The 288,358-nt window shown below is 42.7% G+C and overlaps 1 protein-coding gene across 1 annotated transcript; it reads right to left on the minus strand.

Annotated features, from left to right (window-relative positions):
* Window positions 1-20,896: 20,896 nt before the first annotated feature.
* LOC146861224 (uncharacterized) lies at window positions 20,897-234,509 on the minus strand. The gene is made up of 37 exons (XM_085645359.1): window positions 234,361-234,509; window positions 219,059-219,222; window positions 218,204-218,766; window positions 191,767-191,787; window positions 190,749-190,808; window positions 181,302-181,355; window positions 179,223-179,267; window positions 175,005-175,031; window positions 174,642-174,686; window positions 168,020-168,064; window positions 159,688-159,741; window positions 156,659-156,727; window positions 151,693-151,761; window positions 138,689-138,757; window positions 126,437-126,505; window positions 126,022-126,090; window positions 125,865-125,933; window positions 124,258-124,326; window positions 120,170-120,241; window positions 116,314-116,382; window positions 109,360-109,431; window positions 107,068-107,136; window positions 103,359-103,427; window positions 100,274-100,342; window positions 99,884-99,952; window positions 85,799-85,867; window positions 82,559-82,627; window positions 81,872-81,940; window positions 79,020-79,100; window positions 75,452-75,487; window positions 74,114-74,150; window positions 71,520-72,077; window positions 55,356-55,555; window positions 50,383-50,479; window positions 49,854-49,934; window positions 43,250-43,438; window positions 20,897-21,869 (listed from the first exon to the last, which is right to left on the minus strand). Exons 2-37 carry the CDS (start codon window positions 219,213-219,215, stop codon window positions 21,862-21,864), a joined length of 3,537 nt encoding a protein of 1,178 aa, XP_085501485.1. The 5' UTR covers window positions 219,216-219,222; window positions 234,361-234,509; the 3' UTR covers window positions 20,897-21,861.
* Between the last annotated feature and the right edge of the window lie 53,849 nt (window positions 234,510-288,358).

Below are 288,358 nucleotides of genomic sequence, written 5' to 3' on the forward strand. Positions count from 1 at the left end.
TTCCAACCAATTGTATTGTTTCACCGATCTGTCTCTGCATCTTTTTCTTCCTCTCTCCATCAGCGCCCCGTCTCTGTGTTCTCTCTCTGTGTGCCATGTCTGTCTGTCCGGGGCAGTGGGGACACGTTCATCGGGCTAAATCATGGCGAAGACTCCAGAGGGACTCGCATGAGTGGATGCAGTTGACAAATACGGCTGTTTTACCTCCTTTCACCAGCTCTTCCAGGATTTTAAAGTAGTCCTCGATACTCTGGTCCTGTATGGAACTGAGTCCAAGAGAAAGAAAACCTGATTTGCCCGGGATTACACTGGGCTTCAAAAGGGGAAGTTGGGATTGGAATTCTGGTCTCCTTGTTCATTCTTTATATGTGCTTGTATATGCACTTTATTATCCTGGTGCTCGGCCTCACTTGCTTCCCTTTAGGGCACTCATACCGAACTTTTACGCTGCACCACTTTCAAATGTCACCAGCTGCCGCTATATGTGGATGTAAGTGTGTTGTTTTTGTTTTGATGCTATGTAGGTCGTGTGTGATGACCATCACAATACTTGACTATTGTAAAGTTGTCGACCACTTCAGTAAAATACTTATAAAATCTTAAAGTGCATTCTAAACACACTGCGATACTTAACTGCCTTGCAACTGTAAATTTGCTAAATGTGTGAACACATAATGAAATTACCACAGAACTCACATTAAAGTGCAGCTTCCTGACAAATGCAAAAAAATATTTAACACACTCTATCCCATATGCTCTGTTGATAAAGCTTATCTCCCTCTGATTCAATGAATTGTGAAGGTAAATTGCACAGAAGTACACAAATGGGCAGGGTAATCTCCGCCTTGTTGATTATCTAGTCAGTGTCATACGTCAAACCAAACACCTTATATAGGAGAGGAGCTACATGTTTTGCAGGAATGCATATGATGCACAACCCTCCTTATAGCTTCTTGCTGCAAAGTTAAAGCAAATCTTAAATTAGTGTGGTTTCTTGTACAGACGCTCCAGAATTTTGTGATTTGCAAAAATGTAAGTTGAGATGTCATGAGTGATGTTACTGAGCATGTCATGAGTGATGTAATATGTGAGGTCATAAGCAGTGCATTGTGGGAGCATAAGTTATACTTTGTTATAGTTAGCACTGCTAACTATAACTGCTGAATTTCACTGGTTTTGTATGAGTGAAATCTGAGCCTAACTAAAAAGTCCCTGTAACCTTTGATTTTTTCAGTGAATTTCTAAGGTTTTTTAAATTGTATTTCCTAACTATAACCTGTAATCTTTGAGAGCAAGTGTGGTAGTGAGTGCATGAGTGTCTCAGTGGGTATGTGAGGGAGTGTGTGAGTATCTCAATGGATGTGTGAGTGGCTGTGTGAGTGTTTGTATGGCTCTGGGAGTGGCTGCATGTGTCTCAATGGATGTGTGAGTGGGTGCGTGAGTGAGTGGGTGTATGAGTGTCTTAGTGGGTCTGTGAATAGGTGGAGAGTGTCTGAGTGGGTTTGCGAGTGCCTCCATACATGTGTGAGTCAGTCTATGAGTGAGTGCATGACCGTCTCGGTGGGTCTGTGAGTGGGTGCATTAGTCTCTGAGTGGGTGCGCGAATGTCTGAGTGTCTGTGAGCGGGTGTGTCCCTGAGTGGGTCTGTAAGTGGGTGTGTGAGTGTCTGGGTGGGTCTGTGAGTGGGTGTGTGAGTCTGAGTAGGTGCATAAGTGTCTCAGTGGGTCTGTGAGTGAGTGCATGAGTATCTGAGTTGGTCTATGAGTGGGTGCAGGCATCTGTGAGTGGGTCTGTGAGTGGGCGAGTGAGTGTCCTGAGTGGATCTGTGAGTGGGTGCATGATTCTCTGAGTGGGTCTGTGGATGGGTGCGTGAGTGTCTGGGTTGGACTGTGAGTGGGTGCGTGAGTCTGAGTGGGTGTGTGAGTATGTGCGTGAGTCTCAGTTGGTCTGCGAGTAGATGCACCCCCCAGGGCCCAGCCACAAAATAGTGGGGTAGAGGTGCCGTGTGGCCCCTCCTAGGGCCTATTTGGCCTCAGGGACCCCATCCCCCGGGGCCCAGCTTTTACATTTATATATTTTTAATAGGGGAGGGGGGCCGCAAGCCCCCCCTCCCTGGGCTGATTTCAACCCCAGGGATCCCATCCCCCGGGGCCCAGCCATGTCTCCTGGGTGCCCTGGGCACCCAGTGTGCAGCATGGGGACTGTGGGGGGAGCCTCAAGGCCTCCGTGGTCCCAGCCCGCTCCCCGCCTCTGCAGTGGCCGGCATTGCTGCCGCACAGAGGGAGCTCCTAGAAAGGCAGCCCCCGCGCAGAAGCAATTGTTTCAGCAAATGATGAAACCTCAGCTTCCAGTGGACGGGAGCACTTTGACAGCTCCCCCCACTGGAATCAGAGTGTTTGCTTTTGCTTGGCGGGAGCTGTCAAAGCTCGTGCCAAGCAAAAGCAAACACCTATGTCCTGGGGGTGAATGAGTAGGAATGAGTCAGAGAGAGTAAAAGTAAGGGCAAGACAGTGAATGAGAATGGGTAGATGCAAGAATGAATAAATACTGGCACTAGCATACTGGAGATAATTCTTCATAATCGGTGCTCAAGGTAAAATACTTGTACTGGAATACCAGAGAAATATGTGGCATTTGAGGACAACCATGGCATATGGAAGGAGGCACATTATGACAAAATGGTTGCCCTGACATACAGGGGTGATGTTTGACATAAGGGTCACCCTTGGTATATGAACCTCATTAATGGAAAAATTCTGGCACTGGCAGATTGTATGTAATTTTTGTCACAAGAGTGTACCCATGGCATATGGGAGTCAACCAGGGCCAAATTCTGGCCCAGACACAATGGAAGTAATTTTTGCCATATGGGGGCACCTATACCACATACTGAAACAAAATTCAGACAGCTCTTGGGGAGCATCAGGTTGTATTGGCTTGGTACACCATGAAAGGATGTAGATGTTTAATTATTGGTCTTTCAGAGCCAGAACCCAAATTGTCGCAGGAGGGTGGAGGACCCACTCCAGTCTTCCTTCCACAAAAACCTTCTAAAAGAGATTGGACTCGCTTGCTTTGCTCGCTAGCTACAATCAGAGGCGTAGCTAGAGCTTGTGGCACCCGGGGCTATCCCTCAGATTGCCGCACCTCGGGGGGGGGGGAAGGACGGCGAGCACTTGAGAGGTCAGAGAGACACGTAGTATCGCTGCTAATAGTTACCTCGATCATGCAAGTTACATCCACATACATGACACGGTCCAAGGCTACACAGTTGAATACATCGGTGACCGGCAGTTACAAAGGAGAAAACACAGACTGCATGATCTATCTGGGGACTCAGAAAAACCGCACGCCAATGGTGCCAAGTCTAACATGTGTCCCCTCCAGCTGAAATGTGGGGAGAACTATCCACCCTCTTGGGAGTTCTCTTCACTAAGGCGGAAAAATCTGGACAGACCATCAGCATTGGCGTGTTCTGTACCAGGGCGGTGTTCCACGATGAAGTCCATCCCCTGTAGGGAAATGGACCACCTCAACAGCTTTGGATTCGCACCCCTCATCTGCATCAACCATCTGAGGGGCCTGTGGTCTGTCTGAAGTGAGTCTCAAACAAGCATGGTCTCAACTTCTTCAGTGTCCTGACCACAGCAAATGCCTCACGCTCAATCGCACTCCACCTCTGTTCCCGTGGAAGCAACCTCCTACCAATGAAGGCTACAGGTTGGTCTAGGCCCTCCTCATTCATCTGTGAAAGCACAGCCCCCACACCATGCTCTGAAGCATCTGTCTGAACAATGAATTCTCTTGAGAAGTTTGGAGCCTGAAGCACGGGCGTCGTGCACATGGCAGATTTCAGGGCATCAAAAGCTTTCTGGCAGGCGTCAGTCCAGTTCACTTTCTTGGGCTGCTTCATGGAAATCAGCTCTGTCAAGGGTGCAACAATGCTGCTATACCCCTTGACAAACCTCCTGTAATACCCTGTGAGTCCTAAAAACGCTCTCACCTCTGTCTGGGTCTTGGGGGTTCCCAAGCCAGAATGGTATAAATTTTAGGCTGAAGGGGCGCCACCTGGCCGCTCCCCATCTGGTGTCCCAAAAGCAGATAATACAATATATAGATGACATTCTCCTTTCTAGCGAAAATATGCAGTCAAATGCAGAACGTCTGCACCAAGTTCTACAGGCTTTTCAGAAGGGATGTTTGAAGGTGAACCCCAAAAAGGCACAGATTGTGCAGACACAGGTAACATTCTTAGGGTTAGAAATATTCCCTGAGTGAAAGCACGTGGGTCAAAGCAGACTAGGGATGATACAACCACATAACATGCACTCATTACAGGAGTTATGGGATTCTCGAGATCCTTCACCTCAATTTTTGCTGAGATTGCAGCCCCCTTGTACGATTTGCTAAGATACAGAGACTGGAACTGGACATTGAAAACATTGCCGGAAGCACTTGTTGAAGCCCCTTAATAGGAAAGCCTAGACATCACATTGCCATTCTATATTTGGCCGATGGTCACAGACAATTCAATTGCATGCATTCTGTCCAGATGTATTGAAACAAACACATCCCTGTAGCTTTTGCCTCTCAGTTGATGGAAATGGTTGAAGTGAAATATTCTTTGTGAAAAAACAGTGTTGCATATGTACTGGGCGATCTAGACATTCAAGTGCATGAATACAGGATCAGACATCATCAAAACACACCATACACTCACTGCTGAAGGTGTTGCTTAATGGTGCGCACAGCTAAATGGATAGCAGGCCTTAGCAATAACTCCATACATACAGAACAGGTTCTACCCAGTGACCCCAATTGGCAAGAATACCCATTGTGGGCCAGACACATGAGTGTGTCATTGAAGCAAAAGGAGACACTATACCCAGTGTTTAGAAACCTCCCTCAAGATAAAGTTCATATTGTCAAGGAGGTGCTGGAGTGTATGTTCAATATCCTAGTGCACCAAATGGGACTGCACACACAATCCAGAGACAAACTGTTAACAGATCACGGCAACTTGCAGAAGTGGTAGCAATGCTACTACCCCTAGAACATGAAACCCAGCATTACCAGTGTGTGCTATGATTGATGTCATTGTTGCTTCTGACTTTGTTTTCAGAGGGTGTGTGTTACACCTGAATCGGTGGAAACAAAACAACTTTAGAGGAACAGATGGTTCTACTGTGAAATTTTCAGATATATGGCAGACAAGTGATGCCTTAACTTGTTTGCTTATACAAGAAAACATGGTAAAAATCGGTGCGCACAAGAAATTAGGCCCTTTTACAATAGGTAATGCGTGTGCTGACTGATCAGCTAGCAAAGGGAGCATACCTCCAAAATGCCCCTATATTCATAGAACAACAACGTACAAATGTGACACCTGTGGCACGTGCCTAGGCAGCATCAGACCAGACGATACATGACAGCTTTCAACATCTCCGGACTGCACAAAACAAAACGATTCCCAGCACTACGCAAGAGCTAAAACAAATACCTGGGTTTGGGTCTTGCTTTTTGGCACATGGAATAATATGGTGAAAAAAGGATTCCTTTGTACTGTATATAAGGAAGACGCTGCTATGACGATGTCAAATGGGGAGTGAAAGATGTGCAAAATGTCGTACCCAGCATAGAATACAAAACATTTTATTAAATGTCCTTTAATTACTTGCCTTTTTGAAGACCTCGATAGATTCCAGTGGTGCCTGCAGCAGCGTTGTGAATGCCAGCGCCATCATTCAATTTGCGGCACCACCAGCAAAACGGCCAGCACGAAGCGCGCACCTTCCTCAAAACTCCCGTCCCGCTCCAGCAGCAGGATGTGACGTCCGCAGCAGTTCTGACCGCGCGCTTCTTGCACTTCAAAAACTGGGGCCGCGCGCGCGCCGCACTAATGGCCCGTTGCGGCGGCCTTTATAATTTATTTGGGGACACTGACTTAGTGAGTGACCCCAAATAAATTATAAAGGCCGTTGCAACGGGCCACCAGTGCCGCGCGGCCGGTGCCCCCTAAATAGTGCCGCCTGGGGCAGTCCACCCCCACCGCCACCCCCTGGCTACAATTCAAAGCAAGTATTATGCTCCTGCACATTCAAAGATAATCTCAGCACCACAATAAAGCTGGTCTCTAAAGTAGGCATTTCATAAGGGTTAAAGGTCATGTGGCGACTTTCTTTGAAGATTTAGGGTAAGTGATCATATGATGTCACTTCCTGTGATGTCATTAAGGTCATAGGGTGTGTGATGTCACTTCTGCTACCTCTGGCATTTTGGTAAATCTGTGTCCATGATGATCCTCTTTATCGGATTCTTTTAATGAAGCAGACAAGATAGCTGATGGAGTGGACATACACTTCTTTGCTTTCGTTGAAAATCCAATCACTGATTTCTGGTGCATTAGTCTAATTAGTTCAGTGAAAGCACCAGAAGGCTACAACATCCAGAATGCATTAGGCTGTCACACAAACGTCTAGAACTGGGAACAGTGCTTGTAATGACTTGGAGGAACGTGGTCACCCTGCAGCTCATTAGTGACTAAGCAACAGTACTACCAATACTAAGGACTATTCCTTTAAGTAATGCCCTAATGAGCTAAAAGCAGTGTGTGTTGCTTTGACACTTTCATAAGAAATATTTTGGGTCAATTATGTGTATATTTATATGTTTACTCCATACTGTGAAGCAATTAGGGCAAAATACAATTTCTAGGGCTTAATTGTTGCTGGTGAAACCTACCAGCACCTATTTTTGGGCACTTAATTTTCTTCATCAGATATTTCACAGGAGTAAGATAGGGAAAAACGCACACAGAGGAGAAAAAAGAGAAAGATGGAAAACCCGCCACAAAGGGAGAAAATAGGAACCTGCAAGAGTGAGATAAAGGGGTTTGGATTGTCTAATAGTCGATTAAAGGAGGCACGCTGTAGATTCCAGACTATGTGGCCTTGGTATTAAGTGTACTCTTGCTCGCAGCGGGCTTCAGAGCAGAGCTTTGGGCTCCGGCACTTATTCTTTACAAATTAAGCACTGACAATTTCATAGCATACTCGTCTTTGCTGGTGCATTAACTTCTTGATTTTAAGGAAGCGATTAAACCTGATACAAACCAAATGTATTTTAATACATCCAAAGAAAGCAGTATACAATAGAATTTATATAAAAAAACTACATACATCATATACAGTATTGCAGATACACAGTCGTGCAATATAAAGTAATGCATTTACAAAAGACTGATGCAAATGCTTGCTGTCATCATGGTTCGGTGTCTAATCCACATAACCTGCTGCACATAAATTAGACAGGCAAAACAAACTTTCATTGGGAGGTAACAGCATCACAATTCTGTTTTGTTTGACCACATTCTCTATGATTGAATGGTGAGGAATTTCCGAAAAAGGAAAAAATCTGGCATTTTCTGCTATGGTGCCAAAAGCTGGTGGAATTAAACTGCTTGCAAATGTCTCTAAGATCATGGCACCCTAAAATATCACTGCATATTTGTCCCCAGAACATTTGATGCACCGGTACCAAAAGTTAATTCGTATACCTTCACTTTGTTTTTTAATTGAAATCAGATTGTTTAAAGGTCCGGGGAAAAGCAGTGCAGTATAGGAATTCAGTAAGGAGAGGATTTACAATGGGGAATAACATATTTATGTCCCTAAGAGCATTACTCGCCTTTATTAACAGTACTGTTCTTCGGTTGACAGCTAAATGCACATATTTGTTGACCATTGGGTACAGATTTAAGGTCACTGAAACAAGACAATGAAAGTGATGAGTCTCAATTACATCTTTACAATAGGTACCCATAGCCATATTTGGTTTTCTCTCTCAATTCTGCGCCCTCCCTCCCCGAAGGACAGTTTACACATATCAAAGTTGAGATAACAAACCCTGAGAAGTGTTTATTCACAAAGTGAATCATAATGTACAGTTTTCAGTTAAGTACCCCTATATACAGTAACCTCATATGCAATGCACACACTGTTTAAAATCCTTCAATTTTGCAAAACAAATTAAAGGGGTCCTCCTGTGTTCAAAGTACTGTCGAATCCTCCTCAGTTATCTGTAGAGAAAGTATCAGAGTTACCAATTCGATTCTGGAAATATTCTATTAAGAAAAAGAGACTTTCTAGTATTACACCAGTAGCAACTAGAGAATACCTGGCACAGAGAAGAATCAGCTATCAAGAAAAGTGGTAGGAAGATTTTAATTGTGCTTTTATAAAAACAGATTCGATCATCTGTTTTATTTCTGTTTTGGGATATTTTATTTGTTATTATTTTTTCTGCTATCCGTATTATGATTACAGTTTTAGATAACCAAATGTTCAAAAATCTTCTCTTGGGAGAAATATTTCGAGTGACCGATTCATTCTTTGGGTACTTAACTGGAAGCTTGATTTGAGGGCATAACATTTATTATAGGGATCGAGGGATTATTATGAGTGTGTGTTCTCACTGTAATTATCCAAGGAGAGCTGCAGGAGAGAGGCATTGATGGATGACTTCTTTGCATATTTCTTTTGTTTTTCTGTGTATACGGAGCCACTGTGGAAATTATCATTTTGTGCATACATAGTGTTTGATGTCCTGTAGGTTTGTCTGGGCAAGGTTTATTTTGTCTCATTTTTTTGTGGAAAGAATTCCAATTCGGTACAGGTTAATCCAAAGTTGTGTGATCATTTATTTGCACTCTATTCGTGAGAGTGGGTACAAAGAAAAAGAACAGATGGCACAGTCAACACGTGTTTCGCCCCCTACATGGCCATCCTGCCTGGGGCTTCCTCAGGGCTGTACATGTAGTATGTAATAAAACGAATTTAATAACATTCGGTTAGTGTTGTGAGCATGTAGCAAGAAGGTGAGGAGGACAGGTAGTGCGGGGTTTTTGGGGAAGAGAAGAGGAAAGGGAAGGAAGAAAGATAAAGGTTTAGGAGCGGAAGACGTACAGTTTACAGAGTTGTGTTAGTAAGGACACGAGAAGGAAATTCAGGGTGGGGATAGGTGTGAGTTAGTGGTCGGAAAAAGGTTTGTAAAGGGAAGGCAAGAAGCAAGTGGGAGAAGAACCACGATTTGAAAGGGGATGTGGAGGTCGGGAAAAGGTGGGGTTTAGGATGTTAGGAAAAGTGAAATTTTAGTTAGTCATATACGTATATTCGGACCATATTAGGTGGTATACATGTACATTATAATCGGTGAGTGCACATAGATGTTAGTATAATTACAAAGTTTAAGTTTTTATGAAAGCACGTCATGCCAACGATAAGCACAGGGACACGCGGCCAGGATAGAGCATAGTGGGAATGGGTAATAGAGGGTAAGTAATGGAAGGTTAGCGAGAGAAAAAAACGGGGGAGAGGGGAAATTTCACATATAGTTGTCAGACACATCATTGTTGAGACAGGATTACAATAAAAATGAAATCATATGGTCATTGATAAGTGGGAAGAAAGGCAATGTTGTATACAGCACGATTTTCAAAAGAGCATAAGTAGTGCGCGCGTAGGCAAATCGAGATACAGAAGGATTTGTGAAGGAGCCAGAGCAAACCACGCATTTGAAAGGGAAATTTAAATTGATTTGAACAATTATGAAGGAAATATGGATAGGGTAGCAGTAATCACATTGCGCAAGAAAATTACAATCAGGTAAGAATGTAAAGAAGTAAGAGAGATGCATATTTACATTAATATTTTCGGCATCAGGGGCAGCAAGGTCACAAGAAAATATATATTTTAAGGGAAAAGAAGTCATAATTAGTGAATATCACTTATTAGTCTGAGAGAGGGTAGATTTTGTATCATAGGGGGCCCCTGGCCCATTCTGGCCACACCTGAAGTATGAGACCCTTGTCCTTGCCCTGCCAGCCTGATTTGTAGGCCGTATTGAATTGACCAGTGGGTCTTGTGTTGCTATATAATTACCCTGGGACATCCCTCCCACTTAGCCAGCGTAAAACCCCTGTGTAGGCCCTTCTATTCGACATATAGGCCTTTGTTAAATTGACCATAGCTCTGCCATTTTAGTGTATTGCAGGCTGATGGCAGGTCTGACCCAACTCACATTCAGTTCCTCTTTCTGCGAAGCCTTCTGCTCCAAACTAGTAGCCCCCACCCTACCCGAGTGCTCTGTGCTCGGAATCAAAGTTCAGCATCCCCTTGAGACTTCGACATACAGTAAGCTGCATCCTGGAATGGCACTTGTTTCCTGAGCAGGTTTCCCGCTTGTGTAAGGAAGTGGCAACCGCAGAGCATCAAGTTGAGAGAACTGAGGAGATTTATGCATGTATATGTTTGAGTCGCGTACTATATCTGCTTATATTTTCTGCTTGCTCTGTGAAACTTACGACAAGCGATTGGCTCGAGAAACTGACCTTTTCACCAAGTTCATTGTCAGCATTAAGTGGGTAAATGACGACATGTCTGATGAAATCTGCAGACGAGGCTTTTTGGGTAGCATACGTCGGTAGAAGTTGCGTGCAAAAGGAGCCCAGAAAATAGTATAAATAGGGAGCACCCACAGTCATCGACGGACTACCTCGCTGTCTGTATGTGGGTTACAGACTGCGTAGGGTTTTCCCCAAGAGCAAAGAAGCTCTTGCGTCTGCTTAGCATTATGTTGTATTTGACCCATATGAAATGTCCTGTTATGTTTAACCATTGTTCTCTTTATTTGTTTCTCCTTTTCTGTATTCACATAATGTATTCATTGTAATTGCAGGAATGCTTGCTCTAGAGTTAACGTGAGAGTACCTAGGTGTAACCTGTTTCATCAATTGCACTTATAAATGTGTTCTCTTTCTCTCTGACAGTACAATAGTGCAGATACGGAGGGTATCATGATGAGCTCCTATCTGAATTCTGTATTTTGTATTTTATGCCTTTGTCCTGCAGTTTCTTTGAAGTTGGATCTTCTCATTAAACTGCCATTGTGTTCAGCCTCCAATTCCATGTCTCACATGACTGTTTTCTTCAGTTTTAGAGCAAGCGTTCCCAGGCTCCCATGCTCAAATTAAGGTGCCCCTTTTGTCCCTGACTCACTCTCCTGCTTGGTTCTGTGGTGGCTCCCGGGGCTCTGAGTACCGCCCCTAGCTTCCTTGACTCGTAATAAATCTTCCCTCCAACATTTTGGTGCCGTGACTCGGATTAGCAGTGCCGGCAGACGGGCAGAAACGACTGGGTTCGAGGCGATGCAGACTGTGCACTCGTGTCTCCTTTCTGGCCGAAGCCTTTGAGTACAAGCACTCGGGTGAGTATTATGCTACCTGACGTGAGGAACTTTTGGTAACGGTTCATGTAAGGAGCGCTTGTGAGACTTCTGTGTTTTCTCGGCTCTCAGTGTATCTTTTCCTGTCTGGTTGGTCTCGCTATGGACATTCTTAAACTGGGGAGGCTTGTGTGTGCGGCATGGAATTCTGAGCTGGAGAGTGCGGTTAGGAAGTTGTTGAATTGTTTATTGTATTTCCTTTGCTATATATAGATGTGTGCTATTGTTTTGCTTTGAGTGCCGTAGGAAAGGGCTGCGTCTTGCGTCTTTCACGGGCTCATTTAGCTCCATTTTTTCTTTGGTTTATTACATTTTTTGTATAGAAAACAGACATATGGAGAAAGACAAAAAAAAAATAAAAAGAGAATAAGGGATAAGGGAGAGGCTGTTTATGTCTGCAGTCTACTCAGTATTTTTGGTATAGCTTGCTGTTGTGTCTCTCTGTATATAGTGAAACAGAGCGCCTCTTTATCAGGGGGTGAAGGGATCGGCCTGGTAGAAGGGAAGGAGAGATTCGATTTACTATCGTATTCTTTCAGCAATATGGCGCTCCTCTGATTGGATGCAGTGGAGGCTCTCCTACGTCAGTACACAGTAGGGAAGAGGCTGGATTTTTCTGCCTTCCTAGCTAGTTGGCCACGGGATATCGCCTGATTGATGAGGATTATAAGAGGTTCCCCGGGATGGTTTTTTTGATGTTATGATTAAGTATTTTTGGGTATTTGTGTGTCAGTTTCCCTTTTGTGTGTGCGCCATTGTAATAGGAAGCACGTGTTTTTTTTTGTCCCTCAGTGGGCAAAGTATGCAGTCATTTTATGAAAATAGAAGCCCTAAACGTGCCCGACTTGCTTCTTTCTTGAAACACATGTAGAATTTCAAGACGGTATGACTTCGGGTACTGTTAGATGATGCATACAGAGGTTTACTAAGTGTGACAGTAGCACTTTATTGTGGTTGGTGCTTATATGGGCACTACAGTAAGCGTCACTGGCTGACACAGAAACTGATTTTAGTAAGGCCATATTATTTACGTGCACAGTTATTTGTTATTTTTTCTTTTATAAATATGTTTAATGATCTGCAGATGTGTATTGGATGTATAAGAATATAACGGTTTTGTTAAATTGATGTTGACTGGCCTATATCGATTCTATTAGGGTAAGGCCTGCTAGGTAGGGTTTCCATTGTAACAGAAGAACACTGCCAAATGCAGAAGATTGGTTTGTTAGTGAGATCCAATAACTAGGGAGGAATGTAAATGCTTTATTTTGTACTCCCACATGTATTGATCTGCCACTGATAACTGTAGTGATTTTTGTTTTATTGAAAGTTCTGTGTTTCCTTTTTTATTTTTTTTCTTATTTTTTGCGCCACAATTGTTACAAGTATGTTTAGTGCTGCCTTTTTTCCAAACCATTGACCATTTCCAGTGCTGCTTACATTAACTAGGTGTCACCAAGGGTGGAGGAACAGCATAGGTACACAGATCAAAGAGGCATTAGGGGACGACTTGACCACCCTGCCTCCTCCCTAACTACTAACACATAAGGAGAGAAATATATATATATATATATATATAGATAGTACTAAGAGATACAGATGAGCTATTGTGAACAAGAGTCAGTTGGGATAGTTCTGCACATACTAGATGACAGAATAATAGCGGTACACAATCCTGGCGCACCGACCATTCATGTATTTAGTAAGACCAATAATAACTAGGATTGTAACTGTTTTTATATATTAGAGCTGTTGCCTTTTTTGTGAATAAATAGTATTATATCATTTTCCTAACCCCCTAGCCCCTGACTGACCCATGTGGCTCAGCACCACATTTAATTAGCACAGGTCATTTTCAGATGAGCATCAGGAGGTTGTGTCTGGCGTCTCTCACTTTGTGCCACAAATATTTGTTTATGGGACTGCATCTGGCAGCTCACATTTGTTTTGAATTTTGATCACTTATTTGGTGTAGATTGTATTGTTTGAACGTTTAACAGCGTCTTTTTTTCAACTCTGAGTTTCCAAAAGCGGAGCTACTTTTCTTCCTCACCTTGCATTGTGGTTTCCTATCTTAGGCCTGGCAGTGGCCAACGCCTTTTGACTTCTCTCTCCATATTTGTAATGGGTGTCCTCTGTTCTTCTCCTTTTTCAGCTACATGTGGTGAACTTTAATAGATATGTCTGTCACCTTCTCTCGATTTGCCATTTAGCGTCTCTCCCCTCGCTTATCTGGCTTGTAGGCCTTTTTCCCAGAAGTGACCACAAATACGTCATGTCCTATAGGTCAGAGGCACCTGATAATGTTGTCCTTTTGTGGTCAACAGTGCATTATTAAAAGATCTGCTCCTTAATCCATTTAATGGACTACCCTGCTGCAGTGACCCCTTAGGTCACTGACGCCTGTGTGGTCTCCTTCAGCACCTCTATTTGAGCATTTTTGGCTGAAGCTCTAATTTCTTATTGTGCTTTGAAATGGTCTTTTTCTCTCTCCTCTGCATAGCCCTTGTTCTGAAACATTATTGCAAAGCACTAATGGTTGTCCCTCCTAACTTAACATGTGCATTCCTGGCATTGCAGTAAAGTGTATGTTGCATTTTGAAAGTATTTTCATTGATTTAAAAGATATTTGCACTATATGAGTTCGTTCTTCGCTTCAGAAATGTGTCTTTAAATGCCAAGACTTTGTTAAGACTTCCAGGCTATATATTGAATCTTCCTTAAACAAAGGGGTTCTTCTTTCATATAGATAAGACAGCTATTTTTCCCTATCGTTCACACGTCTATTTTGTCATACTTGTACAGAAGCACCCCCTCAAATTAAACTGCCTTGGTGCAGTGCCCCAGGACCATGAAATTTCACCCTTTCAGTGCCTTTATATGTAATTTGAAATTGTGAATTCTTGCATGATTTATTCTCTCATTTAAGGGTTTGCCTTCTAGATGATTGAGCATCATGAACATCTATTCTTGTGTTACTATTTTTGGCGGATTACAATTGTAGTTTTGAATAGTCTTTCAGGAGCTAACAAACTGATGAATATATTCTCTGCTGTGTTAATGATTTGATGAATAAAAGTGGCACTTCAACGTAAGTCCTTTGCTGTTTAGAAGGGAAATACTTACCATTCATCTCTTATTTTGCTTATGGGCCCTCCTCATCTCTTTCTCTCACAGTGGTACCACAGATGTTATATGTGGGTGTACGTCTTTTGTGCACTACAGTAAGAAGTGATAAGCAGGAACATCTGGGTTCGTGCCAAGCACACCCACTTTAACTGAGACAGGTTCAACTAGAGACCACGCAGCTGGTGCGCGGTGCATCCAGTGAATACTGTGTCTAGCTTCCAAGTAGCTGCCTTCACGATTCTTAATTACGTCTTTTTGTGCACAGTTTTGAAAAGGCTCCCCTATTTTAACTCATTACACACTAAAATAGGTATATTCTGTTCCTTGACAGTGACACCTCACGCTTCTCATTTCGCCTTTCTGGCGTGCTTGCACCCATAGTACAGGATCCTCCCACTTGAATATTCAGTAAAGTGGTAGTAAGAAGGGGAGGAAGGCTTTTTGCATGCACTTTTCGCCACAACACACAGCACCTTTTTGCGTTTTCTGGTTGCTGTTACACCCTAGACTAGTCCCAGCATCAAATGATAGACCTGTCACACAAAAGAAAGAATAACATAATAAGATGAGGTCAAGGACTGCCGTCCCTTACCACCCAGAGCACAATGATAGTAGTTGTAATACCAGGTAACATGGAGCTGTTACTTATGATATTTATGGGTCATGGACCGCAATATTGAAAAACTAAAAAAGCCATCAATATAAGTAATATAGTTACCTGGCAGAAAAGGAGATACTTTCAGTTTCAAATGCATATTAATATCTCTCTATTTGGATGGCCAATTATAGTTCACACTGAAGATTGCACCGAGTGCTGTAGTACTGAGCAACCAAGTACAGAATAATTTACTCCTACCTGCGTTCCACATTCAGCAGCAAGTGAAGCAGGCACAAGCAGTAGCCCATCATGCTAGGGCAGATCCAGTGAGTGCTGCCACAAAGAGCACACAGTTGGGGTTAGTTAATAGGGAAAATTCTGAAATTGTGTCTCATGGCCAAGAAAGTTAGTGACACTTTAGAGATAAAATGATGGAGTTGAATGGATGCTAGATATACCCATGGTTTGACTTCATAGGCACACGTCAAGTGCTGCCAGATCTCCTCAGCCTTTCTTCTTTCCAAGTTGGATAAAATAAGTACCATTGAGTTAGGGGAACAGTAAAGATTTGCTATTTTGCGCCACAATACCATTCTGAGTAAACGTGCGCTTTACAAAAAAAGCCATATTATTTTTAAATGAGCTATATTTTACGTGCAATTAATGACAACACGTGTCTGAATGTTACATGGTGCTGAAGGGTTAACAGATTTTTGAGGCTGCCTTCAGAAGTAGCAGTCCTGGCCGACCACAGATTCTGGGCGTAGAGCCAGGCAGGAAAGGTGCTTCCGGCGTTTGGAAGTGAACATAGGATTTTGTAGAAAGGAAAATGTATGTGTAGAAATATATTTGTGTTTGTGGAAGTGGGGAGGAATAGTTGCCTAGAATCACACAATTTGGTAACGGGTGAAGCCGAGATTGAATACAGTGTTATCAGGTTTCACGTGGAGCAGTTCAGTGAAGGAATATGTATGTGTTTATATACAGATGGGTGAGAGGAAGTGAGGAATAAGTTTTCGGATATGCACAGCTGTGTGCAGCCTTCAACATATGAGACAACTAGAGATTCGTAGGAATAAGATTACCACAGGTAGCCACCACATGCCCCAGTACTAGGAAAATACAAAAGAATAAATAATACGTGCAGATATAGAGTAGATCTTAATGTTAAAGGACTGTATGCAGTACTTAGTATTGCAGTGTTGTCAGAATAAAAGGTGTGAATTTGGAGAGGCCTTCTAAAATTAGAGTTGCAGACTTTAGAGGTGGTTGCATATATTTTGCAGTTCGACCACTACAAGTTTTTATCTTTCTTGAAAGTTTCTATCTTCTGTTTGGGTTCTTCTTTCGCTTTCTTAGTTAATGGATGATTAGAGGTTATTATCATTAGATTCTTCCCTGCGTCTCCAAGAAGAGTATATTGGATTTTCCGTCTTCGGGATGTTTGCTTACATGGGCTCAATGTTATTGTTTTCATCACCTCGTGTCTGGTTCGAAATATGATACAAATAGGAAAATGTATCATTCCACAGGCTCAGGCCTACCACATTTTCCCACACATTTGGATGACAGCTAGACCATGTGTCCATTATGATATAAAAGCAGCAACAACTTTCAGTAATGCCTGAACAGACTGTTTAAGGGTAATGAATTGAGAGAAAGCAAAAATAGTTTATTGCCCATGGATCACTCAGTTTTCACTCACAAATATTACAATGTTCTGACAACAACTTAACGCCCCATATACTTCTCCCTGATCAATGAATATATGTATAGGTCACATCAATTGGGTATCAAAGTGGCATCGAAATTATGTAAGAGGCATGTTTTTGTATAGATTAACACCCGCTGCGAAGTTTCTTTCTACTCAGGTATTTAGGCAGAAGGAGAAGGGTCCGCCCCATCAACCTTGAGTCCAAGGAAGAAGAGGACGGGTGATCGGCTACAACAGAAACAGCACCATCTTCACAAGCAAGAAGAATATTTGAGTAATAGATTACCGTGTAAGGTGATAATGTGCTAAAATGCATTCTCAATGCAGTACATTCACCAGGGACACAGAGGATAGGAGTAAAGAAAAGTAGTAATGTTGTGTTTATATTATGTTTAGGTATTGATCATTTGTAATTATGTGCTACGTATTATCATGTTTTAAGGATACAATGTGTGCAGATTTGATGTGTGTTTTGATATATAGGTGCAATATTTCAGGGTGTTTGAAAATAGGTTTCTGTAGTCTTGTGAATTTACAACAGTTGTATATCTGCACTTAATACAAGGACAAGGGTGCACTTTATTTCATGATTTTGCCCCTAATTAGGTCTGGCGTTGACAATGACCTTTCATGTTTGGTAAAATGTTGTCTCTCCCTCCCTCTCTTGGCTAGCTTCACTGTGAGTGACTTCATTCTGTTCTTTCACAAGGAGCATATTCACACACAGTTGTTTTATCCAGTGCCAGGAACTACTGTGCAATGTGTGATTTTTGAGGCCACAACAGTTTCTGCTTTTGCCAATGTTTGTTATAAAGATGAGGGCCAAGCAGCTCCCGCACCAATGAGGTTTCATGAAAATATTGCCAAGACAAGTTGTGCATTGACAAAGCCAAAAGCTGAACAACAATTTCATTGGCTTTACCAATGCTTGTTTATTTTTATGTTGCAAAGAAATGGTACCTACCTTATTCCAGTAGTTTAGCTAAATGTTTTGCATTCTTTTTGTGAAGCAAATAATTACCAGTCTTGCTTTCAAGCTTCTGCAAATATTTGCATCTAATTGAAGAGCATTCTGAGAGCAGTATACATAGTCTCACATTCCTAAGAAGTGTGTACACATTTTCATACTCTAACGACTGTCAGTAGTGAAGTCTGAGCTCACAACATTAACTTAGAGCACTCACCCTGATAATGAAGCCTTTGCATCAATGAACATTCAGCATTAGCACATGGACACAGATATTGTCTTTTTTGCAGACTGTGCCTTTCCCAGATCCATAGTGTGGTACTGTAAACTGACAGCCAAAGGGATTGTGCTGTAGAGGGTTGAGCCTACTTGTCCCCAGAGACGAAATATGCTTGAAGGCTTGTTGCCCTTGACCTCTAACGGATATGTCCTGGGCGTGGGGCTATGGGAATTCCACATCCCTGGGCACAATTTGAAAACTATGAGTGTTTTGATTACTAAAGGTGTTACTGTGACAGAGACTTTCATCTGGGTTTTCTGTTGGGTCAAGCTGTGGTACAATGTTTTAATTCCTCTTTTGCTTTTAAGATAGTGAACTTCGTTTTAAGGTCTTGTATAGGGATGCCAATATCATTTTTGGGTTCTTTTCTTCATTTGGAGTTCCCTCCTTACCTCTGCTGGACAACACATGCAACACATGCAGTGTGTACCATTAATAACTCAACTATTGCAAGGCCTGTTGCTTCTAGTTCCAATTGTAGAATGTGTTGCACACACCTCCCCCAAGGACTGTGTATCAATTGGTAAAGAATTTGTTGAGGCAGATGTTCAAGAAAGAATACCAAAGGACACTAAATATATTATAAAAGGCATGGGTGGAAGAAAAGGAAGAAGGGAACAGGGGAGGAAGTATGCAAACAGAAAAGGGATATGAATAGGCCCAAATGGAAAGGAATGTTTACCAACCATAATGCTTGCCCCCATGGCCTGTCTTTTTTCATGGTTCAATACTTGTACGATGTGATAGGAGGACCAGACTGTTTTCTTAAAGCTGTATTTCCACTGCCTCAGGACACTTCATTTCCCCACATGAAATGGACTTCATCAACATACCCCCTTACTAAAACTACAAGTACGTGTTGGTTATTGTGTGCATGATCAGCAAGTGAACTAAAGCCTGCCAATTCAAGAACAGCAGTGCACAAACTATTTCCAAATGCCTCCTGAAAGAGTTCATACCGCGCTTTTGAGAACCTATGCTTTTGGGTTCTGAAAATGGACCGGCGTTCATCTCACATGTGATTGAGGGGTTGTGCAAGAGGCAAGGAGCCACACAGAAACTACATATGTTCCACAGAAACTACCAAGTGGGAATGGTATCCCAAGTTCATCCTGAAGGGCTGCACGTGCTACACAGAGGAGAAAGGACGAGTGTGTAAGCGGGCCCCTAGGATACGTCACCTAAAGAACGTCTGGAAACATCGACGCCCCAACCCCTCAGTCTACAAGTTGTGACAACGAGACATCTTTACCTTTTCTTCACTTTGTTTCTTCATATCGAATGTGCCTAAGTAATAAGAAGTGCTTGCAAACCTCTCAAATTACTTGAAGACAGGCACCAACGGTTACTTTTTCTGTTTAAAGGTATCATCTCTGAGGCTCTACATCATTATGCAGCAGACCTTTTTTGGAACATAGTACAGACGCAGCAGAAGATAAGACATTCTTCCAACTAGCCACACGTACCAACGATTGGAACAATGCCTCAAGACTTGCTCAAGCCTTTCAGAACAATTGGAGAAAATGATCATGGATGACCCCCCATTGTTGCTATTATAATGACATTTGTACCACATTGAATAAGTTGCCATTGATAAACACGGGACAGGGGGACAGTTGACAGAGCATGTGTTACAATGTCATACCTGTTTGTCCTAATGTGCAATATCCTCTTCTGTAAACACACACAGTATGTAGCAGTTGCACCTCCTGAGAACTGCATAATTAGCAAAGGGAGAACAAGCATAGAACAGTGAAAGACCTGAAAGGTATGCTGTAAGGATTTTGTTCATATTATGAACAAGAGGAGGGAATGAGAGAGGGTAGATTTTGTATCATAGGGGGCTGCCGCCTGGGGCAGTCCACCCCCACCGCCACCCCCTGGCTACAATTCAAAGCAAGTATTATGCTCCTGCACATTCAAAGATAATCTCAGCACCACAATAAAGCTGGTCTCTAAAATAGGCATTTCATAAGGGTTAAAGGTCATGTGGCGACTTTCTTTGAAGATTTAGGGTAAGTGATCATATGATGTCACTTCCTGTGATGTCATTAAGGTCATAGGGTATGTGATGTCACTTCTGCTACCTCTGGCATTTTGGTAAATCTGTGTCCATGATGATCCTCTTTATCGGATTCTTTTAATGAAGCAGACAAGATAGCTGATGGAGTGGACATACACTTCTTTGCTTTCGTTGAAAATACAATCACTGATTTCTGGTGCATTAGTCTAATTAGTTCAGTGAAAGCACCAGAAGGCTACAACATCCAGAATGCATTAGGCTGTCACACAAACGTCTAGAACTGGGAACAGTGCTTGTAATGACTTGGAGGAACGTGGTCACCCTGCAGCTCAGTAGTGACTAAGCAACAGTACTACCAATACTAAGGACTATTCCTTTAAGTGAATGCCCTAATGAGCTAAAAGCAGTGTGTGTTGCTTTGACACTTTCATAAGAAATATTTTGGGTCAATTATGTGTATATTTATATGTTTACTCCATACTGTGAAGTAATTAGGGCTAAATACAATTTCTAGGGCTTAATTGTTGATGGTGAAACCTACCAGCACCTATTTTTGGGCACTTAATTTTCTTCATCAGATATTTCACAGGAGTAAGATAGGGAAAAACGCACACAGAGGAAAAAAAAGAGAAAGATGGAAAACCCGCCACAAAGGGAGAAAATAGGAACCTGCAAGAGTGAGATAAAGGGGTTTGGATTGTCTAATAGTCGATTAAAGGAGGCACGCTGTAGATTCCAGACTATGTGGCCTTGGTATTAAGTGTACTCTTGCTCGCAGCGGGCTTCAGAGCAGAGCTTTGGGCTCCGGCACTTATTCTTTACAAATTAAGCACTGACAATTTCATAGCATACTCGTCTTTGCTGGTGCATTAACTTCTTGATTTTAAGGAAGCGATTAAACCTGATACAAACCAAATGTATTTTAATACATCCAAAGAAAGCAGTATACAATAGAATTTATATAAAAAAAACTACATACATCATATACAGTATTGCAGATACACAGTCGTGCAATATAAAGTAATGCATTTACAAAAGACTGATGCAAATGCTTGCTGTCATCATGGTGCGGTGTCTAATCCACATAACCTGCTGCACATAAATTAGACAGGCAAAACAAACTTTCATTGGGAGGTAACAGCATCACAATTCTGTTTTGTATGACCACATTCTCTATGATTGAATGGTGAGGAATTTCCGAAAAAGGAAAAAATCTGGCATTTTCTGCTATGGTGCCAAAAGCTGGTGGAATTAAACTGCCTGCAAATGTCTCTAAGATCATGGCACCCTAAAATATCACTGCATATTTGTCCCCAGAACATTTGATGCACCGGTACCAAAAGTTAATTCGTATACCTTCACTTTGTTTTTTAATTGAAATCAGATTGTTTAAAGGTCCGGGGAAAAGCAGTGCAGTATAGGAATTCAGTAAGGAGAGGATTTACAATGGGGAATAACATATTTATGTCCCTAAGAGCATTACTCGCCTTTATTAACAGTACTGTTCTTCGGTTGACAGCTAAAGGCACATATTTGTTGAGCATTGGGTACAGATTTAACGTCACTGAAACAAGACAATGAAAGTGATGAGTCTCAATTACATCTTTACAATAGGTACCCATAGCCATATTTGTTTTTCTCTCTCAATTATGCGCCCTCCCTCCCCGAAGGACAGTTTACACATATCAAAGTTGAGATAACAAACCCTGAGAAGTGTTTATTCACAAAGTGAATCATAATGTACAGTTTTCAGTTAAGTACCCCTATATACAGTAACATCATATGCAATGCACACATTGTTTAAAATCCTTCAATTTTGCAAAACAAATTAAAGGGGTCCTCCTGTGTTCAAAGTACTGTCGAATCCTCCTCAGTTATCTGTAGAGAAAATATCAGAGAGTTACCAATTCGATTCTGGAAATATTCTATTAAGAAAAAGAGACTTTCTAGTATTACACCAGTAGCAACTAGGGAATACCTGGTACAGAGAAGAATCAGCTATCAAGAAAAGTGGTAGGAAGATTTTAATTGTGCTTTTATAAAAACAGATTCGATCATCTGTTTTATTTCTGTTTTGGGATATTTTATTTGTTATTATTTTTTCTGCTATCCGTATTATGATTACAGTTTTAGAGAACCAAATGTTCAAATGTCTTCTCTTGGGTGAAATATTTCGAGTGACCGATTCATTCTTTGGGTACTTAACTGGAAGCTTGATTTGAGGGCATAACATTTATTATAGGGATCGAGGGATTATTATGAGTGTGTGTTCTCACTGTAATTATCCAAGGAGAGCTGCAGGAGAGAGACATTGATGGATGACTTCTTTGCATATTTCTTTTGTTTTTCTGTGTATACGGAGCCACTGTGGAAATTATCATTTTGTGCATACATAGTGTTTGATGTCCTGTAGGTTTGTCTGGGCAAGGTTTATTTTGTCTTATTTTTTTGTGGAAAGAATTCCAATTCGGTACAGGTTAATCCAAAGTTGTGTGATCATTTATTTGCACTCTATTCGTGAGAGTGGGTACAAAGAAAAAGAACAGATGGCACAGTCAACACGTGTTTCGCCCCCTACATGGCCATCCTGCCTGGGGCTTCCTCAGGGCTGTACATGTAGTATGTAATAAAACAAATTTAATAACATCCGGTTAGTGTTGTGAGCATGTAGCAAGAAGGTGAGGAGGACAGGTAGTGCGGGGTTTTTGGGGAAGAGAAGAGGAAAGGGAAGGAAGAAAGATAAAGGTTTAGGAGCGGAAGACGTACAGTTTACAGAGTTGTGTTAAAAAGGACACGAGAAGGAAATTCAGGGTGGGGGTAGGTGTGAGTTAGTGGTCGGAAAAAGGTTTGTAAAGGGAAGGCAAGAAGCAAGTGCGAGAAGAACCACGATTTGAAAGGGGATGTGGAGGTCGGGAAAAGGTGGGGTTTAGGATGTTAGGAAAAGTGAAATTTTAGTTAGTCATATACGTATATTCGGATCATATTAGGTGGTATACATGTACATTATAATCGGTGAGTGCACATAGATGTTAGTATAATTACAAAGTTTAAGTTTTTATGAAAGCACGTCATGCCAACGATAAGCACAGGGTCACGCGGTCAGGATAGAGCATAGTGGGAATGGGTAATAGAGGGTAAGTAATGGAAGGTTAGCGAGAGAAAAAAACGGGGGAGAGGGGAAATTTCACATATAGTTGTTAGACACATCATTGTTGAGACAGGATTAAAATAAAAATGAAATCATATGGTCATTGATAAGTGGGAAGAAAGGCAATGTTGTATACAGCACGATTTTCAAAAGAGCATAAGTAGTGCGCGCGTAGGCAAATCGAGATACAGAAGGATTCGTGAAGGAGCCAGAGCAAACCACGCATTTGAAAGGGTAATTTAAATTGATTTGAACAATTATGAAGGAAATATGGATAGGGTAGCAGTAATCACATTGCGCAAGAAAATTACAATCAGGTAAGAATGTAAAGAAGTAAGAGAGATGCATATTTACATTAATATTTTCGGCATCAGGGGCAGCAAGGTCACGAGAAAATATATATTTTAAGGGAAAAGAAGTCATAATTAGTGAATATCACTTATTAGTCTGAGAGAGGGTAGATTTTGTATCATAGGGGGCCCCTGGCCCATTCTGGCCACACCTGAAGTATGAGACCCTTGTCCTTGCCCTGCCAGCCTGATTTGTAGGCCGTATTGAATTGACCAGTGGGTCCTGTGTTGCTATATAATTACCCTGGGACATCCCTCCCACTTAGCCAGCGTAAAACCCCTGTGTAGGCCCTTCTATTCGACATATAGGCCTTTGTTAAATTGACCATAGCTCTGCCATTTTAGTGTATTGCAGGCTGATGGCAGGTCTGACCCAACTCACATTCAGTTCCTCTTTCTGCGAAGCCTTCTGCTCCAAACTAGTTGCCCCCACCCTACCCGAGTGCTCTGTGCTCGGAATCAAAGTTCAGCATCCCCTTGAGACTTCGACATACAGTAAGCTGCATCCTGGAATGGCACTTGTTTCCTGAGCAGGTTTCCCGCTTGTGTAAGGAAGTGGCAACCGCAGAGCGTCAAGTTGAGAGAACTGAGGAGATTTATGCATGTATATGTTTGAGTCGCGTACAATATCTGCTTATATTTTCTGCTTGCTCTGTGAAACTTACGACAAGCGATTGGCTCGAGAAACTGACCTTTTCACCTAGTTCATTGTCAGCATTAAGTGGGTAAATGACGACATGTCTGATGAAATCTGCAGACGAGGCTTTTTGGGTAGCATACGTAGGTAGAAGTTGCGTGCAAAAGGAGCCCAGAAAATAGTATAAATAGGGAGCACCCACAGTCATCGACGGACTACCTCGCTGTCTGTATGTGGGTTACAGACTGCGTAGGGTTTTCCCCAAGAGCAAAGAAGCTCTTGCGTCCGCTTAGCATTATGTTGTATTTGACCCATATGAAATGTCCTGTTATGTTTAACCATTGTTCTCTTTATTTGTTTCTCCTTTTCTGTATTCACATAATGTATTCATTGTAATTGCAGGAATGCTTGCTCTAGAGTTAACGTGAGAGTACCTAGGTGTAACCTGTTTCATCAATTGCACTTATAAATGTGTTCTCTTTCTCGCTGACAATACAATAGTGCAGATACGGAGGGTATCATGATGAGCTCCTATCTGAATTCTGTATTTTGTATTTTATGCCTTTGTCCTGCAGTTTCTTTGAAGTTGCATCTTCTCATTAAACTGCCATTGTGTTCAGCCTCCAATTCCATGTCTCACATGACTGTTTTCTTCAGTTTTAGAGCAAGCGTTCCCAGGCTCCCCTGCTCAAATTAAGGTGCCCCTTTTGTCCCTGACTCACTCTCCTGCTTGGTTCTGTGGTGGCTCCCGGGGCTCTGAGTACCGCCCCTAGCTTCCTTGACTCGTAATAAATCTTCCCTCCAACAAGTCGGTCAACAACGAGGTGAATCTAAGGCGTGATACGGGTAGTCAAATTCAATGAAGAGGTGAGTGTACAGGTCAATAGATTTTACAAGTTTAGAGGTGATCTTATGCTCGTGTTGAGGCGACGGTGGTTACTGGGTATGGTCATGCGTGATAACAATGAAAGTGGTTGTGACTCCAGCCTGAAGTCGGCATAAAGGCAAGAGCGGTCTCAAATTAATTAACGTATTGCTTCCAAAATAAGAGGAAGCGGCAGTGAGAGATAGAGACGGAGGTGCTCATAAAATTTCAATCTACGGCGCAAGCGACTATATTGTGAGGAAGTAAAATGAATGTCTAAACACTCATTAATGGTTTAAAGCAAGAAGGAAGGTGCTAGACTGTGCAGTGCACTACTAACAACTAATTTGGGCAGTGTCGCAGAGGTATCATGTTTTGGTCAGACAGGCGCTTACCGGGTAGTTCCGTATTTAGTATTTTCAGCGATGTAATTGGTTACAATACCAAAGGGATTCTAAAGGGGAAGAAGATCAGCAGAGAATAACTATCTTAACGGGTAGCTTAAAGTGTATCAGGGCGGTGATGTTAAGGTCGTGGTTGTGCTTACCTCTAATCTTGGCTAATGCCTGGTTCGATTGATGTGTTCGGCTTCACGTAGGTGTAATCCCCGAACATCAGGCGGCCATTAAAGGCCATGTGGAATGACTTCCGGGTTGTAAACCGGAAGGAGCAAGGTTAGTGCGAATAAGCGCCATTTTGGAACGGGGAATAATTCTAGTATAGAAATAGAAAGGACGGATTGTATCAGTTTGGAGAAGGTTGATGTGTTTAAAAACAAGGAACCTGTTACGGTGTGGAAAAATAGATTCAAAAGGTACGCAAGTGTTTCTATAGGAGCAGCATATCAGGGCATGTGAGATTTAAGTGGACCATATCGGATGGTTAGATTGAGAAATCAAAAGGTAATAAAGGATGACAAATGGTCCGATCTATGATTGCAGTACATGGAATATAATGCTTGTCATTCCAGATTGCCAGATCTTACTGATTCCCAAGGTGGATGGGAAAGGTTGTAGTGATACAGTAAGGGATAAGTGGCGAGGGAGGAGAATTAATACAGTGGAATGAATTTAGAGAACATTTATAGATAGTTAGTCATCTCCTAGCCACACATGCATTTCTGCATTTTTATTGAGTCCCAGATCAGTTGTTTTATAGTTAAGGATCAATTCACTTTCGCGTCTTCGTAATTTTAGCTCGCGGTTTCCCCCTCTCCTGGTTTGATGAACAATCTCCAGACCGAAAAAGAGGAAATCCTTTTTGTGTTGGTGTTTGTCCTCAAAATGTTCTGTTAATGGGTGACCAGAGGTGTGTTTTTGGATATTGCGATAATGTTCCTGAATCCGGGTACGCAGGGGTCAGATCGTGCTGCCAATGTACGGAAGGTTGCCAAGGGCAGATGATCACATAGATGCAAAATTTGCTGTTGCAATCAATCCATTCTTTTATGATGAATTCCTTTCCTTGTGTCATTGGTATTTTCGTCATTTTGTTACGGCTCAATTTGCAAACGCTGCAATTTTTACATGTGTGGTATCCTGGTGGTCTGTCCAGAAATGTAGTGACTATGTTCCGTTTGTCTTCGAATTCAGACTTGCACAAGATGTCTTTCAGATTGGGAGCACGTCTGAATGTTATTTCTGGGTATGTTTTGAGATCTTCAGTTAGGTTAGCTGTTTGTTGTAACAGGTGCCAATGTCTTTTGAGGCTTTGTCTTATTTGGTGATGGCCATTGTTGTAGTCTGTGATAAAACGCATCACTGAGTTATTCTTTTTTTCTTTTCTATTTTCTAGGAGCATCTGTTTGCGTTCTATTTTGGCCACTGTAGTCATGGTGTTTTTGAGTGTCGATTGTTCATATCCTCTCCTCAGCATGTGGCAACTTCCCCAGACGTGAGTGGGCATTCTCCTAAAGATATTCCACTCCCCTCTGGTAATAATGATTCTATCGTACTGTCTCAAAATGTACATTCCATTGAGACATTGATTGATTCATCCCCAATTGTTTTAACTACACTTCCTAGCCAAACTGCCGAGCCAGTTGTTTCTAATGGGTCATTATTACAAGCCAGCAAGTCCCCATCCCACAAGGCTAATCCATCTAGGCAATTCAAATCCACGGGCCCATTGCCCAACAAACGGAGAAAGATAGATTCTGATTTGTCAAGGAATAGAAAAACAAAACGTAGCCACAATTCTGGTGTGGCACCCATTGACAAAGACCTTACACATTGTACTGTTAATTTATCTTCTCCTGGTAAGCCTACATCTTGTTTTTTAAACGACATAAATATTAAAGAGGTAATGGGTAATATAGACCAGATACTGAAATCTCTTTTGACACCCGTTGTTGAGAGTTTAAAAACAATTGAAAAAAGGTTGGAGAAAGTGGAACTCCTAATGAGTAGCAAAATGGAACTAACTGCGGGTTCTTGTAAATTACATACAGCGCCTCTTGGTGGTCTAGGTTCTGTTGAAGCACCCCATACTGCTCCTCTTAGTGAGACTAATTCTCAAATCCACCCGAGTACCAGCAAGAAAACCTGCACTAATGCAGGTGGAACTATAATTCCCAACCCAATGCAACCCATTATTACAAATAATACCAGTGATCATTTGGGAGCTGATGTTCTGCCACAAAAAGGCCAAACGAACGACAGGAAAGGTTATAAGTTAGCTCCCATCACTAAACCACGTGGAGCGTCTTTTATTAAGCTGCCACCAGAAGCTGTCCCCCTTGTGGCAGTCCTTGCGGGTGTTCCTACTCTAAAAGATGGCATAACAGAAGGATATCTTCAGCTAAAAAACAAGGTGATTCACTGGCTCGCCCAAAACCGCCCTCTTCCCTCATATATTAATGGGGAAATTTTACATGTTCGGCGTTTACCCTGGCTGGGAAACACACAAAAAAATATAGATGGGGATATCATTTTAATTAACTTTAGGGACCCTAGAGCTGTCAGTCATATCCTTAATTGGCACACTAATTACACGAGGTCTTTTATCACTACTTGGGAACTAACCTATTTCTATCCTAGAAATGAGATAGTTCCCAATATTAACATTGGGGCTCCACTTTCTAATCAATCCAACCCTCCTATTCCGCTTAGCAATCGGTATGAGGTATTAGCAAACCTCGAAGACGTGGACTGACTTAATAGCCCTAAGGCTTCCCCTATGGTCCTTGGAAAGCCATCTTCTGATACACTTTCAGCTTCAAATGATCTAAGCAAGCCAGTATCACAAGCAAGCACAGATACTTCCAACGGCTATTTCCCTGCCCCAGACATTTTACCATCGGTTGACAGTTTGGTTGGTACTAAGGCTATCATGGGGAACTTATTCTCCTGGAATATTGCTGGTTTGTCCTCTAAATTGGATTCTGAGGATTGGATATTTTTTGTTAACCGTTTTGACTCGTGCATATTCCAGGAGACTTGGCTATGTGAACCACTTTTTGTACAGGGATATTTGAATTACTCGGTGCCTGCATTAAAAGGACTAAGGGGAAGACCAATGGGGGGATTAACTATATGGGTTCGTCAGAATTTAAAATGATCTATTAAAGTCGTAGAAACTAATAGTCGAGATATCCAACTAATTAAATTGAACCTAGAAAACCTAGGTATGTTGGATATTTACAACATCTATCTTCGAAGTACTAGTGGGGGGAGCTCAGAGACTCTAGCAGCCTTGAGCAGTCTCCTAGATACCCACTCTTCAAACAATAATATTGTCATTGTGGGCGACTTTAATAGAACATTTGAGCCACTAGTTAATGAAGACAATCTTTTTGGAGAGGAAGAGGATTGTCAATGGGGAGTCCCAAAATTAGAGCTTAATGTGGTTGTGCGCTGGACCAATGATGTCATTGCCCTAAATTCCCTCTGCTACGAGAAGGGCTTAAGAGCTCTGAATGGAAGGACTAGTAGTGATAGGAATGGGGCTAGTACATTTGATAATGGGCGTTTTAATAGCCGAATTGACTACGTTTTATGTAGCCTTAGATTGTGGTCCTCGATATGCGACATGGAGGTTGTAGGGAGAATCGAGAGTGATCATAATCCCTTGTGTACAACACACAAATGGTGGCCCCCTACCAACCGGCCCGTTGGCTCTTCTGAGTTAGTTCCTCCTCCGATCGTTCTGACCAACGATCTACGTAGACTAAAGTGGGAAAAGATAGCAACTAATCACCAAGTCATTGCTGATATATCTGATCAGGTTGATCAAGCAATACTGGCAATTGAGCTTTCTAGCTCACTCGATACTGGTTTAGACAAGGTAGAAGGAATACATAATACTCTCTTCTGCACAATTAAAGATTACTTTCTTAAACCGGCAAAAAAGAATGGAGCTAGAGCCCCTAAGCCCGCCAAGTGGTATAACAAACAGTGTAGAGAAGCACGCCTAACCTTGGGTAACGCCATTAAGGGCGGCCAACCCTCAGTAATCCAATCAGCTAGAAGGGATTACAAAATTAGCATATCCAAGGCTAAGAAAGTATGGAACGAACACCATTGGTCTGAGCTAAAGGTAGCCAGTAACAAAAGGGACTCTCGGTTGTTTTGGCACATTGTTAGGTGGGGAAAATCTGGTTTTTCAGAGACCCCATACAATAATGTGCCTGAGGAAGATTGGGTAGCATTCTTCAGAGAGCAGTATGCTGACCCAAATAGTTTCACTCCGGGGCTAGAAAATAGAGCAGAACAACACCTGGAAACTTTTTTTAGTATCCCTGAGATTACGAAGGCCCTTGGCTCAGTGGCATGTGGACGTGCTCCTGGCCTCGATGGAGTCCCAGCGGATTTATTTATTAATGACAAAGAACGCTGGAGTAAGTACATCCATCTCCTTTTGAATGCCATTGCTCTGGGCGCATCGGTACCCACATCCTGGCAGGGTGCAGTAATTATACCTATTTTTAAGAAAGGCGATCGGTCCAAGCCGGGTAACTATAGGCCAATAAGCCTCATAGATACCATCCAAAAAGTTGTGGGACGCGTGATCGTCAATAGGCTCCTGGATTGGGCGGAGGAGTTTAATGCTCTTTCACCGTTTCAGGCAGGTTTCCGTCGCTCTACTAGTACGGTAGATCAGGTCTTCCGATTTACACTGTTACAATGGAAGACCGTAGTGCTGGGCGAGGGAAGTTTGTACGCGGCCTTTGTTGACCTAAGGGCTGCTTTTGATCTTGTCCCTCGTTCTATGCTATGGTCGGTCCTTAAGAAGCAGGGAGTTCCAAACGAATTATTATCCCTCATAATGAGACTCCACGAATCTAATTATGCTAGAATTCAGTGGGGGGGGATGGGCTCGGTAACTGCGGACTTTCCTGTTGAAAGGGGAGTTCGTCAGGGTTGTTCGATGGCTCCCGTGCTCTTCACACTGTATATTAACGATGTAGTAGGCCGTATGATTTCAGCATAAGTGGATGCCCCTTTTTTAGCAGGGATTAAAATCCCTATTTTAATGTTTGCAGATGACACGCTCATCCTATCAAACTCCTAACGGTCTACAGCATGCCTTGTCCATTTTTGATCAATTTTGTGGGGAGTATGGCCTAGAGGTTAACACTGCCAAAACTAAACTTATGATTTTTAACCCCCACCGAAGTTTCAAATCTAAAATTACTTTGAATAATCGCCCGCTAGAGGTAGTGAAAACTTTCACATACCTATCCATACATATATCTAAAGATAAGAGCTGGCGGCATCATATTGATCTTGCAACACTTAGAAATAGGCAATTATCTGGAGCTATCTGCACAGAGCACAGAAAATCTTTAACCAAACCTGTTAAACCCGCGCTGCAGATTTACGAAGCAAAGGCTATTGGCTCTGCGCTTTACGGCGCCGAGCTTTGGGGCTTTGAAAAGGTGGCTGCACTCCAATCCTCGGAGAATAAATTTCTCAGGGCTATAACTGGTGATCCCAAAAGCACCCCACTATTGCCCCTAAAATATGATTTGGGTAGAAGAGCAGTCACAGATCTAGTTAAATTACGCCCGATTATTTATTGGCATAGGCTTTGGACTACTCCTGTACTTAATCATTATGCCGAGGGTTTTTTAGACATCATAAGATCTGATGTATACCACAAAATTGGTTGGTTGAAATCACTAAAGATATCCCTTATTGAGCTTGGTATGCTCCCACTCTGGGAAGACCCTACGAGAGCAATCTTCCCGTCTAAAAGTACTTTAAAGAGCGCTTACTGGGAGATGGTTGCCTCCCGACATTGGAGAAGCTCTAGCGCTGGTTCAATGTCTGGTGAATTCTTGGAGGCTAAAATGTATCCCTGTTTAGAACCTTATTGGGATACTATAACCAGGCCAGGTGATAGGAAACTCCTCTTCCAACTTCGTGCAGGTGCACTCCCTCTTAAATTTTTGACAGCTAAGTGGGAAGGTGGATCTTGTGCCACCTGCCCTGCTTGTGGCATTACCAAAGAAACTATTGGTCACTTTTTATTTTCTTGTAAACCCTATGCGGTACGAAGGCGTATCTGGCTGTCCCCAATGTGTAAAAATTTTGGGACAGATAGTAGCACCGTGGCTTTGCGCATCATATGCACCAGCACCTTGACATGGGTTTCAGTAGCCACCGCAAAGTATTTAGGTTGGGCGTGGTCAATCAGAAGGAGATTGCTAGTTATTTAACTACTCTCTTAATTACGACAGAGACTGCTAGCTATTTGACTATTCTCTGCCATGTTTTAATTCGTTTTTTATCTGTGTGCCATTTTTTAGATTATTTTAACTTATGTATTTTAACATTTTTCTCCTTACCGATACAAATAGAACAGTACACGTATACAGGATTAATAATCTGTGTTAAAAATCTTCTTGAAGTGTGCTTTGCACTTTGTTGCCAATGATTGAAATTTAATTTTGTTTTAAAAATTGTTGTATGTATTTGTTTTATATTGTATTTTGTTTCTTGCTTTTATGAATGAAATTCGAATAAAGCATACTTTGATTGATTGATTGATTGATTATAATGCTTGTCATTCCAGATTGCCAGATCTTACTGATTCCCAAGGTGGATGGGAAAGGTTGTAGTGATACAGTAAGGGATAAGTGGCGAGGGAGGAGAATTAATACAGTGGAATGAATTTAGAGAACATTTATAGATAGTTAGTCATCTCCTAGCCACACATGCATTTCTGCATTTTTATTGAGTCCCAGATCAGTTGTTTTATAGTTAAGGATCAATTCACTTTCGCGTCTTCGTAATTTTAGCTCGCGGTTTCCCCCCTCTCCTGGTTTGATGAACAATCTCCAGACCGAAAAAGAGGAAATCCTTTTTGTGTTGGTGTTTGTCCTCAAAATGTTCTGTTAATGGGTGACCAGAGGTGTGTTTTTGGATATTGCGATAATGTTCCTGAATCCGGGTACGCAGGGGTCAGATCGTGCTGCCAATGTACGGAAGGTTGCCAAGGGCAGATGATCACATAGATGCAAAATTTGCTGTTGCAATCAATCCATTCTTTTATGATGAATTCCTTTCCTTGTGTCATTGGTATTTCCGTCATTTTGTTACGGCTCAATTTGCAAACGCTGCAATTTTTACATGTGTGGTATCCTGGTGGTCTGTCCAGAAATGTAGTGACTATGTTCCGTTTGTCTTCGAATTCAGACTTGCACAAGATGTCTTTCAGATTGGGAGCACGTCTGAATGTTATTTCTGGGTATGTTTTGAGATCTTCAGTTAGGTTAGCAGTTTGTTGTAACAGGTGCCAATGTCTTTTGAGGCTTTGTCTTATTTGGTGATGGCCATTGTTGTAGTCTGTGATAAAACGCATCACTGAGTTATTCTTTTTTCTTTTCTATTTTCTAGGAGCATCTGTTTGCGTTCTATATTGGCCACTGTAGTCATGGTGTTTTTGAGTGTCGATTGTTCATATCCTCTTTGAGTTAGCCTTGATACAATCTCTTCTCCTTTTGCTTCAAATACTTCGTCTTCGCTACAGTTTCTACGTGTCCTTAGGAATTCCCCTTTTTGGATATTCCTAATGTTGTGACGTGGGTGAAAGCTGTCAGCTCGCAAGATGGAGTTTGCTGCTGTATCTTTCCTGTATAGTCTGCTTTGTAAGGTGTTATCCTTGACATACAGTGTTACGTCAAGGAAGTTGACCTCCTTCTTAGAGAAGGTATGTGTCGTTTTTATCCCCCATGGGTTTTTATCAAGTTGTTCCAGGAATCTTGTTAGTAATGTTTCCTCTCCTTGCCAAATGCACAGGATGTCATCAATATATCGTCGCCATAGTACTATGTGGGAGGTGAAATCTGCGAAATCTTGATTCCCACAGCCAGAATTTTTCTACATGGCTCATAAAGATGCATGCGTATGGCGGCGCGAATTTGGCTCCCATGGCGGTTCCGCGTCTCTGTCTGTATATCTTCCCATTGAAACTAAAGACGTTGTTTTCCAAACAGAAATTCAGCATTTCAAGGGTCATTTTGTTACATTCCAGTAGGTTGGCTGATTGTGTCGATAATGAAAGTTGTGCTGCAGTTAATCCATCGCGGTGTTCAATAGATGTATACAAGCTGACGATGTCAATGCAGACCAATATAAAATCAGATTCCCAAGTTATGTCTTGAAGTTTTTCAAGGATGTCTTTTGTATCTTGGATGAAAGACAGTATCTCTTTCATTAATCCTTGTAGTTTCCTATCCACATATTCGCCTATCCTTGAGCATGGTGAGTTAATACCTGCTATGATAGGTCTTCCAGGTGGGGAATAGATGCCTTTATGTATTTTGGGGAGGAGGTAAAGAGTGGGCATGGTGGGGTATGGAATGTAGAGGAATAGTTTCTCTGATTGGGATATGAGTCCCAGGGTGTACCACTTATCAAGCTTGGTTTTGATTGATTTGAGGATGTCTTTGGTTGGGTCGCTGGTAAGGAGTTCATAGCAGGCGTTATCACCAAGTTGTCAATTTGCCTCTAGGATGTAATCGTCTATATGAATTGTTACTGGGTTTCCTCCCTTGTCTGCTTCTTTCACAATCAGGCATTTCCTGTCTTTAAGTTGTTTGATTGCCCTCCTCTCCTCTTGTGTAGTGTTTTGTGGTAGATACTTAGATTTTCTTTGATATTTAGTGTATTCATGTTCCAGATCACGTGTGACTGCTAGATGGAAGGCATCTATGCTGTTACCTGCAGGTAATTGTGGTAAAAAGGTAGATTTTTTAGTTAATTTACTGTCTATGGAAATGTTGGTTTCTATTCCTAGTTCAAGTGCTGTTGTAGTAAGTGTGTCTGAGTCGTTATCTTCCTCACTGAGGTTAGTCAATAGATCCACATATTCTAGTTCTTGAATTGATAGTTCTGAGGTTATAGCCGTGAGTGGAGGTTCATGTCTCTTATTTTTGTCAGCAAAGCAAACCTTAAGTTTTAATTTGCGGATGAATTTGAACAAGTCTATTTGTGTTTTCGTCAAGTTCCATGGGGCAGTTGGACAAAAGGGGAGTCCTTTGTTGAGTATACTGGTTTCTTCGTTTGATAGTTGGATATGGGATAAGTTCTTTACTAGGTTTACGGGCGTTACGTTCTTCTTTCCATCTCCTTTTTTCTTGACCTCGTAGTGACGCCTATTGTCGGAGTCTGTTGACGTCCAAATTGCTGGGAACCTGCCATGGTTGAAGTATTTGTGGTGTTTGAGGTTTTTATACCGAGTCGGTAACGTAGTACCTCCTCTAAAAAATTGACTTTGCATCGTGAGTTTTCACCTTCTGGTGCAGGTGCAGGTGAGTCAATTTCTGAGCTGGTGGTGGTTCCTGATTGTTGTTCCGCACTATTTGTGTTTGATGTATCCTGTGGTTTTGTGTCGTATTTTTTTGCAAAAGTTTATACTCTTCCAAACTGATAGTCAAGTTGGTCCCTTCTGAATTTGCGGTTCTTCCTTTTGATAATATCTTCTTCGAATTCGTCAATTATTTGATTGGGGATCTCATAGTTTTTCTTTGTGAATTCCCCCCAGTTAGAATCCTCGATATGTTTGCTTAGATTGTCAACTTCAGTTTTGGCTATGTTATATTCTTCTTCTGCATGATCAATAAGTTGTCTGATCATGTTGTTTGAACATTCTTTAAGGTTCTCTTCCCATTTACTGATGTATTGGGGGTTGGTGGTGTCTGAAGGAGGAAAGATTAGTATTCTTAAACCACGTGGGATTCGGTCAGCTTCGAGATACTTTTTTAGAGATTCTGCTTCCCACCATTTGCTTGTTTCTCTCTTGACTGCCCGTTCCAGGTTTTGCAATGTACTTCGTGCCGATGTCGGGTTTGGTTTGGGCGTTGTGCTCCTATTGGTTACAGGTTCAGTGGAAAATGTTTCCTCAACTCTTGTTGAACGTTGTGCTCGTCGGTCTTGGCAAGATGCCATGAGATCGGAAACCAATATATATTTTGAATTTCTTGGTGTTTCTTACTAGTGGTGTTCACTGTTTTGTTTTCACGGTTAATAAAGTTTGTTGGTTTTTCAGGGATATGCCCTTGTGGAGTGATTTCTGAAAAAGAGGGGAAAAAAGGTCCCGATCCCTTACTAGCCAGATATTAAGCATAAATCCTTCTTGTGCTCGTTCTTGCCCGTAACAGGGGGAGAGACCCCTATCCCCCTAATTTAAGCAAAGTTCTGTAGGTTTGTCTGGGCAAGGTTTATTTTGTCTCATTGTTTTGTGGAAAAAATTCAATGTCGATCATAATATGTATTGATAGTCTATATATAAAGAATGACCATATTAGAAAGAAATTTTACCAACACATTGAGCTTTGTATATGTTGCCAGTAAATATCGCAGATAGATTTTAATACATTCATGTTTTTTGGTATATTTTTGGTATACATTCAGTTCTCAGACTTGGGGGCTAGCAGGCACTATGATGACCGTTGTTACCGATACCCAGCTCAACACTACTGTTTTTGTTGGCGTCAGGAGGATGAAAGGTATGGTCAGCCTCACAGAAATGCCAAACTGTCTGCAAGTGGTGAGCAGAATTCTGCACCGCGCACATTAACCCCCTGATTTTTCTTTTCAGCTGCAAAATATATATGCAAGAAACCTGGGATTTGAGTGCACATACTTTTATCCTCCTGATTGGCAAGAGAGAAAGCGAAACTGAATCCTTCTCGAGCGGGCTGCCATATTAGTGTGCTTGGCTATCCCCTTTTTTGCTCAGCACTTTGAAAGATGATGAGATAAAGGGATAGAGCAATTAGGAGCCAAAGGGAAGACGCAATCATTCTCCACCAGTGAAAGAGCGAAGCTAACTACTAACCCATCCTCTAGAGGGCAGCAGTAGGACAACACAGTGGTAAAAGTGTACAGTAATTGGGCTATCATACAATGTTATCTTTCGTGGTGGCTACTGACTGTGCTTTGTGGTAATCACGTTACTGGTTACCCCAAGGGAAAGGCTTGTTGATAATAGACCGAGAGAACACGTTACTGTGAGTTATTTCTCATGCATTTTATAGGAAGCAAAATGCAGCACTGATATTGTGTAGTAATGTATTTACTGCTGCTTGGTATTACTACTATATTTGTAAGACTTCGTAAGTACAAAAGGAGTGCGTAGCAAGAAATTGTTGAACGAACTGGAGCAAATCAGCCTTGAAAGCAATAGGCCAAGAAGCTTGACCTGTGTATGCTTCAGTTTAGTAATTAATTATCAGACTGTACTTCCTAAGTAGTGTCAATTTATAATTGTTGAGATATTTCATGGTTCAGGTTTTAATCTTTTTAAGTGTAAAGATAATGTTGAAAATTCTAATGATGTCATCAGATGGTGGGTCGTTTCATTCACTTGCTAACTGGAAAGTTAGGAATAGTTCATGGTAAAAAAAAAATGTAATTACATTTTTTTGTTAAATGCATTTCTTTGACGTTTTTGTGTTAAAAAAATATTAATTATTAAATAAATAAAATAAATGAAAACATCCATAACTGGAGTGTAGTGGCGCCACAGTTAGACTCTTTCTGCTGTACTAATGACCGCTACACCCCCACAGAAGTGGATATGTGGAGGATTCTGTACATGCGATAGAAGACATCTGTGCCCGACTTGTAGACTAGTCAATTTGTTGCGGAACCTAGAACTAATTGCAATACAATTTCTGTGAGTGCATTGTTATTGACATTTTTCCGTAGAAAACGATGGTGAAAAGTCTACCAGTCTATCATGACGCGTTAATCCAATATGGCGGATTTTTCAAAATGGCTGCCCATTATTTGAGATATAGGGTATAACTGTTTATATGCCCATGTGTGGTATCATTTTATATGTTTTTATGGACGGGAAAGTGAAAAATAACATCAATTTTTTTTTCTGATGACCATAATATCAAATAATCGCGGAATATGTCAGATAGACAAAGTTTGTATAATTTTTTCGTTGACTTATATGACAAAGTGTGAAGGAACGTAAATATTACAATTAAGTTTTGAAATAAAAAGTTTGCTATTGTTTGTGTTATGTTTTGTAACTTTGTTGTTATTGGTTTTTTTTTTGTTAATCAAAAATGTTTCATTTATGTGTTACAGGTTCTTGCGAGTTGCTGTGAGATACAGTGAAAATAGACGTAGAAAAGTGTTTCATTTGTGATGTGTTGTTACAAGAAGATGACGATGTATCTGTACTCACTGAAAGAGGAGTGACTGGAATTCAAAAAACATGCAAGGAGAGAAAAATATCTAAGTTTCACGTTTGTGTTGGGCAGAAAGTTCACAAGAAATGTAGAGCACGTTTTGTTAACTTGAAAACTCCGTTCCAGGAGCAAGAATCAGATCCCACAACTTCTCGTGTTCTATGGTCGTGTGAAACCCCGTTTGATTTTAGAAAAAAATGTTTTTTCTGTGGTACTGAGTTAAGTTCATTCTTCAGGGAGAGGAAAAGAAATGCGTGGTTTAATGCGCGAACAGTTGAATTCAAATCGTCAGTTTTACAAAAATGCAACGAACACAATGATGAATGGGCAGAAAAAGTTAAGAGACATGTCCAAAATGTGTCTGATTTACATGCTGTAGATGCATGCTACCACAAACATGGTTACGTCAATTTTTATACTGGGAAATACATTCCCGGGCAGTTCACTGATAACCCTCCAATATCTTCAGGTCGACCAGAGGACTCAGTTTGCCAGGAAACTTTTCTTCAAGTAGTTAAATACATGGAGGCAAATGATGAAGAACAAACTACTGTTAAAGAACTTGTTAATAAAATGCGAAAATTACTGCCAGAAGATAGCGAACCATACAGTTCGAAGTATATGAAACAAAAACTCAAAGAGCATTTTGAAGATGAAATCTTCATAGGAACAGTTGCAGCGACTGCTGATGTCGTTACTTTTAATAGTACAGCTGCTCATGTATTGCAAGAGTACCACAGTCATAGCCATGAAGATGTTGAAGAGGATCGAAACAATCTCCTTATGGCAGCTGCTCAAATAATAAGAAATTATATTAAAGACATCCCTGTAGAACCAGAAACATATCCACCCATTGAAAACATGAGTAGTGTTGACTATGATGTGAGCGATATTCCTGATTCGTTAAGGCTCTTATTATCAGTTTTTGTTACTGATAAAACCAACAGAGAGAGAAAAGTAGCTTCTATAGGACAGGCAATTATGCAAGCTGTGCGCCCACGAGTCTTAGTTGCACCATTGCAGTTAGTGTTGGCAGTTCAATAACATGACAACACAAGCTCGAGATTTGTAGTTGAAGCAGTAAATCATATGGGATTCTGCAGCTCCTAATCAGAAGTTCTTCGTTTTGAACGTTCAGCTACAGCAGAAAGAGGAAATACTATACCTGTCCTTGTGGAAACTTCTGAAAGTCCTCCGAAATTCATTCAATATGCAGCTGATAATATTGATCACAATATTATTGCAATAGATGGCCATGATACTTTTCATGGGATGGGCATTATCGCCACTGTGACTCCAACTGGAAAATTTTCAACGGTCATTAAGAAACATCAAGTTTCATTTGAAGAACTGAGGAGGTTGGGGCAAATGCCAATAAAAACATATCATTCACTGGCCAGTGGGATGCGTTTCTTAAAGTATAATACCATTAAGGAAATCGCGTACAGTGACCCATCTGCAAACCTGGATATGTTATTGAACATCTCACATCTACTCAGCAACAGTGTTCCAGGATGGCAAGGAGTATGCCAACTACTACATAAAGGTAACGATCCCGGTGTATCATCTGTCATCTTTCTGCCAATGATTAACATGGATCCAACAAATGAGACGTGTATTCTCTCAACACTGTTTTTTGTTTCTGACCATGCCAAGAGATACAGCCAGACCCCTATTATAACATTCGACCAGCCTCTTTTCCACAAAGCACTTAGCATCATAGCCAATGAATCACAGGATAGTCCTTTGAAGAAGGTCATTCTGAGACTAGGAGGCTTGCACACAATCATGAGTTTTCTTGGATGCATCGGTTTTTTGATGAGTGGAGCAGGCTTGGTTGATATACTTGAGATCAAATATGCAGGAAATGCTGTAAAGCACATGCTTTCTGGTAAAGCTATTGCAAGAGCGATTCGTGGTCATCTTATTGTTTCATCAGTTTTCAACATGATTTTAGCAACGCAAGCCCTAGATGATAACGACGATTTACAGGCAGCTGGATCATTGTTTAATAATCTTCTTAATGTGGAGCTTTCTGTTGAGGATGTTACACATAATGCTGTTGTCGAAATTGCAACCAAACTGCTGAAGGCCAAAGATGAACTTAAATTTTACAGGACTCCTCGACTTTGGTTGCAATATTTGAAAATGGTCAACATCCTGAAACAATTCTTAAAAGCTGAAAGAACAGGAAATTGGCATCTACATCTTGCAATGGTAAAGGAGATGTTACCTTTTTTTGCAGCATGTGGCCATAATGTATATGCCAGTTCTGCACAACTGTATTATGAGAGAATGGTTGAGCTTGAATTTGAAGCTCCTGATGTATACACGGCATTTACAAATGGTCTGCATGTTGTCCGAAGAAGTGATAGGTTTTGGGGTGGCCTTTCCACTGATTTGGTAATTGAACAAGTTCTAATGAAGAATATAAAAGGATTCGGCTGAATGACCCATGGAAAAGGTATGACAGAACAGCAGCAACTTGTCTGGGTTATGTCACGCCCTATTTGCGCCCATTTGAATGAATGCACGCAGGACTTTGCTTCAGTGAAGCATGCAGCAAGTGAGCAACATGTTACTACAGGACTCCTCAAGACCTGGCTCTTCGAGCAGCAGCGGCACCCCCACTCCCCTCAGCGCCTTGAGACCCTCACGGGTAAGTAGCACGCTTTACAAGTACTCTGATTGATTGATTGATGACCAGTTCAAGAATTGAACGCGATAAAGGAGATACACAGAAAGTACTGGTATATGTAGAACAGCTCAATGTTTTTGAGCGAGACAGCAACCTGCGTAACATTGTCACGGGTGTTACTTATGGCAGTGATGTTCATCCTGAACTTGCAGAAGAAATTGGAAATAGAATTCTTATTGAGATGACGGACAAAAGAGTCTCTGAGTTCTCTTTCAGAAAAAGCAACCAGGTGAAGGTAATGAAATCAGTTCAATCTGTTAAATTGAAAGAGGAAACCTTTGTTATGGATCCTGAACTATTGTTTCAGCGCTTGTTGCTTTGTGCTCAGAATAGTGGCGTGGATTTGCAGGAGGTGTTTCGTTATGCGATTTGCTCATACCCAGCTAGTTTATTCAATTAGCATGGACTTATGAGGGAATCTGGGAAGTCGCAGCTTGCCAATTATATTAAAGAGCAGGTACAAGCCGTTGCTAACATGCCCGAAAATATGCAGTTCGTCATTGATGGTGGGTGGTTACTACATCGCCTTCCTTGGAGTCCGAATCAGACATTCCATGAGCTGCTTTGTGGCTATGAGAGATATGTGCTAACAAAGTATGGCCAGGCAATAATAGTAATCGACGGATATGGAGATACGTTTTCTACAAAATCAGAAGCCCATCTAAAAAGAAACAGAGGTATTGTAGGACCTAAAGTAAATTTCATAACTTCTACCTCCATTGCCACCCAGAAACAATTATTTCTGAGTAATAATGAGAATAAACAAGCCTTCATTGATCAATTATTGCAAAAGTTACAAGAAGCTGGGTGTAAAACAAAGCAAGCTCATAGTGATGCAGACTTCATGGTCGTGTTGGAGGCTATTGAGTCGGCCAAAACTCATCCTACAGCCATTGTTGGCGAGGACACCGATCTTCTCATACTACTCCTTCCTCATTTTCAAGAAAACCAATTTGATATTTTCCTTTGCCCAGAACCTAAGAAATCTTCCAAAAACATAACTGTGTATGATATTAATGACGTCTGCTTTCACGCCGTATTAGGATGTGATACCACCTCCAAACCATTTGGATTAGGAAAACGTGACTCCATAAAGTTGCTAAGAAAATCAGGCAGCTTCAAAGAAAGTGCTGCCGTATTCCAAACTTCACAAAAATCAACAGAATAAATTGAAAATGCTGGTCTTAATGCTATTATAGAGTTGTATTGAGGAATAACAGGAGACAGCACACTACATGATATGAGACTTCCAACTTTCACTTCAAAGGCAACAAAATCAACAATACATGTGAAACCGGAAGTCTTGCCTCCTACAGAGGATGCCTGCAAATTTCATTCACTCAGAGTATATCATCAGGTGCAGCAGTGGATGGGTATTCGTATGGATCCATTGCAGTGGGGATTTGAAGTGAAAGATGGAAGATTGGCTCCCAATAGAATGAGTCAAGCACCAGATCATTTATTAAAATTTGTGAAATGTGGCTGTAGCAAGAGTCAATGTGCGACTCTGCAATGTATATGCAAAAGACAGGGAATAGTGTGCACAGATGCATGCATGGATTGTCGAGGAATAAGCTGTTGCAATTCCATGGAAGTGGACATGGACGATGATTGAAATCATACTATTCTTATACTGATGAGTGCTGTTTGAATTTATCTCTTTAACAATTTTCATTTGTCAGTGTCATATTGAGAAGTGCTATATTATCTAGTTGAAATTTGTTTATCCTTTTCAAATGACGTAAAAAAAAAAAAAAATGTCAAAACTATGTTTGGCATATTAACATATAATTATCGTTGTTTATTGTATTAATCCCAATTTGATGTTATAGTCATCGGAAACAATTTTAATGTTATTTCTGACTTTCCCGCCCCTAAAAACATATAAAATGATACCACACATGGGCATATAAACAGTTATACCCTATATCTCAAATAATTGGCAGCCATTTTGAAAAATCAACCATATTGAATTAACGCGTCATGATAGAGTGGTAGACTTTTCACCATCGTTTTCTACGGAAAAATTTCAATAACAATCCACTCACAGAAATTGTATTGCAATTAGTTCAAGGTTAGCCCATTTTTTGAACTAATTTGACTAGACTATTGGGGTTTTCTGACAAATCAGCAACTCAAAACAAGGTAATGTTAATATTACCCCCAAAACTGGGATCTGCGCGCCAACACATTGTGTCAAGATTACTGTTAACACAATGCAAAGCTCATTCCGGATGAATACGATGTTCACTACTATATATTGATGTATATGAAACAGAATCTGCATCCCAAAGTTTGACAAGATATGTAAAAATGTAGTCATAAGAGAGACAAAGTGTATTTTTTGTTGTATAATTATTCTGTGAATTTTGTGTATTGAGCATTTTTCCAGCCCACGTCATCTTACAGAGTTCCAGATTTTTGGGGGGAGGGAGGGTTGGGGGGTAATATTACAGTATTTGGGGATCACCCCGTTCTCTTACTTTGTAGCTTTCTTGTTTTATGTATTATCAGCTCATAAAAGTGCAGAAGGTAAAATAAAAGGCTTGTTTGTCCTCGGCAAAGAGATAACATGCGTGTGTCCAAGACACGTTTCACTACCCTCATTTACATCTACTTTTTGTGACAGTCTGAGAGACGCTTAATCCCTGTGAGGTACTGAAGAAAAATGGGAGTTAATTCACGGTAGTCAAAAGTGACGCCGTTTCCTTTGGTGATGGCTAGATTTGATTAGTACTTTGAGAAGAAAAAAAGCGTAACAGTTTTGAAACTTAACAGTGGCTTCTCCCTGGGCATTTTCGAGTTTCATACATTTTAACTAGGATGCAATGTTTTAAGGAGGAAAGCTTGGGAAATATCTAGAACAGGAATACAAGGGAATGTATGTAATGTATAAAAGCCTTACCTCCTGCAAACAGCACACAGGTTTTTTTACATTCGTCTTCTGTATCAAAACGATTCGCGTTTCCGTTGCAGCCACCGTACCAAAACTGCGCACACGCATTGGCTTGCTTGTCATAGTACCATTTAATTATGTACGTCCGGCACGGCCCCTGGTCTAACGTTAGCAAACAGCGTGGGTCATGGGCAGACACTGAAAAGAAAATGACAACACTTAGCATAGAGTGCGCGAGCCAACACATTAACAGGGAGACCTGAGCCAGAACCTGGCCACAGGACCATAGCATGCTGAAAGTTTTCAACTTAGTACGTCAAATTATATCACTGAATTGACAGTCACCTGTTAAAAGTAAAAGTGATAGTTTTTAAACATGAACTTAGAAACATTCATGCACCCATCTCTCCCCCCACGCCCAGCCGGGCAATCAATTCCATTAGTAAACTAGGAGGCAAGTCAGTTGTCATGTGTACCCTACATGTGGCCTAGATTTGTATATATGGAGCAACATAATAGCCTATTAAATCAAACACAGATGGCATAATTATGATGTCGGGAACTGTTGCGGTTCCAACCTCAGGATTAGGATGCGACCGCCCATAGAGCGATCGCAAACATACATTTTTAAATGGAAGCTTGTGCGGCGGGGGTAAAAGGCCCGCAGCACAAGCTTCCATTGAAAAATGAATGTTTGTGAACATCCCTGCACCGTGTGGCAGGCACCATGAGGTCTCATGTGTGCGTGTGTCTGTCGACTGGAAGCAGATGTAACGAGGGGCCGGGAAGCTAAAGCGGGACTAAGAGAAGAGGAGACAGAAAGAGCGGCTGACGATGGAAGGGGCAAGCAGTGATGAGGGAGGGGGTGGGTGGACCAAAGAGGCCCCCTCAGAAAATACAAACATGATGCGATAAGGACAAGATTTACAGGGCTGTTTACTGAAACTGCGCTAGGGGCATCAACATTATAATTAAACACAAGCATTGGCAAAGCTCATAGGTTTTGCCTCTGTAACATCTTTTTGCTTTGTTTTTCGTAAATATTATTTTTTTATTGCAGTGTTTGCTGCTATCTAACTAGGTCTCTTGGTCATTATGAATAAATGACTTTGCTACAGCTCTTATGCTAACCAGGGAAAAATGTAGGAAAAATAGCAATGCTTTTAAAGTGTTCACAATATAATGTGCTGTTATATCAGTAAGTTTTAGGTAAGTTCTTAAGGCAATATTTTGAGTGGTAATAATGTCAGACACTACAAAAGGCAATTGTTACATTGCTTGCTACAATGTTGCAGGGCATGTTAGTACAAACGACTAATTATTTGGAGATCTTTAAATAAGGACAAGAACGTACGTGCATAACTAAATCTCCTGATGATTGCGCTTAAATGCAATACATGCCGAAAATAAATAAAACCGCTGCTAATACTGTTGTTACTCCATCTAGCTGTGTCCAGCTTCTTCGAACCTGAGCAACAAGCCCCTGTATATCGTAATTTATCTGCAGTAGTGCATGAGTTATCAGAGACTGCAGGAGATTTCTTTCAAAAATGGTGGCATGCTAGCCCCTCACAATACAAGCATACGTAACTGAAAACTATTGGCTTTGTCAGTGCTCGTATTTCTAACGTTATGGTGAGGCCGCTTTGATTTGCCATAACTATCCGTCTAGACTTGATAGTTATCCCAGTGTCATGGTAATTGATGGAAATGTTTAGAGTATGCGTGAACCCAACCTTGGAAGCCCTAAGTGTCTCGCTGTTGTGCAAATTGATAGCTAATCGCCATGATGTACCTAGTTGGTGTTAGAAAGACCAGGTCAAGCCACCATTCTGGGGGAGACCTCCATAGGGGAATCGTGTTCAATTTACAGCAAGCATGGCATTTTATATTTCCAAGCATGTGCAGGAAAAATCTAGTAATTGCATTTTCTTAGTGAGTTTTCAAATGGCAGCATGTAACCAGAACAAGGTTAACATGTTCCATGTCAAAGCATAAGAAAATGGCTATTTATAAAACAACCTTGAATAGAAAACGACTAATTATTTGGAGATCTTTAAATAAGGACAAGAACGTACGTGCATAACTAAATCTCCTGATGATTGCGCTTAAATGCAATACATGCCGAAAATAAATAAAACCGCTGCTAATACTGTTGTTACTCCGTCTAGCTGTGTCCAGCTTCTTCGAACCTGAGCAACAAGCCCCTGTATATCGTAATTTATCCGCAGTAGTGCATGAGTTATCAGAGACTGCAGGAGATTTCTTTCTAAAATGGTGGCATGCTAGCCCCTCACAATACAAGCATACGTAACTGAAAACTATTGGCTTTGTCAGTGCTCGTATTTCTAACGTTATGGTGAGGCCGCTTTGATTTGCCATAACTATCCGTCTAGACTTGATAGTTATCCCAGTGTCATGGTAATTGATGGAAATGTTTAGAGTATGCGTGAACCCAACCTTGGAAGCCCTAAGTGTCTCGCTGTTGTGCAAATTGATAGCTAATCGCCATGATGTACCTAGTTGGTGTTAGAAAGACCAGGTCAAGCCACCATTCTAGGGGAGACCTCCATAGGGGAATCGTGTTCAATTTACAGCAAGCATGGCATTTTATATTTACAAGCATGTGCAGGAAAAACCTAGTAATTGCATTTTCTTAGTGAGTTTTCAAATGGCAGCATGTTACCAGAACAAGGTTAACATGTTCCATGTCAAAGCATAAGAAAATGGCTATTTATAAAACAACCTTGACTAGAAGGACGCCATGATGCTTTGAAGTGACGACACAAGTAGTAATTGCCGCTATGTGCAAGTTTGCGCAGCCATCCACTGATTTACATTTGCAGTAAATTCCAGTCTCCCGCTCCATGCTGTGACGAATAAATGGTCCAACGGTACAGATAAGGGTTGCCCCGCATGTTTAGCTAATGAAGAAACTGATTTACATGTTCTGTTTTTTTGTGAAGGCTATTGTAAAATCCGACGGAGTGAGCTCATAAATTTATGTAGGAACTTGGGCTCTTCACGATGTATGGAAGTTTATAGACTGCTAAAAACAAACACTGATCTTTCTATTGTCTATGCAGTATCTAGATTTTTATATCGCATGTGGTGCATCAGGGCAAATCTTCTGAAAGAGAAATAATTTTTTATCCTATTCTTAAAACTTGTAAATATTTTAAACTTGTTTTTTTAACTCTTCAAACTGTCGCCTTATATTTAATGACTTGTAAAATGGATTTTGTATATTGATGTCTCTTTTATGGCTTATGCCGAAATAAAGATATATTGACTGACAAATTCCAGTTGGGGGCTGGCAAACTGTAGAGTGCAAAAAAAATTATGCATAAGATTGGTGTTTTCACCATGGCTGAAGCAACGTCTGCTCACACGATCAACAATGCAGCAACCCCTCCCTCCTGTCCCAGCACACACACAGACCCTAGTCATCGAACCAGGTTCGGGTCTTGCCAGGACGACATCCTGTGATTCTAGGCAAATCACTTAATCTCTATGTACCTAAAAATTAAGGTGTCTGTGTGTAATGCAGCTGGCTCCTCATGTAAAGCACTCCGATACCTTTGGTTCAAGTTCGCACTCTATTAAAGTGCAAGAAGAGGCAGCTAAGTTTAAACACATGCACTCAGAGGGAGTGCAGGGACACAGGTAAAGGTAAAGGATGCAGTGTAAGGGTTGGAGCAGTTGTCTTTGAAGCTGGAGAACCGGGTTCCAGTCTTGTGGGAGGCTCAACATACACAGTTCCCTGTGTACAAACAAGTGCATTAAACAAACAAATAATGTGTTCGCATAAAAAAAAGATGTATTCCGAAAAATTATGGAAGTTCACATGCAGTGTTACAGAAGGGATGTCAAGATTTACAGGGCTGTTTACAGAAATGGAACTAGGAGCATCAACACTACAAAGAAACAAAAAGGAACCTTCCCAAAACAGGGGCTGAAAGAAACTAAAAGAATTGTGCACATACACGAACTGAAATAGACCAAAGTGAAAGGATACCAGTAATGGGCCACTGCTCCGTGCGAAGGAGCAAGTGAGAAGGAGGAACAAAAACCACAGATTACCCACATACTAACAAGATTTTGGGAAGGACATGCGAAGAAACTAATCAAAAGCAATGGGTGGGCTGAGGAAACGCAAAGAAAAGAATCAAAAGCAATGGGTGGGCTGTAAACCCACAGTGGATACAGCATGTCTCGAAGAGACTACCTAGGCAAGACGTAAAAATTAATTAAAGTGAGTTAAGTTGTGTTACGTCTGAACTTCCATACTTCTCTAATTTTCCTTTATGAGGGAGGAAGCGACTGTAAGCTTGACATAACGTAAAAAATGTATGTAAAGTTTATTATGCTTTATTCTTTTGCATGCTGCCCTTCAGTTAGAAATTCTAAGCAATGAATGGAAAATGTTGCAGCATTCTTGCATCCCATTCCCCTAAAGACAAAACAGCACACAGTACCTGATATTACTGTAACAATTGACCACTGACATTTGTTTTTTACAGACAAAGGTTTTGAATCGTAGGTCCTCTGTCCCAAAGTGCCTGCTGTACTCTTTGAGCTGCACTGTGTTGTTAAATACATTGCTTCTTTTTCTCAGGGTTGCTGTTACATCTCTCTGAGGTCAGTTCTCTCTCAGCAGGTTGTATACATCACACCTGTGCGGTTGGACCAAATATCTGACTGTGATCTACTTAGCCACCTGCACTGATGGGATCATTTGACCTCTTATAATACCAATCAACCATGTAGATCCTTGCTTGGACGCTCTTTTACCCTAGCTAAATTAAGGAACTATGTATTCTTGGAACTCTGAGCTACCATTTCCAACTAACAGAGGTCCTATTCACTCTTCTATTCGAGGGTCAGACTGCTCAGTCTGGTATTTTTCCCTGGAGTGGTTTCATAGCTGGCTGGGGTGCTATGGCCAAAACATACAACAATGGCCCCTTTTTAGTTTCAGCCTTCTGCAGCATAGAGCTGGGTTGAATGTATATTTTTGTCAGAGCCACAGCCCCAAAGAAGAATCCTGGGACACAGTCTCCAACTCCATCTTGATGTTTTGCCCCAAAGGGTGCTCTAGTGACTGGTGACCACCACTCACCCTCTGAACAAAAAGGGCTGAGGTTCAGCCACACAAGCTTGCTCACATCAATATAACTTATCCCTGTGGTTGTAGGCTGCAGAAAGTACTGAACCACTGCCTCACTGGAAAAATCGCAGTTGACCAATTGGTTCTGGAAAGTCTTGAGAGATGGTTTGTGGGGACCCAAATAAAACTAAGGGACAATGAGGTGTAGTCAGTGGATCCAATCTTGGAAGTTTAAATCGTTTTCTCAGTATGCTGGTGCAAGGAATCTGCATTCGATTTTAGATTTCGCAAGAAACCTCGATAAGGTGATAGGAGCAACCATGCAACCCCATCAGAAATGGCACAACCTCAATGGGATCAAAAGGTTCCGGTGAAATTAGAAAAGTGGAAAAAGAATTGACCTCCAGATAATTCACTAGGACAAAGGTGCCTAAAACTTCCAACTAACTTCACCCTGGATATCCTGAAGTCCGCATCATACATAGTCTTTGGGCTTGACACACTGGAAAAAAATCCCCAAAGATAAAAACTTTGACTGCGGTAAACCACTAAGTTCAAGCTGGCAGCATGTGCTGGCACTTGGGTTTAAATGTGCCCCTGGGTCTAAGTTTACCACATTTTATAGTCTTATATGTTTTTTGATTTTCATATTATCTACTATTGAATGGTTTTGGGGGTTTCCACCACCTGTGATAACTACAACTGATTGTCTTCATTTGCCATTTTACTTTTTACGTTGCTACGTTTCTTATTGACTCTATACAGAGCCTTTCACTGAGGATTACATTATGCTCAGGCCATTGTCATCAAGATGAGTGTACATGAGTTTCATTTGAGTCTACCTATCTTTGAAGGTCTCTCAGTCATCGCTTACAATCTAGAACTTGGCCTCTTTCCTGCATTGCTGCATGATTGCCAGCAGAGAATCCAAGCCTGTCTTAGTGTTGAGTGGTAATGGGAAATCCTCAAAAGCTTCTGATGGAAACACCAACCCTGGAAGATAATCCACTATATTAAAAGTATGGTGAAGATCATTCTACAGCTAGATCACACTAACAAGTCTCTCATTGCTTTCTCTCCATCTTTCAAATTACAGAGCAACACAAAAAGCAAGTTACCAATTACATATGACTTCCATGGTTGATCGTGTCACACTTAGGTAATACTGTATGCTGGAGATATGTTGTAAAAGATATTTAATATTCTTAGCTCTACGACCACCAATACACTGTCTGTAGCTGGGCATCTGAAATTAAGTTCTTCTCTAATTATTATTTGGGCAACTGAAACCGCGTAGGATTAATGCACTTTCAATATCTGTTTTTCGGATGTTTAATGCGTTACCTCAGTCCTTATAGTCATGGTGAAAAAATACATTTTTGCAGCTTTTCACAATATCATAAGTGTCACAGCAGCATCATGCTGTGATAATTTTACCCATTTGTTGTCCAACCAGTACAACAATTTTAATTACATTTAATTAAAGTTAATACAGACTGGTACCTGGTATAGGTCTGAGAGATACAAAGGAAGTTGATGACCCCGTTGATGTTGAAGAAGAGGAGGGGGGTGATATTATTATTTCTGTAAAGAAGGGAAAGGAAAAAAACATACTTTGATTAAGTTCGTATGAAATAGAATGCTACAGGTATGCGTTGGAGCTGCCCAGTTTATATTCTCCTTGCAGTCCTGATATTCACCTAAAAAGGTGAACTTATGTAGCCCCGGTAGACTACCAGGTCATGGTCCGTGGTCTTACTTATTCCTTTGTCACAAGAGACCTGCTATTCTTACATGTGGTATGGGTCATGCCTATCACTATACAATGGATGCTACAGAATCTATAGTGTGCTCTTTCTTTTAAGGCATCACTATAATCTCATTCAACATTGACATATATGGTCCTGATCCTTCACCAACACATGTTTTCCATCATACTATTACCACTGCCTTAGCTCATCCTCCAAAGTGCCTTTTTAACACGCTGCCATATTTTATAAATGTACCAAAAAAAAGAACAAATATCTTTTACCTTTATTTGTGATGACAGGATTGACTGGTGGTGCCAGCTCCTCCTCTTCATCATAGTCCTCTTCGTCCTCATAAACGAGATCAGTAGATTCCTTGATCTGAAAAATTATGGTCTTTTAATGTCAGCTGTTTGTGCATAGAAGATCAAATGCAACTACCATAAGATCTAGGATCCATTCACAAAACCCCCACTGCAGTAGTCAAATTTCAAACATAGCATTTCGAAAACTAGTGGCAGGTTGAAGAAACAGTCAACATGTCAACCTGTCTTTGAAATAATAAAATATAATATGGCCTGGTGTTGAGAGCCTGTTCTCAGCAAAACACATCCATGAGATCCTGTAGCTTCATAATTAAGTTTTCATTGTTCCAGTCACCAGTGGTATTCGCCTAAGACCAAGCAAACCCCGGGTACAGTGCTGGCCTGCTATTTTGTGAGAAGCAGTGGCAGAATTGGCTGCCTTGTTTTTTGTAGGTTTGGTTACAGAATACCACTTTCAGAATACTGTCTGACATAAATATAGTGCCCTAAATATCATCTACAAAAATACCACCCCACTAGAAATATTAAGTGATAATCTGCACCGAATGCGATGATATTTTTGTTAGCGCGGTTTTGGACACGGTATTTATATAAAACAAAATATATGTATCTGATATTCTGAGATGCAAATGTTCTATATTTCCGACTGACAGAGGTAATTTTGAAACAAACAGCTTCTATTGCCAAGAAATTTGTGGTACAATTTAGACACACTAGAGTAGGACAAGAAATGTGTGTGCAGCCAGGTCCGTGCTTGGGTACCAAAGGTTCAGGCCACTGGTTGCCTGTAGCAATTGACCTACATACTAATCCTTTAAGGGTTCCCGAGTAGCGCGCTACTCGCCAAAACAGTGCTTCAACACCCCATCAGGGTTAACAAGCGCTATTTAAATGGAAACCTTTTTCCCTTGTCTATCCCTCCGTTATCCTTCTCAATCCAAATAACTGATTAATATCCACCACTCAAGTTGGTTACTTTCATATTTCACTATACTAATTCACCACTAATCCTTTATGAGTTCCTGAGTAGCATACTACTCGCCAAAAAAGCACTTCAACACCCTATCAGGGGTAACATGTGCTTTATAAATGCAAACCTCACTCAAATTACTTTAACCCCTTCCACGCGGGGGTAATTCCCCCGCGGTGCGGGGGGGGGGGGGCGGCGGCGGTGGCGCTGTGCTTGTGACGAGCCCAGCTTGTCATGAGGCACAGTGGAGCTGTGCTCATGACGAGCTGAGCTCGTCACGACCCCGACCACTGATTGATTCTCCTGCACAGGCGGGGAATCAATCGCGCGTGGGCAGGCCGCGATGGTTATGACGAGCCCAGCTCGTCATGAGCACAGCTCCACTGTGCCTCATGACGAGCTGGGCTCGTCATCAGCACCGAAGCGGTTAATATTTCACTATACTAATTCAACACTAATCCTTTATGGGTTCCGGAGTAGCGTGCTACTAGCCAGAAAAGCACTTTGACGCCTCGTCAGGGGTAGAAGCGCTATATAAATGCAATTACAATACATCTCCAGCTTTTAGGGCTCAATAATAATTGGAATATGGTCTGATAAGGTCTTCTATATTGTGAGTGGTAGTATAAGATGATGCTACTACAAGTCATCGGCACATTGCACAACACCTTACTAGCACTGAGTGGAAACTCTAGCATTTTTCAAGGAGTCACAGTACAATACAGTGCATCTATGCACCAAGTTGACTGTTATGTTGGTAGCTACATTGTAAAACCAGTCAAACTAACTACACTGCTGCTTCACTGTTTGGATGGAATGCTGTTATTAGGATGTATATCATATAAATAATATTTTCCAATCCCAGTCATAAACTCTGTGTTTGACTGCTACAATATTGCTGGCATACTGTAGAAGAGAAACACCTAGTCAAACAGAATCTTTAATTCATGTTTCTACACTAAACTCACCTCTCGTACTACACTGAAGTAACTATGTCGAAGGGTGAGGTCTTGCAGAGAAGTCCATGACTGAGAAACTCTTAGAAGATTCTGCACTGAATGCAAAGACAAGTCTCGACCTCCCTGTCAACAAGAATAGGCCAGTGCCCAAAACATGGCTTCATTACAAATGATTAAAGAGAGGCAGTTTAAAATGAGCAAAATAACTATTTACCATGTATTTTCATGGTCAACACGCGAGCATTATAACTGTATATTTGTTACAAACGTCTTGTTCTAGTTTTCACATCACTCGTAGCTAGTGGTTCTTACTACAACATTCCAATGATACATTTTACTTAGTTTTGAATGCCTATTCGACTCACTTATAAATTGGTTACAAGATCTCATGCTATTAAGTCGAATTATTAGTGGTCTTAAAATATTAAACTTTTGGCCTTTATGTTTTAAGTTATCTATGAATGTATGTAAATTGGTTCTTGATGCTGATGATTAAAGTTATGGAGAATCAATTAATTTAGTAATTCGCAAAAATAGTGTAAAATGATGTAGTGTCCATGGATAATTGATAGTCACTGCATTGTTAGGGAGCTCTTGCAGAGAATCTATGTGCCCATTGTTCGAAAACGTAAAACTAGTATTCATGTTTTAGAGAAATTAGTTATCAATGGTCCACTAAGGGTCTGATCGAAAAGCTTCAGTCCAGATATATGATGTCTATGCACTGGATTAGAGACAGTGTTGTGCCATGAGTCCATCTTTGCCCCAGCACAAAGAAAAGTTGCAGTGCTCAATAGGAAAACTGTGAAAGACGAGTTGTTGCAGTAGGGCATGCCATTTTACTCCTCTACGAATACTGATATGCCACCTAATAGAAGGGAAGTTGTGGTATATATGGAAAGTGTAAAAGTTGCTATGAGGTGTCTCAGTGAAAACGTTCTTGAATATATTCTGCTCAGAGCATAGATATGGACATTATGTAACTACGTGAAATTTCAAGGTGGTGCACACAGTGTCGCTTGCCACTGAGTTATGGCTCCTTAGCCATAAGATTGAGGAATACAATGACACCTGCCATGGCAACGAAGCCAAGGAACGTTGTGGTTTTGATGACTTTAAGAGATAGGAGCTACATGGTCTGTGAGTTTACCACAGTCTCCCTTTAAACAGATTTTTTAAGGCTCCCAGGGGTAGAGCAGAGAATTCCTTAGCATCAAAAGGCCATTCCGCATTATAAATAATAATTAGCAAAATGAAACATTGGGCTGAATCTAAGTCTTGCACAGTGTCTTCATAAATTAATTGAGGCTGAGCTAAGTAGAATACCATTTCTATGTCAACATAACATTGCATTACAAATTCTCTTCCACTTAGATGCCTTGACCTATCCAACAAAAGGATAGACGCCAATTCTACATAAAGTAGAAATCCCTGACATTAATAAGTCACATAACTGGAAACCAGTGAAGGGCTCGCTCCGAGGACAAGTCCCTCAACCCTCATTAATAGGGTCTTTGCCTTTTTTGGCTTGGTGTAAAGGAGAGCTTCAGTCGGACTGTAGGTACCACACCACTTTTGAGATTGGTACTCTGGTAAACTGTTAGATCCAAGTATAGGAAGTCGGAGAGCTCACCAGAGCTACACCTATTAACCCTTTATCACATATGAGGGGTTAAACAGGAATACATACTATCCGACAGAGCTGAAGAATAAAGTACTCACCACTGCACCAACAGGGGAGCAAAGACTGCGTCTGGAATTCAAAATTACCATGACCAAAGTACAGATGGGGATCATAGTTTAAAAAATGGCTGCATGCCATAGAAAATACTCCTGGTGTCCTAGCAAATATGATAACTCAAGCAATACTATCTCTCTTTTGACTGTTACAGTTTGAGTCTATTGTCTTCCGATGTCAGCTTAGCTGTTGGTTGATACTGTTGTCTTACCCTGATTCCAAGGAGAAATTGACATCCAAAATGTTAAGCAGCTGTTCATCACTTTCTCTGGCACAAATTATATCTACATATCATCAGTGCAGCACAGAAAAGACAAAGGGCCTCATTTAGATGTTGGCAGATATGGCATATCTGGCAAAAAAAAAACGAAAGCCTCCAAGTTGCTGGTTTCCCCCCACCCTATTTAGAGGTGGTGGAACTACAATGTTTCGACCAGCGGTGTCTTACCTGACTCTGCCAGTGGAAGCCCTTGACCTAGAAGCTCATCTGCTACTAGTCCTCCTGGTCATAGTGATGGTAATCCCATGCTCTTTACAGCAGTGTGACTTTCACTGGTTTTCCCTGCCCGGAACTACCATGCAACTTAGAGTAGCACCCAACTCCACCAAGAAAGTACCCTGTTCGTCAAGGCCATTGTTTTGCACAGACATTCACTTTGCGAGTTTGTAAAAATCAAAAATATACCTTGAGTATTTGAAAAAAAGGTGCTGGCTCAGGATGCTGCTCTACATATTATTAAACACAGAGCTCATCAGTGAATGCACTGTAGGCAGTGAGATCCTTGCCAGGTAGAGAAAAATCCCAAAATGTGGTGAGCAGTGCTTTACAAGGGCTCAGCGGTCAGGGACTCTCCTGACCTGGTGGTCTGGGAGGACATCTGCCAGTGTCTAAATGAGGCCTGGTGGCTAATCCACCATATTTTGATTTCAAATAGCATCTTGCCAGCAGATATTATATTGTGGATGTATTCAATCCCTACCATCTCTGCTACTCATCTGATCCAACACCTTAGCCCAATCCGCTCCACTTGTTCTCTTTTGTACACAATCCAGAATCATTCCCTATTCTTTTGTAAAGCATTGCACTGCTTCTCAAGTAAGTTTGTATTTTAAAATACCAATCTACTTCCATTCACACTTCTTACCAACTAGAGTCATTTGTAAATAAAACAGTTTCATCACACAGTCAAAGTATACATTTTCTCACAGCAAATAATGACAATTCTGACAGTTAATTTATGTGCCACAAAGCAATTGATCATACCGGAATTACTGGTCGGACTGGATTGACAAAGGTTTCGGTTCTTCCTGGCACTTCCTGGGCTACAGGTAGCGGCAAAATATTTTCAATCCGCTTAGGAACTACGGGTAGCACAGGAATTTGTCCTCCTGGTGGTAAAGGCACTGCAATCAAAACTCCGTTTTCATCTTCACAAAACTGGTGAACCAGTTTTGACTGCAAAGCTTAAAAAATAAATATCACAAAGTATTGTTTAGGCGCATGACAAGTTGTACAAAAGGCAGACAACTAATTTTATGTACGTATTCATCCTAATCTTTTGACTGGGAGGATAAGAACAACATAAGACACCCAAGTGGGTATGTAGATTCGCCTGTCTTTGAACAACTGATAATTACTTGTACATGTGTCGGTCCTCCACAGAGTTGCGGGGTTTCTGGAAAGGAATTGAAGGGTTGACTGGAGCATGGATCTTTACAACACAATTATTTACCAGTGCATTCTTTGACCCATGTCGCGCCATGTAGATCAAGCCCGCCCCTGCCATTAAGTAGGAAGTTTGCATTCTGCAGTAGCCATTTACACCTTCTCGCTGCTTAAACACAGTTAATTGCTGCATTGTTTGGTCGATTTTTACCATGACACATTGTCTCGGGCACATGATTTCTCTCTTTTTCGAGGAGCTGGTCTCCAATCTTTCCGTCCCTATGACGCCCTGTACTAGACCATTATTTTCCCATGCCTCACTTCCTCTTCAATTTCAGTGACCTAGCTGTGGACCAGCAGGATTCTGGGTCCTAGTGTACTTATCACAACATACCATCAGGAAATGCAGACACATGGAGTGTTTTTTAGGTCTCGCCAGAGCTAGTGCATGCGCTGCTCTGGCGAGACATTTAGTGAGTGGGCTTTTAAAAGTCCAACCACAGCTTTTTCGGTGGCATGGAGCATGCAGTTACGCGCATAGCCACGAGCAGAGGCGCCATCTGGCTTTCCTCTCGCTCTCCCAGCGCGCGCGTGCGCACCACTCGCGTGTTTTTGCTCTCCCAGCGGCGCGCGTGCGCACCACTCACGAGTTTTTTTTCTAATTTTGTTTTTGCTCGCGCATGCGCACACAGCTTCCGGTCGCAGCCGCACATCTTGCTTGTTAAAACAGGTTTACAAATAGGCTGCTCGTGCATGATAAACTGATCCTGGGGGCGTAGCGTTTCATGAATTCAAACCAGAGGCGTTCTTTGACATTTCAAAACTATGGTTCTTTCTATCAAAGCGTTTTCTAATGCAGCAGTGGTGATCTACTACCTTAAAAAGACTGCCTTCTTAATAGTATCCGCTGTTAACAACCATCGTTGCAATCAAGTAACAATTACAACGTTCAGCCTGGTGTGAGCGTTCCTAATGACAGCTGGCGGACAGCAATACTTAATTCTGATTGGCCAACAGACGCAATCAAATATCAAATATCAAATATCAAACAAGTGCCGTGCTCTCAGATTGATGGCGTGGAAACATGTAGATGTTCATATAATTACGTACAGTGCACAGCCCGGGAGTGCACTTCTCAACCCTTCATCAATCTGCCCTGATGCAGCCTCGTTTCTGGAGCAAGGGAACCCGCGCAAGCAAAGGGCTCAGTATAGCGCGTCATTTAATGAGGCATCCTCCTAACAAACAACATCTGCAAGCCTCTGTAACAAGCCTGCAGCCAAGATTTACAAGACTGCTGACTCAATACAAAACTGCGAACCACCAACATATGGTCCGAATATATGGCAGAAGGGCAGGTAAATGGCATGTTCAGGCTTATCATCTTCAATAGGAGCCATTAAAGGCTAGGAAGGGGGGGGCGGGGTTAACCTGACCACTGTCAATCTGCTCAGGACACCAAAAGCCAGACTTCCAATGAGAACCTCAAAACTGTCCTTCTCACAGCAACTGAATGCACAAAGACTAAAATAGCTATGCATTAACGGCCCACTATCAATCAGTGTGTGCAGTGGCATCACTTCCGCCATCCAGGTGATGGGCCAGTGTGTGGAAGTAACTGCTATTCACAACTTACTCCTTGCTTAAAACCATTGATCAGTAAATGAAAGTCACCAATAAATGACATCAGTCAGAATCTGTTTACAGTTGCATTTGTGGACGGGTGGAATAGCAGTGTGACTGGGAGAATTACAAGTGCACTCTTCAAAAAAATATATATTCCCCACACTGAAAGCAGAAAAAAATCTGATCCACAGTGCATAAAATATAGGCACGGTGAGCTCTGAAGACATCACATTGCTGCAGAAAATGTCCCTGCCAAGTCAATTTCAGCTGCTGAATTGCAATCAAAATAACTAAGCATAGCCAGTTAAACATTCCGGAGACTAGCTGGGAGAAATGAACAAGCCTTGGCATAGCCAATAGGTCTCGCCTTCGGGACCTTTATAAGTGTTTAGTTATCCAGCACAATATCGTTGGTGCAACAACATCAACTGTTGCATGGCTAAACACTTAAAAAGGTCTCAAAGGCGAGACCTATTGGTTATGTCAATGCTTGTTTGTACCTGTATTCTGTATTACTGATACATGGCCATGTGGGTAACATGAACTGTATTTACTGTGGACATATTACATATCTCAGTATGCTGACTAAATATTATTATTTCTACAAAGGTCTTTCACTAAATAGCTAATGGTGTTGTGCATCCAGAAGATCATTAGCAGCAATGGAAATAATTGTGAACTAGATTGCCTCTACATTAAAGTTAAGCACTGGCAAAGACTAAAAGGCCTGATTTTAGCGTGTCAACACATGTGAACACAAGCATTCACAAATTATGTTTACATGTGTTGCATGCATAACTGCTGTTTATCAAAGTAAAGCTGAAATGTTGGGAAAACCTTTAAAAAACTATTGCTTTCTGTATAAGAAAATAAAAATAAAGAATTAACAAAGAGCTTGATTATTGAGTGCACTTTTCAGATGTAAAATATCATCTCATGCATTCTAATGTCATCTTTTCTACATCTTTAATCTACATATACTTACTTCCTTTATGCGTCTATATACTTTCCATGTACTTGGATTTATATATTTATTACTTTTCTCCAGAAAAATATATTCTGTGCACTACCCTACTTCTCACCCTATACCGCTATCAATATCTTTAATCTACATATACTTACTTCCTTTATGCATCTATAATCTTTCCAAGTACTTATGGATCTATCTATTTATTACTTTTTTTTAATTCAGCATATCCAATGCACTACCCTATTTCTCACCCTATACCTCTCTCAATATATCTTTTACCTCAACCTTCTGACTCACCTCAAACCTTTTTCTACTACTCTTTCCAATGCACTACCCTATTTCTCACCTTATACCTCTATCGATATATCCTCTACATCCACTCTCTCATTCATCCCAAACCCCATACTACTACTATGATCACCAAAATAGCCCTTTATAGACTCTCCTCTACTCTACCCCTCCTTGCACCATCTGATACCTCTTCTACTATCCCGATCCCCCAAAACAAGCCTCTTTCTAAACTCTTCCCTCTCACTCTTCCCCTCCACATCCATGTTTACTCATCCTAAGCCTCCTCCTACTGCTATGACCTCCACAACAAAAAGAAAACCAAAAAAAGTATAAATCCGTCACTCTTCTATCCCTCTACTATCCTTTTCAATCAAAATAACAGACTAACCTGTCCACTTCTCAATTTCCATATTTCACTATACTAATTCACCACTAATCCTTTATGGGTTCCGGAGTAGCATGCTACTCGCCAAAAAAAGAGCTTCAACACCCAATCAGGGGTAACAAGCACTATATAAATGCAAACCTTTTTGCCTCTTTTATCCCTCCGCTATCCTTCTCAATCCAAATAACTGACAAATATCCACCACTCAAATTAATTTCATATTTCACTATACTAATTCACCACTAATCCTTTATGGGTTCTGGAGTAGTGTGCTACTCGCCAAAAAAGTGCTTCAACACCGCATGAGGGGTAACAAGTGCTATATAAATGTAAAACGTTTTCCCTCTTCTATCCCTCCGATATCCTTCTGAATCCAAATAACTGACTAACCTATCTACCACTGAAATTACTTTCATATTTCACTATACTAATTCAAAACTAATCCTTTGTCGGTTCCGGAGTAGCGTGCTACTCGCCGAAAAATCGATTCAACGCCTCGCCAGGGGTAGTAAGCGCTATATAAATGTAAGTACAATACAATACAACTCTTCCTGGAAGGTGGAATGATACACCAAATAGCCAATTACATGAAGTGAGTGACTAATATTCCACTAGGTAGACCCAAAGCCTTCTCTAGACATATGATATAAATACACCTTCGCAGAGAGTTGCACTTCTAAAGCAGACCAAATATAAAGATCCTTCAATAGTGTTTAGAATCATCAGTAAATCAGTAAGTTAGACACAGCATTTAGATTGGCACTATTCTGTTGATTGCAGGTCCTTTGTTGGCTCTGCAGTGTCAAACTATCATGAAGTGTCTGTGTTTTATGAGAAACGTTACATGTCTATAAAGTGCAGTGGGCAACACAACAGTATTAACAATAAATAGTCCCAAGTTCTACACATCCGAGTGAGCTATGCTTGTTATACATGTCGTGGAAAGAAACTGACCTATTTGCTCCTGCTATTTCAACATTTCTTAAAACCTCCTTTGGCGAACCATGCTTGTATGTGCCCTAAAAAACTGCTGGTGGTGCAATTACTAAAAAGTTCACAGACTCTGTTGCTAGTTACAGTCCTATTTTGGCAGAGACTTTGGAGAACGTTGCAACAGGCCATCTGTAAATCCACCTAAGCACCGTTATTTAGTTGATGAGACTGGCAAGTTCTGTTGTTCTTTCAACTATTTCACTAGATGCTCCTGGCGCACTCTGGATAGCCTGCATAGCAAAAAATGGTTTGGAGACTTAGGTGAATGTATACCACATACAAGCCGATTCGTTGTTATGCCCTCAGCAAATTTCTTCCATTTAATCAATTTCTTAGGTTATGATTCTCCACTTGATTTTTGAGCCCAGATTGTTGATGTAAAAGACACACAATTGATGGACGGAATGCAGAAAAAATCAAAACATTCTCCCCCAGTCAAGAGATCTGGGTTAAATCCATCATTCTTTTGCTCACCATGCCACCCCAGTTTAGTCCTGGCCATACGCAAATCAGTCTTGACCCTGTGCCTCATGGGAACAGTCCAGCCCGAACTGCCAAGCCAGGTCCTCCCTGGACCAGAAACAAGCATCCTAGGACCGGTTTCATCCCTCTTCAGCCAGGATAGCTTGAATCCAGTGGCACAGCGAGCCCGGGACCTAAGTCTAGGCATACCCAGCGCTCTTAGGGCGAGAAAGCAAAAGACACACAATTGATGGACGGAATGCAGAAAAAATCAAAACATTCTCACCCAGTCAAGAGATCTGGGTTAAATCCATCATTCTTTTGCTCACCATGCCAATCCAGTTTAGACATGGCCATATGCAATCAGTCTTGACCCTGTGCTTCATGGGAACAGTCCAGCCCAAACTGCCAAGCCAGGTCCTCCCTGGACCGGAAACCAGCATCCTAGGACCGGTTTCGGGGTTTCACCCCTCTTCAGCCAGGATAGCTTGAATCCAGTGGCACAGAAAGCCCGGGACCTAAGTCTAGGCATACCCGGCGCAATTAGGGCAAGAAAGCAAAAGATACACAATTGATGGACGGAATGCAGAAAAAATCAAAACATTCTCCCCCAATCAAGAGATCTGGGTTAAATCCATCATTCTTTTGCTCACCATGCCACCCCAGTTTAGACCTGGCCATATGCAAATCAGTCTCGACCCTGTGCCTCATGGGAACAGTCCAGCCCGAACTGCCAAGCCAGGTCCTCCCTGGACCGGAAACAGGTATACTAGGACCGGTTTCGTGGTTTCAACCCCTCTTCAGTCAGGATAGCTTGAATCCAGTGGCATAGTGAGCCCGGGACCTATGTCTAGGCATACCCGGCATGATGTGTTCTCCGCTTTCATCCTTCTCTTTCTTTCGTCTATGCTGTTGACAAATAGATTCATATGATACTGTAAAGCTTACGCTCATTTTCTGAAGCTGACATATTTTGTGGAATAGATCTTTGCGTTTCCAGCACTGTTACCATGATACTGTACTTTGCATTAATCTCTCTTCCAAGGCTCTATTAAATTGCATTTACTTACGATCTTCTATTTTTTTAATTCAACACTCTACATCTTGGGATGGGAATATCCCCTGCATGGTAATGGGCATACACACTGCTGTGAGTTTTATACTGCATGTGAAGCTGGTATGCTAACTTTTATTGGGCCCTGGCATCATGTCAATCTAGCATGTACGCAGAGTTCTACACCTATCCTTGGGAATTTTAGGTCCAAAATCTGTTCTGCGACCTGGAGGCTGCACCCCAGGCATAGAAATATTGTTCATACCCTTGGAAGTCACATAATGTGGTGGTGGCAGCAGCGTGCTGAGGTTTTGTGAATCATTGGTGGACCAGACCATGTCATCTATGTCTAGGCTAGTGCATGCTACTGAATCCTTTTGTGTCCTGGTGTTAAGTGAACCCCTGAGTCTTGTGCTGGTATTCTGTGTCAAGTGTAAGTATGAGTGGTGTCTGCATAGCACATGTACAGGAGTAGTAGGACTTGTGTGTTGTGAGAGTGTGAGTACTGGGATCAGCGGTATCCATGTTGTATACCGCCTGGTTTAGGATGACAGAAGATGGAGGGTGGCTTCCCCGAGAGTGGAAATGTATTGATTACATTTCTGTTGCTGGAGGATGGAGATGAAGATACTGAAGTGAGGGATGATGCCAATAGTGCTACCATTAGGAATTTAATGAGAGCCTTGTTAGCAAAGACCAGCTGATTAGTTCTTCCTCAGTACTGCCATTCAGTAGATGATAGGCAAGCAAGTCAACAACGTCTCCTCCTCCTACTTCAACACCCTCTGCATGCTCCGCAAGATCTACAGGTGGATCCCGACAGATACAAGAAGAACAGTCACCCAGGCCCTCGTCAGCAGCAGACTCGACTATGGAAACGCCCTCTAAGCGGGAGCCACGACGAAGCTCATCAAACAACTGCAACGCGTCCAAAATGCCTCGGCACGACTGATCCTCGATGTACTACACCACGGCCACATCACCCCTCACCTGAGAAACCTGCACTGGCTCCCCGTCAACAAGAGGATATCCTTCAAGCTCCTCATCCATGCACACAAGCCACTCCACAAGACCGGCCCAGCCTACCTCAACAGACGACTTTCCTTCTACATCCCCAACCGCCAGCTCCGCTCCGCCGACCTCGCACTCGCCACCGTCTCGCGCATTCGAAGAACAACCACCGGTGGGAGATTCTTCTCCCACATCGCCGACAAGACCTGGAACACCCGCCCACTGAGCCTACGACAGACCCAAGACCTGCTGACCTTCAGGAGGCTGCTCAAAACCTGGCTGTTGGACCAGTAGCGGACCCCCACACCCCTCCCAGCGCCTTGAGACCCTCGCGGGTATGTAGTGCGCTCTACAAATGACTGATTGATTGATTGAGTGATTGATTGATTGATTGATAGGGGTGAGAGATGGGACTTTTGTTGACCCTGATTACTGCTTCAGGAAGGTTGATGACAGCTAGGTGCAAATATCCTATGCTTCATTGTGCTCATTGTTCAACTGTTATGAAAACCATCACTTTGCACAAAGGGTATGTCTGAGGAGTAGCTAGAAAATGACACGTGAAAGAGAACCAACTCAAGCCAGTTCTGAAGCCTTACACAGTGAATACAGATCTTCTATCTGGAAAATGAGTATAAAAGAGGAATCCAAGCCACCACACTTTGTTCCAGTATTATGTCTGCACCTAGAGTGGGAGGCCACTACTGCTTAAGACAAGTGCCACTGTGTAAGCCAGCTGTGCTAATCTTGCCTAGCAGTCAGGTTGCAAATGAAGTTGCAGTTGCAGCCCCCGCAGTACAAGAGCCACTGCCACAGGAGTGAGACTTCTGAATGCGGAGCCTCACTGTTAGCCAATGATAGGTTAAGGGACCAGACAATTCTTCAGTAAGAATGTAAACTTAATTCAAATTTTTGATGAAAGTTATCAGAACTGTTTTGCGCATCTAAACACTGGGGTACTTTTGAATGAACTACTTAAAGCTGAAACCCATGGTATACACCAGGGGCTGTGGACACCAGAAAACACCAAAAGCAGGGAGAGTGTATTAAAAATTTGTAGAATCTCGCTGGAAAAACAAACAGGAGTACAATCCTATAACAGAGAACTGTAATTACGCTGTGTAGCATTTCAGTTTGCCGTGAGAATAAAGTGCTTTCTTTTAAGTAGTAGGTAAGCCCTAGTTTGACAATACATTTTAATGCCTGTTGGTTGACTGTTGACGTATGTGCTCTTGAACTCACACAACGTCCCTGAGAAACCATTGACTGTTTGGCCTCAGTACCCTGAGAGTCAAGTATAGAAGCAAATTACTTGGCCCACTTTGCACAGCCATAGTGGGACGGACTAAAGGACACCTTGGCAACTTAGCTCAACCATCATGGGGCTTAGACAGTGGCGCTTGTCTACACAGTGGCCCCACAAATGTGGTCTGCCACTGCACAATATTTAAGAATATTTAGTGAGGGAACATAGAATCCCCATCATTCTTGGGTGAATGGTATTTAATTTTCACAGCTCCCCTGACTGAGACATAGTCCCACACTTTGCTTGCTGACAATCATCATAGGTCAATTAAGTCATAATCTGGTTAGAAGAGGTTACACTGTGGGAAATTCAGAGGTACATCACATGCCTAAGACCAGAGTGCACTCCATAGTGCCTTTGTGACCTCATGTCCCTGTATCAAGGTGCCCTTCATGACAAAATCTACTAGCCCTGGATGCCACGACCCAAAGTCCCAGTATCAATGTGACTTTCACGTCTAAATGTACTGACCCTGGTTGCCTCTGCCCAAGTTATGACTTTAGGGATAGTGAGGTCTATTTTAAAGGCCTTATTTAATTAATGCTGTTGACTTTACTGTTATTGACTGTGTCTTCACCAACTTTCACTGCAGTTGCTAAAGCGTATTTATGCCACAGTACTAGTAGCTTTCACTCTCCCCACTTTTAACACCAACGTAACTCTACTGCTTCAGACAGATACAAAAACTAAAGGAGAGGGAGGAATTGGAGGTTTCTAAAATCATATTCTCCCATGTACTTCTGGTGATATGGTGGTTTGGATGGGATTCTTAGAGGGTACCATGCCACCTGATAAGATGCTTGGTCCATTACTTCCCTCCAAGGCCTTGAGGATAGGCCAATCCTGGAAGAACCCATCTGTGTGTGCTACTCATTTTCCGGTGCAATCCCCAAAGATGGAAATATGTGCTGCCAGTGGCTCTTTGAATGTATAACCCCTAAAAATGAAAAGTTACGCTGCCAGTTCTTGATACAAGTGTAATCCCTACAGATGGCAAGATGTGTTGCCAATGGCTCAATGAACACCGCATTCAAGACTGTGTAAACTCTACAGACATTGGGGGACATGTTGTTTTACCAGACTGCCTCTCGTCAGTCTCATATTCCACGATAATTTTGCTTTCCCCTAGTATTGCTTTGAGTTAAGATTGTATATGACAACTTGTACCTTTCATAATGAGCTGTGATACATAAAATATATTCCTTACTGATAAAGGTAAAGATAAAGTGATTAATTATTAAAAACTATTCCTTCTGAAAAAATACACCCTGTATTTTCAGTGTATTCTGACAAAAAGACTTATTTTTTTTTTTTTTTTGAAACCGTTTATTGCACGATGAAAAAGTTACAGGCATGGGCCTACAACCGTCCGGCCGGCCGCTAGAGTAGCAAAAGGCATACAACATACATACAGTGAGAGTCTCTCGGCGGAGCAGATTGGCAAATCAGGTAAAACCAATGGCGTAGGCCGCATAACTCCTAGCCCACAATACGGTTTCCTTTTGTCAAACAGAACAACACAAAAAACCACACCCGCAAGGCAACCCGCGAACCAAGTGACAGCACGTGCTCCGTAAATGGGGGATCCTAACCAGCAGCAAAACTCTGAAGAGGGGAATGGGAGTATGGCAGGGACTGGGGAGCCACGTGCCCACGGCTGAGGGAGGGGGGTCGGCTAAGGAGATGGGGCCGGCGAGGCTACCGGTAGCAGTGGCGGCTCACAAATACCCCCACGGTAGGCGTTCCAGGGGCTCCAGATTTTCACCCACGCCCCAGGCTTACCCCTCGCCACGTACACTACTTTTTCACGAAACATACACCAATCCATATGTTCTTTCCAGGCCAACACCGCCGGGGGCCTCTGGGATCCCCACAATTGGGCAATGTCACGCTTCGCTATCATGTATCCCAGAGTCACCCACCGCGTCTGCGGGACCGAATAATCATTTGGTTCCCACACATTCAGCAAGCATCTCCTCGCTTCAGGCAGCAATGCGACACGCGTAACCACACGCAAAACCTCATGCACACCACGCCAGAATCGCTCCACCTTCGGGCATTCCCACAGTATATGCATGAAAGTTGCCAAAGCACCACAGCCGCGCTTACACAATCCGTCACCAGCAAAGCCCATACGTAGAAGCCTCGGCCCCGTGACGTAAACCCGGTGAAGGATCTTAAGCTGGACGAAACGAAGGCGAGCCGGGATGGCCACCTCCTTCGGAGAGGCCACCGCGGAGATCCAGTCCTCGTCGTCCAGCTCCAGCCCATCGGCAACCCAGGCCTCGCGGAGGCCATTCAGCAGGCACGATCTGTCATTGATCAGTTTTTTATATATAAGGGAGATCGTGCTGTCTGGTACATGGCCATCTAGCACCCTGTCCTCCAGGGGGGAAGACTCCGGAATGGACGCAACATCCGGGAAGACGGAGGCCAGCGCGTGGCGGACCTGCAAGTATCGAAAGTACTCACTGCCTCGCAGCTGAAACTCCGTCTGCAGCGTCTCAAAAGTCTTGAAACCCCCCCTCGTCCAGAGATCTCCCACCGTGCTGATTCCGATCGTGTCCCACTTCTCGAAGCCCTTCGATGTCCACAGGGAGCCCAACCTCTCAGACGCATATAGCGGTGACGCCCGGGTCAAACGGTCCTTCCACCCCATAGCTGCATTAGCCGCGTGCCATACACGCACCATGACACGCGTCGGCCCCGTCAGACGGGAGTCGGGCGTGCCAGAGTAGAGCGCTCGATTATAATCGCCACCGGGCAGGAGCATCCTGTCCATTTCAAATGCCGGGTTCAAGGCGGGTCCGTAAAGGCCATGATTGATTGCAGCTAGCTGGGAGGCCCAGTAATACCGTTTAATGTCCGGGAGGGCGACCCCCCCATCGTACCATGGGAGCGTCAATTTGGCCAGAGCAATACGCGGCCTCCCGTCCCAGAACAGGCGCCGCTGCAGGCCCTCCACCTCGCGGAAGTAGCGCGCTGGTACCAAGTCCATAGTGTTCTGGAGGGCGTACAGAAAGCGCGGCAAGGACATCATCTTAAACAAGGCCGCTCGGCCGAGTGGCGAGAGCGGAAGACGCCGCCAACGCGCCACATCCTCTCGCAAGCGCTGGAGGGGGGGCAACAAGTTCCGCTCATAGCGGGCCTCCGGGTCTAGAGTGATGTATATACCCAGGTACCGGAACCCCTGGGAGGCAATCTGGATCGGGCAGTCACGCGGTAGGGCCGGAGCCTCCCCGGAAAGCACATATACGCAGGATTTCGCCCAGTTGATGACAAGGCCTGAGTTACGCCCGAAGGAGCGCAAAACATCAACCAGGACAATCAGCGATTTGCGCGGGGAGGCTAGATACAAAAGGATATCATCGGCGTAGAGGGACACGCGGTCCTCATACTCAGGGGTCCAGCGGAGACCACGGATAGAAGGGTGCCACCGTAGCCACTCCGCCAAGGGCTCCAAGGCCAGTGCAAACAGGAGCGGCGACAAGGGGCAACCCTGGCGCGTGCCCCGCCCCAGCTCGAACGGGGCCGAGACTCGCCCATTCACCACCACCTGCGCCAATGGGCCCGAATACAACAATTTAACCCAGCTAATGAACCCCGGGCCAAATCCGAATTTCGCCAGCATCGCCCAGATGTATGGCCATTCAAGCGTGTCGAACGCCATGGTGGCGTCTAAGGATGCCAAGATGGCCGGCTCCCGCACAAACGGGACACACGCGAGCACCCCGTGCAAGCGTCGCAGATTAAGAGCCGTGTTGCGATGGGGTATAAATCCCGATTGGTCTTGGTGGACCAAATCGCCCACCACACCGACCAACCGGTTGGCCAACACCTTGGCGAGGATTTTGGGTTCCGCGTTCAAGAGCGAAATTGGCCTGTAGGATGTGACCCGCTCACGGGGCCTCCCCTCCTTGTGTATCACCACGATCGTGGCCAGGCGCTGGTCCGGCGGGAGGGAACCCTGCGAGTGGGCCGCAAGGAACATCGCGCGCAGGTGGGGCGCTAGTACGTCCGGGCGCAGCTTGTAAAGCTCGATGGGGAGACCATTAGGGCCCATGGCCTTGCCGGACGCGACCGAGCGAATAGCCAGGGCAATTTCGTCCGAGGTGGGGGGAGCGTCCAGCGAATCCCTGTCCTCCACCGAAAGGGAGGGCAGCGCTATGTCCCGAAGCAGGGAATGGGAATCCTCCTCCGAGCAGGGGGAAACCGGGGAGTACACCTCGCGGAAGTAATCCGCGAAGCAGGAGACGATGGCTTCCGGCTCGGTGACACGTGTACCATCCATCCTCTCAATCAAAGGAACCACACGACTCGCTCTCTCCCTCTTATCCAACCACGCAATCAGTTTACCCGCCTTATCGCCCACATCATACAATCGTCCCTGTTGCTCTCTACTGAGGCCCCTGGCCGCCTCCGTGACGAGGGCCCTATAGGCCGCCTGCTTGAGGTGCAGAACATGCAACTTGGCATCCGTTACCCCACTCCCCAGGTCACCCTCCAATTCCACAATCTCGGCCTCCACCCGGGTCACCTCCTCCCGCCCACGCTTCCGGGCATGGGAGATAGAGGAGAGGGCCTCCCCTCTGAGGACTACCTTAAAGGCCTCCCACAGGGAGATGGCCGAAGAGACAGACCCCACATTCTCGTCAAAATATCGCTGTAAGGATTTGATCAAGTCGGCACGAATAGTGGGGTCTCGCAAGTACCATGCATTGATTGGGGCCACCCTGCCCTCCCCCCTCGGGAAGACATCAAAATGTAAGAGTAATGGGGAGTGATCCGAAATACCCCGCGCCAGATGGCACACCTCTCCTACCCTCCCAGCGTGGGCCGCCGGGACCAGGATGTAGTCAAGTCGCGAGAGGCTACCATGGGCACCCGAGTGGAAAGTGTATTGCAGCTGCGTAGGGTGCTTTAGTCGCCAGCAATCCACCAGGCCCAGTGTGTCTAAGAGGCCGGACAGCCACGCCTGTGCCCGGGGGAGGTCCCTAGGGGGATGGCGATCCATAGACCCAGAAACTACCGCATTGAAGTCCCCCCCAACCACCAGCAGGCCACCCGGGAGGTCCAAGAGGAGGCGCCCCAGGTCCGCAAATGTAGTAGCTTGTAACCCAGGCGGGACGTACACTGACATGAAAACAATCACTCTACCCTCCATTCTACCCACCAGGACAGTGTAGCGTCCCCTCTCGTCATGGCGCACCTCATCAATCTCCAGCGGGAGCGAGTTCTTGATCATGATACCCACCCCCCGCGACCCCGAAGTGAAGCCCGAGTGGGCCACCAAACGATAGCCTCGCCGATTCATGGCATGGAAGGAGTTACCTATAAGGTGTGTCTCCTGCAAAAAGACAACATCTGGCGATATGCGTTTCAGGAACTGCAGGACCACACCACGCTTAATCCGATCCCCCAGGCCGTTAACATTCCAGGACAACACAGCCAAGTCCCTACCCCCCATCATACATAGAAGCAATCAGTCGTCCCCCACAGAGCATTTCGAGTACAGCTATACAGTAAAGGGTTTGCCTTGCGGTGCGAACAAACAACACACCCCCCCCACCCCCCCATCCCAACAGAACTCCCCCCTCCCTGCACCCCTGCATGAGCCCAGTCAGCCCCCCCAAAGTGCAGTGTGCCTGTCGCCCCATAGAGAAAGACTAACTAGTACCCCAGAGGAGGAGGGAAGCCCCCAACAGACCCCGTACGACCTCCATAGGAGGGGAACATACACGATCGAGAAATGGTAAAGAAATATTGTCCCGAGCGGGGCCTATTATCCACCCCTTAATTCTGATCCGGCAGGCCCTCTCCACCGCCCGCACCCCCTCCACCCCCCCGGCCCCGATCATCAGGCAGAGTGTCCAACCAGTCCCCAGCCGCCTCGGGGCGATCAAAGAAGTGCGTGCGACCTTCCACCTCCACCCTTAGCTTAGCTGGAAAGAGCATTGAGTACTTTAGGTTCAGGTCCCGCAGGCGACGTTTAACACCGAGAAAACTCAGTCTCTGCTTTTGGACCGCCGGAGTAAAGTCTGGGTAGAAACGCACGTCCATGTTGTCGAGCTTGACCGGTCCCTGTTGCCTGGAGGTCTGCAGGATAGCGTCCCTGTCCCGAAAGTTAAAAACCCGGGCAATGATAGGCCGCGGCGGGGCACCGGTCTTCGGCCTGCCCCCAGGGACCCGGTGAGCACGCTCCACCGCAAAAAGCTTACTCAGGCCCCGGGGCTGCAGATGGGTGAGGATTAGATCTTCCACAAAAAGGTCGGCGGCCTCCGCCTCTCGTCCCTCCGGCACCCCCACAATCCGAACATTATTCCTCCTGGCCCGACCCTCGGAATCCTCCAGTCGCCGGTCCATCAGGGCGCTCGCCTGGCCAAGCCGGCGCACCTCCTTTTGGAGGGCCGCCACATCTGTCTCGAGGCCCGTTGTGGTGTGGGTCAGGGAATCGACCCGGTCATTCGTCTTAGACAGGTCTGCCCGCACCAGGCTCACATCCACAAGGACCGAGTCTATTTTTTGCGCTAGGGTGTCGAAGCGCTGGTCCACCGAGGCCTTCATCTCCGCGATGGCGCCCATGACGTCCCGGAGGGTCAGGTCCACCGGCTGGGCGGGCGTCTCCGTCAGGCCCGCCGGGGACGTGCGCGATGTCTCCGGTGATCCCTTCTGGAGAGTGTAGCGGTCCATACTGTTGGATTGGGGCGCCGGGCCACGGCGGGTTGTCTTCACCTTCGCCCGGTCGCCATCTTGTTTGGTGGACATGCTTGCTCTCCCACCGTCGTGCCAATCTCCTCAAAAGGGCCGATAGACCCGTTCACTGGGTCCGGGGGGGGAGGGCGGCCACCGCACCGCAGGACGATCCACAGCTGGCGGGCCAGCCGGGCACCTGGACAAGACCACACCGCCGCACCCCGCTTCGCGACCCTACCTCGCTGGAGGCGGGGAGGGCGCAAAAGTGAAAGTGAAAGCGCGGGGTACGCGAGTCGCCCAGCCGTGCCCGCCGCTGTTGTTCACTTTGTCCCCGGATCGCCCCACTACTCCAATCCGGGGGGCCGGCGCGGGGAAGGCCGCAACCTTCGATCGGCGCTCCCGCCGGTGTTCGGGGTCCGATTCGAACACGGAAAACGGGTGGCGCCTCAGCTCGGGTTCACCGACACAGTCCCCTCAAAAAAGGACAGGATATAGCCAGGATTAATTCAGGAGGTCGCGGAGGTCCTCGGGAGCCTCGCACCTACGCGGCCATCTTGGTTGCGCGCTAGGCTCCTCCTCCACAAAAAGACTTATTGGCAATAGATTTCAAAAATCTCTTTTTGTTAATTTGGTGGATTTTCCTTTGAAGTTTTCATTGCAGAAATCAGCATAATGAAGAGCATAGCATCTAATCTTTATAATGCTGATTTATGCAAATACATCTTAAAAGAAAATCCACCAAATGAACAACATGTAGCATCTTTACATGTATGACATCTCTGTTTCTTCTTTAGTCTGTGAATTCATAAAAAGAGCCCCTTCTTAAAGAAAGCTTTGTTCAAGACCAAATGCATTACATTTTGTTGAAAGCGCCATTTGCTCCCATGCCAGAATCGAAAACAGTTTGCTGATGTATCTGTTATGTTTGTTGATGAAGTATTGAATCTGTATCAAAATTAAATATCACTTACCAGGAAGAGTGTTGAAGTCGTCGATCAGATACATGTGCTCCTGGTCAGGATCAGAGGCTATCAAATTCAACTCTCGCAGAAATTCAGCTTGCGTGGGGTCAGAAGTGTTCACGATTCCAATAGCGTACATCTCAATGTTGGCTGCATGCGCCTCTCGTACAGCCATGTCAAGCTTTATCGTTTCTCTCTTGTCCGTTTGTCCATCTGTCAGAACTATGGCCACCTTCCTTACACCAGTCCTGGCACCAAAGAATGCTTTCTGGGTGGCATTGTGGATGGCAGTTGCCGTGTATGTCCCTTCTCCCATATACTGCATCTTTCTTATGGCCTGCTTCACTTCTTCTTGGGTGGCATACCTGTTCAGCCCAAATTCTATCTGCACCTCTGCACTGTAGAGCACAAGGCCAACTCTGGTGGAGTTTCTGCCTACAGTCACTCTTTCCACCAGAGCTGTGACAAAGTCTTTTACAATCTCAAAGTTTTCTGGTCCCACACTTTCAGAGCTGTCAATGACAAACACAAGCTCCATGGGGATTTCTTTGCACTTGACACCACAACCTGAAGGAGAAACGACAAATGGATGCTAATAGTTACTTAATCAATGAGCACTTGTGCATACATTTCTCACTTTCCCATCAAACGTGAACCTGTTTTGTATATTGCAGGGGGGTATAAGCTCATACAAATTCTTACATTGTTCATTAAGTGGGAATAAAAGCCTATATTCCAGTATGCTGTGTGTTAACTATTGAATTCCCAGGAATAATAATTCATATTCTCATACAAATATAGCAGGAATGTGGTGCTCACTGCTGAAGACATGCAGCTTTAAACCACTGTAATGTAACAGTATGGAATTATTACCTTGACCCACAGGCAACATTTTTCTACATTAGAAGGATGAAAGTTTGAGTGAAACTAGCAATAAAGCTTGTTATTGTTAATACTGTAAACATAACAAGCAGCAAGTGCTTTAGGCACGATACTGTCTTAATTGCTTATGACATTATGGAAAAGTTATTAAGCTAGTTTAAAAAAGAATTGTTATAGCTATTTACTGTACACATCTATTCTGAAGTGGATCTCCTGGTTAAGTGAGAGTACAAACTCTTAGGAGTAGGAGCCCTTACCAGACAAAGGTCGGCCCTCTAGATTTCCGAGTAGGATTCACATGAGAAACCTTCTTTGGGGCAATCACAATCTTTTATTGTGGAAGGAATCACCATTCCGAGAATTGATAAGTGAACCTTGAAATAAACTCCCTGGGTGGAGAAGGGACCAGCATTTTTAGCAAAAGTGAGATATGTGCTTATGCTAATTCTAAAGTTCACCTCTTTGAACTGTTCCTTAACTTACAAGCAGCTGCCAAAATTTGACCTTTGCAGAAAATGAAGGAATGACAAATATTTAAGACAGTGCTTAATATGAGCCGGTGGTTTCCGGTGCTCAGCACCGGCACTTAATTGTTTTCCGGTGCTCGGCACTGGCACCTAATTGTCAACACCATACGAAGAAGAGTCGACCAGATGGTGGCGCTGCTCATCTAATTTAGAGATGAGCAGAACAACAGTTGTTTAGGAATACAATATACAATAAAATTGCTAATACCTACCTCCCCAGCCATTCCTTTAGCTTTGGGAACCTGGAATAATCAGAACTGTTGCATTTACATGCAAGAGAGATGGTTAGTAGTTGTTTTGTCAGCGATGACTAGGGCAATTGGTGGTGTAAGCTGAATGGCCTCCTGGTCACAGCCCTGGCACTTATTATTTTACAAACTAAGCACGGCTTTAAGATCACTCCAGTGGGAAAAATAAATATATTTGTAAGTGGCACACCCGACTCCTGACTCAAATCCATTCTTATGTGGTATTCTATCAAAATACCCAAGTTGTGGATGCAGGACCAGGGAGCCTGAAGAAGTCCTGGAAAAGTGTTATTATCATAGTTACATAGCACCAAGGGAGTGAGTGTAGCAAGTAAGCTCCACCCTCCCCAGGAAGGTTTTGTGATTCTCCCTAAACAATTTGTATTTAATGATGGGCCCAAACAATTCATTCTAAAGCACCTATTGAGTAAATGGTCCTAGGATTTACAAATGATTCAGATGAGAAACTCAGAATACTGCAAGATACAATACTCAGGAACATTAATTCACCACAGCAGCGAACAGTATGTCAGGCCATAAAATCTCAATGTACCTCCTTCAGGCAACTCTTTAGGGAAGGGAGGTATGAGAAGGTCTCCATCTATTTCAGCACATTTTAAGTTGCCTGTTTCTCATATGGGTAGCCTACCTGGCTCAGCATGGGTGGTTCTTAAAGAAAGGGTGTGGTCACACAAGAAGGTCCTCATATACCTGTACCCCAAGCAAGGAAATACATCGGAAAAAATTATTCTTTATGGTATGACGGTGCAAGTAATCTCCTAATTCCTGGTACTGAAATCAAGCATTTCTGAACACCTTTTTTTGATTCCTGTCCACCCACTTGATACATGAGGATTGAGAAAACACAATGCCCTAAATTTTTGAACTCTACAGCCTTGAGATACATCTGAACACATAAAATAAAGGGACCATAACACAAACTTACCACAGATCTCTTTAATCAGTTTAATGATGTCTTCTCTCTGTGAAAATTAGAATACATATAATCATATGTCTGCTAGCCTTCAATTGTCTCCTACATTCTTAATCAAAGTTTTGGGTGTTATCGAACTATTGAATTATTCCCCAAAGTATTTTCCAACTGAGGCATTAGTGACAGATAAAAGCTGCAACAGATGAGTGATAGCAAATAAACTGCCTTTTTAAAGATATTGCTGTTACAGATTCAAAGTGATGAGGAAATGAAAATTCCCCAAAATTACAGATGAAATTATTACTGATGTCAATAATGACTGCAATCAATCTGCTGCCCCCTCACTAATCCACTGTTCACATGTATAGTTAACTAGTTGCACCTGCACCACCTGTTTATTTGCTTTATAAAAGCCCCCCTTATAACCTTCTCCTGCTACTGGGGAAAAGAAGACGTGCAGAGATGTTTCTAAGAAAAGCAGGTGTGGATTAATTTTGTTGGTGCCTGCTGTTTTTGTGCTTGTATCCAAATGGCTGTATTTCCCCCTGGAGAAATGTTTGTGATTTTTTGGAACACTGTAATACATTTATATCTCAACAAATGATCATTCATGTACCTTTGAGATTCCATGAATAAAGATGTGTTGTAGTGACATCTACTATAATAATGGTTTATTCAGTCACTTAAAGACAACGTGCCTCTGAGGAGCCATTACAAAAATCAGTATGGATATAAGACCTTTTGTGGGTCAGGCTAGACAGCACAGCCATTTGCAAATTCTATTGTTACCAATGATTTCAAATATCTATAGAATGGGCTTTAGCTCCACCCTCACTAGTCTTTCCCTCTAACCTGATGCTATTTGGTTGTTTGTGTATCCTTCCTCCTTCTTTGGAGTGCTTGCTTTACAATGCATGAGGGACTATTTCACATCTAACAGGTACATTAAATCATCACACATTAAATTCGTTATCTCCTAGCTGCACCATATACATTCTTTTTTGTGTTGTATTTAATTGGAGCAGGCTTTTTTAAATCAAAATGCAAGGTAAACCAATAGGTTGCCAATACTTGTTCTATTTCAATGCCATGATTTTTCCATGCCGCCATCTCATAATGCTAGGTCAGTTTAAGGATGTTATGCTGAAGGATGTATTGAAAAAAGGAATAAGTGAAATGATCTGTTTCTGGGACATTTTGTACATCTGACTGAATCAAAATTCTGGGGCAATAGTGTATCGCCTTATAGCCAGTGCTATTTAATGACTGTATCTGTAATTTCAGACATCAAAGTTCTGTCTACATTTGGCTATAGTAACAGCATTTAAAAAAATACAAGCAGTCACTCACCGTCAAACCTGCCTCTCCTTTCGCTCCTTGCTTGCCCTGTAAAGATGATCGATTGTTTTTTTAAAAAGATGACGACATTCAATTTGCAGTTAACTAAATGCACTGATTAAATACCACTGTTTCACTAATTACAAATTAATTTGATTTGTTAGAGTTCATATAATAAATCACTGGCCCCATATTTTTTTATTCATGTTAACCTTCAAAATCTCTAACATTCTTCTATTGGAAAAAAATATTTCGGTAACATCTGTAGATGTCATTTAGTTTTCTTGAACTGCAGGTAGGGTTACCTCTTTATGTAGAGCCCAGATATGGAGCGGAGTAGAGCTGTAATCTTCTCTTACTCCTGGAAGAAGCATCAATATTGTCTTTTGACGATCTGTATAAGCTTCAGGATGTTGGTGGTGTCTGTGTGCTAGTCCTCTAACATTTCTTAGCAGCTTTTCACACCATTGACCATCAACTGTGCAGCAGTTGGGGATTGTTGACAGGTTTGAACTGTCTCACTTTCCTTCTCAGCTGGGCCAATAGTACTTCCTACATTCTGTTCCCTGACCGTTAGTGCACCCTTTGACTCTCTTTTTGTCACTTACACATTTGAAACTATACCTTTAACTCCCTTCTATTTTGATCATCTATATGAATTTGTTATTACACATCTATCAACAAAACTCAACCATTGAACCAGCTTGACGAAAAAAGAAACTCCTCCAGTCTCTGCATTGCTTTGCCTTGTTGCCTACAAACAATCGGCAACTGGATGCATAGCAACAAACTGACCTTTTCCATCTTCAATCCATCTGAAGGCATTTATCTAACATAATCCTCTAGCTACTTTTATTTTTAAAATAAAATAAAATACTGTGTGATAAACTGAAACTATCTATTTCTCCCTCGATTTATGAAATTATTAAAGAAATTGACTTCTTGCCTTTGATCAAATTCTCAGCCGCAGCTCACATCACTGTAAATAATATCTTAAAATCACTTTCACTCCTACTTCCCAGAAGATTCCAGCACAGTCTCCCGCCCATTCACGCAACTAGGTTTTCTTTAGTAACATGAGCAACATAATGTGCTTTTTTATCCAAAAGGTCGTCCTTGCTATATTCTGATTCCACAGAATCCCCAATGAAGATCTGGACAACATTGAAAACGACTTTTTCACGTCCACCTGGATTCTCTCCAAATCCTCATTCACAAGCCAGACCCCTAACTGAATTCTGCCCCATTGAAACCAAACACCTTTTAAGGCATAAAATATGTCTCACATGCATCAACTATTTTTCCACTCCAATTTAACACGCACATCACCTCCAGCAGATAATACATGAAGGATCAATGCACCCAGCTGAACACATTAAGTGCCTACCACATATGCAGTAATTTTGGAAAACCATTAACTTAATTGTACATGGCTTGATAACTGAAATCCATAGCACTACACCTAATAACACCAACTCTTTCATTCGGCCTATCTTTATCTCTCCATCCAGTATAAATCAGTCAATAATCAAGATGTTGTTTCTGACCAAGATCTCACAATTGTACAACTACATATGCAGTAGAAGGTTATAATATTGCTTTTTTTTTTAACCCAAAGCAAACAAAGAATATGAAACTTCTAGTTTATACTCAACAAAAGAACTATTTGATTAGTCCCCTTTTGAGGTTTGTATAAACAATTGCACATTGATCCACTTCAAAAGGTTAAATAAAAGCCTCAAAGTGATGACAATGAAGCTACCTGGTTAATTGTAATAGTTTTCACATGAACATATGTACCACCAATCTTGCGAGATATGTTTTGACCTTCCCTAGCAAGCAACATTACATTCAATAAACTCTGCAAGGTGCACCAATCTGCATGGAAATCAGGCATAATATGAACAATCTTATTTAACAATTTACAACCCATGCAAAGCCCAGTGGTCAGGAAGTCCTACCACCCGATCGCAAACATTTCAATACCATTTACAAAAAAAGCTCAGCACTTGTACCCACTCTTTTTAGACTTAGGAAGCATGCCAGACTATCTGTCCTTCAACAAAACCTTCAGTACCTTCGTGTGCAAGAGTCATTTAGTGGCTAGCTAGTCCTATCTTTATCAGTCCATCTTCCCTGTCTTCAATATACTTCAGTTGACAACTAGTACAGCACTTGGAAGCAGCATTCAAACATGCAGTCCCTTTATACTGGTTTTATGGGTCAGAGACCATGGATTTGTACTCAACACTTCTATGTTGCTTCACATCTTTACATTCCTCTGTCCTTTTTATCCAGTTAAATTCTGGTCTTCTATCAGCTTTAGATCTGGACTTGGGATGTTGCCAACTAAGCACTCCCTATCGAGTCGATGCAGAGTATTGTCCTTCTCGATAACTACTGAAAGAGCCTAAATATAGTCTTTTCAAGAGATGCCACACATAAATACAGTATGCTGAAAAATTGACTGCATGGCTACCATTGTTACCAGGCAAATGGTTTATATTTCTCTCTCCTTAGACACAGTAGGTGATGGCAGCCACCACAAAAACCTCTAGTTACCATATAGGGGACATTTCCATCCTCCGCAGTAATGTTTGTTGCATTCCGATATAGTAATTTCCTGCCAGGGATGTGTACAAGTGTAAAAGAAGAGATTATCTTGTGGATTCATTTGTGAATTTCACCAGGTGGATCCATCATGTTTTTTTATTAAAGATGTGAGCCTGTGGTTTCCTTTGCCAGAATCTGTCATTGTGAAAAGATTCATTCGAACCCAAGATGCTTTGTTTTTGTCTATACAATAACCACCTTTATTTTGCTTCCTATTGGAGGTTCTACTTCTACTGCAAAGTAGCAAACTACATTTTGGTGACTTTATTTGGTTGAAATCCTTTTATTTGACATTCTGATAAGATGACTTACCACAAGAAGATGACAAACTGGCTTTCGCAGTATTTTGACTTTACTAGAAATTGATTTGTTTTTTACCTACATCTGGGAAAAAAATGTATGTGGGTGAGGGCTATCCAGTGGTATGGGCTATGCATGATTGCAGGCTATATGTGGTGAAACATAGGAGAAAGCTATTTGTGGTTCAAAGTATGCAAGGGCCCACGCCATAGGTGGATGCAAAATGTATATATACTTGTACTTCTTTATGCTACATGTATGCTGTAGCTATAGAGGGGGCTAACTAGATGTAGTGGTGTTCTACTTATTTATGTTGACTATTTTCTGTGTGTGTATTTCCTTTCACTGTTTTTCAGTGCTGGTTACATCTGGGTACAGGCTCACTTTTGTGAGTGGTGAATGTGTAGTCTTAACTTCACAATATGAACATACTCTGTCATGTTGACTATTAGGAGTGTGGCTAATTGCGTATTTGTTTTGAAATAAATAAACAATCATTGTAAGGAATAATAATACACAAAGACTAGGTTAAACAGAGAAATGACCCAAGATGGATTTATGTTGGCTCACCAAAGGTGGAGTCAATAAGTCTTTCCTTGTTGAAGCCATTTTTGCCCATTCCTCCTCCAGAAACAGACCCTGTATTTTGAAACCCCGGTCTACTCACTGATTCTCCAGGATTGCCAGAATCACCCACATCGCCTCTTTCTCCTTTCTTTCCTTTTTCCCCTGATGACCCGCGATCTCCCTGAAAATAATTTGGAAAAATCATCAAACATACACTTTATTCCTTTTTTATCAAAGTCTTTTCACACTTTAAGTTCCTTTAAACTGAAACCTCTAAACAGTGAGCTGGATTTCCAAGTATGCACCATAAAAAATCATGTTCTAGCTTTTTCTTCAATAACATCTATCTATCTATCTATCTATCTATCTATCTATCTATCTATCTATCTATCTATCTATCTATCTATCTATCTATCTATCTATCTATCTATCTATCTATCTATCTATCTGTCTGTCTGTCTGTCTGTCTGTCTGTCTGTCTGTCTATCTATCTATCACACCTCAATAGTATTATTGCTGGCAATTGTGTAGTTGTCTATGCCATCCTTACTGTGGTTAGAAGCCTGAGTCATGCTACTGAGTTTATACTTGTTGAAAGGATATAAATGTTGTAAGATAAATTGAAATAATTCGTAGGACTGAACATACTTTCTGTCATCTCTAAATAGAAGTAGTCCAATTATTAAAAATGAGCCTGAATCGATAAAAGGTTACTTTGCATAATAAAGTATTCATAATAGATTGCTAGAGCAAACACCATTTGCTATTTAACAAATATTCTGCTTTGTAACTGCACTTTGGCTTTCTAATGTGACCAGTGCTTAATTCATTAAAAGATAAAATAGGTGAGTGGTCCAATGTTTGTTCTTATGAGGCTGCCATTGATGCCGTTGAATGCCATTGTTTCCCTTTACCAAGCCCCCTAGTCTTGATTCCGCTTTATGCCTCTTCCACCATCCTACATTTATCTTTCCCTTGCAGGTTCTTTTACATTTATATTTTCTACTTTTGTCACAGTTGTCCTAGCATTCCCTTTCTGTTTCTGTCTTCGTTGTCTGCTTTTCTCTCTTGTGCTCTGGGTCAATGTGTGATGATGAAAAGAAAAATCCAGATCCCCAACCAAACATGTCCGCCAGCCAGCAGCACCTCGTCTCCTCCACTAAGGTGGAGGAGCATCACCCCACTGCTTTAAAGCAATGCAAAAGAAAAAAGAAAATGACAATAACAGAGCTATTATCATTTTTTTTTGTATTGCAGTTGCTGCGGCCAAACAGTCATGCGCACTTTGCATGTTCTCCACCCAGGCTGTATTACAGCCTGGGTGGAGATCATGCCCAGGCTTCCGCTCTCTCTCTGAGCGCTGAACCACTGCACTCAGACCAATCACGACGCTGCTGTCAGCAGTGTCTGGATTGGTCAGGGGAGTCTGTAAGCCTGGGTGCTTCCTGTTCCTGACCCCTGACCTGTGGAGGAGAGGCGGTGGCTTGCAATGACTGGTGACGACACCAGCAGGTAAGTTTTATTTTTTCTTTATTCCCCTTCCCCGGTCCACCCACTCCTGTCTCCTTCCAGCCGCCACTGGCTCCAACCCCACTGCCTGCAACCACCAGCAGAAATTAAGCACTGTTTATAATACATTGTGCTGGTGAGAGGCCAATATTGATTGCTAGTCTACAAAGGAAAGTCAAGATAAACTGCCAAAGTCTAGTATTTGCACAACAAAGCAGCCAAGAGTATCACTAACCACAGAAAATGTGATAATTGTTTAAGGCGTTAAGGGACGTAAACTGGGTCCTCCGTCATCTCTAATTAATATGGCTAAACTTGGATAATGGGCTATTTGCTATTACATCTTCTTTACCATCGACAGGCTATCAAGAGTCTTACATTTTGGTTTGCAATCGGTACAAGAAAGAGTATATGGGTGGAAAATGACTTCAGATTCTAGTGCTAAAACTATGGAATATTTTTCCCAAATGTCTTCAGGAAGTGTGGCTGAAAGCACATTTTCATGAAAACATTTGTGCTTATATAGATTGACTCTATGCTTACAATTTATCATAAGTATCTTATTTGACAATATGTAATGAATTCTTATGCCTTTTTAGTGTTTGTCTTGTTGCATGGTGAGCTCTTGGATCATAGATTGTTCCATAAAGTTTCATTGGTAAAAACACCTTGCTATGCTTTACATTAGAAAGTGTGCTGGTTGTTGAGAAACACTTCACAACAGCTTGCAGGTAAGAATATAGGCTACGCAGGAACCTCCCTAGACAGTGCTGGTGGCTTCACATCATCACTTCATTACTTCCTCAGGAATTTCCTTTCCACCACCCTGGGGATTTGGCTGTATTCATGTAAGCACATTGTTGAGTCTGTACTGAAAAGTTGGACTGCTGAAAGGTACCTCTTTCGGACTTAACAATAACAACCCAATGTAGCACTTTCAGGACAGAGGCATGGCCATCCTATGGAAAAATGACCAAAAGGTGTCACTGGGAAACGTGGATTGTATTAGAACAAGATCAAAACAATGCACCTGTTCTTAAATAAGATCTAAACTGCTTCTCAAAAATGTATAAATTACAAAATATAGACTACTATGGACCACAATATATAGACAGGAGGTGGGGATTTTTTTTATGGGACTTTCTATGCGGAGGAGCTTTTATATTTCGCTGATCTGCATTTGCCTGTCGAATGTCTTCAGGTTCATCAGACTCACAGATAAATTCCAGATAAGAATTTGGCTATCCATTTAGGGCCAAGCAGAGGAAGGACAATACACTACTCTTGTAGTGTGGCTGCTTGCGACATTCATTGGTAGGAATCAGCTCAAATACATGATCCTCAGTAGATTGTCATTGATAATGGGATTGATATTTGAAAAACAAGAGAAAGCTTAAAACCTTTTACCATGATTCCCAGAGCCACAATTTTGAGTTCACTCACCTTTGGCCCTGTCAGCCCCTCGCCTGGAGGTCCTCGAGGTCCCAGCCTCCCCTGTATTCCTTGCTCACCCTGTGAAATAATTGCATCAAAAAGATCAAAATGTAGGTTCAATTATCTGGTGCAGTTCTGTCTATGTCAAAGGGTTTCTAATACAATGGCTGCTTTTTCGGAAACATTACCATTTTTAGTAAGAAACACAATAATAATTGCTAACAATGATATTCATTAAATGCCTCAACAGAATTTTTTATTTACACTGAAGAAGCTTGGGAAATTCGAAAAATTTTGCTTTATTCTAAAATTCTCAAAGTTCTGTATTATTCAAGCTTTCCGTAACTCTTTTTAAGCAAGAGCGCAACACCCAAAAAATAAGTCTTGTGCGATTCCGGCGGGTAGACTGGTTCTCCGAAAGTGTCTCAAAGAAAGATATTTTCTGGTGGAGTAGTCTTGTGCTGGCATCTAAAATACATTTATTAGGATAAGTGTGTGCTTGCTTACAAAAGTCCCTTCAGATACTGGCAAACTACATTTAGTGTAATTTTTGGGAAATTTTCATGCAATCGTGCAACATTCCACAAAAGCAATTGGGAATTTCAGACATTTTTAGCCTTTACTTGCCTGCAATGAAGAGGTAGCAGAGAACTATTTTGAGAACTGATTCAATTAAAGGTGTTCATTTCTATTTACCTTGGGCCCCTGAATTCCTTCGCCTGGGGGTCCAGCAGGACCTGGTGGTCCTGATCTTCCAATTGTGCCCTGGAAAAAAAATAAACCTTTTAGCTAGTATACTTCAGTGGTGCTCTCTGTTCCATGGAACATGGCTTACTGCTTTCTCAAAGATAGCAAAGCAATGGGACTAAAAACTGCGCCACCAATATGAGTTTGATGCAGGATAAAGACCACCAAGCAAACCCTCCCTTCACAATGTGGACTGTCACAGTCGCACTGTAGGTTCTTCTTCATCTCCCCCTTTCTGATGCCTCATGAACACTGCCATTTCTTTTTGTCGGCCATTTTGAACTGTATCCTGCAGGGACAAATTTTCATGCCGTCTTACTCTCAAGAGACAAAATACTTTCTGCTCTCACACCTCAACCCTCAGTCGGAAGCACAGAACAGAGTGCAGCTACTGAACCCTTAGTAAATATTTCATTGATAACATTAAACATTTACTTTCATTGCAACAATGATTTCTGGTAACGCACGTTGAGTGGCAAGTATATGCTTAATGTTGGCATTTTGCTGTGAGTTGTATCCGAGTGAAATAAAGGTTTCCTTCAGATACTGCAAAAATACAATTTAACCACGCAAATTGCTGTATTCGTTTTTTATGAACATAAACTGGCATTTTACTCCGAAGTTAGTACATTGACTAAAATAGTTATTACATACCTCGCAGAAAAACACAGAAAATTCAGAGACAGAAGATATTTATAGTGTTGTCCCTGTTACTAAGACAATCTTCAGATTGAAATGGTAACCCTGGCTCTTTTACAGTAAATGGCGTGTGTGTGACTCATTCAGAGCCATTGATGGTCTAGGGGAGTGATTTGAAGTAGGTGCCAGTTCACTTTTGCCCTATGCTCTGCAGTTATCAGCAACCTTGAAAACTTCCAGGCTAACAGAAGAGGCTTGTCACTTGATGAGTGTATTTCACAACTAAGAAACACTTCAATAAATATGTAATCTAGTTCTAGAAGTTTCTCACACTCAGCCTCTGGTTGACAGCTTTCTGCACGTAAGCAGAAAAAAAAAAAAAAACGTCTCAAACACGACCGTCTCCAGATGCTACACACAAACTAGAGACGACACCTGCTCAAGTTCTTATCTCTACCATCTTCTAGGTGTTGCATTGTATTTTATTTGTGTTTATATGGTGCTCCAGGAACCTGACACAGCGTGTGAGTGAATTAGCAGGCGTGTAGCACAGGATTCAATGGCACTGGAATGGTTGTCTGAGTGTGTGTTTGTTGTGTAGCCTAATGTGGTCAGTGTTTAAATGTTGTGTGTGAGGACTCGAGTTGTGCTTTTATTGTGACTTGTCTCTGCGGTTAAGGATAAGGTTGTCGAGAAAAGGAGTGAGCTGTAAGATGCTGAGGTAATAGAATATGTGAATGGAAGGGGAAGGGGTGTGTGAGTGCATCATGTCCTACGAAGGTATTGTTTTCATGCTGTTGGTGTATTGCTCATAAAGCACAGCCCATATCACCGCAGGTGTAGGGCTGCATAAATGTATGTGTTTTAGGAAAGGTGTGAGAATAGCTATGATCATGCACATAGGTAGATAACTACCATACATGGAGTGGGTTGCATTATACAGGTGAGACTACACTGAGTGTGCACCGCCCCTTGGTAGTGTGTGCTTGCACTGACTACACTACAGCTCCAGTGTTGTCACAGGAGTGTCAGACGAGCAATCCTTGTGAATAGATATTATACTGCCGCTCTCGGTAAGGATGAGACATAATGAGATACGCAGTTTGATGAAGCTTGTGTGGAAATCCTAAGGGTAACAACATTTGGTGCACGCCTGATGTAAACGGTGTTTCTTGTGCACTTTGACGGCCACAGATAGATTGGCATCCGTGGTCACTCCTATGTTTCTCACTTTTGTCAATGTTGGAGGTGGTCCTCCAAGTACCCGTGGCTAGGTGGATGGGTAAAGGTAGCTGTTATAACCTCAGCATGTTAAGAGCTCCTTTTGTATGAGTTTAGCTTGCAGTGGTTAGTAAGCAGTCATCAGTCAATGACACGGAGGCAGGGGTCTTGTTCTGGTCTGTCTAGATGATTTAGGTTTTTACATTGGAGGATAATCTGAATGTCATCTGCATGTTTGCAGCATGTCAAGTTGAAGAATTTAATCAAATTGTGTAGAGGACTGAGACATTGGAGAGCCAATGATTGATGCTTACAGTTTGTCCTGCTCTTCTGCTACCAGGGGGGTGATGTTAGATGGGGCAGAGATGATGATTGATCTATTGAACAGGTGGGAGGAGATCACATACAGGAGAGTTCATTTTATGCTGAATCATGTTCTGTGTGATGTCCAGACCCAATAGAACTGTTATAACGCCATTTCTGTCCACCATTGTGTTCGGGTGATCCTAGATGGTTACTGGAGTGCACCCTGTTTGTTTGTCTGAGAGTAGTCTACCATAAAACCCCTTTTGGATTTCGCCACCTTCATTTCACCAACAACTATTACCTTATACCAAGTACCTAACACTATCTTCTTCAAAACAGCTTTAATGTAATACCTTCTACACACACTGTCTATTCAAAATCTCTCTTGGCCCTTCATATGTAGCACCTTTAATATAACATCATGTACATAACACATTTCTATTTGATATATTCTCCCACTATGCGCCGTCTAACACCTGAGTCAGGCAGGGCAGTCTGAGCTTCTCATTCCAAACTACATAAATTTGGAACTCTCTTCAAAACCTAATTAATAACCACCACCTTCTAGCATAATGTAACATAACATAGCATAGCAAAGCACGCATAGCATAGGATAGCATAATATAGCATAACCCTTTTACAATCTCACTTGTGTGTTAAGGAGGTGAAGATAATTCTTTGTAGAGGAGAAATATTATTTAATTGAGTGGTTTGGTTGAAAGAAAAGCATAATACCTTTTTTGATGCTTCTTAAGTAAAATTGGTTTTGCACCAAATAAATCTTTAAAAGAAGAATCATAATAAACTGGCTAAGTGGCAGGGAAATTACAAATGCATGCTATCATTTTATTCCCTTGGTTGGAGGAGTGAGTTGAAATGAAGATCATCTTTGTACATTTTTCAGAATCCCACAACACTCAAAATTATAATATGTAGGTATGTTCATAGGATCTCCAAGAGACTATGGTGCTGGTGCACTGTTCACATTTGCAAACCATATCACAAAAAACAAAATCAACTCACCTTAGGACCTGGAAGGCCCTCGCCTGGTGGCCCTGGAAGCCCTAATGGTCCTTTTACACCTTGATCACCCTAAAAAGAGATAGTAATGATAATATTAGAAATATCTTTTTTTTTCCAATAGGCATTAGTATGACACAATACAAAACTGAAGAAACAGAATAGATAAAACATGAGTTTCACACACAGGTTAGAAATGATCACATGATTCTAAATCCATAAGTTACTCCATTATAGCCAGAAAAAAAGAAGGGAAGAAAAAAAGGAAATACAATATATCGGGAGACAAAATAATAAAAAAAGGGCAAGAAACAGAAAAACAGCAGCTGGATTAAAATTGAGGGGGAACAATGGGAAAGCACATGGGATAAAGTGACAGTGCAACGTTAATCCCATTGAAGACTAGACCAGATCCTTTTAAATTTTAACCAAGAACGTGGACCTCTGGCCTTAGTTAGAGCTGTTTCCAACTCATACACCTGTCTAAGTATAGCCCAAACTTTGTTAACATTTGGGCTAATATTATTAATCCAGGCCCTGGCAATGCATAAGCAGGCACATTCGATGATAATAGTGGCTAATAAATTCTCATAACTAGCTACCTCACATTTAATCCTAAAGAACATTTCCTTTTCAGTAAGCTGAGAATTACGGCAGAGGTGTAGTATGAGAATAGAGGAAACGTCACTCCAAAATATGTTAGGCCTCGGGCAGTCAATAAATATGTGCCTTAAGTCTGCAGCAAAAAGTTGACATTTTGACCGAAGATTGAGATGTAGCCCACTTGGAGATAAGCTCCGGCATATAGTACAGCATAAAGACTGTCTGATGCTGTTGTAATTTCAAATTGACAGAGGCTACTACTCGGTCTAGGGTACCCATTGCCTCCTGTATTTCCTTGACTGTTATATCAGTCTTAAGAATCTGGCTTAGTTTTATAGCAATCTGCAGGCTGTCATCGCAAACAACTGCAAGAAATTTCTGGTAAGCTGCACCAATAGTGCCTCGGCTGGAGCTCGTATAGATTTTGGACAATATTTCCGATGGCCTTGGCATTTCTGGTAGCCTCTGACCCCGTGGAAAACAGTCCCTTATTTGTAAATATTTAAAAATGGTACTCTACGAAAGCCCAAACTCATATTTTTATGCAGCAAAAGATCGAAACCCCCGTCCATCATACAGTTGTCCTAGTCGGTTAATGCTCTTACACTGCCAGCCTCTTCCGATGTGGTCCTGAAATATATCTGGCAACCCGGGGTTGCCCCATAACACTGTGTGTTGGTGCAGCGAGGGCAGAGAATATTCCTTATGGATATCTTGCCAGTTCCTAGTGATGTCTTTGACAACCTTAAATCTAACACTCTTGTAAAAGTTGGGATCAGAGGTCTTATATAATGTGAACCCAATGGACGGTCCGCAAGCTAACTAAGACAACAAAGCCGAGCCGGCATCGAGCCCATTGAGCAAGCTCCAGATCCGCCCAATAAATGCAGCCCAGTAGTAAAGCTTAAAGTCTGGGGGCTTAAAACCCCCTTGTTTACAAGGTAGTTTAATAAACCTAAGGGCCCTCCTGGCACGTCTATACCCCCAGATGAAACTACCTATGACGCTGTCTAGACGCTTAAGAAAGGACCATGGAACCCGCAGGGGTATTGAGCGATATAGATATAGAAATTTAGGGAGTATATTCATTTTTCTTATGTTACACCTTCCGTATATACTGAGAGGGAGCCAATACCAACTGCGCAATTTAGCTGAGACTGTTTTAAGAAGTGGCTCATAAATCAAGATAACGACGTCCTCTACTTGACTGCTAAGAGAGACGTCTAGATATGTAGCTGTTTTTGTTGCCCCTAACGATATAGGCAAGGTTTCAGGTTGGAAATTTAAGATTGCCTGAGTCTCGGCTAAATTTAGCTTGTAGCCAGAAAAATAGCCATAACGCTTGGCCTCTCTGTAATGTTGGATATAGCGTCAACTAGATTAACAGCGAAGACGGCGATGCCATCTGCATACGCAGTCAGCTTAAGTTCCATACCATTGAGGCACACTGGGGAGATCCCTACGTTCTGCAACAAATGCCTTATAAAAGGCTCGATGTAGCGGACAAACAGTAAAGGGGAAAGTGGAGAACCCTGCTGTGTGCCCCTTTGAACAGCAAAGTGGGCTGATGAAATGCCATTCAACTTAACTGTTGCTACAGGGTTTTTATAAAGGTTCTGAACAGTGGAGATGAACCTAGAGCCGAGGCCAAATGTTGGCATAGTGAGCCAGAGTGCTTCCCAGGCAACTCTGTCAAAGGCCTTTTCAGAATCAAGCATGACCATCCCTATATGTTTATTTAATTTGTCGGCTACATCGAAGGCTGCACTAGCTGTGTTGATATGAGCTGCCGTGTTTCTACCAGGGACAAAGCCATGCTGTTGCTTCGGGACTTACTGGCGGATGAGAGGAGCCAAGCGTGAAGCCAACATTTTAGAGAATATTTTTGTGCCTGCATTAATCAAAGAAATTGGACGATAAGAACCTCTGTCCTCGAGCAGTTTCCCCTTCTTAGGGAATACCACAATGTTAGTAACACTCGAAGAAGCAGGGGCATCACCCCCATTAGCAATGCCAGTAATTAATTCCATAAGGACAGATACCAGAATATCCCTAAAGGTTTAATAGAATTCAAGAGGGATAGTATCCTCGCCAGCCGCCTTACCTGAGGGTAGAGACTTAATTGCATCCTCGACCTCAACTAACTAAATGTCTTTTTGTAATAGTACAAACTCTAAGGGATCGAGTCATGGCAAGTTGCTCTCCTGCAGATACGCAAGGAAAGTGTGTTTGTTGCAAGAGGCTGACTCACAGTATAGATTAGCATAAAATAGTCTAAACTGTTCGACTATATCCTGTGGTCGAGTATAAGACAGACCACCTTCTCCTTTAATAAGTTTGATGTTGGATCTAGCCTTCTGGTCAGCGATCTGAATAGCCAACAGGCGACCAAACCTCTCTCCGTATTCATACTGTAGGGTTTTCTGCCTATGATAATTGGTGGTGACTTTGTCTGTTAACCCTCTATTAAGCTTAGATTAAACTTCTAGGAGCTGGAGGTATATTGACTGCTCTGCTAGATCCCTCACTACGATTGCTTTTGCGTGCTTGGGTTCTAGATCTAAGTAGTCTAGGTGATCCTGTTTCTGCCTTCTGGTTTACCTACCGATTCTGTGCTAAAATAAACTGAAGAGTGGCCCCTCTGACAAAAGCTTTCATACAATCCTATACCGTCGAAATAGAAGCAGTGCCCATATTGTTTCTTAAGTACTCCCCCAATGCTCGTCTAATATTAATAAATAGAACTGTCTCTACCTGTTTTGGGATGATACGGACTCTTAGGGAGATCTTCCGTTTTCTCTACCTTCCATCACGGAAACAGGCAGTGGTGGCCCTTGTGGTGTCTAGGTTAGACTACTGCAATACCCTTTATTTAGGGATAAACAAGGGACTTCTTCATCGACTTCAATTGGTGCAGAATGCTGTTGCTAGGATAGTGATGGGTCTCCCTAAATTCCACTCAGTTTCAGCTACCATCGGAAGCCTGCACTGGCTCCCGTTGGGGAGGAGAATTGTGTTCAAAGCCGTATGCCTGGTCAACAAGGCCTTCCACAACAGGGGGTCAGAAGGCATCAACAAAATGTTTCGTAAGATATCTTCCCGGCAAGGACTTGAGCTCTGCAAGCAAAAACCAGGTAACAGTTCCCAGGGTTAGGAAAGCCAGGTTGGGGGGGGGGGGAGGGCTGTCTCGTTGATAGGGGCTAATCTGTGGAATTCACTTCCTTCCCCAATTTCCACTCAGGAAACCCATTCCTCATTTCTTAAGTCCTTGAAGACCTGGCTTTTCACCTGTCCTAATCTTTCACCTGTCCTAACCTTTAGGCTCTGAACTCTATAGATATATCTCTGATCTCTTTCCGCAGCACCTTGATGCCCCAGGGCTAAGTTTGCGCTCTACAAAACTTATATTCATTCATTCATACTCTGCATTGCTAAGTAAGTGTCTAGGAAATGAGAAGGCCCGAGGAGCCTCTCTGCCCCAGCTGCTTCTGCAAAGTTAGTATCACTGGAGTGTGATCAGATGTGATTTTAATAATAGAACTATCACATGGATCGTTATTATGCCATTGTGGAGGCAGAGGGAATGAATGACAGCTTTTATTAATACTAATCGGTGGGATATGTTTTTTGACCTGACCACTCGGTGAGAACCTTTAGTAAAGATTTGCATCACATGTCCCTTACAATCACCAAACTCCATTTCATTATTTGTACCTTGTTGAAAGTGTCACCAATTCCTTTGAAGATTGAAAAATCAAACCAAATCAGTAAGCCATTTTCATATACCATCTCTGTGTGCAAATGAGACCCATCTTTTATCCATGAAAAAACACCTTGGTGAACAAGAAGATCTAAATTTTGTTTTCTCTTATTAATGACCTTCATCCAGGGCAGTGTTTAAAAGCAAGGTGGCTTTACATATATGATTAATAGAATCTGATTCCCTTCTTTAGGAAATATCAAAGTTCCTCTTACATGTCCAGGGTTTGCACCCTGATATTTTACAGAACTCACACTTGATTGGCAAAAAGTTGACTCGGTGTGGGAATCTCATTTTAAGACCCGCCTATTGCTAGTTGACATAATGTTGGCACTATATTGCTCTATGTTTTGATGATGATAATAACCAGTTAGCTAATGTTCATCACAAGTAAATGCATCTCCTGATACAGAAAATTTAGATGCTTTTATTTTCCAACTCAATGGTATTATTTCTGACCTCCAAAGGACGAAAGCCACACTTGTATCCAGCAGAATGTAACCATGTGATCGCTAACATGTGCTCAGCCGCTAAACTATCTTATCAGCTAACATCAGTATAATTCCTACAGAAAAGTTTGTCAAAGTTTTAGAACTTGAAGTATATGTAACCTTGATAAACTAAGATTTGTCTCAAGCAGGTTCAGGTTTTGCCAAAGCACTAAAGCACACAAGTCCAAGGCTTGTGCTCATTTAACGTCCTTTACAATGTTTTTTTAAACCCATCATATATGTATCTCTCATTATTCCCCTGCCTTCCCCTTCCCACTTAATAGAATGAAGTTTGGATGAACGGGCATAGTTTCATATACCCCTTAAAAGGAAGAAAGGTGGCGTAATCTCTAGTAGAGGGCTTTTCTTGCCAAAGGATGGTTGTGTTGTTTGTAGTAATGCATGCATGTAATGTATATGTGCCATTTGTGGATCCAGCAAAACACCTCATGTGGGTGTACCAAGAACTTACAGGGACTTACAGCCTCTCTATTGCTTACCATCGGTTGGCTTCATTGTTGCTCTCATTTGCTTGATGCTTAATCCTTATTGGATAGCTTTCCTATTCTGAACCTGTCCATCTTGTGTTTGTCCCTCCCCTGGAGCATAGCCCTTTTACCATCTCTTGGACTGGCAAGCTTTGAGCTTCACTTTTTTCATTGTGCTTAAGCACTCAATGAGATTGCATGTGTTTCCCAAATCTCTCCCTCGAGTGTTTCTCTCTCTCTCCTTGCTAAATATGTGTCCCTTGCGCTCTGTGTTGCTGTCTCCCTAGTGTTGCAAGCACTCTCTCTCGGGTTGTTTTTAACTTCTTCCCTGCCAAACTCCCTTCCTCCTCGTGCTCTGTTTTGCTTCCTAGCTCTTTTGCTTCTCCCCCCAGTGTTGGACTCCCTCGTTAGCTGCTTTTCCACTTCACCCACCCACTTCTCGTAGCTTCCCATCCCACCCTCTCCTCTGTGGCCCACCATGCACAGCTTCTTTTTTTCACCTGTCATTTCATTTTTACTGGGGAGCACCAGGCAGCAAATTGCAGCCAGTTCTTCCGCCTTTAAAGAGAGGCGCTTTTGTGATACTTCTGTTTCAGTTTCTTCTCCTTGCCAATTCATCTTGCACCTTTTTTTTTTCTTTAGGCCATTTTGCACAGCATGTTGCAGATGCTGTACAGCATACATACAGAGTGAAATTGGAAATATTGCATGGAAAGGCATTCAAATGGTTAGTCTTGTTCCATAGGTTCCTCAGCAACCTAGGAGGATCATTGCTGTTCTCCACAGTCTCTGGAGGAACGCCTGGAGCTTCTCTAGCAAGGCCTATACGTTCATCAGCTGTGGTACACTCACAAGCAGTACTAATGGACAATGTAGGACTGATCGCACTCTACCATCTTATTTTCCTTGCTCGTTTCTTCACTCCCTGAGACAAAAACATTTGCAATCAGCCGTGGTGCATCCATTAGGGCGCTGGGGCGTTGCCCCACCATCCGCCCGCGCCCGCAGCTCCCTCGGCATCTCTGAAATTAAGTAAACTCTCAGTTTACTTACGTTCAGAGACACCGAGAGAGAACTGACAATGCATGTCAGTCAGCATGACGTGGGACCGCCCACGTCTGAAGGGGTGGGCGGTCCGGCGTCATGTTGACTGACAGGCATTGTCATTGTCAGGCATTGTCAGGGGCAGGCAGCAGCACAAGTGCGCATGAGTGGGGAAGGTCTGCAAATTTTTCGCCCATGCCCAGTCATGCGCACTGGTGACTGCTCAGGCTGGCGCATGCCCATTAGGAGAGCAAGGGTTGAGCATAGGCTCAAAACTCGGTCTCCTAATGGGCTGGCGGGCAGAGAGTTAGCGTGCCCTAAGTCAATCCTGGCGCTGCTCCAGCGCCAGGATTGGCTGAGAGGGGTTGCCACTCACTTGCCAGCACTGCGCAGTGATGCGGCTGTTGAAGGCGCCAACAGACCCGAGGCGGCGCGGACCAGGTAAGATTATTTTTATTTTATTTTTTTTAAAACCCTGTCCCCCACCCCCGCGCGACGCCCCCACCCCCCGCGAGCCACGACTGGTCTCAGTGCTGGTAAGATATCTCATCGTCAAGGAGCCCTTACACCGCATTACATTCGGACTCCGCCCCACAGCAGCTGCTTGTGGTGTCCTTTGGCGCCGAGAGAGCTTGCTTTGCTTCTCTTATCCGTATGGTGTGAAGCTGGATACTAAGGACACATGCTTTTACAAACGTATTTTACTGTATACCCTTCTGTGGTAGTGCCAAACTCCGCAGTGGCTGCTCTGCCGGGCCGGGCTGCTCTACTGCGACTCAGCCCGAGTGCTTGTCCGCTCAGGCTGAAGCTATGAGTACCCGGCTTCCTGTCACCTTCGTGGGTCTTAGTCGTGGTTTTTATTGGCACCGTGCCAACCACAGCTCTACAGAAAAAGTGGCCATGAAAACGGTTTGGTCGAAGCTATAGCCCGAAGGCCCATTCACAAGCAGAAAACCATGATCTCCTGTTTTTTTTTCTTTCTTAATGAATAAGTCATAAAGTAAGTGTAATTTTGAAAGTTGCATCTATAACGCCAATGCCATGGGCAACTTAAAATACCCGGGGAAAGGATGAGGTCAGAGAGGATAGTTGGTATTACTGTGCATATATAAACCATAAAGGGCACCTTTCTTTTGCACCTGAGAAACCCCCCACTATATCGAGACCGCAAGCTCTCTTCACACAGTAATTAAAAGATTAAAACAGTTTTATGGCTGAGAGAGTGCCAAGGATTTTGCCATTACAAGGGGGTATGTGAAAATGAGCTTACGTTCAGGATATATATATCTCAGTTGTGCTTCGTTATATTTTCTTTCTGCTGTGACGTTATTCCTAATTTATGACCAGGGCCACTAGAAGTATTTGGTGAAAACCACATTTTAGGAGTCCAATGTTGAAGATACTTTTAATTTGTTTGCATATGGAATATTCAGTAGCCTGCACGCTTTTTCACGTGACATTTTATACAGTCACTCTTGCACGTTGCATTCTGGGTTTCTAAGGCCATGTTTATAAAGCTCACATTAACCTCATCTCAGAATGCGAAATGTCCGTGACTAAAACGCCGAAATTGCTTAAGTGTGTCACATGTGACCAGAGCCCACTGGATAGCGATGTCTCGTGCCATTTTCTCGAGGCTAGATGAAGCCTTGCGAACCCGAAAGCAGTTTGGAGATGCTGTAATGATATTGGTTGGAATTAAAAGTGCTTCCTGCTGTGGCTACAAAAGATTTGAGAGTTGATAAACCGGGGGCGTGGAAAACATCACTCCAGTCGCGTGCAACACACAGTCAATGGTTTAATCACCTTTTTTGTTGATTCAAATGCACACCTTGGGAAACACTTAAATAAAATGGCGGTCTTTCTGGGTAGATAATTACTTGCCCACCTTCGTTTATTTGCAGTCGAATGTGGCTCAGGGGGAACTGCACCGCCCCGAGGTTTGAGTGCAACCTGAGGCATGAATGAATAACAATATCACGTCATTGAATGATTGGCAGTAGTATACGACACATGCCATTATGGGCCAAAACTTTGGTGTTTGACTTTGTTCACCTGGGAGCTACTCAGAGGTCGATAGGATTTTGGGAGCAATCTCCTAATAAAAGGTAGACTGTGAAATTGGCACACTCTTCTACGTCTGATGCTTTCGGTCAATAATTGAATGTTGATTTTTTTTAATGCATGTTGTACTTTTACTACTAGAGCCAGGTGTGGCAGTGATTTCACACAGCAGCTCTTGTTTCCAGATGGTTTGACACAAGCCAAATGTAGCTTCTGTGTTGCTTTGTAACTGGTGATAGCAGTGGTGTATTGCCGTGAGCATATTGAATATAATGATTGCTCTTCTCTGGGTGTTCAAATATTGGTTTCCCCGGTATATACTTGCAAGTAAAGCCTTTGACTTCATATGATGAGAATATTATCCTATAAGCACCTTTTCTTGTTTGATGTACAATGCAGCAATGTACATAGCATCTCTTGATTAACCGAAGTGTATGTTTGGTGATGCCAATTAAGCATTATTGTGTTGTAGTTTATATGGCACTGCCCAGATCTTTTCTGTCCCGATCCTGTTCCATGTTCACTTTCACATGTATTTGGTTTTCTCTTTCAATATTGTTTGCATAGCAACTTTCAGTTTATTAACTTGCACAATATGGCTGCCACGAGCTCCGCCTCCCTACTCACGGTAGGGCTCACAGCTCTTAAAGCTCGGTTTTGTGGCAAAAAACTCTGAGTTTCAGCAGGTCTTACATAGAAGATGCCTGGGTTATTTACAGACACACTGTTTCATTGCCATTAGGTTTTGCAATACTGTCTTTATAATCTGCCTTTGCCTGAGTGAATGCTTGTTTTTATGACTGCCACAGTTCTAGCGACTTGCTAGTCTCATATATGCAAAAACATGATCATTGAAAAATACATATATACATTCACAGAGCGGCTTTGGGTCTGCTCTCTTTATACATTAGTCTGTTTAACAATTTACAGCATAAAGCATGGGAAGGGATCAGCCCACATCAGCTATTAGTTCACTTGCACTGTGAGTGAAGGCATTTTGCATGATCACATATGCATATCCCCCTAAAAAAATGCTCTTCAATGCAAGTGGTGGTGGGCCCATACAATATTTTTCCAATGTTTTTTCTTTTTTATCCTTTTCTATTCAATTATTCAATATTGTATTTACAATGTATTTTCAGGTTACAATAATTCAAGGTCAACAGTACCTTTTCTATATGTCAACAAACATCATATTTTTCTGTGATGTGTATGAAAACTAAAAATGTTTTCTATACTTGTGCTAAGTACATCTGTCTGCTAGGAAGTAACCTTATTGCTCTATTAAGATTGTATGCAGGGATTTTATTTTTAATTTTTTTTTTTGCATGCATATTACAACAATGATGGGCTAGTGCAAGAGCATGTTGTAATCCAATATATTGTATGCCACAAAATGATCTACTACTATGAGCCTGCTGAGGAAACAGTGGTGTTCTTCATCTAGCAGATTGTATTTTACTGGATATGGTGCTTTGTAGGTCGGGTCGTTGATACAGCTTTAAATATTTAGCCAAACTTTCATTTTACAAATAATTGATCCATAATATACATACATAGAGGAGTTTATGGACTGTTTAATTGTCATTCACTATTTGCTTCCATCTACCACCACACACATCATGAGGCAATGGGGCAGGCCATTTACCCAATTTGTTTGTTTTACTTTGAGTGTCTTCACAAAGCCTGTGCACTTTGTTCATATCTGCCTTGGAATAATCCCTTAATTTTTCAGTGACAAAGCTGGTTCAAGTTTGATTTGTTTATTGTGTTACCTTTAAATATTGGTTATTTATTTAATTAATGTACACTTCAAATGCTCAGTTAGATGGTGATGTGTTTTCCTTGTCATTTTTAAAGTTGGTGTCATAGAGTAGGATTGTAACATTCCAGCTGTCTGCAATGTGAGTGTTTTGCTAGGTGGCGATATATTCTTGGCTCCTTTGGCGGGCACTGAGTATCTGCACTTCTTTAAGTCAATTTTTTTGCTGTGTAATTTTTTTGTTGCGGTATTTGTCTGCTGTGGCTTGTGTTGTGTTTTTTTTAGGTTGTGTGGCTATTTTGTGACTATTTTGTTGATGATGTGTTGCTTCTTGAGCTTTTTTGTTTTTGTATTACACTTGCATTTTACTGTATTGTTTGTTGTATGGGCTCTGTTTTGGTTGTTTTGTTGATTTATGTCCATTTATGTTTTTTGTTGTGTTGTAATTTTACTTTGTGTTATGTCATTGTGTCGAGTTCTATGCTAGTACTCCATTTAGAATTGGCAAGAAGTTTCCGTTTGAACTGATGCCAGCCACCCTTTAGCACTAAACAAACGTGCCACGAGCAGAAAAATCATTAAGTCTGAAACCATGCGCTATATTACTTGGAAAGGATTCCTCTCCTCCTGCACTGTGGCAAACCAACACAGATGCTTCAGTAAAACCACCACAACTTCTGAAAGGGATCAGCATTTCATTGAGTGGTAGACTCCAGTCTCAATGTGAAAGATCTTACTTGACCTTTCAGCAGAGGTGATGAAACTCTTCCGGCCTGCACACCTTCTAAAAGATGTCTAAAAAATAACAGCTGAGGGCATCACTGAACAATTTACAGGATATGTTTTTTCCTTAAGTTCTCACGTCTAACAGTTTACCTCTGCTTCCATAGAGGTAGTCTTTGATTCAAATTAGTTCAGCAATCAGTAGCCCTGCAAAGTTGTTGTATCGACTTGCGTTGTAATGGCACTGAGTTGTAACAACACAGTCGTTTTAACAACCGCATTGTGGATGTATCATGGTGTAAAATCTGCAATGTAAAGGTTGTTTCCCAACAGTTGTTTAGAACCCTGATTCATAGGCAGAGAAGGCCTGTTTCTATGAGTAACACCAAATACACAGGAATCAATTAGGAGTCCATTGGATTCCAGAAAGGTAATCCTAGGATGTTGGCTGCTACTGGACTCATTCTGTTTAACAGCTAGGTAGTTGAGTTTACTGAGAAGAGTTCTTAATATGACAAATTTTGAAGTCAATTCTAGCAGACAGAAGGAACCAATGTTTGTCTTTCAAGCCAGAGGAGACATTCTCCTGAGTACTTTGACTGGTGATTAGATGAGCCTCTGCATGAAGAAATGCTTTGTTTGTTGCGAGATGCCAGTGGGGAGTGTGTTTCCTCCAGCCAGTGTGATATGACAGTGGGCTAGACCATGGAATGGAAGTTTAGAGGTTCAGAAGTTCAGGAGGGTGGAATGTCTTTATCAGTAAACTGAAAACGTCAAACCAATTTGACTAGCATAAGACCACAGCTGCCTCAGTGGTATGCGTATGTTTGTATGACACTATCCCACATGCGTTTAGCATGCATGCCTTTACAACGCCGGTATTAGAATGAATGTGTCATTACGACGTGTTCTTTTAGCACTTAAGTCGTTACAATGACTTGCCTTAGGAGGGCGCTTGACTTTGGAATAGCATCATTTACTATTCCAACTCCAGTCTGCGCAACAGTAGGATAGGTGTTGGACTTAAAACCCAACACCACTCGACCTATGCGCCCCCTTAGAGCAAGTTGTTGTAACGACTCGTGTGCTAAATGAATGCGCGCTAATGATGTATTGGTTCTATTGCCGGCGTTGTGAAGACAGTGTGATTCCGATTTAGTTCTAAAGGATGTTTCCCTCGCAATACAGATGTCTTTGCTAGCTGGATAGATAGTACAAAGCTTTTTCGGCTAGCCTTCCATGTTCAAGGCGAGTGACTCTTCAACCGGGCCTCTTCAACCGTACTTCAGTTTGGGGGTCAAGTTTTGAAAGGATAAGGCAAGAATGTGGCATGAGAATCTTAATATTGTGTTCATCAATTACTGATGTAACACATCCCTAGATTTGAGTTCTGCAGATAACATGGCATGGTTGATCTGCAATTGGCATTCTTTATATATTACCCCCTAGGGCATGTTAAGGTTTTATGCTATTGCCATGTTTGGATAGATAGTATGTCTTCCTGGGTGCAGAGGCACCCATCACTTTATGTACTTCAGTTGCAATAAAGACTAGTATGTCTGGAACCACTGCATGGGAGCCGATTCACTAACACTTTTAGATTATTATAGAATCTGGGGATTGTAGGTTTTATCCTATAGCATGCTTAGATGTCTGATTTGTAGGGCATTCGTAAAACTCTCAAGCATCACACAAGGACACGACTCAAATTGTGATTTTCATTTATACTTCTAAACGTCTACTCTACAGGTAATCTGGGATAAAGGAATCTAACATACGGTCAGCACGTCATTTTTTTCAAAATGTACACCTGGTAAAGCCTCCTCCTCTGCCCCCCCCACATGTAAAAAGACAATGGTATGTTCCATCCTACTAGTGTGTTTTGTAGACGTAGGTGCACCTCTAGGGTGGCAAGAGCCATGCAAAAATGTTTGTGAGTGCTCACAAAGTTCTGATTGTTTACTGCCTTCTGAATGGCCCCATCTTTGCCCCTCACCTTGGAAGACCAATGTGTTCTCACCAAACCCTACGTTATTTACCATGGAATATCTGCAATACCACAGATTTTTCTCTATATTAAGGGGAATTTGCTGTCAGAAAATCTGCTTAGTTGAATCAGGATTGTCAAATACCAGGTAAAAATAAATAATTCTATCCATATAATTGACACTTCGGTGCACAAAATGTATTGTATGTCCAGCCCAAATATTGTAATGCCTAAAATGAATCAGTAGACCAGTGTTCTTGCAAAAAAAGTGAACTATCCACCATGAGAGCCCTACTCCTTTTTTTTTTTAATTCACGTGTCCTCTCTAACACTGTATGAGGGGGGTGAGAAGCTGTCAGGATTTCGATTTTTCACTAAACCCCCTCCCACCCCCAGTTGTAAATCACTCATATTGTCTTGCTCTACACGATGACATTAAATTAGTCCTTTGATACCAGCCATGGCTAAAACAACCTACTGCCCTATTTGTACTTTGGGTTAAATTAGTATTATATCGAACTGAAGGAAATATTAGTATTCTTAAATTTGCTATAGTTTTGTTGCATGTTTTAACAACATATGGTACATTTACAACATAAGGTTTTTGGTGAAATTCCAAGGAATTTTGCTTTCTGGAACACTCCTCTTGCACTCCATTAAGCCCATTTCTGGAACTTCTTGTGCTAATTTGGCTCTAGCACTAGGTGGCGATAGTACTTCACTTTATGGAAGCGCCGGCTATCGAAATTGTGCCACCACACAACCTTTTTTTCACAAATGCTAGTGTTAGAAACCAATGACAGTCATTGAAATAAAAGTCACTAAGGCCCTCATCAGAGGTGGAGGTAATATGCAATCGAATGCAAATGGGTGTCTGCACCTAATTTCACCAGGTAACACGTAATGAATTTTACCTTGAGAAAACTATCTCTTTTCTGAGATTTGCAGCATGGGACAAGGGAAAACATGGGATTTTTCGATTGGGTAAAACGTAAACGTTATGCCCCATTCCTCAGAATCTGGAGTTAAAATAACTCCGGTGAAAAAATCTGAGGTAATTTCCCCGCCCCCTGGACAAATATACTGCATGAAATTGACAAAAGGGACTAAATATTAATAATAGTCTTTGTAATGGGTTAGGTAAGTGTTAATTTACAACGTCTCACCTTAGGGCCTAGTAATCCAATCCCTTCTGGGCCTGGCTCTCCAGTTGGTCCTGGTAGACCAGGCATGCCCTGTTAATAGAAAGACAGAAACAGCAATCATTCACGACGCGGGTCACTTTTAAACTCAAATACCCCCTACTGCTGAGACCAGCAAAAATACACGCCTTTACATATTACCAAAACAGCTTGGAAAACAAAGATTTTCGATGCATTTTCTTCCATGACACAGGTTCCTGTATCTATTACATACTATTTAAATTGCGACAAGAGAGCAGTCACATGTATTTTAACGTTCTTCGTGAAGCTTGTCAAAGAAAAATATTTGCCAAAGACAAATTACGGTATTCAACATGAAAAACCTATAAAGAGTAAACACTAAAAGCTGCTCACCGGAAGGCCGGGATACCCGTCTCCTTTGGGTCCAAATGTTCCTGGAGGTCCCGGGTTGCCGCGGTCACCCTGCCAATAGAAGAGAAAAAATAACCCTTACATGTTTCAGAAATTCTTAATAAACACTGAACAAACAGAAAGGCGCATGTGGCTACAAAAAATGTTTTATGAATGAAATAAGAACTTTAGTTGTCTAAAATCTGTTAATCACGAAAAGTACATGTAACATATCTTCTGTAACCGGTGAACCTCACATTGTGGTTCTGAGACTATTAGTATTGTGATGGGTCTGAATAGAATGGGGCCTGGTGTGCTGAATTATGGCATCTTATGACATCTGGGTGCTGCATATCACGTTTGCTGTTACACAACTAAATGGTGCTCATTATTTTAACCCTGGAAAGATGAAATGCTGAGTGGACATGCCCCGATTTAAACCTGCGACAATGAGGTGAAATCGATAGTCCTTGAGAGAATGCATAAGTGTACGGAGCCACCGGAACGATGCATTGCTGCTAAACGATATAATGCTACCGAGGGGTGGTTTCAATCCAGGGGTAAAGGGCTGCAGTTTGGCAAAAAGAAGTGGATGAGGGCACTGTTACACCTGCCGAGGCAATGAAATCATAACACATAAATAGTAATTGAAATGTAATCATCCAACCATTACATTTCCTGCTTCTTAATCTGTCACCTTAGAAAGACTGCCTGACTTTCACAAAGATTAAAAACATGTTTTTGCTCCTTGCTAGTCAGATTTCCATTTTGAGTATGCCGTGGGGGTCTACTCCCATCTTCATGGTTATGGAAGGCATAGAAAAAGTACTGACAATCAGATTGCTGCAGTACCTCTTACAAAAACTCTCCTCTTTCTACTCCGGGTACACATGATCGTGCAGGCACCACCATTCCATCATGGCTGACGCATTTGACAGTCATCATGTAGCGTTAGAGTACATCTCCAACATATTGAACATTGGCACTGTTCAAACAGTCTATGCTTTGTTTTTTGCATTAAGGAAAGAAAGTATGGGTCTTATTTAGAGTTAGGAAGACAGCATACCCCCTCAAAATGTGGTGGATATCCCACGGCCATATTACAAGTTTCATAGATTATAATGCACTTGTAGTATGGCAATCATCTGCCAAACTCTACTTAAGGCCCTACGTGTCATTTTGGAAGTTGGCATGCTCAAGCATTAGATGCTCCAAGTCACAATTGGAGCTCCCAATCCATATTAGTTCTCAGCCTCTTATGTGCACTTGATAACTTTTCTTCTTCCCTTTTTAACAGTTGTATGTCAGAATATCAGATACAGAAATATTGTCTGACATACATGTTGTACCCTAAATATTGTTTACAAACATATTATCCCATTGAAGAAGGAGAGAATTGACTGGATAGCAGAAGCCACCTGCACTTAGCAAACATGAGTACAGCTCTAGATTTTGTCACCGTAAATAACACCAAAATTGTTCGATGGTTGTTCTGTGAATGGTGTTTTAAGAATGTTGGGCCGATGATAAGGACATGGGCAGTTTTTTGTCCATATCTTCCATGGGTGATAGGCACTTAGCCTTCCAGTGGAGCCCAAAGCAGCACGAAAACGGTATACAAAGATGGTAACACTGATGCACTATATTCTGGCTTTTCATTAGTCAGACCCAAAGCAGATGACCTTGTGGCACAGTAGAGTAAAGTCTCTGGGCTTGGTTGTGTGAATATCACCCTGGGTGATATATTTACCCTTTTAACATCTGGTTGCATCTTGCAGAACAGGATATTTAAATGCATATACTTGGTGCTTTAAATATAGACTGTTTATTCTCGCCCATACCAAACCCTGCAATAAAGTCCATTCAGAAGGGGGATGGGAGCACACTGCTAAAACTCCCAGCCCAGCTCACCCCTTAGCATTATGGTAAATGCAGTTAACTTTAAATGCTTACTTGTCATTTTGCTGAAGTGTTACACCAAAGTTTGTGCAGGTTAGTGCTGTGAATCTCTGGATAAATGTGTTTCTGGATATTATCCTTCATCAGTAGAGATAAAAAACGAAATTCATCTGGGGTTGCTGAGAAAGCTGCCACAATCCTTTCAGGTCTCAGTACCTCTCTCTGGCGCACAGGTGCATCGCCAAGAGCTCGTCAGCTCAATGGCCCAAGAGAGCCTTTTTAAACAGAAGGGGGATGGGAGCACACTGCTTCACCTCCCAGCACAGTTCACCCCGTAGCATTATGGTAAATGCAGGTAACTTTAAATGCTTACTTGTCATTTTGCTGAATTGTTTCACCAAAGTCGGTGCAGGTTAGTGCTGTGAATCTCTAGACACGTGTTTCTGGATATTATCTTTCATCAGTAGAGATAAAAAACGAAATTCATCTGGGGTTGCCGAGAAAGCTGCCACAATCCTTTCAGGTCTCAGTATCTCTCACTGGCGCACAGGTGCATCTCCAAAAGCTCGTCAGCTCAATGGCTCCATTCTATTTTGAGCCTGATGGCATTCATTTTCAGATGCTATACTGATACAACATACTAACCTTGTTCCAAGCACATTCTCGGTGGATAGGATTAATAGAGGGGAGGAGGCACCATCATGCTCGTAGGTCTTTAGTGCCACATTAACCTACCTGATCCCTTCATTTAACTAATATTGATCTTAAGACCTGTCACCAAATTCCAGTCATCTCTACTGAAAGAACTCCAGACGAACACTATCCAGCTCTGGTGGCCACAGGTAACCAAAAAGCCCTCTCTTTTCCCAGAACTGCTTGTGTTCTCGTACAGGTGGGTGCCATGATTGATGCTAAAAACACTTGTTGATGCTCAGGAAATACCATTGAGACCATTAGGCCCTTGATGTTTTACCATTGAAAGTGGTTAGTAAGGAGAATGTACATTATGGGCATAGCGGGGGTATCTCTCTAATAGGTGTATTAGGTGTGGCGGCATTAGGGCCCAGCGGTGCGAGGAGACCATTGTACCCTAATTGTACATTATTTTCAGTGCTTGAATTAGTGCCCACTGTACCTTTTATATGTCCCTAGGGCCGAGATCAATTATATTATTCAGGCTTCAGCTTACCTTAGGGCCAGGAATTCCAACTCCTTGTTCTCCGATGGGGCCAGAAGGACCAGCTGGGCCAACGTCACCCTGTAATTTAGAAATAGATGTATCAGTATATGTTCAAAGCTTCTAATGGACGTATCTAGAATTTCAAAACTGCCACCTGACTCTGGGTAGCGCTTTGTACAGTTAATTAAAACGGCATATGCTTACCATGCTCTTCAGCCTCAAGTGTGGACCATTTCTAGACTTGTACAGGTAATGAATGCCAAGTTTTGTAGTTAACCGTCATAACAACTATCAGTCTAACAGCCATGTTTTTCAGGGACACCACCTGTTTAATCAGTTTTTTTTAAATTTCACAAACAATCATTGTGGGCCTAGGAGGTAGCTACCAGTAGTACAGCAGGCAGAGGGACCCGTGGGTGTGATGGCCCCCGTGGACCACAATTATGGTTGCCTTTTGTTATCAAACAATGTGTATGAGCGCCATTGTCCTTGCTTGTATGAAGACCCATACAGACTTTACTAAGCCATTCTTTTGGGCTATGTTAGACTCCTCTCGGGGACCATGCGGCAAACAGGGACTACTGGGCCTCATCCTTGGAGGCTGGGGTCATTTGCCTCTGATGTCCAGAACACATCCTACAAGTCGCTCCACAAACCGAGGCAAGCACTACCCCTTCAGCACTTGACTCTCAGTGGCAGCGACAGTGAGCATTCACAGGCTTCTCAAAGACGTCATCTGGGGGTGCATCAAGCTCAGAAAACGACAACCACCTTGTAGCACAGTAATTGATTATCCATCACAGTGCATGCCTTTTATCAAAAGAAAGCATTTTAATATCCTCAAAAACGAAATACTACAATTACAATATGCAGGTCCGAATAATACTATACCCAGGGGTCTAGTTTCCCATCACTCGACTATTCCCTAGCTCAGTGTAAGATATGGTACAGCAGGTTTCAGGCACAAGTGTAGAACTACCCTTCTCATTCAGGGTTTGTGTACTCAGTTTTATATTCGTAGTCCCAGTATGTTAATCTCACCAATAGGAGTCCTTTACTCTCACCAGTATACTTCTGTTCCCTCCACCTCCGCCAGGGGCATGAAGTGTCAGCTGCGAGGGCACTAGCACACTGTTCCCATTTGTGGATGCAGCAGCTGCAGAGACTGCTATCTGGAGTCTGGCTGGAGGGCAGGCACTGGCATTGTTGTCTGTCTTAGGTCATTTGCAGGCCCTCTTCCGGGTGCAGGGTGAGTTGGGGTGAGAAGTCACAGGGCAGCCAAAGGCTCTTCTCAGTGCGGTGCAGCTCCAACACTACTCACGGCAATTCTACAACGGCTAGGTCCAGTCAGTTATTAAGGGAGATTAGTCTGCTTTAGCTATGCTTCCTGACTTGCAGTGGCACAGCCTGCTTCAAGCACAAGTGTGCAGGGTCACAGTAGTGCAGTTTGCTCAGACATACTTTAAGACAGTGCCACAGTCTAGGCAATTTTCAGGGTCAGAGATGTGCCTTTTGCTTGTTCTCACTTTATATGTTCCACTGTGCAACTTATTTTGGCAAGAAAGTCCACGCTCCGATCTGCAAGCATGTCAGTCACTCTCTCTGGAGTTTTCTGGGTGGAGGGAGCCTTAGCTCAGGGGTCACCTGCTTCTGCTAACCGTGGTAGTCAGCACTTCCAGCAGGGTCGGCACTCTCCTTCCCTCTTCTTCTCAGGCAGATCAGCCTCCAGGCATTTCAGGACAGGGGTTTCCTCCAGGTTAGACTCGAGGTGATGTTCCCTCACCTCTGGGAAGCTGGCTGTCAGACAGATGCCAGCTCTGGTCACACAACAGTCCTCAGGGCAGTTTGCAGAACACTGTCTTTCTTGTTCAAAAGGAACCAGGAATTGGAAAAAAAAGTGTAGCTGCAGCTCCCAATTTTATACAGATAAAGCAGGCAGGAGATGTAAATTATCTGTCTACACTCTCAGGCTGGTTTGAGCTGGTTCCTCTTTCATGTGATCTTTCCATGCTGTCTTCCAGACACAGCCTTTCTGTAGAATGATGGTCCTCTCAGTTAGGTTATGTCTAGTTTGGAGCACCAACAACAGAGGCACAATAAGATATCTGCTTTCGGCAAGTGGTTATCAATGGCCACCGTCAACAATAAACAAGAGGCAAAAGAGTGACCTCCTTTGAAGGACCCTACACACTCTGAAAAACAGAGAATGGTGTCCCGCCCTTCACCTTCACTGTCAATCAACTGGCAGTGCTCAGGAAGACTAATCTGCAGCTCTTGCATCAAAAGGACCAAATCGAATTTCTATAGGTAGCCCTGTCGCTTATTTCCCCACATCAGTGTCTAGGTCACCTTCCTCCAGTTTCAGTATGGTCAGGGATACATTTCCACTGTCTGGGAAAACATCCTCAACTCCATCTTTTGTACATGAACAGTCAAAGGGCTTCCAAAACTGGACCCACAGGCTTCCAGTACTCTGATTCACTCATACACAAAATGTATGCACCACTCAGGCCACGCATATTCATACATGCAAGCATGCAATGGGATGTTAGTGCTAGGACTTGAATTATCAAATAGCAGTGAGACTTTACATGAGTAGGCCAGAATGCCTCCACTCCTGTGACACAGATTAAAAGGTCTGGTCATAACTATTGATTCACAAAACACAGTAGGCTGATACCACCACTCCTCAGACTAGACCTAGGAACATTAGTCCACTGTCAAACAAACGAGGACACACTTTGTGTGCCAGTCCAGATTCAGAACAGGTCCAGGACCTCCATTATGTCAAGGGACAGGACTAGGCCTTCATGCACATACGAGATTAGCGTGAGGCTGAGGCCATCATCAAAAACCGGGATACCAGAAACTTGCCGATGGCTACTCAGCTCTAGAGAATGCAACTGTACCGCATGCAGAGGACATTCTTGCCCCAACAGGCGGACCCTTTCCCTTGTCCTTTGCTTTCACACATCCATCACAATACCTAGATAACTCAGTCTCTGGCTCATGCATATTAGTTTACGCTCACTGACTGCTGGACAGGACCTGTGCTATGGGTTATTTTTCGGACCATTTTGGTGCCACGTGCAGTGCTGCTGGCGATCATGAAATAGTAAAACCATAGCAAATCAGTGAAATACATGCACTGACATAAAATATCACTTCACAAACGTGCCTTTAAGTATGTTCATATGGGTAGTTATGTACTGTTATTAATGTACTCTTTTCTGAAGTTCATTTGAAAACTGGACGGAAATGCACCTTAGTTGGCTGACTTTCTCTACCATCCTTTCCTCAACCTCGTAACGACTTTACAAGAAGCAACATCACACAGCAATTGAAAGTCCTACGAGTTTCCCAGGTCCATTCGTGAGTAGCTCGTCTATTTCAGGTGTTTGCCTTCACATTCTTGGATTTGTAGCCATCTTCATCCATTGCTTAATGAGAACTGTAAGTCCCAGGATGCAAGGGCAAACATTGCACTGAATGGGCTACTCACTGCTGGACCTGGGACTCTTGAGAACTTTACCACTGAATAATAATAAATAACCAACTCGTGCAGAATTCAGCATAATATGGTTAGTTGCATTATAATTCGAAATTCCTCAGGGTCCAGAGACCAGTAAAAGCAATATTTTTAAGCACTGTGTTCACAAACAAGGAAACGTCAATATTTTTTTCCGATTTCTTGCACGTGTATCCACTAAGGACTTACCTTAGGCCCAGCGATGGAGCGACCAGGTGGACCCGGCATTCCGAGGCGTCCAGAGATACCAGATTCACCCTAAGAACAAGAAAAGATAATGCCTTGAAACTTAGACTATCTACAGAAACTAACAATATTGCTCCACATAGAAGAGTAACCTAGCACTGCCACCATTCTATGTTTTAATGAACTGATTCCAGGAAGTTGGCCTAAAAGTGACCCAATCATGCCCTGGCATTCTGGCAAATGTTCCTCAGAATACACATTTAAATCAAATCATATACAATGAACAAGGTGTGTGTACTCATTCGAGAATGTGTGTAAAGGGCTTCACCTGTCTGTGCCAGTCCATTTTAGGTACACACGTCTGCGTAGTGACAACCTTGGCCAAGCTAAAAGTGCCAGCAATGAATACCTTAACAGAGATGGGCAAACTGGACTGGTCCCCGCTTGGGGATGGGTTGGAAGCTAAAAGCACCCCAAAAAATGTTTTAATACCAAACTGATATTGCAACAGGCAGGTGAACTCCGCATATAAGACCAACCCTCTTCAGGTTCTACACAGAATCTGCAAGAATTACTTCCTTGCTGCATTAGAGCATTCAAGCGCCTTGAGCTGCACTGTTTTCAAGGGACATTAGGGTTGAAAGTAACTTACTGGGGCTTTTTCCTATATCCCAACTGGCCTGTCCAGCCCCTGGCTCCTAATACCATGACATGTGGTTTCATGTTCAGCAGGGGAGCCTGCCTCTGCATAGATCAGGGAGCAGTTGGCAGGTGAACACTAGGGGGCCTATTCACGAAATTCATACGCTCGCGTGCATTTATGAATTTGCAGCAAGAAATGTGCAATGGGAATACGATGGGACTAAAATGGGAATATTCATAAATATTACAAATAGCACCTCTTTGTGTTTTTACGAACATGGAGTTGTATGGTTTGGACCGATTCACACTAGCATGTAAGAGTGCATAAAAGAGTACTCTTGTAGGGCTATTTCCTGTACACCTGAATGTTTTTGCGAATTGGTTCCAAAGTTTTTTCTAAACTTTCATTTTGTGACTAGTTCAAGCATGTGTATTACTACTTTCTTTAGTTGATTTGCCCTGGTTGGTCAGATGTCTCCATTTAAAAAAGTGTTGATGTGCGTATGACATTTTTGTGAGAGTGTTCGGCTGCTCGACGCAACTTTGCCGTCGTTAAGTCCACCAAAACTCCAGGTCAGTAGACCCTTTTGTATTAACCAGACACCTGAGCAGCACAGCCATACATCAAGACTCAAGATAGTGCATGAGATAGCGACCAATCAGGAGGCAGAAGCTGGCATAATATGTTTCCTACATTAACCTCTGACTTGAAGGACCCTTTTCCCAGTAAGTGTCCTTTTGATCATAACACCAAGTAACTGATTGTGGGGGATGCTAAAGCCCCAAAACTCATTGTGGACAGGGGAATAGCCCCATTAAATTGGCGCTCATAATGCATCACTTCCCCAGCAGCTAGTGTTGCAAGCATGTTTTTTAGAAGACCATCCTGTCAAAAAAAACTCCGCCGGTCCATCCTTAATTTTCACACTCCCCTGGGGCGTAACGAAACGTGCTGGGTCCCCCTGCAAAGTACATGGAGGGGCCCCCTTCCGGACTCACTCAGGAGTTCTCAGGCTAGTGTACTGTGCTGAGGGGGCCCCCTGAAGCTAGGGGCCCCCTGCACTCAGGGGTTGCGGGGGTCTTTGTTACACCACTGACCCTCCCAGTAGGGCTCACCCCGACATTTGACTGTGGATGTGGCTAAATCCCTCAAATCTCACTGTAGGGGGGGCTAAGGTCTCTAAACAGACTGTTAGATGCTATTCAGGTCAATAAGACACCAGCCCCTCTGAGAATAAAAAAAGTCCCAATATCATCAAAAATGAAGTGCCGATATACAATAGTGAAAATTGGTAGTGTACAGAAGTTTGGTAACAGTAGACTGGCACAGCAGACACATATCTTAATGGCCTTTCTATATGACCCAATGGTGGTGCTGTGAATGTATTGTGTGTAAAGGGACTCCACCACACCAAGCACTTCCATTGAGTCCTTCAGGTTCATAATGAATTCACATTTCTTTCTTTTAAGGATACTCTACTACATTTCTCTCTCTGTAGAATAGAACATTTTATAACTCATTTCACAAACCATCCTTTATATAACAGTATTCATTACATTGTCTACCTTCCAAGAGTAGGTAAATGCGATTATATTCAGTCTATAGTGTCATGTGGGACCAGAAACACATATACAAAATGACTTAAAAATTACCTTTGGCCCGGCTGGACCAGATGATCCTGGAGGTCCTGGCAATCCACGAATACCTCTTTGGCCCTGGTCACCCTGCAAGAGTAGAAGAGAGAAGTGTTAGGCAGCCTTCCTGGCAATATCTAACTCACACCAGAGGAGAATGCATTTCAGATGGACAAAAGACAGACACACAAGGAAAACAAACATTACTAAGGAAAATTGATTTGGCTCGTTGAGAAAATGTTTTTACCAAGCTACACTATATTGTCATCTCAACCCTATCATTCTCCAACATTTCATGCCTAGAGGTGACAACCTTTTTTTTATTTTGCAGCGTCTAGACACTCATCCACATTTATGCAGCAGTGCTGCAGACAGTGCAACACAATTTATTTACCCCGAATGAGCAGTAGTAGGATTTTTTTAACAGATGTACTTCTATATGGTCCCACCTTTAAAGAGTTAAATTAAAACTCAATTTGAAAAATCTGAAATTTAATTTAAAAATCAAACTACTCAAGGCATTAACACCTGAGGCAGAGGTAGTGCAATCATAAAAGCTAACTCAGTGGGTTGAGCGCCTGCTCTGTGGGGAAGTAGGCGGTCCTCACTGCTGTAATGTTACAACGAGAAGAGCTGCTTAGAGTTCAAGGAGTGCATTTCCCTTAGTGAGAGGGAGGATGCAGGGAGCCCCCAACAGGAGGGAGGAAGGAACTGCACAGAGTCTCACAGGAGTGAGATAATGTGCTGCAGGGTGTGCCTGGGGAGAGATGGAGGCTGCAGCAGGACACACAGGAAGAGAATGTAATTGCAGAGGACCCTTATTAGTGAGGGAGTTGCTGCACACAAAGGGGGCGCTTACAGGAAGGGAGTGGGCCAAAGAGGACATTCACCGTGAGAGAGGACCTGGAGGAGAGTGTACAAGAATGAAGAGGTGCTGCTGAGGACTCTCAAACTAAAGGTAAGGGTTGTGTTAAATCCCCACTTGAGGAGAAGTCACTGCAGGGGGTTCACACTTGATGGATAGAGCAGATTTAAGGGTTCCCTCATGGGAGGTAGATAGGGGTCTGTAGGGGCCCCCACAAGAGTGCAACCAAAGAAGGAACTGCTGGTGCTGCTGGAGGAAAGGCAGGTTCCAACTGCAGTTCCAAGTAGGAAGGAATCGGAGAGACTATGGCTGCAGAGAGTGCTAGATGCGCCCCACAGTGGGTAGTGGCATGCACCTCGCCTAGTACTCAGCGCGCAGCCAATTGTTTCTCCATGAACACTATAATGCGATGGCTCTTGGTCTTCCATGGCTCCAAGACCCTCCTTAAAATGTCTGCCACGTCCCGAGGGGTTAAGGATGAATTTGAAAATTGAAGGACGAATCCGTCCTACTTACAGCGATGGACAATATGGAGCAGTTTTTTGGCAACACACGATATGTGATGAATCCAGCATGTCAATTTATTGAAAGAATATATGCCAAACGTTTCAAGTTGTATCAATTGTGTGCCCTAGGCCAAACCTTAACAATGCAAATACATAAAGAGCTAGTTTTAGAACTGTAAAGTTAATATGAAGGTTTACTGTGACAATACAAACCATCAGAAAATGCACAATTGTGTTGCTCTCGCTTCCAGACTCACAAGTGTTTGTAAATGTATGTGTTTTTTGTAAAGCGCACTGCAGACCGCTGGGGAACCCGTCCTGGCTATCCCTGTGAGATGGTCCCTCATGGGTATCTCCAAGGTGAAACCAGGCATCCCCGGCAAATGTGGGGGGCCGTTGTGGAGATGAGGCAAGCTAATGCCCAGACTTGCCGAGTGTGATCCCTGGTTAGAGTAGGCACCGAGGCGAGAATTATCAAGTCCGCTGGCCCTGGTCCAAGACCCTGCCGCGTCGGGAATTGAACCCTGGTCCCGGGCCGTCCTCTGCTTCCGGGTCTGCTGCCTCTAACCAGTGAGCCACACCACTCCACGGTGGCTTGTGTCACTTGATTCAGCTTTGGCACTGTAAATGCCTATGCTTCCATTGGTATTACTATCACCATTACAGTGATATCTTATTGACACAAAGCCTCCTTGCGGGTCCATTCCCTATCTCGCGCATCCTTCCAGCTTGCAATGTGTTTGTTTGTTGATTTATTATGTATTGGTGATTTCTTTGGTGCCTCATACAACCGTGTCATGTTAGTTCACCCTATCAACTGAAATATACTGAACTATACTCTGCGATATAGTCACATGTTCCAGACAGATACAATCAAATGTCCTTCGTTTCTGAGTCTCTCTTGAGAGTGCAGCTGCTATATATATATATATATATATATATATATATATATATATATTCACTTAAAAAACCATAGGTTTCACACATGTTATAGTTAGCTGGACATTTCACTCGTAAAAAACCATTGAAATTCCCCCGTTATAGTTAGTTCAGATAACTATAACTCACGCGACCGCCACTCTATCACAAGGATGACGTCATCAGTGATGTCACTGACCATGTCATGAGTGATGTAATATGTGACGTCATCAGCAGTGGATTGCGGTCGCGCGAGTTATAGTAAGCGTAATCGGCGATTTTTCGAAAAAAAATTAAATTGTTTTTTTGGCCTTGGGGGTTGTTGGGGGACACCTATATCGATGCTGGGTGGTTAAGAACTAAATATACTACCCCTTTAGATGTTTTTTGACTTTGTTTATGCTGCCCCCCTCAGAGTGCGAGAGAGAAAATGGCGGCCGCCGCTTCCTGGTTTCGACCGATTCGAATGTTTACTTAGATCGAACAGCCAATCAGAATCGCGCTCGCGCACGTCACCGGTAAGCGCACCGTAAGCGCACCGTAAGCTGGCTCAGATATATCTATTGATTTAAAGGCTATTTTCTCAGAATCTACTGAACAGATTTACACCAAACCTACAAAAGGCACTTCCTTGACCTGTAGACTACCTCTCTGCCAAATTTCAAGGAACTCTGTTCAGCCGTTCGGGCTGTAGCTGTGTCTAAAGGTCCTATGGAAAAATGCATGGGAAAAACGCGTTTTGGGACCCCCCTTTTATCTCAGCCCCCGCTTGACGAATCCCCCCGAGACTTTCAGGGTAGGAGCGGAGCGCCGCGGGGCCCACCTATTTTGAAAATTTCGCGAGGATTCGTCGACCGACGCCAAAGTTATTCAAAATAGAATGTTGCGGTTTTCCTATGGAAACAGGGTCCTAACTATAACTACCTACTGGCGACCGCCAGTAGGTAATATATATATATATATATATATATATATATATATATATATATATATATATATATATATATATATAAATATGTGTGTGTGTGTATGTGTGTATCTGTATGTGTGTATATCTTCAAGGTATTTAGATGTAGAGCTAAAAATCATAAATGTTTGCTTATGATTATGCACTTTTTCGATATTTTCGTCTTCAATATTCTGATCAAAATAGTCTTGTTACTTGAAATTCCGTACACAATATTACAGACTACAACCATGAATGGCTATTTTACATCTGAAAAGTACAATGAATCTTCACACATTGTATACAAAACAATTTTTTTTTTGGTTTTTTAATTCACCTGAGCATGCTTTTTAACGGTTTCTTTTTTCTGTGCTGCAGACGTTTTTAATGTTTTAGTCAGGTCTCAAAATGCAAGCCAGACTTACTGGCTTTACAATGCTTGTTTATTTTTGGCTATTTCCTTCTTTAACACGGCCAGGAAGCGTATGCTGTAAAAGCATAATGTAAATTATTTATTATTGATTTTCGATTAAATTAGCCACATAAAAGTGCACCGTTATCAGAAAGGATATAAGTGCTGTCTCAGACAGTAAATGTAAATGTGTTGTACTTGTATAGCGCACTGTTTCCCTAGGGTGTCCTGGCGCTGTACTCATACCGCTGTGGAACCCTTCCTGGCTTTTCCCTGTGAAATGTCCACTCCTGGGCACCCCCAAGGTGAAGCCAGGCATTCCAGCGCTGTTGGGGCCGTTGTGGAGATTAAGCAAGCTATTGCCCAGAGTTGCAGAGTGGGACCCATGATTAGAATAGGCACCGATGCGAGAATTAACAGGTCTGAGGAAATTGAGCCCAAGACCCGCCGAGGCGGGAATTGAACTCTGGTCCCGGGCCTTGCCATCTTGTAGGTGCCTGAGCCAGAGCAGTGGGCGGCCAGCTCAGTTCAAAGAAAGAATATCTCTTTGGCACATGCTGGACAAGTAAAGTGCCCACATTTTTGGCTTTCCCAGTTCTATTGGCACCAGTAGTCTCTATGATCATCATGTGCTTTGTCTGCGGGACAGGACAAGGAGGAATGTTCCTTCTGAGCATGGCGAGCAAGTTGGATTTGTTGTTCTCGATCTACGTCACCACCTCATGTGATTAGCTTTCCACAGAAAATTCATACTGCGGTAATAGATGACAATTTATTAATAATCATTAGCATCTCAGCTATCATGAGATGCTGATCCTCCTTTAATTATTAACAGGCACTAGAAATATTTTCGGTGGCTTTTAACTCAGCCAATTAACAGTTCAAACGCTTTTTGTTGCATGTGCCTCTCCTGTGAGGAGCTGCTTGAGCTGGAATATGGTAAAAAAATTGTCTTCATTTACATTGTATGAAAAATTGCACTAGCCTTTTTCTGGTGTAAAATATTAGAGCAATTCACACCATATTCCACCCTGGAGAAAAAAACTTCTTCTTAGTAGCCATTATTTAAGGGTGAGATTATTCATAGAGGAGGTGTCTGACTACATACAAAATTACGCCTTTGTGAGTTACCTGAACATTTTACGTGTCCATCTCCCACATCTCCGGTCACCATTACTAGATTTTCCACAGTAGTATGAGCAATATGCTGCCTTAAAAATATTTAAATTCTGATGATTCAAATGAAGATTTATAAATTCTGGCTACAAATCTGCGTTTTGCACACTTATGCCACTCTTAGGTGGGCGGAATGTGTTGTCATATGGGCCCTGTAAGAACAAACCTGAAGAACAATTGCTAAAACAACACAATGGGTTTAAGCAGAAGACCCTCAACCAAATGAGGGGTCCTTATTTGGAAATAAAATGCATGTGAATAATAGAGTAAATTAAATACAGTTCAAGGGGATTATGAAAACGAAGAAAACAACAGTCTATTATTTGAAAATAAAATCTCCTCTGCATTATTGGCCAAAATGGTAGTGCCTTGCCCTGCTCCGTTGACATAGACGGTTGAATATTTTCTCCACAAATAAAAGTGTTTTCTTGTGGACACTGTCTCCCTGGCAGGCCTCGGCACTTATTCTGCTTCAACGAAAGATCAACATTCTGGAGGTTCTAGCTGCCCTGGCATATTGATGTAATATATGAATGACTCGCAGTGTTATCCTGTGTATAAATGAGTATTCGTATTATTATTATTATTATTATTGTTGTTGTTTTGTTGTTATTTGTTTTAATATTATTGTCTTCAGCATCGTTTTAGAAATTAACTTTTCATTATGTGGTCCTATTATAATAATGATGGTGCATACATTTGTATTATTATTATTATTACTATTATTGTTATTGTGATAGTGATGATGATGATTATTATTTATTATTATCATTATCGTCATTAATATTATTATTATTACAAGACAAAGTAGAAGAAAGAGATGAAGAAGAAGGATATCTATTATGTCTTGAGAGGATCCCCTCATTCTATCCCATTTGAAATGACCCTCGGGTTTCCGCAGCCTCCTGGTCTTTCTATAAAGTGCAACTGCTAGATCTCTCTACGGGAAACAGACATTTCACACCAATGCTGGAGGTTTATGGTATGAAAATTCCACCGATTCTATCATATGCCATGGAATTCACACATTAAAACATGGCAATCTATAAAAGTAAAGGAAGGAACCATACTCCGAAAATTGTTAAAAGTGTTGCATTCGGTACCAGTCCAAGCAATACGTCTCGAGCTATCGGTAACGGAAATGTCTGCTAGAGTAATTGCAAATATCATCAGGTGGGCGTACAACTTATTACGTGCAGCGCCAGATACCTTAAGGCATCTGTTAAAACTGGAGACTTTTAGAGAGGAAGCGTCTGGGTATACTTTTAATAGGAATATGGAAAAATCCTGTGAGGTTTCTCAATGCACTGTCGCACTTTTACAGGAGTGGTCTCCAGCACACTTGAAATTGTTTTTAAAACATTTGGCCCCTAGAATCAGTTATGAATTGGATAAAGGGCATTGCATTCAATTGAAGCATTATAAAGTGTTTGTAGAAAACATAGAATTTAAAACCTATGCTCCCTATTTACGTTTTCAACTAGAGCACGGGGTAAGGCGCTGTATCCTACTCTTACGTTTGGGTATACTCCCTCTTGCAACATTCTTAGCTAGCTGGGAAGGTACAAATAATCCCAGAGGCATATGTGAGTTATGTAAAGGTGGCCGTCAAGATTTGCTTCACGTTTTACTAATCTCTCCTAATGCGAGTATAGTTGCGGCACAAAGTCGATATATAATTCCACTTCAATTAAAGTATAATGCACTCTTGGCCCAAGATTTACTTATGTTGTGTAACTCTCCAGTCAATGTGTTTGTATGCCATAACATGTATAGGTTTTTAAAAAGTTTACTGAAGCTGTTCTAAAGTTAATCAGAAGTTTTTATCTTTATAGAATGTTGTATGGGTAGGCGATAGAACATTTTTACTGCTCCATTTTATAGTGTGTTTTAAAAGCAAAAGTGTTATCATCTAATCATTTTAAAATCAAATATAACAATTTTATCTTTGTATTTGTTGATCTCAGTTGTGGTCTGAATCAAATAAAAATTTACTGACAGAAAAAAAAAAAAGAAAAAAAAGAAATGCTTGATCCAGCAACGAAGAGTGCTAATCTAATAATCTTCCACCTATGCATGATTTGGAATACCCCATGTGCATGGTGCCACAAATGTTATCATTATTACTATCATCATAAAAATGGCTTACCTTTTCACCCTGTATTCCAATTCCTGGTGAACCTTCAGGGCCTCGGAAACCTGGGAGCCCCGGCTCTCCCTAAGAACAGAAGATGAAAACATAATTCTACATTTCTTGCAACACGGTATGTTGTTTAGGAAAAGAAGAATCACTCATGTCAAATGCAGTCCTATCAAGCCAACATGTTCACAGACATCTAGATATGTCTTCTTTTGGTACGTCACCATTTTCAGAATATCCGGGTGCCATTTTAAATTCCTAATTGGCCTTTCCTTTGCTGTTACTTGAAGGAGTGCACTAAATGTTTACTGCTGTAAGTGCCATCACTGCGGATATTATTATTCCCATTTTCAGAGATTCTTCATGGACACGCAGTAACACTCTTTGGGATAACTATGGATTCTGGCCATAATAGAATCATGTCCAGTGCTTTGGAGGAATACTCACATTGATGACCCTATTACTTACCATAAATCTTCATTAATCCAATCTGGAGTCCTCCTCGCCCCAGTCCTTTCTTGTGAGGTGACTCCACCTCCGACAGAGCTTCTAGCCACGCTAGGGATCTATGATTCAGAATGCTTGAGGCTGTCTTCTTCTTCCATTTCTAGAAGAAATGCTCATCCCACCCACTGGTGTTCCTGTGAATTACCAACTAGAAGATAAAGTGGACATGTGGAATGGGTGGAAACAAGAAGTTTTGGACCGGGAGGAAGAGGACTCCAAATCGGGGTAATGAAGATTAACAGTAAGTACTAGGGTCATTATCCTCTCATCTCCTCGTCTCAGTCATGCACACCGACACATAAGTTGCTAAAAAAAATTCAATAAGACAACAATGACATCATTGCTGTTTTCAACACAGTAGCACCGAATGAACCTGCTGATAAATCCAATCCGTAATGCCTGCCGACCATGTTGCCTTCCTACAAATTTCATGAAGGGATGCTCCACCTGCTTCTGTCCATGATGCAGCTACTGTTGGTGTGGGCCTCCCCCGAATATCAATAGGGGAATCTTTCCAGCTGAAGTGGCTGCCTAAGATATAGCCTGATAAACCCATCTGCTTATAGTTTGAGTGGAGACCTTGCTACCTCTGTTGGCTGTATATACAAGAGAAACAGAGACTTTGACTTCTGAAAATCTTGGGTCCTGGCCAACTAGACAGATAATGTATGCCTCATATGTAATGTGGAAGGAACACCCTCCGTCTCAGAAGGAAAAATCAGTAGCACCACTTCCTGACTGAAACGAAAAGGGGGATGAACCTTTGGAATAAAAGTAGGATTGAGCTCAAAGACCACCCTATCTGGGAAGAAACGTAAATTGAGGAATAAAAACAGTAGAGTCTTTGTACTGAGGGGGGACCCTCCTGTCCCTCCCCGGAACTGCCCAATACAAATCAACATGGTTGGATTTAAATATTTGGGGATTTTTGTATCGCTGGACCCCTCGGTCCGTTATGCCCAAAATCTCCATCCCCCTCTTCGTAGACTTAAAAGTGACATTGCCAGCTGGAAGACTCTCCCTATTTCACTCCTGGGCAGAGCTACTCTATTTAAAATGATGGCTTTACCTGTATGCCCTGCAAAATACCTTGGATTTAGTTCCAGCACGTTATTTTAAGGAGGTTGCGAGCCTGCAGAGGGACCTATTATGGGACGGCAAACCTCGAATCGCCTTGAACAAGCTAACGCTACACTGGTATGATGGAGGCATCAGCCTCCCCGATATCAAGAAATACTCTTGGGCTTCCCAACTGGCAGCCATTAATCATGGCACGTATGGTCGTGCGGACGACCCAGCTTACGCCATGGACAGATGGCTCCTTCCGGGTGGCACTTATGGTAGGGCGTTATACTCCCGACCTAAACGATTCAAACTAACAGGCCCCACGAAGCACTCAGTTCAAATTTGGCACGACGCCACTCATTTTCTTGGTTGGACACACAGAATAACATTAGCCACCCCTCTTTGGGATTCTGAGAAATTGGGCGACCTGTGGAAGACAAGGGGCTTCGACAAGTGGGACCTTATTGGGATCTCAGCTATTACGGATATTTGGGGAAAAGGGGAGATCAAGTCCTTCAGCACGCTTCAGGGTGAATATGAATTGGCAGACACAGAATTAATTCGTTATATACAGGTCCCACACTCACTTCAGTCTTCATTGCCTAGAGGAGCCGATCCTTTGGTATTCACAGAAGGCACTTACTCATTTTGGTATTCACAGAAGGCACTTACTTATTTCGGTATTCACAGAAGTTAGGAGTCCTAAGTTTAGGACTCCTAAATGCCTTCTGTGAATACCGAAAGTCTTAAAGTTAGGATTTTTCTCAGTTTAGGAGTAGTAAAGTTAGTACTACTAACTTCACTACGACTAAACTGAGAAAAATCCTATCTTTAAGACTTTCGGTTTTCACAGAAGGCATTTAGGAGTCCTAAAGTTAGGATTCCTAACTTTACTACTCCTAAACTGAGAAAAATCCTAACTAAATGAGTAAGTGCCTTCTGTGAATACCAAAATGAGTAAGTGCCTTCTGTGAATACCAAAATGGTAGCAAGTTTAGGATTTTGCCTTAAGTTAGTTCTGTGAATCGGGCCCTGAGACACTGGTCACCTAACAGTGCTTAACTTTCCATGGTAGCCTTGAAAATAAGCCTGTGTCAGTGTCATTCATAAGCTGCCCTGATAGTCGTGCAACATGCTGATCAAACCACTTTCTGGTGATGGCCTCCCACCTGAGGCAGAGTGCAACATCCTAACATTTACAGGAGAGGAGAAAAAGAATTTGAGTGGTTTGATCGCCTAAAGAAGTAAGAGGAAGCGGCTAAAGATGAAGCAAGTCGCGAGCATGAATCCGAGAACTCTCATCTGCACCCAGTGAATAAGTGCATGTAGTGCCCTCTCCAGAAACGTTTCATTGCTGTTTCACACAGGTTTCTGAACTCTGAGAAAGATTTGGTGTCTATAAAGGCTCCACTTTTCTCCTTTTCTTCTTACAAATAGCCAAATGGATCCTAAGCTTGTACCCGCACAGATTGTCTGACGATTCGGTTGTCCCCTAAATTTCTCAAGGCTCCTACACTATGCTGTTCCAGCTTTAGACAATCAAGAAGTGCAGGGAACAAAAGCCATCACTTTTCTTTTCCACGGCTCTAAAGAGGTGGTTCAACTCTCCAGTTGTATTGTAGGCTAACAGGGGTGGTGTATTGAAGCCAGCCTTTAAAGACCTCCACCATGAAGATCCTCGTTGCCATATTGTGTCAAAATATTTCAGTATTTTGTGGGGGAGGGATTTGGATCGGAGGGTTGGTGAGGGTAGAAAGGAATGAAAGAGAAAGAAAATAATAAATGTATCGCTATAATGAATAAGACTTTAAATCCTATTTCAGTAAGTCAGAAAATGCATGCTGAAAACCTAGTTCAAACTCAACCTAAATGGGGTGTGACAACATACATTTCCAACTAAACAGGGCAAGCTAACCTGCACCTGGGAAATTGCCAAAAGTATCTAGCTAGTTGGTACTCAAGTTTCACACTTTGTACATATTTTCATGAAAGTCCTCGCATAATTTTTTCTCCTATGATAGGTGTAAAGATAAGGCAGGAGGTTGCTGCTTGCAGAGTCCTGGAGGACTACAAATTTTCGATGAATTTGTCTTTTCTCATAAAATGGAACATTAAAATCAGGGTACAGTACATTTAGATACGGTATGCAAGGGTGGTCAGAAAATCTCTTCATATTTACTCTTCATACACTACTCCTCTCACAGAATTTGAAGTTGTTGGCAGAATTCCCACCAGTCCATTTGAATAATTCAATTTAATTTTAGGCTGGAATTTAATTGAGTTATTAAAAAACCTTTTGTCCTGGGGCCCCATCTTCTCCTGGGAGACCAGGAAGGCCGGCCAGTCCCGCAGCGCCAGGTTCACCCTAAAACAAAGAAAAAACATAAAGAAAGATGTTTTTGTAACTCAATAGTGTCATTCTTTTCAATTCAAGACAATTGTTTTCATCTAGAAGAGACTATGGGGTACATTTAAAAAGCAGCACCAACTAAAAACTATTTGCACTGGAACAGATGTATCTTGAGCAAAATGTATACAGCAAAGTCCATTGTGAGTTTGCATCTGCAGATTTGTACAAAGGGGATGGGTTTGTTCATCTGATTTGTCCAATAGCAGCATATTTCTTATTTACAAATGAAGCATTATTGTTGGATCTATGTGATAATGAACAACATAAAAATGAATAAATAAATTCATGAAGACAGGTTCATGAAGAACTCATAATTAAAGAAGATGCATATTGGGGAGAGGATGTGGCCTTGCGGCTCGAGCAGTCGTCCTCGAAGCTGGGGTACTGGGCTCAAGTCTCGGCAGGGACACTCAACATCTTGTGATTCTGGACAAATCAATTAATCTACCCATGCTTAAAAAAATGAATGTGTCCATCTGTAACACAACTGGTGCTCTATAAAGTGCTCTTATACCTTTGCGTCGAGTTTGCGCTATATAAAACTCCAAAATTAAATTAAAATAAATTTAAAAATGAATCTATAGTTATACCAAAATGAAGAAAATTCTTGCTAAAAACCTTAACCCTAAATCTAACGCTAATCTTTAACCTTCCCTAAATGCTAACCCTAATACTGCCATCAGCCTAAAAGTTATACCACTGAAAGACATAAACTCTATCATAACAAGAATCCTTCAGAGCTGTAATCGTAATCCTTCTCCTAACTGGGTCCTATGGGTTTCATCATTTTCACACTATGTCTTTGTCATTGGTCACTGAGCACCACCACATGCAGATTTTATTATTTCTGTCTACTCAATTTGCAAAAATGTAAAGTCCCCAGGAGATGAGGATCTCCTGACCTCTGTCTAGTGTCAAACCCAGCTGTGAAGCTGCATTTATGTTTTGCCTTAGCATTGCTACATAGCACTTATTTCTATATTTTTATTAGAAAGGGGTGGTAAATACATTTCACTTCCTATGCAAATTAAAAAACGAGCATATTAAATAAAGTGATGCATAACCATATATTTGATGTATTGTTTTTTCTCCTAGATTATCCAAGAACCAAACTAAACTTTTGATGGAATATGTCTTACTGTGCCCCAGAATGCCCTACCCCAACACTAATGGAATTAGATGTAGAACTGACATGGTGTTGCATTCATTCATGTAAGTGGGATATCTCCTGTTCTCGTCTCAGCTCACCCGTTATCAGCTATGGTTGTTTACACATTAAGTTGTATCCTTCCAATGGATATTGACTAGAATAGCTATCTCATGTCAGAATGATCTGCTCAGATTCACTATTTGTGCTGCTGGTTGGTCCTTCTGGCCACTTGGACACCCACTCTTGCTGTCAGGCACTCCACACCCTGTAAGTGATTTAGGGTAATTGTCGGCCTCCCTCCCTGGTTCCCTGCTTCTGAGTGCTTTCTCCAGTCTCTGTTGGACATTTGGGGGGGAGTGGTGGCTCATAGAAGGGTCCGCTTGCATAGGGTTACTCTCCCCTCATTTGTACTTTTCCCTCCGCCAACAGATAACTGCACGCTCATCACAGAGAGCCTGCAAAACATGGACTGAAAACACACCCCAACCACCATGAGTGCCTCCCCCCACACTGTGCGTTGAATGCAGCCCTCCTGCAGCTTCACTAAGAACCTGTTTTGTGGTTAGATGCAGCCTTTGAACAGATAAAAACTGCCTTTTCCTTTCTTCTCAAATCATTTAGTCTATGCACAGGCTTAAAATGAGTTTGCTCGAACGTTTACCCAATATCATCTGGTGGAATCAGCAATGAAGCCTAAGTGTAGCTATATGGAAAGATGCAATTGTCTTTTTTTTAAAGAGGCATGTGCAGCTTGAAATAAATAAGCTTTTTTAGCTATAATTTGTAACACTACAATCTTACTCAGGGCAGTGCGGCTGGAACACAGGCACATGAGGGTGATGTGGCAGCACGCTGTGAAAGGGGAGCCAAACACTCCACCCAGGGCACAGTATGCACTGGTGCTCTCCACACCAATGTGAAAACATCTGGATGAGTTGTACACATTCAGGGGTTGAGGGTGTGGGAATGAAGCAGATTTTGTTGTTGTTCTGAGGTGTGATGAAAACAGGGATTTAAAAAGGATCATGGTTTGGGGTGGCTTTCTTTTAAATTACTGCTGTATGCTGTTCTGTAGACACATCCTTTGGTTGGGTTGATGCTCCTCACTGCAGGGTAGTCTCTAACCCGGAGCAGCCACAACAAAGGCACAAAGAGGTGTGATCTATCTGCACCAGGCGATGACCGCCACAAAGACCGTGATCAGGAAAGATAAAAGGCTGGTCTCACCTAAAGGTCCCATCTCACTCTGAACAACAGACTGCAGCCTCCTTCACTGCCACCATCTACCAAGTGGTAGCACTGCAGGAAGGACCTAATCCAATTTCTATAGGAGCCTTGTTTCCTTGGTCCTCACTTCACTGTAGGGTCTCCTCCCTCCTGCATCCTGATACGCTTCCACTGTCTGGGAAAACAATTTCACCTCCAGCTTGTGCACAGACACAAGCCCAGGGCATCCAAAATCGAACCCAAAGGCCTTTCTCACTCTACTTTGCTTATACATATAATGCATGTACTGCACTTGAAAAGATTTAGATGTCAATACAGGGCATAAATTTGATTCCGCATTGGCGAGACACTCAGCTAGTGCCAAATAACTCATTTTTAGTGAGATAGTGAAAAGAAATGTCCATTCACAAAATAGTGAGGGAAGATTGCTAAATGAGACCGTTCCTTTTTTTGCGCCAACTCCCCTTGTACAACGTACATACCCTGTCCCAAGTTTAGGATACTCCAAACTATGTTTTCAAGTGCTGTCCTAGGCTTGGGACACAACAGGCTAGGGCTCGTAGTATGTAAATGATGTGTACGCTTAGAATCACATTTTTAAGCTGTATGCCCCAGATATGGAGCACTGGGTACAATGTTTCTTTTTACAGTTTACATTCTCCGATTGCTTGCTAACACAGAACTCCCAAATTCTGCATGGAAAAGTGACTTTGACTTACTCCCATTTGATTCACTCCTTTCTTCAGAGTGACCCTCTCCTTACCTTCCATTCTGTGTGACCCTCTTCTTACCTTCCATTCTGTGAATACCTTCTGTTTCTGGGAATAGCCTCCTCTCAGTCTCATGCCTGTCTGCCTCAATCCTTCTTATTGAAAATTCTGCAATTGGCTGATACCGTATTTCATAGATCATAGCCTCTCTCCTTTAAAACCCCATGCCTGTAATCTAAAATTACCTAATCTACACCAGCCCATCTATCTCAATAACCATTCACATGAAACCACATAGCCCAGACTAATGACTACACCGACCTGGTATTAATATATCACAAAGTAACTGGAGTAAATGTATGCAATTTTTCGAGAGCCCATGATTAATTGCAATAACCAACAATAACCACTAGATCAACCACTAATCTTGGGTTTCACAACAGCGTGCTACTCGTCGTAAAGCGCTTTAACGCCTCATCAGGGGTAGCAAGCGCTATATGAATCCAATTACAATCACTATTTTGTGGTGAACCTTCAAGTGTGGTACTTAGTTATCAAACTTGGGAGTTCTTGCATGTTTCTTACATAACTGCTGGTTGAAGTGTATATTGGAACTGCTGGGTGAAGTGCATATGGGGTACGAAAGAGTTGAAACTCTATCTTCAGAATGATAATACACAACCTTGCCTTCAAGTACCAACGAGTGCTCGTCCATTCCATATTTTGTGACTCTTTTGTGCATATTTTTATTGGGCTGTATGTGTTGTGTTTGTTTCTACTCTGATCACCTTTCCATACCGCCACCCACTTCCAAAATCCATCTTTATATCACTGTATAAACTACTGTACGGGAGGACGAATGACTGCCTTGCAGTATACTGTACCTTTGCACCAGGATCCCCAAATCCTCTCTCTCCTGGAGCTCCAGCTTCTCCTGGTAAACCTTGTTCACCCTAGAGAAGAAAACATGACAAATCGCTTTCAAACCAGGATGCTTCATGCTCGCTCTGGTATTTTATCCAACAGTTTTAACATCAACAGAGCGAAAGAGGTCAACTTTAAGTGTGTGATTTCATTCGAATGATTATTTTTTATGGGAAAGGATTTGATCACAGTGGTAGTATTTGATCACCTGCAACTCTTGGTTGCAAGTGCACAGATGCTTTATTGATGGGCTCACAAATATGCTGGCATTCACTAACCACACTGGTAGTTTAGCATTAACAGATGCACATTCTCAAATGTGCAAATAACATTTTTGTTTTCTGCAAAAGGGCTGGATGGTGAGTATACATTTTTATTCAGTAAGGATTGTGCACCAGTTGTATGTTTGTACGTATGCCAACTACGGGTTGTATAGAACTCCTGAGCTGTGTGTGATTGGCAGCCCAAATACAGAACCGTGCATAGGGCCAGCATGAACTCAGTGTGCTTCAAGGCCCTTTCGATGAAGGACAAAAGTCAGCTGTCACCGACAAGGCACTCGCCCTGCGCAAACATCATATTCACCTCCCACTAAAAGCATGTGACATATATGAACGAGAGGTAGGCTTTTTGCTAGACTCTGACAAAATGTTCATGTGCAGCTATGTGCAACAGCAGAATTCAGGGTCCTTATTAACTCTTAGTCCATTCAGACTGAGAGCAATAATCCCCAAGTCCCCTTGTTCTCCAAACTATTGCTTGGGGTTGTGTGTCTTGGTAGCAATGGAAAGTGACTTGGCAAGTGAGATCAATGTGCACCATGATTGTAACACTAGGGTCTGATTACAAGTGCATTGGAAAATCCGTACCCATAAGCAAACCCCCGTTTGTGCAGGGGTGAGAAATGCAAGTTGTGCAGAGTTTAACTATCAAGTGTGACAAGCTCTACATTCCCTGAAGCCATCTTACCTCTCAAACAAGTTCACACCATACAGGTAGCGCAAATATCTAAGTTCAACTTCCCAAAATGAACTCTAAATCCACTCAGCAAGGTCCAAAAACATTGGGAGTAGCAGATTATCCATACAAGACTCCTCGCTCTGGATCTCTCACCCTCCACCCACCAGCACTGAAAGTGACATCTTGAAACACATGACAGCCCTGAAGATGCATTTGTTCCTCAAAGCTTTTTGACATTTCAAAGAGCACTACCCTGGCCCAGCGGCCAACCTGAAAACTCAATAGCTCAGAGGATGTGATGATGCTACTTTGGACCTTGTATAATCCCTTCCCTCTTCCACACAAAACACTTTCAATTTTTTACTCATTATGGTTACAGTCCCAAGACCCTAAAAGTCATGCCTACATCCCTTTTCCAGGCTCCTACTTGCATGCAATAATACTAATGTGCAGCTGCATTTCCAAGGCCGTGTTACACCATTTATCCGTTGGAGGTACTCATTATTCGTATTCTTGACGCACTGTCACGGTTCGATATTTAAAGTGCCTTACCATGACAAGGGCCCTACAGACTCTTGGTTGTAGCTTCATTCTCGTTGTTTCTTACCTTTGATCCAGTCAGCCCTTCCCCTGCGGGACCCCTTAAACCCGGCGGTCCTTGTGGTCCTTGGACGCCCTGGACAAGAGAAGTAGTATAGATCAGTTTCGAAACATGAACTTCCAACTTGCCGATAAAGGGCTTCACCCCATTTTAAGAGTCTTACCTTCTCTCCTTGGATTCCAATGCCAGGCAACCCAATAGGGCCAGGCAAGCCTGGAGGCCCAAATTCGCCCTGTGTGACAAGAAAGAGAATGGCTTAATGAGGGAAATGACTACAGGGATAAGTGCTTAGCGCGACACGGGGAAAAGCTTCATGCTGTAGTTTTAGGCCTTGTTTTGGTTCCCATTTTGTTCCCACACAGTCAATACAATTCTGTCCCGAAGAAAGCCAAAAAGCAACAATAGACATAGCTGGTTTATTGTCTATAAAACGGCTCGCCAAATTCACTACTACTAGGCCCTGGTCGTAAATCTCAGAGGGTCTTTTTTGCTTCACTGCACCTTTTGTAACTCACAACAATCCCTACTCTCTCTCCCCTTGTCAATCAAGTCAATCCAGTGACATGTTTACTGCTCACCTTTTCACCTTGAAAGCCAAGGCCGATCTGTCCACGAGCCCCCTTGGGTCCTTCAAATCCACGGTCCCCCTGGAGGAGAAAATGTCAGAGAGTGTTAACAGCTCTGAGGCCGATCATTCACTGCTTTAAATGTCACTTTTGAAAGTGTGATGTGAATCAAAGTGACACATCACAACACAGTTCTGTGCCAAAGGGCACTTCACCCATGGAAGCTTACTCACCACATTCTTTCGAATACATCATTTAGTTCAACAACTTTTCTACTTTTGTATACTGTCTACCGCACACTTGGCAGCTAGTTCACTCTAAAATGAACTCTTCTAAAGGGATTTTGAATCCCTTCTTAGGCAGAACGTGTCACTTTTTCTTTTATTGAAATGTTTTAGATTTGTTTGAAGGACATGAACTTAGTTAAAAACTTTAAAAAAAAAAAAACATGGGCCAAGTTCCACAAATTCCTGTTTTGAGGCCGGTTTTCAGTCTGGGAGTTACACCTTACACTCACAAACTTACTGAAATTTGTATATACGTCTGCCAATTGAATGTGTTGTATGTATAACATTGTGAATTTTAACTTGATGATTACATTTCACGCCCAAACTCTTTTCACCCACAACCAGAAAGCGAATTTTATTTCTTTTATTCTGCTTTTCTCAGCTTCATTGAAAGATAAACCCTGCGTCCCAGAGCTTCAAATAACCCATAGTGAAAACAAATGGAACTATGGCATTAAAGGTCAGGCAGAAGGGATGGCCGTTGTATATTTGTTCTGAAGAGGGAAAAGTAAAACTTATTATGAACTTGGAAAGACTTGGAGCAGAACACAGTTTGAAGGGGTGAAAAAATGCGAGACCAATCTCCTTCTACTATTTTTGCTACTTGTACAGTAATGAAACGAGCAAACCGTTACGTAAATGGAGCTAAACATGGCGACACACGATTCACGCTATTTCTGGTGAGTTCCCATAATAGGAAATGGAGACAAATATTTTTCTACATTTTAAATCTGACAGATGTGACTACGTTTGAAGCAGAACCAGTCTGTTGCATCTTTTTTACGCTTGTGCGAAATCAGTTTACTTTCTTTCTTAAAACCTATATTACACAAATACACCTATTTAGAAGCAATACATGCGTTTTACAGGTTTCACAATGGTCTCATGGTCAATTTCACCAATTTTTACTGTGGTGCAAAATCTTTATTTGCTATGACCAGTATCAAAATGTGTTTGCTTTACTCCTTATTACAAAAGCATGAAAATAGATTTATCATAGTATTTGCATTATTGCAAAGTTTTGGTAATGTGACTTCAGGAATGCCATGGCGCTGTCGTGCTCAATACTGAGATGGCCTCAGCATGGTGATACGTGACCGCACCGCTTGAGTCCAAAACATGTAGTGGTTGAAAGAGCTACATAAAACTGGCCTTGATTAAACAGTTGCCTGTCAAGGATTTGACATCTTCCAGCTAGCCACTGTATAGGGTTGTCACTGCTCTGAGACTCTTATGGGCAAGTGCACGTGACCATCATGGCTCTGCTTCTAATACAGATTAGCACATTGGAATATTGAGCACTCCATTGAAAACAATGGAGTGCTCCGGGCTTCCAATGGTTGGTAGAAGCCCAAGCATCAATATTCCAATGTTTAACAAAGCCCTCACAGAGCCTGAGGGGATTTCACCCCCCTCAGGCTCCGTGAGGCCTTTGTTTTACAAATTAGAACTTTCTGTTCTCTAGGGGCAGAATGTTGTAATAGGCTTAGAACCCTCCATAGTGGGCTCTACTGACCATTAAAGGCCCGCTCTCTTGTTAAAGGCCCTCGCCAAACGCTGGAGCAGGCCTTTAATGGCCGGTACAGTTTCCTACATCGTGCTCTATGGCTATATTAGAACATTGGAATGTGGAGGACTCCATTGCAGACAATGGAGTGCTCTGTGCTTCTGCGGGCCGGTAAAGGCCCGCAGAGAACCATTCCAATGCTGTTTAAACAAAGGCCTCTCGGAGCCCTAGGGGATTTCAATCCCCTCGGGCTCCAAAAGGCCGTGGTATGTAATGCACCTCCCCAAGCTGCCCATTATTAACTTTAAGGATAATGCTGAAGCTAGTTTATGATCTGTGGGTAGATAATTATATTCCAATGGCCGATGTGGGGCCTTGAACATATGCACTGCGCGCCTGATGACATTGCAGCTTTTTCTGCAGGAACGCTCCAAATCAAGTGAAAATGGCCACCAGCTAGCACACCCGAGTGAAGAATTCCAGCAAGGTCAAGATGACAAGTTGAGAAATCCAGCCTTTTTTTCTATGTGTATTCATATTGCACCGTAAAGCAATGGCTTGATTTGAGGTCGAGTTTAAGATGAATACAAGTGGCCTTAGTTCTTGGTGGCATATGGATGCCCCAAAGCATAGAATATGCAGGTGCCAGAGACAATGAAACATGATGATTTGGACAATTCTACATATATATTATATTAAAAAGACTCCCAGATGGATGTTGTAAGTCACCAAGGTGCCCCACGGGCATATGGTAGCCCAACTACATGTTGTCTTGCCTAGATCAATAAGCTGTGATCTTGTCCAAACCTGTCTCCGTGTGGGATGGAATCCGACAGCATGGCTGGCCCCTGGCCCGGAGCTGGCGCGGTCGGGCGCAGACGGGCTTGCCTTAGGCGCGTCTTCGGCGCGCTGGCGGCGCGTCCGCTGCGCGACCGGAAGATGCACATAATTTATAAGAGAAGGAGGACGGCAAGGGGGTGTGTGGCCTCACAAAAGGGGCGTGGCCTGAGGGTTCGCCGGTAATGGCGGCTGTGGTGTTGTTGCTAATCCCGCGTCAGCGCTAAGATCCGCTGCGTGGCCTTATCAGGAGCGGACTTGAGCCCTGATTCAGTGCAGGAATGAAGGTAAAGTGAGTTTAAAATATACAACAAGAACAGTGACACTCAAAGTATTAAAAAGAATAACGCTCGTGCTCCCAGCTTCCGCCTCAGGAGGTTACAAGAGGCGCCCCACTAATGCATGAGCATGAATCCTAAAAGAGGCACCCACCTGAGGAATAATCTTTGTAGTATGACAAGGTAGAGAGGGAACTAAGACCTCACTCTAGAAGATTTTATAAGGACATTAATTGTGGGGGTTTAACACCCCTCTCTCCCACTCCTGTTCACCCTTCTGCCACCTTTCTGCACCATTGTCTAAGAGGACACAAGCACACCAATTACAAAACACAAACTATACTAGGAGGGATCTGCATATAACTGTCCCTTTCTCCTCTTTATTTCTTCAAAAATCACATAGTGATCCGCGAAAGCTTTGTATCAGAAATTCGGACTGAATAAGGACAATTGTTTTGAGAGTCTGTTTTTGGGACCACCGTAATTCAATCAGCCCAATGGCAGCTTCCTTTCTCCACTGTGCATTGAATTCACTCTTAGTTATTTGTGTATACATGTTTGTATATCAAAGCAAAATATATTTAGCCCCAAACTGAATGTTTGTTTACTGTCTTGCATATTTCTTTAGTCTGCGGTGCACATTTTTACATTTTTCAGTCCCTAGAGGGATTCTTTGCTTCCAGATGCCATGAATCCCTCCGAGCACGGACCACAGTGCACTAAGAGGCAGCTGCACGTGAAGCACGGAGCTGCTCCCGGCTATCCGCGGCAGCTGCCTCGGCACCGGAGAGAGCCCCTGGGGCCGCTGACACCACTTGGCAATGCTCTTAGAAGGGATTAGAGAAGAGGACGGGTCTGTTCGGGCACGCCCGGCTCTGCTTCCGTTTTAGGCCAGGCACATTCTCTAGCCAAAGGATATCATTAAAGCAATAGCTTTGCAATTCTAACAAAATGAAGCATTCAGGACTTGTGAAAGCTTCTTAGAGCTATCACATTGCTTTTTTTTTTAAACAATGCAGATATTGGGTACACACACCAGCAAAAGCAATTGTGTAATTCTTTTTTGAATAAAAAGGCTTCATGTGACATGTTATGTTAAGGACAATCTAACATCACAGCATCTAACGAGAGGCAGTATCATTTGCTCAGTTCTACAGGTTTGTATTTTGCGAGTTATCACGTTATCGGGATTGCGCACAACGTTTGTGTGCCTCAGTATGATCCATTGCGTGTTTGTGATCAATTACAAGACTGGGTTTCACTGAAATTGGCCTCAATATATCAAAAATATTCTAAAATTCTATTCTGTTTGCCCAGTCTATATTTGATATTGAGTAGCACTAAGGGGACATTATGAGCTGGCCACTAACGGAAGGAGTAGGTACCGGGCCGGTGTTATTGTTTCTGGCCAGTATCTACACACCTGTTAACAGCCATTGTGAGGTTCTGAGATCAGAGCCGGCTTCAGGGCTGTGCGTCTGGTGAAGCCGCACCTGGCGCTAAGTTCTGGCGAAGGAGGCAGGGTAATGTGTTTAGAAATAATTTGTGGGATTAAAAACCCCTGCTGCAGAGTTTCTTGCGTGTCCAGCAGTTTTCAGGCAACAACAAAAATTCCAAGATAGATACCTCTGGTGATTGATGTTCCTGCTGGAGAAATATCCTAGTTTTGTCTAGTGGCAGTTTTGACTCATCATAAAGTAGCGCTGACGGTTAATATGTCTGCTGCAAAGAACGTGTACCATACAGATCACAGAACTGTATTTCATGTGGATAGCTCAGTGAGTAACAGCCTTTGTCACAGAAATCTTTTTGGTACTTGCACTTCCTAAGTTACAAATCTACTACAGCACAATGACCTATGAACTGTCATCAAAGAACTGCATAAAAACTGCATGGTATAGGTTAAAATTGTGTGTTTTCCCCTCAATCTTTCATTATCCTAATGATGCAAGAATGATGCAAGAAAGGGTTTGTATGGCTAGAAATACATTCTTATTAGTAAAGCTAACCCAACCAATGGTGTACGTTTTAAATCCTAAGTTTGGGCTTCTCCAGACCAAACACTCTTAAAATATAATGCCCACCAGTACGGATGGCATGGGATTCCTACAACTTGTAACCCCGATTGCCTTATGTAACATTTCCTGACTGATTTATACATGTATGATCCATTGTCTGGTGTATAATGTGTGTGTGATGTAAAGTGCTCTGACACCCTACACTGGTATGAGTAGCGCTCTGAAACAAATTATATGTATGTAAGAGAGTAGTTTTAGATGTATGAGAGGCACTGTTGAAGGATGGTAATGAGGGAATCCGTGGAGAAGAAGATCATGGAGGACGTCAACAAAGGCCGTTGCACCAGGGACCACCAGCTCTAAAGCCAGCCCTGTCTGGGTGCATTCAGAAGGAGGAACATGTGCGTGGAAACACATTTGGTTTTAACGGGTTTGCTTCCGCACACTGTAAAACCCAGAATCCTTCAGGTACCATCTCCTTTGAAGATACCACTCCACATAACGGACAGCAAGGGCCTAAGGGTTAACTGAGTTAATTGAATACCACCTAATAACCAATGGTATCGGCAAGACCTGCGTTTCTGCAGAAAATGTAATAAGGGACTTCTCGTAAAATATTATCTGAGGCCACTGAAGGTTTGACATCCTCAATGGTAAGGTAAGCTCAGATATTAGCCCCGGTCTTAGATTCCTCTATCTAACGCATTGAGGAGCACACTGCTAAGCTAACTCTTCTCTTATGTTGAGTTTTACCTACATTTTCTATACTGATAAAAGTCTTAATGGGTTGCTTTGTGAGAGAAAATTCCAATCAGAGAATACTTTGAATTCAGCTCCTCACTAAGATTGTTCTACGGTCCCGCCGGTGTAATACCTATGCAGATGGATGATGTGCTGCAGTTTGTGGCGACTGCGCCCTTGCTTTGAAGGCAGATGTGAGACTATCTCAAAGAGTGTACAGGCCGCATGACCGCTGCTCCAGAAGTGTTCTTAAAAGTGGGTTGTCACATGCAGAGCCAGAACTTGTGAGTTGAATGCCTAATTTCTTCTTAGGAAATTTGACGATGCGATGGACAATCTATGAAAAGGGAATGTGAGCCTGGATTTGCCAGTATCTCATCTATTTGATACTCCAAAGATTAGTGACTATACCCAAAATGAATGATTGGTCAAGACTCCTTCCTCCCTGCCCCTGTGACACCTACTCCGAGCAGTCTGCAATCACAATATATTCACTGCATAAATTTGTCATGCACTGTTTTACCAGATGAGTGGCTAACAAGCTCCCAGCCCTGTTGCATCTCCCTACTCACCCTCCTCTTGCACCTTCAAACTGTGGAGTTTTTCACTGCCCTGCATTGTCAGTCAGGGAACAGGATGCTCTTTAATTATCAACAGCATGAATTGATGTGGCTTTCAGATGGAGACATGCACCTGTCTTTTCCCTACGTTTCAGTGTCTGTAATTCGGCTGCCTCCACTGTTTCTTGTAGGCCCCAGAGGCGAAGCTTTAGGTGGATTTAAGCAATCTCCATAATCTGACCAAAGAGCCCCATTTAAATACCATTTAAATACCAAATTAAACTGCCTTTGACATCATCAGATATATAATCTTACATTTTATGTCAGGAAGGCTCTAAGTTCTAAACAGAAGGGAACTTTTACCTGCCTAATCCACCTAAACCTCACTAATCCTATAAAACCACTTTTGCTCCAGGAGAACTGGCATACCTTGTACACGCAAGACACCTAAAAATGAAATGTACGCTGTCTGTCTGTTTCTAACATGATATCTAGGAGGGTGGCATTGGTTGTGTTCAATGGAGATTCAAGAAGTGCCACTGGAACTGTTAAGACTCTAGATCACTTATTGCTTCAGAAGAGTTTATACACAAGCAGACTGCTCAATCCCTACAAATAGTATTGAATTTGAGGCATTGCGGGACCACTTACATTGTGACACCAGCCTGGAAATGGATATTCAGTTGGAGGACAGCAGATCATGAGTGTGCCCTCCAAAGCCTCTGATCTAGAAGACACCAGGGAGTTAACTGCCAGCTGTGCGACTGAAAACACGTGCTCAGGGTAGGAATTCTAAAATATTCTAAGATGTCTCTTATTGCTACATCAAGCCACCAATGCCTCTTCACAAAAATCATTTTATTGGTAGCTCACACATTCCCCTGCTCACACAGGTCCAATCATTAGCTTCTCACAGAAGCTATGTCTTTGGCTGTTTACACTGGCCAATTCTCAGTGGCCTTGCAATTTCATTGGCTGCTGACTTGGGACTATCATTGGTTGCACACACAAGCCCTATCGTCAGTTGCTCACAATGACTGTTCATTGGCTGCCCCGCAACAAAAGCCATTTGTTGGCTGCTCACAAATGCCCTTTTATAACTGCTTATACCACACAAACTGTAAAGGAGACACAAGGAAATTTTTCAGGAATTTGTACTTTAATTTTTAGATCTGTGTACTGTATGTATATAATTATGACGCCGAGTGTCATTTGTTTTGCAATCCCGTGATTCGAGATGAATTTAGATATACAGGGAAGATGCCACACTATATAAAGGATGCAACAGATTGGATGACACAAAAAGTTGTGCTGTTAATTAATGTGTCATTTCTAAGTAACACGAGAGGGAAACATCCTTTACAACGCAGTCATTACATTGCACTACCTTTACAACACAGTCATTACAACGCAACATCCTTTACATCGCATGCCTTTACAACAGAGCCATTACATCGCATGTCACTACAACGCATGTCATTACAACGCATGTCACTACAACGCATACCATTACAACGCATACTATTACAACGCATAGTTTTGACCCCTACACTATCCAACACTTACCATACTGTTGCACTCACTGGAGTGGGAATAGTACATTTTACCCCTACACTATCCAACACTTACCCTACTGTTGCACTCACTGGAGTGGGAATAGCAATATTTACCCCTACACTATCCAACAATTACCTTATATGCAATGTAATGGAATGCATTGTAAAGGTAGTTTCTAAAAATGTGTTGTGATGGCATGCAATGTAAAATCATGCGTTGTAATGGATGTTGAGATGTAAAAACTGCGTGGTAAAGGTATGCGTTGTAAATGTATGCGTTGTAACGTCATACATTCAACACGAGATTCCAAATGAATCCTCTTTATTCATTTAGACTATTTCGATGCCTCCTCCCTTTAGATGGACTTATTATTATTATTATTAGTACAATGTGATATCGCACACGAATCACCCCAGCAGGGGTATCTTGGCTCTCGGTCAAATTCAAGCCTGTGTATGAGATCTAGAACAGTACTGTTTTTAATGATTTCCTGAAGTTGGAGTAGTTAGGACAAGTTCAACGAGAGAAAGGGAAACTGTTCCATCTAGTGGCAGCCACATAGGAAAAGGCCCTACCACCACATCTGGCATGTCGAATGCGTGGAATCACAAGCAGCTCTTTATCACTGGAACGAAAATTCCTAGTGGGAAGATAGTGCTTGAGATTCTGACAGAGATATTGGCAACCTTTTCCCTGAAGTGCTTTATAGGTTAAGCAGAAGATTTTAAAAGTAGGAGTTGAGGGAGTTCTGGGGGGCTGATTGCAGAATCCTTATATATATATTGCTTATCCGGGTAAAAAGGGACAGTGCATTTCCACGCCCCTGCCCGGCATAGACCATCATCCATGCCTCTTTAACCTGTGCCCTTCATTCATCTGTAAAATGTAGACAATTGAATATTGATCCCAATGCTGGGGGGGGGGGGGAGGGGTGGATAGCTTCCATTGGTGCAGCAGGAGCGGTGGCATTAGGCCCCGGAGGCATGAGGGGCCTAATGAATCCTGATTTATGCTGTATTTTATAACTCAAACAGCAGCCAGGTGGCCCATTTCCTTCCTTGCACTAGGATCCATAACACCCTGGCTATGCTACTACCCACTACCACACATAGAACAACCAGCTCTGTAAAATCACACCATCCGTCATTAAAAAAATGTGCTTGCATTTTAGGCATCTGAACAGAATGCTGCACACGACCTCTGTTGAGGAGGGAGTAAAATATAATTTTACTTTTCAGAAACTAACTGAAATACAGCATGCCAAAGTGTGGTCAAGCCTGCACTGAAAGCAAAGCCTACACTGTGGTTGATGCAAAAAGAATAACTGATAGACAGAATGTTGAACAATGTCAAACATTCACTGTACAGAGATCTGGGCCCAAATGCATCACTGTTTGGCTCCCCATGCCATTCCAGTTTAAACCCAGCCATAGGCAAATAAATCCTGACCCTGCTCACCGTGGGAATAGTCCAGCCCGAACTGCCAGACCAGGTCCTCCCTGGACCAGAAACAAGCATCCTGAGACCAGTTTCAGGGTTTCACCCCTGATCAGCCAGGCTAGCTTGACTCCAGTGGCATGGAGAGCACAGAACCCATGTAACGGCACAGTGGGTGTGAGCGGAAAAAAACGTGCTTGGTGTACTCTCATCAGTCATACACACACTAGACAATAGTGATCAAAAGCGCATATCTAAAAACAAAAATAGCACAGCCCGTTCTCGGCTGATCAACAATATAGGGAAGGGTCAGTGATTTCAGTTGACATTTCTATCCCCAAGGAGAAAATGGGATCATCAATAATTTTTGACCCTTGTCATCTACTGTGCCTTGTTTACACGAGTTTCATGTCTACCCCTTTTCTATTTTTTTTCAGTCTTTTGCAAGGTCCATTTTTAGGTCTCGCCTAGCGAACGCAGCACATGCATTGCTTCGCTTGGCGAGACTCTATTGTTGTGGCTTTCCTTAGCGAAGGGAGACAAACAATGTGCGCGCACGGACACTCGATGTGCGTGCGCATGGCGTCTCCTCATCGCTTTCACAGCATCTCTTTCAGCGCGCACGGGGACGCGTTGCCGAGCTTTGTCAATCTGACAAGAATCTCAACTGAAAGCGAAGGCCACAGCTTGTGAGCAAAACCACAAGAAGTAAGATAGAGCGTCGCATCTCGGAGCGGAAAAATTCTACAAACATTTCTGGTTTCGTTATATGACTGTGATGCCTTTGCACAAATGAATTTTTTGAGATGCACGAGAACCGGTGGCCCGGTCAAGCAGTGCATGTATTTTCATAGGTGTAAAAGTTATTGGAAGTGGGAGGTGCTCTTAGCTGGCAGACGCGCGCGGTGAGCGTCTGAGGCCCGGACCTGCGCGCCCTCTATGTATTTGCCAGAGGTCGGACGGGTGAAGTGAAATGTCAGCTAAAGAAATGAGAGGAAAATATGCAGTGGAAGCAGGTAAACGGAAAATGCAATCATGAAGTCACTCAAGGACAGTTAAGGTGGCCTTTGTGAAATACTTTTTTTATAAGTCACTCAAGGACTGCTAAGGTGGCCTTTGTGAAATACTTTTTTTATAAGTCACTCAAGGACAGCTAAGGTGGCCTTTGTGAAATACTTTTTTTATAACGTAAAGGTATATTTCTTGGAATGTGCTGACAACTGGCAGAAAAGTGTCTGTGACATGCTCGAAACATTTTGCACCCTATAAAAGTCAAAAAGCTTAAAAAGCAGCGATGCTGGGGTGGAGCGAGGGAACTCGATGGCACGCCGGACGTAAATGACTCTGAAACAGTACGTACGATAAGGCCGTGGACCCAAGATAACACGGTAGCAACGCATAAAGCTGTCAGTCTTCAAGGAAAATAGATGGTTGGGCTAAGGAGGTAAACGGACAAAATCAATTTGAACATGCTTCTCATGGACCGTGAAGAGGTTACGGTTTACTGTGCCACTGGGCTGGAAAGCATTTGTCTCTGTCTTGTTGTATTTCCTTAGCTTTAGGTAGAATCTACCCCCAGGCCTCTCTTGGCTCCAGCCAGACTCTATGCCTGATTAATGGCAGCTGACGTGGCATCCCACCCTTTCTCCCCTTTTAATAACGTACAACCTAAAACCGGGGATTTGCCGGGTTTCCTGAAGGTGACACGGCTAAGCTTACTTGTGGGGGAAACAAGTAGCATCGTATACCCTGCTCCACTGCCGGTGTTGTTTAATATGTGGTATCCCCTTGGGATCGTGTATCCCCTGGTCTTCGTCTCTCTTCGGAGAATACACTCAGCCCCGGGCAGGATCAGACAGAAGCAGTCGATCTCTGCTCGGGCTGACTGCAGGGATACACTGTTTCAGGGGAAACCTAACGGAGCTCGGGCAATTAATTACACAAGAGACAGGAAGGCAACGCGAGTAAACGTGAAATAAATGAAAAATTAAAGGCATGCAGGAACGGAGCTCAGGCTCTTAATTACCCAACGTTTCATTAATATTGGAGTCAATGCTGCTCAAAAAGAGACAGGAAGGAAACGTGAGTAGCACAAAGAAACAAGCATTTGCAATGCAATTGGTCTCGCATTTAAGCGAGTTTAAGCTATTGACATTGTAAATGACAATTTCTTTAATTCCTGTTTTAAAAAGCAAAACAAAAAAAAGGCATTGTCGTTTACAAGGCCAATAGCTCAAACTTGTGTAATTGCGAGACCTATTGCATTGCAAATGCTTGTTACTGTGAGTACCTTTCTAGATATGTTTATCTTACCTTACACAGCATTTCTTGTCTCTCGGGCTCGGTCATATCTAGAGTCCTGATGATGATCCCGTTATCTCCTTAGGTATTGAAAGGTCACTGAAATCACGGAACCTTATCTATATTGGGCTTAGCTAAAAAGGGGCATACTATCCTTTATTTTTTAGATATGTAGTTTTGATCACTATTGTCGCATCTGTGCATCATGATGAGAGCACCATGCTCGTTTTTTCACACACACCCACTGCACCGTTACACAATGTTTATTATACAGAAACATTTTATTGATTCTTGTTTGGAATAACTAACCATTTGGTTGGAAGCATTGTTGCATTCATATGTCTAGGTGAAAATTATTTTGTATTGCAGTGTTTACCCAAGGCCCCTGACGACTCTTGGGATCCCTTGTTATGTAGAAACGTATTGAAAATATATCACAAAGGCGGGCTAAGACCATTATTTAGAGTTTGCTGGACGAGGTACTCAGTCACAAATGTGGCAAATATCTTGCCCGCCGTATTACAAGAGCATTTTAGCCTATGGAACTTGTAATGCAACAGATGGGATATCTGTCATATTTTGAAGGAGTATCCCATCAGCCAAACTCCATATAAGGCCATAAGCCTGCTTTAGTGATATATAAAGAGATTTAGTAGTGGGAGTGTGAAGCCCTGAAAGTAGGTGCCGCTATCTTATGATGGGTCTGGGTTGTCCAGCCTTGCTTTTCTCCACATAGCTCACCTTCAGTCCCTGCAGTCCTTCCCCTTGAGGCCCACGCTCTCCCTGAACGCCTTGTTGTCCTGGAGGTCCCTGCAAATTACAAGAAACAAAAGTTAAGATTAGGAAATGAATGTTGATGATGCACTGTAAATCTTTATTTTCACAGATATCCTGAAATTCATCATGTTGGCACTGTGCTATAACCTTCTTAAAACAATATTGAAATATGAAAAATAAGGAAAACAAAACAAGAATAACTTGCAGCGAACTTACTTATTTGTAGAAAATAAGGTCTATGGTTCCACAGTTCATATTACATCATTTGTGTCTCCTTAAAAAATATCACACTTTCCAATATTGATCATTAACACAGAATTTTGGCACTGACTATTGTATGTGTTTGCTGTGACATAGCAGTGTGCAATCATTGTCACAATCTCATCCATCCACCAGTAGAGAAATGTCCTATTAGAATACTGGAAGAGAGTACTCCTAACTTTCCATATAGATGGGAGGCAGGCATATAAAGATCAAAGGTTTATCAGAGCTGTGAAGTGCATGTGGGCTATAAAATAAAATAATGTACCAATTATGTTTTGTAATTAAAACTGCATGATCAGCATGCACAATAATTGAGGAATACTGATTCTTGGCGAGAGCTCTTGGGTTTCACAAGTTCATGCATGAGTAGGCTCATACAGTCAAGGTTTTTGCTTGCCTCGCTCCAGATTTTCGAGGGAACAACTGGTGAAGCTGACAAGAAGACATTTCATATTTTCTTTGAATGGTCACATCAGGCCTCACTAGGCCTTATTTTACAAGAAGAGGGTAGCAACATTGCTCTGTGAGCTAGGACAAATATTCTTCTCAATTGTTTAGGCTACTCATCAACCAAGATAGTATTCGGTGGCCCGTTGGTACTCCTTCATATTGTGAATTTGTTTGGGTAATACATCACAGTCGCCCTTTAGTTCTCCTTGAACGTTCCAGCCTAAGGTGTGTCCCAGGCAAAGACCACGCCCGGTAACTAGCAGCTGTATTACATAGATTGGAGTTTGCTTTTTCTGACCAAATAAATATTAGCCCCTTCTAGCAGGGAGCTTTTTAGCCCCTTCTAGCAGGGAGCTTTTCCCCATGCCATTATGGGCCAATTGACATTTTCCGTGCCCATTTCCATCATGCCTCACATGGCGGACACATGCAGGGAAAATGAGTGTTGGTAGCTGCACCCTCAATAGGGCAAGAAGGCTATCCATGTGACAAAATGGTCCTGTAGTGGATGAATGGCTGGGTCATGGGTTACCATCGGCGAAGCCAGTGGATTTTTCACCAGTGTAACTCTGCAGTTCTTTTGACTCTACATTGAGTCAGTTTACAGCATTCCTCTGGCTTAGTCAAACCCTAAATGATGTCCTATTTGCCTAATATATGGGATTTTATGAATCTATTCTAGTTTTAATCATTTTCATTTTATTCCTACCTTTATGCCTCTTGGAAAAGTTTCTGGCTTTCAGAAATCTTAAAAAAAGATTTTCGACTGTGTTTGATATGATAGACCTTTTGGAAGATGTTAGAACACTTAGGGCCAGATGTACTAAGAACTGGTCGCAAAATTCTAGTCGCAATCTGCAAACAGTATTTTTGAGACCAGGGTAGTATTTTGTGAACTGACCTATGCACTAATGGGTCATTTTACAGAATGCTGAAGTGGGTAGTAGAGGGTGGCAATTCGATATGCCACATGAAAATGAATGGGGTACTAATGGACACTGCCTACTCTTAAAAAAAAAATTCTTGACACTGGCAAAGGGTAAGGGGTCCATTGGGGACCTCTTCCTGTTTGGGATTTTATGTAGTATGTAATATATTAATGTTTTGCGACCGGACTTCAGTTGCAAAATTTAAGTACATTTCATTTCTAATAGGTATGTGGAAGGAAAACCCTAAATACTCCCATTCCAGATACTGAATCGGTATGTAGTCACAAACAGAAACTGCTATTCGGTAACATGCTACCAAGTAGCAATTTGTGTTTGTGACAAAGTTTTGGTACATCTGACCCTTGCTCTCTAAGCCTTTGATCATTCTTTAATGGGGAGGTGGCCTGCATGTAGGAGCAGTGCTAGGCAGTGTGTGTACACTACTTGACGAACACACACTTGCCAAGGCTGACCATTCAGCAGAGAGAGGCCATACCCATACCCATTTGTGCTATGGCTTGAAAAAGGGATATTCCACAACAGATCTGTTTGAATGAGCAAATTTAACACGTGACTCTCATGATGATGTCACGTAATTGCTTGCCATCGTTTTCAAGGGACAAACTTGCATTTGCAATTAGAAGACTCACTGCATGAAAAATATTTAGCGCTCTGTTTCAGAGCTTGGTTAGAATCCTAGGCTCTTTTTATCTTACACGTGCTGTGATTGACCACCAACTCAAAGTTCCATGAGAAACTCTGGACCTCACTGCCCTTGACATCAACATGGTGGTGGTTCTATTGCTATGCTATGCTGATGTCTGTCACTTCCCTACGATGGTCTAGCTGCTGCTTGATTTAGATTTGGTGGAAGTGGGCTACTGACTCCTCCCACCATCATCTGACCAAGCCCCAGACTGCTCAGGTTAGAGGCTACCCACAAAATTGCCAAGTAAGTATTAGGCAGTGGTGCTTAGCGGTTTTTGTGAACATGCTAATTATGACCATAGTAGCATGGACCAAGGGCGATCCCTCATTGTCCAAGAGGCCTGTGGATGGGATTAATGGTTTCTGTCAGCCTCGGTCCTCTATGAACACTGGGAATTCAAAGGAGTGTGGGCTCCCTGGCCGTAGGGAAAATCCAGACACTCTGCAGATTTCAGGGCACATGCTAAGCTACCTGGCAAAATAAGGTAGGGGGGGTAAGCCCCCCAAAAAGAACCCCTTGCTACAAGCATGACATTAAATATGAGACACTGACACAATAAACCTGCAGATGACTCACAAACAGCTCCTTGGCCGCACGGCCTCAGTCTGCCATATGCTAACATTTAGGGGACTAAAGTGTCATGACTGGCACTAAGTTGACATCGTCACGTCTGTGTCCTTGATTCTGCAGGCGACCTACTCTGCTCCTTGATTTAGGGGCTGATTACCCACCTGACAAATTATGGCTCCTGGCGACTCACAGACCCATTCTTTGGATGTTTTGGACTTCATACCTAAGGCTTGCAATTGACTTGCCAAACTCCCAGATCCCTAATCACTTCCGTTTGCAGGGGTTCGACCTGCACCACGTGCCCCAAGCTAGAGGAACTCCAATGACACTGGTGCTGCTGCCTCCTAGCAGATCCTAAGCTCCCATGGGAGCCTTATGTGCCCCCCGTCAGCCTGACACAGAGAGGCGCACACATAGCTTCCTAACGTTGGCGTATCAAGGTCAAAAGGTCACCTCTCTGTTGTGCCACAACTCTCAACCTGACACGGATAAGCTGAAATGATGCTTCCCTGCAGTGACCTTCCCAGGCCTGTGCCTACTCCTAGCTGCTCTCAGCCTAGTTCGTGGCCCCACTGCTGCCACTTCTGCTCTCGCTATGCATTTACATATAGAATTAGGACAGACTCAGAAGCAAAAGAGAGGCAATCACACTTGAAGCTCTTCTGTTCGCAGATAGTAGCACTAATGAAATGACCAAAAGCCATACTCATGAATGAAAACTGCAATCAACTAATGACCGATGATGTGATTGACAGATGTGACAACCAACGGCTGCGAGGAGCTGATGTTCTCTCTCTCTCTCGCGCCCTCTCACTGAAAAAGCTGGCGCATTCTCTGCTCTGATCTAACAATTCAATAACGTGTCATATGTCTTCCCTGTGAACTTTCACCCTCAAGTCCTACCCTTTTTTCGGGAATCTCTTGCCAATAAAAAAACACACACATGCCACTGCCTTTCAGCAGGAATTTGGGTGCTGAAGTGACATCGTTTTAATAAGTCGACATCTCCGCTTTGACAGAAACACGAAATATATCTGCAGTTCCAAGCAAGTCATCACACGTGTTACACTTCCGCGAGGCCAGCACTGACATCTGGATTGTAAGTTCAGGCTTAATATATTACAAGCATCACTGAATCCCTGGTTCACTAGAGAGGGAACAAGCAATCCCTGTACGCGTTGCGATTCTACTGAGGGGGTTATACCCCGCCCCTTTCACCAGCCACCAGGGAATGTCAGAGAATGAGCCATTCCAATGAAACACAAACTATAACACTTTCAGAGGGAGGCAGAGCCACGCTACATCTTGAAGAACTGTGACACTTGTTGATCCCAGTTGAGAGGTAACATTAGATTACTGTTGCTCAGGTTGGAAAGTTCTGGCAGGCTCCGACAAGTTACAGAGATCTTACCTAATGCGCCTCCCAAAAACAGCTTTTTATGGTCTGGCTTAACAGCGCAGCTGTCACCAGACAATTATGTGAGCAACACTAGAGAGGGGCTGCGGCTCCACACACATGTTGGGACCTTGGATTACATGTTGGGGTTGTACAGAAGTGGTGTGCTTCCACAAAAAAGTGCCTGCATGCAAATGTGAACATTTTATTTATCCAGGTGCCTAAGGTTGAACTTTCAGAGGCACACATGCTATTAAAGTGTCATACATAACTAGATCATTTATGCTTATGTTTATGCTCTATGGCTATTTGGTGCTTCTCACCTGAAGTTGCAGAGGCCCTGTTTGGTTGGGTCTCCCTGTACATTAGTCATTTGCTCTTGCTAAGGCGTCATTTATCCCATATTTTGTTCTATGTACAATGCATGCGCCGAGTTTTGCAGGCTCCTGTTAGCAGTGCCATACTTGCGGTGCCATTGCACAAACATTTTGACTATTTTATTGATTTTATGTGTTTTTTTCCCATGAGTACTTTAGTTCAATTTACGTTGCCAGTATATTCACAGTGCAGGGGAGCCTCCACTAATGGGTAGGAGTTGCTGGACCCCAGTTCTTTTATTTGCCCCCCCCCCCCCATTTCTGCGGGCTCATTCTTTAGCTTAGCTTAGGTCACACCCTCTTTGAGGGTGGTCTTTAAATCTGGCTTTGCTGGCATGGCCGTCCGAAGTCTGCGTCCCTCCATGCCCAGATGGTGCCAGGAGCCAGGGATGCTGCCAGTTTGGAGTCCGAACCTATGGCTCCTATGGGGAGACAATATTCATGAGCACAGTTATTGGGTCTTGCCTCAAAGGCATGAAGCTGGATTTGGATAATAAAATATGCTATCATTGCCCTAATTGTGATTCCATTTTAAAGCACTGGATTCTCCTCAGATGCCCTTTCTGGACGAGAGGAGAGAATCTGAGGTCACACTCAAGGACCTTGAAGAACATAGAAAGATCTCTTGTGCCTTAATAAACACTTGCTCACTTACTAAACATAAAATTGAAACCCATGATTTAGTCCAGTCTTTGGTTTTAGACTGTCTGTTTCTTACCGAAACATGGGCCAGAGAGGACTTTGGACCTTATTTGGTAGCGACGGTCCTGTGGGGATATGTCATCTCTAGACTAGACCGTCAGGGCCATGGGGGGCTGGCCTGGCGGTTATATTGAGGGACTCTTTCAACTGTAAACTAGAATCAGTGATCACAACCTCACTGGACTCTTGTGAGGTGGTTCTTTTCAGGCTCAAATTTTCCCCAAATACCACGTTCTCTGGTCTTTTGGTGTATCGTCCATCTGGTCCAAGAGCTCTGTATCCCCGCAGCGTGGTGTCAGATTATGGAAACTTTTCTTGTTCACACCAATTTGATCATTCTTGGTGATTTTTAACTGCCATTTTGAAGATTCCGCTTGTAAAACCTCATTGCTCGAGTAAATGATGAATTTTGGATTTTCCCAGTTGGTAAAATACCCCACCCATATGGCGGGTCATACCCTGGATGGTATTTTTACTAATTATGATGATCTTGTTATTGATAATGTACACCCCTTTAGTTGGGTGGATCCTCTGGCAGCTTCTTTTAAGGTTTGCTCCCCGCAATCCATTGTAAGCGTGGTACCTGCCCAATCTAAATCTGTATCCTGCAGTGGTAGTCACTGACTATCTGTCTTCTCTTCTAAGCAGCAGACTCAGAATTGTATATTTACCACTCCAACACACCTCAGAACACTGAGGTACGGTCTTCAGCTGCAAGGGTATGGTGACAGGAATTCAGTCCCACTCTGGACCACTTGGTCATAGGGACAGTCAGACCATCCTCTTGCTTATGATTACATGGATCCCTAGAAACTCTTGCGTCTCTTGTGATCATGTTGGCAGTGCTGAAAACAATATGATGCCACTAGGCATCAAATCTCCATAATTTCCTTAGACAACATCATTTTCGATCATGGCAATGATTTCCGGTGAGGTCTGGCTCTCTTTCTCTCCTGCTCTCTCCTGATGCACTATGCAAGGATGTGAGAAGCGGTTCTGGTTGGCATGAGGGGTAGAAAGAGACAGCACGCACAAAGCAGACATGCTGATTAACATATGGTATATACATAAGTTATATAACATGGGTTGGGCCAAAAGCAAAGGAAAGGGATACACTATTAAAAAAAAAGATGGAGCAGATAACATAGGGGCCAGAAAAGGTTGAAGATGCAAACGGTATCAAAAATGTTCTCAGAACTGTCCGCATTCTAAAGGCAACTGAAGGATGCTCAGGTATCTGCAACCAAGAAAAATCGTGCTTACCTTATTTTGTGATTGAAAATATTTATGTATGGGAAAGCCATGAAGATTAATCAATGTTAACATGAAAATACACACTGTGAGTGGAGGAGAAGAGGAAAAAAGTCACTACTAGACAGAAAACTGTATTTCAACTGGATCAATCAATCAATCAATCAGCAATTTGTAAAGCGTGCTACTCACCCGTGTGGGTCTCAAGGCACTAAGGGGGTGGCAGCTACTGATCCAACAGCCAGGTCTTGAGGAGTCTCCTGAAGGTCAGCAGGTCCTGGGTCTGTTGCAGGTGGGTGGGAAGTCTTGGAGGCGAGGTAGGAGAATGATCTGCCGCCGGCGGTCATTCTGCAGATGCGTGGGATGGTGGCGAGTGCAAGGTCGGCGGAGCGGAGTTGGCGGTTTGGGGTGTAGAAGGTGAGTCGGTTGTTGAGGTATGCTGGTCCGGTGTTGTGGAACGCCTTGTGAGCGTGGGTGAGGAGCTTGAAGGTGATCCTCTTGTTGATGGGGAGCCAGTGCAGGTCTCTCAGGTGGGCAGTGATGTGGCTGTGGCGGGGGATGTTGAGGATGAGGCGTGCGGAGGCGTTCTGTATGGGTTAAAGTCTTTCCTGGAGTTTGGCTGTGGTTCCAGTGTAGAGGGCGTTGCCGTAGTCCAGCCTGCTGGTGACGAGGGCCTGGGTGACCGTCCTTCTGGTTCCGGTGGGGATCCATCTGTAGATCTTGTAAAGCATGCGGAGGGTGTTGAAGCAGGAGGAGGAGACGGCGTTGACTTGCTGGGTCATTGACAATGATGAGTCCAAGATGAACCCTAGGTTGCGTGCTTGGTCAGTGGGTGTCGGCGCAGCTCCCAGCGAGGCCGGCCACCAGGAGTCATCTCAGGCGGAGGGGGTGGAGCCGAGGATGAGGACCTCCGTCTTCTCGGAGTTCAGTTTCAGGTGGCTGCTCTTCATCCACTCGGCGACGGCCTTCATCCCTTCGTGGAAGTTGGTATTGGCGGTGGCGGGGTCTTTGGGTCTGCTTTGGGTTTCTTGAGAAGGGCGTTGATCTCTACGTGTTTCCAGCTTTCTGGGAAAGTGGTGGTCTCGAATGAGCTGTTGAGGATCTTACGAAGTTGGGGTGCGATGATGGAGCTCGCTTTCTTGAAGATGTGATGGGGGCAGGTATCTGATGGCGAGCCGGAGTGGATGGTGTTCATGGTCTTGATGGTGTCTTCATCGTTGACTTGGTTCCAGGAGGTCAGGCAACCGGTGTGACTGGGGGGTGGTGGGCCTGGGGTGTCGGCAGGTCTGGGGTGTCGGCAGCTGTTGGAGTGGTCTGGGAGTTGAAGCTGTCGTGGATGTCTGCGATCTTGCGGTAGAAGAGGGTGCTAGAGAGTCGCAGAGGTCTTGTGACGGCGGGATGTCGTTGGAGCTGGGGTTGGAGAGTTCCTTCACGATGTTGAAGAGCTCTTTGCTGTTGTGTGCATTGTCGATGCATTCTTTGAAGGAGGTCCTTTTGGCCGTACGGATGAGTTGGTGGTGTCTGCGGCTGGCGTTCTTGAGGGCAGCATGATTGTCCGGTGTTTGCTCTTGGGGCCATTTCTTCTCTAGTCTTCTGCAGGTCTGCTTGGATGTCTGGAGGTTGGCGGTGAACCAGATGGCTCTTCTGTTGGTGCGTCTGTTTTAGGATTTCTTGACCGGGGCAAGGGTATTGGTGCAGTCGTTGATCCATTGCCTGAGGTTGCAGGCGGCTGTGTCGATGTGGTCGGTTGGTGGGTTTCGGGCGAGGGTGGTGATAAGATGATCTTCGTTGACCTTGTTCCAGCTGCGGTGGGGGATTCTTTGCTGGTGGTTGTGTGCGGTGGTTTTCATGAAGGAGAAGTGGATGCAGTGGTGGTCGGTCCAGTGGAGTTTGGTGGTGTGGCTGACAGAGACGTGGTTGCTGGTGGAGAAAATGGGGTCGAGCGTGTGTCCGGCGGAGTGGGTGGGTGTTGTGATGAGCTGTTTGAGGCCAAGGTTGGCAAGGTTGTCCAGTAGTGTGGTGGAGTTGATGTCGTTGGTGTTCTCGAGGTGGAAGTTCAGGTCTCCAAGGAGGATGTAATCTGTGGAGGCCAGGGAGTGCGAGCTGACGGCGTCTGTGATGGAGTCGATGAACTGTTTCTGGAGTCCGGGGGGTCTATACACGAGGGTTCCTCTGAGGGTGGTGTTGGGATCAATGTGGATCTGGAAGTGCAGGTGTTCGGCGGTGCTGAGGGTGTCTTCGGTGTTGGTTGAGGTTCTGAGGATATTTCTGTGGACGATGGCGATACCCCCTCCGGGTCTGTTGATGCGGTCCCTGCGTGTGATCTTGTAGCCATCCGGGATGGCTATGGCAACGTCGAGCGCCGATGAGGTGTTCATCCAGATCTCCGTTAGGAACGCGACGTCCGGGTAGGATGAGTCGAGCAGATCCCAGAGTTCGATGGCATGCCTGTGGACGGAGCGAGTGTTTAGCAGTATGCATCTGAGGTGCCTGTTGCCTGCCTTGGTGGGGGGACAGAATGTGCTGGGGTACGTTGGCTGGTGAAGCTCCAGTTTCGGCAGGTGAATGGTCTGTGGGTGTGCTTCGGGGTGGCCTGGAAGTAGGCAGTAGATCGGCCGGCGTTGAGTGCGTGGAGGAGGTTGGCGTCGTACCGTTGTCGAGTGTCGTGGCGCTTGCGAGGGCCAGGTGGTCTGGCGCTGGGCGCGGTCCAGGCGCGGATGGGTGCAGACTTGCTTGCCTTAGGTGCGCCTTCAGCGCGCCAGCGGCGCGCCCGCTGCGTGAGTCCACTGCTTACGCTGTCGCCATAAGTAGGGAGGGGGGCGGGAGCAGAGGTCGGGAGGCGGGAGCGGGGCTGAGTAGGGGGCGGGCTGCAGGGTCAGCAGCGGTGGGAAAACACGGGCAGAAGCGAGGCGAGAATGATCGGTAGCGAGGGGAAGAAAAAGTAAAATTAAAGTAAGCAGAAGGCAGAAGAAGTAAATTTAAATTAGGCAGAAGGCAATAAACAGATAAGCAGGGGCAGCAGAGGGAATTGCCAGAGAGCGCGGGAGATGACGGATGGCACACAGGCGACCTGAGGCGCTGGGACGGGCTGCTGGCTCAAACCCTGCTCGGCCGAAGGTCTCTGTGCTGTGCTGGCGCGGTGCTCAGGTGGCGGAGCTGCTGTGGAGGATGCTGGCCTTGGCCCAGAGGTCAAGGTTTCACGCTCGCTCCCCTGCAGCGGTCGCCATAAGTAGGGGAGGGGGGTGGGAGCAGACGTTGGGAGGTGGGAGCAGGGCTGAGTAGGGGGCGGACGCAGTATTATCGAAGTAAACAATAACTTTTGACATACATATCGAATTAAAAATATTGTTTACCAAAATAACGTGCCCCTATACTTACAATGGTAGGTACAATAATATTGGGAAAAAATATCGTTGACACTAATATCATCAAAAAATAGACAAAAATATTGCTGTTTTAATGTAAATTGAGTTTAAAGTAGTAAATATGAAATATGTTAATACATAAATGTGATATAATGTAATTTAAATATACACCACTGATAGTTAATATTATATATAAATATATACTTATATAAACACACACATATATATTTGTTTGTATTAATATATATTTGTTTATAGTGTAACATAATTAATAAAAATCTTTATTTTACATTATATAAATTTTCTTATATTTCAAATTTATAAACGTGAATATACATATATATGTGCATATTTAATACAATATTTATTATCGATTATACTACTTTTAATATATTAGCTTTATTAATACAAATATATATATATATATATATATTAATACGTTGCATACATGAATGAAATTAATATATAAAGTACAATTAATATTTTTAATTATGTTAATATATATATATATATATATATATATATATATATATATATACACAAACCCTCTAAGTATAACGCACGCTCAGGAATATGCCAAAAACTGTTTATTCTTGGTAACGCGTGCCTTGTTCACATATATATGTGCGTGTGTGTGTGTATATATATATATATATATATATATATGTGTGTATACAACAAAGAGACACAGTAAAACTATAAAAATATAAACAATTGAATAAGAAAAATTATAACAATTAACGTAGACAATAAATAAAATATTAACAATTGAAAAATCCAAAACTCAAATGTACAAAAAACTATGAACATTAAAATACATTTAAAAATTAAGACAAATTATATAACTTAAAACAAATTAACAATTAATGGATAAAATCTATCCACCAATACTATGAAAACTATTACAGTCTAATAATACTAAATATACTATTTCCACTCAAGTTTATGCAACAGTAGGGCAAGTGTTGAACTTCATAGAGGTTAGAATTAATATTCCTACTCCAGTCAGTAGAGAAAGTGTTGGACTTTAGGGAGAGAGGGGATTGGACTATTCCCACTCCAAACAGCACAATGGTAGGGAAACTGTAGGAATTTGGAGGGGGTCAATTTACTATTCCCACTCCAAACAGCGCAATAGTAGGGAAAGTGTTCGAATTTGGATGCATAAAATGTACTATTCCCACCCCACTCTGTGCAGCAGTAGGGAGAGTGTTGGATTTTAGAGGGGTGAAAGGTACTCTTTCCACTACCAACAGCTCAATAGTAGGGAAAGTGGTGGGCTTTAGAGGGATAAAATGTACTATTCCCACTCTAGTCTGTGCAACTGTAGGGAAAACGTTGGATTTTGGAGCGGTAACATTTACTATTACCACTCAATGCAGGGCAACAGTAGAGAAAGTGTTGGACTTTGAGGGATAACATTTACTATGCAACAGTAGGGAAGGTGTTGGATTTGGGAGGGGTGAAATTTAATATTCCTACTCCAGGCAGTGCAATACTAGGGAAAGTGTTGTAGTTTAGAAAGGTAAATTTACTATTCCTACTCCAACTGTACAAAAGTAGGGAAGGTTTTGAATTGTAAAGATGTTAAATTTACTATTCCTACTGCAGTCAAAGCAAGAGTAGGTAAAATACTTGACTTTAAAAACCTTACATATATGAGTTACTACATGAATGTAGAAAAAAATAAGAACCTTTAATAAAAAAATATCAATTAGAATAAGATATATGTATATATATCGATATATATAATAAAGAAGCTACAAGAATTAACCAATTTACATAAATACTATTAAAAAATTAACCAGTAATAAATATTTGTTTTTCAATTAATAATTAACTTTCCACTCTGTACTCTTACAAACCTAGCAGTCTGTGCCTAAAATATTACAAAAAATAACTATTCCATTACTTACATATGTAAAATAGATTAAATACTTACAATAATAATTGTTAACTAATTATTACTTAATTAACTTCCTACCCTAGACCCCTACAAACCCAGCATCCCGCAACTAAAATGTAACTCAGATAAATAAGTATAGCACAATTTACATAATTGATAATCAAGTAAATAATTAACAACTAATTAATTGTTAATTATTACTTAATTAACTTCCCCCCATACACCACTACAAACCCAGCAGCCCACACCTTAACCATAACAAAAATATATAATTATTATGCAATTTACATAATTAACAATCAATTAAATACTTATTAATAAAATAATCAATTGTTAAATATTACTTAACTTCCCACCCAATACCCTAAAAACCAAATCAGTATTACATAATTTACATAAATAATATCAATCACATAATTAATTTAAAATGATGAATTAATTAATAATTAGATTTTACTTCATTAACTTCCCATCCTATCCCCATACAAACCCAACAACCCTGTACGACACATTAGATTACTAATAACAATTAAATAAAACATCTAAATCACTTAACATACACTATATTAAAAAAATTAATAACAATTACACAAACAATAGTAACTTATAAAATCAATATATGAACTGAAACATGTTAAAGTAATTTTAAAATGACACGTTGCACGACTATATTATTGAAAATTATATTAAAAACAACAATATTCATTAAAATGATATTTGTAACAACAATACTTTTTGCATCACAATATTTCTCCGTCACAATATTTTTTTACGATATTTGTGTCTCCTGATAGTTGTTTGTCTAAATACCATTTCAAAAACTGTCAGAAAGCATAGCTAACGAGGATGCTTTATGGATAATAGCAATACAGCTGGATAAAGAGAGGCACATGAAGATATTAAAGAATGTCCAGACTCACACAGACAGTCATTGGCATAGCTAGGAATCCAAGCTGTGATTACTGCAACGCCGCTAGCAAAATACTGGCACTAAATTGGGTATAACTCTTGCTGGGGCAATGTTAACACTGCTGTCTGTACAAACTTACTGGCAGTCCAGGTTCCCCAATTCCAGGTGGTCCATTTGGGCCTGGTCTTCCTGGCAAACCAATGTCTCCCTGAAAATAAAAATACAAGTTTTATATTTATGTTTCTGATTGATTTTAGATGCTTCACATAGATTGACATTAAAACAGATAAATAAAGTTTAAGATTAAGAATTCTATAGCTGTCCTCACAACCTTGTCCATTCGACAGGGCCACACCACTCTTGGTTGACGTCAACCTCCCAGGCAACACAAACTCAAAAACACATGAAACACCGTACCCAACCTCATCAACACACTTAACCCAGAAGAGCATGTTGCACAACCAAAACACTTCAAAAGCAACATCATCAACATTTTCTTCTCAGTATCACCAACAATCCAATACAACCCACCCATTCCCCATCGACTGGACTGACCACTTAGCCATCATTATCTCCTTCCTCAGTGTCCTACTGATAAACCATGGTCAATCCAAAAAAGAACACTAAACCTTTAGATCCTTTAAAGACTTTTGCATAGAAAACCTAATGCTTGAACTCATCTTGCATTCAAGTCCACATCTGATGCCAACACGCTTCTCATTAACTTCAAGACTTTTTTGAAAACCTATGTGAACCTCCATGCCCCGGTTAAAACAGACAAGTGCAAGCCAAGGCATTCAGCACTCTTGTACTCTAAAGACTTTGCTAACAGTAACGATCCATCGGCAGACAGAAAAGAAAATGGAAGAAAACAGATATCTCAATATATGATACTGAAGTCCATTCGCCCAACATGCAGACTGTTCAATGCATCAGCCAAAGGAACATATTCCAACACCATCAATGAAGCCACCAACAGAAGCAGGACAGTTTTCAAAACAGTCAAGCACTTCATCAACCCCCTGCTGGAAAACCTATTTCTCTCTATATATTAATGCCAATGTCATCAACCTCTTCTTCAGTGAAAAAATACAACCACCACCTCCCATATAATCATGAAATTGTCAGCCTTCAAAGGTCTAACTCCTGCAGATCCCACCAACATACTCAACTCCCTCAAAGACAGTTCTTATGAAAAAGATATATTATGTTTATTCTTTATCAAAGTTCTCCCTGGGGATGTTCTCTCATCTCTATTTACCATTGTCAATGTCTCCCTCACTCAAGGAATGTTTTGCAGATGTTCACAAAACATGCCAGATCCTCCCACTCCCAAATAAGCTTAGGCTGGACTCTAATGACCTTGCCAACTTCCAGCCCATCACTCACCTACCATTCAGATGCAAGATAATTGACAAAGCAGTCTATGTTCAACTCCAAGATCACATGAATGCTAACAATCTCCTTCATGACTACCATTCTGGCTTCAGATCATGCTGCAGCACAGAGACCTCTACCATATAGACATCGCCAATGATGCCCTGCTGATCACAAATTAAGATGGCACCCGCCTCCTGACATCACTGGACCTCCCAGCTGCCTTCGACACAGTCGACCATCCCTCCTTAATATGCACTCTGGAGTCCCAAATGGGTTTTACCATCAAAGTCCTTCACTGGTTCTCCTCCTAACTTTCCAACTGAATTCAGTTTGATCACAAATGTAACACCAGGTCCCAAAAGATCCCTTTCACCTGTGGAGTCCCAGGGAGCCATACTACCCTCTGTCATCTTCAACTTCTAAATGGACCTGCTTGATGCTCTACCCACAGATAGCAGCATCAAGATTCCCCAATATGCTGATGATACACAATTCTGCTTGAAAGTCTCCTCTGCTTCAGACATCCAATCCCTCAAACACTGCCATAACATCATCCAGATCTGGATGCCTAGCATGTACCTGAAGCTCAATCCTACCAAGTCAGAACTCCTGTTATTTGCAAAGAACATCAAACAAGAGACAGTACAAACCAGACTCAATGACATGAACCACGATGGCTTCGAAGTCCAACTTTCAGTGAATACCAGGTCACTTGGCTGCACCCTGGACATCAACCTCACCCTCAAAGAACTTATTCCCCCCTAAAAATGCCTGGTATCAGCTCTCTCTTCTAAAACAAGTGAAACTGTTTCTTCCAGAAAGCGTCTTCAGAACTACTGTTCAAGTCCTCGAACTTCGGCATCTGGGTAGAGGTAACACCCTGCCCCATGGCCTCCTAGACCCCACACTGGCATCCCTTATGGGCAAACTTCACACCACAGCCTGTTTCACTCATGGCCTGAAAAAATGTGATCACATCATCCAATCCTGTTGTAACTCCAATAGCTTCTCTTGACAACCCGCACCATCATCAAAACCAGCTGCATCATTTACAAAGCCATCATGCCCATCTCTCCTGCTTATCTTGCAAACAAGCTCCTCTGTGGTGATTCTCATCACACCCGCAGCCAGTACACCATCAGACTGCAGACTGAGAAGTGTAAAAAAATAAAACAAGACTGCTGGTTTTTTCACCTATGCACCCGGGATCTGGAAGAACATCCCTCTATCCATCAGGACCACCCCAATAATTCTCCAATTTAGAAAGAGTTGAAGACACACCTCTTTATTAAACACTACTTTACAAAGCAGTAACAATCCACAAACCAGCTACCTCTTCTATCACTTGTCAACTCGATGCTTGTCTCAGACCCTGTACAGTTCCTCACTGCCTTTTGACTAGGTTTGCACTTTAGAAATACCACAGGCATGCATGCATACATACATACATATACATTAAGTACTGGTTGATGACTATCACCAAACAAAATGTTATAAATGAAAGTGCAAAAGGGAGAAATATTTGGGTCACAAAGAAAATATGTAGAAAAGTCAGGAAAATTATATTTAGGGCCCTATTTCCTAAAGCTTTGTGTGGAGGCTCACATGATGCATTGGAAAGAAAACAGTAGCAGCAATTTCTTACCACTTTAAAATGCTGATTAAGCAGTGTTAAACCATGTCGCGAGAGTGCCTGCACAGACTTTAGTAAATGAAGGCCTTTAAGTCATGTCCTTTTGATACAAAATGGTGCATGTTTTTAGTTGTTGTTTAATTTAATTAATGTATGAAGGAAAATGCAACTGTATACTTCTCCACACTTTCTGCACAACTTATAGAGTAAAGCCTTCAGCTTTAAGGGCCACATCTATCAACATTTGGAATACCGATTACCTAATTGCGATTATCCGTGAATTGCAATTAGGTCATCTATATTCCAAATGTATGAAACTCATAGAGTTTCATTTAGCGATTCCTAGGGGGTTGCAAATTGACCTACCTCATTAATATTAAGGTAGATTGCAATTTGCGACACCCTAGGAATCGCTAAAATCACTGTGATGGTGGTCTGCTAGGGTCAGCAGACTACCATGTCTGTGATTGCTTTTCTAAAAAGCAATCATTTTTTTAAAAGGAGCCCGTTTTTCTGAAAGGAAAACGGGTTGTGTTCAAAAGAAGAAAATGAAACGTTTTCTTTTCATTTTTTAAGAGCAGACAGTGGTCATTTAAAAAACTTTTTCACCACCATTCTCAAAGGGGAAGGGGTCCGTTACGGACCCCTTCCCCTTTACGGATGGGTTACCACCAACTTGAAGTTGGTGGTAAAATGCGAATGTTTTGCGACTACATTCACGGTCAAAAAGCATTCATACATACCGCTGCGATTCGGTATTTGAAAGGGACGCCCTAAACACGCCCCTTCCAAATACCGAATCGCAAACTAATTTTGCGATTTTGTAAAAGGTTACCGAATCGCATAATAGGGTTTAATACATGAGAAAAGTCTTTTTTGAATTCCTATAAATGGGCAGATTCTGCTAATCGGCCTTTTTGTGAATGCAAAGTAGCTACATGCATATAGCCCAAGCCTTCAGCTTTTGAGAATTAAGAAAAACATTTTAACTTTGGGAAAGGAAGCCAAATTTGTAGCATATTTCACTGGCCACTTCTTGGGCCCTCCCCATAGGATGCCCACTTTTATAAATTCTGTTTGCTGCTTGTTTGCTTAATGGAAGCATAACGTGCACTATTAACCTTTTGTTTCTGGGCAGTGTTACCAGAATTAAAAGCTATTACTACGGGCTTGCATTTTTGTAACCCTGACACTTGGTGTCGGAAACGTGTCTAATTATCTTTTGAGTCATTTGTGAAATTTCGAAAACATTATGCAAAATTACGCAAATTGGAACTCCAGCTGTTTGCGCGATATTTTCGTGTAAAATGCATACTTGTGTCCAAAATGTGTATGTGTCCTAATGTGCAAAAACATAAGTCCTGAGAGCAACAGCTGCTCACGTACGTTCTGTTAATTCACTTTGTTCCCGTACTCTTACGATAGGATGTTATAGACTAATAGGCTTGAAAGTTATACAGTGTAGTGTACTGGCGTAATTTGGGGAAATGTTCATAAAATGTGTAACACGAAATGTCAGAAATGATGCAAAATTACGCCGGAAGAGGAAAACTTTCACCTGGGCCTAGTCAAGAAGCTAGTATTGAGATCAAACCTTGTTTACCCTGTGGAGCTTACACTTTTTGTCCTTCAACCTGCACCTCAGCAATATATAGGGCTCTGGTGATTGGCTAAGCGTGGGGGACGAGTCTAACAATGTGATGTCATGAAGACGTCAAATCGTGCATATCATCACTTCCACTATCCCTCAAATTTTGGCGAATAATTGTTCATGTTTTTATGAATCAGGAATAGCGTGTGTAGGAGTAGATTTCGACCTTTTCATACTGATTTATGCATGTAAAGGGATTTCCTTCCTTTTGCGGGGGAGGGAGGGGCAACCATAATTATATGTATTCTTTTGTGTAAAGCTTGTTTGATGAAATGTTAAGACTTACAGCTGTCTTTTTAAGAGTAAGGGATATACCTGCAACCTGTCTAACTGTATGAAAGGCTAATTCGCAGAGCTTTACACTTCTCCCACTTCGTTCTTATAGACCCAGTCTGTCACCTTTAATCTCAGAAATCTTCTACATGTATTTGTTATTCTTACCTTTGGGCCGGGAAACCCTATGCCTGTTTCCCCAGTCAATCCTGGTGGGCCAGCAAGTCCCCGTTCGCCCTTAAATAGAAAAATAATGCTTGTGAAAACAGCATGTAATTGTCATTGGAAGACGAAGAATGGGCCTGGGAGGAGTCAAATAAATATACGTATGACAGAAAAAAGACATTTTTCAAACTAAACAAACACAGAAATTCAATTCGAGCTATACAGGAATATAAACATTTCCTTTCCACAGAGATGAATCTAAATCCATCTTCTTTACTCTAGCCATCCGCTGAAATCTCTAGATGTTGTCCAACAGCGAGCCTACGCGGAACGGCCTCAGTAGTGAATGCTGAAATCCAGGTGCTGCTGCCAGGCAACAGCATACACTCTCTCGTCATGCAATGAACATAAAAGACATGCGCAACGTGAAAAGTTTACTTTTCCTGCCCCCATTGTCTCCTCAACAAGGAAACTAGAACGTGAAGAAATAAAAGACAATAAAACTTTTCTAAGCGCTTCTCCTGTGTCTCTTGCAGTGGTTTATTTGTAAAAAAAAATAAGTGCCGGGCTCTCGTCAGGAGGTAGCATTTACCACTCCATTTCTCCTGTTAGCATGGCCTAAAAAAGGGAACCAACGACTAACCATGAAATGGGGAGATGACATGGCATAATGGCCAGAGATGCCGACTTTGGAGCTGGAGAACCAGATTTGAGTCTCTGCGTCGGCTCAACATCCTGTGATTCTGGGCAAATCCCTTAATCTCTCCGTAAATCACTCTTAAAATGTGTCCTTAAATGGTGCTCATGAAAAGTGCCAGTGTTGATGATTAAGTGCCACCGGAAACCGCAGGCTGAAATCAAGCACTGGTACCTTGAACAATACAGCACAATTCATTCTCGGGTTAGAACAAAAAGGGTAATCTATTCATTGAATTGTCTTTTATTAAAAAAAAAACCTTTATCCATAATGCTTTAGAATTGTACTACTGAATATCGACCCTCAGAATATTGTGGTACAAGAATATTCAAGGACAAAATATCAAAAGGTAAGTGCATATAGGGAGGTATAGATGTACTATTCTCAACTCCACATCTACATGCGTTAAAGATATATATCACCAATGTACATTTATGTGGAGTTAGGTATAGAAAATCCAGACTTACTTTCCTGCCGATTTTTTTTTTCAATATTTTATCCTCAATTTTGTGTGCCAACTATATTCTATGTGTCAATATTCAGGATGCACACCCCTTTGAGTCATTTCACTATTAGAAAGGCATAAGCAGACGTTATGGCCACAGATGTTTTATATGAGGAATGCCAACCTTTTACCATAAATCTGTTAATCTGCGCATAGAATATTGTAACAAGTTAGTGCCATTTTAAAAGAAGGATCCTTGTAGCTGGAGTCTGATATCTCCTAAGGATGTTGGCTAATCACAAGTACATCTCATTCGGTTTAGGACTCAAACATGTGATGTATTTAACAAACCTTGACTGTTAGCTTCTCATCCTTTCAATGTTTTACTTCCCTATAACGCCCTTTGGTGAGTACCTCTTCTAACTTGTTTTGTCAGGAAGGGTACTTTTTGCCTTTAGTTTCATGTTAGTTTTGAATTGAGCATGTATTTATAAATGGAATACTCAATTTGCAGCCACAATCGGAATAAGACTTTTTTTTTTTTACAGAGTTTTATATAGCGCAAACTTGACCCGAATCGGGTATCAGAGCGCTTTACATAGCACCAGTTGCATTACATGAGGACACATTCATTTTTGTTAGGCACGGGGAGATTAAGTGATTTGCCCAGAATCACAGGATGTTCAGTGTCATTGCAGAGACTCGAACCCAGTTCCCCAGATTCGAGATCGACCGCCCTAGCCGTTAGGCCAACTCCTCTCCCCAACCTTTGTTCTAGATACTAGTAAAACTAAACAAAAACTTGTGGAGGCTTAACCTAAAGGCAAATGATACACCACTTCATGCACCAGTCCTTTAAATAGTTTGTCTTTATAGGTAGATATCAGATGTTTTCCTTAAAGAGAAGTGGTTCTTAAATTGAGGTCCACAAGCCCATTGTGGACTCAGGAGGTCTGCATCTGTGCACAAAATTAAGTGATAGTAGCAAGTAAATAAAGTATATTGACATAAGCAAGGAAAATTAAAACATTTAAAATACTGATTGCGTGAAGGAATTTTAAAATTGGAGGCTAAAAATGAAGTTAGTATATTTATCAGGATTTCTGTGAGCAATGCAAGTTAAGCAAAAGGAATCCAATTTGGACGGTTGGTGACCTCTATTGAAGCACTCTATTGATGCTCTGATAAAGAGAGCATGCATTAGGATTAAAAAAACAAAAGAATATGCTTGAGTCTAGTGTGTTGCTTAATCTTTTAGACATAAAATGACACTTTGAAAATATTTCTATACTTTTGATGAACACCTGATTTTGTTTTCTTCTGTCTATTTTCTACTTTTGTGTATTGGTCTGAGGTAAAATTGCATAGGTAGGGTCCCCAGCTTCCAGTAGGGATTCAGTGGGGGTCCACAGAAGTCAAAAGGTTAAGAACCACTGCTAAAGAGAGTCCAGTTTGTCTCTGATCTCAGATCTTGAGGTGAGTGTTCCAGTGCACGGGCCCCTACTCCTTCCAATCTGAGTGCGCCATGAGATCATCTAAAGTTTGCCTATGCAACAGAGACATTTATTGTTGGGTCAGTGATTCTGGTTAAGGATGAACAAAAAGGAATTGGGTTGGGTGGCTCTCAGGTGAGGTAATCACTCCAGCCCGTTCTGTAGCTGCACACAGAAAGGTTTGGGGCTCATGACATATTGAAAGCTGTGTGGTACTCAGAGGGTGTGCATGCATCACCTTAAACTATCTCCAGTTGAGTGAATCCTAATAAGCATGTGGGTGGTGGCAGAGAGCAGCCACAGATAGTAACAACTGCTTAGGTTGTCAACACTGGACTGGAGGAGAGGGTTTGATGTTTAACAACAAGTAAACAGACAATCTCAGCAATGCACTTACTTTTGTTCCAGGTGGTCCTTCCTGTCCTTGATCTCCTGGCGGCCCCAGTGTACCCTGTATAAAAATGCAATCTATGTCATCTACACCATATTAACAATTGGTTTAGGATCTAAGCATTCAGTATGATCTACTGTAGCAGACTTTTCTGAAACTTCAATTTATAATTAAATATTACCATTGATAGACTTAAATGCAAACTTCTATGGGTTTTATTTTGAGTTGAGCTCTTAACTAGATATCGGCTACAAAGGAGTTTGTTTGGAGTCATTTGCTGTTATTCAGTGCATTCTGGCATGAAGTTACTTTTGCTAGAGATTTTGATATTTCAGATGTGATTTATACAACACTTTCTCCAAATTAATTAACCGACATTTGTGAATACTATTAAAATGTGAGCTGCAAAATTATAAACCACAACTTCTGCATAAAATGTTCATGAACAAATTGATGTTGTGTTAAGTCAGTTTCAAGAGGGTACAATTATTTGTAAACTGTACAGAGCTAGGGAGAATGAATGAACCAAACCAAGAGAGGCACAGCATGCCAGTGACTAAAGAGGAGGTATTAGGATGCAGAAAGATGATTACATGAGAATACATTTGGGCAAGCACAATTGAAAGTTGGCTAGACAGACAGACTCAATATGAGACATGAAAATCACAGGGTGCGAGAACATCCAATCCTAGAGAGATTTTTGCAAAGTGCAAATTAAAGGCACTCTTGACAGGCACCCAATGAAGTCGTGCAACAGTAGGACTTGTCATTAAGCCAGAGCTCATTCTAAAACCAACATATTATAGAAGCTAAAAAGGGATTAATCAGAAGTGAGATAAACTGGACTGAAAACTGTCTGAAGGACTTATTCAGCATCATCAGAAAAACCACAAACCCTCTGTCCACCGTAAATCTCCAGAGTACATTGAAAGGTTTGAGAAATTCTCCCTTTTCTTCAATGACAAAATAAAAAAATTATTTTAGTCTCACGATAGGTTACCTAACAAAAATAGATGCCCTCTGCAAACAACAGTGACTTTATGATCTTTTAAAGAAATAAGTCAAAATTGTAGTGTCCTCCCCAGCCTGGGTATCCACTAATGACTATGCCACACACAAAGCTTATTATAACACGTCTTTATTCTAATGTGTGTAACTGCGAACTCACAAAATATAAACCAAAATTCATTTCACAATGCTCTAACACTTATGTCACAGTTCTACGGAGTCCATCAGGAGCCAAAAGGGTTCCTTCATTACTAACTCAACACGACCCTACTTCTCCCCCTCTTTTAAATAAAATAATTAAAACATTTTACACATTTATACAATCATAACTACTCAATGAGCCTTCGTGGTGCCCGGATCACACATCCCGACAATGTCTTTGGAAACTGGGGACAGGCAGTCGAATGGTCAATGATCTGCATTGGTGATGGAGGAAGAACTGCAATCGGTGGTTCTCCAACTGTTCTTTTAGACCCAGTCTCTATATCGACATAAGCGCCTGACGAGCGATGAGCCACATGTCGAAGATGCGAGGAATCTCGCTTAATAGACTTCCCAGGATATTGGGCAGTCACCATGTGTCCTTTGCTAGTCACAATATGAAATGGACCAATATCAAAGGGAGCATCAGAGCTCCATTTTCTAGGCTGATGGACAAGCAATCGATCTCCTTTAGTGAACATAATGTCCTTTGCATGTCGATGTTTACATGCATAGGCCTTCATTTTTCTTGAATCCAAGTCTCTTATGCAGGTTTCTTCCTCAGTACTTATCTTCTGTTGGTCCAATGAGGTAACTTGGTCATCATGGCTCTTCTGAACATCAAGGTTGCAGGGCTTTCACCTGTGGGCGAGTGATGGGCCAAACGGTAATCTTGAAGAGTTAAATTTAAAACAGTTTTAAGGTAGAGCTTTTCAAATATAGCACGCTGAAAAGCTTTCTTGATTGAACTTACTAAACATTTGACAAGACCATTGGCCTGTGGCTAAAGAGGTTTGCTCTTCTGATGCTTCACATTAAGAAGACTGAGAAAGTCTCTGAATTTTAACTGTTGAAAGGTGGGTCATGGTCAGATTTTAGGATCGCAGAAACACCACATGTCGCGAAGAAACCATCTAATCTCGCAATGACCCTTTCTTGTGTGATGGATGAGAGATCTTCTATCAATGGAAAGAAGGAGTATTCATCAACAATCACCATCGGGTGATGTCCATTGTCAAGAGGACCGAAAAAGTCAATGGCAATTCTTGCATGCTTTGGCAACTCTGACATGTTTAAGGTCTATTTAGGGGTTTTAGATGAAAGGCAGTTGCATAGATGACAGGTCTTCTATTCTCTTTCAACTATCATCATAATGGGGAAACCAGACTCGGTCTCGGAGAGCTATTTTTGTGGCAACTATTTTCACGTTGCCCTTCATGGGCCTCTTCAATTATCTGCTGTTGTAGACTCTCTGGAATAACAATTCTCTAATCTCTCAGGATAATGCCTTCTTGAATAACAGTTCATCATTGACATTTTCAAACTTCTGGATATTCACTGTCACTGGTAAGAGGTCGAGTGTGCTGGTTTCAAAGCTGATGTGCAATAATTTCTTCCAGTTATAACATGTCACTTTCTTGTCTCGTGGCAGTGATCATTTGTTTTAATGAAATGGCAGTAGGTGGGCTGGATTTCACAATAACATTTCTGTAGGCTTCAGCTGTCTTAGAAGGGATACCATGGCACCGTAGACGCACTTGTGAGAAGTAGTCAGCTGGGCTTTGATCTTTCCCTGGATGGTGCACAATTGTGTGGTTGTATTCTTGTAATTGCAGACCCCAATGTTGCGAGGAGGCATCTTGGCCTTTGGATTGCCAAAGATGGTCAACAACGCTTGCTAATCTGTCAAAAGTCTGAAAGGCTTTGCACATAAGAATACATGGATATGTTCATAAGCCAATACCACTGCTAAACTTTCTTTTTCAAGGTTGTGAATAAGCACCTTCAGTTTGGGACAAACTTCTGCTTGCATATGCCACAATATGCATTTGGGTGTCCACTGTGCTGTGCAAGGATTGTGCCTAACACGACTGGGCTAATATCAACAACAACCTCTGTATGAAGCTTTGGATTAAAGTATGCTATTTCAGTAGCATTCTCAATAGCTTGTTTAATCTTTTTGAAGCTTTGCTCGCATTCATGTGACAAATGAAATGACAATTCTTTTTTGTCAAGCATCTCAACAGAGCACTTATGGTGGCAAAGTCTTGTAGATATCTAGAGCAGTAGCTGGCCATGCCAAAGAATGAAGTTAACATGGAAACATCTTGTGGGGGAGAGGCACTTGACAACACTTGCACTTTAGCTGGAGTGGGTGCCATGGCCCCATCAGAAACAATATGGCCAAAGAATTTTAGCTTTGTCTTATTGAACTCAAATGTGTCGGCATTCAAAGTCAAACCTCCATCTGCAAGTAAAAGATACACTTGCATGAAAGCTTTATATCGCTCCTTCTGTGTAGCTCCGAAAACCAATATGTCATCACTATAATTAAACGCATTCATGAAAGACTGTATGATATGTCGAATGACATCTTGAAACAACTCTGCAGCTGGTGACACATTAAAACTTAGTTTTTTGTATCAGAACAGACCAATATGTGTTGAAAAGATTGTAATGTACCTGCAACTCTCTTCGAGTTCCAACTGATGATATCCTTTATTCAAATCAAGGAAAGAGAAGACCTTTGCACAATTCAATTGGGCTTTCATGTCTGTGAAGTGCGGTCCTGGATGTCGTTCTTGTTCAATTGTCTCGTTCGCTTGACGCATGTCAACGCAGATGCTTACAGCTCCTTCACTGTCCATTTTGGGCACTACCACTATGGGAGAAACCCAGGACGTTGGATCAGTGGAAAGTTCAATCATATCATGTTTGAGCAATGATTCAAGTTCTTTTTCCACAGCTTCCTGTAAATGAAATGCAGTTAGTTTGTTCTTTAAGCAATAGGACGGGCGTCCTTATTAATGTGTAATTGTACTTTCATAGTCTCGAGTTTTCCTAACCCATGAAACAACGAAGGGAATTGACTTACTTTTTCATGATGAGCATTCATGTTATAGTTCATTGATATAAGTCCTACATCAGCAGCTGTGCTGAAACTGAGCAAACAGGCACTAGACACCGTACCATGAGGTACACGAATAGGAGCTTGTACTTTTGTATTCTTGTGTTTCATCATGGCTTCAAATAAACCTTGACTTTTTAATGGCATTGATGCATCCCATGTATACACTATGGTTTTCGATGACTTGAGCCGTGGCAAGGGAGATAGTTCATTGTATTTCTCCTCGTGCATTATGCTTATCGATGCACAACTGTTGATAATAAAAAATATTAAACCCCTGTTTACCTTTAGAGTCACCTTCGGACAGTGCTTGAATGACTTGGGTGATTTTTCCTGTTAATTCTTCTTTGACATGTATTTTTTTTCATAGGCGGCTAGTTCAACATGAGCACATTTTTCTGAGGTAAACATCGACATTGCACAACCATTGTCTCCACTTTCACTTGGTGGGGATACTGAAGAACTCTTTGACAATAATTTAGATGATGATTGGCTTCATTTGGTGTCGATTTGCCTTTATTTTCGGGTGGTTGCTTGGCCTTGTGGGCGTGTGTGGAGCATCGCTTCTGAAGAGTTCGGTGGCCGTTTTGTCTTCGCACCGTGACACACTTCTTTTTTCCTTCACCTTGCAAACCATTACAAAATGGTTCTCCCTCCCACAGCCTTTATAAACCTGTCCAATGGAGTGAAAGTTACCTTCATGTGGAAACGAAAATCCACACCTGAAGCACAACTTCTTCTTCTTCTGAGCAGACATCACTCTGTGTCCCTCCGCCTTGTGCTTTGGCTTACTTTTTACCTCCATGACTGACTCACTCTGGCCACCTCTGTGTTAACAGCTCGTTGATCGACATGCTCTTCAGCTCGGGCAGCCATGAGAACTCCTCCAGACTAAGAGTTTCTCTCAGCATTCATCGTCTGAATGAATCTGACAGGCATCCGTCATTAACTCATCATTGAATTCATTGAACTTACAGTGTTTGATGAGCGTATCCAGTCCCTCAACAAATAACGGATGGTTTCAATATCTTTCTTTATTTCTTGATTAAAAATGTACTATTCATAATCTACATTAGGCATTGGCTTGAACTTGGGATTCAAGGCTTTTTTGATTGGACTGTATGTCATTTTGACAACTCCAGACATTTTCTTGATGACTTCTTTTACACCTTCACCACCTAGATCCTTAAGGCATCTGATAACCTTCTTGGTATCTCTTTCTTCTAGTACACCAATGAAATCATGAAATCTCTCTATCCTTGCACTCCACCTGTCACCAATATTTAGCTTTTTTGTGGCATTGAATGGTGGTGGTGGTTTTAGGAAGGCAGCTGCATTATAACCATTTGTGTGTCTGGCTGACATTGAGAGTGGAAGTCTCTCCGACACTGTCAGCTGTCCACTAGGATCGGCTTCATTCATACCATCTCTAAGGCCCAGTGCTGTTCTAGGTCATTTTAGCCAATCGATGGACGTGTGACCTCCTTCTTGTCTCCATGGGAACCCTTCACTTTTCTGGATATCTCTGGAGTTGTTCTGAACCGCCACCCAGCAGCTTTGGTGGCATGCCGCTTCAGGTATGGACATCTCCATAAACACAACCCCAGACACTTCTTCTGGGGCTACTCCTCCCACCTCTGTGGTACAATGACTCTCTTTACTCAGTGCTGGTAAGCAGATGACCGTTTCTTGCATTTGACTTGCTTTGCTTATAAGCACCTATTTCTACTGCCTGACACTCGGTTGATCTTTACCTCGCTGTGCTTCTATTCGCAGTATTATCTAGCAATTGGCTGTCACTAATTGTTGCTCTTTCAAAACCTGGTTGTATCCGCCTTCAACGTTATCATACTGTATGATGTATAGCTTAGGTTGCGTAGTAGTGCAGTACCTTTTTGTACGACCTTCCTAGCAGGTTCTTGGCCAAAGATGTGTAGACTTCTCAGTGAAGCATTCATTAAATTCAAATGCTTTACACAGGATAGAGTAATGCTTTGATTCTACATAGATCAAGCATCGATTTATCACTTCTACTGAGGCACATGTGGCTCATGTGACACACACAAGCCAACTGCTAGAACACGGCATACTCTCCGGGAGAGCACTGTCGATCTTCAGGTTACTTATCCCCTATCTCGTTGCCAGTTGTAGCGTCTTCCCCAGGCTGGGTACCCGCTACTGACTACGCCACACATTGAGCTTAATATAGCACGTCTTTATTCTTCTGCGTACAACCGCAAACTTAACATTCTAAACCTGCATTCACTTCACTATGCTCTAACGCTTACGTCACAGTTCTACTGAGTCCTCAGAACCCAAAAGGGTTCTGTCATTGCTAACTCACACGCCACTTCAAAAATGGCTTTGTCAAATACATGGAAGACATTAGACCTATTTCGTATTTTAAGAATCTGATCCCAACCAGCCTTCAGATGTCTGCCTGTCCAGTCCTCACACTATACTAAGCAACCATCATAAATGCCTCATTGAGCCACGGAATTGTTCCTGACTGCCTAAAACTGGGGCAGGTTTCACAGTTACTAAAAAAAACACAAATGAAAACAACTTCATAACCATATCCACCATCCTTTTCTATATAAAAGCTTGAGAACCCTATGCAGTGATACTGGTAAAATAATTTAGCATTGAAAACAAGCTCCTTGAGGAGTTTTGTTGTGCTTCAGATCTGGCTGCAGAACAGAAAGTGCCATTTTGAAAATTGTAGGTGATGGTCTATGCTTTGTAGGTGAAGGAATATCCTGTTACCTCATACTTTCATACCTGTCAGTAGACTTCAACAGAGTAAATCACTCATCACTGATAAGGTTTCTGGAAAAAAATTGAAGGGCTTCAAAGGGTCTTTTCTAAGTTGTTTCTCCTCATGTCTAGAGCACTGTTCCCAACAAATTAAACTTGCCATTTTTCTCTCTAGCTCCTCCACCTACATCAAAATGCTCCAAAGGATAAATACTCATTATGACTTTTTTAAATATTTACACAAAAACCCTCAGCTCTCTACTGATGTAATTTTAATATCTCATATCATTCCTATGCCGATAACATACGAAGGACACATCAACAAAATACTTAATCTCTCAGACCCTCACAGTCCTGGAGGTATTGATGTAACTTGACTGCAATCTATGCATTGTCAAATCCACACAATCGTTGAGATTCACTCTTTATAACAACCTCAGTCTGTAAGCCAATATTATTGCTCTTGCTAGTGGAGTTCAGTTCAAAATAGCACTCCTCCCTGGAAAAAAAATCACTTATCCAGGCTGAAGATATTTTTAAAGTAGTGCAATCACTTGAACTATAAAGAACTGATAGGGATCTCCTGTCTAGACTTGCCACTGATAAAAGCAGAACTTCATGTCGAGGACTGATTAGTTTCCAGGACGTAGAGGCCAGAACAAATCATACCAAGCCTGATTAGTATAAAATGGTGCCTACATGAAGCTAGAAGTTTCTTCAAATTAGCCTGCACAGTGCCTAAAGTTATCTATAAAAGAACAGCAAAGTATTTTGCCAGCATACTGTCCATCTCAGGACGTCCTCCAGCATCAGAAGAGCAAACATCCTCGGGCATGAAACTCCTGCTTTTAAAAAGTCAAGAACTTTAAAGCAAGCCTTTTATAAAAAAAGGTTCCTGCATTATGGAACACCTTCCTGCATGCGATACTGGAAAATCCATGCCTTCAAAAAGGAACTTAAATGCCTTATGATCTAGTGACACTCTCTCCAAGGACCGATCTCCAAACTTGTTTAATCAATGTACACATTGAACTCATGTTTTCCTTTGAATAGGTAGAAATGGTGAAACTCCTAAAGCCCTACAAATCATTACGTACAGAATTCTGCTCTCTTTTTCCTCTTGTAGTTCATCTTCTAATTTCCTCTCTTGTTTTCCATCCTTTCTCCGTGTGTAAGCCCTCTGTTGTGTGTATTTGTAAAGCACACTGTCACCCTCAGGGGTATACTGATGCCGAAATTGGCCTGGTCTGCGCTATATAAAACCATTAAAAAAATATATAAAATTGTGCCGTGACCCTGCAGGCTAGTGTGCCCTAAAGACATGCAGTCAGCCAGTCTGCTGTGAACCCAATCTGTCAAGCCTGCTTGTGGGTGCATTTGTCCACTCGTATGTATAGTATTTTAGGAAAGTAGATGAAACCTGCATCCTTTCCTAGAGTCCCCAAAATGTAGTGCATGTGTTACCTGTATTCCGCGTGGTCCTCTTTGGCCTGCAGGACCTTCTGGGCCCTAAAGTGATAAGCCAGAAACACAAACACAGAATATTAAACTTTTTGATTTGCAGATTGGTTGCATGCACAATACACCTTCCTTATATGGAGCAGGTCAATGTCACTAGTTACCCTGTATTTGAAGCAGAACAGTATACAGAAGTGAGACATATATTGCTATGTAGATACTCTACCTTGATTTGAAAATGATTGGATGTCTGCTGACTATGTACATATACACCTCAAGAACTAACTTCAGACGGTTAAACAAAAGTCATGTTTAAATGATCTATTATTCAATAAAAGAACCCAATGTTGTTTCCATTATGGAGAATTGCAATGTTGACAGTGAATTGCTGTTCTCCAACTGTTTTATTTCTTCTCTCTGCCTATCTTTACTTCCTCTATTGCCTTCATATCCTTTTCCCTAACTATTTCACTACTTTACATTCTCTTCTACAGCTGAGTGAACAATTGTCCGAAATGCTTAATAAGATGAATCTGTCGGTTTCAACATTTTGTCTGTGGTATGGAATTCCAGTGCTTTAAGTACTGGAATTCCATACCACTGAAATTCCTGATCAATCAACTTACATCGGGGCACTGTCTGTCAAATTATGTTTATTTGAGAACGGAGGTTTTTAAAACAAGGAAAGCAATAAGCCACGTTAACAAAAATACAAACAATTGACAAATACATACAATAATGCAATTGAGAACTACTCATTCATCACCGTAAAATACCATGAACTCATTTAGCTAAACAAATCTCCTTTTAAAATTGCCTAAACGGCAATTAAAAAACCTTCCAATTGCACAAGTGACATCCAAATATTTAATTTCTGTCAAGAACTCAGCTGCTAGTTTACGATCAAAGATCCCATGTATGAGAAAAATTGGTTTCTAAAACTTTTTGTGTAGTGATAAAAACTTTAAACAAGTTAATAAAACATGTACACAACCAAACTTTGTATTCAGAACACATGTACATTTTTCCTTGTTGTCTATGGCTACAGATCTAGCTGCCTTATTTCAATCAATACTTAGAGGCCCATTAGGATGGCGGGCGGAGTTCCGTCCGCCCGCCACCCTAGCGGTGCTGGGACCGGCCGCCAGTGGTGCGACAGTCCCGCACCGGCGATTAGGATGCCACCGCCACCGTGGCGGTGGTATCCTTGATTCCCAGCATTGTGGCGGGGGGTGCTGTGAGTACCGCCCGTCACAATGCTGGGAATGCACTGCGTGCATTGTCATGCACAAGGTGACAGGCACCGCGAGGTGCCTGCCACCATGTCCATGACAATGCCCCCCCCACTCCTCCAATACCCTGGGGGCACGCAACGGGCCCCCGGAAGAGAATTCCGCATGCCTTTGCAACGACACCACGGAAAGGCATGTTTCCGCCCCCATGCTAATATGGATGGCGGTGTCTAGCAGACACCGCCACCATATAAAACCCTTTTCCACACGGTCGACTTATCGACCGGGCGGAAAAGCGTCGGACAGTCTTCCCGTCCACCGCGGTACCCCCCGCCATACTAATATGGCAGGGGGTAAATGGGTGGCGGGCGGGGAAGGATGTAGGGCGGATCGCCTCCGCCATGTGAGTGGTGGCGATCTGTGCTACATCCTAATGGGCCCCATAGTCTTTATTTTGGTTTTTAAAAGCCATAAAAGCAGCATATACATAAAAAATTTAAATAGTTAAACATATACAATACAATGTACCTCCAGTTAAATCAATGTTAGAAAATATAGGGGTCGTAAGATGCTTGTTACAATGCTTTTCAATAGCTGCTAGGGTCGAGGGATCCAGAATGAAAAAGATGAATACTTTGCATGCACATCTAAGAGTTCGGATAGCTGCATTGCCCTGCAAGCTATTTAGGGCCTGTCCTTTTCTCTCTTTGTCAAAGTAGTTGTTGAGAATCTCCATGGCCACAATAGGTACCATGGAGACAGCAAACACAATATATTCATTTGCATTAGATCTACGAGTTCTACTCGCTTACCAAAAATGGTCGGTGCCCAAAAGCTTACATACCAGAATAATCCACCTCCTTAGAGGTAGAGCATACACTGGGCACAAAAAGATAAAATGATCGTGTGACTCCGGGAACCACGGGCAGAACGGACAGTTTTGGGAAACAGACTAGTTTTTATCCCATTTGCTGGAAAAGGAGACCAAAGGCAGGGTACCAAATCTGAACTTTATGTAAAGGCTTTTAGCTTGGGGAGGGGAGATCCTGTCCAAATACGGTTCAAAGCTATAGTAACATTTGAACTATTGAAATGTATCTGTAAGGTTCCCCTCTTTTTGTCTGTTCCAGATTCACTGCAACATGTAGTTCCAGAAAGCGTGAATCAGGTTGGTAAAAGTGCCTTTTTTGTGAGAAGCAGGGGAGGTTCACACTTTCCCCATCTTAATAGATTTGGTCAGGTATTTGATTTTGTGCAGCCACATGATATGTACATTTTGGTCAATATCAATGAATTCCACCATCCCTTCCCTCTATGGAGCCAGTTCCAGTTTTGTCCACAGACGCACTCAGTATGTTAGAGATACAACATGATTAATTTGGGCTATTGAGGGATCGAGGCGGTGATGAGTAAGAGCGGTGCTTTGGGGAAGGTCCAACAATGATCTCATGAAATTGTTTTCCATATGTGTGAGTGCAGAGACTTCTGCACATCCCCAAAGCTCTGCCCCATATATAGCTCCCACCATGGCGGCATCCCTATAGATGTCTAAGGCAGGAGTCAAAGCGCTACTAGAAGTGGCCTTGTATTTCCCGCATATAGCAGTCGCCCTTCGGTGAAGAATCATACTGCTTTTCCCTACCTTTTTCCTGTAAAACCCCCTTGCTCATGAGGGATTAAATTATTTGTTTTTGCCCAGTCTTTAAGCTGTTACAGCAAAATCTTTGAAAATAACCCCTTCTCCCGCCCAGATTTCTGGAAAAATGGCAAACTTTAAAATTCTTTGAAATGTCAAAAAATAAGATTGAAGATTTTGCCTACCAGTCTACATTTGATTTAATTATCATTTCTCAGAGGTTATTAGGACCTGCTACCTTTGTTAGTTTTAAGGAATGTGTTGTTTCTTTAATCTTCTCATAAAAATATTGCTGTTGAAGTTCCTGGCTTCTTCAAACATTTCCGTCTATAGGCACCATCTCACTTTCAATGTCATTGATTACATTTAGATAACTAACCCAATCATCTTTACCAACCATCATTAGTTTCCCTCCTACCTTTTCTGATCCACCCTGCACCAATTGCTAAAATGTCCTTACATTCTTTGTTTGGATAACCTCTATTATGTTTTCCCTACATTTAATCTTTGTTTCTCCGTTGACTATGTTCTATTAATGCCTTTTGGCCCTCCTTAGGTTACTTTATGCTCCTGGTCATATTTTTTTTAAAGATTCTTTTCCCATTCATGCATCTGTTATTTTAATCTTCTACATTCACTATCGAACCAGCCATTGTTCTTCCTTACCCTCCTTTGCTCTGCTTTCTCCTTTCACATATCCGTTTTTACTTCGACCTGTAGACATGCTACGACTTGGTTTAATATTTCCTTGTGCCAGGTTAAAAAATCATCCGGTACTTCATTCCCCTGAATTAGTTGTTGTTGCTGCTGAAAGGTACACAGAAAACTTAGGTGTTTCTCTGACATTCTTGTGGTAAGTCGCCTGGGGATTTCTAATTGCAGGGGGATAACGTTTTCCATAAACTCTCTTTCCCCCAAATTTAGCGCTAGCTGTAGGGGCCAATTATAATTTCCTTCTAATTCTAAAACCCTAAAATTCTGTAGAAAAGACCCATGCGTAAATAAAAAAATTATCAATTAGACACCCCTGGGTTCCATATTTGAAAGTTTGTCTTGAGGGATGATCTGTTCTAAATTATCCATTTTTTCTAAACAGCCCAATTGATACTAAAAATGCTTGTAGTATAGCATCCCAAGCTGTCTGTAGGTTCTTTGGAAAACTTGCTGGGATAATATTTTAGGCGGTTAACATCTTTATGTAATGAGTCACTATTTTGAGGATCCAGGTTGTGTTTAACGTCACCCAAAAATAGAACTACCAAAAATGCATTATTTGCACTTAAACTTTCAAAGTCCTCTTTCATAAGCATTAGTTGGGTCCCATACTCATTCGTATTTGAAGGCCAAATATACACATTAATGACAATCATAAGGGCCATTTGCATGTCATTTTTAAACAGTTGGACTGATCAAGGCAAAATGAATTTATCCTCCACTTTTAATACTGTCACTTTTTTGCCAATTTTATAGATATTAACGTCATCGGCCCCCCTAAGGACGTCCCTGGCCCAGCTTCTCAGTCTTTTTAGAGATCAGAAAAAGCTCATCAATCCGTGCAGGCTCTTCGTACAGCCACGTTTTGTGTAATGGCATGATTTCATATGTCCCCACTAATTCTTTAAATATTTCCAAGGATGATAATTTCCTAAAACACCCTATATTCCAAGAGAGAGCCAACAGGCTGTTCGAAGTGCCTTTCTCCTAATCGAGGTCGCTCATGCCCTGCTGTTCTCTTTCATGGTAAGAGGTAAGGTATCTGATAGGCAATCATGCCAATTCCCAAGGCAGATATCCTCTCTTTTAAGCATACCGTCCCTTTTATGATCCACTTGTGGGAAGGTCACTTGAATGCTATCTTCATTAATATTCTTTAACTGTCCATTGTTGCTATCTTGGGAATATAACACAGCTTGGTTTAGGCTCAACCCCGCATGGTGTTTAAAAAGATTTCCACCCAAAAGACCTTTCATTTCTACCTCATGTATGTGTACCAGTTTAATACCTTTCAACAGCATCTCATCTTCTGCTTTTATCAGAGCCGTCTTTACATTTTCCAAGAAGAGTAATAGTTTGTCACCTCGTTACCATCTTTACTGAAACGAATCCTACCTGCTTTATATCTTCTGGCTAGGACACTTAGAGAGGCAAATCTAGAGTTGCGATCACTTTAGCGGGGTACGTTTCCTTAATCTTTTCCCATTCTTACTTGCTTGAATAGCTACCAGGTAGACCCCCAAACTGTTTTTCTCCTGGTATTCTAGCTTATTGCTGTTACATTTTAGTATCATCCTATAGCTTCCTTCTGCCCAGGTAAAAGGGACTCTTTATTCTCACAAACTTGGCTCCAAGTGACATCCCCTCTCCCTCTCCCTCTTTTTATCTCCCCTCTGGTCAAAGGTTTCCTGCCCTTTTGTCCTTGTTTTGGGCTCCTGCTTACGTACCCCTAGCTTCCTTTTTGACTGTCCCTAACAAATTTGCATGTTCCTCTTGTCTCCCAATAATTGATAAACCTCTTCATCCTCCACATCGATAGTTAATCTAACTTTATTAACCTTCTCACTTACCCTTGTTCCATGCTTCCTTTCCACTTTTAATCGGCCCTTCCCTCTTCTCACCTTACCAATTTAATGATGGATATAACTCGTATACCCTACATGGGTTCCCAGTTTTTTAATCAGCATTGGATGCTTTGAGATATAAGATGACGGACCTCCTCAGATCTTTGGGCAGTGTCTTCCCCACCTTCAAATTCTTCATAGGGCGTCATATCCTTATGATCTACTACCGATCTTACTAGTGATGGCATACACCTATTCTGCTTTAGTTTGTCAGCAACACCCTGCAAATGTACTTTCTGACACTTTATTATTTACCATTATTGCCTCCAAAATTACTTGCAAGGTTTTTTGCATTAAAAGCATCACATCCAACACTGAAGCTGTTGGGGAGGTTGAAATCTCCAAGCCCAACAAAGACTGTAGGGTGGGGGAAGTAGCAACATTGGAGTCTATACACTCTGGTCTCCCAACATTCTCGCTTTTATTGGTATAATCATTAGTCAGATATGTTGAGAGCTCACCTCTTCCTTCTGGGTAGACAAGAGATTATGTGTCCAAATCCATAATTAAACCTTCTCTTGACAAACCCCCTACTTTGAACAGGGTACGCCGGGGTGATGACAACTGTCTAAGTTCAGTAAGAGAAATATTACTAGCTACTAAGTCCATCTCCTTCAAAAGAGATTGGTCCTGTACTAATTATAGTGACTGGTCATTATCCTCTGCATTACTTCTGCTTCTCCCTTCCGCTTTTCTAGCCTTTGCCTTACTTGTAGTTAACACCATAGGTTTCAGGCTCCTCTTAAATTGCCTACCCACAGTCTTTTATTGATTGATTTATTGGGGTTCTTCGAGATACTTCAAGCTCAACATTGGAGGCCACACTTGGCTCCTTCAACGGTCATCTTCCACCTCTGCATTTTTATGTTTGTGGTTTAACACTTCTTCTGAAAAGCAATAGACAAACTCTGATTGGATAGTTTGCTATATTTGGTATGGCCAATCGTGGAGATGTAAATAAATTGTTTTGGGCTGGAAACTAGCTCTTTTCTGCTGCAAGACCAGTCATTCCTTTGACTGATATATTTCAACAACTTTATGTAGTGAAGAGATCATACAAATAGATGAATAATGTATCGCAGGGCAGTGAAATAAGTGAAACGATAATTCCCCCACTGAACACAGAAACAAGCTTAACTTACCCTGTCGCCTTTGATTCCAGGAGTCCCACATTCACCTCTGTCACCCTTAAGAAAGAAGGAAAACATTCAAATCATTTTCGGGAATTGCTCGATATCTGAATAGTAAATCCAGCTGCTGGAAAACATGTATTGCATGTAATATTGCAGAATCGTATCTGAATATTAAAAATGAAAGGACTGATTCACAAAGATGTTTCTATGAGTAGATGTGACGTATTGTTGTAGTACTCTAAGTTTCCTTCTGAAATATCGCTTTGCTTATTTATGGAATTCATGAGAAATAAGGAGTACTACAACAGAAAGTCACAGCAAACTCTTTGTGAATCGAAGGATAGAAGGATAATATGTACATTATATACATACCTGTTCTCCTTTGTATCCAGGCTTCCCCTAGACAAAATAGAGTAAAAGACAATATTTTAGAAAGCCATATTAAACAGGGTAATGCTACACTTCCCTTTCTGAAATTATAAATAATTCTCATAATGTTTAAAGACTGGAATGGAACACTTCATAGTAGTGACCACAATAATGGAGAGCCTAATTCACAAAGGCCTGGTTGAAAAATTCTGACCTCTTTTCCCCCAGGTTTTGCCACAACAATTGTTGATTTTCAGGCATACTGCTTACGCAAAGTTACTCAAAGAGATTTTCTAGTAGCTGACAAATCTGCAAGAGTAAAAGTGCATTTGTACATGTGGCTTTTTTGTGTTTTTTATCCACTCAAGAAAAATGTTTTTCTTGTACATAAACTCCTTTACCAGCACCTCCAGGTTACACGAGGGTGTTACCTTCCCTTTACTGTTGTGAAAAGGTTTTTTAATATCTTTCCAGAGATCTCTGTGTCAGGTAGGTGTATCTGTGCATGAGTTACATTTCATCTGCAGTTTGGTCTTGGGTGTGGTGTTGCATGCTTTTAACATCCTATGTATCTGCAATACAATCTTTCAAATTAGATTTCTGTATCTAGTTACTGATTCAGAATGTCTTCACCCGGGCAAAATTTGTATAGCAATACCTGTAAATACATACCATATGAAAGGCATCGGATATGTATTACAGTGATCTATCTCAGAGTACATACAGGAACAGCTACTTTCAAAAGAATCCTGCCTCAGAAGATTTTATAGTAAAACCAGGGATCCATATTTTGCATTTTCCTTAACTTTGAATTCTTATGGCACCAAGTAACTAACATTCAACTGCTTGGACGTCAGAACCAAAATTTAAGATTGTGAACAGTGCATAAAGCTTGTCACAACTCTCTTTGTTTGCAGATCCTAGGAAGATGCTTATGCTTCCACATAGAGAGCTGTATTTATGGAAACCTAAGCGTTGTTAGGTCAAGCTGGTTGTAACCCATCTTGTTAGGGTAATGCTACACAAAGATATACATTGCAAACTAATTATGGACAGAGCAACAGACGTCACGTCTCAATGACATTCAGAAACCACAAGAGATCCAGTACTTAGGTCACTCATGTAGGGACATTTTGCTGTATAAATCACAAAACAGTCACTTGCACAGTCAACCTGCATCAAAGGTTCTGGTAGAGTCTGTCTAGGTAGCGCGTCATACTGCTAAATTAAGTGCATCTCTACCATAAGAAGTCAGTCGTGGGCAGGTATGTGCCTATAATACTGAAACAGCTGCAAATGAGTGAATAATGTAGCATCATTTGTGAATTGTACCCTCAGCTGACATTTTGAGGAGATGGGATTTAAAAATAAAAACAATAGCTGATTGGTTTAGGTATTTGCCATATAGGATGGCTGCATGCTAATCTAAGACTTTGACTTTTGGAGCATCTGTGTTTTCCTTTTTTGTCAAGTTCATCTAAAGTTTGAACGGCAGTAACTTAAAGCAAGTTTCAATATGTTTCTTGATTCATTTTTAAATCAGTCCGGAATGTAAATCCCTCGACTTCTAAAGAAATACCCAAGACAGAGAGATGTACAACAGATTGACATCAGCAGAGAGATATTCTAATAAATTATTCAAGACAATAATAGATAGATAGTGTTGTGTCCTATGAAGGTAGACACCAGGAGCCAGGATGTATATTTAAGTCTTCTTTATTATCTCTCAGTCCAAGTTACATCAGTCTTGACTCCAGCCAGCCTAGTGTGGTACCAGCCCCACCAGGAGCAGCCTGCCTAGCTGCTCAGCCCATCTCTAACTGCCAACACTCATCCACTCAGACACCCAGGCATTCCACGCATCACAGGCACACCAACATTCCATGACCATCTCTCACTCTGGCTGAGCAGCTAGAGGCAGCAGGGCTGGAATACATGTAAATACAACTAGAGTACATGTAAATACAGGATATAACAGATAGATAGATAGATAGATAGATAGATAGATAGATAGATAGATAGATAGATAGATAGATAGATAGATAGATAGATAGATAGATAGATAGATAGATAGATAGATAGATAGATAGATAGATAGATAGATAGATTGATGGATAGATGGATAGATAGATAGATCAAGGTGGAATGTCTTCATAACGATACTATTTTGCTTCGGGTGTGCCATTTGTAACATTTAGTAGCCATTTCATTTGGACAAGACATTTAGTGCAACTGTGCCTACAGCCTACAAACTAAGTATACAAAATAAAGTGTTAATAATTAAAGTTCGAGAGAAACACACAAAGGCGGGACTCTAAGAAAGATGGAGGCAAAAAGGGCACAATAGCGCAGCCAATGAAACCACCATGGATTTTCGCAATCTTTTAATGGCTACACCAGCCAGAAGAGTAGAGCTTTGGGTGGGAGTTTGGGATTCAGTTTCACCAAATTGATTCTTTTTACTTTGGACCTCCAAAAATGAACCAGCCTACTTTTTTAACTAGGGCACCGCAAGAGTGCTTGAAGGGTCCTTCCTCGACTTATTGTATGTAGGTAGAGTTTTTAAAACATGCTATATTACCCTACAAAAAATACAACTGATCCCAAATCAGCTTCACATTATGCCATAGTAACGAGATGTTGCTCAACACCCTTAAAGTCATCACTACAAAGCTTAAAATTTAGTCCATGTTGAACCGATCTGATTTCAAAACATAGAAATTTTATTTTATGCATTTTGGGCCAGATGTATCAAAGGGTTTTGCCCATTCTGTGTCTATGGGGAAATGTGTTGATACATATGGCCCTTAGTTATTTTAGGGATTTGTACAGTGTATCCTACAAACAGTGCACACTTCAGAAGATGCAACAGTGATGTGTTTGGAGAGACAGACTTTTAGAACTAATATGGAGATGCTTTTGACAGGTGCCCATGTGTTGCTAAGAAACAGTGGCCACATTTGTACAAAAGGTACTTTTGTGAGGTATTAAAGAGGTCTTTGAGGCGGATAGAAGGACACATGATTATCTGTGCATGATACATTTTTACCTTCAGATTACTGTTGAGCGTGGCCATTGATGCATTTGTGTAGGAGCCGTCTTGCTTCAGTGTGATGCGGTATTTTATTAAAAAGTAGTAGATTTTCCTCAGATTAAGAGTTGTGGATCATTATGCTTTTTTGGAGATCTTGTAGGTCCCATATCCAATGCTGTATATATAGCAAACAAACCCCCAATCAGGCAGAACCTCAAAGGGTTTGTTCGAGCCGCTGACTCATAAGAATTCCATTGTTCTCTTTCGCCCTCTCATGCTGCATTTTTTTTAAACCCTTTTGTAATTTTGTTATGAACTGCAACAGGATTATATTGTTTACATTGTGTCTTACACAAAGGTAAACTGGTTTTCTTAATGCTATTTGTACTGCATGCTATGATTTAGTTAAGCAGTTACTCAGAGCGAGGTACTTGTTGGGCTGAATCAGGTTCAATGCCTTAATTTTTTTTTTTTTGTCCTGGTACAACAGATATGGAGCTAGGCAAGTGTCTAGGACCAGGGCTGCTGTAAAGATTTTTAGAGACCTAAACGAGGGAGCATGTAGCCACTCATCCCATGCAAGGGAACCATATTTATTGCTTTTGGGCTACATCTGATGCCCCTATACTGTTACCTATTACTACTTTCATACTGCCTAGGTTCTGACCATCACCATCGCTGCCACAATTTAGGAAGGACCTCAAGAAATTGCTCTTCGATTGATCCGCAGATCCCCCCTCCCCCTCCCCAGTGCCTTGAAACCTCACAGCTGAGTAGTCGCACTATACAAGAAACCTGATTGATTGGCCAGGAGCCAACGTGCTATTGTGCACCTTTGCATTGTGGCAACACTTACTGTGCTAGGAGCTACTATACATAAGTATCTGTCTGATAAGGACGCAGTGTAGGCTGATACATAAAATGAGTACCACAGAGCTGGGTAAAAATAAGCATGTTATTCAGTGCCAAGATGCCCCAAGGACTGAACGTGTACTTTACAAATGCACAGGTTATGCTATTAAAAAAATGTTTGCTGCTGATACTGGGTAAAGTGCTATCTCATTGAAACAGTTCAGCACCCATAGTAATGGACTTCTGAATCCGCTCCATAAACCAGTGTGATACAAATACTGCTTGCAAACCGTGCCAGTGGCAGAGGGCACGAGAGTATCTTGGTAATGACTTACCTCAGCTCCATCTCTACCAGGTATTCCATTCAAGCCTGTCTCCCCCTATGAATAAACAAAAAGGTTCTATTATTTACAATATAAAACTTCCAATTCATGTCTACAGAGGTCATTTGAATGACATGGCACCTTGGAACTTCTGTCGCATCTACAGGTACTTTGGGCTAAACGTGACGCAACTGTGGATTATTTTGACGCAAACCCTAGAACTCTTTAAAAATCATATTCATGAACTGTGTATGTTGGATTTTTGTCGTTTTAGTCTTGTTTAGTTTAGATTAAATACTTTTATTTTTCTAAACTGGTGTGGAGTCCATTTGTGGTGTTTTCACTGTGTTACTGTGAGTGTTGGTACAAATACTTTACACATTGCCTTTGATAAGCCTGTCTGCTCGTGCCAAGCTACCAAGGGGGTGTGTAGGGGTTATCTAAAGAGTGTATCCCCCTTACCCTGACTAGAAGCAAGGGTCCCTATTTGGACAGTGGTATCTACCTCTGCCAACTAGAGACCCCCAGATCTAACAGCACCCATGTACTGACAATGGGCTGTGGGCCAGATGTACTAAATGCATTTAAGGTGCAAACATTCTGAATTGGTGCTTGCTTCCGCAAAAACAATACTGAACACAATTTAGGAGTCAGTACATTTTTACCAACTTCTAAAATGAGTTTACGAGTGCATACCAAATAACAATTTGAAAGGGGCTTCTTGTAAATATCCCTTCCAAATAGAGATTCGGTATGAGATGTATCAATGATTTGCAACTGAAATTCCAGTTGCAAACCTTTGAAAATTTACTAACCCCCAAGTTGAGGTGGTTACCTATTTGCTAAAGAGAAGGGATACCCTGTAGACCTTTTACCCTTTGTGAATGTTGAGACACGTTTCAGGGAGACTAGCCAGTGGTCCACAGGACCACTGCCAACTCGCAATGAAACTTTTAGAATAAAGAAAACTATTTTCTAAACACAGTCCTTTTTCCTTTAAGGAAAATGGCCACGCTTAAAAAAAAGTTGTCTCTATTTAAACACAATCACAGACATGTTGGCCAGTTGATCCTTGTAGGCCACCATCCCAATGAATGTGGTCAATCAGAGTGAATGGAAATGTGTGACCTGCCTCATGAATATTCATGAGGTTGCTCGGTTTGCAACTCAATCCGATTCCTTTGTTTGAGAATCAACCTAGTAGTATGTAGGTTGGTTTGAAAAATCTGAATCGATTCACAAAAATGTGGTTCTCATTTTGGGACCACTTTTTGTTCTTAGCACATCTGAAAATATATAAAGCATGCATGTGAATAAAACTCAGCGTGAATCATTTTGTTGCTTGCTCTATATGGTGATGACAAAACAGATTTTACCTCGAGCCCTGGCACTCATTACCAATAGGCTGGTATTTGCGATGGGGATTGCGTTAATGGCCCCACTGGAATGACAAGATCCGCAGGGGCCCAATGGGATTGCGTTAATGGCCCCACTGGAATGACAAAATCCGTAGGGGCCCAATGGCTCCATGTAATTTAAGCTGAGGATTCCGGCTGCTGAAAGCATCTGACATCTCCTAGTGACCCTCTGGATCAAAATGAGGAACTTCTGAATAACTGGACCTAGAATTACCAATTTCACTGATATTCCTTAATTTCTCAGGGGAACCACAGGATGTCTGTAATCTCTGGTTATTCTGCACTCTTTGGGTTACCAGTACCGCTGGTATCGGACATGCCAGGGTGTGGAATAAGCGCCAATAAATGCAGGGCAGTAATAATGAGCCACATAATGAATGAATGAATGAATGAAAAAAATTAATTGCGAAAAATGCATTGCATCTATTTAAACACAACAGAAATAGAGCAAAACTGGTTAGCGTTATTTATGCTCTGGTTCAAAACTAACGTCAAATTATATTTGCTACATTTTTAACGTGGTAAAGCAAAACGGTATGGAACTGATTTGCCCTTTTTTGACACCACTGTTACGAGTTATGTCTCATGATATTTCGGTTCAGTGTTTCACAGAAGGTCAGCAAAGGTTGCATTATCATCAACGTTCATCAAAGGTTTATCGAAAACGTCTCACCTTCAAGCCCTTTTGACCAGGAAGCCCGTCATCGCCTGGACGTCCCTTTTTGCCCTAAAACACGTAGGTTGGAACACAAAGTCAGAATAAATATTTTTCCACTATTATCACAGCATTTACACACTTACATATGAGACCTATCGATAAACGAATTCATCTTTCATCTGTCTATGAACGCAAATAATGTTAGGGTCACTTGCCTTCCTGCCCATTAAAAATGATTGTAGTGCAGCCGTGACAGCCCTGGTATTACTGGTCTGAGAATGCATGGAATGCCCCCGGGGCACGCCTGCTTTATGACAGCATGGCCGTCCATCACGCGCACCTGACAGCGCCTCAGAGCTGCGTGCCAGCGTTCATGCCTCAGCAGCGCGCGCCGGCTGCCGGTGGTTTCACTGCGGTTGCATACATTAAAGCGAGCACTCATACATTAAAGCATCTGCCCGTCATTGGTCTGAGTTCAGTAGACATTGACGCCCCGGCTCACATACCTTACCTGACGCACTGCCGGGGATTGTGTCATTTTTGGGATCCATCCGGTGAGGAACCCATTAAATAATGCCAAGATATTGAAATAAATTACTGAAGACATATGAAAGGCATTGTAGGTCTTAAGAATATGTGAATGTGCACATTATTGTAGTCGCATTAAAAAGTAAAGTAAAACCTTTGCAGAGCTGTGTGTTGGAAGCCCCAAGGCAAAAAAGAAAAAAAACTTCTGCGCGAAGGCGTGTTCCTTCTATGTAGTAAAAATAGGTTTCCACAGATGTATGCCTTCTGGGCCAGAAAACTGGTGGATGCCTGAACAACTCACATAACAAATCCTCGTATTAAATGAAAATCGTGTGTTGGACCCAGTGCTTCCACACTGTCTAGTCATATAGTGCTGAAATGATGCACTCACATTAATTCACCTGTAAAATGAAACAAACATTGGCATAGCCAATAGGTCATGCCTTTGAGCCCTACTGGTTTTGCCAGGGCCGTTGCTAGGCATTGGCAGTGTGGGCAGCTGCCACGGGCCCGTAGTCAGCGCTCCAACATGGGGCCCCCGCACCAATGCGACAGTCAGACCATGGCATGAAAGGTGCCACCTTGCAAGTGCGCCACCTTAGGAGGGCCCCTCCCCTGTCCTCACTGCTATGGTGTAGCAAGGGCAACCCCAGGGGAGGGGGCTCTCCCTCCCCATTCTCAGTTGCAAACTCAGGTTTGTCCGGCAATTTGGCCTCCATCACCCACCCACGCAGAGGCACAGCGGGATGTGCTGTTTAGCTCCCTGGCAGTTGGAGATAAGCAACCCTCACACCTTCAGCCCTTGATGAGCTGTTAAGAGGTGCTTGTAGCTGGCTGAGAGGGAGGGGCTGCATCTTCAGGAGCAGTGGCATCTATTCAGATGCAAACAGTCCTGAATGGGTCAAGTCTATGCAAATTAGAGGGGCCTCGCACATTCCCCTTCACCCAGGGCCCCATAAATCATAGAACCGGGCCTGGGTTTGCTAAAGCTTTTTACCTAGGTTTGACAACATCGGTAATAAGCAATGCTTTTTTGCCAACGTTTAAAAAAAATGGGTCACAACTAGCCTGCTGTTGACTGTCATGCTTTTGTAGGCACGGGCCTAAAGAATTCCACAGGCGCCATTTTCTTTTCTTTTTTACTGATCTATCTAAGATGGCACAACTTAGATCAGTGAATAAAGAAAAAGAAAAAGAAATGGCAAGTGTGCGAAAGATCTTATGTGGAAATCTGGCAGCAATCTGCTGTCTAGCCCTCTAAAAAAATACGTATTAAAATACTCAATTAAAAAAAAGAACAGTAAAGGTGGGGCAACCGAGGAGCAATGGGGGGCAGGTTGGGGAAAAGTAGCAGGGAGTAGTCGGGGCACAAGGGAATGAGCAACATGGGGGCGAGGAGAAGCATACGAGCGAGGCAGCAAAATAGAGTGCTGGGGAGATTTGGGTGGAGAGGTACATGGCAACATGGCAGAGAGAGTGGGCAGCCATGAGATAGAGAGTAAACACAGAGCACGGGGGCGAGGGGTATTTTGGGGAGGAGAGAAACACAACAGGCACAGACAATGGTAAAGAAGCTATGTTCCAGGGAAGGGACATACACAAGATGGACAAGGAAAACCATCAAATAAGCAGCAAGCAAATGTTGGATACAATAAAGCCAACCAATGGTAAGCAATGGGTGGGCTTTAATCCCCTGTAATTTCTTGGTACACCCTCAATAGGTCCTTTGTAAACACACGGCTTGTGCTGTCTGATGGGCTTGACTTAAAAAACTTAAGGCAGCACCTGCCTGGTCCAGGCATCCAAGAATCCAACCGACGATTCAGATGATTATATTTTATTAGATTTTGAGTACTTTCATATGTGAAAATGTTATAATCATCCTATTTTGGAACAGATAAAATCCTGTTCCATACTCAGTTTGCATTTTATCTTCTGCAAAATACGAGAGATATATACAGGTACCCCCCAGAGGGGTTCACAGTACTATACTCAAGGCCCAGTCAGGGTTTAAACACATTTTTACAAATTAATCCTCCAACCTCCTTCCGTTTGTCAGTGTTCTTGAGAACAATATGGCTCCACTTCTTTTAAATGTAGCCGCACAAATTGGTAGGAAGGCGTGTTTAATAGCCTGTAGACTACTTATCTGCAGCATCTTACCTGTGACTTCTCTCTTGTATCTTCCTACGTTTGCTTTAATAATAATAATAATAATCCACATTTGTAAAGCGCGAACAATCACCCGTAAGGGTCTCTAGGCGCTGGGGGCCATCAGGAAGATTAAGCAAGCTATTGCCCAGAGTCACATGGTGCTGGGCTAATCTGCCGCCGGCGCCGGGGATCGAACCGTGATCCCCAGATTCCAGAGTCAGTCGCCCTGCCCGTGGCACCACACCTCTTCTGACCTGCACCTTCTTGTATATGTCTTCTCACATGTACATGCAGTTTAACCTGTGTTTTCTCATCTGCTGCTTCTTGCCTGTGCCTTGTCATCTGCGCCTTCTCGCAAGTTCTTTCCCACAATCGTCCCTGTGGCTTCTCGCCTGTTTCTTCTCATCTGCGCCATGTGGCCTATGCTTTCTTTTTAACGCTCTTGCTCTTCTAACCTATGCCTTCCGTAGTATATCACACCATACCATACCACAGTGTGCCAAACAATGCCAGACCATGGCATACCACAGGTTGCCACCCTTCTGTATACCACCCCCTCATACCATAATATAAGATAGCTTAAAATACAATTCCTTTCCTCAATAAATTGTACTTACACCCTAACCATACCATGTTACACCGCTGGATCCCATGCCATACATCCCCACACAAATTTACATTACAACATTAAAAACCAACACACCTATAAAATGCATAGCTGAACATTACACCAGGTGGTATAGAATAGCTTAAGGAGTCTTCCAACCCAGCAAGAGAGCAAACAAATGAGATTATAACACAAAACACCAAAGTATGCCTTCCCAATCCATAGATTCACATCACCTTACATGACATAACGGTGTCACATAACATTTAAAAATATAACTTAGCATCCCTCCTGAACAAAACATGAAATAACATTAGGTAACATTACATAACATAATATATATGAGATCTGATACCAACATCATATAACATAACATCATATAACAGTTTTGCATTGCATCTCATAAAATACCACAACATGACATAACATAACATCCCTCATCGACTCTTTTTCTTATTGGTACTTACCTCTGGGCCTAAAGGTGACCTAACGCTATATGCTTCATCCTCAAGCCTACTCTGGCCACTCCTCTAGATACCTAGTAGACTGTGAATGACAACAAATGATCAGAGCAATGGCACACGCGTCCATTGGAATCCAATGAGCCCTGCCAGCGGCAATCCTTGCATGAACTCTTTTGTTCTTAATGTTATGTTATGTTATGTTATTGAAATTTGTAGAGCGCGACTGTTACCCGTAGGTGTCCTGGCGCTATTATAGGATGTCCATCCTTAGATTGAACTGGGTTGGAATAAGGCATTAAAGCGTGAATAACCATGTCTTAAGTGCCTTCCTAAAGTTCAGGTGATTTGTGGTGTCTCTAAGGTATCGTGGGAGAGTATTAAATGCTTTGGTTGCTCCAACTAAAAAGCTTCGTCCTCCCCAATTAGCTTTTTTTTGCCAAAGGGACTGAAACCAATTTTGCCTCAGAAGATCGTAACATTCTTCTGGGAATATACCAGCGAATGTGCCTTGTCAAATGAGTGGGTCCCTTTCCATGAAGGGACCTGTGCATAACACACATAGCCTTAAACAAAATTCGTTTTTTTACTGGAAGCCAGTGAAGCCTTTTGATCTCAGCCGAGATTGCGGCGTATTTTGGAATCCCAGAGATCAATCTAGCGGCTGCATTTTGCAATAGTTGGAGTTTTTTTAGTAGCCCTTCCTGAATATTTAGGTATAGGCTATTGCAATAGTCCAATCTTGATAGGGCCAAGACTGAGACAACTATTCTTTGACTCTCTTTGGGTAGTAGGGGCAGGATCTCTTTACATGACCTCAAAGTGTATGAAGTAGCAGAGACTACCGCATTGACTTGATCTTTATATGACAGCTGGTTATCAATAATGATTCCTAAGTTTTTTACTTTTCTACTGGGAGTTGGGAGGGGTCCTACTGAATCTGGCCACCATTCAGGGGTCCAGAAATTTAAGTCATTTCCAAAAAGAACCACCTCAGTTTTGTTGGAGTTCAATTTGAGGCAGTTCTGAGCCATCCAATTGCCAACCGCAGTCATACAATCCTTGAACCCAGATATAGTATTCTGGCGTTCCCCAGGGAGCAGAGAGACTGGGTGAGCCAAGATCGTAACTGTTTTAAACAGTTCTTTGGAAGAATTTTTGCGTCATTAATTTTAAGAGCAAAATACCCTTGTTTAGTTTTAAAGAGTAGTTGCTTATATTGCTTCAAACAGTCTTGATGTCGTTTTTTGTCTTTTTCATCATAATTCCTTCGCCAGGTTCTTTCAAGAAGTTTACAACAGAGTTTTTATCTCTGAGTTCATGAGAGTACCAGGGAGAAGTTGGTCGCTCTCTAATGTTACAGAGGATTTTGTTGGGGGCCAGTTTATTGCTAGCTGCTTCTAGCCAATTGGAATAGCACAGAGAGGCTTCGTCTATATCAATAGGAAGAGTAGGGAAGGTTTCAACTAACAGATTGTTTAAGTCATTAGCCCTCACCTTTTTCCAAGATCGGCTAACCGTATGTTTATTCATGCCTTTTTTGAAACTCGGCGAAAGGGATATTACCGTAAATTTCACTGCCTTATGATCCGACCAGGTCACAGGGAGAATGTCAGTGAAGGTAACCTGTGCGTTATTTGAAAATATTCCATCTAGGGTATGGCCTGCATTGTGTGTGGCACCATGGACCAATTGCTTCAGGTCAATTGTGTTCATGAGCTCTACTAACTTTCTGGTATCAGGATCTCCTTCAGCTTCTAGGTGGAAGTTAAAGTCCCCTAATATCGTGTAAGAACTTGCCCCTAATTCATTTTCAACCCAGCTGCTGGATTGAGTTATAAACCGGGATTTAGGACCAGGAGGCCGATACACTAGAGTGCCTTTGAACGTATATTGGTGCGAGAGATAGAAACAGAAATCTAATGCTTCGCACTCCAAATTAGATGAGCCATTAAAGGTGACGTTTAGGGAATCGTGGTAGATTATTGCTAATCCACCTCCTTTCTTATTTTGTCTGTTTAACGTATGGCAGATAAAACCCGAAGGTTTTGCTTTTACCAAATCTGGGCCAGATGCCTCATCTGTCCATGTCTCCGTAGTAAAAGCGGTCTTGATCGCTTCGTTCTCCAATAAATAAGCGCATTCGACGCTATGTTTGACTAAAGATCTTGCGTTCAATAAAAGGCATTTAAATGAGTTCTTTTCTTTACCCCCTCTCTTTTCTTTGGACAGAGACTGTATAGTTTTAGACAACTGTGGAAGGTGCAACGGTATTATAGATCTGAAGTTGGGACAAGTCATCCTGTCAATACAAGGAAGTATATCCGGAAATAAACCTATGCATCGGGAATTATGCACCTTAATGTTTAAGTTGTGCAGCAAGTTGCTGGAATAAGTCCGGCGTCTGGTTTCCTTTACTGTTAAACAGGCATGGGGGCTGGCGCTGGCCATGCGCGGACGGGCGCAGACAGGCTTGCCTTAGGCGCGCTTTTGGCGCGCCAGCGGTGCTTGCGCTGCGCGCTTGCGCTGGCATTCGCTTTAAGTAGGCCGGAGGTACAGCGACTAGAGCATCAACCTGCCTTCCTCTCAAGATGGCGGTCGCGTCAAATAGCGTGAGGAACCCAGAGGGAGCTAAAAAAGGTATGTGCAAAGCAAAGTGGCGATACAGATTAAAACAAATATAAACACAGTATTGCTGGTTAAAAAAGATTAAAGGAAGTTAAAATACCCAGTTTGAAGCTCCTAACAGTCCACCCGGCTCAAGCCTCAGGGGACAACCTTAATAAAGTCTCTTTCCTCTTTCTAGCCACTCTGAGCAGGTGGTTCTGCTCCTTATATATGGTCAGTTGCCTCTGGAACAAAGGTGCAGGTGCAGTAGTTTCTAGATTTGGAAAATATGGGTCCCTGGCGAGGTGAGTGGACACGAAGTAAGGCATGTGTGGTAGGTAGCGGCTGTCGGTATCTCTCTGAATCCAGAAATCCTGGTTTGAAACAGTGGAGATTTGTGCTCTGCATCTTCTGTTGCATCCCTAATACTCGGGCAGTATCATAGTCAGTCACAGCCTTGATCAGGCCTTGGTCACTGCCAACTGACTGGAGCATCCACACTGGAAAACTAACTTTGGCCATTTGCCTTGAGACTGGAGACTGCCATGGTCTGTCTCCTAACAGCCACATGCTTGCATGTGTCTTGAACTCTGGTATCCCTCTCCTCCCAAATGCCCAAATCTGTTAAGGAAATGTGCAGCTAGCACTCTCTATAGTTGATGCAGTGTTCAACTCTTTCTGCAGCTCTGTGCTTTCATTATAATTGTGCTCGTTAGTGTGAGTTGTGCCTGTGGGATGAGTGAGAAGGAGCAGCAAAGCTGGTCTTTCCTTGCAGTCTGGAGAAGAGTTCTGGGAACACATCAGCACAGGGCAGGGAATAGTCTGTCACTTATAGAGATAGGTCCAATAGCTCGCCTGACCACCTGCCACTCGCAGCAGAGCCATCCCAGGCTCAAGCTGATTAGTTTCTCACTCAGCACAGACAAGGCAGCTATCTCTTATGTTTCACAGCTGAACTACCACTTGTTACAGGCACAATTGCTATGCATCACTTGCCACAGAGAGTTCAGCTACTCCTCAACTTTGGTCCATTGATTCACTGGCTGATATCCAGTTCACCGCAGCCTTTGAAGCCATCTCACACCTGTCTTAGACAGTAGATCTACACAGCAGCTGTCACTGACAGAAGGGCTATCCCATATAGTTTACAGACAGCAAACTGTCTTTCTGTCAGTTCTGTCTGTCTAGGGGAAACAAAGAAGAGGGAACCAGGGGACATGTGGTCTTGGGTAAAGAGAAATTCAGACATAACTATAGTGGACAAAATTAACTTCAGAGATGACTCTGGTTAGTCAGAGAAAGTAAGGGAAAGGGAGATATGCGTACCAGGGCCATGGCACCGTGGGACTCCCCAAATGATCTAAGTAGGGATGAGAAGTTTTAGACACAGCAATTCAGGGAGGCTGCACTCGGCAGCAGCACAAACAATGTATATTAAAAGACCTGCCCAAACTGCAAAGGGACCTGGAAACAAGAATCCAGTGTGGCATGTTCCCATTTATTTCAAGATCAGGAAAAATACACCCCTGATGAAGATCCATTAGCATTGCTCTGGAAAGACTCTGACACACAACTACATATGTTATTTAGAAGGGCATAAAGCCCATTGCTGCTCCACAACAATGCTGTCATAGTAGACACAGGTTATACGGAGTCCTCAAGACCCGAACTCCCACTGTGAACCACCATGCAGCAACAACCCACTACATGCTTGATATGTACATGAGTTAGGTAGAAAGGCCACACGATCTGCTCCTATCTATTATGAAATGGTTCTGTGAATATAACATACATCCTCCAGTCCACACACCCATCCCAATGTAGTTCAGATGGAAAAACCCTGATTGGAGAACCTCTGATGAGTGGATCACAACAGACCGATGTCTGCAAAAAGTGGCGAGAGGTACTTGTGAGTACTGAGCTAAACAAATACTCAGCAACATAGCAGAACTATGAAAGCAGCAATAACAGCCAAGTTGATCACATAAAATGAGAGAGAATGTGTGTGCGACAGACAATATGACGTGGAGATTGAATGTGCTTGAACTAATACTTAGCCTAAAAAGGTCATGCTAATCTTTCTTTGGTGTTACTACTAGCGCTCATATAAATACAGCATTTTATCCAAGCTAGTGGTGCAGAGTGCAGAGGTAGGTTTCACCCTATAAAATGGGGTGTGCAGATATTATTTCTCACAAACAGTGGATATTACTACTTGTAGTTTGCAAAGTTTTCTGCATGTTGTTTTCCACATTAAATTCTGGACATTCTCACTTATTTAAGTTGTTATGAGAAGAAAACAGATTGCCAACATCCATGAAATTTGAAATTATTGAGGAATTGTTTTTAAAGTTAAGTCAAGAGAAAACAACACTTCCTTTTTCAGTGCAATTGGCGCTTGCAAGCAAACAGTGCCAGTTTGCATGAAAAAACTACATGAAGCCACAGACTTAGGGAAATCTGGTAACACATAAGCTAATAATCAGGATCTACATGCATCTTTGTTTGCATAGTAAAATGTTTACAAACCCCTGCACATAACAATCTAATCTTTTGGTAATACTGACCCATAAAATAGTCTACTAAAACTGCTATTTACAAAGTGAAGTCAAACATGAGGACAATGATGGGCTGTCAACAACTAAGGTTATTCCTTTATGAGGGGATGCCAAAGCCCTACCCTGACCTCCATTTGCTGCAAAAGAAGGAACTTGGATAATCTTGATTTTTCCTTTTCTGCCTGTGAATTGTTTCTAGCATTAGCACTATAGGTTGCTGATACATCTGGAACAAATGAATGGTCTATGTTTGCTAGCTTGTGAATTGCTTCTTCAATTGATTGAAACAATAGAAGGTAATATGTTTGCAGTTTTGCTTGACAAGGACACTTACTACAAATCATAGAAGTAACAAAATGATTGAATCTATTTAAAATGCACATGCATATCAAAATTATTCCACCTAACGCTCCATCATTAACAATATTTGTATTCATGTTCATAGTTCATGTAGACACAAATGTCAATACAGTGCAAAAGGTTCAATTTCCTACAATTCTCTACCTCCTGAATGCACAGAAGGATAATTTTTTAAAAGGGTACTCACTGCAGGTCCCGGATGGCCTCTCTCTCCTTTGTCACAGTGGCAAACCGTCACTTTGGGACACTGATAAAATAGAATTCAGAAATAATCATGCGTCACCCACTGATATCATAAACGTGGATGATGTGGCAAGAGACATATCCCTGAAAGCAATGACAGGTTGACTAATCTGATGAGAATGGGGATTCCCCAGGGGTTTTTCATGTTTAGTCAGTAAGAAACGTGGCAGACAATATGAGTTTAAATACACACATACACTGATTAAAACCTATATCAATAATTCACACCCGGGGCAGCCTTAACTAAGCAGAGAATAACATATATTAAAGAGCCCCTCAGGAAGGGTGCTCCATGACCTCATTTCCATTACCCCTAATTAGGTTTATCTAATTTAATTTGCCTAATCAATCACATTCACCTCAACGCCTTTACCTTGTCACTACCATTACTGTGACTCAAATACTTTAAGGAAGGTAACTGGATTTAGGGTTGTGGTAAGGATATGGGTAAAAATAACAAGAGGGAATATGTTTGGGGTAAGGCTGAAGATAAAAGGTAAAGATGGATTTAGAATTAAGGTAATGGCAAGATATATGCTTAGAGTGGGAATTATTTCAGTGGGTAAGTTTTAGGGTCATGGCAAAGGATATCTTTAGGTTTAGGGTTAAGGTAAAGGCTGGATTTTGAGGTAGGATGAGGGAAAGGTTCTATGATAGGTTAAGCCTTCTAGCAAGGAAAATGGAGAGAGGATTAGGGAAAACATACAAGGTAAAAGTGTAAACAAGTTGATAATGTCAAGGTAGTGGTTAAATCCATAATGCCAATACTCTGGAGGTGGTCAGGTCAAGGGCAGATGCGGCTGTGCATGACTTGCAATGTACCTGCATAGGTACTTTAAGAAATCATTCAAGACTGCTTCTGCTGAGTTCTGGGAGTGTCCAGATTAGCAAATAGGCGTATACTCTATTTATCCAATTTACCCCACACTGCATATTAAATATAAACAACTAACAATACGTACCCCTTCTTCTGCAAGTTCGACCTGTAAGAAAGAAGGGGAAACAGACATTACAAAAATGCACTAATGGCTAAATTACTTTAAAAAATATTTTATTACTTTTCCAAAAGCAAGAAAGCAGTGGAAAATAGCCATCATCTAAGTTGCAGATCTGGGGTAGAGCTCCTGGGTATAATCATGATACAACATACCATTCATATAGACAGTTCACCAGACAATCTGTATGTTACATAGTAATCATGATATCAGGACAATCAACGCCACGAGTCCAATTAACTCCTTCGCTTGTAACAATGGGGGCCAAATGCATAGGCAATAACACCTGATGAAATTCTCCGTACATTTAATTTGATGATTGGCCAGCCTCTAATAAATGCATGGAGTGGCAACTAGATTGTAAATTATTGCGCAAGAGCTTATGTTAGGTATTCTGCATTTCCTTTTGGTAAGAGGTTGGTGGCTGTGCTTGAGTGTCCTTGCAGGATTTCACTAAATGATATGCTTCATAAACATGGACAACTGAGAAGTGCCAAACAGACTTAGGCCTTGCATTGTTCTGGGCCACATACAACAATTTGTGTTGAGCTTGCATTTTAGACTGTGTATAATGTTGAATGGGATCAGGAATGTAAACGAACTGCGCTTTATGCAGTCCACGACACAGATAAAGCGAGTGCTAAATTCAGGATTTCACTGTAAACTAAGGGCCGAACTCCCTAAGGGTGTTTGCACTCCTAGGGTAAACTTAGGTGCATGAATGCCCTAACTTGCCCACTTTAAGGGTGTTTGCACCCCTAATGTAAACGTAGGTGCACAAATGTTCTTATTTGCACACATTGAAACTAAACTCGTTATTGTTCTCAAGTAATATTGGAGGTATATGCTGTCGTATTACCCATGAGCTTAATTATTTCAAAGGGTGAGTTGTGGGCATTGCAAAGCAGGGATGCCTCTTTAAGTAAATGCATCTTTGTGGGAATTCACAAATTTCTGGCAGGCACATTTCTACCTTAGATGCAGTCAAAGATTAAATTCTGTAAAGGCTGTTCCAAGATGTGAATGGGATGTAGCAGCTCATAATTATTAGGGGTTATGTCAAGGGGACTAAACATGCCCATGGAGACACAAAATTGTGCAAACAAGGACCTCAAAGCCAATAGGCCTGACTTCTTTTAGCTGTATGTGATTTTTTGAGGTAATGGCCATGTGTCTTTGTATGGTATGAATGCAAAACAGAAAACACATGTATCTCATGAAATATCCAGGTGCACAGTTAACACACAAACATGCGACACATACGCATTCAGACAGCACACATACAGACATAGGTGGATGTTGGTTAGTGTACAGATGGATTGCTGTCTGTATGTTTGTATACAAGGATGAATAAATGTTTGGAAGGCTGTGATGACAAATAATGGTGGATGGGTAGGTGGATAGATACATGGGTGTAGTTGGATAGCTGTATAGAAGAGTGAGTGGTTGCATGAATGCTGGGTGTGGTTTATGGATTGGGTGTGGGTGGATGGATATGTTCTTGGGTGATTATTGACTCAGGGCCTCTGTTCTTGTTCTCTGTACATGTATGCTGTTAGGGGTCTGTGTTTTGTGCAGGTATGATTGTCTGTGCCAGATCTCTGAACATTTCTTTTAACCTGCTCTACACGCATCTAATCCTGATTGTCTTCTACTCTGTGTGTAAGTGTCTCAGTCATAATGTATGGACTCCAAGGATTCAATTAATTATGAAACAGGGGAACTAAAATAACAAGAACTGAATGAGCTACAAAACTGAAAATAAGAATAGCTGACCTTCACTAAAGATTTCTGGGACTAGAGTTTGGTGGATGCTGGACTCATGTCTTCACTTTAAATAGGGCCGATGAGGGACATCCGCCACTTTTTTGTCAGATGCTTACATCTAGCAGACTGTAAATACCCCCCTTGATATTGCATGACTGTTCCAAGCAAAGGATAAAGAAGACCCTGGAAGTAAAGAAATGATTGTGACTGACTCTGAAGTGTAAGTGCACGTTTGTCCATTATGCAAAGCTTTTTTTAACACAATTACAATTGCATAACTATCAGAGCAGGTTTTGCACTTTTGATTCTGCTTAATCTTCTCCCTTACCCAGCGCAAACAAAACCAGGACACTGTGGTTCCCTGTGCAGCTGACCTCAGTTCTAAATGATAACAGCACCATCCAATGAGCGGCTTGCATGCCACCCTTAGAATTGCCTTAGGCGTGCTAAGCTGCAGGTTTAGGATACATTCCAACCTCTGAGCAGGCGACAGTAGCAGCAGCATATCCTTGAGCAGCACCACCGGACGCGCCAGCTCCTGCAACAGCACTGCCACCCCTGGCCTGAGAGAACTGTCTGTAACCAGCATGACCAAACAAGGACGGAGAATCCCCTCATCAAAGATGGCCATTTCGCTATGACAGTGACGTGGTGGCCGGCCATTTTAAGTGAAGTGGTTCCCCTCGACATCTAATGTGGTTTGCCACATTGACTGTTTATAGGAGAAGCTATGGTAGAGGGTCAGTCCTTCACAGGGTGAGCTCCCACCAGTGTCCATCATCCGATGCAATCCTGCAGGAGATAAGGGCCTGGCGAGCACCAGTGAGCAACAATGGAACCCCTCTGGTCCCCTCAGTGCTGATTGCCATGTCCAGAGGAACAAACAGTGCTGATTTTGGCAGTCAGCGCCCAATTACTAAGGAGACACGACCCTCAAGATGGCGGTGGAGGTCTTTGTCTAGGAGACCCAGTCATCGGCACAGAAGACCTGGTGCCGAGATAGGTCTGGAGACTGAGACTAGGGGCAGGAGCGATGGAGCAGCGAAAGAGCCCCCCCCCCCCGGGGTAACTTATGGACAGACTCTGCGGCATGGAAGCCGGGACTCAGTGGCAGCTCTAGGTGCGGGAGACCTGACTTTGTGGCACGGATCCGCCTGCCCCTTCGGCTATCACCAGCTCAGGGATCCCTCCAGGCCCCAGATCACCGCCCGTTAGTGCAACAGCACCTAAAGCCCTGAACCCCAGCAATGGCGAGAAGATCATGCTGTGTAAATATGCAATACATATTTGTCCAACCCTAATTGCTTAAACTCTTCTTAAAATGTAACTGTGTGTGAATTTGCAACTTGTATATATGTATCTCTAACCGCTAGTATCTGTAGCAGACATGTGTACTTACTACTATTCTTATGTGAGTTTAGAGTTTATTTGTTTAGTATATTATGTAATTCATGTACACTGAAGTCCCTATGTAATGTAACTGGTTCTATTGTAAAGCACTCTGACACCTTCGGGTAACGTTTGTGCTATATAAAAACGTATAAATAATAATGGGGAGTGGGAGATGCTACAATGGATGAGATGTTCAAGAGGGACTACTTTTTAAAGCAATCTTTAATGTAAACACAGAAAAATGTAAACAACTGAGATATGCCATGGGCTCATAGTAAAATGTGATGCATTCCCCATCGAGCCAATGTCTGAAGAGGGTTTACCCAAAAGCGATGGTGAAAGTGTGATAACCCAAAGCCATCATTAGTATAGTCCATGTTGGAAGTTGTATTGCATGAGCTTTGGCACAGATAACAATGACTGCAACACATCGAACTACTCTTGGGAAGCTACTGCAGTAGCAATGTCCCAGTTGTACTCCTGAAATGTACTGCAAAAAATGTCAGAAATGGACTCCAAATATAGGTTCAGTTGTGACTACCAGTGTCATAGTCTTGCATGGTTGCAAAGTAGAACGTTTTTTGTATTATGTAAACCCTTGCATTAAGTACACAAATGTTACAAAGAGTTCAGAATAAAATGTACATGCTTTTATGTAGTGCTTGCTTACAAAGATTTTGCTATTTTCTCAATTCACTGACCTCAGACAAATGAAGAACAGAGTTGGTCCTGTCAGGATCTCTGACCTGCATGTTTCAGATATATCTTTGCGTAAGGCACCCTACAGCTCTGTGGTAATGCATCTGCTTGGACAATATTTACCCTAGCCTTTGGCATGCTGGACAGATTAGAAATAACAGAAGAAACTAGAGCTCTACCTTAGCCCTGTGTGATACTTCAGAAATATGGGTGTGTAACATACCAGTCGTGAGAACTCATTTTACCAGAGCTATTTAGTTGAAAAATTTTAAGTAGATGACACTCAATTTCTGACAAAGAAATCCAAATATTTTTCATGTCCTCCCCCTCTTCTAACTCCTCTCCTCTTTCTTTTTTCTTTCACTTTTTGGGAGGAGGATGATCCTCTAAATCCCTTTCACTATGCCCGCCAACCCATCTTTATTTGTCTCCTTCTTTGTCTCCCTCGCCAAATTTTTATTCTCCTATTTTTGATTTTCAGATTAACTGGCTCAAGTCTTCCTCCTCCCTGCCTCGCTTTGTCCTATCACTTCCCTCTTTACCGGGTGTCCTCTTTCCAAATCTCTGCTCTTTTTCTTTGCCGTTTATCCTTTTGAATGAGCCAGCCTTCTGTGTTCCTTGCTTTTAGGGTTATAGTTGCCATTTTAAAAACCATACCACAAACTTTCACCTTTTATTATCTTACAACTCATCACATTTTCCTTTGTTTTTCTCATATTTGGGCTTTCTCATCAATGGCATTTCTCAAAAAACCGTTTAATACTTTGGTTTTTAATTTGTTGTATTCTCATACCTACATTTCAATTAAACAGCATACTACACTCTCCCTATCTTACAATTCCAGCTTTTATATATTTATTCAAAAATCTTGAAATGGAATTATAATCCCTACTGATAGCATGTCTCAAAGAAGTTCTACATGCTAATAGCATTGCATATTTGTGCCATAGCAGGTTTAGTAGGTGATCATTTCTACATTCCAATTGCACCATCATTCAGCAGCCAGCTGTGAATCTGCCCTTCTGATAAATTATATTAAACTCTTAACATGTAATATATTTTATGACAATATACATCTTTGTTGAGCATTTCTTACATAAACTTTAATGAAGAATAATGCTTCAATTTAATGGAGCACAGGTCATTCGATAGACACTGAGAGCTGTGATTACATCTATTTACCTACAGTGAATCCATCCATTACAAGTAATCAGAGAAAATGGAAGCTCCACAGAGGTGGCGGAAATCTGTGTTGAGATTGTTTTGAAGATTGAGAGAAAGTGTACTCTAAACATAAGGGCCTCAAAGCTAGATATATCTGCCTTATTTTGTTTCCCACTGAAATATGCAGGAAGTCAGTGATAAGGAAAACTGATGTAAAAGCTGGGCCATTGAAAGGAAGAACATGATTGGAAGAAGCCAGTGCATCCAGCATCTAGTCTCTGTTATAGGTGAAGGAATTTCCTATAATAACATATACATAACTTTATGAAGGTAACTATGTATTGCTTATACCACGTGCAGGCAACTTTGGTCAAACTAGTGAATAGTCCACTAGATAACTGCTCTGATCATTAGACAATTGTTTGTATTATCAGCCCAAAAAGTGTTTCTAGCCATACCGCATTGTAGTCACCACAATAAGTCATTCCTTTATTGTGGAAGATCACTGTAACAATTATTTATATATAACCATTGTAAATAACTATATGTGTGTGTGCGTGCATTCATGAAGTATTCCAAATGTGAACCTACTTATATGATTATTCATAGAATGATTATTTCTGTTTCACCTTACTATTCTCCTCTACAAGCAGCTGAGAAATGCTTTAGTTCTTTACAATTACATTATGATTCCATGACTTGTTTATTAACCCTCAATTGTGTTCACATTTGCTACATTCCAGATATCCACAACATATTACATACATATAGTTTAGATTGAAATCACTTATTAACACAAGTTTGTATGGTGCGGTATTTGCCCTGTGAGGCAGCCAACCACCTTATGATTTAATCAGTATATGCACTGCATGCAATTTCCAGATATAGGAATAGACATTTACAAAAAGCTGTCTGGTAATGCAGGTGTTACCTGGGCATCATATTACAGAGATGTAAATGTGTCAACATTTGCCCTGTGAGGCAGCCAACCACCTTCTGATTTAATCAGTATATGCACTGCATGCAATTTCCAGATACAGGAATAGACATTTACAAAAAGCTGTCTGGTAATGCAGGAGTTACCTGGGCATCATATTACAGAGATGTAAATGTGTCAAAATTGCCCCTGAGAACTTGCAGGTGCTACAGAATTTACAAAAGGTTACAGGGTTCTACAAGTTGCTTTTGTTTGATACACTTACAGTGAGGTGAAGGAAATTTAGGTGATTGGCAGTGGGGATACAAGAAAATATTATGGCCTTGAGTTCACTTTTCAAGGCTGAGAAGATCATGTCAATCTTGATGATGAAATTGGGGCTTATTTAAATTAAGGGTAGTATTATGTTATGTTTTGCAGTGGTTTCATAAACACAACATTTTGTTTCATTATGGTTGAATCTTTTAATTGGTAATACAATTAACAGGAGTTTCACTTAAGATTAGTTTTGCAACAGAGTACAAAATGAAGTAAGATAATTTCATGGAAATGTGAAAGATTGGACTGCGTTTGACACAAAATCAGTTTGTTCAATTTCTGCTTAAAGAAGTGGAAAACACAGAATAACATCATAGTTTCATTTTTTAACAAAGACTATTTACTGAGCAGGATTTATTTGTATACAACTTGCCCTAAACGTGCCACATATGTTCCGGCAATGGTTTAGTAATATGTTGCCTTTTTTACTCTACAGCAAAAATCTTTATTCCAATTGGACTGGTAAAAAGTCTATTTGCTATTTTGCCTACAATGCAAACACCATAACTGTGCAAAATGTGTTTGTTCTGTTTTTTGCGTCAATGCAATTTTATGAAATTGTATTACAAATGCCATTACATTTATATCTAATTTATTGTTCTGTAGAATTGCTTTTGATTTATATGACTTTTTGGTATTGACTCTCTGTCCAAAGTTACTGTCATCATTTCACATTAACCACAATTGTTTGGATGGTGATTAATTATATTCTTCTAAATATTCATAATGGAAGCTTCACTACCCACCCACAGCCGCGGTCGGTAGTAGGATTAACTGCAGGGCGGTGACGTGGGGAGGGGGAGGGGTAGGGTGGGGGGTAGTAAACTACGGATTACGGAGGTTTACAGGTAAGTTAACATATAAATCAATAAAACGAATTTCGTTGCGTGCCCTGCATCCCCAAATGCGATGCAGTGCACGCAACGAAATTCGTTTTATTAATGTATATGTTAACTTAGCTGTACACCTCCGTAATCCATAGTTTACTACCCAACCCACCCTGCCCCTCCCCCTCCCCACGTCACCGCCCTGCAGTTACTCCTACTGCCCACCCAAGAGGGTTGGAACACTTGTTCAGCTCCTTTCTCAGATAACGCTTTCAATATTAATGACTGTCACTGCAGCTGGAAAACAGGAAAGACTGTATTTATTTGGTGTGTTTATTTAGAGAAGACCTGGGTCAAGGGATTATGCTTTGCTGCATACCGGCCTCAGGACATTTACAACAAGCATTGGCATAGCCAATAGGTCTCGCTTTTGGGACCTTATAAGTATTTAGTTTTGCAGCACAATATCCTTGGTGCAACATCATCAGCTGTTGAATGCTAAACCTTGTACCTTATAAGTGTTTAGTCAAGCAACAGTTGATGTTGTTGCACCAAGGATATTGTGCTGGATAACTAAACACTTATAAGGTCCCAAAGGCGACACCTATTGGCTATTCCAAAGCTTGTTATTATACTAATAGGTAATAGCTGAATAAAACTGGAGCATCAGAAGCTGGGACGGGACATTGGTTGGAAGCAGAGGTAGGTAAAATACAGTGAATATTGTGCACATACTGGTGGGTGGGAGAGTGCGTGAACAGGACTTTATGTGTGAGAGAATGAACACGCAGTGAGAGAGAATGCGGGAGCCTGAGTGTTAGTGAGCTTGATTGAATGAAAGAGCGGCTGCAAGTGAGAGAAGGCATTAGAATGACCGTGAGGGAGTGTTAAAGAGTGCAAGGTGGTGTGGCTGAGATAGAGTGCGTGACAGTGAGCGTAATGAAGTCAGATCGAGTGGGTCAGTGAGTAAGAATAAGTGAGAACGAGTGAGTTTAACATCGAATGCAAGTCACTGTGTGAGAAAGTATAGGAGAGTGAGACTAGGTAAATATAAGTGAGTGCCAATAAATGAGTGACAATGAGAGAGTCAGATTGAGACGGTGAGCATGAGAGGGAGTGGGTGCGAGTGAGAAAGTATGACTGAGTCAGAGTGTCAATAAGTGAGTGCACAAAAAAGTGAAAGTGAATCACAATGAATACATGAGTTCAAGTAAATACGATTGAGTGAGTTCACGTAAGGGAGTGAGAAAGTCATCATCCTTGCAGGTTGGTGACTGGACCCGGAACACACTGGCACACTAGAGGTAGTAAGTACGTGGCAAACAGGCATCTGTGGGAAATGCTCGTGTTGACATACTGGGGCAAGTTCTTTGTATGGGGCAACCTGGCATAATGCTGGCATGCTGGATGAAATTTGTGGCATACGGGATGAAATTCGTGGCATATGGGAGGACAGCCATGAGTAACTGGTGGACCTCCAAGACTAGGGGTATGTTATAACATAAGGGTCACCTATAGTATCGAGAATATGACGGGTAGTCCGGAGGCACCCTATGGCAGAGCCATGGTCGCAGAGAGCACGGTGGGGAAGGGAGTGGAGACAGATCCTGAAGAAAGTGCCCTGGATGAACAGGATAGAGAGGAGGGAGGGGGTAATACAGGGGAGGGGAGCGATGGGGAGCCACACCAAAGGGAATAGGAGATTAGATGACAGCCGACAGCCGAACCGTATACCATACTAGCGCACAACTGGGGTGACATGGGACACACATGTCACCTCCTCCATAGACGGATCTAACAGTTGCCAAAACTGCACAAAATGTATTGTCGACAGCCAGGGGAGAGGAGTTGGCCTAATGGGCAGGGCGGTCGTCCTCAAAACTGGGGAACCGGGTTAGAGTCTCGGCAGGGACGCAACATCCTGTGATTCTGGGTAAATCACTTAATCTCCCCGTGCCTAAGAAAAAAAATGAATGTGTCTTCATGTAACGCAACTGGTGCTCGTGTAAAGCGCTCTCATAACCTATACCATCCGGTCAAGTTCGCGCTATATAAAACTCCGTAAAAAAAGAAAAAAAAACCCACAAGAGCCATACTTGTGGTATTCAGGTTTTTCTTTTTTTTTTACATCTCTGTCTTTTGTTTACTCGCTGTTTCCCTACTCCCTTGGCATTGACTAGGAGTCCTATGGGGCTTGTGATACGGGACAATCTCAGAGAAAGCCCAGACACCAGATTCTGACTGTCCCAGTCCAAATGAAGTTGGGAATCTTTGATAGGCAGAGACACCAAACGGAAGGTCATCATATGAAGCGCTGTGACTGGAGAATGATATTACACAAACGCATGACAACATACTCGGCGACTGACGTCAAATGTTTGCATGAAAGCCTTACACCCACAGCGAATTAAGATGGGGCAGACAAACTAGCCTGAGATGGTACCTGTTTGAATGAATAAATGCAAATAAAATATATTTGAAAAAAAGACATCATCCATGGCAATGGATGCCACTGACGGCAACAGCCTGGCACCGGCATACCGAAAGTCATTTCTGGTCTAAGGGGCACGTGTGACAAAATATGGCCCTGACACAATGAAAGCAGTTTTTAAAAACAAATAGCAACAAAAACAAGAAGCGCGAGCAAAAAGTGGACGCGAGTGGTGCGAGTGCGAGCAAAAAGTGGAAGCGAGTGGTGCGCGTGCGATGGGAAAAGTGAAAGTAGGCTGGTGAGTGGTGTGCGATGTGCGTGCACCATGACGAGAGAGGAAAGCCATATGGCATCTCTGCTCGTCATTGTCCGCGTAACCGCAAGCTGGTGGCCGGCAAAAGCCTTTGGAAGCACTTTGAAATGCCACTTACTAAATGTCTCGCCGAGAAGCGCATGCGCTGGCTCAGGCGAGACCTAAAAAGTGGAGTGCATCCAGTTGCATCAAGAGCCACGAGTATCAGGATAACAGGCGTGTGTCGTTAAATAAATTCTTACAACAATGTATACATTTTACAGAATTGGGGATTTTTTTTTTATAATTCCGTAGTTACATTGCTGATTCCTTGAGGTGGAGGAAAGGTTCTAGACAATTTTAGGGGGCAATACCATGATTAAGCTTGGGTGCTGAATTTTGTTTTGTGGGATATAAGAGTAGGGGTCAGTCTTAGGTGTTAAGATTCTTGTTGTTTCCTTTTCTAGGTTTTAGAACATTCAGCGTCATACGAAGGAGAGTTTGTTAGCTACGTATTCCGATTTAAGGGAGTGTGTGGTTTTTATGAAAGATGAGCATCTATTTTGGTTTAACCTGGGTAGTGGGAGTTTATAAAGGTTCCTGAGTATGTGTGGTCATGATCAGCAATATAATCATGCACTCTACTACCTTGGCATTCTCTTGCATTCCTTTGTCTGTGCAATGATTACAGTTATCCCAACTTCCTTTGAAGGACTCTCTTAAATCTTATCAGCACCAATATTTAATTTGCCACATGTTTTGATCCTATGTTCTTACCGAACTTTAAAATGTCCCTTCTTCGAGGGACTCTCTCCTCAAATTGGATCCATATAATGTGTCTATCCTGTTGCAAAATACCCTCTTTGTGAACAATAATTAGAGATCAAATGATATACTTTTCCTATTAGCTGAGCTACCTGAAACATATATTTCTAGTCAGTCACTGAAATCCATTGAGCTTCATTCTCTCCTCGATCTATGACACTTTTGCACACCGATGGATTGCATGGAAATACACTGAAAGTTGCAAATTAGAGTATCTTAACCTTCCCCTGTCTATTATACCTCTACATCAAGACATTTGATTCACAGGTCACCAAGAAATACTCATCCGAAAGCTTGGTTCCCAGGTCTATGTGTCTCTGTATGCTTTCAACTGCTTACCTCGATTTTAGCAATACCTTGTGTAATCCTTAAGGTAGCTTTTGGCTACCTAGTGTGCATGGCCAATAGCCTGTCTGCAACTGAGTCTATAGGAAATGGAGTTTTTGAGAATGGTCGACCCTACTCAAAGCTCTCTCTCTTTATTGCTGTCTAGCCCACCTTCTAGCCAACTGTACCCTAGCCAAAAATTCCACTAGGAATGTGGACATATACCAAGGCACAGCCTGATAATTCTCAAGCACCAAATTAACCCTGCTGCTAAACCTCCTTCCACATTATGCATCTCCTTCCACATATAATTCCCTTTTTCCATAGGACAAGGGAAGTAATCTTCACTGGAGCCATAATGAACACTAGATTAGACCATGCAAACTCTCATTATGGTAGCCTTCCTGCAGCAAACGATCCACAAGTAGCTACTCAATGGGCCTACTGCATATTGAAATTTAATCATCACACCTCGCCACCTCACCTACATAGTCAACCCTTAAATGACTACCCTCAATTTCCATATTAGAATTAAGGTGCTGTGCTTCATTGCTAAGAGCATACACAGCGGAGAACCCATGTAACGCAAACAATAAAAATATGTTAAAGTACCCTTCAGGAGTCTTACATTCTCTAGTAAAATTATACTCAAAGTCCTTTCCAATAGATGCTTTTCTGCAATTAAAGTAGAAGGCTCATGGTATTGGTCCTCATTAAAGGAATCTGATTCGATGGTTTCTGCAAAAGGAAGCCACCACCTCAAATTGCCAGAATGCATTTTCAAAGTAAAGTGGTGCTCCATCTCTGCCCTATGGCCTACATCCTGCAATGAAGTCGGCTCCACACTCACTCACTCACTCACTCACTCACTCACTCACTCACTCACTCACTCACTCACTCCCCACCTTTACAGAAGCTTTTCATGTTTCACAATTAATTAACACAGAGTTATCCATGGGGCTGTTGTTTTAAACACTTTGCCAATACAACAGTTTTGGCTGTTCGATAAGCAGGGATTTGTGATTAACCTCTGCCTAATCTAACACCACTAAAATGGTGCATTGTCATAGAATAAAATATCACCTATATCTGTAATTATTTTATTGTCACTTATTTAGGAACTCACAAATAGATAATCCGCCCTAGAACGTGAGATGTGGCCCCATACTGATTTTCCACACACCCAGTGACATTAGTGATACCACTGAGCTGAAACATCTGGAAACCTTTTGTAGACATATAGTCCATCAAATGTCTGTATATCGCCGATAAGCACCACCTTTCTGGTTGTTTCAGAGAAGTACACATCATTACTACTGTATGTCTATATCTTATATTGCTAATGATGACTTGAGGCTGGGTCCTTCAATGGCCTTAGCATTTAATGTCTGATTTTATTTAATCTAGTAAGTTTAATTAGTTATACTTGGTATAATGGACACCCTCACCCTCTTTACTTTGTGTATACACATTCCCTCAGTTAATATTTTTTTAATGGAATTGATTCTTTGCTTTTCGTGTGAGTCTCCAGAGTCAGGGTGACTTAGTAATTTCCACAAAGATGACATTGAATCTTTTTGTGCTAAAGAGGTGGGTTTTCTCCCATAAATTAAAACTATCATGATGATATGCATTCTATGGATTTCTGATTATGGGAACCACACCTTTGTAGACAGTTTTCATATACCAAATATCTTGGATCAACCTTGGACTGTGTATACACAATGACTTGTTACCCTTGAGCTAGTAATGGGAAGGAATTCCAGAGGGGAAGGGGAGTAGAGTAAAATGACCTTTGTTCCACCGAGCCCAGATAAAGTAAAATGTATGTGCCAAATATATAAATATAAGCTGAACATTTTGCTGAGAAAATACCTATCAATGTAATGCACCTATTTCATAAATGAGAGTAGCATTTATATTTCTGATGGTGGCTGTTCTATGAGTAAAATCAAGGAGGAGTGCTTGTCCTTGTGGTGGCTTTGTAATGCTATGTGTTCCTGCCTCACAGTATTGTTTATGTACCTACATCTTTGTCTCTCAGAAGCAAAAGTTATAAACGACCATAGCAAATGACTCTTCACAGAGAGTCTCACATAAAGAGCTATCTTCCTCCTGCCGATGCGGCATAATTTTAGGGGTGTGTGAAAATCTCGGAATTTCCTTTGTGTAGTTAGGAGAAATTTTGGAGAAATTACACAAAATGCCAATGTGGCATTTTGCGTTATATTTCAGCGTGAAATGCATCCTCACGTCAATTTTAAACATGAGGATGAATTTTTCACTGAAAAAGTGCAAATATGTTAGTTGCCACAAAAAAGAGCTACTCAACTTCTGTCCATTTGCTTTGTTCTAGTGCTCAGACAATAGGATGTTTACTGAACAAAATCCAATTATAGCTCATGGCCTAATGGCATAACTTTACTTATTTTCATGCAAAAAGTGTGACACGAAATGCCAATAATTACATGAATTATGTTGGTGTAATTGAAATGTTTGCCCAGGTCCTACATAAATGATTAAACAATCTGTGATCCACCCATGTCATTTTATCCTCTGTCTTTAGGGATTTTATTACATGCCTGGGCGTAATGTAGGCTCGTGTATACCTTGGGGCTCGGTGGACGGCCCTCGTCCTCAGGGGTTCCCATTCCGCCCAAATCCAATGAAGATCTGTGAGAGATTGAAGACTTCATATTCTCTTGGGGGACCCCATCACTTTGTATTATGCCACTAATTACTTGAGTGTAGTTCCGAAAGTAGGAAAAAATTGTTCTAGATTTAGAATCTAGACTTAAGTGAGTGTTTTAGAGTCCCGCCTGCTTACTCTTTGAATTGCAATATTTGGGCCACGTCTACATTCCAAGAAATTTGGAAAGAAGGTTATGCTGTAACTGACTATGACTTCAAATTCTAAATATCAATCATCCAGTAAATGCATAGGTTGCTCCTCTCTCCAGACACACAGTTATATACAGGATATTCCTGTCTTCAGTAACACCAACCCTCTGCTTTTCTTCTTATAGGTTTGTCCACACCCCTTAATTTCTACAGAATGTCTACTGAATTGACCTACATGCTTTATACTCGCCTCTCTCTTCCAGTACTATGTCTATAAATGGGCCTAAGGTGGTTTTGAAAGGATGGTGTATTTGGGTGTTTTTAATTTAACATATGTTGCTTTCAAGTAGTCTTTTTTTGATCCATCCACCCTGCGTGCAGACATGGTGTCTTTCCTTGAAACTGTGTAAATTGAAAATGATGTGTCCGAAGGATATGTACCTCATAGCTTGAGCCCTTGCAAGGCGTTTGTGCCTGCTTTACGCGCCCCCGGGGCACTTTGGTATTACAGAAGGGGCCCAGACGCTTGTGGGGCTCCTTCTACAATATCAATCGTACTGGGGCTCATAAAGTGCCAGTGTTACCTTAAAGAGGGCATTCCTTTATTTGCATGGGGCATGCCCCATGCAAAAGAGGGAATTCCTTTGCCTCTACGCTGACATGGGCGCAGAGGCAAAGAAGCCCTCAGGAGGCACACTGAGAGTGCACCATCTAGAAAGTGGCGCACTGTCAGTGCGCCCCCTGATGGCCACCCTCTGGAGGGGGAAAAAGGTGGGTTGCTGCCTGCACTGTGAAAACCCGGATCGACTGTGAAGCAGCCACTCTGTTTTTCACAGGAATGCGCTGCCCCTAAGGCAGCTTGAGGTCGGCTGCCCTGGTCACCGCGCATTTATGGTAATAGGGTGCATTTTCACTGTTTGCGCCCGGCCCACCTTTTTAAATGTGCGTTCGGCGCAAACAATGAAAATGCGCAATTACCATAATACGACCCCAGGTACAGTTATCTGAATATCAACATTTTTATTTATTTATTTATGAAGTTTTATATAGCGCAAACTTGACCCTAGAGGGTATCAGAGCGCTTTACAGATTAGTTAAATAAGTAGAAAATAGATAACCAAGAAACATAAACAATGACGATCAGGAGCGGGACAGTGAGTTGTAAACCAGTACTAAGACGGCGTGCAAGCCCTGGTTGGAGAACAGCTGGTCAGATCAGTATCCAAAGAATGAGTGTGTGGGTTCAGGGTAGAGATTTGTTCATTAAAAGCAGTTTGACTTGTTTTTTTTAATGAAGTGATTGAAGGGATCAGTCTGATTTCAGGGAGTTCCAGATTCTAGGGGCCAATCCGGAGAAGGCTCGGTTGTAGGTTTTCTTTTTTTGAAATGTTCGAGGTTTCAACAGTAAAGTGCTGGTGCTTCTAGATGATCTGCCACCGCTGGACAGTTCCAGTTTGTCAGCTAGGCTCTTCAGTGTATTGAAGTGTAGGGCTTTGTGGGTCATGCAAGCAATTTCCATCTCAATTCTTGCCTCATAAGGGAGCCAGTTTAGTGCCTTCCGATCTGGAGTGATGTGGTTGTACCTTTTTGATCCAGTGATAAGCCTTGCAGCAGAGTTAAGGGATGCCCTTAGTGGAGCCAACATGGATCTTGGCAGACCACATAGGGTAGCACTCCCATATTCTATTCTGGGGATAACCAGCACTTGCACCGCTGATTTAAGGTCATCGCAGGGGAGGAAGGGTTTTATTTTTCTTAGAATACTCATTTGAGAGTTTGCTCCTCTGGTGGCTGAGCTGATGTGCTCTTGCATGTTGAGATTCTTGTCAAGTGTAATTCCTAGTGATCTTGTGGAATCTATAATGTGCGGAATGCAGTTGAAAACTGTTAGGTGTTTCATCCAATCTTCGATGTCGAGGGATCTTTTTCGTGGGGCAATTAAGAGGAATTCGGTTTTGAGCGAGTAGGGTTTAAGGTGGTTTCTGGTTAGTCAGTTTTGGGGTTTTTGGAGAGTTGTGTTGAGTAGACGGATGTCCTCAGGGGAGGAGATTTTAAGGTATAGTTGGGTGTCGTCTGCATACATGTGGTATTGTACATGGGAAAATTTCAGAATTTCGGTTAGAGGCTCCATTAATAGGTTAAAGAGAGTATGTGATAAGGTGGACCCCTGGGGGACCCCTAAAGTGACAGGAGTGGTAGTGGACAAGGATTGGTTAACCTTAATTAATTAATAGAAATCACAAAACATGTATTGTCAAATGGCAGGTAGTCCTGGTAGTTGTTGTTAAGTGCTGGATAGTCTATTCAATTATTCACCGTATTGAAATAAGACGTAGTCCACCTTAGGATCCTTCAGTCCAAATACTTTTGCTCTGAGCCACTCCATTGTCTTCAGTGGAGCTCTCAACTTTCCAATGTTCTAACAGGTGATCTACTAAAGACTGTTCATATAGAAATCTCAGGGCAACAATTGCATCAGCACCGGTCTATTTGTGCTCCCAGGAAGCAGTTACAAGAGACTGGTCAGGAGCCCTGTAAGTGTTAACCACATTTTTCTCTGGCCACAGAAATAAAAACATTTCTTGATTAAGGAGATGCTAATTGGAAGTTAAGTCTGTAAGCCACCCGTCTTGGGTGAAAACATCTACAGATACCACTACGCTCAGGCACCTAGGCCAGGGTAAGTCACACATGCATTTTTTTTAATCCCACCTGTGCTGGAGGGGACCCTCTAACTACCCAAATGAGAGTAGGGGCAATTTACTCAGCTTGCAATATGGCCCATGTCACCCTTGCTAGGTCTCTGCTCAAGACGTATGTTAATGAGAATTTAGGGGTCTAGTAGGATGGCGGGCAGACTTACGTCCGCCCACCACCCTAGCGGTGCTGGGACCGGCCGCTAGTGGTGCGGCGGTCTGGCACCGGCAATTAGGATGCCACCGCCACTGTGGCAGTGGCATCCCCCATCCACATTATTGGGGTGGACTGTGCACACAGCACCGCCCGCCACAATGCTGTGACTGCACATTGTGCATTTGTCCTGGGCGGTGCCTGCCACGTTGTGCATGCAAATGCAGGGGGGTACTATAGGTACCCCCCATGTGCACCCCCACCCCTCCACATCCTGGGGGCCCGCAACGGGCCCCCAACTGTGAACACTGCATGCCTTTGCCGCCACTGAAAGGCTGCTTCCCGCCTGCATAGTAATATAGATGGCGGTGTCTTGCAGACACTGCCACGTATTCAACTCGTCGACCGGGCGGAAAAGCGGCGGACAGTTTTCCCATCCGCCGCGGTACCCCCCGCCATCATAATATGGCGGGGGTGAAATGGGAGGCGGGCGGGAGATAATGTCGGGCGGATCGCCGATCCACCCGACATTATGATAGACCCCTTAGTGAAGGTAAAGTAGATTTATTCATCTCAATGATAAAATGTTTTTCGGAAATGCTTCTCTAAATAAATATTCTTGAATATTTTATGGGTAAAACAACATTAATGTTTTAAAAGCTGTTATACCAACATACAGATTCTAAACTGATAAAATCGTGAATGACGTTATGAAGCTTCTAGTAATCACCTTTGATACGCTAACGGAAGAAGTAGTAACACCTTATGGAGATCAGAAAGTACCCTTAGCAGGTCTGTCATTAGTGACAATGCCATCCCAACCAATGTGTGGTTGAAATGGAGAGGACTACAGGCATCTTCAAATCCTTTCTACATAGAAGCAGCATTATGGCATTCCTGATGAATTGTTCTACATCCTGACTGTTTAAATGGAAAAGGCCTGCTGCCTTGTTTTTTTATCTTTTCCACTTCCTAGTCTAAAGTTTTATGATGTCCCGGCTGTGGTTGTGCCCAGAACCACCAGAAATAGTCAGTGTGTCTGAAAGATAAGCAATATGCTGTTTGTGATGGTTTTGTAAACAATACAGCTGGTTTTAAAGATGGTGTGGCCAGCAATAAAGTTCCATAGGATAGTGGTGGTGAAATCATATTTCTTCAGGGCCTGCATTAGAAGTGATAGAGTGTGTATGATGCCCTTATGGGGTGCCAGTGTGGAGATCATGGAGCAGATCGTTACCATCATCCAGATGCAAGAGTACAAGGACTTGAATAGGAGTTCTAAAGTTAACGCATTTGTTTTTTGGAAATGTGGTTCCTTGATGGTGAGGTTAGTGTCCAGGGTGATCTAAGTGACTTGGCATTTGGTGAAGGTAGGGGTTCAAAGCCATCAAAGTTCATGTCATAAAACCAGGTTTTAACTGTTTCTTGTTTGCTGTTCTTGGGACTTAATGATGTTCCGGCATGCTGGAGGTGTTGGATGTCTGAAGCAGAGGAGACTATCAAGTAGAGTCGTACACCATCAGCATCTTGGTAAACCTTGATGCTTTTATCTGTGAGTAGAGCACCCAGCAGCTCCATGTAGAGACTGAAGATGACAGGGGAGAGTAGGGATGTCTCAGTTTGACAGAAGTAGGCCAAATAAGTTTGCTACATGACACAAGCAGTGTCTGTGGAGTCTGGGTTGTGAAAGAGCGACCTGGAGAAGCAGTTGGAGAAGTTTACAGAAATATTATGTTGTTGCTGGTGCAACACCGCACAAAGGTTAACGCTATATTTCCAGGCCTAAACTCATGGACCACTGGAAGGGAAAACCGGGTTTAAAAAACTTACAACCGTAGAAGAAGGGCCATCTGATCTAAGCAAAGACAGAAAGTGATATTCAGTCTTTAATTTATGGACAGGCAATTCAGTGGGCGCTGTGAATTCTTACTAGAACGTGTTCAAAATGATCTGTAATGAAATTAGCTCAGCACTTTGCAAACACTCTTGACATCGGTGCAAACGTTTTATAACAATGTGGAGGAACTTTCTGTCAATAATCCCTCTAGTTCTGTTCATATTGAGCAGGAACTATGGCTGACGACTAATGACCGGTCATGTGGCGACATGATATTAATATTTCTCTGGCGCGCAGGTGACACAGGTCTCAAAGCTCTTTTTAACCTGGCGGCATACATTGCTGTCCAGTTCCCTTAACTGTAGAATAAAAACGGCCCGTGTGGAGTTCTGGAAGTGCAATTTTTGCCTTAAAAGTGAAATAACTTCAACATTCAAAAACATATATTGTAAGACAGTATTCCAGATTGTCTGTCATCTCTACTCATTTCGAACATGCTATTTTAATATTGCCCTTCAAATGTTTCAAATTCTTCTGTCCCTTAAGTTCAAGTTTCAACACACGTTTCCTTTAAGCCCTGAAACACTTGTCATTTATTTATCGTTTCTTTATCAGATCCTGTCTAACATATAGGCAGCCAGAGTCATAGCCTTGAATTTATTCTGTCTTTCTAAAGCTATACCAAAACACCTGGGTCGGTGCAAAATACCAATGGAACTTGAGCTAAAATATGACCATTTTAGTGATATTTCAAATTCCTCTCCAGGTCTCCACCTGCAGTGCACCAGTACAAGCAAGCATAGGGCACTGCAGAAGTTTTCATGAACAGAGCTATTTCACTTTTATGTAAAACAATATTACCTTGTGAACGTTTTGGAATTACACTGTCTGCACACTTCACCAGTCAGACAACAAAAGGTGTTATTATAACACCGGCAATAACACCAGGAAGCCCATAACTTTTGCTTTGAGTTATGTCCAGGGACTCAACACTTCAGGCGTCTGTTTTACAGTACATGATCTGTTTTTGGATTGTTTTGGAATTTGCGGAAGTTGTGTATAAAATAGGTTTTAAGAATGGGTGCTAAACTACAATTTAATTCTATTTAGACTGATTGCTGTTTAGTAGAGCCACTGAGCACAACAGTACTTAGTAGTTACTGTTCTGATATAAATCATTTTAAATACTGTATGAGTGCAGTACTAAACAAAAACTAACATTTGGCGTGGTGAAGGTGCAAGTAGCACTTGATAAGAAAAAGATAACGGAACGGATGTTTTCCCTACACCACAAAAACGTGGCTTCCAATACTCTGAGGAATTGTGTATTTTGAAACGCCGTTGACTTATGGATTAGTCAAAACATGATAAATGTAACTGACATAACTAGCTAAAGTTTTGACTGTTTTCTGGGATTTTCAAAACACATTTCACCCTGGTATTTGGGCATGCAAGAATAATTCCACAGATGATTTTAAAGAGATGATTGGAGAGTAATAGAAAGGGTGACCTCTGGTGGGCTCCCAACTTAAGGCCTCTCTGCTTTATGTCCACTCATCCAATTAACCAACAATCCTTCATGTGTGTACAAGGACCTAGGGTCAGGAATTCCCATAGCCCTAATTTAAGATCTGAACCCCGCTACAAGCCATCTTCCATGCCCCTCATATCAGTCATAAAAATAACATCACTGCATGATCACTCTGCCATCATTGCAAGAAACACTCTTGTATTATATCAAAATATACATACAAAATAATCTCATAAGCAAACCTCTAGGTCACAATTTGGAATGAGGCATGTACAGTCTGCCAGCATGTACGGCCCATGGTTATCATTTGAAGGAGTAGTGGTCATGATTTTCATTGGTACCGGTTGTGGGAGACCCATGTGCCATGTGTTGAACACCAATTATTTTTATTTTTTTGGGTCCCGTTGTGGCCTTAACAAACAATCCGGTCAAGTTTATAGTTGCCCGAATTCTATATGTCTACATGAATGAGCAATTTAAAAACAAGGCCTTGCCACAGACAGAATGCAGACGGTATCTATGGAAGATGCACTGGGTATCATTGCACTTCCTACATCAGAACAAATGATACCTGTAGTCTCCCATTAGAAGTGACTGACAATTTAAAATACAGGTTTCACGCTGTTGCTAAGATCCATTAGTGTTTTAGTGCAATGGTGCAAAGTCATACTACATAGCTATCAGAGAGACCTCTAGGAAATGCCCACAGTTTTTGGCCTGCTTTACAATTTCAATTCCAATTATAAAATGTCAAACAAATGTAATATGCATGCAAACAATTTTGACAGGGAGTCAAATGGTTAAAAGGTATCCGTTCACTGTTTCTGTATTTATCAGTGTTAAGAAAGCGGGCTGAATACGTGCCTCGCATGCTTGCTGCTGTAATTTATTGCCAGTTATAAGAAAAAAGGCAATTACCCTGTGGATATAATGCCAAGTGGAGTCAATCAGCAGGCTGTAAATTTTCAACAGGCTACTGGTAAACTTGTCATCTCTGGAGTGGAGGGAGGCAACCAAGGGTGAAATATGAGCAGTCGCCTACACCTGGTGGTATAGGGCATTATTTATGGCCACGTGCTTGGAAAAGGCACAGGTATATTTTGAGCCGAAAAATCTACTGTAATATCTAGTCTGTGCTTCAAAAAGTTGATGTAATATCGCTTTTGGAAAGAATGTCAACAGGCGGTATCTCTTCTGATTGACACTAAAAGATGTTCTCAGGTGCCTGTTAGAGCGCCAATGCATCCCGGGCTAGCATCATCACTTTAACAATAAAAAAGCAACATGTTGTGGTAAAATATCTGACACTGAGAAAAATATCCTTAAGAACCCCGGAGCGATAGGAGAATGGCCATGGTAGCAGAGTAACTTTGAGGACTCAAGTCGGAGACCCAATCCTTTTCCAGTGATATACCAATTTGGCTTTTTACTAAGAATTCAATCTGCTTGTAAACCTACATTTAGCTTGTCTAAAAATATCTTTTGGAGGGAAATATATTGAATGTAATGTCTCTTTTTCTTCACACTGCCGTCAGACTCTTCCACTGCTGATCCATCTCTTTATATCACCAGAGAATATACTTAGATCCTTTTTTTTATGGGGACCACGGGCAGTGTCTACAGGTCAGATGGCACAGGACCAATAGAAAGGGGGTTTGGTTGTAGATTTGTGCAGACGAAGGCGGTGGTTTATAAAATAATTGGTTTATTACGCTAAAATGTACCACATAAATCAAAGTGGTACAGAGTCAACCACCCAACAGTCCTCCAAGCATCTTCTCACCTCACTTCATGCTACTTGTCAGGATAAACTTTACAACACTATGGTAGTAGATTCGCTCTATCTTGGATTTGACAGCCCCTCACTGAGCACGTGAAGGGGTTTACATGAGGTTGTAGAAGAGCACTGTACTATGCATAAGCAGCTGGAGAGGGGAAGGGTGGGGCGTCTGGTATTCCAAGCCCTCGGTCTAGAGCTCATGCCTGAAACAGGAACTGATATTTTGCAGTGCAGCACTGTAGAACCTATGCTGGTAGAATGAGATGCAGAGGTCGCTACATTATAAAGTCTCCTCTATCAGAGAATTGTGACAGGGCCTATTTCACTTCTTGTGATTGGGGAACCAAAAGCAGCCCGGCTAAAATGGTCTAACTGTCCCCACTCCCTTCCTCTCCTTGCACAGTCTCGCTCTTTACATCCATCCATTCTCTCTCCATCGCTCCTCTCTCTCTGATCGCTTTCTAGCTAGCCTCCCCAGTCCTCCCTCTCTTTCTGTCTCTTGAAGCCCCTCTTTGTCTCTTGTAATTAACCTTGGGGAGCTGAGGAAAGGGATAGAAGCACCAGGAGTGGTCCTGGGCATTCAAACCCTGCCTCCCAGGGCTCTGTCCAGCAGGGAAATGCTCGGTGAAATCAAAGGCCTGTCCGGCCCTGATCTTTTAAAAAGGAAAGGTGACTGTCAGCACTCTCCACAAATGTAAACCCCTTAACATCAAGAACCTCAGTGATAAGGTGCCAATAATGCTTGAAAGCTGCTGCACTGGTGAACGGAAATAGGCTAGACACCACATACAGCTAATTGTGGATCTTCATCCTTTGCTTTCGACAAGGGCTAGTTAACCGTGCATCTTCGGCCAGTAGTGTGGCCTTTCCAACCACTATCCATATTATTGGCATCATAAGGTTTCCGGCATGAACATTATGAATCTACTGTGAGTTACAGGATTTGACAAGAAAAAGTAATAAATGATATCTCTGATCAATACATTTGCTCAAGTTTCATGGTAGATATCTTTCTTAAGCAATCGTATCATATTATATTATATTATATTATATTATATTATATTATATTATATTATATTACATTATATTATAAGAGGCCTAAAGCTTCTCTAAAAACACGTGAAAGGGAAGTAAAACCCCAGGTTGTCAGCAGGATTATTTTGAGGGACCAATATGGGAATACAATGAGCTGTACAAGCATTCACAGTCATGATCTGTATTTTGTAGTCTGATCTCTGTGATCTTCTTTATTTTTAGTGTTTTTACAAGTTATCAACCTATAGAAGTTCAGGATGTAAGGGAGCATGTGTCTTGAATTTTCTGATTTTCTGAGACAATGCTCCCCGATGTCTTACAGGTCTGAACAGTGGCAGTTCTAAGGACATTGAACTTCCAACTCTGAAATTGGTTCTACTCTCTACATGCACACTGCTGAGACTCATGCTTTGATGCTTGTGATTCCACATCAGCATCTCCAATGCTGTGATTATTTGTGTCAACACTGTGGCTAGGTCGCTGGACTTGTAAGGGCCTGTTGGGCAGCTGCCCACCCACCACTGCACAATGATACCTGTAGATGAGAGGATCTTGACAAAATAAAAATGCTTACAAAGTATTCTGATGCATTTAGAACAAGACCATGAAGGTAAAACGTCTGAAATGTAATTGAGAATGTTTGGTAAAATGAGTTTTTCAATAAATGCAGCGGCGGCTCCTTCACTATGTATGAGGAGCGTTGCCCCCCCCCCCCCAAAAAAAATGGCAGGGAAGGAAAAATAAAATGACACTTGGTTTATTTCTCCTTTCCTGTCAAGTCTTGGGGTTCGAGCCTGGGGGTAATGCACTACGCATGAAGGTTTGGCCGGCCGTCTCAGGCCTGCCAAGCCGATATGTGCAGTGAAGCTCTCTCCAACCCCAGCTGCATTGCTGGGGATGGAGAAAGCAGGCACAGACTCCCAGTGTGTCCTGAAGCACAAAGTGAGGGCACTCAGGCCAATCCTGAGGCTGCTCTCTTATAAGAGCAGGTTAAGGGTTAGCCACAGGGCATTCTGGGAGCCTGTACCGAAGAAGAGGAGAGCAAAGTGGTCAACTGAAGGTACGTTTTTTGCGACCACCATCCCCTAACCACCCGGCCGCCCTCCCACTCATCACAAACACCGGCCGCTTCAGAATAAATGTAATGCTGACCTCATAATTACTACTTGTATTTAAAATTTAGGACACTTTAATATTAAAAATAAAGTTATCTGTCTAATATAAATGCTATAATAATGCTACCATGGGTGAAATCAATGTCAAAGAAAGTTATGCAAGTGCATTGTTCACACAAGCTACCATATATCAAGTGTTGCTTCATGGCTGTGACAAATTTTGACATCTTTGGCTGAAGTCTTTGATTGGGGCTGGAAGGACATTCCATATTCTACTAAATTGTAGGGCACTTAATAATGAATATATTCCATGCCATTAAGGGGCCGATTCCGGTCCGGGTCGGAAAGCACTCCGACCGAGTCGGATCCGGAGTGTTTTCCGACCGAGCCGGACCCCTACAGTCCGACTGAGCAAGTACGATGCGCACGTATGCTGTAGGACTCGGTTCGGTCGGACTCCCATAGAAGTCAATGGGAGCCGCGTACATGGGCTCCCATTGACTAAATGGGTACATCTCGAACAAGTGCGCCCCCTACAGTGGGTACGCGTCGGTGCCATCCGCACCGTACATGCCTGTGTTGGGGAGACCCATAGGTCTTCCCCTGAGTCTGAGTCGTAGGGCTGCGGGTGTTAGGGTGTCCGACGCGGACACCCGAAGTCCGACTCCGGGAGCTTTTGCGAGCCGGACACTCCGGCTCGCACAGGCTGTCCGACGCGTGCATCATACTGGCTCGGTCGTGAATCGCATCCATTGCACGCCACGGTTAGCTTACAACCGAAACGTACGGAGCGGTTTGGACCCGGAAAAGAGTCGGTCGGTGAATTTCATGTAGCTCGCATCGTACTTGCTCGCTTGTACAGCTGTACAAGTTGGCTGGAAAACACGCGTACGGCTCGTAGTTTTTCCGGCCGGATTGTGTTCGGTGCCCTTCCAACCCGGATCGGAATCGGCCCCGAAATGTTAAGAATGTCTCTTAAATTCTAATTAAGATCAAAGTGTTTTCACCAAGTTATAGCAGCAGACCTGATATAATGGTGGAGTCTTAGGCACCTTCCAGCAAAAAAGAAACACAATCTTTAATCTCAGTACCTCAAAATAAATTGAATAAAATGTGCTATATCCAGATCTTCCCCTTTGACTGAAGCAAGGGTTTTGCTGCCTAGGTGAGTGAAAGATTAGCATCCGCAGGGGCCGTGCATCATTTGGGGCAATGGATGCTTTGTTTTGGTGGAGATCGAGGCATACACCCGGACTTGTTTGTCCTATAACCAGTCTTTGTTTTGTTAATAGACGTTGTTCTATAAAGAAGACCATAATTGGTCATGCCCCACTACATTGATGCCATCGGGCAACCATTGTATTCAGATCCAGTGCTGTCCTGGATAGACAAGTTCTCATCAGTCTGATATCTTCATCAAATTACAGTTTCCTGCCATGCACTCATATTACAAATTTCATCAGTGTCTCTCAGTGCTGACTGTGCTCCAATATCAGAAGATTTGGAAGATCTGATTAGGATACAAAATTGTGGCAGCAGCCTCATTAACGTAGTAGATAACCTGTATACACACTCTTCATGAGATCTATAACGCACAGGTTATAGCAGGTTATGCGTCAGTGTTGCTCTGTCTAATTTATTTACTGCTAATACCTTAGAATGCAAAAACAAAATGCATTGGTAAGTATATTGTGGTAATGTGAGCCAAATCTTGATTCAATACGTGACTGCAATCGTCATTTGGGTTTGCATCAGTATTTTAAAATCTGTTCAGAAAGAGCTACAAAACATGCTCATTTCGAAAAAATTATATTGGTGCATTGATATATCAACTTGGTTTAGGTTTATTGACGATATTTTGAGATGATATTAAGATTTTTTTATTTACTGGTAAAAAACACAGGATCCCATTACTGAGTTCACCATCGGCTTGGAAGGAAAATCAGCATTTATTTTAAATATATTCACTCAGAAAGATTATATAATTTTGCCTTTGCCTATTAAAAAGGATTCAGGAGACAAACAGCAGGGTTTCGCGGTACTTACTACCACCATCCAACACTTAAATTTGTTTACAATTTGAGATTGTATCAAATTGACAACACAATAGAGACTTTAAAGCTACAGTGTGTAACAGAAAATATTTGCAACATCTAAATTGGTCTCACCAAATATATCACTCGTCTGACTAATTAAGTGCTCTCCCTTTTAGTGTTTTGGTTTGAGCAGTTACTGGGTGTAAATAAATTTTTGTCCTAAAACAAATGGATCATATGATGATGATGATAATGACATAGAAGTCTCCATTTTCACGGTGAAGCTGAAACCTGTGAAACAGTTACATGCAATGTTTAATTTTTTCAAACTTCTCGCTAACATGTGAAGCAATGCCTAGTGACAGTTTTACGGCTTTTACAGAATCTGACTGGTACATACCACTTCCTTGAGGATTTTCTCCACAATTTTTTCATCCTTCAGGTTATACACAAATCTGGTGGATGGGGCACTCGCGAGCCGATGAAGCTTCTCTGCATTCGATCTTTCCTCTGCCACATGGGACAGTCCTACCATAAAGAATTTGATGCCATTGTTTTTGGCATTAATGCTGGCGGTCGAGATATCAGGATTCCTTGGGTGATCCCTCCCATCAGTCAGTACAATGGCCACCTTCACGCTGTTCTGGGTCCCTTCAGTCATGTACAGTTGAGTGAGGTTGGTAATCGCGTAGGTTGTGTAGGTCCCATGGCCGATGTAGGAGATGGGAGCAATGCGTTCTTTGAAATTGTCTGGGCCTTTCCAGTCTCGGAAAGACTGCTCCGTCAGGACAGTGCTACTGTACTGAATCAAAGCCATCCGCCAGCTGAAATTGCGCTTAGATGGCAGTTGCATTCCTTTTAGCATATCCACTGTGTCTGACACAAACTGTTTTTCTTTTTTGTAGGCAATAGCACTTTCTGAACTGTCCAGTGCAAACGTCAGTTCTAGGATACAGTCTTCATCTGGAATAAAATTAGGAATGAAGAGAATTGGTTAGATAATAGGAAACCCTGCCCAAACACTGGTAAACTTAAATCTGTAGCCATTACCTACAGTATGAGTCTCTGTGGACTAGCACAAACATGATATTAAGTGCAATTGACTAATATTTGCTTTTTTGATTGATCATGTTTAGCATAATATTAGATTTCTAGAGCTTTAAATACCATGCGCATTAATTGCAATACTGTAAATGCAAATTTTATGGAGTCTTTGGGACTACAGACAAGTCTTACAGAAATTCCATACATTTACCTAGATTACTGAGAAGGGGATATTTTTCCACAGCATTTGATGTAAGTGCCTTAGGTTTAAATTTTCTAGCTCCATTTCTTTTGTCTTCATTGAAGTTCTGCGCAAAATGTGTCTGGCACTCTAATAAGAAGACGAGCCACCACACAATGGAAGGCATGTTTCTCCTAAACAGAAAACAATAGAGAGAGATATTGATTAAATATTTTTCTGGCATACAACAACATGTTCTACATTCCTTGGCTACACCAATTATGAAGATAAGAATTCTTCTTTCAATGGAGAAGGCACATTTTTTAATAATAAAATATAGTAGATTATCCGGACGTGAGAAGGCCATCTGGACAAATACCTTATGTACTTATCTATATAATGCATCTGTCTCTGTTTACCATTAACAAGGAATGTCAGATTAGCCTTAATTGTCAGTCAGGGCAGTCATTCCAGACGTTTCACCATGACCCCAACATGATCAAGGGAACGCCTAATAAATATCTTTCCTAGGAACATCTACACAATAGGCCTATTCCATTTTTTCTTTGACAGTGTATTCCAAATAAGGGAGGAGATCTCCCAAACACATTTCCATTAAAGTGTGCAAGACTTTTCATTCTTGCAGAAGACTGAAAAACTCTCAAAGACATATTTGAAATGTCATGCTAAAGTCTGAAGCCTTCATTCTCTAGATGAGCTTGAGCCATGAATGAAACCATTTAAGTTTAAAATAGCTCAGCTAAATTGTACTGTAGAAGCCATGATCTGAAAAAAAGGAGAACTACAAATTATAGTCTGTGAACAGCTAGGGTCAGTTTAGTCAGTCACATATTGGCCAATCTGGTCCGCGCCACAATCAAAGGATGAAGGCAGTGTTGCTGCAGATGTGGGATAAGATCATAGAACAGGAGAGCGAGGGGAAAGTGTCCTTAGTAATTTAGTTCATCCTGCCTGCAGCATCTGAGACGGTGAATCGGGATATATTTACATTTTGGCTCCCCTCTATTGATTCAGTCCAAGGGAAAACCCTGGATAAGGGCACTGTAAATTCTGGCCATGAGGCAGCAAGAGCAAGGATAGCAAAACACCCTGCTGCTTGGGTGTCATTTTCGAACCAGCCAAAGATATCCCCCGACCTGCTGTGTTTAACATCCATTTAACTTTGGTGAGTGACTTTTTCAGGGATCCATGAATATAGCTGCAGTCTCATGCAGACAATGAGCGGGAATATTTCGCCATTGATGGACCTGTCATTAACTACGCAACCCTCATAAAATGTTTGTGAGAAAGTGTTGATGTAGAACAACTGCTTGCTGCTACATGAAGGAAAAACTGAGATCATCAATATAACCTCATACCATTAGAAGCATTAGGAATTTGACTGACCTTTACCAGCCTTATATTTGACAAATCACGCTCTGTCCCAAGATTAAATGTTTTTCGTTGAATTTGGAACAAGCGGAACAGATTCTCCTCCACTCCCCTCTCCCACATAAGTATGGTCACTAGGTCTGGCAATTTTAAACAAGGGAAATGCAGGAGTGTCTTGCTATTGATCCCCATGGCATGGCAGTCAATAGCAATAGAAACCCTGGTGACTCTTTATTGGACCCTAGTAATGTATTGCGTAATAGTCTTTTATTGAAGGGCATCTATAAACTCAATCTGGTGCAAAATGTGGCTGTCCAGATGGCAGGGAATTTTCGGAAATATATTTTATTTGCAAAGGTATTGTTTGCCAGGATCAAATATAAGATCTAGTGCAAGGTCCACAAACATGTTTATTAGGAGGCCCAAAGTTACCGCTTTCAGATTCTCCATCTTTAAATTTAAAGCCATCATTTACAATTAACCAGCAAAATTGTTCTAGAAGTACCTAGAAATAATTCTAGGATAACCATTGATGGTTCTGATTTGGATATATAAATGTTTGGATTAAATTCGTTTTTAAATCTCTCTTTTCTGTAAAAAGGTGAAGTTAAAGTCACAGTAATGCTACAGAAATACACATGGTTCCTCAACCCTGCATGTTTGTACTTGAATACTTGAGCTGTTAACATTCTGAGGATCTGATATGGAATTCTTTGCTAGATTCAATAGGAGTTGAAACCCACTTTGCACCCTTTCTCCAATACTTAAGATACGTGTGCCTGTGGTGTTTTATGCTTTTCTCACAGTATGTGTATTTTCTCAAATATGTGTTTATAAAAAAATGACTTCATTGGATGCCCTTATGAAGCACAACAAATGAAAAAGTTAGAAATTGGGTGATTGAGCACATCAGTTGAAAATGCAACCCTGGCCTGATGTGACCGAGACCAATCTGCAAAGGCGGGGTATTCTCTCTTCAGAAGACAAGGAGCACGCCGCTCAATGGCCAACCTTACAACATTACCTTGAGTAACTCAAACAAGAATGGTGGGATCCAAAATGAAGCAATTGTGTCTTTCGTCAGTCAGTGCAAGAATTCCGCATGCAAACCCTCGGCTCTGTTTCCACAGGTAGACTGCCTGCTAGACTCTGGTCAGGATCCAGGTGTGACTAATAGGTTTGACCTTTAACCACATTGCAATGCAAGGTATGCATCCTTGAGGGACCATGCAGACACACTTCTACAACCCTGGTTTCTGAAGATACTGATATACTGGGGCTGGAGACATAGTAGAGGAATCTTGCTATGATCATAGGCCATGCGTGCTTCTTGCAACTCGCACAAGCAACTCTCTTGAACAAGAAAAGCCGATGTATGGATCAGTTGCTCTCAAATAAGTGCTCATTTCAATCACAGCAATAGAAATAAGTTTTAAAATGTACTGTGAACTCTTGGTTCATGTTCTGTACTTAAACAATATGAGTGTGCAACATGCTTAGAGCCTCTTTACGAATCTGATGATAAAATTGGTTGGTAATATCAATCACATTAATACCGTGACTGGGTGGTATTAAAACCCCGACCACCACCTAATAATAGTATGAGGTCCGGAATGGGAAATTCCATATTGAACCTGGTAATACTAAGCGATGTACTGCAGGTTTTTCCAAAATTCTGAGCCCTTTTAGCTCAAAAATTCCACCTACTGTAAAGTGTAATTTGTGACTAGGAAAGCAAGTGGCAGTACTGGGCACAATGAATCAATGAGGAAATGTATAAAGTGCTTGGCTCATCGAATAGAGGGTCCCGGCACTTAAGACATCCAGAGGGCAACTTGCTACATCATCTTAGACCAAGGCAAAGAGAAGGTCTTTAGTGCCTTCCTGAACAAGTGTTCCTGAGAGATGCTCTTCAAAGCGTGAGGCAGCAAATTCCATTCCTTGCAAGTCAGCATTGAGAATGATTGGCTCCCACATTCGCCTTTCGAAATTGTAGCACTCTAACTTGGAGCACCGACAGGGACCTAGGTGGCGGGTTGGATGATAACGATGGATCCTGTTTATCAAATTCTGTGGTCCCTGTTTATCGAAGGCTTTAAGCAAAAAAAACATGCTTTGAAGAGGATCCTATTCCTAATAGGGAGCCAGTGTAATTCATATTTCATATACCTGTCTAGGGACCGGCTCCCATCTGTGAATGCCAGATAAAGGCATGCTGCCGCTTTGTGTGCTGTTTGAAGTCTTTTAATCCATTTATCAGGGCTATCCAAGTACAATATGTTCCTACAGTCCAATCTGACAGTTATTAATGTGTGGACAACTGTCCTGTCGAGTGTTAGGGTAACAAATTCAAGACATTTCTAATTGAACACAGCAAGGCAAAACGGGTGCCAGCTGCAGAAAGGATCTGAGGGTTAAAAGATAACTTATCATCAATCCTGACTCCAAGGTAATTGGCTACAGAAACTGGTGGTGGGGTAGGCGGAAAATCCTTTGGCTGACAGTCATACACCTCCTGCTGACTTACTTGCCCAAAAAGAAGAATCTCTGTTTTAAATGCGTTGAATTTTAAATAGCATTCTTGTAGCCAATTCAACGCATTTACCAGAAATGAATAAACAATGGAAAATATGTGTCATGGTGGAACCAAATGTAAGGAATAGGAGACAGCAATCACACTGAGCGATTCAAGAAATTTGGCAAGAGGTGCCAAAAAAATATTACGTAATGTGGGCCTAAGCGACAAGCACTGTGGCACCCCATATGTTAACTTCTTACTAGATGACTTGTAGGGAGCCAGCCAGATATCCTGCTCTCTTTCCTCCAAGAAAGATTTTATCCAATTCCAGGCCTGCGATACCTAGCACCGCTATCTGCTGGAGAAGAATTGGGTGGGCGACGGTATTAAATCCAGCGGGTAAATCAAGCTAAATAAGGGCAGTGCCTTTGCCTTCATGGAAAGTGACTGTAATGATCTCAGATAGGTGAAGGAAGGCTGGCTCAGTGCTCACAATATTACTGGGTGCGGTAATACTTCACAGTGATACCCCATCTGATCCTGCTCAGTAGTACTGTCAGTGACATACTTGCAACAATACCACTCTACACTACTTGAAATGGGGGTCTTAGTAACTATTCAGAATTTTTTATTTTCTATTGAGGAGCAGGGCCATGAGAAGGGGGGCAGCAGATGCAAAATCCATGGGGCCCCAAAACTTCAGGGTCTTGCGCTCATACGTCTAATTTTATTTATAGGTTTTCAAGCAAGCCTTCTCTGTTTAATGACTGATATGCTGCTGGATGACACCAGGTGCACTTTCTCTATCTTTCTATCTCTTTTTTTTAAAGTAGAAACAGGACCTCATCGTATATGGGGCCCTGCATGAATGTTTTGACCCGGGCCCCACAAAAACATATGACATCCATGTCTAACAGTACAGATATTTTCTTTTGTTTAGTTTATTAACTTCTTCGACAGTGCTACACTGCTTGGACAGTACCGAAAAATAATAAAGCCGAAGAAAACAAGCAGTAACTTTCCACCAATTACTAAAACATGCAATATAGTTTTAAAGTAAAACTCAAACAAGTGTGGTCCATGCGAAGCGTAAGGAACAATCCGCCAGGCATGCACAGCTGGAGACCCAGGCGGCGCGGCTGGAAGGCGCCCAAACTGACCATGTTGATGCCGACTCCATTCGACAGCTCACACTGATCCAGGAGGAGATCTGTCAGATCTCACTGGAATCCGCCAAAACGCTCTGGCGCTCCTCGGTCGCACGCGTGTATGGTTGGGGCGACAAAAATGGCAAACTGTTGCATAACTTAGTGTCCTATCCCAGGGCCAACCGCATCATTCCCGAGATCCGGGGTGATGGGGGGGCTCATCACGTCACCTTCCAGGCCATCGCTCGAACATTCGCCGGCTAGTACGCGACACTTTACGCAGCCCGGACCCCCCGGTCTTCCTTGGCGGCCCTACTGGCCGACACCGGGACCCAGTTGCCCTGCCTTTACCAGACAGAATCCGAAACTCTCGACCGCCCTCTCACAGCAGAAGAGATACACGGGGCTATTTCACTGTTGCACTCCGGCAAAACGCCCAAGCCCGATGGTTACCCCCAAGAGTACTATGCGACCTACCGGGACACATTGGTTCCGCACTTGGTGGAGTTGTTCAACCATGTAATAGAGGCGGGGTCTTTCCCACCCGAGATGGACGTGGCCACTGTCGTAGTCCTTCCGAAAACGCAGCCGCCCTCCCTTGCCTGCGCGGATTACCGCCCTATCTCCCTCATTAATATGGATATCAAACTCTTTGCCACTGTGGCGGCCCAGAGACTTTGCCCCCACTTGCAAACGCTGGTCCACCCTGATCAATGCGACTATATGCATGCCCGGGGTACTAGGCATTGCATACGCCGCCTCCATCTCGCTCTGGCACACCGTCACCACCTCACCCCGTATCTGGATCTGCTCTTCTTAGACTTCGAGAAAGCCTTTGATACAGTGGACTGGGGTTACCTTGAGGACGTGTTGGAGAGGATGGGTCTCGGTCCTGCGTTCCGACGTCTCATCCGGGTCCTATACTCTGCTCCTAGGGCTAGGGTCCTTATCAATGGCGTGTTCTCTGAACCTTTTCCTATCCAGATGGGCACTCGCCAGGGCTGCCCGCTCTCTCTGCTTCTATTTGCCCTAGCGATGGAACCCCTGGCTTGCCTCATCCGCCAAGACCCTCTCATCCGGGGTTGGGCCTGGGATCGACCCAGATTGACAAAATAGCCTTATACGCGGATGACGTTCTCCTGTTTCTGGCGGATCCCGAGTGCTCTGGCCCGAGATGTCTGGATGCTGTCTAGGCCTTTGAGCAGCTTTCCGGGCTCAGGCTCAACTCGGCGAAATCCACGCTGGTCCCCCTGCACCCCTCACGGGCATGCTTCGATTGGCAAACATCCATCCCCCTGCGTAGGTAATCATTTAAGTACCTGAGGGTGTGGATTGGTCTACATCCGGAGCTTGAGTGGGCCTTGAACATCACCCCTCTAGTTACTAGGGCAAAGGCGAACCTTAAGAATTGGCAATCTCTCCCTCTCAACCCCCTTGGCAGAAGTGCCCTCTTCAAAATGATTGTCCTCCCCCGCTTCCTATACATATTACAATATGTTACCTTGTATCTCCCAGGGAGTTAGTTCCGGGAACTGGACGGAGTCCTTATCCGCTTTCTCTAGGGAGGAAAGAGGCCGCGAATGTCCCTGGCGAACTGCCGCATACACCCTTATGACGGGGGCATGAGGGTGACTAATCTTCACCTCTATTACCTGGCCACATGGCTTATCGTGATCCACGATTGGTTCGATGGGCGGCTGGTCCGACCCGGCATACTGAGTGGAACTCAGGGCATTAGATTTTTCGCAGCTCCAAGCCTACCTGTATGGGAACCCAGTCCTGCAGGTTCTTCCCCCCTTCACCAGGGCTGTGCTTGTGGCCTGGCGTGCCGCGCTGAGACATGTAAAGTGGAACCGGAAATTTACCAGACAGACGCCTCTGTGGAATGGGACGTGGCTGGCGGAGGTCTCCTCTCTCCAGGACTTTCGCAGGTGGGACCTCATAGGGATTTCGCTATTGGGAGAAGTTTGGGTGGGGGACCATGTCAGATCATTTGCAGAACTACAGCACCGTTACTCCCTCCGCTCCTCCCAATTCTACAAGTATTTACAGCTGAGGCATGCCCTTCAGGTCCACGTCCCTTCCCCCACACCCTTCCCAGAATTCAGCCCCCTGTAGGCCCAAGTGATGATGGGGAACCTGGGTAGAGGGGGGGTGTGTCGCAGATCTATCGCTCCCTCGTGAAAAACGGCCCCGTGGTCCTAGATCTACTTCGCACTCGATGGGAGGGGTGGCTGGGTCCCCTGGAGGACACGGACTGGAGGGACGCCCTTATGGCCCCCAAAACGCTGACGACCTCCTCCAAGCTGCGTCTAGTCCAACTCTATTATCTCCATGCGGTATACCTCACCCCGTGTGCCTGTACAGCCCCGCCTGCGTCCCTCCCCATCCTGCACGCGCTGCCATCAGGCTTCAGCTGATTTTTATCACATGGTGAGGCAATGTCCCGCCCTTGCGCCATTCTGGGCAGGGGTGGAGCTCGAGCTCACGTAGGCCCTTGGGTGGGAGGTACCTCATGAACCGCTGCGACTGCTCCTGGGGGTGTTCGACAGCCTTGATGGATCCCGGGCTGATAAGTGCTTCTTCGGAACGGCATTGGCGGTGGCAAAACGCAACATTGCGGCACTCTAGTCTCAAGCTAAATCCCCTACAATATGGAGATGGAGAAGGGGAGTAGACTGGTGCGGCACCCAGGAGGAACCTCTTTTCGAAGCCCGGGGATGCCCTGAACTTTTTGGCAAAATCTGGAGCAAATGGTTCAACTTATTGCGGGTCTGAGGATTTTGTGTCCTTCTTGTATATGGTTATTTATGAGCTGGTGGTATACCCATCCCATGAATGTTTTATGAGTCTCTGTCATTCCTTAGTGATTGCAATGTGCGTGAATAATGTGTCTGATTTACTGGCAATTAATTTCTTGTTCTCTTTATAATCTAATAAACTTGATTATCAAAAAAAAAAAAAACTCGAACAAGTGAGCTTTTAACAGTTTTCATAACTGAAGTAGAGGTTAAATAGTGCAAAATGAAACAACTGGTTCTTTACACAGACAGTCTCTCAAAGAGATTATTACAATGTTCTCAATTGGACACGCGTCAGTGTTTTAAAGAAAAAAGTGTGGTGCACCACCTTATAAATAAGGCAGATCATCTTAAAGGGGCCATCCAGTGTAGTGAAAAAATCAGTTCTCTTTGTGCAGCCTCTTATCATTAAGAATCACCAGCCTCCCAAGGAGGTTGCGATCCCGTCGCGTCTGAGGCTGGTGCAGCTCAAAATACTGCATCGAGTGTATGTGACGGGGCCAAGGCTGGTTCATATGGGATTCTCTGAGGAAGGCCTATGTAGGAGGGGATGTGGTATGGTGGGTACTTTCCTGCATATCATTTGGGAATGTGGTGTCATCACGGAATTCTGGAGGAGAGTCCATGCAGTGATGGGGGAGGTGACGGGCATTGCTATGCAGCCGGAAGCGCGGTGTTGTCTCCTGAATGTCTGGGGGCCCACTGATCACGATGAGGCACAGACCCAATGGGTGACTCTGGGTAACATGGTCGCTAAGAGAGATATCGCGCGATTGTGGGGCTCCGTGGGGCCCCCCACATTGACCGCGTGGAAAGAAAATATGGACTGGAGTATGCTCAGGGAAAAGACAGTATATTGCGCTAGAGGCCACCCTCGGAAGTGGCACGCCATCTGGGGGCGGTGGAATCAATACAGGGGGGGAATATGTCTTGCCCCTGATTTGGATCCCCCCGAGGAACAGCTTTCTTCTTGACATTCTTTCCAGCTCAGTATATAAGATGTGATGGTTAATTGACTTCTTGGGCCTCTGCTGTCCCCCTTCTTCCTCTTATCACAGTACTGCGACTGTTAGATGATTGGGGTCCGGCCTCCCCTGGGGGGCTATCACCATGGGTATTCAGTGTTCTTGCCTTGCTGGGGTTTGTTGTGTGTTTGCGTTTATTTAAAAATTGAACCTTTTCACTGCTCCTTAATGCAATGTGGACGCTTCTCTGTTCTTCTCTACCGAAGCTGCCGAACCTCCGGGTTGTCGGCTGAATAGCTGTGTCCAGACTCTTGAAGAAATAAAGGTTTAAAAAAAAAAAAAAAAGAATCACCAGCAATAGGCATTCTAGAATGTTTCTTTGTCTGATCACATCTGCTTTGGTTTTGAGGCATATTGTGACATCATTCACTGAATGGCCTCTTTAAATTTGGAGCATTCCTCTGAGCGTTACTCTTTGTTATACATCAAGTGATTCTATTTCTCCTGTGCTTTATACAGACTTCTCTATTTCCTCTTTTGTTTACTACGTTGATAGATTCTAATTCGACACAGACAGGTTCTTTCTCTCCTATGCTCTACCTTGACTCATACTATTTACTTTGTGTTATACATTTAAGTGTTCTACCTTTCTTTGTTTACATTACCTTGTTCTATTTATCTTACGTTCTACATTGTCTTATTCTATTTCTTGCCTTTTCTACATTGTCTGAGTCTATTTCTTCTGAAAGAGCTGATTCGTTTCTCGTGTTTTACCCTGGCTGAGTCTCTCTCTCCATGTTGTTCTTCGTTGGCTGGTTCCAGAGGTTCTTTGTTATCCACCAACACATTCTATTTCTCTTCTATTTGCCATTAGCTCAATCTCAATCTAATTCTCTTGCGTTCTATCTCGGATGATTCCATCTCCCCCCTGCTGTGTGTGCTCTTCCTGATTCTCTTGGGTTTTACTTGCTCTCGCCCATGCATTGTGTCTCTTCTCTTCTACATCGACGGATTCTTTTTTCTGATGTTAGGCATTTTCGCTCTAACTTTTTCTCGCTCAACAGGCCTGTTAGTGCATGCAGGTTGTGTTTGTTGAGTAATCAATCAGCGTCTTGTCCCGGTATGAGATCCTGCTTGTCCACATTTACCTCATTACTGTGGCAGCAAATCCCATCTCTTTTTATGTTTAACTCCCAAACCCGAACCATTGCAGTGTGTATTTGACGCGTGTGTCGCCAATAGGAACATTAAAAGGAGTAGCGCCTCGTCAGACTTTGGAAGTAGGCGCTATTCCAATTCAATTATATATGAATAATGTTCAGTACGTTGAAACTAAGTGAGGAGGTCTTGGTTTCACATGGGTAGGAGGGCAGAAAGTCAATGTTAATTATCTTTTTAGACTCAGCCTCTTCCGGTCGAAAGGTTTGTGCAGAATTGCTCTGGACACAGCCAGATAGCACTGGGACAAAAGCAGATACGTTTGGAAGGCCTGTGAAAGCAAGGAGGAGGTGCACTGGCGGTGCTATCTATAGTTCCCTGCACTGAAGTAGTTGCAGAGGCCGCGGGACACGACTGAGGTACGGCAGCTGAGCTGCTGCGAGAGCTCTGTGGAAATGGCTGCAAGGGTGTAATGGGCCCTAAAACAAGAATAGAAACTGGCCCTCGTCCACGAGCTCGAGAAGGAAAAAAACAGGTCTTGTTGATGCATTGGGGCTCTCAGAACCCTGGACCCCGGTGCCACTGCAGCTGCTGTACTCCTGACAGCTGGGGTCCTGGTTTAGGGGTGCATGTAGGGCGCTGTTTGTAAGTCGTAGTACTGAAATAGCTGGGGTGCTGCAGGACAAGGCACAGGTGCACAGACAGCTGTTTGTGATTCACAGTACTGTAATCCGTGTTTTAATGGTAATATAGAAGTGCTTGTACTCACTCTTCAGAGTATTTGCTTGCTCCTGACAAGTGCCAGTACTCTCACATTAAATGGGTGTTGAGTGCAGAGAAGTGCAGGTACTCTCCCTTTCAAATGAAAGCAGTACAGGTACTCAGTACCGGAGAGTACCTGCCCATTTAAAGCACTGATTGCAGTAGCTTGGGTGCAGTAAACTTCAAGAGGTGAACCCACGGTGGCACAGCACCACCTCTACAGTGGAAATCCATCTTTCTCTTCCTCCTCCTTTCCCCTTTGTGCCCATCTCTTGCTCTTGGGAAATAGCTAATGAGGTAAAATAGGTGCCAGTCCCCAAAAATAAGTGCTGGTGGCATCACCAGCAATGACCGGCTCAAATTAAGCACTGGGGTCCCCCCTCAAGCCTCTCTCATACCAGAGCCCCCACACCAGTCGCAACAAAAGAATCACTTCCGGGTTCCCTCACAAGCTTTGAAGATAAAATTGGTGTAAACTCAGGGCTTTAAGTGGGCCGGCCCCTGCCAGTGCTCAGCACCAACAGTTCATAAAGGAGGCGCTGTGACTGGTCCCTGTCGGTCTCTCCATTTCTGCCCTCACCCTTGGTGAAAAAAAATCTTAACTCTGCAGCAGTGCCACTCTTCACTGCTTTAGATGTAACTTTGAAGAGGCTCTTTTTAGTTGTTTCACAGTCTTATAATTTCTGAACTGAAGCATTTTCAATATTATATACAGCGAAGCCATATCTGTTGCTTATGTATCTCACCCAACTAACAACCATTGACAAGGTCAATAGTCCTGGCTTGTTGTAGGCATCATGTTATTTGTTATATCAATAAAACTAGATGCAATGACAGAAACATAAAAATACCAGACAGGCGACACACTATGCTAAGCACTGATTTTTAGTTTGGGTGTTTAAAGCCACGCCCTTAATTAAATCGGCCACGCCCTTTTGAGAGACCACCCTACACCCCCAGTTTTTTATCCTACTTAAAGGCCTGTGTAAACTCAAAGAAATTGAACATACACATGTTATCATTGGTACCCCCCTGTAACTGTAGAGTGATAATGTCTGTACCACGAGTGAAAGACCAGCCAATAAGAGGGATGCACATTTTATTTGCACAAACAAAGGATGAAATGCGACAAACACGAAGGAGCATGCAGGATATTTAATTCATGGTGAGAACACAAGTGTTCTCACTCATAAAATCAAAAAGGGAACAGTCATTTTTTTGTAAAATATTTACTGCTAGAAGCAACAGAGAACGCCTACTAGGCATGACAGAGTAAATACAGGGGTGAGAGAAAGAGGATACATGTTGGGGCATGAGTTAGTGAGAGTAAGAGCTGACAAGCTGCCCCTTTACTCTGGCACCAGAACGACCTTTTCCTGGGTATTTACGCACATTACCAATTCCTAAACCAACCAATCAATAATTCAATCAACAATCAACCGATCTATGCATATTTAGTGTCTTTTTATTTCCATTAGTGCCCCAGATTTTAGTTGCAAAAACAACAGTTGATGGACAGAATGCAGAACAATGTCATATATTCACCCCAGTACAGAGATCTGGGCCTAAATCCATCACTTTTTGCTCACCATGCCGTTCCAGTTTGAACCCAGCCATATACGTGGGGCCCGTGCTCACTACGCCACTGGAGTCAAGCTATCCTGGCTGAAGAGGGGTGAAACACCGAAACCAGTCCTACAATGCTTGATTCCGGTCCAAGGAAGACATGGCTTGGCAGTTCGGGCTGGACTGTTCCCATGAGGCACAGGGTCAAGACTGATTTGCATATGGCCATGTCTGAACTGGGGTGGCGTGGTGAACAAAATAACGATGGATTAAACCCAGATCTGTGACTGGGGGTGAATGTTTTGCCAATGTGCAACATTCCGTCCATCATCTTGTGTGTTTTGCTGTTCGCCCTATGTGGGAAGGGTATGCCCAGACGTGGGTCCCGTGCTCACTACCCCACTGGAGTCAAGCTATCCTGGCTGAAGAGGGGTGAAACCCCGAAACCGGTCCTAGGATGCTTGATTCCGGTCCAGGGAAGACATGGCTTGGCAGTTCGGGCTGGACTGTTCCCATAAGGCACAGGGTCAAGACTGATTTGCATATGGCTATGTCTGAACTGGGGTGGTGTGGTGAGCAAAATAAGATGGATTAAACCCAGATCTGTGTCTGGGGGTGAATGTTTGGCCAATGTGCAACATTCTGTCCATCATCTTGTGTGTTTTGCTGTTCGCCAGATTTTAGTTGGCAGCTCACCCTTCTGTTGTAACTGGGTGCAACATACATTTTGCGTGAGCGCAACGCGGCAGGTGCGCTACAAAAGTGCCCTCTACGAAATGCCTACGCCCCCCTGGAAAAACACGGGTGTCGCATCCATAGCAGCCCGCATGTCGCAGTTCAACAGCAAATTAACGTACGCGTCATATTTAGTAGCCATACTGCGTCACAAAAACGGAGGTCGAATAACAAATGAGTGCGGTACTTCCTCTCTTCTCCGCCGCTTCATTAATATATATATATTTTAAATACCGTCACATGCGGTCCAGCCAAGGGTTGCAGCCTATGAATATATGTGAGTTACAGTCTCAGGCCATTCACCACATTCTGCGGACAGGGGGGGCGCCATCTTGCGTGTTCTCTGGCTGGCCCACGTGGCCATAATAATTTAATTGCAAGAGAGACCGCATAACCGTACACCTCCTAGTTGTGCACGGGACAAAAGTTCCGGGGAATGACAGCAACAGGAGACGTATGGCACGATTTCTTGTTTTTTCCTGTGCTCCTACGTTACTTGTAGGGAACTGTCAAAAAGGCACGAAATCCACCCTCAGTGCACTCGCAGCACCTTGCCCTACCCTGCCCTCCTCCGCGCACCGCATGTAGCACTTAGAATCATGTTCTTTAGCACATTTAAGGCACAGGTGAAGAGCAAAAGGAAACCACAGCAAAACATACTGCCATTTGATAAGTTTGCTGCTAAATCTACCGCACACGCACTTTTATTTCATGAAGCCTTCATGCATATAATTTTTCCTTTTACTCTCTTTAGGTGCTCTCAGGAGACGTGGGCCCTCTTTGAAAGAACCACACCGTGCTTTGCTTCTAAAGCGAAGCTATTTATCACCGCAATCGACGAGGGCCGCAGTCACTTATGTGGGATTCAGAACAGTGAGTCGTGGACGCGGTGGCATTTCAAGGCCCAGCTACCTCCACACTGAACATGGCTTTCACGCGGGACGACTGTGCGTGCCTGGGATGCCCCGTAGTTCACCCTCCTGAGGCAGACACCTGCACCTACTCGAATGAAGCACATTTCAGAATAAAGAGCGGGCTCCGGGGCATTCTACCACTTTGATCAAAGTTAGCCTCAAGTGACAGCTGCTCTGCTAACCCCAGCCCTCCTTGCTGGCCCCACATCCTTCTAGCTGCTGGGGGCAGGAGAGGTGGGGTGTGGCGGGGTGCATTAGGGCACTGTTCTCCTAACCCCAACTCTCTTTACAGGCTCCGCACCCTTTTAGCTGGGGGTGGGGGACATTATCTCATTGTGCCAAGAAAAAAAGGCAGGAAGGAGGAGGAAGTACTACAATTCATGAAAACCAAAATAAAGTACCAAGTAGCAGGAAAGACAAACTGATTTTCAGAAATATACCTGACAATATTCCGATGGGTCGGTATCAAATGCCATCACCTGCTTAGAGATATCCGCCATTTTTTGTACACCCTGTCTACCGCCCTCCCATTAATAATAGGCTTTCCCTGGGAAGTTTGACTTCTCCCTCACTTCCAATCCCGGATGTTGCTTTTAGTGTGTTTCTATGGCTCAAGCAGACCAGCTTGGGCACTCACACAATGGCATTAATTCCAGTCATGGCCCCCATGACCCTTTTGTGTCTTCTACAAGCTAGCCGGCTGAGAGGAAGATTTTGGTTTGGTGGTGGTCCCATCAAATTGCTTGCTCATGGATATATTTCCTATCTCGTGAATAGGCATTCCACAATTCTACAGTCCCATATACATTTTAGTTGTCTTTTTTTAAATGACAGGGACGCTGGGTGTGATTGCAAAGTTGACCTGATGAGCAGACATTCAAAACAATTTAAAATTACCTTCATGCTTTGAAAAATCCTTTCAATGCCCACGCACATTTACCTAAATGTAGCATTTGTACTTCAGAATGAATGCATTATGATTTTTGCCATCTTATTAAGTCAACCGACTGATAACTACTTCAGTTCACAGACATTTTAAAAGCATACAATATGTACATTTATTCACAGATTTGTATGCACGAACCAGGACCAAAGACCAATCACACAACAACTAGATAATCACAAAATTCAGCAAAAGGAAAAAACGAGAAACCTCAAAACAAAACTACAACACTTTTACAATTCAATCTAAAAATAATCACTTAAAAATTGTATTCATCTGAACACCTTGATTGTGCTTGTTTTTAAGATTGAAACATCTCAGCATTGTGCTAAAAATCAAAGAAAGACGCCAATGCTCTCAGAAATGTTCTCTCCCAACGCTCCCCCAAGCTGTGAGGACAGAGTGAGACATGCCCGCTCCCCTACAGTACCTCGGAGCTGTGGTTCCAGTGCCTTGGAATGTCTGTGGCAGGCTTCAGTGCGAGGAGGGCAGACGCGCCGAGGGAAGGCTGTTGTTAGATGCCCGGGGAAAGCTTCCCATGTTACAATACAGCCTCCTCTCTCTCCTGGGTTCTGCACCGCTCACCCACCAGGCTGTCCTTTATAAACGGAGGCGGGACCACCCTTTCAGAAGGGGAAACAACAGATTCCAAAAAAATAGGAGGCCCTGCAAAGAAAACGGAGTGGGACGACCCCGGCTGAATGTAGAGAAAGCAGCCACACACATGCACGAAAACACACTCACACACCAATTGGAAGCACTGTCTTTCTTTGGAAAATTATGGGACCGCAATGGCTATCTGTCTGTGTTCTGCACATCTTTTTGTTAGTACTTAGGGAATGATAGTATTTTTAAGGGGTACAAAAAGGCATCTATTTGTCACTAAACTGAATGGATAATAAAATGAACTGGAGGAAAAAGTGGAACACACCTGTAGAAGTAAAGTAGAGCCATTGGGTAATCAAGATGTGTGCTAAAAGAAGCAAGAGGTAGATATACCATTATATAGGGCGTATACACATTTTTCGCATTGTGGACAGCAACAATAAATATGTTGTAACACATTTCCCCTCGCATAGGTCAACAGCTATTTGCGCATTAAATTTCCTCATGCTATGCTGCTATATTATCCCAAAACGTAAAATATGTACATGATGGTTAGATCTTTACAATGCATTACCTTTCTACTCAAACTACAACCTATGCACTAACTGTATCATAGGCCTCAGAGTGGTATTCGCAAGAGGGTACGCTTCTGGGCCGTACTGTGAAGCTCAATGTTTCCAGGTCGATTATCAGGATTGAAAATTCTGAATCTGGTAGTCCCGGGACTGGAGATGCTGAAGCCAGGAGCTTGTGCGGTGCTGCAGGAACTGTAGCCGCTTGGCATCTTTCCGAACAGTGAGAAAGCAGCAAACGCTCTGCCTGGCTCTCCTCAAAACCACTCTGCCCGCTACCCCTCAGCCTTCCAATCTCCACCCCAACCATGAAAGGAACACCTTCACCCATGTACCACCTGTCCCAAATGAAAAGAGGAAGAAAACCAGAGGCGATTGCTACTATGAAAACACTTTGGTAGACAAGAACTTTAGGTCTACTGTTTCCAGATGTTCAAAAGGGGCTTCCAAAAGAGCTTTCTATATCCAGGGTAAGTACTGAGATAGTAGTTTGAATCCTAGAGGATCTATAGCCTGGATTTCTTATTCCCTAAAAGCTGTGTTTGCTGCCCCTTGACTACACCGGGTAGAAACTACCACAGCTGAAAGGAACCGACTCCTGAGAAAATCGAGACATATGGCTGAGAGAAAAAACTGGCCTGAACCAGATTAGAGGAACACCATGGTTCAAAGTCCCGCCAGTGATAGGCAGTCACTTTACTGCTGAATACAAAGAGCTACTTTGTCAAAACAGCTGTGAGCTTTTAATCCTACCCTCTGAATGTCCAGACCCCTAATCAAAGGCAAATAGAAGCTGACTCTGGAAGAAGAGGTATCTGAAGAAAAGCGGGGTTAGCTAGAAATATCCATAAAGGAAAGATCGATAACTTAAGGAGAAGAGGAAATCAAGCTCTCGTTGGCCAGTGAGGTGCAATTAGAAGACCTTATACCCTCTTGTCTATGATCTAGAAGAGGAATCTGTGGGGAAAGTAATGAGGAGACTTGTCGGGGCAATTAGGATACAGGGCATCAATTCCCCAAGTCCACAAAATTGGAATCAGAGAACTGAACTGAGGCAGGAGAGGGTTCGCCACCAATGCAAACAGGTCCAAGCCAGAAATACCAAGCTGTCCAGCTGGGGGAGATACTGCTAAGATGCTCGACACATCCATTCTGCTTCACTGTGAAATGAACTGTCTGAGAAAGTGGATTATTAATCGGGATGGATGGTAGTCCATCACAACAACATTTCCTTCGAGACAGCGACCTTCCCGGAGAGCTGGAAGCCCGCAGAGATCAACGCCTTACTCAAGAAACCCAAGGCGGACCCCAAGGACCTCAAGAACTTCTGACCCATCTCCCTGCTCCTGTTCCCGGCGAAGATCATCGAAAAGGCCGTCAACAACCAACTGACCAGCTTCCTCGAGGAGAACAGCATCCTGGACCCGTCCCAGTCCGGGTTCCGCAGCAACCACAGCACCGAAACTGCCCTCATCGCCGCCACCGATGACATCAGGACCCTGCTAGACAACGGAGAAACCGCGGCCCTCATCCTCCTGGACCTGTCAGCCGCCTTCGACACTGTCTGCCACCGCACACTACGAACACGCCTCTACGACGCCAGAATCCAAGAGAAGGCCCTGGACTGAACCTCCTCCTTCCTCTCTGGCAGAACACAGAGCGTCCACCTCCCCCCCTTCTGTGCCGAAGCCACCGAGATCATCTGCGCCTTAACCCAAGGCTCATCCCTCAGCCCAACGTTGTTCAACATCTACATGGCACCGCTGGCCCACATCGCACGACGGCACAACCTCAACATCATCTCCTACGCCGATGACACCCAGCTGATTCTCTCCCTCACCAAGGACCCCCACACCGCCAAAACCAACCTCCACGAAGGAATGAAGGCCGTCGCCGACTGGATGAGGAACAGCCGACTGAAGCTGAACTCGGACAAGACGGAAGTCCTCATCCTCGGATCCACCCCCTCGGCCTGGGACGACTCCTGGTGGCCGACTGCACTAGGAACACTACCAACACCCACGGACCACGCACGCAACCTAGGGGTCATCCTCAACTCTACCCTCTCCATGACGAAACAGGTCAACACCGTCTCCTCCTCCTGCTTCAACACCCTCCACATGAGGATCATGAGGATCTTCAAGTGGATCCCCACCGAAACAAGTAGAACGGTCACCCAGACGCTCGTCAGCAGTAGACTGGACTACGGAAACGCACTCTATGCAGGAGCCCCAGCCAAACTCTTGAAACGGCTTCAACGCATCCAGAACGCCTCCGCACGCCTGATCCTTGACATCCCTCGCCGCAGCCACATCACACCCCACCTGAAAGACCTGCACTGGCTCCCTGTCAACAAGAGGATATCCTTGAAACTCCTCACCCACGCACACAAGGCACTCCACAACACCGGACCAACGTACCTCATCAGCCGACTCAGCCTCTACACCCCCACCCGCCAGCTCCGCTCCGCAGACCGCGCCCTCGCCACCGTCCTCCGCATCCGAAGGGTGACCGGCGGTGGCAGATCATTCTCCCACCTCGCCGCCAAGACATGGAACACCCTCCCCATCCGCCTACGGCAGACTGAAGACCTTCTGACCTTCAGAAGACTTCTCAAGACCTGGCTCTTCGAACAGTAGCAGCTCCCCCCCCCTAGCGCCTTGAGACCCTCGCGGGTATGTAGTGCGCTTTACAAATGCTATGATTGATTGATTGATTGAACTAATAATTACACTATTCTTGTTAGGTCCAATACAGGTTTCTTTAATTATACCCTGAGGTCAACCCTCCAGTAGGTATGGCACAGAGCAGATGGGCTTAACTTAAGAAAACGTGTAAAGCACAGAGAAGTAACAAAACAGTTAAAAAGTCAAAAACACAATACAATAAAACTCACACTCCAATTTATAAAAATAGCGAATATTTTATTGAACAAAATGACACTAACACAACAAAAATCTAATAAGGGGAACCGGAGATAGGAATTTGTAAAATTTGAATTAAACATTAGCGCCAAAAAGCACGAATCCCTAACTGCGGGCAACTGGTCGTAATAGTCTGGAACAAGGATAAGATTTACAGACGACCACAATGGAGCACAGGATGCATACAAGGCCAGATAGGTCCCGGTCAAAGAGTTACCCTCGAATGTAGGATTGTTTCTGGAAAAAAGGTGTTGTTGACGAATTATCTATGGAGTAAGCTGCAAGCTTGATCCTGGTCAGGGTTTGAGAACGGAGGGTTGCTGAATCGCAGAGTCCTGGTGCGGTTGTCAACAAAGACGGGAAAGTGGGTGAAGTCTGAAGTGTGTGCCCAGGAAGATCTCAACATCAATTTACTTCTATTCTGCATTTCTCTCAGTGAAGCCCTCTATGTTCGAACTAAGAAATGTTTCTGGAAGTCAAATCAGCAAGTTGGATCCGACTGTTGATTCGATGTCGTTGGCGTCAACTCGACAGCGGTTCGAGCCTCCCTTTGTTCTCCTGGTAGAAAGTTGGCAAAAAGTTTCTAAGTCCCATCGTTTGCAGTTTGGGCAGGAGGAATACACTCAAACACCACCCAAGGGTTCCAGTACTTCAGCAACAGCACTTGGGGGTCAGGGGGTATAAACACTGACTGTAGTGCGAATGTTCTTTTCCAGAATATAATCATGATGAGGCGAGTAAATTGGGTTGGTAATATGAGCAAGTGTTGTCAAGGGGACTGCATTATTGTAACTTTCCATTACCCTGAGGTTGCAAGGGCAGTAATTGATGAACTTTCCTGTAAATATGTAAGATCACCGAATCATGTAAATGATACCATTACTGTTGTGCCATTAGGATATTTTTATAAACCCGCAAAAGAGCAACTATTTCATAATAGTAAAAAACCCGCTTGTATAGACCTGTACACGACACTAAATTTGTCTAATAGATTTTTACCCCTAATGAGTTGTAGCGAGCTTGATTGACAGCCAGAGGAAGTAGCGCGGTCGGCCGGTACCGACCACGTGACTTTATCTACTAGTAATCCAACTATCAATAATAATAATATTAATCCAGGCCGACATTTACCACACGGAATCTTGACCATCACATCATGGAATGTGGCTGGAGTGAGAAACAAGCTAAATGATAAAGAATGGTTTAATGTGATCAAAAACTGTTTGTTAATTCTTCTACAAGAAACCTGGCAAACTGAACCTTTTTATATCAATGGTTTTAAAATGGTTTCTACTCCAGCCGTCCCTTCACAGACAGGGAGAGCTAAAGGAGGCCTGGCAGCATTGGTCCCAGTTACATCACCGCTGATTCTAAAGAAAGCTTACACTAATTCACAGTTTTTTCAGTTTTTATACTTTTGCCCCACAGGAAAACTGTGTATACTAGCGATTCATTTTTATAATCATATATTTGACAGCACTAGACACAAGGTAATCACGTCTTTGGAGGAGGAAATGGATACTTTTTTAAAAGACATAAGGGGAGACTATCTGTTTATTTGGGCAGGCAATTTTAATAGTGAGAAATGTAAAGTTTTGACATGGTGACTCTTATTCCCACTTCACCCATGGTGACTCTTATTCCCACTTCACCCATAATTCATATGGCGATACAATCCACAGCTTAATGTATAAACATGACCATGAACTTATGGAGAAAGCTGGGAAAAAAGGTCAAGCTAATAATTAAACCTTTGAAGGAGCCAGATATTTGTCGAACATTGACCACGTTTTCATATCAGGAAATGCTATATGCTTGGTTGAAAATGTTGAAGTAAAGGCAAGCCTTCAGTGACCACCACCCACTATTCCTGGTGCTGAGGTTAAGTTTGATGCACCAGAAAAAGGTATGTCTAGCCATCGATATTAAAACTCAAGTAGAAAATGGTATTTCCATAAAATGGTCAGGTGTTAATACTTCAGCATTCATGCATAATTTAATCACAAAAAACACAAGAGGATATAAATATTTGCACGGGGGAGCCTCTTCAAACTCACATATCATAAAGGCATTCTGTAATATTGTGGCTGCAATTTCAGGTGATTGAAAACTAAAGAATAAGAAACATGTTCATAAACAACCCAGATGGTTTGATCAACAGTGTTCTAAATTAAATCAGGAGCTAAAAGAAGCATTAAAAGCTATACCCAGGGATAGGGAAAAGGTGAGTACTGTACGAAAATCCTATAAGCAAACATTAAATAGAAGGAAAGTAGAAATTTGGTAATTAGCATGGGAAAAGTTGGTCCAGGCGGCAGAGAAACGGGATACAGCCTTATTCTGCAAGACACTAAATCACCGATTCTTTAAAGAACAGTCAGCCACCAAGATTGAGACCTTAGTACTACCCTCAGATTGGTTAATACATTTAGAACACATATTTAACCCCAATAAAGAGGATTTCCCAATCCCTGATAACAGTAATTTTATAGCTGTTGATACCCCTAATTTGATTCCAGTCACCTTAGACAAAATCAAAACTACCTTAGATAAAAGTGCGAATGGGAAGTCGCCCGGCCCTGATGGGGTACCCATTGATATCATTAAGACCAATGTAGACTTTTGGTCCCCAATTTTACAAAGAGTCTGCAATGCTACTGCTGGAGGTGTATTGCCTACAACCTGGGTGGAGACTGTTATAGTCCCAATCTTCAAGAAGAGAGATAGAGAGGATGCAAAATGCTACCACCCTATATCCCTACTTGACTCAACAACAAAATTGATGGGAAGAATCCTCCTAGAGAGATTAGAAAGTTGGGTAAGCGAAAATAAAGACCCAATATGGATTCAGAAGGGATATAGGGACTATTGAGCAGTGCGTCAACCTCAAATTGGTGATTGGGAAATAAACCCTTGCTAAAGAGGGTCAATTACAACTTTGTTTTGTAGACCTCACAAGTGCATTTGATTTAGTCAGCCACTCAAAACTATGGCAGACCTTAATAGGGATGGGTGCCCTAAATGATGTTATAATTTACCTATCACAAATCTATGCCTGACTAACCTCAAGAGTTCGATATGGTCCCAAAGGTGAATGTACCCCCAGTTTTAGAGTTACCTGTGTCATAAGGCAAGGTTGTGTTTTTGCGTCATTTTTATTTTCTCTTTATATTAATAATGTCGATATAACCTTGCAAAATATGAATGCTGCCGCCCCTAGAGTTGGCATTCGTGTCACACCAGTCCTTTTGTATGCAGACAACGCAGAACAGCAAATGGGCACCAATGTCTAATTGAAAACTGTGCAAAATTCATGAATGAAAAAGATCTAATACTTAACCGTAACAAAACTTTTACTATGACATGTGGAAAAGGGAAAATAAAAAGTAGAAATCATCGTATTGAAAGTGTGACTATTACAAAAACATCCTCTTTTTCATACCTGGGAATTCTTTTTACATGGAATGGATACTGGGGTGCACATATTGATCTTTGTAAACTGAAATTCATACGATCAATTGAAGCCATCTTCAGATTTTCTAAACAAAAGGGGGAATAAACCAATCAGGGAAATCCTCACCCTACATAGGGGTAAGTGCCTTACAGGAACCTGTTAGATGCAGCACTATGGAGGATGGCAAATCCTACTTTATTACAGGCTCAGGAAAATGTATTTTTAAGGAGGCTTTTAGGAGTCCCCAATTCAACCTCCTCTTATATCGCTCACAAGGAACTGTCAGTCTCCTATATTAGTGATTAAATTCGTACAGCAGCCCTTACGCTTTGGCATGGGATTTGGAGCAAGGAGGGGACTAAATTTACCCAGGAAATTATAATGGACTGCCTTGCTCTTGACCATTGGAAAAAGATCCCTTGGCTGCAGTACATCTACAAACTTTTAACTGAGTGTAAGGTGAATGTCGATTTTAAAGACCCTGTACATTTCCAAAATTATAGTAAAAGGGACCTAAAATTGAGGCTTGTAGGAACAAGAGAATCTCTAAGAGACTTAGTAGCATGCTCCAAACAGACGACTAAAATATATTGCGAAGGTCCACTTACACTGGGCACCCAACAATATTTACTGTGGATAACACATTTACAATACAGGTTTTATCTAACAAGGTTGTGGCTGGGTACCCTCCATTACTTGATTGCATTCCCTACAATGGGCAAGTGGAAACGAAACCTTACAAATTGCCCTTGTGATGGAAAGTCACCACAGTCAACATTGCACTTTATCCTTTTTTGTAACTTTTATAGAGATATTAGGAAGCATGTTTTACGATCTCTATTCATTGACAGCAAATTATATTTTTCTAAACCTGCTTTTAATTATATCTGTAGTCTAGAAAATGAAAAAGTTTGTAATGCAGTAATTGTCTTTATACAAATGGAGTTCAAAAGAAGAAAAGATAATTCCCATTTGGAGGCCCTAACGTACGAAAAAATATAGGTCTTTGGGCACATATTGACTTTTTGTTTATAAAAAAGAATCTTATTCTTATGTCAATTAATTGTTTTTTAATATTGGTTCTTTTTTAATATTTGTAAAACATCTGAATTTATTTTTAGTGATCTCCTTCAAGACTTTTATATAATTATGAATTGTATTTTACCTTGTGTACTGTATAATCAAATATTATGCTATTCAAATTATGGTCAGCTTTTTTAATCTTCTTCTAAATATCTGTATATGCTATCTAATGGAATCGACTATATGATTATTTCCCTTATGTGTTAAATAGTTTTTTAGAATGCTTTTATGTTTGTACTTATTAAACCGAATAAAGCTGAATTTGAATTTGAGTCCTTGAATCCTTTTTCTAGCTACCACCAAACTTAAGTTAAGCATTATAGGGTGTTATAATGTAACCCAGTGTTTTCCTATGAGAGAGCCAGCATTGCCCCATGTGAAAAACAAATTGGAAGGAGTTTCACTGCCAAGACATGTAAAACATAAATGGAAGGTTTAGGCCTAGGAAGAGGTTTATTTTGACAGGTTGAATTGGCAGTTTTAAAACATGGATTGTCACTTTAGTGGTGGCACAATATGTGCTGCAGTCCACTTTTTACATTTAACTTGTTAATAATCTGAATAGGAACCAGGGGAGGAAAGATGGTTGATAATTTGAAGCTCATTTCTGAGTGTGAAATTTAGAAAGTAGCCTTGTAGTGGTTGGACCATAGGTTGTTATCGATGCATTTAGTTTAGGTTGAAAAGTATGTCATATAGAGGAATTTAACTTTTGGACTTCTCTTTCAATGTATTATGGTTTACGAGACACACCCATGTAAAATGCTTAGATCTATTTCTATTTTTCCATTAGGTATTCCATAAATAACTAAGAAAATGAATGTAGTCAGGAAATTGGCAATACTTAGCCTGCTCCTTACTAAACTCTTAGTGCAAGTGCTAGAACAAGTCACAGCAGCCGATCTTACTATTGCCCTCATTACCTTGTTGTACATCTATTCTAGATGGTGTCAACTCTCCTATATTTTAAAAGAATTTTTGCATTAGGCCCTAACTCAGAATCCACCACATTCTCAAGACATAAAAAAAGTGACCAGGATGCTGTTCTTTTTGTCTCACTTGGCACAGGAATATTTGTCTGTTTTGGTAAGTGATACATTGCATATTGAGTATTATTTGATTACCTGCTTCCCAGTGTAGCTGTGCTTTAGCTGATGCACTGGGGTGCTACTAATTGGTGTTCCAACCTTGTTTTTCTACAGACTTTACAGGAGAAATAGGTACTATTTAGGCGGTCTTGCTCCTTAGTTGATCAGTTCCCTGCCCTTCCACTCTCTTGTCTTTCTGCCGCATGGTGCCTGTTTGTCTGCTCAAGGTTCAGGGTAAGGATAGCAACATCTCCCATTTTCCCCTCAAGGTTCTGGTCAATGGGGAGGGTGAAACATGGAATGTAAAAAGAAAGGAGCCTGATTACCTAATGTTTTATATCAGGGTTTGGAAAGTTGCACAAGGTCCCTAACTCAGACTCTACCCCTGCTGAAGACATAATAAGGGACTTTTCCTACAAGGCATCCTGTTCTTTTTAGCTCATCTGGGGTAGGACTACTTGCCTACTATGGAAATAGATATATTTTGTGCTAAGTGTTATTCAATTGGCTGCTGCGCACTGTGACCTTGTTTTCACTACCACTTGCTATTGGGATTCTATCCCTGTTTTTCTGGAGATTTTAAAAAGAGCAAAGGGTCTTTCTTTAGTGGTCCTGTTCCTTAGTAACCCTCATCTGGTCCCCCCTGTCTGTTTCCTTTCAGCCCCGTATTAACAGTTTGTTGGGCAAGATTCAGAAGGAAGGATAGCAACATCTCCTCTTTTCTGCTCTAGGTCGTGGGGGAGTGGATAGGGCTGGTGCTGTATTCTGGGTGTTGGTAGTGGGAGAATCTTACGCTTCTTCTTCAGCTGAGCTGTGAGGTAGAATTTCAGAGCAGAAATCCTCCTATGTGGCCTGTCTGATTGCCTTCCTTTGCATAGTGCAGTTAAGAAGGAATTAATTAAACAATGGGAAGATGTAGATCTGCCACTATGTCCTCACTTTCTAGCCCATCAATAGCTGTAATTGCAATTTCAGGAACAATCTTTCAGTAGTGAAGGTAGACTCTTTGATGGCAGGACCCTCCTCTCTAGACTCTATTATGACAGAGAATGCTACTCTTGTAGATGTCACCCGGGAAAAGGCGGAAGTAGCAGTGAAACATATATATACTCTGCATCTAATTTTGCTATTACATACCCCTCCTATGCTGCCTTCCTTTATGATTTACAGTCAGGGAGAGACAATGCTGGTATTATTAGCTCAGGTTCCCATGCTGGCATTGTTAGCTCGGGATATGGGGACCTGGGCAGAGTCCACGCTCTTCTTCCTGGAGGCAGTTCATAGGAAATGTCCCTTTTTGCCTGGATAGCAGTATTCCAATGCACAGAGTCAAAAATACAGCAACAAAATCAAGCAAGTAAGTAATCTTTATTGCTTGATTATTATAAACCATTGCAATACAGTACACCATAAATGCATTAAAATATATACTAAAAGAAATACATAAAACAGAATCAAAGTGCCAGAGTAAAAAATACAGCAACAATATCAAGCAGAAAGAATACATGGTTTAGCTTACAGGCCCTGGGTATACTTTGTGCCCTACACTAGGGACTTATAGGTAAGTTAATAACATTAATGAAGGGTGAAGCCAATTCCAACATACTACAGGGGTCAGAGTACACACCGTGGACAGCAGTGGAATCTTTAGCCCCCAAAACAAAAGATCCACTGATAACTACCTTATCTTCAGAAGACTATTTAAGAGTTGGTTCTTCCCCACATAACCACCATACTCAAATAAATATATAGCATATACCTCTGATTAAAAGCATTTATTTAGACTATAGATGTGTATCTACACAACTTTATATAAATGTGTATAACAAGTATGTTTTTAAATATATAGATATTAGTTAGTTCTGCTTAACAAATGTACATATTGGTGACTGCATAAGTAAATACATCTTTTATTGTATGATAACTATCTCTCTACAATTGCTTCACTATTGAATTACATGTTTTTTAAAAAAAGAAAAGCAAATAAATTAACTTTAAATACAGCAACACTTGAAAGACTGAGTTTATTAAATACAACTTAAACCTACATATATTACCTTCCTTAAACATATATACCTTCAATGGACCTTTGTATCTTTATATTTATAACTTTGCTTCTAAGTCAGCATCTCTAACGCACTACCCTATTTCTCACCCTATACCTCTCTCAATGGGGGTCTCTAGTTGGCAGAGGTAGGTACCTTTGTCCAAATAGAGACCATTGCTTCTAGTCAGGGTAAGGGGAATAAACTTCTAAAATAACCCCTGCTCACCCCCTTGGTAGCTTGGCATGAGCAGATAGGCTTATCTCAGAGGCAGTAGGTAAAGCATTTGTGAACACATACGGTAATACAGTGAATACAGTGAAAACACTACAAATGGATGCCACACCAGTTTAGAAAAAGAAGTAATCTTTATCTAAACCAAAACAAGATCAAACGACAAAAATACACAATACAGTAATAAAAATATGACTTTCAGATGGTAGAAATAGTTCAGTTCAAAGCAAATTGCAGATGCAACACTTTTCTCCCAAAGTACTTTGGATGCGTCACGCAAACAAACAAAACAGACAACAGGGAAGGTGATGCGTCGGTTCCTTACACTCAGGAAAGGTGATGCGTTGGTTCCTTGCTCCGGGGTAGGTGATGAGTCAGTTCCTTACTGCTGTGCAGGGGAGGTGATGCGTCGGTTCCTTACCGGAGAGGAGGTGATGCGTCGGTATCTTACTGTGTGGGGAGGTGATGCGTCGGTTTCTTACTGCGTCCCCTAACGATGTGACAAACTTGGTGCCTCAATGCGGTGCGACGAGCTGGAACAACGAGTGAACTCTTGCAGCCGCAAAGCAGGCCTTGCGTCAAAATCGGTGTGATGATCTCGGACTCTGGAGATCAGTGCACTTGATGCGGTGTGCACCGATTTCTCGAGCTGCGGGCAGGCGCTGCAACGACTTCTTCGGCGATGCGTTGGAAACAGGTGCGGATGCATCTCGCTTCTCTAAGTTGCATTACTTTTCCAGCTCCCAGCGGAAAACAGTCTCTAGAGGTCCAAAACAACAGCAGGCACCTCTTTGCAGGTCGGAACTCCCAGCAAGGAAGTTCAGGGGAGCTGGGGGTGAAGTCTTTGTGTCCCCGAGACTTCAGAACAGGAGGCAAGCTCAATTCAAGCCCTTGGAGATCTTCTTTCAAGCAGGGGACACAGCAAACAGCAAAGTCCTTTTCTCCTTTCCTTGGCAGCAAGTAGCTACTGCACGCCAACCCCAGGCAGCAAGCAGCACAGGGGCAGTATACCTCCTCAGGTTCTCCGGCTCTTCTCCTTGGCAAAGATTACTCTTGATTCCCAAAAATTATCTAAAGTTCTGGGGTCTGGGCCTCAATATTTATACTACAAAATCCTTTGTTCTCTGGTGGCAGAGAAGTCCTGTGCTTGGTCAAAAACGATTCTGTCCTCTCTATGGTGCAGCTTCATGGAAGGAGGTGGAGACAGCATTGTGGAGGCAGACCAGGCCCATTCAGGTGAAAGGAAATCTCCCCTACTGTAAATGCAGCCCAGGTCTATTCAGCCCAGCCCTGACTCATCAGGCTATCTGCAGCCACTGCTCCTCCCCAGCCCCTGTCAACCAAAAGCCAGACATGCAATACACAAACCTAGCAAAGGTACACTGGATGGCTAATCAAGAAAATACCTACTTTCTAAAAGTGGTATTTTCAAACACAGAATGCAAAAATCACCCTCACTAAAAGATACATTTTAACATTCTGAGTCCAGGCATACTAAACATTATTTTCCTACCATGTTCCCAGGGGTTGTTATGTTTATAAGATGTTATAAACAAAGTCCCCATTCTGTCCAATGGGAACAGTTAGCCTTGCAATAGTGAACAACAAAGTTGGCAGTAATTCACTATCAGGATATGCCACACACCTCAGGGCATGTCCTACCTCTCACATACACTGCACCCTGCCTACAGGAGTACCTTGTGCCTATCTTAGGGGTGACTAACATGTAAGAAAAGGGAAGGTTAGGGCCCGACATGGTAGTACTAGACTGCACACAGGCTCTGCAATGGCAGGCCAGAGTTACATTTACAGGCTGCTCATGTGGGTGGCACAATCAGTGATGCAAGCCACTAGCAGCATTTGATTTACAGGCCCTGGGCACAGACAGTGCACTGTACTAGGGACTGACTAGTAAATCAAATAGCCAATCATGGAAACACCAATCCATCACAATATTTTCCAGGGAGAGCATATGCACTTTAGCACGGATCAGCAGTGGTAAAGTTCCCAGAGTCATAAAACTAGCAAAAGCGGGTCAGAAACGGGAGGCCAAAAAGCAAAAGGTCTGAGGATAAACCCACTAAAAAAGCCAGGTCTAACAAACCCTTTCTAGACTCTCACCTATTTCTCACATGTACCTCTCTAAATATATCCTCTACTCCTCTCTCTCACTCATCCCAAACCCCATTCTACTACTACGATCAACAACCTAATTCCCTCCTCTATCCCTCCTGGCATCACCTCATACCTCTTTTTCTATTCAGACTTTCCAAATAAGCCTTTCTAAACCCTTCCCTATGACTCTTCCCCTCTCCACCTCCTCATCCCAAACCTCTTCCATCTTCTATCCCTCCCCTATCCTTTTCAATCCAAATAACAGACAAACATGTCCGCCACTCAAATGAAAATCGTATTTCCCTATACTAATTCCCCACTAACCCTGTTTGGGTTCTGGAGTAGCGTGCTACCTGCCGAAAAATGCTCCGAAAACCTCTCCAGGGGTAGCAAGCGCTATATAAATGCAAACCCTTCCCTCTTCTATCCCTATCCTTTTCAATCCAAATGACAGACAAACATGACCATCGCTCAAGTTAATTTCATATTTCCCTATACTCATTCGCCACTAATCCTGTTTAGTTTACGGAGTAGCGTGATACTCACCGAAAAAGCGCTCCAACACCTCGTAAGGGGAAGTAAGCGCTATATAAATGCAATTACAATATGTTTTTCCAGCTATTTATACGGTTACGGAAGGAGAAATAGTGATGGGATCATCTGATTACAGTCAAGAGACCTCCAGAGTAGGACAGACACAGAGGGGCCAGCACACCCCTAGCGCAAGAGAGTTCAGCCAGGCAGTCAGAGCAGAATCAGTGAAGAAGAATATGGGTCTCATCTCTCATTACAAATATAGCACAGGGGCTATCCAATATTTCCAGAACCGAACATGTTGAGTCTGAACATGAAGCGTTCCACATAGTGCATGGGCAGTCCAATCCACCTTTTGGATGTTGCCAACATCCACTCACACATGAGGCCACAGCCAGGGCATCTGTAGACCCGTCAGTGCCATGCAAGGTAGTATAGAACTCCCATCAACAGCAATGGCCACTTCAGAATCAATAGGCAGTAAAATCCTGCCTAAAAGCCATACAAACACAGCAGAAAGAGGTCGACCAACATTCCGGCGTAGATGCCCCAAGTGTGGAACCACTCACACATCTGGGTGAAAGGATGTTCTCATCCAGCCCAGAGGTCAGCACACTTTATAGTGCCTCCTGGTATGTGCATACCCCAGTGAAGCAGGAGGATAGCACCACAGTGATGGGGGGGTGGGGGGAGCGGACAGTAATGAGTGTGGGTCTGAAATACACACTGAAATGCAGTCATCTAATTACATTGTCACCTCTGTGGTTGAAAGGGGGGGGGGGGTGCTGTCTCTTTGTTCAGGAAGGAATGTGAAAGAAAATCGGGCATACCAGACCAGGGTGCGGTGACTGCATAGAGAAAACAATATACCAGTGAAATAAAATGCCTCAAAAGAGGTAGATTCGATCCTAATATTCCCACATATTCGTGTTTGCTGTGAATTAACAATATTATATTTATGTTACATTTAGAGCAAAGAAATGTACCGAAATGTTTTGTATATTCAAAATAAAAATAATTTTTTACATAAAAGGCCTTGGTAATTTCTTACTTATATGTCATCTTAACATGGAAATTAACACGAGTGTTCTGAAAGTAAAGAAAATGAATACTACATTGGCAATGTCACCTTTAATACATGGGTTAGGTTTTAAAATGTTTATATTGTAAACAAACCTCAACAGTAATGTATTCATAATACTTGTGCCGCTTGTACATGGTAAGTGTAACGTCTTATTCAATTGTAAGATTGCATTTGTTCCCGAGCAACCGCTACCACATAGGAATAATAATATAACTTGGAATTTCACATTCACCTGCTTTAGTAGAGCATGGCAGAGGTAAGTAATGTTATATCTCATGAAGGCGTACTTTTTACGTGACAAGTGCTCCGGCCCATTTTAGTATCTCGCAATTATCTACTAGAACCCACTCTGGTCGGATGGAACTTTTTACTTGCCCAATAGCGTGGAGGGAATAAACACCATTATCACAATTACTGTCCACAAATTGTCATAATCAAGGACGCGAGACTTAATCTCTTGGCTCTCTGGCTTTTATTATCAACATAAAGATTTGTAGATACAAAGTCCTCAATACGAGGCACAACAAGTACATAGGCACTAACACAAATGCTACTCTACGAAGAATCCGCATACGGCTAAAAATAACTAAAAGCACAATCTCTAAAAGCATGAGGTAGAAAACTACCAAGCCAATGTCGATATTAGGGACACTGGACCATACCATCTCTGTCCCTACTCTGTACTAGATGACATCCCTACTTAGCAATCCCTTGAGACCCTCAGTCGAAAGGTGTCAGAGTGAAACTTCCTAAGAAGTCTTCACTTAGAGAGCTTGGTCTAAGTTGCCCCCTCTAGCTCTTCGCCTAGCCTGTCTCTGCTCTGGGCTGCTCTGATCTGCCTCCACCCTCGGGGTGCTTTCCCTAATACAGAACCCCAAATCTCAGAACACGCCCTTTGCACCTCCTCTTCTGCGGAGTCGTCTTTCAGTAATTTTCCACAGAGCGCTGTCCAGTTCCATCGTCCATCGCTTGGCCTTGAGTCCCAGACACCATCCGCACTAGGAGTTACGATTGGCACATTCCAATGCACTCCCATGTCTGGCTTTTACTACATAAGTCAATTCATGAACAAAGAGCTTCTCTACTAACGAGCAACTGTCCTTGCACCTGGGGTGAGATCATGCAAGACAGAGATACTTCACATCTTTTAACTTGCAATTTACTACAGCCTAAAACCTCTACTGGAATAAATCCTTTTTGGCCTATTGCCCTTGGCTAACATAAGAAAATACCAGGCCTTTCGCCTCAACGATATATGCGAATTCTGGCCACTACTACGGTTACACAAGCAGGCCTAAATCACAGTATTGACATTTACGTCTTTCTTTCATGTGTGGTCAAACTAAACAGTCTACAGACACGAATTTTAATCTACACGTTTTAACATCACATTGTTCAAATGACTGAACTCTATGCATTTCTCTAATACATTCACAATATGCTTGTACATAGCTAACACTTCTATTGAAATCGATATAGATTATACAATTCTTAATACATTGCACACAAAATACCTGAGTACACATTTGATTATATGCGGGTGCCGACTAACAGTGAATATAACACACCCCTACAATTTTCAACCTTTTAAGCGCTACATCAGTTCCCCCCTTTGATGACATCTGTCATCACACCATTACAATCTTCTTCTTTGGAACTGATTTAAACCGTACTAGTCATGGCTCCGCCATGTCGAACTCCCTCCATTCTCTTAAGACTCTCATATTGCTGCTCCTGAAACTTCGCCATCCTTTTCTCGTTTGCCCTAAGAGCTCTTTCAACCTTGCCTCCTTGATACCACTTCCACGCTTTCACGCATCCCCACAAACAAATCACACAAACTACAGCAATGATAATTGGCTTCAACACTGATCCAAGAAATCCTCTTCCCAAATTCGCAAACCACGTTCCCACTCTTCCAAATCCTTGTCCAATCTTTTCCCACACATTCTCCTCCGTCAAGTCCATAATCTCCTTGTGAATAGTTGTGATGTTATCTATGTACTTCCCTATCTCCTTCGTGTTGTCTGGAATATATGTGCAGCATTCTTGAACCTTCAATAATTTGCAGACTCCGCCTTCCTTGGCTAATAGCACGTCTAACGCAAGGCGATTCTGCATAACCATATTTCGCATCGACAACATCTCTCCAGCCACCAACAACAAGGACCTCGCCGTGTTCATAGACAACTCATCAACTACAGTCGCCAACCTCCTGATCTTCACGTCATTCAACACCACACCCATACTAGGTATCATTGCTCCGTATATATCCCCAATCACTGCACCGGCGTTTGCAGCCCTACGTCTTCTAGAATGTTGCTTCGTCTCTAACAATTCCAAGTCCTCTGTGTGATAAATCTTCGGGAATATGATAGCCAAATAGCATATGCCATACCAATTTGCAGGTAGCCTGACATAAGCATTCTTCCCACATACATAATACACTGTCGGAATCACTTCTACTGGACCTTGCATAAAACCCTTAACAGAAGCTTCCAGGGTGAAGGTCTGAGAACAGGTACTATGTCCTACTGCAACCTTCTCCGTGGCCGATTGAGGCCGCCCAATACACAAATTCCCTCTCTGCACTTCATCTAACGCTATTGGTCCATAACTTCCCTTGGACCTGTGAGCCCTCTCCTCCTCAGTCCAATCTACTGGACTATCTCCGGTGTCTCGTGACTGGGTCAACTTTCTATATCTGTCTTCTACTTGATCTATGAATTTCTTCTCCGTCTCAGACAACGCACATGTCAGGTTATGCCTGTGAGCATGCGCAGTATCCAACTTCACAGTCGGTCTAAAATACTTCAGGAGTCTGTCCTCTTTCTTATAATAATCGTATTTATTCAAATGCTTGATTGCTGGAACTTCAGGAAGTACTGTGTCAAAATTTGAAAAGAAATACTCGAACTGTCTCCGATCATAAAATAGACTGAGCAATAAACTACAAGAAATCCCATATGTCAACGGGAGATGATGATACTTGATACCTTCATCCACTGAAGCAGGCAACTGCATACACACATAACAATCCTTCACATCCATCGCATCAACATATTCATACAATAACGTTGCATACGCATTAAGCTTAAAATCACCCTTCGACAAATCCATGTGGAGTCTGCGATCCTCACTTAACTTTGATGTTCCCTGTTCCCGGATACTGACATCTCTCTGTCCTGGGGTAATAGGTGTGGGTGCTCCCTGAACCTTCCCCTCTTGCTTGTGAGCCACCATATATGAACTGATCACTACTGCAAATATAGTGACTATCACAACCCCTATCAGTGTACCTATTATCACTTTAGCCCTACGATGTGTGTTTGCAGGATCTGCCATCTTCGGAATATACTCAATGTCCAATACAGTTTCTGAAATGGTAAGTCTCTTTCTCATTAATGTCTCTTTCGTGAACTTAGGCAACCCTTCCTAACTTTTCTTCGTTCTATAACGGAAAAACCCCTAAATTTGTTCTTCTTCCGCTCGGGTCTAGGTTATTTTCTTCTCTGCTTGCAACCCTTTCAAATCAGTCCAACATAACCGCTGGTCCCAACAGTTCCAGGATTCCCTGCAATATTTCGAGCTTAAGGATGATCAGTTCTTGTGGATCTGGCACAGCTGTGAACGTCGGGAACTCTAAATTGTCCAAAATCAGACCTCGAATGACACTCAGGAAAGGCAGACTCGGAATATGAATCGTCAGAATTCCTTCGATCTCCAATCCCGGAACTTTCAGCAACACTTCCACCCTCTGGAGCGGGACACTGTTGACCAATGTCATCGACCTCAATCTTCCCGTGCTCAGTAACCCTGGCATCAGTCACTTGATATGCCCACTCTGGTGAAGCGTACTTCCGACTTGGCACTCTAGTTCTCTTCGACCTTCTCACACCTTGAGGATACTCCTCGTCGCCTGATTCTTCTTCTGGCTCCTCCGAAACTGGTGCAAGATCTGTGTCCGGTACCAACCTCAGGTTTACCCGTTTCTGTCTTGCGGGCCAAACCCTTTCTGCTTCTGTGGCACCTCCGGTCTTCCCTTCGATACCCTGTGCACTGACCTCCTCCTCTTCGGCAGAACTCGATTCCGTACTACCCACTGCACCTCTTGCTACTTCTCCCGTTTCTGGGTCAGTACTTCTTTCACGTCCTTCCTCAGCTCGGTTCAGTGCACCATCAGCCGCTTCAGCAACCCTTACAGCTTGACTGGCCCTCTCTGGAGGTTCTGTCGGCTCAGCTGGATTTTCGTTCTCGAGAGGGGCTGTATCTTCTAAGGGTGCTGGAACTCTATGGGTATGGGAAGCATGCACCCAGTTCGGTAAACCTCCACACTTAACTGCTGTGTTCGTGACGTGGATCACTTGAAACGGGCCTCGCCACCTAGCATCCAAGCAACTCTTCCTCACGTGCTTGCGGACTAAGACCCAATCGCCTGGGCCTAAGTCGTGGCACAGGTCGCTCGCAGCTGGAACCGTTGCTGTCTGCACCTGCTGAGACACAGAACGGACCACGTCAGCAAGGCCTTTACAATAGTCCAGGATCATATCATCAGTGATATTTATCAGAGCAGTAGCAGGTATTGCAGGCAAACGCATCGCTCTTCCCATGAGGATTTCATGGGGAGACAACCCAGTCCTTCTATCAGGCACACTTCGGAGGCTCATAAGGACCAAGGGTAATGCATCAGGCCATTTCAGAGACGTAGACGAATATACTTTCGCCATCCTAGCCTTCAGAGTTCCATTCACCTGCTCCACTATCCCTGAAGCTTCTGGTCTATAGCTACAATGTAGTCTCTGATCTATATTCAGGACAGCACAAAGCAACTTCATAACTTCACTATGGAAATGAGTTCCTCTGTCCGATTCAAAGGACGTCGGGAACCCATACCTTGGAATGAGTTCTCTCAATAATAGTTTTGCTACCGTGAGTGTGTCACATCTGCGTGTAGGGTATGCCTCCACCCACCTGGAAAAGACACATACTATCACTAATATGTACCTCAACCCATTACACCTCGGCATTTCAACAAAATCCAGCTGCATCCTATTGAAAGGTCCTCCTGACCTCCCTATGTGGCTCAACGTCACAGCTGTCCTCTTTCCTACATTCATCTGTTGACAAGTGACACACCTCTGGCACACGGTTTCAGCCACTGCCCGAAACTTCGGGTTGTACCAAGTCTGACGAAACACTCTCATCATTGCGTCTCTCCCAAGATGCACAGCACCATGTATCAGCCTCGCCATGGGGTTCAACAAACTTTCCGGCAACACTGCTCGTCCATCATTCGAAACCCATATATCCACATCTCCTTTCTCACACCCCGCTCGTATCCAACTATCTCGCTCCTGATCCGAGACTCCTTCCTGAAGCTGTTTCAGTTCTTCCCATGAGTCTGCCATTGCCAACATCTGATCATACACCAATTCCTTCTCGGTTTCTTCAATGTGAGTCTCCGTAAAATTGCATCCCTGCTCTGCACAAAACCGAGCTACTTCATCGGCATAATTGTTACCCAACGAAACAAAATCATTTCCCTTCGTATGAGCAGCACATTTAACAACGGCAATTTCATCAGGGCTTTGCAATGCTTCAAGCAATTTTCGTACATGGTCACCATTTCTTATAGGAGAACCTGAAGACGTCATAAACCCTCTCTGGGACCATAGCTGTCCGAAGTCATGAACCACACCAAACCCATACTGACTGTCCGTGTAAATAGTTACACGGATCTTCTCGGCTGCCAAACAGGCACGAGTCAAGGCAATGAGCTCAGCCACCTGCGCGGAGTGTACTCCTTCCAAATAAGCGGCTTCAACCACCCCCGTGATGGTGCATACAGCAAACGCTGCTCTCAACCGACCGACACTGTCTCTTAAACATGAACCGTCCACAAAGAAAATCTCATCTGACACTGGGAGTGGTTCATCGACAATGTCAGGTCTCGGTTTGGTACATAGTTCCGTAACGTCGAGACAATCATGGTCCTCACAATCTTCATTATCATCTATATTTGGAACAGGTAACAATGTAGCAGGGTTTAAAACAGCACACCTCTTCAATGTCACATTATCGGCTGCAAGGATAACTTGCTCATAACGAGTCAGCCTATTATTCGTGAGGTGCTGTGTTTTAGTCCTAGTCATCAACAATTCAACAGAATGTGGCACATGTACAGTAAGAGGATGACCCATCACAATGCACTCACATCTCTCGATGCTGACACCTGTTGCCGCAACGGATCTGAGACATCCGGGCAACGCAGAAGCTACTGGATCTAGAGTAGCTGAGAAATAGGCAACTGGTCTACGGACACCCCCATGATTCTGAGTTAACACTGCTAATGCGCAACCTTCCCTTTCGCAGCAGAACAATGCAAATGCCTTGTTGTAATCTGGCATTCCCAACGCAGGAGCGCTACATAAGGCTTCTCTCAGCCTCAGAAATGATTTCAAGCAGTCGTCGTCCCATGGTACCGGATCACTTACATCCTTTTGCGTCAGCCACTGTAAAGGCTTCGCTTCAAAGGAAAAGTTTGGGATCCACTGGCGGCAATAGCCCACCATTCCCAAAAACATTCTAACTTCCCTCTGGGTCGAGGGAACTGGCATTCTTAGGATCGCATCAATGCGATCTGGGGACACCTTCCTCTTGCCCTTCTCGATCCTGTGCCCCAAATACTGTACCTCAGGTAAACAGTATTGCAACTTGTTCGGAGACACCTTGTGACCGTTCTCTCCCAGGAAATTCAACAGCGCAATGGTATCGGCCCTGCAAGCGTCTTCTGTTTCTGACGCAACAAGCAGATCGTCAATGTATTGCACCAAAACAGAGTGTCGCGGCAGCACAAGACTTTCAAGATTCTTCTTTAGGAGCTGATTAAAAATCGATGGGCTCTCCGTATACCCCTGTGGGATACGACACCACGTTAATATACGATTTTCTAGCCTAAATGCGAAAAGAAATCTGCTCTCCTCGTGTAGGGGAATCGAAAAGAATGCCTGACATAAGTCAATCACTGTGAACCATCCAGCTTCACATGGGATCTGAAACAGTATCACAGATGGATTCGGTACCACTGGACAACATGGAACAACTATGTCGTTTATTTTCCGCAAGTCTTGCACTATCCTGAACTTCCCACTTGGTTTCTGCAGTCCCATAATGGGCGAGTTACATGGACTACCCATGATCTCCACCAGTATTCCCTGCCTAATCATAGACTCGATCACAGGTTTAATCCCTGCAATCGTTTCAGGGGATAATTTATACTGAGGTGTTCTCGGGAATTCCAGCGTTTGGCTTAACCTGTATCTTCACCGGTTCCACTCCCCTGACTAAGCCAATCTCCTCTCCACTTAGGTCCCACACGTCAGCCGATACTGACTCCCTCAAATCCTGTGGAAGCTCCTCCACTGTCAAAGCTGGGTACATTTCCACGCACACCCGCTGATTTGCAACCTTAAAGGTCGCGTCATCGTCCCTTGTCTGCACCTCTACTCCTTTCGGGGTACAGTAAATCGTGCAATTGAGCTTGCACAATAAGTCTCTTCCCAACAAACAAACAGGGCTAGAATCGCACACCACGAACTGATGTCGATCCCTAAAGTTTCCTATCCTGACTGGAATCGGTTCTGTCAAGGGGCTAACTAGCCTCTTGTTCGCTACTCCAACCACTTGTATGCTTTCTCCAGAAAGGGCTACACCCGGAACTACTGCTGATCTTATAGTTGACCTGGTAGCCCCCGTATCTACCAAAAATGTAGTAGGGTGTCCGTCAAGCTCTGCTTCCACAAAGGGTCCTCTCTGATCTACTTCTAAGATGGCCCTAAGTATGCAGTCATCCTCTTGGCCTAAACTCAGCCGAGCCAAAAAATCCATATCCTTCTCCTCGCTCACTTCGAACATGGGCATCTGCAAATAAGCTTGAGCTCCCTGCTGTACATTTTGTATCCTGGGTGGCTGGGGAATCTGCACTTGCGGGATGCCGGTCCCCCCTTGCATCATTCTCGGTACAGTCACCGTCTGTACCTGTTCCGCCCCAGGGACCTGACCCATTCCTCCCTCCATCTGTGGCTGATTATAGGGGTTCAAGGGACACTCGCGCCTCCAGTGTCCCACCTGATGACACTGGTGACAAGCTGTCGTCTTTTTCAGTATAGCTACATCTATCCCGGTCCTAGGGTCGACGGGCCTCGGCCTTCCTTGACCCTGCACGTTCTGATTCCCTGTCTGATAGTTTCCCTGTCTCCTCACCACTGGACCCCCATTCAACGGTCCCTGAGCAGCTTGCATCTGAATGAGCAATAGGTTATCCTTCATCTTCTTGTGCTTCGACTCAATCTCATCCGTGCAGTACCTGGCGTACCGCAAGATTTCATCTACGAGCTTATTCTGCCAACAGATTAAATGCTGCTGTATCATGAGACTAACCTCGGGCTTCAAACCCAGCACGAACTTAGACACAAACTGTCCCATATCTTTCGTTTCCAGCTCGTCTAGGCCACTGTACTGCTTAAAAGCCTTCAAAAGTCTCTCATAAAATTCATGTACTGTCTCCTTTGGTTCCTGCACTGTCCTGTCTATTTTCACCCAGTCTATATCTTGGGGTGAAACCTTCGATTTCAACCAGGTAATTACTTTATCATACAACCTCATCACTACTGGCGACGGACCATTTGTAATCATGTTCCTATCAGGCTCATAGTCCGGCCAATCAACAGCAACCTTGCATGCGTTCCACAGATCTCCCGGAACCACAATATCGAATAAGGTATTTAGATCTATCCACAACACCTTCGAAATCTTGACAAAACGCTCAACTTGCTTGTACCACTCGGCAGGCTTCTCCCTGAGCCTGGGAAAATCATTCGTAAATGATGCCAAATCCCCCCTGCTCCATGGTACATGCACATATCCTCCATTCGCCACTTCCCTCAGGGGAAAGGTCTTTGCTAATAACAACCCTTCGCCCGGGGTTCCTCCTTCCGCTCCCTTAGAGGTCTTTTTCTTAGACCATTTCTCTTCCCATTTATCAAGCGTCAGCCATGGCCGCATGGCTAGAACCAGTTCTCTGGCATGTGACCTCAATCCAACAACCCTCTTCTCCTCCAACTCTCGCTCAGTATAATGCATCCTATGACTTCCTTGCAACACCCTAGTCTTGGATAAATCCACATCATATTCCTTCGCCAATCCCCTCAATTTCTCGTGTGCCATTCGTGCTTTCCGAGTCACATCTTTCGCTACGAAAAACAGCTCATCCGGATTGTAAGATACTATCCTCTCAAGAGGTAGACTTCCATATATTATTTCGTCTACCTCTGCCTTGAGCCTTACTATATCTATCATCCCTGCCTTCAAGGCACCTTTCAACACCTGACAACTGGCTCCACGTCCCTCATCATATTCACATTCCGGTTCCTTCTCTCTCCTTTCTTCTGGTGCTTCTATAGGAGCAGAATAACTCCTGAAGTTATCCTGAGCTTTCTCCGCTTGTCCCACATTCCGGTTCAGGTGCCTCTCTGACGGTACCCATGACCTTAAATCTGATCTCGACTCCATCAGAGTCCTCGGCCTCACCGATCTCTGTTCCTCTTCGCCCCTAGATGTATCTGACACCGCTGCCAATGGTGTACTCCATTGTACAGGGCTTGGAGGTCGGGCCATTGCCCCTTCCAACCCACTTTCCTCGCTTTCTCTCCTCGTTCTTTCTGCCACTTGTTCAGACCTCTCTCCTTCCTCCGATTCCGGACTGTATATCGACACAATCGGTCCAATGGTGACCGGTACCCTCAGTGCATCCGGTAACCTCATCTCCCTCTCAATCCTCCCACTAACTTCAGACTGACTCCGTAAACTCTCTGTTCCACACGAAACCAACCCCTCCACTCGGGTCTCGGGTTGGATTGTTACCCTTCTAGTTTCTCCCCTCTCACCCCACCTATCATCCACTTCGTCTGGATTATAAGGAGGTGGTCTCTCGTCTAACAATCTTTGCAATACCCCATCATCGGAATCACTCTCTTCATCCTGTGCTTTCACATGCCTTATCCCCGTCGAGTCTATCAGTAAGGGATACAGTTTCTCTTCCTCAATTGTCTGCACTCTCCATCTTTTCTCCGCTGCGTCCCACTTGGCATCCTGAAATGCCCTAATCGACTTCCTCATCCTCTCCTGACTTCTTCCCTTTTCCTTATCATGCGCTGCTCTAATCCACGCATGTAATGCCTCGAACTGTGCCGGTCTTGGCAAGGGTCTTAAGGACCCCATCACCGTCTTCAGTTGGTACAGCACCGCTAGTCTAAATGAGCCATACCTCGGGAAAGCTAGTTCCCCTTCACCTTGTGTAATCTTGTGCCAATTCTCGATCCAAACTATAGTGTGTAACCCCACATTCTTTGCCATGTAATGTGCTGGGGTGTCCTCGGGAGGGGCTTCTTCTCCCTCCCGAACAACCACATGCTTATCGCCTCTACACAATTCTCGCAAAACCCTAAGACACTTCATGACGAGCGAATTTGGTCTCGCGCTCTATTTACTTCTTGTTCTTAAATCCTCCAATAACAGCGCGACTCACACCAACCGGCCTATCACAGCGCGACACCCTCTGACGTCACCTTCCTCCGTTCGCAGCAGTTCCCTTCTCCAAACACGTTTCACGCCTGCTCTCGTCCCATTCATACACTGAAATAACCGATTAAGTTACTTCTCTGGCTGTCCGTCCACAGCCTCTGACTGTTCGTCCACAGTCTCTCGACCTTGTTGACCTCGATTGGCGCCCGTCTGCCCCCGTCCGGCCAGACAGATCGCCACTGATAGGTTACTAACACTCCGATCCACACACAACAACCCACGACCAGCGTTAAGTTGCCATACACACACACGTTCGCTCCCCCTATCTTGGTCCAGGTGATCGATGGTACCTCACGATCTCCTTTGGGTGGTCAACAAAATCTATCTCAGGTGTCTTCTACACCACAATTCCCGGGCTGCGCGCGCTCACAGCCTGATCTCACAATCACACGACATACACATCAACTCCGCAAGACATCACACAACAAATCAACACCGCAATCTACAACATCTCATTATGTTCATACTCACTCCTGGAACTGCTGCTTTCTGCCGCACTGCTACTCGCCGTCGATGCTCGTCTGCTGCCGTCTGCTGCTCGCCATCTGATGATTCAGCATCACTTATCGTCTTTTGGGCCTCAAGGATCACTTATCCTTATCTAATCTAATCGTCCCTCGCTATCGGAAGTAACCATCCGTCTCTGCTACCAACTGCTCCGGCCCATTTTAGTATCTCGCAATTATCTACTAGAACCCACTCTGGTCGGATGGAACTTTTTACTTGCCCAATAGCGTGGAGGGAATAAACACCATTATCACAATTACTGTCCACAAATTGTCATAATCAAGGACGCGAGACTTAATCTCTTGGCTCTCTGGCTTTTATTATCAACATAAAGATTTGTAGATACAAAGTCCTCAATACGAGGCACAACAAGTACATAGGCACTAACACAAATGCTACTCTACGAAGAATCCGCATACGGCTAAAAATAACTAAAAGCACAATCTCTAAAAGCATGAGGTAGAAAACTACCAAGCCAATGTCGATATTAGGGACACTGGACCATACCATCTCTGTCCCTACTCTGTACTAGATGACATCCCTACTTAGCAATCCCTTGAGACCCTCAGTCGAAAGGTGTCAGAGTGAAACTTCCTAAGAAGTCTTCACTTAGAGAGCTTGGTCTAAGTTGCCCCCTCTAGCTCTTCGCCTAGCCTGTCTCTGCTCTGGGCTGCTCTGATCTGCCTCCACCCTCGGGGCGCTTTCCCTAATACAGAACCCCAAATCTCAGAACACGCCCTTTGCACCTCCTCTTCTGCGGAGTCGTCTTTCAGTAATTTTCCACAGAGCGCTGTCCAGTTCCATCGTCCATCGCTTGGCCTTGAGTCCCAGACACCATCCGCACTAGGAGTTACGATTGGCACATTCTAATGCACTCCCATGTCTGGCTTTTACTACATAAGTCAATTCATGAACAAAGAGCTTCTCTACTAACGAGCAACTGTCCTTGCACCTGGGGTGAGATCATGCAAGACAGACATACTTCACATCTTTTAACTTGCAATTTACTACAGCCTAAAACCTCTACTGGAATAAATCCTTTTTGGCCTTTTGCCCTTGGCTAACATAAGAAAATACCAGGCCTTTCGCCTCAACGATATATGCGAATTCTGGCCACTACTACGGTTACACAAGCAGGCCTAAATCACAGTATTGACATTTACGTCTTTCTTTCATGTGTGGTCAAACTAAACAGTCTACAGACACGAATTCTAATCTACACGTTTTAACATCACATTGTTCAAATGACTGAACTCTATGCATTTCTCTAATACATTCACAATATGCTTGTACATAGCTAACACTTCTATTGAAATCGATATAGATTATACAATTCTTAATACATTGCACACAAAATACCTGAGTACACATTTGATTATATGCGGGTGCCGACTAACAGTGAATATAACACACCCCTACAATTTTCAACCTTTTAAGCGCTACATCACAAGCATTTATTGGGTCGTATTATGCGGCACGGCAGGCATGGTGGAAACCGAGCAGTGTATGGATAGCTACATGTCATGTCAGATGAACATAGGCGCTGCATAGATTAAAATACATGCTAGCAGTAGTCATAACTGACATACGTGCACTCATAAATTCATGGATGATGAGTGATGGTTCGGGCACCAACATATGAACTTCAGCTTTGCAAGTTACATTATGAAAGTTAATAATTATTCACATCTATGTTCATTAAACACATTTCTTTATAACTACATTGGCAATGGAATTCAAATTTTACACGGTCCTGTGGCCTTTTGCTAAACTGCCTAAAATACAGCTTTGTAGGTGGAAATGTTGCAACTATATATCAAACATGGACTCCCTCAAGGTCTTTAATGCAACAGAGCTAGGACCAAGAAGTGCGCAATCCATTGTGAGAGTGAAAGTTGCTGTAAGTCACTAAGGTGTCAGTGACAAGAAAGCTATAAAATGAGGCCTAACAAGTTCGCACCAATCAGGGTCCAGGAGGGCCTTCTTGAGGAGGAAGATGTTAATAGTAGGAGGAGGTGGAAATGGTTTTGGAGAAGAGCCCTCTATATGGCATGTTATATGAGGAGGTAATTGATAGCTTCCATTTCCCAGAAGAAACTGTCCTTTAAATGGTGAGTAGGCTAAGGAGTTGGAATCGCCCACCTTTAGATCTTGGCCGCCATTTGTGAGTGCTTGTGCCCTGCATTTTTGGAAACAGGGTCCTTCCGCCTCCCCGTGGCACGGTCAGTCACGATGTTTGTACCAAGTGTTTTTTAAGCCATCCTGAAGTGAGCACATAACTATAGCTATAGGCCACAAACCATACAGGAGTGATTGCATGTGGCACGTCTCGTTTGTTTTCACGCTGTATACTTTCCACGAGTGTTAGGTGCATTAGATTGCATTAGAAGAAGCTCTTTTAACTTTAACATCTTTGTAATACACTCTTTGTTTTCGTATTAACAGCATATTCATTGTATAATTGTCAACATCTTTGTGGCACTGGGGTATCATGATGTGTTTTTTTTCTAAATGGTGATGGGGCCCACGCCCTCCTGACTTCCTTTTAGCTGCCTAGCACAACTGCAGAACATTGTTACAACAATGCACATCATGGTGTGCGATGGTGCTCTTTAAATTTGTAGGGGTGCATTATAATCACAAGTAGGTTGCACCTACATTTATTTTTGTCGTATTAACATGTGGTTAGAAAACGTGGGTGTTCATAACAGATGTGAAAGAGAAATATTAGATTCATTATGTGTCATGCGAAGAAATAACGTGGCAGTTGTGCTTTGAATAATATAATAATGAGCATTTGTTGCAACGATTAATGAAGTTGCTCATGTAGAATGTAATGCATAGATTTAAAAACGTGCACCACAATGAAGCTGCGCATGAACGTGACTAATGGAGAATTAATGCGTAGAATGTTGTAGGTTGCTCATAATGATTGCACTAAAATGTTATGTAATGTGATAGTTGAAAATGCATTTAAAATGTTTGCTCATGTGTAATTCGTAGGCTCTGTGTGCATTATTCTTGGCTGATTTCTGTAGGCCTGAAATGTATTTACCCTGATGGCTCTAGTAGAGGGGGTAGATTGAAATTCATGTGCATGTTGAATTTGTTCTTTCTCACCTTTCTGTTGCAGGTGGAAAAAATCTCAATTTTTAGGTAGACTAACGCCTTTTGTTTTAGGAGTTAGGCCTAGAGAGGAAAAGTTCCTTTTCATGGAAGAATGTTGATAACTGGTAGACGGTCTTCTTTCATGCTGAACGAGGCCTGGCAATCAAGGTCACCGAGCCAGAAGCTGGGAGCTGTAGTAAAGGTTTGAAAAATCACCTATGATGAGTGTCCAGCAGGATGGTGTGATTCTAATGCAACAGTGGGCGTGTTTCATGTTTTTGCGTTTTGAATTAGGGACAGTGCCCCGAGGGGGGAGACAGGAGATGGGGTAAGGAGATCGAAGTAACAAGTAGGAGCATCTTCGAACAAGCTCTGTAGCTTTGGCTATGTGATCCATACACCATGAGTGCACTTCTTAGTAAGTCTCCACGTGCTGACATCTTTTCTGGATCTTACCTGGGGAATTCTAAGTAGGGATGTCATGATAGTTGTAGTGTAGGGATAGATTAATGCTTTCTTTTCACTAATCCAGATGAAGACAAATCTTGATGTGGGGGCAATCATTGCCTGTGTTCTGTTTCTGGAAATTGTCATTCTTTTCCTGTTCCAGAGATTCAATGTTGCTCGTAGTCTTAGCTTTGTATTAGTTCCTATATATTTCTACAACCTCGTCGTGAGGTGTTTGTATGCCCAGTTATTTTTGGCTTTGTAATAAACCCACTAACTTGAACTTCGAAGTCAGTGATTCTTCAGAGTCATGCCTCTATTTAAGGTTAACTAGATTGTGATATGAATTGTTTCTCCCCTCTACACTTCTCAGCAGGCAACAAAGGTTCATAGACCGAGGGTTCCAGAGTAAATTAGTAGGGTGGAACCCAGCCATATTAGTTGGTAGTGAGAGGAAGATTGCCTCTGCAGTGAGGGGAGAAGTTAGAAATGAGGGAAAGTTAGTCATAGAGCCCAATAGAGCCCAAATGATGAAAGCCCAGAGGATCGAGAGCTGAGGCCGACGGACTTTGGCGGAATCTGACGGGGAGTGACTGTGTGGAGGAAACAGCGGTTCACAGTGGAGTGAGTATGAATAGGGATGTGTGTGTTAGAATGCGGTGATGATTTGATTATGTGATGTCGTGCGGAGTTGGGTTGAGAGTCTAGTGATTGTGGTTTCAGGCCGAACGCGCACGGTCCATGTGATATGATTTGATTTTGTGGCAGGCTCGACGAGTAGCCTAAGATCCCGGGATAGATTTGTGGTGGAGAAGACACCTGTGCTGTAATTGTCTGACCAGTGATTGTGGCAGTCGTGAAGCGCTATTGACGAAGCCACAGGTGATAAGGAAACATGTGTGAGAGAGCTTGATAGTGTCGTGTGGGAAGCTAGTGCACAAGGGCGGACCACAGCGATTCGAGTGGCCAACGCAGGTCGTTGGTCAATGTGTGTGAATGGTCTTGAGCCAGTGGATCCTATTGATTCATTTACAGGACTGTCCGACCGTTCGTGGGCAGATGGTCTGAGGTGACTGTCTGGTCGTTTGGCTGACAGATTTTCGCCAGATTGAGGTAGACAGTTACTTGGGAGACTGTCCAGTCGTTTGGTGGACAGACAGTCAGATGTGACTGTCCGGTCGTTTGGTGGACAGACAGTTACTTGATTCTGTGAGGGAAGTGCGTGAATGTGTAAGGAAGAGATTGTGAAAGGTGGTGAACTGCTGAGAGCGTGTGTGTAAGGGGAAAGAGGTGACGTTGGAGACTGCAACGCTGTGATAGGTCGGTTGGTGTAGAGTCACGCTGGTATTGGTGGGTTTGTCATCAGGAAGTGGAACAAAAACATCTTGTGGGTAGAACAAATTGATTTGATCATGCGATGCTTTAGGGTGCTAAGAGATCTTTAGAAGGGAGACAGAGGAGTAGTAACTCGAGTGGGTGAGGAAGCACCACCTGAGGATACACCAGCACATTACATAGCCACGAATATAGGACTTCATACCATAGTTTGGCTTCAAAATTGGCATAAGAATACCGAGGAGGAGGGAGATTTAGCTTTTCCACGTTATAGTTCATTTAGATTAGATGTGCTGTATCAGTTGAGGGCAGTGATTACTAATTGTGACCTCAACCTAGACAAGCACAATTTGAGGCATTGGATGCATGGATAAAAGCAGCACTGGCAAAGAAAAGAGAGCGAAGTCAGGGAAGAATAAAGAAATCGATCATGATGCGCGATGGAAAGCACGGTTGAAGAAATGGAGAGTAGAAACCATTGAGGCAGAGAGACTATTCCCACTGCTAGTGAAAGTTGGAGATGCTCAGAAAAGGAAGGAAGAGGACAATAGTGACACCGAGGACAGCTTGTTAGACAGGCTGCTGGCAGAGCGTCCACCTCCATACAATCCAAGCTCGGAGGAGGGAAGGAGAGCACTCATGAGGGAGATGGGAGAGCCACAAGCGAGCCCCAGTGTGAGAGTAGTAGGAAGGATTTGAACAGGTACGGAAGGAATAAGGATACCAGCGTTGCGGACTGCAGAAAAAAATAGACATAGAGCGGTAACATCAGTGTCATTGGTAGACTCACGTTCTGACTTGAGGATGTGAGAAGTCCCAGTTTGAGGTCCGGTAGGAAGGACTATAAGAGGAGTTAATCAGTAAGCTTCTGGGAGTCAGGATGTCCCACAGAATACAGCTGAAGGGAATATCCGTGGAAGTCAGAGCAGTGAAAGCGGAGTGTCGAGTACTGTGACAAGTCAGGGAATGATTAGAGCTGCTGTAAGAGCCAAAATATTAGATATGGTGAGATTAAAAGCGGAAACAGATTAGATGATAAGTGGGAATTTACCTTTGGAAAGGATGGAGCTTTATGAACAGGATGAGCTGCTTTTTGTAGCAAAGGATGTGACCGGTAAGGCAAGGAAAGCCCATGAGAAACTATCAGAGTTAGCACAGAAATATGAGGTGGATTTGTCCAAAACGAAAATGTTACAGGGAAATCATAGGCTAAATTACAGGATCGGGAATTGGAAGAGAACAGAGTCATAGGTTTGAAAATGCATACTCGAGAATTGATTGTAGGGATACATGCACGGAGCATGCTTGACAAATGGGAAGAGAGGTGGTCAAAGAAAAAGAGTGTCAAAAAGGGCATAGGAGATACGCCGCCTCCCGGAGGAGAGACAGCAGGAGTAGAGGCTTACCCGTTGCAAGAGGTACAGAGTAGAGGGTATGTGCATGTACCTTGGAGCAGGTTTGATTTGGCAGCGTTTACCAATGATTTTCCTCAGCTGAGGGAAAAACCTGTTGAGTGGTACAAACAAGTCGACCGCTTTGTTAAAATCTCCAAAGTGCTGTGGGTTGATTTGAATACGTTGTTTGACATTGTAGCACCAAGTGATTTATGGTCTGCTTGTAAAATGGCGGTTGACTGGGCACCTTCAGAACCTGAACGAGATCCTGTGACACCTGGTTCTTCACCTGTGGTTATGAAAAAATACGAACAGGTAGTCACATGGTTGCAGTCTAGAATTTCACCACAAGATATTGATTGGGTTAAGAGAGATCGAACCACTCAAGAACCCAAGGAGTCAGTTCATGCTTATTACAAAAGGCTTTTGCAAGCTTTCAAGCAGTATAGTGGATTGGGCGACCTAGATTCAAAGGACATGGGACAGTTTGTTTCCAAATTTGTCTGAGGGCTAAGGCCAGAGTCTAGCTTCATGATCCAACAGCATCTGATTTGCTGGCAGAACAAGTCTGTGGACGAGATTCTGCGATATGCCAGATATTGCAGTGATGAAGTTGACTCCAAGCATAGGAAGCTTAAGGATAAGTTGATGTTAGTCCAGATGAAGAATGCAGACAGGGTAGACTAACCGCAGCTGAGTGGGGGAACGTTGGGACAAAGGAATGGAAGGAACAACCCAGGGGTTCAGAATGTGTCAGGTCAGGGAAGAGGAAAGTCCATAGATCCCAAGACAGGGATTGATGGGGATACCTTGAAGAAAACCACTGCATGTCATTATTGCCACAAGATCGGGCACTGGAAGCATGAGTGTAGGGCTAATCCAGCTAATCATGTACAAGATGAGGAGATAGGACAGGAGACTGAGGTTGTAAATACAGTGACTAGACCCAGATCGGTTCATGGGGGAGTTTGAGTCCACAAGTACAGGTTCCCCAACCTCCGAGAATCCCACAAGGAAATCGGACGTACCAACAGATGCCATCCATCAAAACTTTCGATTACTTTGATCCAGACACGTTACAATGACAGTGCCTGAGGGGGAGGAAGACTGTACCCTTGGAGCAGTCTTGGAGGTAGACCAGAGAGGACCGTATGTAGACGCAGTTGTTGACAGTCATCCCATCACCTTTCTGATTGATACTGGTGCTTCCCACTCTACTGTAAGATCTGTAGTAGCCTCAAACTACCCCTCTCCCGACAATCGATCCAAGTTTTTGCCTTTGCTAACAAACGAACGACAAATCCGTTGACTGATGAGATACCTGTGAGAATAGGGAATTTCCATGATCGACACCAATTTGTGGAGTGCGGTTTGAGTCCAGTCTGTTTCTTGGGTCGCAATCTTTTGTGTAAGTTGAACTGCACCATATATTGCACACCCAAGGAAGTAGAGTTACAGACTAATGTTGACCATTGTGCATTCAAACTGGCAAATCAGAATTTCTGTGTGGAGATGTACCCCATATTGACAGTTGAGGAATTACCCCTTGTCTTGAGAGATTCAGTCTCCTTGGATGTCTGGGACTGTACAGGAGAGGAGATAGGGTTGATCAAAGGGGTTGAGCCAATCAAGATTCAGATCAAGCCAAATGCTGAGTTCCCAAGAACGCCTCAGTATAACCTGACAATAACCTGACACCGGAAACGGTGGCAGCTATCAAGCCTGTAATTGAGTCCATGATTGAACAGGGAATCCTGAAAGAGATAATGGGGAGCCCATGTAATTCACCTATAATGGGATTGCAGAAACCGATTGGGAAATGTAGGATTGTGCAGGACCTGCAAAAAGTCAACATAATCGTTGTTCCATGTTGTCCAGTGGTACCAAATCCATCAGTGATATTGTTCCAAATTCCGTGTAAACCCGAATGGTTCATGGTGATTGATTTGTGTCAAGCCTTCCTTTCAATACCTCTGCATGAGGTGAGCTAATTTTTATTAGCTTTCCGTCTGGAAGATCGTGTGTTAACATGGTGTTGTATCCTACAAGGGTATACAGGGAGCCCATTGATTTTCAATCAGCTTTTGAAAAAGAATCATTAGAGTCTGGTACTGCCACATAATTCAGTTCTTGTGCAGTACATTGACGATCTCCTGATCGCGTCCGAGACACAAGACGCTTTTTGGATCGATACTGATGCTTTGTTGAACCACCTGCCAAAGAATGGACACAAGGTGTCCCTGAGTAAGCTACAGTAATGTATGTCTGAAGTTCAGTATTCAGGTCATCGCATTGAGAAAGGCAAGAGAAAGGTGTCACCAGACTACATTGAGGCGATCATGCATATGACTGCGCCTACTACTCAGAAGGAAGTCAGGATGTTTTTGGGGATGGTTGGATACTGCCAACAGTGGATCCCCAACTTTTCGCTGAAGGCGAAACCTCTACAGAGGTTCAAACACAAGGATGTGAGTGATGCGGTACCATGGGATACTGATTGTTTGATTGCGTTCATGGAGCTGAGAGAAAGCCTGTGTCGCGCTCCGGCTCTAGGAATGCATGATTACAATAAGTCCTTCTCACTGTTTTGCTGTGAGCGGGAGGGTTGCGCATTGTCAGTACTCACACAGACTCACGGAGGTGTCCGTAGACCAGTTGCATACTTCTCAGCCACCTTAGATCCAGTGGCTTTAGCATTGCCCGGATGTCTCAAATCTGTTGCGGCAGCAGGTGTCAGCACTGAAAGATGCGAAAGTATTGAGATGGAGTTTCTTGAGAAAGGGATTCAAGGGAATCTTGGTCCTGGGGTGTAATATCAGTGTTGTTAGGACCTGAAGTGGAATTGGCTGCCTCCCCCAGTCTCCATTCAACTGTCATAAAGGGAGGGTTAGGATCGCTAAACTGGTTAAATTTGACTTCAAACTGTACTACAAATGATGCTAAGAAGGCAGAAGTAAATATGTAGTTGATAGTTGAATTAGAATCTCTCTCTATAAAGGTGAGTATATCTCCTCCGTCTCTATATTGGTCAGCATTTACCAGATTAAGGTCAGCCAAATAGCATTATACATACCCCCGTCTCGTATGATCAAAATGGCTACTCTCTTTGGGTGGCTCTTCACTAAGAGAGCAGGTGGGTTGACACGGATGGATGTTAAAATCCGCAAATAAAGTTACCAAAAGGGGGGGAATTTTGTCTTTCAGCATAAGACTCAAAAAAAGACTTTAAAGCCTGCAGGTGTTCAGCTGATTTGAGCTGATCAGGGGAATTATAAAAGCTGACCACCAGTAAGGTGGATGCATACTTAAAATCCAGCTGAACTGCCAACAGATAACTAGATTCCGTCTCTGCCTGCATGGACTCACATGGGAGGCTTAGAGATATCATAGGCTCTGCCTGAGAGGGATGGTACTGCCTTAGAAAAAGGAGGTGTACCTATACAAATAGAAATAATCGTTCTATCCCATCTCTCTTGTATGCCCACAATATGCTGATTAATTAGTGAGTTGAGCCACCTCTCATCCAATCTTTTGTGACTTAGCCCTGCTGTGTTTCAACTCATTACCTTTATATGTGGAACTGGCACACATGTTAGATCGACGGAGATGGCTACCCTCTTATGTTCAGGCCTGTCTCTCACTTGCGGGGTGCTAGTTCATTCAAGGACCAGTCAGTCATTGTTATCTAGGGAAGTCAGTGGGAGAAATCTGTTAGTCAGCTGAATGGGAGCTGCCCGTTCATATCTCTTCTGGGCACTCATCGTCCCTGACGGCCTCCTGTTGTTTCTTTTGGAATATAATTTCCCTGGTGGGTAAAAAAAGCCTGGTGGAAATGATTTAATTCCTGTGGGAAGAGAACTGGAGATGGATACATGCTGTATTAGATTCCTGCTATATTATCAAAGTTGATGAGGATGCAATAACCATCACCCAATCTTCCCCTCATTCCTATCCATCACGTTACTCTTCTTTCCATGATAATATGGGAAGTTAGCTGTGACCTACAACCCCAATTGGTTATTGCACTAGTGTGTAACCTTACATAGGAATTCCGAAGTTGTTATTCCATACCCAGCCTCAAAGGGGGGACATCTGCCAAAATTGCCGCCATTGGGGTTGATTCGGGGGGAGTTTTCGCCTTAGTTTATTAGCTGTGAGCCCTATATGGGTCATTGAGGAATGGCTGTCTTCCCCCTGTCATCCACCCATAGTAAATGAGGGACCAATCGGTGGGGCTGATGGCCTCTGTATGGAGGAGGCTCCTACCGTTTGTTCCTGCCCTCTCTCTCTACTTGTGTTCACGTAAGTGTTTATCTTTTCCATGAGGACTTGATTGTTCCCTTGGTGTCCCCCCCCCCCGGTGCCTCTTGACCTTGGGGTTTAATAGTTGTTTTTGCGGGTTAAGGGAGTAATTCCTGCCATGCGACTGACATTCAGAGTGGGCCTCCTGCATACCACTAGAAGGGGGGCTCAGTAGGCTTCCTCTTTTGCCTGCAATTAGAGACTTCATATTAGTGATGGTCGATTCTAGGGCTACTATGTTTGTCTGGAGGCCCTCCACCTCATTTTTAATTATCGTCATGATATTATCAAATAAGTTATTAAATAATGGCTATTGCAATGTTTTAACATTACCCGCAGTTAAAGTATTTATCGTAGTGTCCCCTGATATGGGGTTAGTGTTGGAAGCCATCAGGTTTGACAGAGTTGTTTCCCTTGTTTGTGGGCAGTTTAATCATTCCAGTACTAGGCCTTGCCCCCAGATCCTTCTTTTTCTTGGCTGGGGGGGGGCATTCAAATGATGCAGAGCCAAGTGCCAAATGAGAGTCAACTATCGTGGCCTCCTTGACAAAATCTCTATTGATCAGGTTTCTCCCTGTTCAGGGGTGTGAGTGACTCATGCCACATCGCCAGACCCTCCTCTCTTAAGCTGGGGCACAGGGATCTTCATGGAAATATCCCCTCCTAGACCCAGCCTGTTTTCTATACTCTGGATCTCTTCATTCAGTGCAGCAACTGTCAATGTAGGAAATGAGATGATTGAAGGGCACTCACGTGAGTCCTTTGAGTCCACTGGGCCGATTGGCAGATGAAGATTTTCACTTGCCCATTATGGATACTGGCTGGTAAATGAGAGAGGGGGTGCTCAGCCTCTTCCTTGCTCCTATGGGAGCAGGATGGGCCCACCCTTGGCCTGAGCTTTGCCCGGACGCGGCAGACGCATGTTTTGTGCAGCAAGTCTGCAACTGGCGCTATAAGTGCTTTAGGGGTTAGGCTCCTCTCCCTTCAGGTGCGGCTGATGTCTGCATCTCCTGGTGCAAAAGAAACTGTGACAGTTAGTCCTCAGCAATGCGGTTTGGTGCTACCCGTGCAGTGGGTCTGGAGCTGGTGCTATAAGCAATTTAGGGGTGAGGCTCCTTAGGGGTGAGGCTCCTTTCCCTTCAGATGTGGCTGATGTTTGCGGCTCCTGGCGCAAAGGAAACTGGGACAGGTAGTCCCCAGCGATGCTGTGTGGTGCTTCAGTTCAATTTCATAGACTGCACTACAAGCCATATCTACACATGGTGCCTTTAAGACTTTGGTGTCTGATGACGTGGATTTGCGTATGGATCCCATGCGGTCAAAGACTGTGGAAAACTTCAATCAGGTACTCATCAAGTTAATCCTGGTGGGGGGTTCTTGTATCTGATTGTCGCTGCAGGGATTCGGGAACTCAAGCTGGCACTCCACAATGTATGAAAAGAAATAATGAACTCCAGAGCCCGTCGGAGAATGAGCACATCTTCTCCTTGCAAATTCAGTTTGAACTACAATCTTCGGAAAGAATGAACTATGCCCTCCCTCCACTAGCATGCATAAAACAAATAATCTTTTTCCAATCATTCAAACTAAAGAAGTTTCTGCATTGCTAAGTCCTACAGGGAAGAAAAGTAAATAGAGGAAGGAAGGCAATAAAAAAAAGCCACAAGGAGGAAGAAACAGTGTAGAATTTGCAAAATATTTGCAAAAAAAACTCCACTTTGATTTAAACACTAATATGGGAGCGACAGTGGAGAATTAAGAGAATGTCTTAAAAGAGGTAAGGGTAATAACATCCCTCTCACAATTAAGTCCAGGTTTACTGTCAAACCCACGAGCAGAGTATACCATTGCCACCCCAATCATGGCGTCCCCACCAGAGGTCCCTACATTTTCCCTAAATCCTCAGGCTAAGATGATTTCTTCCAATGTAGGGGATAATGTTAGTTACAATTGCCAATCGGTGGGGTCAGTAGTAATAACATCTTCTGTAGTTCATTGAATGCGCCTTTGATGTTGGAATTTATTGAATTTTTTTATCAAGAATGTTATATTAATAGGTCTTTCCTAACTATTTTGCTCACATAGCCCAGCTTCATACGGCTCAAAGTAGTGATATTTCACTGGTTCAAATCGTAAACCTATGGAGAAATTGCAAGGCTAAAGTGACCTTTAACGCAAAGGTGGTATCCAATCTAGTATTACTGAACATCGACAAGTTAAGCAGTCATGGCATTGATGTAATACCCTTACGAGAGAAGAAGGATATTAGAGATTCCTCGGTTAAAAACCTTCGGCGAAGGGACTACCTCCTAGCTTACCCGACCTTGGATTTTTTTGTCAAATGAAAAGTTAAATAATCTGCGTGTCTCGTTTGAAAAGGAGGGCAGGAGGATGTCCCTGTACTGTAGGAAAGAGAGGGAGAATGCCCAAGATGAAGAGTCTGGGAGTTAGGTAGCAGGAATCGCATTAGAAGTACTTAGTAATATCCTCAAAGTGGTCTCTTGGAATGGTGCTTGGTTACTGACTGATAGTAATAAAATGACAGAATAGTCTGGCGGCTGACGTAATATCTGTCCAAGAAACCTGGCTAACTAATGATTTTGCGTTAGAAGGTTATTTTGTTATAAGTTGTCCTGCGAAGCCTTCTAAGAGGGGACATGCAACAGGGAGAGTTTCAGTACTGTTAAGTAATATCTATAGGTAGGCATTTCATGAATTTCTACATGACTCAAAATTAATTCAGGATGTACAAATATGTTTTACAGGTGATCAGGATATTAATGAAACCATGTAGGTGAGGGGAAAAAGATCCTCATCCCTTACTAGTCATGTAATAAGCATGTATCCTTCTTGTACTGGTTCTAGCCCAGAAACAGGGGGAGAGGCCCCTATCCCCCTAATATGAAGTAGGATTTTGTAGGTGTATCTGGGCAAGAGTATACGTTTTAAGTTAATTAGGATGAAATATCCAAATCAATGCAGATAGATCCGATGGTATTAGTCATATATTCGTGCTTTATTCGTCAGGTAGGAAAAGAAAAGAGATGGCACAGCCAACACGTGTTTCGCCCCCTAACAGGCTATCAGGCCTAGGGCTTCCTCAGGGCGGGTAGTCACGTAATGGGGTATCTATGAAAGGAATGTGACCAACGACCAAAGCCGCAGAAACTCACCGAATCTGGCATTAGCCGAGACCGGAGAATCTCGGGTTAACAAACCCATTCCTTTCATAGATACCCCATTACGTGACTACCCGCCCTGAGGAAGCCCTAGGCCTGATGGCCTGTTAGGGGGCAAAACACGTGTTGGCTGTGCCATCTCTTTTCTTTTCCTACCTGACGAATAAAGCACGAATCTTTGACTAATACCATTGGATCTATCTGCATTGATTTGGATATTACATCCTAATTAAGTTAAAACTTAAACTCTTGCCCAGATACACCTACAAAATATTAATGAAACCATATTTGTGGTAAATGTTTATATCCCCCATCCCATTTTTGGGCTGGTAACTGACTATGCTTTAAGGTTATTTACAAATGAAGCCAAACAAGAAGCACTAAAAATGCTCCCTAATTTTTTCTCCCAAATAGTAGAATAGATAAAAGTTGTTGGAAGCTTTAAGGAACAAAGGATTTTTAATAGTGAATGGAAGAGTAGATAATGATACTATCACTAATTTCACTCATAAATCCTCCTTCAGCTGTTCAGTGATTGACTACGTGATTGTCCCATTTACTACATTTAGTATGATCTCTGATATAAATATTTATGATCACCCCTATAGTGATCACAAGGCTGTTTCTTTCATGATTGATTTAGTATTGAAGGAGGTAGGGCCCTGGAATCTAATTTTGAAGATACAACAGTAGGGTTTGAGGGATCAAATAGTAGAACCCATTGGAATACCAAGTCATCTGGTAAGCTGAATGATTCTTTAACAACATTAACAGTGGAGCCACAGTTTTTGTTTATTGACCCACTCCTCAGGTATGAACATTGTATGAAGTTCTTGGTAGCTACATGTAAATTAAACAATCCAGTTTCATTAAGGAGACCACATTGCAACCAACCCTGCCATTTGCTTAAATAGGGAGATTAATAGACCAGTGAGGAGTTAATTTGTAGAACAAAGTAAATTAATCAATCTCCTGAAAAAATAGAAGACAGAAATTGAAATTGTCCCTCAAGAGAGAGATGGACAATAATAATTGGTTTCAGTTAAAAGAACCTGCTTCACACATAGCAAAAGACTTTGGGAGATTATCTTTAACAGTTGTGGTACAAGAATATAATCCCTCCCAATTTTGCTTTTCTCCTTCAGTATGTAGTGCTCCTACTATGAAAGAGATTGAGGTTAAAATTATGGGAATTAGATCTTCCAGGGCAATGGGGCTCGATGAGATCCCCATCACCGCTATTAAGAGGGAGGCTTCTCTATGGACCACATTCCTCATCCCCCTTTTTAGGTCTCGGCTCGAAGGCTGCGCTTGCGCAGTTTCGATCCGAGATTTAATGACTTGGAGAAGAGGGGCTTGACCCCCCCCCTCTTCTCCCCTGTTCTCCATTGGCTGGCCTCTTCAATGCTGGCCAGCCATTGGAGAAGAGGTCCCGTCACTCCGATCATGCCCCGTCCTTTTTGGATCGGGGGCGTGTTTTTTGCAGAAAGTCTAATTATCTCCTCCAGCCAATGGCTGGAGGAGATAACAGCAAAACACGCCCCCGAATCCGAAAAGGACGCTGCGTTTCTCCGAGGCATTTCTGCTCTGCCTCGGAGAAAGGCGGTGGTGTCTTCCGGTGCCCTCGGCTTGTTGTGTTTACTCCCGCATGTACAGACTCACCCTCACTAACGCCCCCCGCTTCATCTCCCCCCACACTCCCCTACTGCATTCACTCTAGTCACCAATGTACACACACCACACCCCTCTCAAATGCATAGCGCTTTACACGTGAGTCCTGACAGCCCCCCCCCACAGACACACAGACTGGGGGTCGAAGTGTCCTACAAAGAGGGAGGCTGTGCTTACCTCAGCCCTCGGAACGGCGGAAAACCAGGCATTAGATAACCACAGACGATGGCTGGAGGGCGCGAGGGGTGGGGGCGCGAGGGATGGGAAGAGGGGGTGAAGAGGGTCACGAAGGAGCTGCCTCGGCCCCCTGCTCCCAATGCCCCAAGCCTTGAAAACAAAGCACGGCCCAATGTAGAAGGCAGGCACCCTAATCCCAACCCCCATTTACTCCAACAGCGCAGAAAGCGAATCACCTCAGAGCAGCCGCGCGCAGGTAAAATACGAGTATGTAAAAGGAAAGAACTTTCAAAACCCAAATTCACTTTTTTTAACGCAGTCTGTAATTAGAGAGAAAGATTGGGATCCCAGCAGCTTTGATTTGGAAAGCAAGAGAGCGTGAACGGGGACAGTGTATAATTTGGAGAAAAATAAAAGTCTTACCTTTGAAATACAACGGATATAACAGCAGCCGGTGCAAACAAGCACTGCTCGTCTTCACGTGAACACGGAGGGGCAGAGGGAATTGTTCATCTTGTGGAGGTGAGGGGGAGACTGAGGGACAGAAGAGGCCACGATAATACAAGGGCACCAGTGATTCACACAGCGAGGGCGCACACTCCCAGGGTGCACAACTTCCATCTTTTGGGCAACCACATTGTAAAATAATTAAACTAGGACGAAGCAAGCACAGAATAAAAAAAGTTCAGACTCCAACCACATCCACCATTAATTATAACACAAAAGGTGATGTCACACAAATCGTATTGACATATTAGTGGTAGGATCAGCCATACACAGAGTAAAGTCTTCAGAAAGTCGCGAGCGCATTGTACACGAACCATGTGTGACGAATTTTCCGTTCTGCTTTCACCAGTAATTCCCATTTGATTTTAATTTTCGCTCATTTGCGAATGTTTACATTTTCACAATTTCTGCACATTTTGCAAGATTTTACACAACATTAAAATGCCGCCAAGCAATAAATAAAAGGCGTACATAAAGTACCTCTATACAGTGACAACATTCATGTATTCTGTAAAAAAAAAGTGCTAATAATCTAACCGCTTTTTTTTTTATAAACTTGACCTTCCCGACACCCAAAACTGTGTATTGAGATTTAGAAATGGTGGACACGTAACGTGACATATTATAAATAGTCCGGCAAAATAGATGCATATTTATTCCAATTGTAAAACTTAAATTAAAACAAATATACTATTAAATGTTATATATATATATATATATATATATATATATATATATATATATATATATATATATATATATATATATATATATATATATATATATATATATATATCCACACTTGAAAAATCCTCAAGGAAGACGCACTCTCGAATTTCAACCCAAAGTAGATTTATTTAGCAACCGTTACGCGTTTCGACAGACTAGCTGTCTTGTTCACACAGTGCATGAAAGTGCAACCAGGTCTTACATGGGAAAAGAAAGTGAAAACGGACTGTGTTTGGTAATGCAACAGCGGCGGCCATTACTTAATGGCTAAGAAACCTATGTGTATACGCTATAATAGTAGCATAAAATTATAATTCCTGGTTCATATGTCGCTGTATGCAAACAAAAGGATACAAGTGATCAACCACATACTTATTCAGCATTAATATGCACAGAGTAGTCAGAAAAATTCTAACGTGTGTGAGACCAACAAGATAATCATACCATGATGGTGTCCAATTAATACAAAGTGCTGTTGCACGAAACCATAATAGCAGTGCAATAATAATGAACAGCATACAAAATCATAAAAGTTTAAATAGTCCATATCAGCCTGTATAGTGGCTTAAAACATGGTTATACGATGAACACATTCATATGTATAGTGGAAATCTAATACTGTATAGTTTTTATGTTAGGTTGTTTTTCATACATAACCTAGAAATTATCGTGTCAAACGTATAGTACATAGGATGTATCAATTATACATGCATTTTTTGGTCAAAAAACCTTATTGTATCCAAATACAGCACCATAGTGGTGTCGAAATTCAGTCCGTTATTACCAAAACTAGACATAGTTTACTCAATAGTGTCTAAAGTGAAAAGAAAATCGAAAGAGTAAGAAAAGCACAGACTTAGCTGAAGTGGACCCACAGGCCAAGGAAGAAAAGGGTAGGGAGGCCGGAACGGATAAGACAGTCCGCAAACGGTGCGACCCTTCCTTTCCTCCTGTGAATAAAGAAAAGAATAGAAAAAATCAAGTGATGATTAAAAGGATATGAAACTCACTATTCACAGCACAGTGCTTTCATATGGTTAAAAAGACTTATCATATTATAACCTGTTACACAATACGGACATGGAATAGTCAATTATTCATTACGTAAATGTATACTTAATTTCGACACCACTATGGTGCTGTATTTGGATACAATAAGGTTTTTTGACCAAAAAATGCATGTATAATTGATACATCCTATGTACTATACGTTTGACACGATAATTTCTAGGTTATGTATGAAAAACAACCTAACATAAAAACTATACAGTATTAGATTTCCACTATACATATGAATGTGTTCATCGTATAACCATGTTTTAAGCCACTATACAGGCTGATATGGACTATTTAAACTTTTATGATTTTGTATGCTGTTCATTATTATTGCACTGCTATTATGGTTTCGTGCAACAGCACTTTGTATTAATTGGACACCATCATGGTATGATTATCTTGTTGGTCTCACACACGTTAGAATTTTTCTGACTACTCTGTGCATATTAATGCTGAATAAGTATGTGGTTGATCACTTGTATCCTTTTGTTTGCATACAGCGACATATGAACCAGGAATTATAATTTTATGCTACTATTATAGCGTATACACATAGGTTTCTTAGCCATTAAGTAATGGCCGCCGCTGTTGCATTACCAAACACAGTCCGTTTTCACTTTCTTTTCCCATGTAAGACCTGGTTGCACTTTCATGCACTGTGTGAACAAGACAGCTAGTCTGTCGAAACGCGTAACGGTTGCTAAATAAATCTACTTTGGGTTGAAATTCGAGAGTGCGTCTTCCTTGAGGATTTTTCAAGTGTGGATTATAATTCCGGGAGGCCTGCCCGGCGCGATGCACCACCTGTCTACGGGACAACAAACTCCAGCAAAAAGGTCGTTCTGGTGTGGATATATATATATATATATATATATATATATATGTTCAGCTCACTTTCCGTCTCGTCCCTTCACTCGCGGTCGGGTGCTCTCAGCGCGGTGACGGATACCGCGCGCAGTCAAAGCTCCAGGTACAAAAATACCAGCACTCACGGGAACAGTGTCCAAGTTTATTCACAGGACTAACTTACAGCAAAATGTGTTTCGGCTATCGCCTTTGTCAATTGCCAGAGGTGTCGACTTTCAATGGACATAAATACTTCACTCGTAACATAGACATCAACATAGGACTTACTTCAGTCCAAATTGGCAGCCATTATTAAACGTGCAAACATTGTATTTGTTTACAACACAATTCTTGCCCTGAATGGGCCTTCATACTAATTCACATTACACCCTGAATGGGTTGTGTCCTGCCGTATGTTGAAAAACAATTTAAATAACACATTATAACAGAGAGCAGATACCTCATGCATATACATTTCAGCTATAGGTGGACCGCCAGCTCTTCCCCACTATTCAGGCCAAGTTGCATTTTGGTCTGAATAAATATATATATATGTATATATCTTTTTTTACATTTTATTTCGGGCGCAACACGAATTCTGTTTTGAAAGTAAACTATGATGTTGCAGAAAGTCTGTAAATGTAGAGACTGCTGTTTCCATAGTTTGAGTATTTATTGTCTATTTAATGAAATCTGTAACTTTTGAAATTATTTTGTTTCGATTGATAAAAAAAATATTTGACAAATAATATTCATAATGAAAATAGTATTTAAAAAAAAAAGAGAAGCCAAGAAGGATGGAGTTCTGGCCTTCTAAATTTCAGATTATAAAAATTATGTTCATTACATAACTGAGTGCCCATCCATCCAGTTCTCAACGCATACAAGTGTGGCCAATATCCACCGGGCCTACGTCATTAATATGGGTATTTCAGTATTTCTGTCACGAGCAGGATATTTCAGTGAAAGTGGCGTTTCTGGTTTAGATTTCAGCTCTTTACATTTTGTACCAAAAAGTTCGTGCAGTGCAACTTCTTTCCTATTTAACTAGCTACTGCCCTTCATAAAAGCCTGTTGTGTGTATTCCCAGGTACCTCACTGCTGGAAAGCATGAGCCGCACTTGATATCTGCTTTCCTGCACCAGACAGGGACCTATTTAATCCACCCTGACGGCCACCGTCTTGTTCCTATCCACCAGACATACAAGCATTTACAATGCAATGGTCTCGGCATTGGTAAAGTTAGAGCTATTGGCATTGCTCATGACATTATTTTTGTTTATGTTTTTTTTGTTTAAACATTTAAAGAAACGGCATTGTTATTTAACCCGGTCTTTTTCCACTACTTATGGTGGTGCAACATATACCCTGATTACTTTTTGTAGATGATTTGGTTAATTGGACATTTGGATGAACCACAGTAAATATCTGGAGGCAACCTTTAATAGAAAATTGCAGTGGAAACTGCACCTTGAAATTTTGTAAACACAGTTGTTAACCATGGTGGGAGACCTGAAAAAATGTAAAAGATATTTTGGAGCCCTGTCCCTGGAGCCCCCACAATTGTTAAATGAGGCCGAGGTTATAGGGTTAGGATCTAAGCATAGCTGGGATAAACTGGAAAGCGCTTCTAGACCTTCCTTTTAATAAACTCCTAAACCTTCCATTAAACTCACTGATCCAAGTGATCAGGGTGGAAGCCAGGTTGAATTCAGTCCTTTGTCTACATTTTTTGTGAAAAAATAATAGTGGGAAATAATGCAAAGGAAATATGTGCCATTGAGTTAGGTTGGGCGAGATTGGTAAGGAATCAGCTGGTGAGGCTGGCCCTTTCTTTAAAAATACAGGATTACAAAGTTGATGCTCCTCTACAGATAACGAAAAGGGAACAGACGGTCATTGGAATCCAGGAACATCGATGTGGAGTTAAGGGGATCTCGGGCCCAACCATTGGCATTCTCCTATGTTTCCAGTCTACCCAACCCGGCAATGCGTTCAGCAGTTTATTATGGGGCAAGTGGGGGAAATGGGAGCAGAGTTGGGGAAGGGGTTTGTAACTTAGTGCTAGGAATCCGCTGCTCCTCTATGCACATTTTAATTGACTGTATATACTTTTTATCATTAAGACGTTTTTTAAACCTGGTTTTAGAAAAAATGAAATTCAGGTAAGGGCTGATTCATTAAGACTTGTCTTTGAAATGGAATTTTTTGAAGTAACATGTAAGGTGGGCACATTTTCATTAGCATTAAAGAGGGGTGCAGGATTTGAGCTGTTTTTTAATGCTGTTCTATTTTAATGTTATGTAAGAGTTTAACAAACCATTGGTTTAAACAACCTTATTATTTCTACTACTTCCTCTTTCAGCATTAAGTTAACATTTTCAAGTAAGCCTCCACTGGCATTCTTACTAGAGCCCTCATTATGAGTTTTAAAGAGTGGATTTACACATTGTTTTTTAGAGATAAATCCTACACCTTACAATTACAAGTTTGCGATTTACCTACACTTAGTTACGCCAGATGCAATTATTTTGATGTGGTGCGGTAAAAGAGCACCAAGTACTACTTGGAGCACAAAAAGAAAATACTATTACAAGTGGTTGCTGAAGCTACCTCAGGATGTGAATTACCACCCAAAAATACCTCCCTGTCTCAGCTGGTGATAAAATATAAAAACCTAAATCAAACTACATCCAAAGAGACTAATCACTCTAAAACACCATCACTGGCACTAATTACGTTTGTACATGGGTAATGTGAAAAAACCGCCCACTAAATATTTTGACAAATAAATCCAACACATTCAGCCATCTAAACATAAACAGACTCTAAATAACACAGGCAATAAAATCAGTACAGGTGAAAGCTGTTTGCCATTTTAACCTATATATAAAATGCAGAACTCTCCCCCCCCACATCTCTATCATACTCTGCCAACATCTAAAAGCCTGGTCCTGTGTCACTGCCAACCTAAGGAGATAAATCTACTGGTCATACGGTTACAATTGCAGGTACACGTGCAGGTCCAGAACCAACAACAATGTGCAGCCTTGGCCCACGGTGATATTTAAAAGTGTTGTAATCTGTGTGTAAAAATTTATAATATCTTTGTGATCTGGGGTACACCCTATAACAGTGTGGTTTTGAATTATAATAATTGCCAGGGTTGGCCTCATTCTGACACCGTTTCACACCGCATAAGGATGCTGGGGGGTAAAGTAGGATCTTTCCCAAGTGCACATATTACTGATGTTATTTTAACACGTTGGGCCTAGTACTGCTAGTGATATTCCCAAATGTGTTTTATGCCCAGAAGTACATGATGTTCATGTGTGTTTAGAATACAAACTTTATTTACATACACCACGTGTGAAGTCTCTTTTGTGACGCTCAGTGTATTTATTGTGTGAGGGTGCTGTGCCAATGCTTGACACATTGCCTCTGTAATAAGCCTGACTGCTCAGTGCCAAGTTAGCCAAGGGTGAGCGCAGGTTATACAGTGAGTGTAATCACCCACCCCTGAAAGAAGTAGTAGGTTCTGCCTGGCTAAAGCCTCGCCTCAGCCAACCAGAACACGCACCTGTCCCTGATCAATGAGTAAAATTAGGGCGTTCAGATGTCCTTAGAAAATGGGATACCCCATACCCATAAACATGGTTCACAAGAAGGGTAAGGGCAGAGCTGAATTGATATATAGTGCTTCCTTTAGGATTTGAAATGTATTTAAGGAATCTATACCCCTTGATTAGTGCATCATATTTTTACACCAGTTTTTATTCAAGTGCATATGTAGTCACCCAACAATAGTGTCATAGGTAAGTAGAAAAACATGATGTTTGCATGTGCATAAGTATGAGGATATTGGCATAGTACATCGTATTAATAACATACATCCGAATGCATCGAAGTGGCACCCAGACTTTGAAACATTGCTTTGTGTTATTTCATTACATTTGCATTCCTTACAATATAATTTGATAAATATTTTATCCACCTCACACATCACTATAACTATCAGCCTTGAGAAAGCCCCAGGCCTGCGCACCAAGTAAGGGGCGAATCCCAATGCATTAAAAAACACATTTTTATAAAGAAATATGATGCACTAATCCAGGACTATAGATTCCTTGAATACATTTAAATTCCTAAACAATGCACTGTACAAGAATTCAGCTCTTCTTCTTCGCCTTGTGTCATCACAAAGTGGGTTGACATGTGAGGGTTGTAAGGCTGTATTGGGAGAGAGTTCTTTTTCACCAGGGGTGTCCTCTCACTCAAATGATTGAGAAAAGACCAGAGTTGCTCCTACTTGAAAGAAGTGTGTAGGGGAATCAGTTTAGGTATCCGTAGGTTGAGGGATAGGTTGAGGGGCATCCTGCATAGCCTGGACAAGCATCTGTTGCTGCATAGCTGGTGGCTGGGGAGTAGGAATCCTCAGGAGAGCCCTTAGAGAAAGACTGCTGGCCGGCCATGAAGTGATCTTTGATGAGGGTTTCTGTGTGTGGCCAAAAACGTCCTCCTCATCCTCCACCTCTTCTCTGTAGATGTGGACGTCATGAGAGCTGCTTGAAGGATGGTAGGGTTTTCTCCTGGAATTGTCTATCATTCTCTGCTTGTGGACAGTGGTGGCTGGTGACATTTGAAAGTGGTGCGGCGTAAACGTTCCGTTGGAGTGCACCGTGGCAAGGGAGCGCAGCAAGCGAGCCTGAACATCTTGAGGGGAGTTCGGGGGGGGGTTCTCCCCCCAAGAAAAGTTTGAAAAAAGAATGGGTAAATAGTGCATTTTCAAGCAAATTTGAGAAGCAAGAAGGTTAATAAAGCACTTGTGAAAGTGCAGTTATTACATTAATAAAGGGATGTCATATAACAACATGTAGATAGAAATGTTTCTGAAGCTAGACCCTGCCAGTGCCACGGACCTCTGAGCAATATAAACGTTGTGTGCCAGCAGGGCCTAGTGTCAGAAGCATTTCTATTGTTATGTTTTTGAAGCTAGGCCCAGTGCTGTCACTCAGTGTGTATGCTTCCCAGAGGTGCATCACACGTGGGAGGGCCTGTAGCTTCAGAGTGAGAAACATTTTCTGCACCAGTCTGCATTCTCGCTCTATAAACACTAACAGCCTTTGAAGGGCAGAGTAACTCTGCACTTCAAAGTGTGTTAGTGTTTAGAGTGGGCATGCGACCCGAGGTTAATTCAGAACTGCTTTTGATGAATGGCGCACATTTGTTTTGTGCGACTGTACTTTAATTGTACCAATAGCCTCTGATGGTCATAGGAGGCAATTAGAACAATTGAAGGACAGTCTCACAAAGCAAATGGGTGCCTTCATTAAAAGCAGTTGGTTCTGATAGTTATCGGCCGCGTTTGGAAAATGATACGAAGCAGAAAAAAAGTGTGTGGGTTTATACTTGCTATGCACAAGTCTCCGGTTTGCGCAGAATAGTGATAGAACTTTGTAAAGGTAATACACAGAAGTAAACATTCTTTATGGCCCTTGCTGTGATGGAACGGTGAGTGGCTTAGGCTTTTTCTGCTGGTGCAGCAGTTCAGGGAATGAAAGAATGAGGGAATGAATAAAAGAGGAATTGGGTACAGCACTGAAAACTGAATGTCTTTGGCAGAACGACATTGTGGGTGTATGCGTTTCCTCAGAAGGCAACAGAGAATTTTTATTGAAGTCCTTTCTTCCTGCGCTGGTGAGAAAAGAGGCCGTTAATGATGCGGGGCACCAATGTTATCTCCTTACAAGTTTGTGAAACCCCATTGTTCATGGTGCTGTTATTGTGCTGAAGACGGAGTGCAGAGGCAGACATCTGAAATTTTTTTACATCCTTTTAAATTTGAGCTTCAGTGGTGCAGGGTATTTATTTATGTTTTTGTTGTGGCATTTTATATACCACAAACTAGACCCAAAGGTATCAGAGCGCTTTACATGCGCACCAGTTTCATTACACATGGACACGTTCATTTTTGTTGGGCATGAGGGGATAAAGTGATTTTCCCAGAATCACAGGATGTTGAGCGTTCCTGCAGAGACTCGAACGGTTCCCCACCTCCGATGTCATTCGCCCTAGCGGTAAGGCCACATTCTCTCCCCAACATTTTAACAGTTAACATTAAAACGTGAGCTAACCTTAAAAAGTGGTATTGCCGATGGTACCTGTCTATTACAACTCGTGACACTGCTGGAATAAAACCAAGGTACAGAGTATGATTTCATATATCCACAGCCCTCTGAGAGGCTCCAATGGGGGAGAGAGGCTACATGTGGCCTCCGCTCATTATCCTCCGTTGAGCCCCGTTACTCTGTGGGAACTGTTCCATGTTCCCCCCTCTTGAGCCTGTCACTGCCAAATAAAGCAGGTGTCGAGGTTCAGAGGAGATCGCCTGACAGCCCATTCTGTTCCCTCGGCTAACGTGGGTTTCATGAGCCTTTGATACATTGTGATCTCTGCTGTCTCTCCACCGAGCCCCCGGCTACGGTTCAGGGCATTTGATTGTTTGGCTTCCATACTCCAGGGTTTAAGCCCTGGGCTGCGTCCGGCATGTTTAGGCAGCCAAGGAAGGGTGTCTGTGGAGCGGCTCAAAGCGCCATCAAGGGTCGTCACAAGAGAAAACTGGAGATATGGGTGCCAATTTTAATAACAGCAGATTAAAGTGAGTTTGAGTGTGATTGTTGGGGAGTCCCAGACAGTGCCCAGCCGGGCACATGTAGGGATGCCATTTTTTCTATGTAGGCTTCATGCAGCCAACATAGAGAAAATGTAGAGGGGGCTTGACTGCTTTGGTCAGCCCCAGGGCTGACCAAACAGTCAGAGCACTCAGAGTGGTGCAAACCACTTCTCCTCAACCCACCCACCTGCCCGCCCACAACCCAGGCATACCCTCCCCAACCAGGCATACCCCTGCCTTCTGCTTTCTCGCAGCAGAAAATAAAATGGTATTTAAAATTCCATTTTATTGTCTGCTTCTCGCTCTGCCAGAAAGTATGGGGTGGCACTCCAACGCCTTAATGGAGCGGCCACCAGTGCTTGTGGATGGGGCAGCATCATTGTCAGGATAAGGGTCCACGGAACCTGCAAGATGAAGAGGAAAAATGTTATACAATAAAGTTTTGAAAAATACTTCACCAGACTTTTTTCACACTAGATAAAAAAAGTCACACTTTAATTTTGGCACATGACAGCATGCTTAAATCTAAGAAGGTAATGGTTGATCCATACATGGAATTAATGCTTAGACACATCACCTGCTACTGCCCAGGATGCTTGTTTTCTGGATGGACCCCTTGAAACATCAGCTGCAGAACTAGTGTCTTTGATAAGAGTAGTGGTAATGCCTCTTGTGATCCAACAGATGCAGTGAAGAGTGATATAAAAGTTGAATCATATGAATATGAAACAAAAAAAAATAATGATTGTTGACATAAATGATCTCAATACATATAAATGTACATGAGGCATATACCATAGTTTGTTTGAAATATTAAAAGGTCAAATACTGAAAAGGGATGGATATACAGATTAATGAGACATCCAAAATACCAGCAATATGAAGGTACAGTCATGTTGGATACACAGAACATTAACACCAAAGTTTCCACTCCTGCATGTTAACAAGTAGGATTAAGTTGACATTATTTGGCTGACACTGCAGTCTCATGTCAGAGGGTTAGATACAGTGATAAAGAATAACATTCAATATTTGAGTTCAGTGAGGGTGTGGTTGGATATATGTATTATATGTATTATCTGCGTCTGTGACTTCAACACAGTGTGCAACTTGTATACATTGGGGAAAGTTGTGACTTCATGCTACATGGCTGCCTTCTCTACTCCATTGAGGTTGTATAGAGCCAGACTATGTAGTTGCCTGTAATGATTTACCATAAAATTAGCTAAAGGTCCTGTCTACTCCTCAGTGAAGTTCATCATCCTCTTTAGTGGTGCGGGCTGCATTATGGAGTGTAGAGTGCTGGTTGTAAGACAGTCGGAGGGGAACAAGTTAGAGTCTAGGGCAGGGGTCTTCAAACTGTGGGGCGCGACCCTCAGGGGGGCCGTGGAGCATTGCAAAGGGGGCCGCGCCTTCCCAGTCACAATTCTGCCCAGGCCCAAGGGCTTCAGCCCCCCTCTTCCCCCGTCCTGTGTCTCAGCCCGGTGCTGCTGCAGTGCAACTCGAGCTGATGGGGGCTCAGCTGGGCCGTGTCTGGAGTCTTATCTCCGGGCACGCTGGAGTTTTTCACAGGTCTTTAAAGACTATTTGCATATTTACATGCCTTTGTAAACTGGTTACAGAGGCTTAGTGTTTTTTCCTGGTTCCAGTACCTCATGCGTCCCCACTGTGCCTATTCCTTACATTTGGATTTTACATTCACTGCCGTAGTGTGAGAATACATTTCATGTAAAGGAATATAAAGTAGGGTTGCCAAAAGAAAAATGCCTGTCGTGTTTTGTTTAAAGAGTCTGCAAGGACCTAGTCTTGACACTAAATAGACTTATAAATAAAAAAGTATGTATGCATTCGTTATGTGACTTTTCTGTCTTTGTTCTCTTTAATTATCAGTCATGGATCATTGAGGCAGCCCTAGAACACAATTAGAAGTGCTTTCTATTTATATTACCTGTTCGAAGTATGCACAGATAAGTGCTGAAAATACAACTTTAGGTGACTGCTTATTTTTGTACCGACTGGGCCATCAAAATAATCTGCTGGCAACCCTAACCATAGGACTGTAAGTTTGTTGCAGGATCAGCACATTATTTATTTCCTTCACACTCGATCCCCGATTA

The sequence above is a fragment of the Triturus cristatus genome, chromosome 3_1 (assembly GCF_964204655.1).
Source record: "Triturus cristatus chromosome 3_1, aTriCri1.1, whole genome shotgun sequence".
Classification (NCBI taxonomy): Eukaryota; Metazoa; Chordata; class Amphibia; order Caudata; family Salamandridae; genus Triturus; species Triturus cristatus.

What these genes read in the sequence shown, in the direction of transcription:
- LOC146861224 (XM_085645359.1), bottom strand. Translation starts at nt 219,215, where the DNA reads ATGCCTTCCATTGTGTGGTGGCTCGTCTTCTTATTAGAGTGCCAGACA. An exon ending in CTGGATACAAAGGAGAACAG is followed by an intron (nt 174,687 to 175,004) that starts GTATGTATATAA and finishes TTCTTTCTTAAG; the next exon opens with GGTGACAGAGGTGAATGTGG. An exon ending in TTGGCTTTCAAGGTGAAAAG is followed by an intron (nt 126,091 to 126,436) that starts GTGAGCAGTAAA and finishes CTTGTCACACAG; the next exon opens with GGCGAATTTGGGCCTCCAGG.